Source organism: Harpia harpyja, chromosome 14 (genome assembly GCF_026419915.1).
Source record: "Harpia harpyja isolate bHarHar1 chromosome 14, bHarHar1 primary haplotype, whole genome shotgun sequence".
In the NCBI taxonomy this organism is placed as follows: Eukaryota; Metazoa; Chordata; class Aves; order Accipitriformes; family Accipitridae; genus Harpia; species Harpia harpyja.
In genome coordinates this window covers 19,000,253-19,283,188 of record NC_068953.1, presented here as the reverse complement: position 1 = coordinate 19,283,188, position 282,936 = coordinate 19,000,253, and the positions used below count along the sequence as shown (strand labels likewise).

Sequence of the window (282,936 nt, the reverse complement as noted above, 5' to 3'; positions counted from 1 at the left end):
TAAATGATTCTATGAAATGAAGCAATAAGCAAGTGAATAGCATGTGTATGCAAATGCTGTAAGTGCTTTATGATGTTCCACTGCCTTCATGCTTCCAAAACGTCATCCCCATTGGTTCTCTGTTCTGAGGCTTTATGCCAAAGCCTGGTGAAGGCAGTGGGTCTTCCCATGGCTTCTGACTTGGGTCTGAGACAGGAGAGAAGATGTTACCAAGCCACTCTGATCTCACCAGGAGCTTCCCCGTATTAGGAAGGCTTTTTCTGTGTTGTGAATAAAACCATCTTACAAGAGCCGAAGAATAGCCCAGGTTTGGAAACTCTTGCACCGTCATCTGCATCAGCCACTGTCTTCACCTAGTGACCTCAAGAGCTGAAAACATTGAGCCTGTACTGCCTGCATGAAAGAGCCAGCCACTCGAACTGGAACTGGAAGAGATTAAGTTTCTGTAGCTTCTGAAAAAAACAGAGGACAGGAAGCTTGTTGACCAGTGTGTCAAAGCTCAGTTTCCTTGTATAGGGTATATAAATCTGTTGGGTTCACAGTGAAGTTATCCCTTGAGTTTGCAGAGTAGGTGATTTCCATCCCTCTCCCCCATCCCTCATGCCTGCAGTGTCTGGTGTAAGCTATGAGAGCCCTGGGTAATCCCTCAGTTCTTTAGCTGAGACAGGCTGGAAAGCTTCCAAGTGATGTCCCATCAGTGCTGTTACCTTTTTATTACTAGGAATTGCAAGGTGCTATGGTGCTGGGGGGGAATGAGTGAAATCTGTGTTGGTTTTATATGGCTTTTGAGTTGTTCAAATGACACTAATAAGCTGCTTTGCATTATAGGACAGGCAGATCGGTATCTCAAGAGATCTCCTAAGTTTGGCTCTTTTTCCTTGAGCTTGATAAGCAGGAAGGATAGTCCCTAATGGGAGGACAGGGAGAGAAGGAGCAAGGAGACATGTGGCATGTGCAACCTGGAAAACTTGTCTATGAGCTTGACTCCATCTAGGGAAGGAAGCTGATGCTAATGGCTCTGCATGAGATAACAAATTATACTTGAGCATGTGTTTTCTGTATTCATAACAATATGTCACGGGGGGTGGAGAAACAGGATGTATAGTGTGCGCTTATTTCTGGAGCCTCAGGAGAGCTTCCCAGATGTTGAAAAGAAGTAAGGAAGAGTTGGAGATAAAGGAGAAAGACCTCTAGGGTGGGACTGGAAAAGCTGACCCAGAATAGGAGTCATTATGTTTTGCTCACAGTCACACCAGCTGGCTTCAAGTGGCAGGGGAGCTTCCCAGATAAGCTGTGGACAGTAGGAGCATAAATAAGGAATTTGTTCCAAAAGGGTGAAACAAAAAACTGAAGGATTCAATACACCCATAAATAATTATTTAAACAAGCTCTCCTTAAAACAGCTGCTGGGTAGATTGTCCTAATGTGAGCCTTAGGTGTGGTGTGAAGTATGGTGATAGTCTGCTATTTGTTGATAGTTGTGCAGTCATCTTAAATGGGACATTAAGGAAACACTCTTGTAATCACATTGCCATGTGTAGCTGTGCGCTGGAGATGTTTCTGATCCATGTGGTTAGCTGTCGGGGCTGCATTAGTGACTGATGTAACTCAGTACGCTTGATCACTGTGTGCTCGCAGCATATGGTTTTGAATGAATTATCCCATTCCGGTTCTTCCCCGAGGCTTTTCCAAGGTTTTCCTCCTGTCCTGCATAGCCTCTCTGGAAGGATGGCAGTGCAGCAGCCCCGCTGACCCAATTTGGTTGCCTGGTGATGCTTCTTTTTTTTTCCTCATCACTCCAGTGATATTTTGCTGTATCTTAATGTAATCTGTGATCCTGCTAAAAGCAGAGTTCAGGATCTCTTCTATTGCCTAAGCATGCAGTGCTTCCTTGTCCTAATCAAAGGGCATGCTTTTCTCTACACACACATTTCTGCAGGGGGGAAAAAAACCCCCACAAATAAAAAAAAAAATGTACAGGCTTCCCCACTATTTCCTGTCACTTTGTGTATTTGCAAGAATCCAGATGCTGCTGCTATTACTAGGTAAGGAAAGCCCAGAACATTTGGCTTTCTTGTGAGTAATACCACGTTGTAGTTGTCCTGAATTTAGTATGCATACACTCTATTTAGTTATTTATTCCCCCAAAAACATAACCCTGTGAGATAAGAAGTTAGAAACCCATTTCCTGCTCTCGCTGATCTGTTCCCACGTCCTTGCCTTTCTCATAACTGGATTTTCAGAAGCCCTGAAAAGAAGGGCTTTTGCAAAGAAGCAAAGCCATTGTTGGCAGGAACTTCTCGGATACATCAGCCCTGCAAAGAGTTTGCATACTGGAAAATGCCTGTGACTTGTATCAGCTACTCACTGGCCAGGCCATGGCGGGGTGAAAAAGTGAGCTTTGCAAAATGCACAGTCACTAAGAGATGTCTGCTAAGTGTGTTACAGGCTTTTTATTGCATCTCCCAGGTCTCTTGCTGTAGAAGCACTGAACCATGTTTGGTGCAGTACGGTCAAAGTCACGATCTTCTGTGCATTTAGGCAAGGCAAGATTTGTAGGGAAAGAGATTCCTTCTATTAGTTCGACTTAAATATTTTTGAGGGGAAGAAACAGTCCCCAAATTATTACTTTTCTCCCCAAACCTTGCCTGAAGTTAGCTCAGCAGAGCTATGACTAGCAACTGTTCATGCAATAAGCTTGTGTTGCAATTAATCTCTTGAAATTCTAAAGTGGATAGATTTGCTTAATCAGTCAAACACATTGGGGGACCACAACCTTTCCAGAGTCCCAAAGGAGGTCAATGCTTACCCTTCGTGTGTAGGGGTACATTTTGATGGCTTCAGCTAAGTACTTGAAAATGGCAGAATTTTATCAGAACTCTTGTAACTTCTTGCGTCTGCTAATGTTAGAGTCAAGTGGGTGGATGAGAGAGTAAATCAGCAGAGAGCTGTGAAGCTTGGGATGATGGGCAGTGCAGCACAGCTGACAGATAATGGGATGATATCATCCATTTCCTGGAAAATGAGATGTTTCTGGCCAAAGCATTCCAGACCCTGAGTGCTTAAGTGAGCTGGAGAGTTCCTGGAATATTTTAAACAGATATTTCAGTAGTCCAGGTGTAAGGTGATTAAGGATGAGTAACAGCAATATATGACTCAAGATGAAGATTTCTGGTAACTTTTCTGTAGGCAACAATAGGAATTACAGGTAAGGAAAGAGAAGGAGACTGAGAGCTATGGTCAAGAGGTGGGAAAAATATAACATGGGGTCACTGAGTGGTTTAACCTTTGTCACTTTGGGATTGGAGAGCATTGTCTGAGCTGTGTTACCATCAAATACGAGAATGTTTAGGTTTAGATTTTTTTTTTCCTCTATAGGAGGTCTCATGAATTGGAAGTGTTGAAACATGCAAAAATGCCGTAAGGGAGGGAGAGATTGGGAAACAGGAGACAACTTGCACATCCAACAGGTGGTTTGGAAGGAGACTGCATTGCTGAGCTTTTGTGAAGGGTGACTGCTGCGTTTTGCATAGCGGGGAAGATGATTTCTGGTTACTCATTTCAGTTACCTTCTGCTGAGTTTGTCTACATTCAGTTGTAACACATGGACAGAGTCCTTATGAGAAAGGCCCAGCATCAATGCTGGAAGGCAGTAAGAGACTTTCTGGATATTATAGACAACTTGAAAGACCAAGAGGGACTTTACTTGCCAGTAGCTTGATTTCAAACTTAAAATGAAGCAAAAACTGGACAGGGAATTTGCACATCTACTTCACTGGTGATAAATGTAAGGAAAATACCCAGCGAGGTTTGGTACCCTGGGGTGGGAGGACAGCGGAACTGCTCTAGCACTACGGATTCTCATGAGCAGACATACCTGGATCACTTGTGCTGAAGTAGATACTCCTGTAAGGGTAAGCAGTTTTGAGCTCCTCTACTGAAAGAAACTAGGAGAAAGAATTAGGATTATAGAGGCAAAAAGAATACACAATGTGAACATAAATGAAATGAGCTACAGGTGAACCTTAGTAATGCATCCAACATCTTGCCATCATGATCTTCAGAACCATAAAAATAAACCAGGGCTGTACGTGCTTCATCCGGCTGCTGAAATCAAGCTGCAGGTACATTAAGATAGAACCCACCTGTCTGGACTGCTAACAGGTAATTGCACTTAGGAGGATCTTTAAAAGACAAACACATGCCCCCACCCCCTCCCCAGTGAAATGTCTCATGCTAATAATATTTTGTGCTTAGCATATCTGGCAAATGCAAGCTGATCTCTTCTCAATCTTGTAAGATCAGTTGGCTAACAGTATCTAGTTGTCTTGATATTGACTGGTTTGACTTAGAGTTTACAGATTGTCTCCTATGACGAGACATTGAGTGTGGGTGGATGGGGGTCAGGGAGGATAGAGAGATGGCTGGGACTAAGTCATGTTCTGTTTACTGGGAAATTAATACCTTTATGAAAGTGAAGGCCCTTAATCCATGTTGTGCATTGGGGTCTTCTAAATGTCAAAGGAAATCAGTCCCAAAGGATGGGGAACTGCATACAGGAGAATCCCAGTGGTGTATTTGAAAGTGGGATCCCAGCCTGTCTGGGGATGGCAGGTACGTGCAGTGAGCTCTGCTTCTGGGTTTGTATGGGATTATCTAGGTGTTGCAGGTGTAGAGAAAACTCATCTTTCTAGAACTTTAAAAGTTTCATTTTGAACCAGCAGATATTCATCAGTCAGGGTAGTTCTGTCCTTCATCACGTGTATTGTCTTCATTATCACTAAGTTAGCTGTGTTGTCATGTAGGATTTTAGGGTACATGGTTTTCCTTTACCAGAACTCTGAAATATTGGATGCTGGGATGTTCTCAGTACATGAGGTGGAGGCAGGAATGGAGATGGGAGCAAAGGAATGCTCTGGGAAAGAGTAAGGTAATGTGGCAAAAGCCTTGAAGAAAGGCAAGGTAAGTAAGGCTCACGTTGCCCTAAAACAGGTAGCGGGTAGGAAACAAGATCTGGAATCATGTGCTGAATGTGTAAATATGTTCCAGGAAACTGTAGATGAACGGGCCGTGCTGTGAGGTGGCTCCATGAGAGAGCACAGCTGCTGAACGTGGGGTGCCAGCGGCAGTGCTGGTGGTTTCTGGCAGTGTCCAAAGTGTAGCAAGGATGGACCTTGATTTTTATTAGTTTGAAATCAGTCTTTTGCAAAACTCTGAAACTGTAACCCTGCGTGTCAGGCAATGGCTTAATACAGTTTAATGACCTTGTAATGGGGAAAAAATGTCTAACTTATTTTTTTAAACTCTCTTTTGAAAAGCAGTGGTCTGTATGTGGCACTTAAATTCCAGGAGAGCCCCTTTGGAACAATCCGTGTTGCTTTCTAAAATACTGTTAAGTAGAAAGCCAAGAACCAGACCACCTGATTATGTGGCTAATAGTTTTTAAAATAGAGTTGTTTTGAATTCTTATACATTATTGAAAAAAATAAACTAAAATGTGCCGGAGGGTTGAGTGAGTTAGTCTGTGCAGATTTCAGACTGTGCAAGTACGTGTAATAGCAAAATAATGGTGGAAAAGCCCCATCTTGTGAAGATGCTCCTTGATCTTGTAAGCTGGTTAGTAAACAAAAGTGGGTCTAGAAGAGGCAGCAACACCTTTTGGGCTGATCAGGACAACACAGAGACTGAATATCCCGAGAGCTGTGAAAAATTGACGCAGTTTTTATTTTTTCCTGTTGGGGGGAAGTTGTAGGAGTAAGAGGCCCCTGAACACCATTGAGCTTTCTGGTCCCAAGCACCATCTGCAGTTGGCTGGGATCAAGCACAAGCGACATGGACATCCTGCTCCCTTCCCAGAAGCTCCTTCCTTAATTTATCTTTTTCACTCATAATAGACCCATCTCACTTTGACAGTAGCTAGTGGTTGTTACTTAGAGAAAAATAAGAAGAGGGCATGCCTCAGTGTCTCTGATGACTTCTCGCTCATTTGTTGTATCTCCATCCCAGTGTTTTAACAGCCCTCACTACAGCATCTGCCATTACTTCCTCTGCTCTTTTCAAGCCCCCTTATAATCTGGCATCTGAAACATCCCATGACAATGAGTTCCACAACCAAATGACTGTTGTGCAGGAAAACATACTTTCATTTTCTGACTGATTATTTCATTGGTTTTCCCCTAATTTTTTCATGTTATGAGAAAAAAGTGAATTGTTTGTTCTTCTTCTTTTCCATTCAATTCATGTGTCAAGCTGTCTTCATGCTTCACCTCCAGTTCCAGTTGTCATTCACATACTCTTCTCTTTGCATACGGCCTGTTTTTTATCACTTTTCTAGTTTTACTACAAATGTAGTAGTAAATGATGTAAGGAAGATGTAAGGAAGGGCAATTCTAGAGCCGAATGCCATGCTCAGGGCATGGGTGAGCTGTGGATTTACAAAGCAGAATAGCATCGCTTATTTTGCTGGATTCTCTGTTCTCTCTGCATTTGTGAGAGCTGTTGAACATTGTGCTGATGTTTTCAAAGGATTACTCATGATAATGGCAAGACTTTTTTTTCTTAGTGGCAATAGCTAATTTGACCTCCACCACTGTCTGTATGGCATCAGTAGTGGTTTTCTCCGTGTATGTTACTGTGCGTTACCATTGTGGTACAAAGGCAGATGAAATTCACGGTATCATTTTGCAACACTTCACGGTAGGTTCTAGTTTTGAACAGTCATGGTTTAACCCTAGCCAGCAACTAAGCACCATGCAGCCACTCACTCACTTCCCCCCCACCCAGTGGGTTGTGGAGAGAATTGGGGGGGGGGGGGGGAAGTAAAACTCATGGGTTAAGATAAGAACAGTTTAATAGGACAGAAAGGAAGAAAATAATAATGATAATAACAATGATAAAATGACAATAATAATAATAAGAATAAAAGAATTGGAATATACAAGACAAGTGATGCACAATGCAATTGCTCACCACTTGCTGACTGATGCCCAGTTAGTTCCCGAGCGGCAATCTGTGCTGCCCAGCCAACTCCCCCCAGTTTATATACTGGGCATGATGCACATGGTATGGAATACACCTCTGGCTGTTTGGGTCAGGTGTCCTGGCTGTCTTCCCTTCCAACTTCTTGTGCCCCTCCAGCCTTCTTGCTGGCTGGGCATGAGAAGCTGAAAAATCCTTGATTTAGTCTAAACATTACTTGGCAACAACTAAAAACATCAGTGTGTTATCAACATTATTCTCATACTAAATCCAAAACATAACACTATACCAGCTACTAGAAAGAAAATTAACTCTATCCCAGCTGAAACCAGGACAAATACCCTGAAGGATTTCCCGCTATCTGTAAGGTTCTTTGCCTCTGTGTTTACTTTTACGAGCCGGTTCTGAATGCGGACCATTCACAATGTCTCATCCTCAATGACTGAAGATGGGAAAGGCCAAGACTTGAGCTTTTCTCACAGTTTGGTAAGAGCACATCAATACTAAAGGAATGGGCTGCCAAATGAATAGCAACCAGAGTGGAGCAGGGACTTCCAGCCTCTGAGCAAGCGGTGGGATAGAGGAGGTGGTTTCAGCTGGAAACAAGTGGCACAGCTCTCGGGAAAGGGGCAGAAGCAGGCTCACTGGAGGTGGCTTTAATAGCTATTTTGGGAGCTGGCTGCCATTCATGTGAGCAATGAACAACATGCTTGGATGGGAAGTACAGAAGAAATACAGGCGTTTTCCCTGCATCCCTGAGCAGCTACTGGGGACAGGCTCTTGTGATGAATATGCCTGACTCTTTGTGTTTGTTTTTTCCTCCATCAGATATAGTCAGCCACTTAAGTTGCTAAGTTAAGATATTTTCTGGAATCCAGAGGCTCCATCTGCTCCTTCAAGCACCATTGCCTCTGTTCAGTGGGGTGTTTTGTTTTGATTCAGTTAAAGTTTAATGGGAGGAGTTTGGGTAATTTCATCTCTAACCCCTAGCAGTTCAGCAGGCTGTATAGGAGGGCGCAGGACCTCTTCTAAACTTCTACAAGGAAATTCATGCAGACTGAAACAGTTTCTCATAAACAAACTAAATGTACATTGGGGAGGAAATTCATCTTTTAAAATACAAACAAGAAAAGTATGTGTACATGTAACAAGGAGTGAAGCTTGGAATGTCCAGTCCGCTCTCTGGATGGCCACTTGAGCCGATAGCGTAGTGGTAGACAAGAGTGTATGTAGCTTAAAGAAACCTTAAAAACAAAGCAAAGAAAAAAACTGATCAGTCTTTATCTTGGATAAACATTTTAATGGGAATATCTCTGTGATTTAAGAAGTTTGAAAGTCCCAACTTAAGGGATGAAGAAGTCTTAAAAAAAAAAAAAAAGTAATCATCATATCCCTATTCCAGCACCTAGTAGTAAAAATAATACTAGTAGCTGGTAGCTTAAGCGTAGAAGAATTTTAGACTTTATATTGGAAAGGAAACAGACTGAGTATTGGACATCTTGAATTTTCCAGTATGTAATAGAGGGTGTTCCTTTTGCACATGAGCTTGCGAGGTCTTACCTTGTGCCTGCAGGAGGGATGCTCTTACACAGGCAGAACTGAATGAGCTGCTTAAGCTTTCTGAATTGGTTACCCGAGTTGCTAAGCTTTGGTCTTGTGAGTTGATAGATCTTTTGCTCTTTGATTAACTACAAGATCCATTTATTGTCTTTATATAATCCTGTAGGATGGGCAGTATAGCCCACCCCTACGTTAAACCAAGGACACTGTTTTTACAAAACACAGATACCAGACTGATTTCTTGTTAGTATCAGTTGGGAATGCCAGTATTGCTACTGTGGTGCAAAGGAAATTAAATACATCCACAAAACTGCAACCTCTTTAAATATTTAGCTTGAAAATACAACACAGGATGCAATTTTTACCCAGGGCAGCTGTGTTTGGCTTTGTTTTCAAGTGCATGCAGCTCTACAGGCAGCTGCTACATAGCTGCCATAGTGAGCGCTTCATAGGAAGAATGAGTTTGGTATTCATATTCCTTTTATGGTCAGAGGCATTATTTTCACGTTTTACAAGGCATAATCTATGCCTTGTTAAGAGAGATTTAAAAAGCATTATTCCAGGAAGTTAAATTACCAAACTTCTTCTTTTTTCCGCCCTCCCTTTCCTCAAGGGACATTCCGCACTGCTCCGGTTCCAAGATACCTCTTCACGTACTGTTTGTAAACACTGCAGACTTCCCCGCTTCCCTTCGCCAAGGCATGTTTCTTCCCCAAAATGGACTGTCTAGAATAAGCTTTTGCAGAGAGCAGTGCTCTGCGTTTCTTTTATTTTCCCTTATGATGGATCTTTGTGCCATCAGAAGCTTCATTCTGCTGTTGTATTTCTCCATCTAAAAGCACTGTCAGATTTCTGTGCTAGCCTGAAGTTTCTCAGTTTTCATTTGTGGGATTTCATCCTTGCTGTTGACCCTGTGCAGCTTCTCCTTACTAGCTATAAAGTGATTTGTCCTGTATTGCACTGCTCAGGACTAACATCAATGTTAGCATAGCAAGACATCAGGGAGTTAGGGCTTTGCTTCTGACAATGCAGTGGTTGTGTCCTTCTATTGTTGTAATGGAAGTATTTTTTGTGGTATAGCTTACTTTATCATACCCTTCTAATAAATGCAAGTATGTAGTGTTATCACCTATTGTGAAAAAGATGCAGCAGTAAAGGCGTATTGTTATTTTCTTTCTGTTGAACTTCGGCAGCTTCATGAACTATGCCACCTTTGACTTCACTGAGAACTGTTACCTCTAAAGTATAAAGTGGTAATAAAGTCTACATTGATTTTAAGAGTGGGAAAATACCCAAATTACTGCTTTCATTCTCTTTCTTAATCAAACTCAGATTTCTACCCCAAAACAGCTTTGTTTGCCAGCTTAGTAGATGCCATGTTTCTAGTTTTTGTGCGTATTTTCCCTAACTCAAACTGTCACCTAGCAATTACTTTTTGTCATGGGATAAGGTTTAAACAAGTATTTATTATGGTGGGTTTTGCCTATTTATGAAAAGAGCTGAGTGTGCCTTTGTTTATCTTGTTTCTGTATGTACTAGAAACTAGGTTTTACCTGGCTCCTCCACCCAGGAGTTTGGGCAGTTATCATGACAGCGACACCGTGAGAGCCAAGAACACAAAAAATCAGAAAGTGTCACGTAACACACTCTGTTACCAGAATAAATCTGGGTACACATTTATGGACAAGTCTCCTGTAACCAGTATTATTTAGGGTGAGCGAGCAATAGTACACCCCAGGTCCCTGGTAGGTTTGTATCAAAGAAAGAGCTGTGCTGGCATCTCCGCCCAGTTACTGCTGTACGTGATAACATCCCCTTGCTTCTGGAGATGAAATCTATATGCTGTAATTTACGTGTGTGCTGGTACGGACGGAGGGAGCTCTGCCCCAGCTACCCTGCTCTGCTCCCTTCCCTTGGCTGTTTGTGCAGCTACGTAGTGGGGCAGTGGCTGGAAACCAAACTTTCTGTTTTAAGGCATTTTTAGTTTTGTTAGATTGACTTTCAGCAGTCATTCCCAGCAATCATCTTCCTGTTTTACTGCAGGATTTTTGATCCTCTGCAGAGCAAGCATGTTCCCGACTGGATTTTTAAACTCTAAAGCCATGATTTAACCTGATTTTTGAATCCCAAGCATCTGATTTCCAGGGTCAGTTCGGCAATGCCACTTGCCAGACTCACCAAGAGATAAGTGCTCTTTGCTCTTAATGCAGGTGCGTGAATGGCAAAGTCTCACTTAATGATAAAGTCTCTTTTGCTGTTTTATTCAGTAATGTCATGATTTCCCCTACCCCTTACCTTTCTAATTTGCTTCACTTAGAAACATTAAAGCTCATTAATGAGCTCCGACTTGGGATGAGGGGGTTTTTTTGTTATTGCTAGTGCACTTATAAAGTTACTTGGAGGCTTTCTATACAGTAAGGTGTTCTGGCATGTTTGAGCTAGACTTTCCTTTGCCTTCTCCATAGGAAGAGTGCCAAAGCTATTATGGAAGCAGAGTTAAATCATGCAGCAGGTTACTTAAACAATGTCTGTTATGTACTCCACTGTGTAACAGAGGAAAAAATCATGTCATTATTCCCTCTAGATATTAAAACCTAGTTCAGCTCAAAGATGATCCATTTGGAAAGCAAGCAGCTCCCTTTCTAATATCATCAGTGGGTGCTTTTTCAATACCCTGTATAATTTAGGACTGAAAGCACCTGCCTTCTCAACCAGATGTACAAGGCACTGAGGCATGACAGGCTGAAACCCAGGCACTGGAATGCCCTCCTGCTGAGTTATTTCTTTAGCCATAATCGACAATCACTATTTATCTGCAATCAGACTTCATACTGCCTTTTCTGTATAGGCCTGGTGAGACTGAAAAGCATTAGGAAAACTTGTTTTTGAACCAGTGACAGTAGCAATGTCAGTGCGTGCGTGCAAACCAACAAAGTCTCACATCTCTGCAACTGGACATCTCTCTAATGCCTATAAGAGCAGAAAAAGGGCTTGATACAAAACAGTAAGGGCTCTATTTCAGTGCAAAAGTTGGAAAAAGAATATGAAACATGAGCCGATTAGCTGGGTCTCAAAATACTTGAAGTATCTAGTGATTGTCTGCACAATAGTTCTTCATGATATTAGCCTGACAAGGCCAACCTTGGTGACAGCCAAGGGGCCATACATTTCTTGAAATAATTAAGCAAAAATTTCTCACACATGGCTTCTCCCTGAGAATGTGGCCTTATCAGGTTTCAATTTTATTTTGGTTTTGTTCTGCATTACAGCTTGTTCTTCCCTGCTTGAGGTTGGTTGTGGGGGTTGTGGCAGGGGAAGCTGAGAGGGAGAGAATAGAGTACGCTTCATTTATTTTGGAAAAATACATATGATTTGCAGACGAACAACTACTCCGATACATTTTTCGTTACTATTTCTGACTGTAGCTCTAAATGAAGGTTATATTAATAATAGATCTGATGCTCTGCGCTCAAGTGTTGAGGTATTTCAATGATCAGTATTCTAGAAAGTCCTTTGTTTTTAAGAACAAACTTAAATGATGTTGATGTAGAAACTGAAAAGGATTGTTATTCACTGAAATAATGAGAATAGGCTTTCTTGTTGTTAGATAAGCAGGTAACTTTTTGTCAGTGGTAGTCAGCAGTGACAGGGAATAGCTTTGCGCCATCTTTCTGGTGTAAAGCCACTGGGAATTTTGATGGAAGACATGCAACCGTGATCCAGGGCAGCAAAGCTGCTCAGGTCACCATAGGAATGCCCAGGTATTTCTGATCTGGTTTAAAAAAAAAGCAATATTATTAAAATGGCTGCATGTGCTGTTTGAGGGCAGCCTTTCCCGTAGGACATATCTCCTCATGTTAGTAACATGGCTGGATTAACTGGATGAAAGAGGATCTTTTTTGAATCTTGGTTTGGAGCGTGAAGAGAAATAAATAAATATTTGTTTATTTTGAGGCTTGGAAAAATGAATTTGCTGCTTACATCTCCATTCAAACTCCTTTCTTGTTTGCATAACTTCACAGAAGGTTGAGTTTGCAAAAAGCAGCCAGTGCTTTCACCCCCTCAGGTGGGATTTTCTGAGCAGTTCAAGATGATAAAAAGGCAAGATGCTGCCAAAAGGCAAGGTTTAACTTCCCCTCTTCATCCCAGTCATGGATTTCCACCCGTTCTTTCGTGCCAGCACTAAAACCCATATACCCATGTGGCCATCAGAAGGCTAGTAGGCACTAGGCTTGATTTTTTTGGACTAACTATGCAAGAGCTGGTGCAGGAGGGAGGGAGGACGGACATGAGGCCAGGAGATGATAGATCGGTCTGAGTTGTCAGCAGGCAGGACTTGGACAAGCTTAAAATGAATGTGGGGCTCCAGTTGTAATGCCAATGAAAGTCAGCTTCAGCAACAGCCAAGCTACTGGACTGTGTCCTAGAAAAAAAGAAAAGTGAAACTCTTCTCCGGCTGTTCGGAGATTTATTTAAAGGGCTGTTCAGTAGCAGAACCACCAGTGCTGGGGTATGGTGATGCCACCTTTTGAAAGGAAGCTCAGATCTCCAGCTCCTCAGAAGGGTGCCTTCCTGGACACAGCTGAATGTGTGGATAGCCACCGCAATACTCTAGACAACCACTGGTAGATAATCCTGGCAATGCTTTAAGGTCTCTGTGACCTCTGTGGGAGCATCAAAGGCTCGCTGTAGTGTGACAGTGTGTTCAAGGGCAGAGAAGTTTACACAAGTCTACAGAAGAAGCTGTAGAAACACTTCAGCTTGCTATTCCAGCATCAGGAAAGAAGTAAGGAGGCTGAAAAATTAATCCTTATTTACTCTGATGTTACGTGAAAGATAGTTCCTCTTTTGATACCTTGAAAGTTAGCACATGGAAATAATTTATTGCATCATTTCATAGTAGCTGTCAAAACCTCTCAGTAGCTTCAAACTTAGTAGCTTGAGAAGGTCACGGGACACTCACCACTTGGCATGCACTTCATGGTTTTTATTGTTCCAGAGGAACTGTTGCAGGGAAATCTGGTAGAGCAAATGTAATAATAGATCCAGAAGCATTCACTGAATACAAATGCTAAGCTGTGCTTTTCTCTTCAAAACAAAGTAAACACAATCATCTCTTCACTTTCTCTCTTACAACTTAGTCCTTTTTTTTTTTTTTTTTTTTGAGTTCAGAATTCTAAATTGTTGTGTCTAGAGGTATGCAATGATTGCCTTGGAGATTTTGAGAGCTTATGCTAGTGATCTGTTGACCCATTGTCTATGGAATGTAGTAATACACAACCTATGTGTGTATAGGATTTGTGCTGTTGAACCCATCATCTCGTTGCTGTTTTGATAACCTTGCATCCTTCCTAAATGAACAGAAATCCAAGGAAGTTGGGTTGCTTAGTTTGGGGTTGTTCAGTTAACAATGTGTCTTGGCTCCAAAGGCTGGAGTTGGTATCATTCAATCAATTCTTCTATTGTGGCAAGTTAATGTATAGTTTTGACAATTACTTTGAACACCTTTCAGCACAGCTTCACTGGAAGTATGGCCAGTATCTCCCTGGTCCACTGGAGAAGCCCCTGGCATACAAAGACCTGGTTATTCATTTATTGTTGCCCTTTTGCCACAGTCACTTGCCAGGACACTTGCAGAATGACCCCGTCATTGATCTGATTTCTTTGGGGCTGCATGGTGGTAACAAGAAGTTGGTCTGAAACAGAAAACAGGACATTGCTATTCCAGTGAAGAACTGAGGAGATGATCTGAGTTTTCCCTTAAAATGAAACCAATTTCAAATGGGCTTGTTCCTATCCATCAGTTCTCCCAGTATGTTTGGACCCACTCACCCAGCTCAACAAAGTAAGAAAGGAATGGGGGTCCCAAAGGTACTATGTACATCCTTAGCAGATTTCAGGAGAATTGGCGAGTGAGTGAATAACGGGGGCCCAGCTGTAGTGTTTCCATCACAGACAAGGTTGGAGGAGCTCGAGTCGTCATAGATGGTCACCTCAACCATCAAATGCCGACGAGGTCGGGGTGCTGGAGGTGGTCGGTTCGCACACAGCTCTAAGCAAGCCATGGTGGCCTGGCCGTGTGGTCCAAGAACACCGGATGCAACGGGAGTAGGAATGTGAAGTGTAAGGACTAAAAACTGGGGACACAGGACACAAACCTGCAGTGATTCTGTTTCCATCATTCCTGCAGTACAGGGAGCTTGGATTCTTAGATGCTGATTAGGATGAAATTGGTCCCATCTAGGGCTGTATAAAACTGCTGAGTATTCTACTCCATTTTCTCCCCTTTTTTGCCTTTTTTTGGAGGGATGGGGAGTAGGATTAGGTTCAAGTACTGTTAAAGGCTCAAGTACCGGGGGACCCTGCAGAAAATGAAGTACTCAGAAGGATAGCCGTTTTCAGTAAGTGGATTTAATCAAGCATAGATAATGGGGAGTTAGACCATCTTTGAAAATCATGATGTGTGTCACATAAAAGGATTGGAGACTTACTGTTATAAGTTTATTTAAGTGAAGAGAGATTTGGCTTCTTATGGATTTGAATCTTTCTAGGGACTATTGGCATGGAAAATTAAGAGGGATTTTGCTGGGGAGGTGCCTGGAGGCATTGACTCCGTCTTGGTCATATTTATGCACACAAAAAGAACCAGAAACAGGATTGTTAGCCCCTCAAACTTCTCCAAGGCATTGAATAGAGGCTTGTGTTTCACTGAGAGAAAGCAGGATGTCATCTGCTAAAAAAGCAATTTTATATTCTTTATCATAGGTTGTGATGCCCTGAACCTAATTTAAGGCTTTGAAGTATTCTGAACCTACTTGCATTATCACCAAATCCCCGCCAGTTAATATGTTCAGGGAAAGACACGTATCTTAAAAGAAATAGCCATGCGAGGAGCCGTCCCCATGATAGCTGAGACTTTCATGCAGACATTGCAAAGCGTAATCTAAAACTTCCTTGGCTGCAATTAAGTAAATCTTGTGTCCTACAGCAGTGAGATAATATCACCACAGAAATGCTTTTTAAGAGTTTCCTGTTTCCATTATGTTCTCAATCCCCATGGGATAATATTCTCATTCACTAAGTCCTGGGCTGTTAAAAAAATAATAATTAAAACAGGTGTGAGTCAATGGGATTCCCCAACTTTTGTTTGGTTTTTGCTTAAGGAGCATTACAACATGCATGGTTTATTTGAGCAGTCTGGGGAGATGCCGGTGTTTTGCACGCAGTTGGGTGAGCCCAGAGACATGAGAGTCTGGCGAGGGAAAATGTGGATTCTCAGCATGCACATCCGACCCTTTTATTCTGTACTTTGTCTACATTGGCAGAGGTTTTCCCCCTCTCTGTCCCATCACTCTGTTTGTGTTTTGGCTCCTCTTGCCAAGGAAGTGGTGTCTCATGATGAGCACACCAGCACCTCATACGCATGGATTCAGTCCCAGCTCTGCTCTGATTCAGTGCAACTTCCAGCAAATGACTTCACGTGCCTCAGTTTCTCCAGCTGTAATGAATGCCAACCAAAAACCAGAGCATAAAAATAATGCAGCATTTCCCAAATCTCTTTAACCCGCTTTTGTGTGTACCCCTGGGCTCACTACCCAGCTTGGGAGCCATTAGCTCACCCTTCAGGAGGCATTTTGAGCTTCTCCAGTGAAAGCTGTTGGACAAGTGAAACCTTTATGCAGCTATCCGGTTGCAGATGATGTCTGATTCTCCAGATGAACCTAATCCACAACCGAGTGGTTTGTCTCCCTGATCTGCTGGAGACACTGCTCTGAAGTGTGTTTTAGGAGACCACTGTGTTTCTAAGGGCATTTTGGGTCTGCTGCTCCCTCCTAGGGAACAGGAGAAGGAGGAGAAAATGGTCCATAAAATTTCCATTACTCTGAAAAGCAGAAACATCTGTTGGAGACTGCAAGTGAGGTTGGAAGTGGTATTTACCAGCAAGAAGCTGGCATCTAGTCTGTTCAGACCCTCTGCAAAATAACTCTTGCTTCCTCCCATGGAAAATAATGTGAAGGAATCTCTGAGTCAGGATCTGCCCCAGGCACTTAAAGGCAGCAAACTCTGCGCTTCTTAGCCAGGCTGTTCTGCATGTACGTATGTACATGGTGCATATGCCTGTGCTCTGAACGAGGTGCATCTCATGAAATCACAGTTCAACAATGAACTGTTTCTAATAACAAGTCTTACATAAAGTCAGCTGTTCTGCATCACACATTTTGGGTTTAGAAACTCAGCTCTTTAAAGTAGAGTTTCAGAAAACAAGCTGGTGGGGTTTGTTTGTTTGTTTTTTAAAGGAGGGAATTGGAAGAAGTGGCAAAGTTCCCAAGATATCCAGAGACCTATGGTCCCTCCATTCTCAGGAAAAACATGTGTTAGGGAAAGGGGAATGGCCTACTTTCTAAGACAGTGCCTTGGGTCTACATGATGCTTGTTTACTCCGCATGTAGCCCACAACTGCCTCTTTCATGGTAATTTTGGTGCTAGAAGGGCAGGCACCTTCTCTGTGATTGCAGAGCTGCCCTGTGAGAAGCTGCTAGCAGGAGTTAGAGGTCTTCAGTGCAGCCAGTTCCCTTTTCCTCATGTTATTCCAGACGATGGAAGCGTCCTGCTGCCCCGGCTGCGTGAGCTTCCCAGTGTTATTCTGGACCCCATTAAATCAGCCTTCAAATATGGAGAAATGAACTGCACCTGGATGAGTCAAATGTCCACATATGTTTTAAAGGAACGAGAAGTACCTGTCTGTCTGAGGTAGGTATCTGTTTCTCCTCGGTTTGGTCCTTCACCAGACCGCAGGTAAGACCAGGTGAGCTCTGGGTGCCAACCAGAGCAGGCTCCCTTGGTAAAGGGGCACGAAATCTAGAGGCTGGAAGCTACTGTATACAACCTCCTCCCAGTACCATCCTCTCCGGCCAGTGGGGGTCTTGCATCCCTAACTGACTGCAAATTTATCATATAAATTATGGTAGGAAGGCAATTATCATCTTTGGCTTTCATCGCAGGATGCTTGGCCAGCTGCTTCTTCCAGTCTGTTTTATTGTGGAGCATCTCATTAAAAAGCAAGGGGATTTAAATGGTGGTTTGAAAACCAAGGGGCAAGAAAGGCTTTTCTGTGTCATTGTGGTGCAGCATTTCATAGTTACAAGGCACTTCATTTGTTCAAATCCCTACCTTGCTCCAAGAGACTTGATGAGTAAATGAGTCACAGTGCATGCTGAGCAGAGGCTGGTCCTAGGCTGTGAGATTGGCTGCTTTTTGGAATTAAATTAATTGTGAGCTCTATGCTTATACTGAGCTGGCTACCTGTAGTATGGTTTGATTTAACAGGTTATTTCCTTGGCTTTGTGTAAATTGTTTTGGGACCTGATTCTGTGCGTGCTACTGCTTCCCATGCCATGAGACATTATCTGAAGAGTTGTCTTGACTTACCCACCCGAGCACAGGAGGGCATACGGATGCTGAAAGTGCCAGGGAATGAGCCCATGTCTGTGACAAGATCCTGATTCCCCTGCCTGGTGCTGATGCAATGCTTTCAATCTGGTTTTCTCCCTTCCACCTGTGCTGCACAGCTGGAGAGTGGTTTGAGGTTGCAATTGTTTAGGGGGTTATGTGTGTCCCTCTCAAGCATCCAGACTGAGCGCTGTCAGATACAACATCCTAGGCTAAACCATTAGTTTGACTATACATGGCATTTCTTTCTGTCCTCTTGCCAGGTTTTCTTCTGAGAATAATATATGTACATTGCAATGTTAGCTAATGATGCCAAGGACTGCTGGAGAAACTCTTGCAAATGACCTGGTTTTTTGTGAGATAATCTGTGGGTTATTAAAAAGACATATATTTAAAAATCCTAAAGTCAACAGATTTGCATGAAAAATTGTCTGCCTTGTCTGGCTTACTTGACGCTTTGGCTGTCTCAGAACAGATGGGACAGTATCCAGCTGTGGGAAAGGAAATACATTTAATGTTCATATTGTGGTCATTGAAATGTGAGGGGTACCAACAGGCTCATAAGGAACCATTGAGAAAATCCCCAAAGCCTATCAAAGCCTAGGTTGCATAATTTTGACATAACAGTGCTGCTCAGAGTAGCTGTGCTAAGTCTAATAGCTGTCCAGGCTGTTCTGTCCTGTCATGAAAGATTAGGTTTGATTAAGACCAGTATGTTTCAAGAAATCATTTGTCCCTGCAGATCCATGCAGGATGTTCTTGTGGGCTTAAAGAAGAACCTCTGAGGAAGCAGAAAGCCAGCCGTTTCTGGAGGGGAAAAAAACCCGAGGGACACGGACTGGATTGAAAAGAAAAAAGACCCTCAACTGTCCCTAATTTTCATTAATGTTACTGGTAAAAGAGATTTCCTCCTCTGGTGGGATCAATCACTTATTGCCCTGGTGAGTAGGAGTTGCTTTGGGTGGCTTTGGCCATGCGGTGCTTTCTTGAAAGAGTAGAACTGACGCCAAATAATTCCTTCTGTGCAAGAAAACCTAGAGGTGAATTAAAAACTGGCAACAGCTTCTTCTGTACCACTCTGCTGCCTTCTCACAGGGAGTTTTGGCAATGACAGGAACAGCCAGGACCAGAAGAGTCCCTTATTGCTGCATGCTGGAGAGTGCTTGAAGCTCTGCTCGTCTGATGCTAAGGGCTGAACTGGCCCTGCAGCATGGAGGGCAGCTCCCTTACTGCAGCTTTCTTCCAGCCAAGTAGGGTGCCCTGTAGTATTTCATAGCTTCCCTCTTCTTAGGATATTTTTCCTCTTTTTGCTTAGAGATAAGCCTGGATTTACCCCTTTCTGACTCTTGATAAAATTGACCTATGGACCATCTTAGCTGTGCGTAGCGGGCAGAACAAAAGCTCTGACCTGAAAATCTTGAGTGTTCAGATCCACCTCCAAACTCCAGAGCTTGAGCCTATCTCCACTTTTAATTATACCAGACCATTCCCATGTGCCTTTGTAAGAGACACATCCCTTCATATCTGTATCTGCTTTAAAATTATATCAATTGCCATTTTTCTAAATCCCTCTATCAAAGAAATCCTCTCCTCTCCCTACTAAATCTCTTGCACTTGGAACTCCAGGGAACAGAGCAGATGCAGTTTGATGCCCTCATCCAAACTAATGATTTGTTTCTGGCCGAGAACATGTTACCATCAAGGCGTTTTAATATTCTGCAGAATTTAGTGGAGGCCAATAGAGTGGGAGGGGGTTAGATGCTCTGCCTTTGCCAAGATGTTTATGCAGCAGGAATGTTATTTATGTAAATCTGGAAGCACTCTTGAAGCGATAGCCTTGCTCTTGCATCTCAGACTTTTTTCATTAAGTCGTTGATCTTCCTTCAAACCCCCTCCCCTTTTTTCTTTTAATATAAAATATCCCTCTGAAAACCTAAAACTCGAGCATGAAAAATGCTTGGGGAAAAATATTTACTGCACAACTGCTCCAAACTACCCACATTATACAGACCACGGCAATTTCTTGAAGAATGCTGGGGTAACAACTGCCTGGTTCAGGGTTTCACATATCCTCTCCCCCTCTTCTCCAGCTGCCTCCTTTCTCCTTGTAAATGAAGTTATTGCAGGCTCCAGCATCTGACTGTCCTCTTTAGGGTAAGCCTGTTTCACCTAAACAGGCCATGCACAGACACTACATTAAAAAATAAAACTTGGAGAAAGTCCTAATTGCCAAAGTATGTGCACTAGGGACAAGTACCACTCCTCATCTTCAAGTTGTTCTTTTCTCACTGGTACAAAGCCCTGCAGAGACCGTGTTTCTTGTGTGAAGCAACCAAATTCTGGCAAAACTTAGTTTGTTCTCCTGAATTTTTTGGAAAGACTTGCTCTCCTTGTAAAGTTTTTAACATGTTTTATAAATTTCCTGCCCATAAATAGCATGATAAATAAGTGCCGCTCACAGCTTTGTCACTTAAAACCTAACATGTAATGAGAAAGTTTGGCAGCATGGATTGAAGGGCACAAGGCGGACATCTATGAATGTTTTTTGTGGTAGGAGAAATCAGGCAGAACCCAAGTGTCAGAGCAGGGCAGTGTTGGCCATGGTATGGCCTGCTGGATGCTCACTGTATATATCCATGTGACATGTAGCTTTTGGGGTGAGGAGATAGGGATGCAAACTCAGTGAATGAGGTGGCGGCAGATAGAGAAAGCCTGAAGGAACGTGTTGCTCAGAGATCAGGGTGTGTATGAAACTTCACAAATTCAGTCTTACCCACCTTCCCTGGAGGGACACAGGCAACAAACTTGCAGAAGCACTTCTCCAGAGCCCTGTTATCTGTCCTGAAGAGCTTTAAAAATATCTCCAAAAAGGCTAATGGCAATTCTGCATCCCTGTGTAGATACACTGTGAAAGATCACCAAAGCTGGTGATGCTGTGACCTGCTCAGTTCACCTTCAGGCGCCCAATGAAGCTCCCACTGCACGGAAGAGGCTTCCAGGGCAGAATTATTTTGCGCGCCATGGAAATCAAGAGCTGTAGTGAAGTGGATGCTGTGTTTCAGGTATTTGAATGTGATGATTCCCACATAGGAACACGCGTCCAAAATTGTTAACTTGTGTTCTGCATCCTGTGTCATTGCTGGAGCAGCTAGCAGGCCGCTGATGCCACGTGTTAATATAGTATGTGCAATGAAGCAGCAAGTGTGATAAGCAACATGTTCCTGCAAACCGATAACGTGAACCATGCGTGGCTGGAAGTGAGCAAAGACTGAAATACCCTGGGAAATAACACTGATCAATAATGTTGCCAGTTGCTAGGGTTAATGGGGAGTTTAGCTCATACGACTGTGATTCCTCATTTAATGCAAAACTCCTTGCTTGGCATGTAATTCCTGTGATTATTGCAGATAATTGACCTCGCTTATCTTTTGGGGATTTGCATTATCTGCACTAGCAGCACAATTTGACCATATCTGATCCTCTCAGAACCCCAGCCAATCCAATGGCAAAATATAAACATCTGCCTGGAAACTATTTTTGAAGGGCATATATGGTAATGATGGTGATTCAAAGACAGAAGAAATGCACCTACAGATAGCACGGCTGGCAACCCAGACCACTACCTTCTGCCTCTTGCTCATGGATTCTTCTGAGTATAGCACGTTTATGTAATGTACAGTAGTAGCAAAGGCGGTGAAACAACTCATGACAACAAGCCAAATATTAATGCTTTTTTAACAGAGCAACTCAAGCACTTTCTGAATGCTGGGGGAAACAGAAGGAAGCTGTTTTACAGTCAGCACCTGACCACAGTAAGGCCATCATCATCCAAGTTTGTCCAAAGCTGAAAGAGCACAGGGAAACATCTTGAATCCCCCATTAATTAACTCTCTACGTTTTTGCATCCCAAGCCATCTGAGATGGCTGCTTTCAGCAAAGGAGGAAAGAAGTGCTATGGGCCGGACCCATGGAAGTTGGCAGATTATACCAGATGTGCATCTGCCTTTAAGCTCCAGCTGTAAAGCTAAAATTAGCTTTTAGAAAAGAATGTTAAAAGCAACCAAGATGCATTTTTTTTATTGCACATTTTCTTTTGTCATGTATTTTGTTGGGTTTTTTTCTTCTAATGGTAGGTATGAGACCAATTATCTGCATTTTCTCCAAGCAGTTGTTACTGAGGTTTACTAACATCTGGAGTTTGACCTAGACCATCAGTGTGTGGCACTGGTAGCAAACAGGATTATGATGTGGCAAGGGGACATTCTTATGTGCATAAAGAATTCTTGGACTCCTTCCTGCTAGGGATGCTTGGATCCCTCAGAGATGGGTGTGGGGTTTATGAGGAGGGGGAGGAGGGGTTAGTTGCTGGTTTTTGAGTCTTGATGGGTAACACCCTACCCGTGGGGCAAATAGCAGGCAAATCAGAACCAGGAAGTGATGTGGCACATGCACATGAAAAATGATGGGTGGGGAATGTTAACCAAACTTGAAAGGAACTTGGGATAGGTGCCAGGTCATGTTCTGGTTCAAGCCCTTTGCTTGGCTCCTAGTTCATCTCAACTCAGTGGTCCACTCGGTAAAACTTCCAAGAAGATTGATGCAGTGAGGGGCAGGAAGGAAGTCTCTCATTGTTTTTGTTTTTAAACATAATTTGCACCAGGACATAACGGGGGTTGTCCGTTGGACAATTGCTTACTCATGGCTCTTGCATTGCTCAGCACCCTTCCTACTCTCTATCATGCAGTTCATCTCGAAAGCAGCTAATGCTGTCAGCGTGTAGCGCTGATGTGATAGGGAGGGTTTCTAATGTATGCTTGTTTTCTTCAGTGCAGTCTAACAGCAAGAAATTACTCCAGGAGCCAGTGCTCAGCCAGCAGCTCTAACACTTCCCAAGTTTTAAGTGAAATCAGGAAGTGGCTAGGCTTGGAAAATCACAGAGGTCACCTGCTGCCCTCTCTGGTCATTAAACTTCATGAAGGACAGCAGGTTCCTCTTAGAGTTTGATGTGCAATTTTCACTTCAGTATGGCTCCCTTGTCTTTGTAGCATGGTATCCTGTAGATACCCAATAGTATCAGTCTTCTGTGCTAGTCTAGCCATGATCTGATAAAGATCCAAGTTTAGGGGGATGGTGGATCTCAGATGTATTTATATGTGCCTGGTTGTGAGCCCTGAAATCAATCTGTGCTGGATCAGATCTTTTCCAGCTTCTTCATATGAGAAGTCCAGTCAGCCCTGACATCACCCTGGAATGACCAGACCACAGCAGCAGTGGTCAAGCCCTGCATCCTCTCCTGAGACGCTGGGCTTCAGGAGGCAGGAGGGCCTGTAAGAGGTGTAGGACGAGGATTCCTGCGTTTCACGTGAGATCCTGTCCCACCACAATAGCTTTATTGACCTACCACATCATGTGAGAGGTGCAAAGCGACCATAGCATGAGACAGGGTTTATCTTTTGAAGGTAATTATTCAGCAGAACCAAAGACTGTGGATTAAAGAATGTCCCTCAGGAAATCCTGAGTATCTGAGCCCAGGAAACTATTAGATATGATTTGATGAAATAATTAAGAAAATATGCCTGGTTTCCTTCAGTGAAACATGCAAGCCATCTCTAAGTGCTCATTTGTTATGTAGAGATTTTACTCCTTGAATCCTAATTTTTCACAGCTGTAAACAGAAGACAAAGGGTGGTGGAAAAAAACCAGTCTTAAGTAGGAAGGAAGAGGTGTGTGATCAGAAAACCTTTGGCAAGTTAAGAGGATTAAGAAAGGCCCCAATGTTCTGATTTTAAGTTCTCTGAGTTGGACTAACATCATGGATTAGATTTGGGTGGTTAAGAGGAAGAAAATACCTCATTAAAAAGAAGCAATTGGGTTTAAAGTTGTTGTAAGACAATGGCTGAAACAGCTCAACTGGAATGGTCTCGCTTGCTTAATTCTGGGGTTGTGTGTGTGTGTGTGTGTGTGTGTTTTAATGCCCTCCCCCACCTCTTCACTCCCAGTCTGAAAGCCTGCAGGATTTGCTTTAAAATATATTACTTTCTTTTCTTCTCCTCTCCTGGTATTGCTGTATTTGGGCCGTGTCACGCTCAATAGTGAAGCTGGGCTGATGTTGGGATCTAGGAAACCTTTGCTCTGGGGGCTGTGGATGCTGAAAAGTGGCACTGAAAAAATAAGAGACTAGTCTTATTTTTATCCAATTATTTCAAGTCCACCTCTTCCTTTACGAAAGTAATGTTGGATTTTTGCACCCTTACTCTTTGCAAGGTAGTAAACGAGTGGTAATTAAGCAGACAACCATTGCAGTGGGATTAAACTCTGCAGTTGAGAAGAGGACTCGGGGCTGAACTCTGCTGTCCCTTTCTCAGCTGAAGCTTTCTGAAAACACCCACCAGCAAAATCGTGGGAAGATCAGAGGGCCTTCATATTTTGGAGAAAGAGTGGGATAAATACTGATCTGAAAGAGCAGGAGCAAGCAAGGTCAGCGCAGCAAGAAGGCAGCCAGGAGGTTGTAGGGTGGTAAACAACAAAGCAAAAAAAAAGCAAGCTGTCTGTGACAACCCTTCCTAAGAAATCACCTGAGAACCATTTAGTGCTGGTTGAAGGTTCATGTGGCAAGGTTGCCCGTGATTTAAAGCTCACAGGTGACTCGTTGACAAGTGTTTACTTGTTCTTGGAAGCCAACAGAAGAGTTGAGAGTGCCATGGCTTTGCAGGTGCAAGTCCTGTCAGCATCCTCCCAAGTGGAGCTCCATCCAAGGAGGAGATTAGTCCAAGAGGATGTCAGAAGATGCCATAACCCTCCTTGGTTAAGCAGGTTTGGGTTTGAAAGGGACTTGCGCTCTTCCCGATGGCAATGCGCTCTGCCAGCAGCGCCGGTAACCAACTTTCATTGATGTGTGCAGGACCCTGTTCGCTTGGACCATCTTGCTGTTACCTCGGCTGCCTTCTCTTGCGCCTGCCCTCCAACCAGGCAGATTTTTTTCATTTTCATGCTAAAAGCAGAGCAGTTCCTCTGAGAGCAGCTCTCAGCCATAGTATCTTGCCAATGGAAAAAGTGACACTAAAAATAAACTTGTTTCGGAAAGAAGCAAAGGCAGCTTCCAAAAATCCCAAACTAAAAAGAAAAAGGAAAAAAAAAAAAAACCACCACCACCACCCCAGTCTAGACAGCTGTACTAGGTGGAGGCAATAACAACCAAAAGGAATAAATTAAACTGTGGTTAAGGGGAGAATTTGTCTCCCCTGATTGCAAGGCAAAAGAAACCCAGTTCCTTGTTTGTAGAAAGAGATGTTTGGGAATTTCTCAGGCCAGCTGAGGGCCTATTAGAGTGATGTGAACTGGAAATGGAGTTAGAGGGCTTTGGCTGGTTGCGTGACCCAACTTCAGACCACACACAATACACAAGGCTTTGACAAGGCAGCGAGTAGTGGTAGGTGGCAAAACCGTCTGTTATTCCACTGAAGAACAAAATGGACTTCTGCTGCGTGGCCTCGGCACCATCTGTGGTGGCGACAGACGGAGAAGCGAGTCTCTCTCCTTCCAGATGTCTACCTCTGGTTCTCAAAACTGCCCAGCAGCTATAGCTGTATCAGTAATTAATAGATGCAAGTTGTGACTGTGGTTTTAAAATCCGTGAGGTGGTGGATTTCCCCTTTTTATCCTTCCAGTTGTGAGCAAACCGAAGGCTGGGTCCTGCCAGTGCTCTGGGTGGGTTCTGCTGGTTTTAGTTTCATGTTATTCCTGGGTGTTGTGGCTGCACAATTCGCTAAGGGGTTTGTGCTTTTTCTGTGTCCTAAAGCTTATGTGTATGTATGTGTGCCACACAAACTTTGACTTCTTTGCCAGTTATTTGATTCAGTGTGGGCAGGATTTCATCCTGTGTCAGTGCTCACAGAGACTTCAATGGAAGAACTTTACCATATTTGTTTATTTTTTAACTTCTAAGGGAACAACTGAAAACTCGTCTAAAGAAATAGCCACAGTCGTATTCTCAGTCGTCTTTGTCCTCTTAATGAAATCTGTCATTGGTCTGCGTATGATTTGTCTCGTAAAAATGAAGTATCTTTTCAAGAGTGGACATTTAAAACATAGAAAGGAAATCTAAATGTTTCTGTTTTAGGAACTGTACCTGGAGCCTGCCGGGGCATTGGTTCCCATCCCATATCACATGTAGCAGAGGGAGGACATGTGGGGTATCACACTTCGAGTCTTCTGTGCTGGAAATCGGCAGCTGACAGAGAAAAATGAGGCCAGCTTGTCAACTTGTAGTCATTCAGGGTCGCCCAACATTTGATAAAAGCCCCAGTGTTTGCCCTGGTGTCCAGACCAAATTCCAGTTTGCTTATTAAGGTTTTTCCTACATGAAACTCATCCCATAATTTCAGCTGAAACCCGGATTTTTCTTTGCTTTTCCTGCAGCCTTGCACTGCAGATGGGCTGCATTTCAGTGGTAAACAAAACGTGGGGTTTTTTGGTGTGACCAGTTAGTAAAATAGCTCAAGTACACTGACATCCAGCTGGAAAAAAGGGTTTTCAGTTGGCTTATTTATTCACTGCTTGCAAGTTTCCTCTTTTAATTGAATTATTGTTTAACAATTGGGTTGTTACTATTTAAGGTAGTAGTTAGCTGTTTATAACCAGACACATATAGCCGATGAAATTCCAGTACCTTGGCCCAGCAGGTATCTGGTTTAATATCAAACCCGGCTGAGAATACATGGAGTGTCGTGGTATTTTCTAAGCCCCGATGAGGGCATTGCTGGCACAATGGGTGATTGCAGAGGTTAAACTCAAGGAGTTTAATGCTCAGAGAGGTTCACTGAAGTATCCCTGTCCATGGGCTTGCTTCCCGCTTGCGGTCTGCGGCAGGCTGGGTTTGTTTGCTTGGGTCCTGGTAACACCACATAAATGGTTTGGGTTGGTTTTGGCTTGTCTTCTTCCTGTGTCAGGCAGGTTTTAATAAGCCGTGTTGGGGGTTTAGCCTGCCTTCATAAGGAAACGAGCCTGACGTGAGCACACCATCTACATCGGTTTATGTTCCTTTTCCCCAGAGATACCTTCTGCACCTTATGGCCTGCAAAATACCTGCCAGTTTTTTGAAAGCAGTGGGCTAGGAAGAGGCAAGAGGCGTGTGTTAACATCCCACTGAGGGACCAGTCAAGCTGTCGCTGCACCCTGTTGTGAAATGCCAGGGAGCAGGCGGGGAGGGAGACATCGTGGGTGCTCCAGCAAAAGAAGCTTTACTTAGAAATTTGCTCCTACGTTGGCGTAAAGGGATGCAAGATGCATAGCCACAGAAAATCTCTGCCTTGACAAGCGCAACTGCTGATAGGAAAACTTCGTTTGAGTATTTGTTTGCCTGGAAGAAACCATGCTGCTAAGCAGCAGATAAGCTCACCTGGAAATGACGAGCCAACTGAAGCTATTTAGTGTAAAGGGGAACCCGCGAAGATCTCTGCAATAATAAATCCACCCTGTGCAAACAGAAAATAAACAGGACAATGGGAGCCGTGCAGTTTTTCCCAACTGCTTTGCAAACATTAAACACCCCTGTGAGGTATGGGAGCCTCACTCAGCCGCAGCCAGGCTTACTGTACAAACCGCAGGGACTGGAGTAGCCCAAACAAGGATACAGGCAGATAATCATCGAGATGTTTCTGTATGAACAGTTGATAAAAGACATCACGCTATTTCTCTCCCACCTGATCTGCTTCCTCCTCCCCAGCTCCTTTTGATGTTTGCTTCTCGGCAATTTCTTACAATGTGAAATTCATTCTGGTTTTATTGGTTTGGGGATGATGTGGTTTTTCAGATGAACAGAACAAGGATGTAGAGCTCTGAAAGATGCCTCTGCTCTTTATCAGTGATTTCTTTCAAGTAGTAAATGCTTTTTCTTTCCCTTTTTGTTCTCAAAGGTGGATTCTTCCCCTGCACTGTTTACTAATTAAAATTTAGTTGGTAAAGAATAAGCATATTGTCCCTGCCACGGTTTGATCTATTGTTATTAGGGCTCTGTGTTGTTACAGATGAGATCAAAGAATTTAATTTATGATGGGTGGATAGGTCAAGTTCAGTCGTCTGAAGCGAGTGCTGGGTAGAAAGCTTGGTCAGACAATAATGTCTTAAGCAGTAGCCCAAGCAATAAGGTTTTCCTTATAATACAGCCCCACTTTCTCCATCTTTGATTCAAGAAAGCCAAGCAGTCCTTTGGGTATAAATATTTGAGGACAGCTGGATGCAGTCTATTAAACCCCCTCTGCCTTCACTTGGTACAATATCCACAGGAGATAATACAACACCAGAGGAATCTGAGGCTTAAGATAAAGGGAAAATCCTGGGACCATGACTGCGTGTTTCAGCCAGCCCGATTCACAGGTTTGCGTTGTGTCTGCATGCATGCTGCAACTTCCTATGATATTTTTAACGTGATTTTAAAATATCCCTTAAGCTCGCCGCAAGTATCTCTAAGACCTAAAGTGATGCTGCAAAGTCTTAGTCACACCCTAATAACAAAAGGGGAACGGGGTGGGGGGAACAAATTTATTGGGTCTGCTTATAGTCTGTAGCTGCAATATTTTCCTTGAACTCTGCTCAAAGAGGAATGGGTTGGATTATTTCCATTTCATCTTTATTTATTACACATCAGTGTGCAGCACTGTTATGAAACCAAGAGAGACACCCACCTCTCCCCTGTGCCTACAGAAACCATGAGGACTGGCTTGACATGCAAGATGAGTAACCTGGGAGCAGTTTCTGGGCTCTATTATTAGTATGTGCCTATGAATGCATGGTTAATATAGCTGTATACGTGGTTTGTGCTTTCCTTGTATTCTGCCCAGCTGGAGCCTGGAAACTGTTTTGGGTGGGAACCACATCTCCTCGTGTCTGTTTGAAGAGCGCTTGGCACACCATGGGCTGGTTGAAGAGGCAGGGTAGCTTGGGGCTGCGGCTCTGCTTGTAATTGGGCAAAAGGAGCTTTAGTGTCAGCTCCATTGCTGAGTTTTGCCTCTCTGTGTACGTTTTTCTGTCCCAGCAAGGGATGTGGTTTCTCCGCACAAGGCAAATTCATTACAAGACAGCTAAGCTGTAGCCTTTGCATAAGACCCAAAGGCAAAATGTCACTGCTTTAAAAAAAAAATAATCCCTTTCCCTGACCTGCCTCACGAAGGAGGAGGTAACAGCATTAGTGCTCTATGGATGGGTTTCTGTGGGCGAGCAGCCTCCATGCCTTGACATGGCAGCTCAGCTTGCTCACCCAGAGGGCCCGCAAAGCTTTGGGTTTGATCGACGTCCCCATCTAAAGACCCCAGGGTGCCCTCTCCCACATGGGGCTTCTGCTCCAGGTCCCTCTCTGTCTTGGCTGGCTATGTCTTGTCCAGTTTGGTGGTAGTTTCATCTTGTCATGCTGATGCTTCCACATCCTCTCTCTCTGCTCCTGCTCCCAAGCTGTAACCTCCATTCCTCAGCTGTGCATGGCATTGTGGCCACAATCAGAGAACTGATCTGGCATTAAAAAACAAAAGTTACTCATAAATTGAGAAGTTTTTGCAGGGTTATTTTGAAGCAAGAGCAGTTCCTCAGGCTAGTTCAGAGTGTGGCCATGCAGAGAGCTGTGCTGGTGGGGCAGAGGGATGCTGTGCACCGAGCAGGGGGGGATGCTCAGGGAGGGGATGCCTTGCATGCACATCTCAGCTGGGCTCCCACCCATGACACAGCCTCAGGAGACCAGCTGCAAACCACACATGGTACAGAAACAGTTTCCTCCAACAGTTGTGTTAGAGGAGTCACAGGATTGGCAGTGGTATTTCAGCTGTGGCAACACATTCACAATATTTTCAGTTCCTGATAACATCCTCAGTTCCTGATTTGCCCTTTTTAGGGATTTCTTTTTTTTTTTTTTTTTTTTTAACATTGAGAGGTCAAACTCTGTAAGGTGTAACTGCAGCTGCTACAACCCCACGCTGATGCTTCAGTTCAAGGAAGGTTTGGTCAGGGCTGTTCTCCTGTTGCTTTCCATTTTCTCATTCATCCATGCCTGCAGACTGATAATCCACAGCTGTAACAGGGCAATATTGGAACAGATGATGCTCTCGGGGCATTTTTTTAACCCGATAAGAAGCTGTGAATATGTGATACCTTGGCATGTCCTTGTAAACCTTGCAACCCAAGAGTTAGATCCAAGAAGCTCGTACAGTCTGGATAAGCCTCAGGGATGCTCACACACGTTGTGTTGCTTATCCAAATCCAAGTCCCAAAACTTTTAAAATTTTCTCATTACAGCTCTGTTTGCCAGTCAGTTTGGAAGCTTTAAAATGGGAACTGTTGGGTGGTACAGTGTCTGTCTTAGTGTCTTCATTGCATTTACTGCCTCTTCATTTTCTGGAATAAAATCTTAAGCTTTTATTTCTCATGACTTTACAACGTATCATCTTGGAAATCAATCTTCCCCTTTAGTTTACTTAATAACGCTGTCAAAAGTCATCAGCTAGAAAGCATTTGGTGGTGATTACAAGAAATCTTTTCAAACCCCACTCCCCTCTATGGTGAGCAAGAAGGACAAAGAAAATCTCTTACAACTTATTTTTTCTGTCTTAGTAAAATAAAAGCAGACCCCTGAGAGGCATTAGTAACTGTTGAGAACCAATATTTAGATGTAGTAATTTATCTTCATGTTTATAGAAACCACAATTAAATATTTTTGAAATCTTCAGAAAATTATAATTAGAGATCTGTAGCCAAATTTGGGGGGAGGGAGGAAAAAAAAAGATTAAAAAGGCTTTTAATGCCTAGGGATTTGTGTTGTTTGTTTCTGTTGACTAATATATACAGTAAACTGCCCGAGTCCCGAGGTGACTCACGGGCTGTGCAGATGGTGAGCTTTCCTCTGGGCTCACTGAGTTAATTGAATAGGAAGAGATGCTGCGTAACCGCCTCCTCCGGTCCTGTGTCCTTGTCCCCTGCTGCAAAACCAGAGGGTGTGTGAAAACCCCTCCTGCAGACCCAGCTGCAGGAATAGTGGGTTTTCCAGGCAATTACGTTTTTGGGAAGCTTGTGCTCTGACCCAATGTGAATGAAATGAGATTAGTTGGGGTCTTCTGGAGGCTGCCAAGGTGAAAGCCAAGTGGAGGATGCAAGCGTGTGGGAGGAGAGCGGCTCTTGGAGGACAAAGTAGCTTCTTTCAGGGTCGAGTCTCCCAGGGCTGGTTCCTACCTGGGAGGGGGCTTGCTATGAGCAGCATTCTACCTTCCTTTCACTGTTGTAGCTGAGCATTTGCCACTTTCATGAAGACTTTGAAGAAAAGAAGTAAAAAAAAAAACAAAAACCACCAAACAAAAAAAAAACCCACAGGAAAAAACCCAACCCACAAGCAAAAGCCCCTTACCCTGGGTGACCCCCTTCGCTGCCTGTCCCTGCTGCTTTCACAGCTGAGCATGGACGTGCAGAATGCAAATACTGCATGCAATTCCCTGGACCCCCCTTTTAAATTAATCTGGAACTGCTTGAATGAGATGCTGTAGAGCTGTGGTCAATTCAGCTGGCCTCTTCAGGCACTGTGTTTCTTTACTCAAACTCACTTCTCATTTAACTGTGCGCTACCCAGAAAGACATTGAGGTGCTGGAGGCTGTCCAAAGAAGGGCAACAAAGCTGGTGAAGGGTCTAGGGAACAAGTCTTACGGCTGAGGGAACTGGGGTTGTTTAGCCTGGAGTAAAAGGAGGCTGAGGGGAGACCTTATCGCTCTCTGCAACTGCCTGAATGGAGGTTGCAGCACAGTGGGTGTTGGTCTCTTCCCCCACGTAACAAGTGATAGGACAAGAGGAAACGGCCTCAAGTTGCAGCAGGGGAGGTTTAGGTTGGATATTAGGAAAAATTTCTTCACCGAAAGGGTTGTCAAGCATTGGAACAGGCTGCCCAGGGAATGGTTGAGTCAGCATCCCTGGGGGTATTTAAAAGACATTTAGATGTGGTGCTGAGGGACATGGTTTAGTGGTGGACTTGGCAGTGCTAGGTTAACAGTTGGACTCAATGATCTTAAAGGTCTTTTCCAACCTAAATGATTCTATGATTCTTGTGGGCAGGAGAAGGGGAGCTGTGCTCTGTCTCAGTAATGAACTCTGACTGTCCAGGAAAGCATTTATTTTTGCAAAATTAAAAAGGGGGGGGGTCAATGGATCTGTTTATAGCTATATAAAAAAGGCAGAAAAGTTAATGCTAACATATGTTGCTTCATGTTCCCAGAGCAAAAACATTTGCACAGTAGTAGTCCAGAGCGCAGGTGGTAAGCAATCAATACCTTTTTTTATTTATTTTCAAGGCATGGCAGGACAGCTCATGTAAGGGAGGAAAGAGGTGACTGTATAGAACCCCTATAGACACATTATATTCACGTGTGGGTACGGTAGGCATTGTATTACATAGACTTTAAGGGTCTGTACCCAGGTATCAGGATCTCTAAAGCTAAATCATCCTCTTAGCAACTGAAAGATACATTCTCCTCTGCTTGTGCTTCTACCTGCCACAGGCATTAACGAGCCAGGCTGGGGAGTGCACCCAGGCCCCCAGTGCAGAGGTCCTCCCGAGCACCCTGGGAGCCCGGGGCTGGGTTTCTGTATCTGTCCTCTCCTTACCATGAGGTTTTGTTCAGCAAAAGGTGTCCACACCAAGCGTGGTGGCTTGGTGCTAAAAGGATGAGAGGCCAATGTGTGCAATGGGGGCAATCAGTGGAAGACCGCAGGGGCTCCTCTCTGAGTCATGGTCATGTCTCCACGGTCATGGAGAGTGAGCAATGTGATGGGTAGAGCAGCAGTGTGAGTGCCCTTGTGCCTACTGGATTTGATTTAGGACATCCTGGCTAAATGGCATAAATCATATACTGCTTCCAGTGTCACAGCTCCCAGTCTATAAAATGCTGAAAATATTTTCTTTCTTCTCCTTATTGAAGCAAACTTTTGGTGTAAGGGACTGACTCCTGGCATGAGCCTTTAGACTATGTAGACCAAAAGGTACAGGCTCTTGTAGGCAGCTAACCGTGTACTACCATGATGATGATACCCAGACGTGACATCTCTCTTTACAGGTCTACACAGACTGTATATTTTTCTTTAGGGATACATATTCTTAGAGATAAATCTTTCTTTCTTTAATCTCAAATATTTGATTGGCGATTACTTGTCTATCTCGCAGATTTCACTTGAAGTGTCCTCTGGTAGTTTTGTGACAGAACATGAACATTTCATTTTTTCTGTTGTTGTAAGCGATCAAATAGAGAAAAACCCCTGTTTCCTGCCTTGCTGTGTCTTCTGAGGGGGATGTGGCGGGCTGCTGGTGTGAGATCATCCCCTTTCAGAGGACAGTGAACTGGGCTATGAGACCGCAATCTGAATACAGGTGAGAGAACTGGCAAGGCTCCGAGATATTGCTTCAGGACCTCATATATCCTTCCTGCCTTCAACAGGTGTTGCAAGTTATGGAGTTGATCCTCCTGCATCAGATAGGTTTTCCTCAATTCATAAGACCAAGAGAAGGGTTGACCACAAGGATCCAGGACTTACAGGTATTGTGATGATTTGATTTGCAGGGCATGTAGTTCTGACGTTATCTTCCATGGAAAGGGAAGGTCCTAAGTGCTCATTGTATCAGGCCCATAGTTTGCTTTCCTATTCAGACGAGGGCCAGGTACTCCAGTATAAGTTGGGAACTTTGGAGCTGGGACTCATAGGCTCTTTGCTTCCTGTCCTCCCCATAAGACTGTCTAGGAGATGGTCTGGTGAGACAGCAGGCAGGACTCAGATTGGTGTGGCAGGCTGGGCTCTGCTGGGACCCTGCCTCTTTACCCTTAGGTCATTGTCCATATTGACATTTTCATGGAGCGCTTTGATCATTGACAAATTGGTTTTGGCCAGAAATGTTCCTCCAGAGAGTTTGCAAACTGATCTTAAGAGTAGGTTAACTAATAATTAATGATGCTTTTTCTACATGCATTCCCACAGGACCCATTGCTGGTGGCTTGATTGAAAACATGAATGAGTTAAGCTTTATTCCATCTCTGCAAGTTAGAGAAATATGTCTTTTTTTTTTTTTTTTTTTCAATAATACAAGCAGTTTTTCAGAGCACTAGACTGGACACGACACAACAAAACTCAAGAGTTTTGTCCATTTTCCCCTAACTGTTAACAGAGTTGAACCTTTTCCCAGTGTAAATAGCAGGATGCTCCTATGCCACATACAAGGTCAGCCCCATCCAGCCCCACATCGTGTCACTCCCATGCAAAGGCCACCTGAAGACCAGCTGAGCAAGTCTGTCTTGGACTGGGTGTAGTAAAGAGGTTTGGGGAAAATAATTCCAAAATTTGAAGGCTTTCCTGATATCTTTACTAGCAATATCTGTTTTAAAATTGAGTGATCTCTGGCTTGGGTCTCTATCTATTCCAGCTGTAGCGTTATGGCACAAGGACAGAGGCACACTCCTAGGTGTGAAATACTGCAAGGAGTGAGTTCATTTTGACACAAGGGTGGCCTGGCAGTGGGTGATACCATGGAGAGAAGCAGTTAGACGACCAGAAAGAGGCTGAACATTTTCAACTGCAAATACGTTTCAAGTTCTCTGGTTTTGAGAACGTTTCCTAGGTTTTTAATCCATCAGTTTGCTTGGTTTTGTCATGGGAACGATGGTGGTTACCTCACCGCTCTGGGGTCATGCTGACGGAGGGCGCTGGGGGAAGATCAATCATTGCTCTTATTAAGGCTTCACCGATAACCTCTTCCCAGGGCTGGATGAAGCTACAAACGCTGCCTGGTCTGCTGAGATGGTAAAGCGCTTTTTTTTTCTCTGTTATATGTATATTCTTAATGTGTGTTGATGCTATACGTTACTAAAATTGATTACCTCCTTCACTTATTTCCGATCCTCTGGGCTCAAGTACTTTGCATCTCTTTTTTTGGAAAAGTAGGTTGAAGCTGATACCAGAGAAATAATATCCAATCTGTATTTCTTAAGGTACAAGACCAGTCTGTCAGGCTGTTGGCACAAAACAACAATTGTTTTATTGTCGGGGTAAGTAAATAAGAACAAGAAGTCTTAAGTATTGGCATATGTTGATACTTGGCCAAAAAGGTCTCTAAACAATACATTTTCTATTCATTCCAGAAACCTCACACTCCGTTATTTCTCATTTAATGCTGTTGGCAAATACCCATGTCACCATCTAATTTTGACTGTAGTTCAACTTTTTTAGTGCAAAGCTAATCCTCATTATAGTTGTAAACATGTGTTTCATTTGGCCTCGTGCTCGTGCTAAAGTGACAAAGGCAATCTAGGGTTTCTATCAGAAATGGAGATGTATAGGTAAGTGTTTTGTTCAATCTACTTCATCTTTTATACAGTGAAAATCAGCCCAGTTGCATAATAGGGAAGAATGTTTTTATAAGACTCTCTCTACTCTTGTGCTTGGCCTGTTTCCTGCTTTGCATCTTTTTTTGGAAAGATGGGACACACCAAGGAGAAAAAGAACAAGTGAATCTACGAAGAATCGTGAGAGCCATCAGGATCTTGTGTAGTGGCTCTGTGTGTGCGTTCTGCATCTTTATGTGTTCTTCAGACACCAATTATTTTTTTATTTTTATTTTGATGTTCCTCAGTTTTCATGGAGATTTACAAGTTCAGTTCTTAACGAGGCCCTACTCAAAGTGAATCCTCTTTAAAATGAGACTTCTCATAAGGGATCACAAATCAGCAGCCCTGAAGTCACAATTCACTTTCAGGCAATTTTATTTTGTGAAACGTTTTATAGTTTTTAATGGCAAAATTCAGCCTGACTTCCCTGCTTCTGGTGGAGCAAGTGACAAACTGTTTATCAAATTAATCTGATTCGTGGAAGCCTGGCAGTGACTACACTTGAGGTTTAAGTGTCTTCACCAGTCACCAAACTCCTTAAAATGCAGCGCTGTAAAAACAGCAGAAGCCCCTGTGCCTTCCAAGGACAACGAGACACCGCTAACCTGAGTCAAGTGGGACCAGACCTGGCTCCTCTATGGTTCCTTTCATTAGGATAGGATAGGATAGGATAGGATAGAATAGAATAGAATAGTTTCAGTTGGAAGGGACCTACAATGATCATCTAGTCCAACTGCATCATCTAGTCCAACTATTAAAATTATTCCATCGTAGTGAAGCTCCTAGTTGAAGTGTAGATTCATGTTGGCTCTTTTGCTAATTACTGCTAAGTTAAGATGTCACCTAGGAATAGGTCAAACAGAGGGATGAGTTTGGAGGCACAAGGTGAAGGAGGAGTTTTGTTCCTGGCTGTGGTCTGCAATGTGATGGGGGTCAGCACAGTGGCTGCAAACCATTACCATCCTACAGCGGTAATTCTGAAATAGGAAGTCTCCTGAGAAACTCCAGAGCAGACACAGCCCATCTGCTTGGGCTGGGGTGGGTACCACAACTTCAGCAGCTGGCAACTCGGTCAGAGTTTGTCTGCGCTAAAAGAAAAATAGTTTGCCGCAAAACTTTTTTCTATATTCAAATGCACACTTGAGCCACAAATGTTTCTCTGTGTTTGCCTATACCACTGAGTTGCAAATTGTCTTCTTGTATTTAAATAGGTCCCAAATTCAACCCATACATTTCCAGTCATTATCACCCCATTACCCATTCTCTTTTTTGCTATTTTTCTCACCAAGCAGTGGTAAACCCCAAGCCCTTTCTCAAACATGTGGTTGATATAAGAGGAAAGGAAAGTTCTTTTTAAATATTAAATGTTTTTAAATACTGTTTTATAGCAATCATGGTCATCTGCAAGAAATCAGTTTTCAAAGAAGCGTTTGATGGACTGACAATCATTTGAGCCCGGGATGAGATGAAATGGTCCAATTCAAGCCGGATTAGGACTCACTGTTCTGGAGAGCACATGAGTTTAGAAGAGACTGATGAAGCTGAATTTTGAAACTACCAATTTGGCTTTTGAAGTGTGTTGAGATCCAGGCTGGCAAGAGTAACACAGAATTTTACACCACAAAGTGGTCACCTTGATTTGACAATGATGGAAAATTGTGGCTGTTCGATAGCTGTTGGAGCACTTGAAGCATCCATACTACAGCATTTATCACCACCTTTTGCACAACCGTGTGTCGTGAATGAGTGGTTTGGGCCACTTAAAGAATCGCCATCAAGAGTATTGGCAAAAGTGATTTAACAGGAGTTTATAAAAGCAGGACTTCACAAAATTCGATGGCAAAGTTCACTCTATTACTTAATACATGAATGAAGCATACAAAGGAAAATCAAGTTAGAATCAAACTAGAATGGTGTATACAGAGACCAAAGACACAAAAGGGTAAGGGAGACCCTCCCATTGAGTCACAAGGTTCAGAGTGGACCCCTGTGCTTTCTAAACTCCTGATGGAGCTTAGGGGCAGCTAAATCCAATTTTAGTCCCAGACTTGGTCAATGGTTTATGTTTTAAAGGATTGTATGTGTGTAGCTGCAGTCTAACATTCATTCACAGCTTAAGGTGGATCACAAGATTGAGAGGCACTTAATCATTGACTAATTTAACATTTACAAAGTGATTCAGTAGAAGTTACTACAGTCACAACAGTGACTTAATTATAGATTCGAAGTGGCGATATTTATACTATACTTACTATCGGATACCTAGGTCAATTCACACACAGACACAAAGATAGATATATAAACAAAGGTATACCTGTTAAAAATTCCCTTCGAGTTCAGTGAAATATTCATTTCAAATGACTTGGCATTTCTCAACAGGCGAGGGTTGAGCCTCCAGGAATGAAGGGTTTCAGTCCAGGTCCTGTTGTCAGGACTGTTGGTGACAGTCCTCTGAATTTCACAAACTTGAGAGTTCATGAGCTCTGAGAGGCATCCCACTCAGAGGGAGATGCTGGTCGCAGCCCACTGTGGTCCAGGAGAGCTCAAAGGGCCTCACTTAAAACTGCTCTTCATAGATTCACAAGATGATTGACTTGGGTCAGTGTATTTCCATTCTGGCCATAATTCTTGTCAGGCACCCTCAAAGATGGGCCACGATCCAAGCAGCAGGAGTTTCAGGTACAGTTAGGGAGTGCCTAATTGTCCTAACTCACTGTACCATAGCCAGGATAAGAAAGTACCAGGTTGTCCCAACTCACTGTACAAGAACAGAATGTTGGCTGGTCCTGACATCGCAACCTGGCCTGGGCGGGGGCGGGGGGCTGCCCCACTGCAATGTGTTGGTAATCAGGGCGAAGAACTGAACGAGTCTTGGGGTGACTAAGGCTGGAGGAGACCTTGTTAGATTGCACCAAATAAGCTTGGAGGTACAGCACATGGAGAGCTCACCTTCATGGTGCTGTGGGATAAGTTCAGGGCTCTGACATCTCAGGTGACTGCAGCAGACAGGTGAATATGAAATCAGTTCCTAGAGGAAAAAATTCTCATTTCTGCCTTTAGCTCGGTGGGTTCTGCTTAGCAAAACCTCATCATTTAGGTGGGGTTTTTTGTCTGTCTGTGTTTTGCTCTTTTTTTTTTTTTTAGCATGGCAATTTTGTAGGCACTAATGTGACCCGGGGCATTGCTCTTGACACAAGGCTGCGTGCATCCTAGCTGTCTGCTTTGTGAGGATCAGAGCTAGCTGAGAGCTTAAGAGTATGGAAGAAGGTGGCATGATTTGTCTAGAGGGCAGCAGTAAGGAGACAAGATAAATGTATCAGACAAGTCATCCCATCTTTCATTGCACTGAGGGACAAATCCAATCATGACCTCTCATCCTCTTGATTAAAGCTAAAGACTTTACTGCCTCCACCCAGTATTTCTGGTGCATTTGTATATAGCATCCTGTAACAACGTTTATTACTCTCCAGTGCATGCAGGATGTTTCCTACATACTTCAATTTATGTTTTTTGCCATTAGCTATGAATATTGTTGTGCTTGTATATTTAGAGAACTTTCAATATTAAGTTTCAGTGTGTTAATATGGAAGAAACTAGAAAAAACTCTTTCTTGCCTGGAATTCATCAGGTTTTCAGCAGAACAGTTGCATTTGAAGTTGCTATAGTCACTGTGCTGTGTGGCTGATGTACCCACAGTATGAGATAGCTGCTGAATTTTCCATCATTTATATTGTCTTTACTGGATGTCCAGGTTCAGAAGCAGCAATAACTTGGGGTTGTGTGGGGTTGTTTAGTTTTCTTTTTTATTTGTTTCAATGCTGGTAAGGAACAGTCAAGGCTTTGGTGATCAAGAGCAGACACTGGCGCTGCTTTAAAAATCATTCATGCTTTTCAGGTGTCCAGCTTCCAAACTACTTAGGGCACAAGGGGAAATGTAAACGTTGTTCTGTTATTCAACCTACTACATAAGAGCATTGAGTTTGACAAGGCTCCAGGTACCCCCGTGTCCCGTCCTTACCTAGATCAGATGCTGATATCTCTCCCCAGTGACATATCATCTGGCAGGCTTGTTTTCACTATAACAATTGGCCACTGTAAATGTTGGTTATGCTTCTTCATGCCTGCCCTGCCGGAGCTGACTCCAGGAGCTTTTTGCTGCCTTTCTCAGCATTCAAACTTGTAGCAGTTCTTTCTTAAATACAGTTTGGGTGTACTTAAATACAAGTTCAGGTGTGTGCTGCATTTACTTAATCTGTATAAGGAGGGACGTGATTTCAGATATTCTTTTGAACCTCACATCAAAAGCCTATCCAGGCTTTTTTTTTTCCCCTTTATTTTTTCTCTAAGATAGTTGTATGTGTTATAAAAATTGTGAAACTCCTTGGTAGGGCACAGGCCACGATGGCTGAGGCTGTTTGCAGAGCCCAAAGTTGGCTGCAGAGGGTGAGATGAATTTCAGGTTGTGCCATTGATAGACTTTACGCTGGACAAGGAACAGATAACGGAGCTAACGAAGCTGAAAGCACTCGTTGCAGAAACTACGTACACACGGAGGGCCTCAGCAGGGGAGAGGGGTGATGAGCTCAAGGATCATTACTGAGAGCAAAACTTGGTGTCTTTGTTTCTGCACTGATCTTGCTGGGAAAGCAGAGCGGGAGCCATCCCCTCTACCCCCACCATCAGTATGCCCTGCTCTGCCTTTGGTAAACATGATTCCTATTGATACCCAGGCCCGCAGAGATTGGGAGGCCAGGTCTGGCAAATACTAACGGTGTGACTTTGCAACAGCATAAGAGCATTCAAAATGCTAATTTAAAGTATGAGAAGTATATAAGAATTATAAGCAGTAATAAATGTGCTCCAACCCAGGCAGGAGAGAATTACTTCTTCTGATCAGCTGGCAGAGGTGGATTTAGAACAGGACTCTGGACTTTGGTGTAGTTTGAATTAAGCTGGATTTCTGCATTGTATTATTTTTATAGCCTCTTCCCATCCGACAGAGATCTCTATTTCTTTGCTAACATAAAGCGTATGAGACTGTTGCCTACGCTGTACATAGCTCAGAGAAGAGGAAAGCAGCAGCCCACTCTTCTGCCAGGGAATAGTTGTGCTGTGATGGTTCAGGGCTCCCCAGGCTGGTGGATGTGCCAGTCCTCCCCAGCATCCCAGCATCCGAGGTGAGACAGCTCCTTCCCAAAAACCTAGTCTCCCTCTTGCTGTGCTGAAAGACCTTCTCCCCTGCCCAAAAGCAGCAGGGAAGCATTCCCATCTAGAGCAGTTTGCTTCTCTTTACTTACCTTTGGCGTCCGGGTCAGGAAACCTTAATAATTTCCTTTTTATTAATTTAATCCATAGTTCCTAGTAATTACCATAAATTAAGCCTGCTGGGGGGAAAAACACAGCCAATAAACTACAGAAACTGCTAGCTTTATTTGGGTAACGTCAGTACCTAGAGAATTGTTTCCTGTAGGTCAGTCCCTTGGTTGTCGTGATTACCTTGAGATCAGACCAAAAGGCAGAGAGTTTCCCGTCCACCTTTTAAACGAGGCTCAGACGTGCCAGGAATTCTGCTAATACACAGGGTCCTATTAAATGCTTAACCTTGGTGTGAAATGAACTTATTCCTGTCCCTGTGCAGGTACTGAATATTTCCTGAGGACCATTTCTCTCCTGTTTGAATGGACTTGTCTGGAGACACCAGTTTGTTCTTCCCGATGGCGTTCACGCTGGTGAGATGTCAGCAGCAGGCTTGGTTCTCCTTTTAATGCCCTGGAGCTCAGCGTATGGATGCAAATGAGAACAAAAAAATAATAATAATCTGGATTTGCAGCGGGAAAATATATGGTGTTCTTTTGCAAAGACCCTTCTTTGGAGCTCCTTAGCAGTGCCTTTGGAAATGGGGCGCTCGGAGCATGATGAAGGAAGTGGGAATTATAACAAGCTCATGGGATGAGAGGCTGACTCTGGGAGCCAGTGAAGGCCCCACTAGTAAAGGGTTGCTGGTTTCCTTTTCTAACTGGGCTGAAGCCAGGCATTCCTGAGTGGCACCGGTCCTCCCAGCGCTGGAAAGGAAACATTCCCATTTGTTAGCTGTGGAAGTGCACGCCTAAGCCAAAGGTTACCAGGCTGAGGTGATATTTTTGCATTCCTACAATGTCTTAGCTTTATTAAATTAAATTCTTGCAACATGAGGATTTAATCCCTTTTCGTATATACGGCGTGTGTGCATGTATGCATGTGTGTGCGTATTTATTTTTTTTTTCCTACAAAAATTTCATCAGGCAAGTTATTTGTGTTTTTGAAAATTGGCTCAGATACAGGGTCAGTAACTTTCCACCCAGAGCCCATGGAAAGGTTTGGGGTTTGAGGCTGAACAGAGGGTCAAGTTTTAAGGTTGTACTTGAGTCGAAACTAGATCTGAAGTTGAGAGCCACTAGGGATGAAATCTGTTGCATTGTTCTTGAATTTTTTTTTATTAAAAATAATGGAAATAAGCAGTTTTCCTGTGCCCAAGTCTTTTAAAAGCAGAGTTCTACCACATTGAAAACGGTACTAAGAACATTAGTGGTTTCCAATATGGAATTGGGTTCGAAATCCAATCCCAGAAGGGTAAGTTTGGAGTCATAGACTGAAAATTAAGCTCCAGCAAAACAAAAAGCATTTTGATCATAGTACTGTGATGGGTTGTGGACGAACACAGACCATACCCTGTTCCTGCAAGCAAGGAGTTAGAAATCACTTGGGACCAGATTGGTGCCCCAGGATGGACCTGCGAAGCTGTGAAGGCAGCTGCAGACAAAGCCCAGGCTCTGTGCCATGGGCTCCAGGAGCAGATACTCAAGCCCAGGGTCACTTAAATGAACTCAAAGCTTTGGCTTTAGAGCACAGACTTTGTCTCTGGTTGCTTTGAGCTTCCACGCTCTCTGCCCTGCTTCTGTTGCCAGGAGATGGAGGTAGCGTTTTTTTCTTGGCGGGGGGCGGGGGGGGAGTAGTTAATAACTCAGGCTGTGATCTAGTTTATTTTTCCCTTCTGCTGAACTGCTTTGCCAGTTTTCAGATGATCAGGCTGATCTAAACCAATGCCCCAGAGAAAATACCCACAGCCCGCATCTGTTAAGCCAAGGAACCCATAGCTCTGGCCATGCAAAGGGGATGGCACTGCAACCTCATTTGCACCATAAGGTAAACATGAACCAGGCCCAAAGCACTGAAAATAAGTGCCCAATCGTTCTAAGCCAGGGTCCAGTTTTTAAGCATTGACCTTCTACTGAGGTGCCCTTAAAAATCTGGCTCTGTCGTGCTGGAGAACCACAGTATTTCATTTCTGTGAAGGCTTTTCTCCACTGAAGCATTTAGCTTGAGCTAAAATCTGTGTTAATGCCAGGGGACGTGCCCATGCATGCACTGCTAAGAAGACCTGGACAAGGTAGGTTTGGCTGTGTCCTGGCTGAAGGTGTCTTGGAGCAAAGATGTTCAGCTGAAATGAGGGTCATGGTGTTCCAGGAGCTGCTTCTCTTCTGGTGGCTGCACAGCTGGGGATGTCCTGCAGAGCAGTTGTCATGGCTGGCTCAGGTTTGCTCAGCTATGGGAGGTGGTGTCCTGAGCTCTTCCCTTGCGTTGACTCAATGGAGCCAATGTGATGGGAGAAAATGCAGGTTTTGCTCAATGAAGGTATCTTTTTTGGAAGAGTGCTGCTTCCTTCTTTGGAAGAAAAATGGTTCCTCCAAGTCTTGACATCTGCTGCAAAAAGGAATATCATCATCCCCAGTCTATTCCTCGTGGGGTCTCAAGGTACATAAAGCCTTATTCTTCCCAAATTTGTGATTGAAAACAGATATTACATGACAGTGACTTTTTAAATGCCATGTCAGTAATGAGAAGCTTATTAATTAATGGTTCTGCAAGACAGAAGCTGGCAATGAATGGGGGAGGGCAGGTGGGAGGATTTAGGCAGCATCTAGCAACCCAGGACAGGTGGGTGGTGGCTACCTGTGGACATCCTGCAAGAGGAATCTGCAGTGCTTGCAGCTCTCCATTTGTGCTGTTATTTGCATTATCCGTGGATTCCCTTGTGACCTCTAGCAGTTTTGCTTTGTGTTCTGGTAAATGACCGAGTCAGAAGAAGAATTTCTCAGGTTAGCAGCCCCCTTTGCTACTTGTCACCCCTGTCGTACACCCACGTGCATGCCCCTGCAGTCGTGAAACCAAGAGAGCAATGGGAAAGTGCACCTGGAAGCTTCTCAGAGGGTCCAAGCTGTGGAAAAACCTCATAAAACACCTCCTTGAAGCCTGTCTCTTGTGAGAGGCTGTGTGTAACCTCCATCCTCACCCTCCGTCAGATGGCTCGTATGGGGGGAAGGCTACAGCTACAGAAATGCTCTCGCTGTAAGCACCCCTGTGCTGGTAGGAAGCAGACAGCTCTTGCTCTGTATTTAGATTTTGCAGGTTCAGTGGTGATGGTAATTCTAATTGCAAGCCGCTGAGAAGTGAAGTAGTGCTCTGAAGCCAATAAAAGGAGACTGCTGTCTGTGTGATTAGCCTGTTGTTCTGACCTCCTCCTTTAGTGATACCTTTTGTTAATTAAAATTTGAATTGCTCGGCTTAGTGCAAGGAGAGCTGCCCCTGCCTTTCTCCGCTCTCCCTCCCTGCCGCGTGTGTACACACACACACACACACAGAGCACATTTAATGACTTCACTGATTGCAAAGTAATTGCACGCAGAGCTGGTCGGTTCTGTTACAGTGTTTTGACACAGAGACATGGGCCTTCAACTTTAGGGATATTTGGTTCCTTTCTTTTTCCACATCTAAAATGTTTTGTCTTGTGTGTTTTTGTCCTTAGGAAGCAAATCCCTTCAAAAGACGTCAGGAACGGTTCAGAGGGCCACAGATGGGACAGCGCTCTGATACTGTGTCATTTTTATCTTCCTCCACAGGCTCTCAGCAAATAACCTTTCAATTGCCAGGGCAATAAAAAATGTCAAGGGTGATTAAAGATGTGTCAGCTGGTGCATATATCTCAATGCAATCAAGTCCTTCAGATTTTCCCTGCTTCCCCTGGGACAGACTCTCCCAATATTCGTTATCGGTCTCCAGCACTCCCCGCAGTCGCTTCCTGAGCAAGCTGAGGGTGTTGAGCACCCAGCAGGATTCAGTCCAAACTCAGCACATCTCTTCAAGCTTCGTGTCCACTTCGATCTGAACCGCGTCCATCCATGCAGTGCTGGATGTCTTGCTTGCAGGCTAAGCTGGGGAGCATGTGGTCCTTATGCAGTGCCTCAAATGTTTGTTACATCTGGTATGTTTTCTATGCAAAATGCTTTTTTAAGAAATAAGGGGGTTTTTAAACGGACTAAAAATTTTTACTGGGGCATCTGGTTTTGCAAATACTTGAAAAAGTTGAATTTTTTTCATTCTTGGCAGTAAAGATAACCCAGCTTCTTGCCCACTACAATCAAAAACTATTGAACAAATGTTAAAGCAGATCATTTGGGGGGCTTATATAACTATTTTTATGGTACTGAATGAACAGAAGATACTTTTCTCATTAGAACTGGTTCAGTATCCTAAATTATAGTTGCCGATTTCTTGGCTTATATAGCGCTACGTGATTTACACCAGTTAAGAATTTGTCACAAAGTTTCAAGAAACCTTTGAAAGCATGAACCAGAAGAAGAGGACCTTTTGTTTTCCTGCTGAGATATTCATATTCTTGTTGAAGACTATGCCCAGATTCATTCCATTGCTATTTTTAACCATGAGACTTTAACCAGTCTCCCCCAGGACACAGGTAGCTGAAGTCAGGCGCTGCAGAGAGTAGTTCGAAGGTTCCCCGAGGGAACTGAAGGGATCTTAGGGAATTCAACCCCAGTGATGGGGGTGAACCCAGCCGCTGCAGCTGCTTCAAGCTTTTTTCCAGTTATTGCTTCCTGGGAACGACCATAAGGTCACAGGATCTGGCTTATTTGTGTGTCACTTTCTGACCTACTGAATCATGATTTTAATTTTTTTTATTTTTTTTTTCTCATGCCTGTTGCACTCTGATATAGTTTCGACAGAAACTGAAAGAAACCCCCTGGGGCGGAGGGAGGAATCGGACCTGCATGTCTTGCATCCCAGCCGAGTGCCCTGATGCCTCTGTGTGGTACAGAAGGCTAACACAAATGCTTTCTTTTTTTTTTTTCTTCTTTTTTTTTTAAAAAAGGGGGGGAGGGGGATAGGAATGAAAAAAAAAAGGGGCAGCATTTTATCTGAAACTGATCCTGTACCTGTGTACTAGAAAACCCTCTGCATGTGACAGCTCCCAGTGCCCAGGTGGCAAGCCATGTTGGGAAACTTCAGATCCAGCTGAAATATAATCCAGCACAGAAAAAATAGCTGGGTTTTCAGCTTATCATATAGCTGGACAAATCTTGATGCTGGCAGGATGAAGGTGGCAGGAATAAGGATGAAGGGATGGGGCTGGGATAGCCCCACAGCAACAGCTCGTGCCTAGCCTCGCTTGTGGCCGTCGTTGTAGTCACCATAGTTGGGGTTTGCTGATCCATAAAATCCAGTGGAGCAGTGGCTCTGTCGAAGGGTCCATCACCCATCTGACCCAGGTGAGATGGCTCAGGGACCTTAATGGACCAGAAATCCAGCCCTGTGCATGGAAGGGAAGGGGGTTCTGCTGGTTTAGCTGGACGAAATAGCTCTTGGTGAGGCCAGGCTGACGACGGTGCTGTGGGATGCTGCTGGTGGAGGACCCAGCCTGTCCCTTGGAATCACAGCAGCCACCGCCTTGGCACAGCCGCAGCACCAAACCGCACCCTTGGACCGTCCTGCTTTGCAGTCTGGCCTCATGCCTGGATTGTGAAAGTGCGGTAAAGGGCAGATATGTTGGTTTGGCCTTAATGTTTGTCCCACAGCATTTGGGAAAAAAAAAAACCCTCTGGAAAAGCACACAAGGACAAAGTCCTGAGATATTTGGTTTATTTAGATTTACTGAAGTGCTGCTGGGCTTGTCTCTGCCTGCTGCTGGTGCCAGGGTTTCTGTAACCCTCCCCCAGCTTTGTGCATGCATCTACACATGTGCGTGTAGTCACATATATGACCTGTCCAGTGAAACTTTATGGCATCCAGTACTCCCACAGCACAAGCTGGGCACTTACAGATTTTGATCATTTGCTCTGACCACTGGCAGCCCCGTGGGCTCTGAGTAGCTGACCAAGCCACTTCCCCCACCGGCCTTGGTAACCCGTAGCTGCACTGGATCACATCTCTCCAGAAGAGAAATTCATTCTTTGCTTTGAAGACAGCAAGGGCTAAGGCATCTGCTGCATTCCTTCCTGACGTGTTCCAGCGGTTGGCTGCCCTCGTTCAAAACCAGATGTCTCCTCTCTGATTTGAATGGTGCTGACTTCGAATTCCTGCCATTAGACCTTCTTCTGCCTGTTCCCAAGGGAGATGAAGAGCCACAGATTATCAGATATCCAGGCTGCCACTACCACCCAACAAAGCACGCACCTCAGGTGTCCTAAACCGGCTTGCTTTCCCTCAGTGTTACTAAAGCAGAGCTATCGGGGTCAGAAAGATCAACGACGTTGTAAAACACTTCAAGCGTATTCCTTTGCATTGTGTCTTGGCTGTGATGGCCATTTAGTGGAAGCAAGGCTTTAATGTGCACAGCCATGGTCTGGTTTTCCCATTGCTGACTCTTCTTTGACCTACCTGCTTGGTAAAATGATGTGGTTTTGTCCTTAGTTCAATCTTTGTCCTCTTAGAAAGTGATAAATGTGTTAGAATGCAAATTTTCTCCCCCCCGCTTTTTTTTATTTATTGCTCTATAGCTTGCCATAAATATTCCATAGTATCATCTTACGACAATGCTGATTGAGGCTAAAGGGTTGATCCAGTTTCTGGTTGAGCAATGGATGCTACTTCCACAAGAAGTTCCCAGCAAAGCATGGGGAAGGCGATGGACAGCCTGACCACTGGTGCTGGTGAAGCCAGCGTGCGAGTCCTCACAAACAAGAAACCAGGGATTTTCTTCTTATCAATAGTTTAAAGGTCAAGCTTGTTTTTGTTTCTCAGCTGCATGTACAGAACAATTTAGCTTTTTCTCTGTGGTGCCATCCTTCCACCTCCTTCCCCTGTAGATTTTGCTCTTAATTTAATCTGTTTGCAGCCCCACCTTTGATAGCCAAGGCAGAAATGCTGGCAGAGACGGCATGAGACCAGAAAATTTCCCAGAAGGCGTCTGATCCTGCAAAACGCTGGGGCTTTTTCTTTTAGGATTGAACACTGGGCTCTTCTAAATGGAGGGGGCACCTGAGCTCACCTCATTTTAAGCAAGATTGGCATCTTCTGAAGCAATTTAGGAAGATTAAAAGGAAGTGAAGTTGTGTCCATGGAGCCAATGGAAGTATTTGTGCTCTCTCCCACCCCATAAGTACATCACGGTAATTCAGAGGAGTAGCGTGTGCTCATTTACAGAATATCTGCTACAGAAGAATTATCACTCATCAGACAAGATATATGTTTAATGCAAAAAAGAGCCTGAGATTGCAAAGATGCTCGGAGCAACCCACAGCTGAGGCATGTTGTGATACCCCTGGGTAAAGATCAAACTGGAAAGGACTTACCGACATCTGATTCTCCTCAATTTTAGTTGGATCCAAATCTAGCAAAAGGGCATTTTTATATCTGGGCACAGTCCAAAAAGATATAGCAAAATCACCTGGAGTTACAAATGCGTTGCAGAACCTGTCCCTAATCACATTAAGAGCTCTAAACTGTAAGGCTCAATTGTTTGCCAAATGAAATATTCTCCTCCGGTATTTGCAGAAAGGAATTACAGTCTGTGAGTAATGTTTTTCATTTGGTATCGAAGTACAGTTTTTGTTTTATGGACCCAATCCTGAGCTTGGGGAAGGAGTTTTTAAAAAGGCTTTGTTTTGTTGGGGAATAAGGGCAAGGTTACTCCATCTTCACACCCACCTTGGGACTGGGATCCATGGACCTGGGGACCAGTTGCTTCCAGCATAGACTGGCCCACCAGTTGTCCCCATCAGGCTGGTGTTACCTGCCTTGTGTGGAGCCATGGTGCTGGTGACACCCAATGGCAGCGGGTCTCAGACAATGTATTTTGGGCTCTCGGTCTCCAGCTGGGCTTTTGAGCCCTTGAGGTTCATGATGTCTAGCTTTCTTCTGCAGTTCCGAGACAGATGGTGGTTGTTGCTGGATCTGAGGTTGTGCTTAAAAAGATAGGAAGGCCATATAATCACAGGACTCTGGTCTCCAGAGCTTAAATGACAGCCCCTAAGGATGCGAGTCTTGCTGCAAAAATGTCTGGCAGCTGCCCAGGGTGTACTGGTGTCTCTCCAGCTGCTCCAACACGTAACGGTAACCAGTGGACTCCTGCTCCAAGCTTCAAGTACCCCTAGCCCTTTCTTTTGGTCCACTCTGATATTAGCAGCTGTTGGCCACCAGCCGTGGACTCTGGTCTGCTACTTGCCTGTGGTTTGTGCACCGACTCCTGGACTCCATATCCCCCAATAAACCAATGAATCGGGTGACGCGGAGCTCTTGCAGCAGGTCGGAGGAGGGCACAGTGAAATCCAAGAAAGCAAAATATTCAAAGCACCAAGGCAACTGCTGAGAGGAGAAGCAAGGTGAGATGGTTTAGAGAGCTCCCATATCCCAGCCATTGTGGATGTACCTCACGCAGACTTCATAAGTTTAAGCCTAGAGCTGCGAGAGCTGAGTCAGCTCCAGGGGCAGCAGGGAGATGCCATTTGCTTAAACCAGTGCTGCCACTGAACAAACTGCCCATCACGCTGCACTTAATTACATTTACACTGAAGAAAACGCTTGCTGAGAGTCGCCCCATGTCCAGGGGAAGGAGAACCCAAAACAGCTTTATACCACCTCATATTTTAAGCCACGGGCAGGAGGGGTGAGGGAAAGCACCATAATTCCTTGGGAAAAGGGGAGCACTCCCTCCTGGGCTGCCCGGTGGGACACAGGCTGCCCCCACAGTGCCCCCTCCTCATCCCAGGGGAGGAAGCACAGGGCCAGGTCAGCAGCCATGCCCTGGGGATTTTGGCCTGACTTCTCGCAGTGTCTTAATATGCCCCAGCTGGCAGCAATAATTGGAGAGTTATTAAATAACTGTCTGCAGTGACATACAATCTGCAGAGCACTGTACCAATTATTTTTCATTTGCTTCCCCTCTATCTCAACAGGTCTCTATCTACCCATCCTACCCTGCTGTGGTTCCCATGAACAATTTACTGTAGTGATTGTAGGGTAGCGAGATCTTCTGCAACAAAGAAACTACTTTATTTTCTGCTATGGTTAATGCCCCAATTTAATGAGTCCTTCATATCATTCTCACCACCCTAAATTAAAGGGTAGCCTATGCAATTAAACTGTTTAGGTTTCAGAATGCCCCTCTCACAGTTATCTGCAAAATGGGTTGAAATGCAGCTGCTACTAATATTGCTCCTATTAAAACTGGCAAAGAAAAAACTGCTTTCATCTCTTTATTTTTAGTAGTGTGCCTTTACTTTCAATTAAACTACTTATTTGCACCATCTTGTTCCTGATCATTGTCCCATGAGATTTTCCTAGCCAGGAAATATTTTATGCAATACATAACTGTAGATCCTTAGACCCTAATGTCTGCGTCTTTCAGGAATGAGGACAGAGCTGGGATTTGCAGCTCTTAGTCTAATTTACACCAGTATTAATCCAGAGTAAAGCAGTAGTTTGCAGTGGATTTACTCCAGATTTAAGCTTTGTTAGATCGCAATTTGCTCTTTTTTTTTTTTTTTTTTAATAATAGAAGTTTAATGAAGAAAAGAAGTTCCCCAGCACCCTTCTCCCGAGATCTCTTCTTTGCGTTTGGAACATATTGCCATATTACCGAGGGTCAGATAATAACCTGCATTAATAGAGCATCCTTGAGGACCCCCGGATTATTTCCATCAGGAGTTGCTTCACCCATCCCTGATATCCAGCCCACTCAAGATGAAAATCGGCTGCTTTTTAAGGAGTGGAAAGAGGTTTGTAACTGCTTGGGTTGGGAGCAGAGCAGGGACCCCCCCAGAGCACAGCAGTACTGAGCAAACTGGGAGCTCACACCCACAAATGCCTCCCAAACCCCACCTCATGCTCTGTGGGATTCTATTAGGGCAGGGAAGGTTTGGACCCATGGAGAGACAAAAGAAAAAACAGTGGAATAACAGCTGAGGGATGGAAGAGAGTGACTCTGTGCTTATTTTTAGGCAAAACGTAATTACTCTCTGGATTTAGCTGAGTCAGTGGAGCTACAGATCCCAACCTTGCAACCCTTGCAGGGGTCAGGGTTCTTCTGCACTGCAAGCAGCAGGTCAGATGCATCGGCTGGGAGGTTCCCTCTTACTTCCATCAGTGTAAGCAGAAGAGTCCAGCCCAGCAGCCTCATCCTCTGAAGCACCCACGCAGGTAAATGCTGTCATGTTAGCAGGCTTGCCTCTTGCAGAAAGTGCTGTAGACTCCAGGAGTCAGAATGTCTTTTTTCCTTTTGTCCCCAAAATGCCAAAACAGAAACATGAATAAACAGCATAAGAAATACCTCGTTTCTGCTATTTAGCTGAGAAAGGCGCTGCAGCAATCCAAAGTATTGTATTTGGGATGCATCTGCAGTGGAGTTTCTTCCTGCCCCAAACCTGTCAAGTTCCAATATTCATTTTAATGATCTCATTTTATAAATAATGGCAAGAAAAACAATACATTCAATAGAAATGAGATTAGAAATGGGAGGGGAATGAATTACAAATGCAAGAGTCTGTAGTTATTCCAAGGAAGATAAATCTCATTTTAAGTGGCCTCCAGTGAAACAGTGTCTTGCTAAGAATAAAACAAAATAAATCCGCTTTTGTTGATAAATAAAAGTGTAAGGCAGTGGCAGGGAGTGTTTTCTAACACTAGTTGGTTGTCATAGTATCTTGGGCCTAACGATACCTGGGTTTTATTCTTGGCCTCACCACTGTCTCTCTGCAGTAAATCATTTAACACCCTGTGCTGAAGTTGCAGCACAATCTGGAAAATCAAACTCCAGTGACCAAATGTACGAATGACATCAGTGTGTAACTCTCGGTGAAGTTGTCACTGCCAGGCTTCTACCTCAATAGGATCGTGAAGTCTGGAGTGCATAATGAATTGCAAGGTGCAAATTAGTGTCATTTCAGCAACCCACACACAATTTGCTTCAGACTATTGTGGGAAAGGCTATCGCTGGGAAAGATATTTTAATTTGGGGCTGGAACTCGTGTGGCAGTGCACCTGTATGTCTCCCAATGTAGACACAATGCCAATGATGGCTTGAAAAGTCTTTTTTTTTTTTTTCTTATGTGCATTTGGTCAGATTTTCTGTCTGCATGAGTAGCAGGCAGCAGCAGAAGTGTTTGCTCTGCAGAACTCTCTCTGAGTCTCTTCTCCATCTGGTCCTCGAGCTGCAGCGAGGAAGGGACAATATCAGGGATTGATAAGAGGGACTGAACTGCAGACACCCACCAGCTCAGCAGCATGGTAACAGCACCGTGTTTGCTCTCACCTAATCAAAAACAGATTGGCCTTTTCCATTCTGCACCCTAGATGACTAGGAGGGAAGCACTGGCATGAGCCGTAATGGGATGGAGTGAGGTATCCCTAGAAAGAATGTACACCCAAGAGTTGGCACGCGCTGAGCCAGGGTACATAGAGCTGCACGAAACAACGCCGCAATCAGCAGCCACATGGGCTGGAGCTGGAGAGTGGCCGACCCTCCTAGCTGGGGAGCTAACGATTCCCTTCAGGATTGCATCATTAGATTCAAACTGAGTCATTATGAGGCGATTTGGGAAAACAAGTCAGAATTCATTACTGAGGAAACACGTTGGAGCTGTCACACGAGCCTCCTGTCGGGTCGGTGCTCAGAGGATCAGCCAGTGCCTTGCTCCCGGGGCCACGAGCGGCTCTTCCCTCAGTGGCAGGAGCTCAGATCCATGCCCAACGTGAGCTGGCAGGATTCTCCTCTGATACCACCCACAGCTGCTTTCTGCCTGCCTCCCACCATCTGCCTTCCCCAAGACACCTGTTACAAGAATAAACAAACCCTAGGGCAGGCAGAGACACTGAAGTCACAAAATTTGCACCTGTGAAATCCTGGGGCAAAGCCTCAACCTCTGTCAGCAGTTATGGCATCCTATGCTCTGGTGGTCTAGCTGCTCACAGCCCCTTTGCTCTGGTTAGACGGTTAGACGTTCACCTGCTCTGCTCACTATCTGTTGCTGCTGGTGCTTCTGCCAGGCAGGCACAACTTTGCACGGCTCTTGGCAGGGTGAGTCTCTTCTGCCGTCAGGAAAAGCATTTTCAGCAGACATAGTAGAGGGGCTGGAAAGGAGTTACCTGCAAACTGCCAGCCGTTTTGTAGCGGGTTCAGCATTTCTCTTGGAAGCCCAACGGCTGGTATTATCGGCATTTGGGCTACACCTCGTTCTGCGAAGCCACAGGAGGACTTCTACCCCAAGGTCACAAAGCATTGGCTTCAAAATGCTCAGTGAAGACAGCAATATCCTTGAGGAGGGCAGAGAACATGGTGCGAAGGATGGCTGAAGGTTTGAGAGAACAGCAAGAGAAAAGGAGCTTGGGGAACAATCCAAGGCTTGATTGTATGTTGGCATGAAGATTAACACTGACATGCCTATCTGATCATCAGTAAGCAGAGATCAATTATTCAGGAAGTTTAAACACCTACCAGGAGCGCATATTAACATCAGCTTGATGACTAAGCAAACAAGGCCATGGATACAGACTAGGGTGGATGGATACAGGCCTGTTACTTGCTTCTGCAGAAAGGTTTTATCCCAAAATAACTGCTGTGAGAGACCGAGTTGTGGCCACAGAAGATGAGCTGGTGTCTTTGTTAATAAGTTTATAAAGATGTGAGGCCTGGGTGTTTACTGAAAAAGAAGGTACTGATGTCTTTGCAAATAAAATAAGCAAATGTTTGCCTAGTGAGGGAGAAAAATTAATTCAGAAATGCATTGCATAATGGGGAAACTCCTCAAGAATCAAATATGGTGAGGACAGTGAAACCCCAGTGAGGCGAGCCAGCCAGTGGGTAATGAAGACAATACAGGACAGACCCGCTGAGCATCTCCTGTGAGTCATTTTCTAGGGAGCTCCACGCCATGGCTGCTTGAAGAGATGATGAATGGCTAATCCCAGGTAAAACCTCTGCCATCTCAGTGTGACTCACCAGGAATGAGATTTAAAGGAACAGAGCAAGGTATGTGGTGAAGAAGAGGATTTCAAACACAGGGCTTGGGGTATTGCAGCCCTCTCATTCCTCCTGCCCCACACAGTACTTACCGTAAGACTGGTAACAGAAAAAAAGGCTTTGCATGTCCTCACAGCTGCATCTGCCTGTGATGCCAAAGCCATGCAGCACAGGTGACAAACTCATCAGAGTCTGGGGCCCTGGGGTGTCAGTCCACCTCTGCCCAGTGGCTCCAGGCTCAGGACTGGCCATACTGGCTCAGCCCTTTGAAGCTAGTGCCACAAAATCAGGTCGTCTTTGTGAATTAGAGGTTGCACCTCCAAGGGTGGGGTTTTTTTCGCAAACTCTTGGCAAAAAGAAGCAACTCCCAGTAGGGTCAATTGTTTGTGTGGGGAGGAAACTCAGTAAAAAAATGTGGTGAATTCATGTATAAAAAGTTTCCTTTGCTTCCTCAGCAAACAATGTCTTACTACAAATAACTGCATACCCCCAGCCTTGTTCTGTCCTGGGAGATGCTTAAACTGTCAATAATCATAAGGCTGCTGTCACAGCGCTGCTCAATGGGGTTGACAGATTATATCTCTAAAGTCCCTTTATTGGACCTTGTTCCCAGAAAAGCTTGCAAATTGCTCTGATCTTACCAGACAAAGGCGTTGCTCACTCTTGGAGTCCTTGGATATCCTACACAATAAGGTAGGAATTGGTGAGAATTACCTGAGATAAAATATCCCTTACAACATCAAAGTTCCTGATCTCTTAGCTCTCAGCCGCAGGTATGTGAAAGTCCTGACAGGCTGAAGATAGAAGGAAGAGATAAAGCAAAAGAGAAGGCAAAATTCTCTGAATGAAACATTATATCATTGGATTTGGCACAAAGATTTCAGCGCAACGGATCTATATGGCTAGCTGGGGTGTGAGCAAGGCACGGGGCTTTTGCCTTTTGAAACGAATAAGCAGCAGCTGATACCAGGCGGCCGAGGACAGATCCTGATCTTCATCACACCAATGGATAAAGGAAACAGGAGTAACAGAGACCAGGATATGGCTAAATTGTGATCATACAACCCCCCCATCTTCCCCATCTCTGTACTCACAGCTGTTCGTTGTTTTTTCCCAGTGAAAAACATGGCTGAAGTGGGTCAGCTACCAAGGGGGAAATGCTGGTGTAACACAAGACACCGTCTTTTTGCCATCCTTGCTCTGTACATTTAATAATAAGGCTCCCTGGGGAGGGTTGACCTCCCTGGGTTGTTCACAGTACCTACGGCAGGAGAGCTAGGGTTGGACTTTCACCTAATGCAGCCCAACTTGGATTAGTAATATGATTGCAAAAACCCAGGTTTTTGGCAGTAAAGCCACAGGTAAGTCTGAAACAGATTTTCACTGAAACAGAGTCAAAGAGATTGAGCTGAAATGAGATCTGGCTTGTTCGTTTAAAATCCTGCCCTTTCCCACTGCAAAGACTGGACAGACCTTCCCTCTGCCCACTACTCCCGCACACCTAATCCTCCTCCCAGGACTAAGTTTTAGCACAGATCAAATACCTTTAGGTTCTTAGAAAGGACTGGATTTTGGCAAACGCGCAAAATACTTTTCTCAAATGACATAAATATTGCATGTTATTTGCTGCCTTGCCAAAATGCACACACACACATGCACTCCTAACTAAGCAACATTCTTTAAAAGTTAAGATCATTGCTTAGAAAGAAATATATAGCATTTTATAAATCCAAATTGATCACGCACTGTGTGTGTTGAAAATATGTACAAAAATGGGACCCCAAAACTCCATTAAACCACTTCTGAGACAATACATCACTGCACCTTTATATTGCACAGAGGGGTTTAACAACCCTTCTCCAGGAAAATATTTTACTAGGTAACAAAAAAAAAAGTTATTGAAAACACATATATTTGATACTTTTGGCAATTCATTTTACTACTTGCATTTCCAATTCATTGGTATAGTTCATGAAAAAAAATATTTTTGCAGTTGGGTCATGTTATTATTTCTCTAATTTTTTTTCTACTTGAAAGTCACGATATGATTTCTTTTTGTGAAACAATCAAAAAAAAGACAAAAGCTGCTTGTCTTCTTTGGTGATCCTGTAGATGTCTTAGGGAAACAGAGTCTGCTGTAAGTATAGAATACACACAAACGTGCCTATGGGAAATTATGGAATCTTTGTGCATTTCTGTATAACCAGCATTATATCTGAACCAGCTAGAAAAGAGCCATGGGAAGAACTAGTATATTGAATCTTCTAAGGAACAAAAAGAAGGTACTATTTACTAGGCAATATTAAAATCTTCAAAAAATTTTAGATAATTTTGCATCAGTTCACCTGAACTGCCCCTGGCACTTACCTGTTTGTGACTTGGATAAATCGCTTCATCTCACCTTCTAGCACTGCTCTTCTCTTGTCTGGTGTGAACGCACCTCTCCAGGTGAAAGCCTGGCTTGAATTTGGCCTGCCCGCAAATGATCCCAGAAAAGGACAGAGAGGAGGAGATAAGCCCTTCCTAAATCAGACTAACAGCACATCCACACTACAAACCTAACTTAGGCTCAGATTCAAGTCTGCTACATCCTTCTCTTATCTAGAGAATGACTTTTCACCCAAAGCTTCTTGTGCTTTAAGCCCAATTTAGCTGGCCATCATGGAAATGTGGACGTGTGCTGGGCTTTTTCTTTTCCGTGGGCAGATAACACACCCATTTTGAAACAAACCTAAACCGTAGGCATGACCCTTCAGTGCCTGCCTGCAATGCATTCTCCCATCTCCCTCCCCACCTGCCTCTTTCCTTCACATATCTCCAAGAAGACTTTGCCAGAGAGGTTCCATTTACTGATGTGCAAAGAACCGAGTAACATATGCCCTTGGAAGCACTGGTGACATGCAGGCCTGGTGATAGCAGCAGCATAGAGCCACTCTGCGGGCTGTGGCTCCCCAGGGTGGTCTCTCATTCCTGAACCCCAATGCTGGTCATCGATGAAGACCAACACTGAACATCCACACAAGGATTTCTGCTTATTTAGCCAAACTTGTCCTGGACCATGTGTGTGCTTACTTCTGAAGAGCTTATTTCTTACAACACTACAGGTAAGTCTAACCTTTGCTTTGAGAGAGATAAAGTACCCACGGGCATGATGTGTCCTTGTTTGTCTGGAGAACAGTGATTTTCCATTTTAATTGCTTCCTGTATGACACATTTCGTTAGGTCCTAGCTTCCTGCCAGTTGATCTTCTCACTGCATTTGTTTCCTGCTGTGCGTGTAATTATGACCATGAAAGTCCATCAGCAAAAGTGCAATCAATTTGAAAGATTAATGAATCTCACGCTTTCCCTCTCTCCTCCCCCCTCAAATTAGAAAACTCACTCTGTAGTTTCCAGCACACATCTATCATTACACACTCCTGGGTCTCAGGTAAATTAGCAACCTGATTCTTTTCCCTGCTGTCACTTAGAAGAAAAGGGCTTCTTATTTGCCATCCAAGGAAAAGTACAGTAAACCTAGAACTAGATAAAAGGGAAGTAATCAAATATATTTAACTGTACTCAGCCAAATCCCATTATTTGTATAGATGTTAGCTGGTGCGTTTGAAGAATTAGGATAGCCTCATCTCCAATAGGAAATAGTACTGCTTGATTGAAAAGCACAATTTCTGAGCTGGTGTTCTTCTACTTACTTAAAATTAGAAGTTCAACTTTATATATACATATATATATGTGTGAATTGCCATGGTGAGCTTGGCAGGTATTAAAAAAAAAATAATGTTACATGTCCTTGCTCTTCCACGAAGCATGGGCATTTGGGATGAACACAGCATCCTTCTGTTTTTTCTTTCATAGATGGGAAATGCCTCCTCGGTGTGGGAAGTTTCCTTGGGTTGCCCTTCTCACTTCCACCTGAAGGAGGTGGGGAAAATAATTTTAAATAAGTCACCTCCTACATATCAGAGGGCACCACCTCCCCCCTCCTGTGGAGAAGAACAGCTTATGGGGTACAGGGAAAACATAAGGGAGACGGAGCAGCCACGGTAAAGGAACATGCTGGGACTATCTCATGGAGATAATAACCATGGTGAGGGTTGTAGGGGAACACAGAAAGCCTTCAGCTGGTGCTAGGACCACAGGTTTTGAAAATACAAGGACAACATATCGGCAGTGCTTGCACAAGGGGTGCTCCTTCCCTTGGCAGCTGTCTGTCTGGGAAGGAAGAATGCGCCACCTCTAGACAGCTGCAATCGATGGGTGCATCCACAAGTACCTTCCTCTTTAGAAATCCCTCCAGTGCCAAAACACACAGAGTACATGGATCAAGACCAAGCTAATTGGGAAACACAGCAAAACTACCTCCTTACCCTCACCCACAGGACCAAGTTATCTTTCATGTTTCCCTGTGCAAACAGTGCAGGTTTTGCTGTGAAACCATTTGATTAAGACGTTCCAACACAAGCATTGAAATTCAGGTCCACAGACTGAGGAAAGGTCTCCCCTGGACTGTGCTCGTGCCAGCACACAGCTTTTCTCAGCTCAGTTTTGTGCTCAGAAGACGCTGGTTCGTGTGCTGACCAGCCAGGTAAGCTGCAGGAAGCCCTGTATCTTCAGGATGATGAACTAGCTCATCCTGACGTAAGTGGGCATGACAAGATGAGACACATTCTGGTCCCAGACTCCAGTTTTACTCTGCTCAGATGAAACATTACAACTCAATGTTGTTTCAGTACTTTGGGGAGAAGAAGGAGGGAGACGAGTCCCCACAATGGTTTTTTACATGCCTGAGTCAAATTACCCTCCCTTCTGTGGGGCTTCTTCTGAAATAACAGATCTTACTGTAACCAAATATTGCCATCCAGGAAAGCCATTTTGCAACCAGCAAGGAGGCTTCTTCCTTCTCAGCAGCCACTGAAAAGGCCCTTTGTTCTCGAGCTGAACACCTGGAGAGTGTTATCAGCAGTGGCCTCTCCTGGACGGCACACTGAGCAGCTGTGACAAGACCCAGTGGCATTGGCATCGGCAGCAGCACCTGGGAGCTGCGGGCACCCAAAAACCATCCCATCTGGGCTATTGCATGGGCAACTTTGGGTTGTCCCCCTCTTTTGTGGGGACCACAGAAACTAGCCCGGCCTGTGTTTTCTTTCTTTTCCCATCCTGAAATGAACAGTCTCATTCCAAATGGTCTTTAGACAACCTTGAGGAGGCGACACCTCTGTAGAGAACGGAGAAGAAGCCTTGGGCATTACCGTGCCTTTCTGGAGAAACTGGTAATGTGAGCAGTGAAGGGCTGACACAGAGCACTAGCATCGTGGGCACATGGTTTGGAACTACACCTCGAAGAGTACAAGGTGGAACTGTTGACTGGCATGAGGGGTAGGGCATCCACCAGAGAGGGAATCGCCTGATGTGACCCAGGACAAGACTGCATGCCAGGCTGGCCCCAGGCACGGCTTTCTGCTCTGTCCGTACAGTCAGCACCGTTTCTGTTTGTGTCCGTGAAAAGACATTCAGACCCATGCCTGCTCAGAAACTCAAGGAAACCCAGCTCATTCAACCCAGCAGGTAATTCCCCAAGGGCTGAGGGTCCTTTTCCATATACCTGATGGTAGAACTGCACTGTATAAACCATCACTGCCAGGCACATCAGCTTCAAAACCCAAAAGGTTTTCATTCTTTTGCTGCATTTTACCTGATTAAAGGAAAAAATCTGCAGAGGGGGAGGAAAGCCAAAGAGTCAGAGAGCAGGGGCTGTCGGGCATAGATCTGCTGTGAGGTAACCTGGAGAGTTGCCCACACCAACTGAGTCTGTGCTGGGTCAGTGAGGATTTTACCAGTGGCCTCAGTGGAAATTGTATCTGCAACCTATGAGTTACTTAGCAGGTCCAGGCTTACAGGCCTTTCTGTGCATATTTATTTTCCACTAAAGTCACAGGTCGGACAGCCCACATCACAGAAAAAAAAAAAAAAGAAAAAAAAGAGAAAATACATCCTTCTTCCTCTCCTGATAATCCAGATAAAATACTGACTCCTACAAGGGAGTCATACGTCAGGGGATTTCAGCAATGCCTCATCACAGGATCCATAGCTCTGCGAAGTATTCATTCTGGAGTAGTTCTGCCAAATACTGAGAGCAAATTTCATAACATGAGAAGGGGCAGACCGCAGCTGAAGCTTCATTATCTGCAGTGGCCGTTCAGCGTTAACGTCAGGAGTTCTTTCATACCTGATGGCATCGTTTCCATTTTCTTTGGACTGTAGCAGTGAGAGGACAAACATTTCAAAAGATTTAAATGAGACCTTTGAGCGCCAGCACTGAGAGCCTGTGAGGTTCAGATAAACTAACAAAATAGCATCCTGCAAAAGCTTTACCTGGGACAACTCACAATTTCTGTGTTCATGTTCGGGCAGTTTGTAGCGTACGGGCCACTTTAAACCTTGGTCTCTGTCCAGACACCAGTACCAGCTCTCCCATGACTTTATGTTTGCATCTCTTTCTAATATGCCTCCCTTTCTTCCTCGTGAAGGGAAAATTTCCAGGTTTGTTCCTTTTAACTTTGTTCGTGGTAGCGCTCTTGACAGAAGGACTTAGTGTCTATTTAGTGTCTTTGCAAGGAAAAGGGAGAAACTTCTCGGTTACATAAAAGTTTGTATCAAAATTCAAGAATCTGGATTAATTATAGGAGACTTGCCTTGTATCATTCAATTTGTTTGAATAGCTTTAAAGATTAAGCAGATCCAAGGCCTAACAGAACCAGGGCCAGTAAGACAATAGCTGAGATTTTCCTTTGAAACAAAATATACAGGTGGTTTCTGTGAGTTTCTGTGTCTATCTGCCTGGCTTTTTTATTTTTATGTCGTATCCAATATCACAGAACCTGGCAGTAGAAATCATATAGCAATTTGTGAAAGCTTGTTGCTGTTCTAGATATCATATAGTCTGTTCCACACCAGCAAAGACAAAACCAATGCCTTTACTCCTCCAGTTTTCATTCAAAGGATAATGATCTCTGGTAACAAAATATTTGGCAGTAGCATTATTTAAAATGCACAGGGGAAATGTTTGTCCCTAATTCAAGGGACTGTGGTCACACAGTCTCTATTCACTTGGTATTTACCAACAAATGCCAAAGTCTAATCTGCAAAAAGCCCAGGAACAGAGTTAAGTTTATCACGCTCCATCCTTAACCCATCCCATTGTAAGGGAGAAAAAAAGTAATTACTGAATTTCTTTGTGGCCAGAGAAGTTACAAACTCTGTGTTATACCCAGCAGGCTGTAATGGCTCCTTCGGTAAATATCTAATTAAGCGGTTGGGGTGGGTTTTTTTCTTTCACCGCATACTTTGGTGTTTTAAAATCCCTTTGCATTAAACGACTTCTTGAGTTTTCCAAATTTCTCACGCACACACAGAAGAGGGAAGTAAGAAAAAAAGCAGAGGGGAGATTTCGGTCGTGGGAACAGGAGTCAGAGACGGGGATTTGTAACGGCTAAAGGCAAATCCTCCCCGAAATCTCCATCTAAAACACCGCAAACCGCAGCTGCGACCTGCCTGCGACCGTTGGCTATCTAGAGAGGGAGAAATAAAACCAGCCCGAGGGGGATGTCCGCGTTTGGGGACCGGGGGGTGGGAGTGGGGGGGATCGCTTCCCGAAAACCAAAAGCAGTTAACCCCCCCCCGAAGGACACGGCCTGGCGGCGGCCCGTTGGGAAAAGCGACGGCTTTGCTTTTCATTGCGCAAATCCGGAATTCGGGAAGTTTTACCGACCTCGGCTCTGCATCCCCCGGCCCGCGGGTCCCCGCGACCCCCCGTTTTCCCCCCCGGAGCACCGAAACGCGCTGAGAGATGTCAGCCGACCGCACCATCGGGGCTGGCCCTGCTCGGTGACGCCGCGACGGTGCCCGGTGCCCTCGAGGTGGGGAGAAACTGCCCCGGGGACGTGGGAGAGGAGCCGAGCGTCCACCCCACTCCGCTGCTTTCCTTTAGGAGAGATGCTCGGCTTCAGCGAGGACCGCGGGGAGGTGAGAAAACTGCGGAGCTCCGGCCCAGAAAGCGCGGAGCCGGTACCCGGGGAAAGCTACCTGCTTGGGGGAAGAGCCTCGCTGCGAGCCGTGGGGACGCTCCCAGCCGCTGCCCACCTCGGTCCCAGAGCCCATCGCCTCCTCGCAGCCTCGCTGCTCCTCCGGGCACCCCGGGGAACACACCCCCCCCCCCGCGCCGCCACCACCACCACCACCACCACCCTCCCGGCCGAGCTTAAACCCGGCGAGATGAATCGGGTTTTTTAATCGAGCCACGTCGAGGTGCCGGGGTTGGGCTGGAAGGGGCTGAGCCGGGGCGATGGAAGGGTACCGAGCCTCCCCTCTAGCCCCCGCGACCCCGGCCCCGGATAGGCCGGGGTCAGCCCCCGCATGCCGGCTCAGCCCCGGCCGCCGAGCGCACCTGCCCCGGCCCCGGCCCCGGCCCCGGCCCCGGCCCCGGGGATGCGGGTCTCTGCCCGCGGGGACAGAGCCGGGCCCGGACGGCTCCTCCCCTGCGCCCTCGGTCTCTCCTGCCCCTTCTCCCTCGTTAGGAAAGTGTTAGAAAGTTGCTGAAGTGCGAAATGAGCCTGCGAAATCTCGTTGTCCTCATTAAACTCTGACAAGGAGGGTGACAAGAAGCAGCGGAGGGGAAACAATGCGGGCAGTGTTGGGGAGAGCCCCGCGCCGGGGGCAGCTTTTGTGCCCGCCAACAAAAGCTCTTGTTTGCATGTGTTAAAGTCCATTAAACCGCGGCAGCCCCAGGTGCAAACGCCATCCCGGAGAGGCCGCGTAACTTTCCGCGCCCGCTGAGCGCGACAGCACCGCGGCTCTGCCCTCAAACCGCCGGTATTGTCGGGGCGCCGGGGCTGCAAACGGGCAGCGGACGGGGGCACGGCCCTGGCGGGGTGTCCACGCCGAGGCCCTCTTAATGAGGGCCCGGGGCTGGCTCTTCATTAACAGGCGTGCCATGCAAGCATGCAAACCTGGGTGGGTTTTGCTCTCTTTCTTTTTTGTGTGTGTGTGCCCCCAGATTCGTCTGTCCTCCGCCTCGCCAGGGCTCTGCTGCGGGACGACGGGACACAATGTTGCCTATTGTGCTGCTCACCCCCTCACCGGAGGGGACACGGACGGGACCCTGCAGGCCAGGGTTGTGGATGCGGACCTGGTGCGAAAGAGCTTGGCGGGCATGTGCCGTGATTTGGTTTGTTCCACCGTGGCTCGTCAAGGTATGTTGGGACGTTGTGGAATCATCAAATCTGTATAGAAAGTACCCCCGAGGTTAGGAGGAGAGGAGTTTTCCAACTCCTGGTTCAAACAGCAGAATTCAACGCAAAAGGTGTAAAAGAGAGGGACTGCACGAAGACTAACCACAAAAAAAGCCTTGCACAGGTCAAAGCCTATAAAAACCACCTCACCGCAGTGTGAGCGTTTCGTATGACTGGCACGGTGCTTTGTCCAAGAAAAAGTATTTGCAGGTTCTGTTGCAACAAGTCCACATCACTTTATCCCCAGTGGGTCTGCCTGGGATCTGCCCCACGGCTATTTTAAAATGTGCTGTTAATAACAATTCATTACAGTTGATAGAACCGGGAGACTTGCCTTTTATTTTGCAATTAGACATAAAGGCTCCGATCTGGCAAATGCTTTGCACTGTAAGCATGTGAGTCGCTCTGCTGAAGTCATCTGGGACTGCTCATGTGCTTAACATTAAGCCCGTGCGAGTTTGCAGGATCAAGGCCTGAGATGGTATCTTCTTTAAGGATATTTGTTTACCTGCTCTGTTCTGCATTTTCTAGATTTGTGACTGTGCCCTGCAAAACCATTTCTCTGGGAAGACCTGAAGTGGCTAGAGTCAGCTGGGCACAGCTCACAAGTAGCATTACGGAGCCAAATGATTCTTTCCGTAAACAAAAATTGTTTGCAGGAACCTGATTTGGGAAGACATTATGGCACTGGGTACGTTGCACTGCAAACTGTTCAGCTGTGCAAGCCTGTGTGTACTGAGGCGTTAATGCAGAATTGTTGGGCATTGGGCCCAGAACAGATGTGACGACGAGTGAGAGCAAAGAGACAGGGAGGAAGGAGCAGAAGAAGAAAGCACATTTTAGGCTTCTCAGTTCCTGACTAGGCAACCAACGCTTCCAAAACCTGGGCACCAGCCCCAAATGCCTCTTACCAAGAAAAAGTAGGAAGCAACATGATCTGTGGAGAAAACAAACATATTTGTTTTTTCATTTGCCAATCCTGCAAACAATAGCTGTTTGTAGGCAAATAATCCTCAGGTCTGCATCGCTAGATCAATGCAGGGAGTGGTTCCCATCGACTCTGCGGTGCCAGACACACTGAATGGTTTGTAATGAAACAGGTCCTTGAACTTCTTCACAGCACAGACGCTATCTTAGTAGGTTATCATGCACTTGCTTCTGTTCCTGCTCCCACTCTCCTTGTCTTCCAGTGCTAGACCTGGCAGGAAGAAGTGAAGGCAAGGGGAAATAGAAGTTGTTTTAATATAAAAGGCTTCAAAATGTTCAGCTGTTTGTTATTTCCTTGCCACTAACTTTTCCAATTTACTTTTGGAGCCAAGCAAACTAAAGGGAAGGCCAGTCCTGGTGCACACTCACAGTTTAATACCCATGATATGCAGGAAGAAAATTAATTTGATTGAGGATTTTGCTTCATGAAGTAATTACAGTGCAAAATATAAGAAGACTGTGTTTTGTCTTGAGCCACCAAAGTCCTGGTTTGCATCATGAGGTCATATTTAGGATTACAAATGCTTACACAAATAGCATGTCATAATATCTCGCACTGCTTCTCTTCGCCTTTACTGACAAATTTTGGATGGTGGAGAGGAATGGGAAAAGAAACGCTTCTTCAGCCCCAGATATGTCAAAATGGAACCTTTAACCTACAGGGCACGAGAAGGGCGATAGAACTACTGGGAGAGTGGTGAGTTCATGGGGTAAGGCTGCGTCAGACTCCAAGATGCATCCAATGCATACAACTCTTCTCCACTAATATTCAGCACAGCCCAAGTAAGGTTGGATTAACTTAAAAACCCCCACGTAATACATACAATATCCAAAAGATCTTCATGACAGTCTGATATTTTGGTTTTTTTTTAAAAAAGGCATCTGTCTGGATTCCAATCCTTTTGAAATTGCATGTGAATACTTTGATAAACTGAGTAGAACCTGTCCTGGTATAAAATGGCAGACTTTTAAATTAATTTTGTGTCATTTGCAATGTCCTTCACAGCTGAAGGCAGCAGTTCACTTATCACCATTTCTCTTACTTGTTTTATATGGCAGCTGATCGGGTTTGTCTTCAATGAACTCAGCAAAAATCTCTGTAAAAGCCAAACTTTTAAGCAGCAGTAATTACCATCAGGTAGCTACATAATTGTTTAGACAGGTAAATAAGCAAATAGGTGCCTTTGTTACTAAACAGCTTCTTCTAATGAGTATCTAAGGGACTGTTTCTCCATCTTTGTATTCTTTGTGTCTGGAATAAAGAAGCCAGCCTGGTAGGGACTAGGTTGAGGGAGCTCACTAAACCCCATTTGTTTCTGGGGTCTGGAATGGATCTTGGGATTTTGCAGCCAGAGGATATTTGGAAAAACAAACCAAAACCAAACTCACTGGCAAAGCACAGTCTCACTCCCTTCAAATGGCCAGCCCATATCAGTTAAACAGTCCACTACTGCTACCAGGAGGCCTGTAAAATGCCAATCATATCGTAGTTCAAAACAATCCATCCTGATGCTAACCCATATTGTGGTGAACTTGATCAAGAGTGATGAAATTTATGATTTTTAAGTTTGCTTAGAAAAATGAACTCAAACCCTAGAAAACTACCCACAGAAAACAAAGTTACAGGAATAGTAAGTTTACAAAATCTGGTACAGAAAAATAAGAAAATTCCCAGATTAAAGTCACTGGGCAGCAATGCCCAGCTTGCTGCGCATTCTGCCTTATCTGGGCATTTAGGGGGAGATCTTCAGATCTGGCTTGTTCTGCAATTACTGCCGTAGCTGAGCTCAGTGGGAGCTGAGCTCCGAATGCCTGTCATCTAAAGTACTCAGCCTGTAGGTGACTCACATCGGGAATCCAAAATTATGAAGACCCTTTTTTTAATTCATTGCTGCCTGCCTTCTTTCTTCACTGATAATACAGGGTCAGCATCCTCTCAAAATTATTGGAAAAGGAAATGCTGTGTGTGAAACACTCAGACGCTGCTGTCATGAGCACCATGGAAAAACCATACGGAAATGAATAATTTTGTGCCTAAAGCACACTTTGAATAACAGGCTGTAAAAAGCCCCATTGCTGCACATTAAACAAGAGGAGAATAAATCATGAGGGGAGCTGCTCTCTCAGGAGCAGCAACCATTGCCAATGCAGAGTGAGGGGGATGTCTGTAGGAAAAGGGCATGTATAACTCAATTACAGTTCATCAGGATGCACAAACCCAGGCAAATTCTGATCTCTCCTAGCTGTTGAATGCTGGAGTGTGCAGCCTTTTAGAGTATATTGTTTCACACATGTATTTGTGTGTGTATGTGCTTCGGGGTATACGTAAAATAAGCAGAATAAGCTTTGGCTCTGTGCCATGTTAACTACTCTACAGAGCTATGGGACTTCTGGTCTGCTTGAAGCATAGGCTTAGGTCTAGATGCAAAATATCACTGAAATATCAACTGATCAACTTGTACAGCAGCTCTCAATGGCTATGCCACTGCTGGCTGGGCAAACCACCATCCTGTACATGAGTATGTGCCCCACTGCCAAATCTGTCTTCATCCATGGGGCAGGATGCTGAAGTTGCCCAGAAACATCATGGTCTTAGGTGATCTGGAGACGTCTTTACTGATCTGCTGGATACAACCCCCCTGCACTCCTGGTGTGGAGACAGGACATAAGGCACATGCACACAGGAGTAGAGTGTACTTGGAGCAGGAGCTACCACCAGCAGTAGTCCCTTCATTATGGTTAAATGTGGTGGGTAAGTCTGAGAAATTAATTCCTGCAGAGACCCTTGGCATCCATAGCAGATAGGAGACAGCTACACCATAGCATGAACATGTTCTGTGACTGTTCTTGGCACAGAGAGACTGGCACAGACAGACAGGCACAGAAAAGTGTGGTCAGGTCTAATTCATGGTGGCAGATTTAAGAGTGTACATGTCTGACTCAACAGAGGAAAGGCAATCTTTGTGCTGGCTGGCAGAGAAGAGCTGGTGTACTCACAGTCTAGAAACTTTCTGTGAGATACAGCTCTGCAGAGAGGCGCAGTACCAGGGAATTCACAGCTATCGCAGTCAGTGCAGCAGGTTAAGGATACATATTGCAGACATCTCTGCAAACACTGCTGCAACAGTAGAACATAACAGGGTGACTCAATAGTAATGTGACCTTTCATTAACAGACGCTTTTCCTCTTGCGTCTGTTTCTGACACATTTATCAACTGTTACAAACTTAGGTAAACCCCATTTTTTCAATGCTTCTATCTGAATGGTGGCATGGCCCTCCTGGAGCATGGGAATGAATATAAAATGCCTCTCGCTTGTTCTGATCGGGGCTCTGCTGTTGCTTTTAGGGCATCTCCTGCTGAGCTCACCATTCGGCAGTCTGGAGGAGCGAGTGTTTCCACCTTTGTGGATCTGATATAAGCACCAGCGACAAAAGACACACCTCCTGAGGCTGGTGGAGTTGTTCCTGTTTATGGCAGGACTGAGTTTGCCCAACAAGGGACCAGTCAGTGTCTGCAAAACTCTTTGCAGACGGTGGAACGTTTTGTTACTCTTCTTGTGACATTACTAGGGGAAACATTGCATACAGCTATGTATATTGGTTAAAGTTTATTATTTCAGCTCATTCATATGTCACTGACTCACAATTCATTCACTTCATACAGCCTTCTAAAAGGCTTACACATCCCCAAACCCTGCATGTGGTACTTTTGCCTTAGATACATCATCTCACACTTCACCATTAACTCAAAGAGGCAATAATGCCTAAAATAATTTTCCCAGGAATGTCTTGTAAAAAATCTCCCTCATGAGATGTAAGAGACAAGGTCATTCCACACGAGACAACCCACTGTAATGATTCTTTAGACGCTACTTGTCCTGGAACTTCTTATTCACCTTTCTCCTCATCCAGATGTTTTGTCCTCTAATTACAAGAGTACTTTCCACTTCAGCTGAGCGTTTCTGTGGGCAAAATACAGACAGAAATGGATAAATTCTATCGATACTGTGTCACCTCTGTAACAATTTCCTTCTCGCTTCCTGATACTCGAACTACCAAATTATTGCCCATAGTGTTGTGATATGTTCTGGTAAAACCAGAAAAGGCGAACTACTAGAGGCCCAAAAAAGTTCTGTTGCCAGACCATGCCATTGGCCCTAGAATGGAACAGTGACCATGTCTTTTCCAGAGAGAATAGACAGAAATGTCTTCTGTCTCAGACTTCAACTTGCGCACCCTGTCAGTCACCTTGTAGTTTCGTTGATGACATCTAAGGATAGCTTGGATCCAAACTCCTCTTTATTGGGACTAGGAGTATGTTGGGATTTGGTTAAAAGATTCTTCTAGCTTTGATGCTTTTGTAGCTTTTGTGGGAAATAGCAACTGGACAGTTAAAAACAGACAGCTTAGAAATAACGTTTCAGCTGTTGTAATACATCCCTTTATTTTCTCATTTGATTCTGCCATTGCATACAAGGATATTCCCACAGATTATTTATAACTGAAGCACCTTCCCATCTGAAGAGAAAATTTCATCTTGCAACTGCTAGGCAGGATGAGTCCTTCAATATTAACAGTTCATAGAAATCAGTTCAGTCATTTGTCTGGTAAAGATATGTAGATTGTGGGGAAAAAAAAAATATCTTCCTCTGTGTTATTGGCAGCTGTCAGGAACCAAACACCACCAGACAGGCTTTCACCTGGGCAGAGGACCTCCATGAATATCCTGCAAGCTGCAGGAGGTGGTGTTTGATTCATCAGTGGTACTTTCCCTTCTGAATCAGCACTAACTCTTCTACCGCTATGATATCACAGGCTATCTGCCTTTGGAAGCACTGAGTATTTTTAAGCATTCTAACAGCAAAGTGCTGACTATTGCTGGGGATTACAGATTCGGTGAAACATTTTGTAAGATAACTTCAGGCATCTTGCCATTTGTTATATGGAAAATATGTTGTATTATCTTCCATGTGTGTGTGGGTGTAAGGGTGCTCCTAGTGTCCTGGCCCCCAGCCTGCAAAGACTTACACATATTTTATTCAGAATGAAGTTAAGCAATACATAATGAACTTGTTCAGGCACAGAGCCTAGATCTGTCACTTTAGACATGTTCCATATCCTTTAGGACTTCTTGAAAGACAGCATCTTTCTCAATGTTCGGAGTACGCTACTGTGAACACCGTGCTGGAGGTTGACTGTGCGGGACACAAGTATTTTGGTTATCGTTGCAGGAAGTTTCAGCTGAAGGCCCTGCTCCTGCCCCGGTAGGCTGATGTCCTTTGACTGGGATAGTCAAACGGGTGGTCAAACTGGTCCCAGACTCAGGTACGCACACAAGGATGCGGAGGCGTTGCTGTCAGCCGCACATCAGACATTCAATGTAACGCGTCTTCCCTCTCTTCTTGATCAGCCCTGGGAAGCTCTGCAGAGGCACTGAGCGAAGGACGGGGGGGAGCAGGTTGGGGTAAGGAAGTCAGGGCACCGGGAGTGGCAGAGAAAGGCCCTCGTAGCTGGCAGCAGAGGAGGTAACATGACCAGTGAGGGGAGAGCCTTCCAGACGAGCCCCTCCCCGACACCCACACCGTGCCTGCGGAGGAGAGCGGAGGTGTTCCCGTGGAGAGCCGTGCGAGACCGACTTCTGGGTAGGTTGCCGTGGGAAGCAGAGGCAGGAGGCAGCAGAGGGCACGTCCTCCCATGCCACCCTTTGGGAGAAGCCAGGGTGGCTGCCCTGCTCCCCGAACCCCGCGTGGCCGGGGCAGGGCCCCCCTCCTTCGCTGCCCTCACCAGAGGAGAGGACGCGACCGACGGCCACCTCCGAGCAGAGGGCTCCACCGCCCCGCGGGCCCTCCCCGCCCCCCGCCACGGCCCCGCGGGGAGCCCCGAGGCGGCGGGCGCGGCCCGCGGGCGCCCCCCGGCCCGCCGGCGGCGGCGGGGCCTCGGCGGGGCCTCGGCGGGGCGGCGCCGCCCGTTACCTGAGGGCGGCGGCGGCGGCGGCGCGACGGGGCGGGGCGCGGGCGGGGGCGGGGCGCGAGGCGGGGCGGGGCAGTGGCCAATGGGGGCGGGCGGCGGCGCTCGGCGCGCGCCGCTCTTAAGGCGGCGCCGCGGGCTGTCAGCGGCAGAGGGCGGCGCGGGTTCGACGGCGGGGCCATGGCCGCCCTCAACGGCGCGGTGGAGAACGGGCAGCCTGACAGGAGGGTGCCGCCGCTGCCGCGGCCCCTGCGGAGCCTGGAGGTGAAGTACACCAAGGTGAGCCGGCGAGGGGAGGTGGGCAGCGGGCTTCGCCACCGTGGCGTCGCTGGCGCTTGGTGGAGTCAGGCTCGTGGTGAAGTATTATTTTTATATTGTAAAATTTTATGCCTCTATGCCGTTTTTCTTACTTTTTTTTTTTATTCCTCCTGCCGCCCTAGACAGTAGGCTTATGGGGATGTGAGTGTGGTTGAGCGACTGGAGCAAGCAGATGATCATGGCATTTCTAGGGGAGCTGCTGTTGCCCCAGTCCCTAAAGCCCCAGAAACCACCATTTTTTTAGAAAGAAAAAAACCAACCAAAAAACCCCACCAAACCTGTGGTTCTGCCCCAGGTGCCCACGGGCACCTCTCCCTGGCCGTGTGGCAGGCCGATCGGTGGCCAGCCTGCTGTGTGAGGGCTGCGGTGTCATGCTGGCCTGTTCCCTCCCGGTCACCCTGATGGCCATCTTCCCAAGCGCTCCATGCAGCCCTTGCAAACCCACCCAGTAAATGCTTTTAGCATCACATTAGCGCTCAGTGAAATCGGATTTGGATGGGGTGAGCCCAGGCAGAGGCAAGAAGGGGTTTATCTGCGAAGAAGCTGCTTGCCTGGGTTGCATTTGTCCTTCCTTGACCTGGTGTGAAGCTCCCCTGTGGTGGGATGGGGTGCTGCTGGGAGGGGGGAGTTCGGTGCCAGAGGACAGGTTTGGGCCCTGGTAAATGCAGGGAGCGTGGAGGAGGGCCAACGTGCTGCAGGACTGGGCCTTGCAAAAGCGCTCTGTGATGGGATTGGGGCCACCCCGCAGCTCCCGAAGAGGAGTGGTGTTCACGCACATCTTGTTGGTGGTTCGCCGTCCCAACAGAGCTCCTCCATGGCCTCCCTGCAGGATGAGGAGTCAGGCAACAAGCCCACACAAACCCATATCTCTCTGGTCTCCATTGATCTTCCCTTTAAATGACCTTTAAAGGGTTGCTCCTGACCTTTTGGATTTAACTGAAGGCTCCTGAGCTTGATTACTCTGTCTCTGAGGTGAGGCTGGCGTTGGTGTGGAGCTGAGCACTGCTGCAGAAATCCCTGCTCCCTAACAGAGCCGTAGCTCTGCGATAGCCGAGTCACTTTTTGTTCCACAACAGCCTGACCCGCTGTCTTGTGCAGTGGGGAAAATATCCTGGCTGGTTATGCTGCTAGGCAGCCTTGACTGCCATAATTTGAACTATGTGGCTGGACTAAAAGGGCTGGAGGGGCTGAATGAGTATATTAATTACTGTTACATTTCTGTATTAAGTATTTAAAAAAAAGCAGAACCTGAAGCTCGTTCTCTTGCAGTGAGAAGGAGTAAACAGCAATAGCTTATCCAGTGAGGTGTTGATTTGAATTATGCATCTGAAGTACTGAAACAGATTAGCAATTAGTGGTAATCACTGGACTAGATTAATTTTTAACATCTTAAATTTATCTACTTTTTCTTTGTAAGATAAACTTGCATTTAGCAGCAAATTGGATCTGCAGCTGCTGATTGCAGAATGGCGTAATGCTGCACAAACGGCTCTTTCCTGCATCCAAAATGGACACGGCCATTAGAGTTCTTCTTAAATATCCAAATGTTCTGTTTTTTGTTATTTTTATTGTTGTGAACGCTTTTTTAAATACTCCTTAGGGATCTGATCCTGCAGCCATGTATGTTTTAAAACACGCGTTTTTTTATTCACCAGAGTTTTGCCAGAGACTCTGTGCACTAAAGGTATCAAGGTAGTCTCTTAAAAGTGGAAACCAATGTTAATTAAAAGTGTGAATTTGACATTTGATCTGATGCTCCTGGTGCATCTGAGAAAATAATGAGCCACAGTCAGTTTTCATAAAACTGCAAGGGGTTTTCTACAAGCTCTGAGTTTCACCAGATGTTTACAGCTGACGGCACACTTTCCTCTGCTTAGCAGAGATTTTTATTTTCGGTTCTACCAGTTACGGGGCTGCAGGAGACGAAAAATTTTCAACAAAGATCTTACTTATAGAGCAGCTTAATGCTTGTCATGGATGTGTGATGGAAGTGATCTGTCCACAATCCTGTGTCCCAAATCCTGAGTATGAAGCATGAACGGCTGATATGCTGTTCTGTTTGATTTCGAGTCCTGGCACCAAAGACTAGGGCTATGTGGTGTGATTCCCAGAATGATGCCAGCATATATGTTACATTTAAAACAGCCTGATCCTGTCACTCTTGTGTTTTACTGCTTCTTATAGCAACATCGCTTTCCCATCCCAACCCTTTCACATAGAATTAATGTTGAATGCGGAGGAAGAACGGTATCCTTCCCCAATCCTTAGTTTGTGAGGATATACCTGATGCTGTAATTTTACAGTTCCTGTCGTATTGCCCACGTTTATAATATTACTTTCTTTATTAGTGAAACAAAGGAAAACTGAAGTTAAAATGTGTAAATGTTAAAATGCAGCACTGGGATAACAGAGGTAGTTTGGGAGCATTAGTGTCAAGTTAGTTAATATATCTAACGTATCTTTTCTTGTGACTTCACTTGACAACTTTTTTTCCAGGATTTTCTATTTCTCTGCCTGTCTGAAACAGGTGGGTCCAAAAGTGCAGCTTCTATGCTGGTTACATCTCAGATGCTTTTTGCAGAAATAGTCAGGAGAAACTCCTTTCAGGAAAAAAGCTGCCCAAGGAAAGAGAACTATGACCCAAAGCAGTGGGAATTCCGAATGTAAGGGATGCAACATTAATCTCCTGGTGGTGTGTGGTGACTCATAAACAAGATTGTAAATGTGGATGACTTCCAAGTAAAAGTACTAGCTTACAGTCGCTAACAGGCTACTAATAAAGATTACTTCATCTAATCTTACTTAAAGTATATTTATAAAATATAACACTGCCAAGTTAGATCACAGTGTGGGTAAGATGCATGTTGAATCAATTCATTGTATATAGGTATTCATGTTCTGTTTACAGTGAGTAACAACACTCTAATATTTAATGCATTTTCAGTTACGCAACACTGGGACTGTTTGTTCTTGCTCTGGAAATGCAATATTTTGAAACACTTAAATCTTGTCACAGACGACTCCAAGTGATGTGGGAGGCTTGATCTAGCCCATGACAAGGCATGGTGGGGTAGAACTGAGCCAGTACTTACCCTCCTCCGGACAGTGCTGCAGGGGCCAAGTTGTGGAAGTAGCCCAGGGCAGGATACAAACAACCAAGTAATATTGTACGCTGGCGCTTCATTTGTAGCATGTAACAAGGGGCTCCTTTTGCCTGAACCATATGAGTTTCTCTTGGTGTCTGCTTGCTGTTCCCATGGAGATGTATTTCAAAAACTGTCTGTTTCTCATTGCCAAATTATGGTGTTATACTGTGTGGGCCCCATCCTCTGTCTTCCTCTTGCTCAAAACTAACTGGGTGCACGAAGGCTTTTTCATCTGTTCTCTGGCTCAGGTTCTAGTTTGGATAAATGCTGTCTGTATCACAAACAGTCTCCCTGGGAGAGAGACTGAACATGCTTGACTCTGCCATCAATGGAAATTGAAGAGCCTTGGGACCTTTGAGGAGTACTTGCGGTTTTTTGCATTGTGTACATCATTTTTTTTTTTTTTTTCTCCTCCCCATCCCACTCCTCTTGTTCTCTCTTCAGATATTTATTAACAATGAATGGCATGAGTCTACAAGTGGAAAGAAGTTCCCCACCTACAACCCTTCAACGTTGGAGAAAATTTGTGACATTGAGGAAGGAGACAAGGTAAGTGTTGTTGAAAAGGCAGTGCAAAAGACAGTTTCTAAGGGACTTCCTTTTGTAGGGAGGCACAAAGAGGAAAAGCTGGCTTTTAATGACAACATACATCTGGCCAGACTGTGAGCTGAAGGTCTGGGACACTGGTTGTGCTGCTCAAGAATTCCATAGGGTAGGTGGGATCAATCCTGTCCAACTCGGCAGAGTCACTTTCCCTGGTAGGAACTCCCTGCCAAACACTGTCAGAAGAATGAGATTCAGCATCGTTCTTGTGTTATAGACTGGAAGGAAGCAGTCAGTCTGGGGAAATAGCAATGATGGTGTATGCACATCCCTGACAGAAGTTGGGCCTTGTGTTGGGAGTGGTTTATACACAAACGGCATGGCAACCTGGTGGAGACACCGAACTGAAACTTGCCCTATTTTAAACACAATCAACAAATAACCTGAGTGCTTGTGGGAATTTAAGCTCAGTCATGCAAACACTGCCCACTTTCTGCTAGGGATGTGGTGCTGCTTTACCAACTGGTATCACGGGTTCTGGCCTCCTGCACAAATGTGGCAACTCTCAGTTTAAACAAAACCAGTATCTCCCAAGAACTTTAGTAGTCCCTGGCCCTGGTGTGATGTAGATTAGCCTGGGACATAACTGTGTGGGTTTGGTAACAGCCTGAGGTGAGGAACAATCAGATGTGACACTTTTTGTCCAAAACAGCTCATCACGTATGGGCCAACTGGCCTGATCTATGGGAAAGAGCTGGCCCAAGAGCTGGCTTTTTGCAGCATGTCATGGGAAGGTGATTCACGGCTTCTCTGCTGTACCAGGGCTGTGGCTGCTCATTGCTGTGGGCAGTAAGTGATGGGCAGTGTGGACATTTCTGTTTGTACTGTGGTATCTTTTTTTTAGTATCTAAGCCTGTCCAACACTTGTGAGGCCCAGTGCCTGGTTTCCAGCCAGGTAGCTGCCTTGGGGATCCTTTCCTAGTAGGAGTGATACTAGTTGAGCAGGGGCAGTGTGTTTTCTGGTATTATACTGTGTAGAGTATAGAGCCTGACCCTTCTGGAGATGGGAGCAAACTTGCTTGGCAATACAAGCCTCCAGCCTGCATGCAAATGGTGTGTAAGGTAGCTGTTCTTTTTGGATGGCACTAAAGCAGCCTCTGAGACCTATTGCTGTGGGGGATCTGTGCATCCGTGGCACGATTACAGATTGAGACATAACCAAACATTATGTGTAATTTCTTTATACTAACTGGGTAGGACACAACTGTTTTGAATTGCAGTGGCATGTAAACAGTGGAGTTGAAGCTAACTCTGATGCAACTGTATTTTGCTAGGCAGAATCCATGACATTGTTATTGTTCCCTGAGCGAAGTGTCTCCTCAAGCAGTTACAGAGCATTACATGAGTATTTCAAGCCTGATTCTTAATGACTTGGTTAAAGAAATTTATTATGCAGAACTAAAAGGCCAGTTTTGCAGCTTGCCTCCTTGAGACTTGTCCCTGCCTGAATTCAAGGATAACGTTCAGCTTCTAGCTTGCAGGAGAGTCACTGTAAACCTTTCCTTGGGGCCAGTCGGTGGAGCCCTCTGCCCGTGGATATTCAGCATAGTTGGCTGACTCCTTGGTGCATAGAATAATTGCAGTCAAGAATGTAAGTTAGCTGCACCTTGGGTGCTGAAAGCCTCTTCTTCCACCCCTTTACATCACACTTTTTAAAAAAAAAAAAAAAATTTTTTTTTGCTCTAAGTAGGCTTTTGTGACAGACTGAGTGGGGTTAGACCTGGATCTGGATTAGCTAGAAAGCAGAGTCATGGGAAAGAAGCATCCCAAACTAGCTTTTTGGCTACAGGTGACACTTGACCATGTCCCACTGTTCTCTGGCAAACTGAGTCCCCTGAGACTTCCTTTGCTCTGGTTGAACATCCCCTCCTAGGTCTGTAACTCCAGTCTGTTGGAGTCACTACAGAAAGTGGTGAGTTGTGTTTGGTGGTGCTTTCCAACATCTTGTCCCCACGTGCCATCATACTTGATTGTGTTGGTCAGTACCACTGCAGGGGTGGCAGTTCCTGGTACTGGCTCTGGCTTCAGCTGTGCTGTGCCAGGGTTGGCTCTGCCTTCACAGCAGGCTGGGAGCAGGACTCCACTTCCCTAGCCCTGAACAGAAACCTGCCCCTCCCTGGCTGTGCAGAGTGTGTTTTGCTTAGTCTGCACGTGAGGGGTGGGAATTTGGCAGCCAATATCTCAGCGATGACAATTTAGTCTGGTGCTGAAACTTGGCCAATGCTTTGTGAGGCTAGGAGCAAAGGTTTTGTTGTTTGTTCTTTAGTTACAGAATTTAAGACAGAATTGCCCTTGACGGCATAGTTGGGGGATAAAGGAAAGTCTTGTGTGGAAAAAGCAGCACTGAAAATAAAATGGCAAATGCTTCCACTGGATGCTTGGAGGCTTTTTGCCTCCCAAATAATGGCTTAGGGTCCAAGTGTTTGCCAGGTTGATAATGGAGAAGGAATAACTTTCTTTGTTAGACTTCTGCCCCCAGCAAATAGTGCAGCCCCAGAACTTCCACCCTGTCTCGGTGTTACAGTGTGAAGGCAGAAATACTTGTGCCATTGCCGTTTCTCTGGTGCTGTCTAACTCTTGAAGACAAGCTTTTTTCTACTAGCAGCTTGCTAACATCCGTCAAGGGCAAGGGGAAAGGTGCTCCTTCCTCAAAGGAGTGCCCGGCTCAGCTGGCTGCCACAGAGCATGGGCAGCAGGTCCACAGCTGTGACTGTCGAGCAGACTTGATGCTCTGGAGTGTCTGTCATGATCACTTCTAAGCAGTTCACTCTCCCATGTGGATCTTTGAAGGGTTGTAAGAGGGTTCTGTTCTCAGTCATCCTGCCCCCCTCAGATTGCAATGGCCCGCTGAGGTAAGAGGCTGCAGGAATATTATTCCCTACAGCAGATTTGCAATGCCCTCAATAATGGTTTTGGACACTTTAGGCTGTTAAGATGCTGTTTGTAGCTGTTTTGAACTTGGGCTCAGAAGTTAGAGCAATGCAATGCAACGTGTACACTGTTTGCAGAGGGTTTGCAGGGGAGCAGGTCAGGGAACATCTTCTAATCAAGAAACTGTGGCACGCTCAAGCCCCATGTCAGAGAAGTGCCTTTCCAAAGATGTGCACAGTGGAGGCTTTTTGAAGAAGTTAGTAATTGAATTGAAGACAGTCTCCACTGGGTGTGCTCCATCCCTGGCTCCTTACTGGCCAAACTGAAGCAGTATTGTGCACACTGAGCCTGAAGCAGAGCAAGGATTTTTTTGCAGGTGTTTTCCCTACTCACAGAGCCAGTGGGGTGATGGTCTCCACTGTGCTCTGCAGCCTGCTGCTGAGGCAGGAGAGAGGAAAAAGGGGCAGGATAGAAATGGAGCAGTGATGAGCAGGACTTGAGGTAGAGGAGGAATGTGGAGGAGGTAGCTTAGAACAAAGAACGGTGTGAGTTTGTTCAGGGGAAAATGGTATGCGGTTGTGTAACTGGGGGTTGTATCATAATGCAAACATCCAAGGTGGGTATGGAGGTTTGCAAGCATTTCCCAACCCTGCAGTGCTTGACTTTGCAATCTTAATATTCTCTTAGTGGAGCTCTTTATGTAATACTCTGTAAATCTGTGTAGATCAGAACTAAGCACCAGGATGCACGGACCTCCTCCTCCTTGTGGTCTTGTATACCACAGTGTGTCCCTGGCACCTTGACAGTTACGAGTCTCTTTGTCACGCATTGTGCCTACCTATTGCAACATGCCTGCAATGAACATGCCATTCAGACTCCCCTAATGCCTAGTCATAACAGGATGGATTAAGAATGGCATTTCAGCCTTCCTGAAGAATTTCCTTGTTTTTGCTGGTCTCTCAGGCCTATTGAGGCTGTACAGGCTCACAAGATCTCACTTGGTGGTGCTACCCTGAGGGTGTTTTGGGAAAGCCTTTTTGCTTGTGTGATAGTGACTGCAGTCTCCAAGCCGCTATGTGTACCCAGCGTGTCTGAGAAAAGAGACAAGAATGAAGACAACTAGTATTTGCAGGAGCTGCAGCAGGGCTCAGGTGCTTCCATGTTTAGAGGATAGGGAAGATCTGGGCATGCACTGAAGTCCTCTGCCCTCACAGCCATCTCATCCCTGGTCCTGTGAGTGCCAGGATGGTGGGAAGTCCCCCAATACCAAGGGCATGCTGCGTTGTGGCCTGTGCCACTGCAGACCTAATGCTCTGCACGTCAGTGCTCCCAGCCTGGTCACAGAAGCTAATTAATTACTGCTAAGGGAAGACTTGTTTAAACCTGACACACCTCTCGTGTTTCTTTGTCTGCTTTGTCACACAAAATATTGCCTTCTTTCAGCTTGAGTCTTCATTTGAGCAGGCAGGATGAGGAGTACATAAGCGTGCAGTGGCTGGGGATGCCTTCTGGCTTTTGTGATGTGCCAGTTTGAATCCAGATAACTCAAATGAAGCAAACCATTCTGAAGGCCTGTTCTGCCTGTGGGTGATGGGCCCCAGGCAGGACATGCCTGCCTGTTCACAGTGGCTGCTTGCTACCTCTGCCTTGCCACCACACTTGCTTGACCAGAGCCATTCTTAACCCCTTGTAACAGCAAGTTTCCTCCAATGGTTTCCCCATCAGTGCCCTTCCAAAAGGGTGGGGTTCTTTTCCTGGCGGTATAGGTCAGACTGTTTTAAAGCTGTGTAATCTTCTTGTAAAGAAAAGAAGCCAAATTTAGTGTAAGGTGCCATTTCAGTGGGTGATGACTTGCTGTTTTCTCCATGAACTTTTGCTGTAGGAAGACAACATGTCTCCCCATAACATTTTAACTGGTTGAGCACCACACATTTCCCCATGAGGGGAGAATGACCAGACCTTGTTGGATCAGTGCAGAGGCTTACTTCGTAATTGTATCCAGACAAGACTTGAGATAAGACATAAATGAGAGCAACTGGTGAAGCACTCTGAGGAACAATCAAGGCCTGAAACCCTCCCTCCTTTCCCACCCCCTTGAGCTACATGTTGTGATGAGGTGCATGTTCTCCATCAGCTGAAGTGAGGCATAGGCTGTGCCAGACATTACGTAGAGCAGGATTCTGTCCAAAGTCAGGGTGAAGTATGCTTTATGTATGCTTGGGGTACAGCCTTGGCCTTGCGGATGTTGATGGCAGTGTTCCCATTGACTTCATTGGGTCGGGAGGTTGCCCTTACCTTCACTTTTTTAATCAATGTATGTGGGAAGAAGGGAGGAGTCCAGGGCATACTGTGGCCAGAGAAAATGCATGAAGCTTCTCTGAGGATGGTGCTGTGGGGAGAGAGGGAATTTGCTGCCTGTCTGAGTAGTAACTTGGGTAAACAGGGTTAGATTTGGTCCAGAGTGTGGTAAAGCAGTTGGGAGATGAAGGGAGAGTGGCACTATGTCTGTGTAGGTGAAATGCCTTTGTCATAGCACTGACCAACAAAACCCTTCCCATCTGGTAAAAGTGTTCTGGAAGTATGATCGAGGATCTAAGGGAACTTTTTTTAGAGTGTTAACTCTTACTGGCATAGGTTTCAGTGAGACTGAATGGTGGGATCTGAGATGTGATTGTTCCCCTGGATAAAACCACGATCTCTCTCATGGGGGACTTTCCTTCCCACACTTGTTCAGAGGAAGATGATTCATGTAGGCCAATGGCCTGTCACACTTAGGGAAGCTGTAATGGGAACAGAATTGGGATCTTGTTTCTCCATCCTCCTCCAGTGTCACTGATGTCCTGTATCAGCAGGAACATGATTCTGGATTATTGTATAAACAAACCAGTTGCATAAAACTACCCTTGAAAGACCCTATTGGTACTCTGACCCCAAGGTTGTTTATGAGCCCAGGCCAAACCCAGAACTTACTGCAGGCTTGGGTTCAAATCCAGGAGTAAAATGGAAGTGGTTTTGTCAGACAGCTTGTTTTAGCCACCACAGCATCATCTAGGAAGCAGCCTGATGGCGTTTCTGTGCCATTGTCCAGCTCCTTCCTTGTAACCTAAGGTTTTCTTGTGTATGTGGCTGCTCTAGCCCGATGTGGATAATGCGGTGGAAGCAGCGAAGGCAGCATTCCAGAGGGGGTCTCCGTGGAGACAGATGGATGCCCTAAGCAGAGGACGACTCCTGCACAAGCTGGCCGATCTTCTTGAGCGAGACAGAGTCATCCTGGCAGTAAGTACTGTGATCGGTGAGCAGTGATAAACCAGCAACAGCTGGCTGATAGCTCCAACCTTCTGATTTTGCTACATCCATATCTACCTAATGTGTTTTTTTTTCTCTCCCTTTATGAAGGGCAGAAGAGTCCATGCTGGTGTCATGGCTTATCTTCCTCATTCTGCAGGATGATGTTAGGGGTCTTAGAAGAAGGCTGTTAGTTTTTCTATACAGTTGACTTCCTCTTCAAAACTTTAGCTGGTTGTTGAAGTGATTACAGATATAAATACTTAAATTTTCAAAGCAACAAACATATTCTTGATTTAACAGTCATCAATGTTCATAGCTGTCTCTCAGTTCTTATCTTTAAAAAAAAAAAAAAAAGCCACCAAACAAACCCAAACAAAAAACCCCAAAACAAACAACAAAGAAACCCAAAACAAACAACAACAAAACAAACAAACCAACCCCCAAACCACTACAACTGACTCAGTCCTTTATTAAAAAAATGCAGGCCAGTTTGACTTCTTTGCAAATTGCGTCCTCTAAAATGGGGGGCTGGAAAGAGAATCTTTCTCTTGCTGGATGTCATCCAAAGTTTAAAATGTGTGTAAGTGGGAACTCTTTGTTTCCCTACTGAATTAACTGGGTCAGGAAAATCTCTTTATAGCCATGAAGCTGTGTTAACTTGGACTTCAGCACTGAAGAACTATTGCTAATGATTCCCTGTCCTGTCCTGAAGGAGTCCTTCTGGTGCAGAACAAGGGGAGTAGGACCCAAGCTGAAATGCACTGCAGTTGGTAGAAGCCTTTAGACTCCATGGGCCTTGGACATCTTTCCAAATCGTGCCCACAGATCCTAGCATCTCTCAGTGTAGGGCTACTGTCAGTCCATATCTAAGATCTTGGACCTGAGCACTCACCACTTCAATGCTGCACTTTGGCTCTGCTTATCTTCGGGGGAATGGCATTTATGACATTCAGTGCTGTTAGATCTGTTTAAGTTCCTGAGCTGATGTCCCACTGAGGTCAGTAGGACTTAACATACATGGGATGTGCTTAGGAGCCTGTACTTGCATGACTACTTTGAGCTGGGTCTCTTTCTCCAACACAGTGTCTCTTAACCACATGACAGCCTCCAGTTTCAGCAGGACAAAACCAAAAAAATCCAGGTCTGAAGGCAGTTCTGGCCAGCAAATAAAAGGAAAAAAAAAAAAAAAATCTGTGTCAGTGTGAATACACCCTGTTCATTTTCTGCTCACTTTTTGATGTGACTTCAGAGGACCCTCCTTTTTCCATAAACCAGGACACTCATTTCAAGCTTTCTGCCGTCCTTCTGATCTGGGAGGGCTTGTTTGGCATTGTTACTTTCGCTGCAGAAAACCAGCCGTAGCTGCCTTGGCTGCATGCTAAGTAATGACTTATAAAAATCAGTTGTTTTAGCAGACGTTCAGAGTGGATAACAATCCTAGTCATTCCAAGGGGAATGTCTGTTCGAGTGCTGTTTGGACCCTAATGTCTGTGGAAGATGATGGGATATGACTTCATACATAAACAAAGATGTTTCAATCTACCAGGGGATAGTACTTCCTTTATGGATGTGCTGGCCATTTGCACCAATATCCCATTTAATGACCTGAGTACAGAACAAAGCATTCACTGAGCTAACGTCCAGAACAGTGAGAAGGACACAGGCCGAGACTGGACTTCATTTAGAGCTGCTCAGCATCAGTGCAGCTTTAGTGAAGCAACTTCTCCCTTGCCTTAGTTGCAGCATGAATCTGAGCCCAAAGGTTACTTTACCAGAACTCTGTAAAAAATGTGTTTTCTATCATCCTGTGGACAAAAGAGGCTTTTCAGAGGTTGGTTTTAGGGCTGTGAAGTAGAAAAAATAGATTTCCAAATAAAAGGAAAGTGGGTCTGACTGATTTCAGTGACACCATCTGGAATCCAGAACATCTGCGTTGGAGGGTCAGTTACGGTGAAGTCATGACACACATCATTTCTGACCAATGCCCCAGACCACAGCCCTCTATCTTACCCACAGCCACCTTCTGGGGGCTTTCAGAAGATGCGCTTTCATTGCAGTCACTGAACAAAGCAACTTCTGTATGCATCGGGGTTATTGGGTCTAGTCTCCCTTCTACCATATTTGTATTAGCAACTTCATTCCTTAAATATAAGGGGAGGGAAGGAAACCTCATGTCTGCAGCACAAGGCAAAATAAAATTGAAAAGGAGTTTCTCCAAAAGCTTTTTTTAAGAAAAAAACACTGACTTATCTGACTGCATGCAATTTGTTTTTTCAGACTCTGGAAACAATGGACACAGGAAAACCTTTTCTGCAGGCTTATTTCATTGACCTGGAAGGTTGTATAAAAACACTCCGATATTACGCTGGATGGGCTGATAAAATTCAGGGCAGAACTATCCCAGTGGGTAAGTTCCTTCAGACCCGGTTTCAGAGCTGGGATGGGATCAGGCTTGAGGGGGTGGAAGGGAGGCCTGCTGGGAGGGAGATGCATGGAAAGGCCAACTTCTGAAAACCTGCAAAAATAGCCTGCATTTCCTTTCTATCTCAGGATGCATTTTAAGTAGGTGGGTTTCAAGATTTAAAGTAACGGGAGAACAATGTGAATGCCTGCATAGATCTCTGGAAAATAATGGATGGGCTCTTTTGTTGCTTTTTTAACAGAGAAACCTTTTGGGTTTTAAATTCAGACTAATTCTTAAAGAAAAAAACCTACACATTATAGGGGAGTTTATTCATTAGGTATCACTGAAATGAATTAAGATGTCAGAGAGTGTAAGGACAGAGGTTTCTAGGGAGAATTGTATGAAGGCAGCAGCGCTTGTGCTGTCCTAGATGCCACAGGGATGTGGCAGAGGGTTGATGTGGAATCTGTCAGTGTCTCCCACCTCACTGATGTTCCCACATCCCTGACAGTGCTGGCTCACAGATGTTCAGAGAGATCATGTAGTGCTTTTTCTTAACTTTTATTAAAGAGAATGTCTGAGATGTTGACTCCTCTCAGGAGCCACAGCACTGAGCTCTTGGAGCAATCCTGTCAATTTTTCTGACACTTGAAAGAGGTTTTTCAAAATGTTTCCTAGGCTGCAGAGCCAGAGTAGTCACAGTGCACTGTTGTGACAGGGACAGAGAGAACACTTTGGCTCAGCTATGTAAGTTCAAATATGGTTTTGGGGAGAACAAGTTAAGACAACGGATGTCCATGTGGCAATATGTATTTTCAAAATCAGCCTGTTTTGTTCCTGCATGTGGGTGATCACTGAGGCTGTAGGAAGGACAGGCATTGCAGACAAAAATTAGCCACCAGACAAGAGCTCTGAAGGGCTGAACTAGCTCAGCCTGTGCAGTCAGCAAAGGGAGCGATATTAGTCATATAAACTGAGATCTGTCACCCTCATTCAGAGTAACGTGAAGCTTTGCTTGCGTGGATGCTGCTCATTGGTTCTGATTTAAAATCACTTCTAAAAACCGTAATTAGAAATGTTCGTGTTTTCTGTCAGATCTTCCCAATGAAACTAGGTTTTCAGCAAAAATGAATTTGTAAGGAAAATATCCTTCCTGCTTTCTCTTTGCCAGAGTAATAGCAGTATTTTAAGATGAATGGTATTATTTTACTCCTAGAGTTTCATCTTTTTGTAATTTCTTACCGGAAGTGCCATTCCTCTTACACTGAATATGATTCCTGTACTAAATGGGTTTAAAAACCTTTGCCCTCAGAGAGACAAGTGCTTTTCTTCTTTTCAGTGAGACACAATCTGAATGAAATTTGTGCTTGCTCTTCAGTGTGGTAAGGAGTTACCCTCCCCTGAGCCTCAACACAGGGAGTTTGCAGAAGGAATTGAACCCCTGGTTTTAAAAGGCTCCACTGTGACTGTGAGCAGTTTGGCTTTTGAGCTAACACAAGACCTATTCTCAAACAGATCATCTGCCTGGAGTGTCCCAGAGGCATGCGTTAAGATGAACAGATATAGGGTTCTCTGTCTAATACGGTTTTAGTTCTGTCCCCAGCCTGTTAGTGTGCAGTTGGCTTACACTGTTTCTGTAGAAGCAAGGATTTTGACTGGTTTGTCTTCTTTTATTCTTTTGTCTTGCAGATGAGAACTTTGTCTGTTTCACCAGGCATGAACCAATGGGTGTCTGTGGAGCTATAACTCCAGTAAGTAGCAGTGACGGTGCCCTGCATCTCCCTGAGAACTGGAAGAAGTACATGTGCACTTCCCATCTTACACTGCAGCCATTTGCTTCCTAGTTAAGCACAGGTGTTCTTCAGGGAACTCCCATCACAGTTGCCTGATGTAGTTTCTTGTTTTACCCCCATGCCAATTGCTCTTGGCAACACAAAGTCCTCTGCAATGGAAGGGTGGGTCTCCTAATCAGATGGTCTGTTCCTCTCTAAGGCTGACACCAGTCACCAGAGACCAGTCAGATCTCTCTGACTCTTGCACTGCTGGGATGACTATCTTGTCATTACATGTGCTAGCTTTTTGCTGCCTAGTGCTGATGCATAGTTTTCAGTTTTAAATCATATCCATTATTAATAACCCCTGGCTGTTCTCTGAGCTTTCTGTGATTAAATCTCACTGAATAGAGTTTTCTTTTCCTTGAGGTCTCATCCTCTGCTGAGGGGACAGTGTGGCTAGTTCTTGGAATATCTCCAGTTTTAGTGTGTGTTGCTTGCTCTGTTTAAACAGATGACCAGGAATACTTTACAGCTACATGGGAGACACAGTTTGTTCCTGTCTGGTTGTAAAATGCTTTGAACGTGGTATCCTACAGGCCATGAGGCAAACGGTGGTGTGCCAAGATTCTCTGTTTGGGTACTTGGATCAATAAGAGTCAATGGAAGATTTTTACCTTTGGGATAAGGTTATATGAGAGACTGAAAGAAACGCATGTGGGGTATTGGATTTGCTGGACCCTGGGAATACCAGGTCTGGACCAGTTCCCAAACATACCTGGGGAAATTTTGCTTTTTCCTTCAGCAGGACTGAGCTTATATCCCTGGTGATAAGATGGTATGGTCTATTTAGCAATGTCAGGGTGAGGCAAAGTGGGAGATGCTCAGTACTAGTTATCAGACATTTGGCTTGATGACTTCTGCATAGCTTTTCTGGCTGACCAAGCAATATGACTGCTTGTGAGCAACTAGAATTTATGACTTAAGATCAAAACATCAGGTTCCTCATGTTGATCACCAATTAAAAGGTATCTCCCTGTCACACTCAGCCACCTTTGGCACTCAGCAATTCTTTGGAAACTATCCCTTTAAAAGCCTACATGTAGAATGCTTTGGAAGGCCGCTATAAGGGGATATAGTGGCACTTCTAGTATTTCAGGTTGACCCTACATCAGCAATAAATACAATAGAAAGTACAGAACCAAATTTGACTCAAGTTCAACACTGTGTAAAAAGGATGATTGGGGTCAACAAAACCACATCTGTCTTCAGTTTACTTAGAACTAACCCGCCCCAATTTTTTCCCAGTTTGATCTCTAATACCAACAGTCTGTGGGTTTGTGTATTCCTACTTGATTTAAAGAGATTTTGTCACTATTCTGCATATGTCTCCCTAGACCAATTAACAGTCCTCCCATTTTCCTGTGGCTTGACTATATTTAAACCAACGTTCTTAGCAAAGGAAGTTCTTAGAAAGTGCAGCATATGACTGAACTGTATCCCAGGGTGGTGTCATGAGGCAGCCCTGGAGTCTTTTACTGTTACTTTCACCAGCCATTCTGCAACAGAAGGCTTCTAATGGAGTTACGTCATGCTCTGAAAGGGTAGAAAAGTAATGTAGGTGTGGATGGCTCAAGCTGCAAAATCAGGCCTTCAAGAAGGCTTAGGAGAAAAAGACAAATGGGCAAATCATGAGATGTGGCCATTGGAGAAGTTCACTGAAATGAAACAGGTCTGGGAAAGAGGGAGAGGCAGGTTGAAGAATAGCACATTAGACTAAATTCTGCTTTGTCTCAGGGCTGCTGTGTTAGAACAGAACTCATCTCTTAAAAGCTACACTGCTAATTTATTTGTAAGTGTGAATTTGTGGATTCCTAACATATTTGGCTGCTTTGTTGATAGCTGAAGGCCCTTGGCTTGAGTCTTGACAAGAAGTCCCCTTACTGTTGGCCTGCTTCCATCATCCCTAAAGCAGCATTAATTATTTTTAATGAAGAAATCCTTTCTGCTGCCAAATGACCTTTCTGAGATTCAGTGTGAGCTAGATTTTCCACTTCTTGCTTAGGCTCCAAGATCTACAAAGACCAATGACCAAGAAAGAGATTAGCACAGAGGAAGCCGATGTGGACTGGTTCCTAGTTCCAAATAAGAAAACTAATTGGAAAGGAGCAATTTACAGTTTGAAGGAAGTATAAGACCTCCCCTGGATTTCCATGACTGAACAACCCACTGCAGTTTCCTAGTTATAAACCTGGAATTGAATGATATTGTATAACTACTCAGCCAATACCTAACACAGAAAAATGAGTTTTTTTCAGTGAGCAGTTGCACCCTGTAGTTCCCCCACATAAGGATGCTGTACAGAAGTGATGCATCACGACACTGCCTCCAACATAGTTTCTGTAAACAGCCAAAATCCTGTACAAAGTGTGATCAAACTCCTGTAAAGAATGAGGTCACATCATGCAGAGGTTTGTCCAACTTACAGGATTAGCTTGAGGACTGCCAGCAATATTTTGGATCTCAGGGGGAAATCAAGGAAGTTATACTCCATAGTCCAAGCAAACTCAGTATTGTAAACAGATGCTTCTCTTTGTGGCTGTCCTCCCAGTTGCTTCTTTCTCCCTGAGCTGTGTGAAGGTGGGGAAAATGCTGTGTGGAAGTGAGTAGGTGTCTCTGCTGGGCTGATCTGACCAGCCTTGTGTTCTTGCAGTGGAACTTCCCATTGCTAATGCTGGTTTGGAAGATGGCACCAGCGCTGTGCTGTGGAAACACTTTGGTTATTAAGCCAGCTGAACAAACTCCTCTCACATCGCTGTACATTGGCTCGCTGATCAAGGAGGTAAGGAAATCTGAACATCCCGTCTAGGTACTGTTCTTTCAAGGTTGTAAGCCAGACCGTATTTTGAATTGGCTGTGTATGTTTGTAGGTTTTAAAGATATTAAAGCCTCACAGAGGAAAGTGAGAACAACCTCTGTCTTCAGTCTTTTCTTGCAAAGGCCTTCATGACTGGCAGTGACTGGCTGGGAGGCAGCAAAGATCACAAAACCTGTGGGTTTTTCTCTTTTCTTAGGAAGCTGCAGAGAGAAAAAATGGTGCTTTTATTCCTCTGCCTTGTCTTCCCCTCTCCCAAATGAGGGAAAGACTACAGCTCAGTTTTATTAGACAATGGGACAAAAAAGAGTGCGATTAGACAGCAGTGTTGTGTTTGTACGATTTTAAAGTGGGATAATTCAAGCAAGACAGAGTGCCATGGGAAACAATTCTTCATAATTTCTGCGGTTTGTAGAACAATTCAGCTATGTCTGGCCTTAAAAGCCAACTCGATACTGACATAAAGGGAAGGTCATAGCTTGGGATTTCAAAATGTTGGTTTAGGGCTTGTCAGGTAGGATCTCAGGTGCCCTCAGATCTATTAATCATACAGAGGTGGTGGTGGGTGCACAGTACCTTCCAGGACTGGTCAGTACGTGAGCTTCTTATATCTATGTATGTGACTAATTGTGAGGAAAACTAAAAGGGTTGTAGATACGCTTTTGCCTCTCAGCTGGAAAAGTCTGTTTGTTAGGCTCAGTCTAATGATAATGATGATTTTGTCTGTTCTTGGCTTAGCCTGGGAGAAAATAGAAGGATATGTTAATAATTGACACTTAGGGCTCCTCTGTCAGGAAAGGCAGTGCAAAAAACACTACCAGTTAAGTATCTCCTGCAGTTAATTAACTTAATAAGGTTACACAAGAAGAGTGAACATAGGGTGCAGTTTTCATGACTTATAGTTAGCCCTGCCACAGCACTGCTTTTTTCACTCTGACATACAGCTCCCCAAACACAGGCATAGCATTCCCCTCAAAAAAACATTCAGTTCTGGTGAAATTAGTGTTTTGAGCTGAAATTCTAAGATGCCTGTTTCTCACAATTGTCCTTCAAGGCAGAAATGTAACTAGAGCAGAATAATTCTATTTGAAGATGCTCTTTTCTCCACCCAGAATTAGCTAAATTCTTTGCAGTTTTTCAGAAGAATAAGTTAAACTTTTTTTTTTTTAATCTTTAAAAGGATGCAGAAGATGTTAACACACAAGCAAAGCTATATGTTAGGTTCAATGAAATAATTTTGGGCCAACCAAAATATTTTGGCTTTCATTTTTGCTGAAAAACAGAAAAAACTTTTTGGCTCAGGATGGCCTGAACCAATTTTTTGCTTCCTTGTGGCTTTGCTGCAGACTCCAAACACCATTACTTGCACAGTTTGACATGCAGTATTGACTTGAAAACTCATTAGCCAAGATGCAAACTCTGTTAAACTCACTTTTATCATTGTCACATCTGTAGAAGAACTCAGACTGCCCTTCCAATTTATGAAAAGAAAAAATAGGGAAAAAACATCTTATGAAGATAATTTTTTGCAAGATAGTACATGAGCAATTACTTCAATTTTTTCTATATTAGGAAGGAGCAACTGCATTTATTGAGAATTTATATTAAAAAGCCACAAGAAATGAAGTGAACATTTAATATCCTGCAATTCCACTGTTAGAAATTGCAGGGCAAACCACCTTGTGCAATCAGTAGTAGGGGAGGGCTAACCTAGAAGAGCATAATCCTTGAAACTCTTGTTCCAGGAAGTAAAAAGAGACCAGTAAGTCCCACACTTCTCCTCGCACTAGAATTTCACCTAAAGTTTTGCCATTTGTGTCTTTTGGCAAAATTACTAGTTGGCTAATCTGGGTTGTAAATGTGGTGGAAACTGGAGTAAATCTGTTACCATCTGCTCTTGTATTCCTGTTTTATTAGCACCATCATCTAGTGAGGTTTTACCGACTTCTTAATCCCTCCGGCCCCTGAAGAACCACAAATGTCAACCTTTGTTCAAAACAAACTTCCATTCAGTTACCCCTTGGCTCCAGCTGCACAGCAGTAGCTGGGGGCCAAGTTTGGCCAAAAGACTTACTCACTTTTGACTTGAAACTGGGACTCCTCCAAGAATTCTTACTGAAACCTGGCATTTCCTAAGCATGGCTGTTAGTTTCACCCACGTCTACTCCAGCTGGTAGCACACAGCCATGTTACTGGAAAGTCTGGAAAACAGTGATGTATCTGGTATGGGCTCCTTGTCTGCAACTTGCAATTCTTAATTGCAAGGAATATAGTGCAACTAATTCAAGCTTCCTGAGAATTGCACTGCACTCTCAGGAGTACAGATCAGCTCCAGAGTGCTCAAAATCTCTCTCTACAGAGCTGTATTTAACCTCTGTTTTAGGTGGGTTTCCCTCCAGGTGTGGTGAACATTGTGCCAGGCTATGGCCCCACAGCTGGAGCTGCTATTTCTACCCATCACAGCATTGATAAAATTGCTTTTACTGGATCAACAAAGGTAGGTGATGGATTTCTCATAAAATACCTGCTGGTCCTCTTTGCATTCTCTTCTAAAACTGTCATCCACATAAGACTGGACCAATGAAATATCAGCGATTTCTGTATAGCCAGCACCATTTTCCATCACATTCCATATGATAGGATTTCTCAGAAGTGTTTGGGATTTGTCTAATTCAGGTCCTTGCGCTTGTGATAATCTCATATCTCTGTAAGCTGGGTTTTGCCAAACTGTCACTTTTCTGTAAGAACTGTAAGTAAAGATGCTCTGACATAAGATAAGACAGTCTACAGGAGAGGCTGGCAGTGACTTAACATCATGTCATTGACCTGATGAAGCTTCTGGGCAAGTCTGCCTGCCAGTCCTGCCCTGCCAGCATGTGCAACTGGTAAACATGTCAGTCAGAGCCCTGAACAATCCTTCCTCAGCTTTAGTTACTTCTGAGGAACTAGGACTTAAATAAAAACATGGCCCAGTGCCCGAGGCTTCCTCTGCTGACGTGGACAGGATTAACATTTGAGCTTCTTTTGAGACCTGCACAGTAAAGCACCTTCTATTCATTTTTTTCCTGTAAATAGCTACAGCTGCCTTGCTTACAAGAGGGGTGGAAGTGAGACCTCTGCACTATTAGACACCTACAGCCATCCTCTTCTGTACCTACATGGGGGAAAGGAGCGCATGGCTTGGCCTAGTCCATGGAATTGAGCACAGCTCTGACATGTAAACTTATTTGTCTCCAGTAATCACTGCTGAAAATTCTCAAAGAAAAGCTTGCTTAGAAATGTGAACGTTTTTCCAGTCACTGCTCTAGATTTTTCTTGCAATATATATGCACCCCCTGAAGAGAGGCAGTGTCCAAACAATGGAAATGCTGACACCAATGGGTGCAGTTGAGGCAAATATAGTCTCTTTTATTTCTTTGAGTAACATTATTCTTGTTGAGCGTTTGCCGAATTAATCCATTCTTATGTCTATCCTCAAAATTGCAGAGTGTAATCTAAATGTGTAATGATGACCAATTACCTTGAATGGTATTCTTGGTCGGTAAAGGTAACTCACTGAACCCTCAAAAGCTGCTGCATTTAACAACAGTACCATCTAGTGGCTTTGTGTACATGCTAACTGCTTCGCTTATCCCATAGGAGAAGGTGTGTTAAGCCTCTGTTTCTATATAGGGGTCATGGGAACAAACACGAATGCAATAAAGTAAAAGTTCCCAATGAGCTTTTACTCTCTTGATAGTTGGTCTAATCTAGGAGTTTACCCAGTTACATGCTTCTCTCCCGATCCTAGATCAGAAACTTTTAGCCCAGATGAGACGCTGGCTGTGTGAAAACAATAGAGCTTATAGACTCATCCAGCCCACATGGATCTGTTTGGGTTTTTAATGAAAAAGGAGTATCTAGTGGATTAGGGGCAGAAGGAAAATCACAGCTGCTGGAGCCTGTAGGCAAAAAACTCCTATAGGCGCTGTGCTTGTCTTCCTAATCCATGGGTGTGCAGGAAACACCGAGGGAGACAGATTCTTTGCTAATGCATGTGTAATTTAGAAGTGTTTTCTTCCCCCTCCACCCATCTGTGAGTTCAGCTGCATCTCTGCAGTATTTGCAGCATAATGCTACTGTTTCTGAGCCAGGAAGTGAAGCTAATTCAAAATATATTTTGACTTAGTTTTTAAGCCCCAGCTTGGGCTCAGTGCCAGCCTGGAAATACTGATCTTAAACTCCACGAGAGTTTTCCCATCTAGATTTCTTCCTTTCCTTTAGTTTATTAACTTGCTCCTCTTTGGCCAGCTAGCTTGTAGTAATGCCTCTTGTGAAGCTGTGTGTGTCTGCAGCATGATGCATCACTTATTTCTGCTGTCTCTAGGACTAGGCTGCTGAATGACTAGAGGTGATCTGTACTGCTAAGTTCAGGAGTCTTGATCGAGTTACAAAGGCAAACCATGAGAAATGCAGATCGATAACTGCCAGCTGCCCCATGCTTTTCTTGCTCACAGCTCCACGCCAGGGCAATGGTATTTTTAGGCAGAAATTAAGTTAAGATTGCCATGTGCAAAGGTAAAACACAAGAAAAACAGTTACAAAATGAGGAAATTCAAATATAAGGTCACACTTAAAAAAATAACCTGCCTTAAGAATTGAAGCTCCCAAATAGTTTTAACTTATACTGTTTCTAACGAAATTAGATTACGAAATGATTCTGATGCTTGATTTATGCTCTTCTTATGAGGAATTCCATTTTTTTAAATAGAAAGAGAAATTGCTGTTTTGGTGTTACCAGCATAAAACAGAAATAGCACAGTCAGTAGGAATTTGGGGAAAGCATTTGGTATGAAACAATTTTTCTGTTGGGGGGAAAAAAACTTAGTTTGACATTACTTTGATTAAATTCTGGAAGCAGAGTAAATCCTTCCCTTCAGGAGAGGGTGGCCAGATAAATTCCACCAGATGGTCAGAGCAGGTTCCTGGGCAGAAAGAGCCATGGCAGAGCTAGCTGGAGTTTGTTGACATCCTCAGGTATTGCCTTGGAAGGAACATGTCTCAGCTACTCTTGTGTGTGGAGCAGCTCAGCCTAAACTCTCAGAAGTAGTTTTCTCCTAAATGTCAAAATCATGCATGGCTTTCTGGTATGGGAGTGGTAACAGATAGGAACAGTGAGTTCTCATCATTGCCTTGGCAAGATCTACTCTAAGAAGTTGAATTCCCCATGTTTAAAAGTAAAACTCGTAAACCTTGGAGCCCCATTGATAGCCAGTGTTTCCCACTAGCTTGCACTGGGTGGGAAACACCTTGGTCTGCAACTCTGGGCAGCAGATAACTTCAGGATACGGTTCCTGTAGCTCTCCCACTTAGCCTGCCCTTTCAGATCTGCCTAAACCGAACATTAATTCTGGGGCTGCTTTTGACCTAACACATCACAGCAGTAGCAAACTCAAACCATTTAAGAGTGCTATCCCTGACTTTTCTTCAGCCACCCACCAGGCTCTTCTACCCTTGTGAGCATCACACTTGACACACTGAGTTAAGACTTTCAGGGGAAACAGCTTGTGTCCTCTTTGTGTCTCAATGCTACAGGTTGGAAAACTGATCAAGGAAGCTGCTTCTAAAAGCAACCTCAAAAGGGTGACATTAGAGCTTGGAGGGAAAAACCCCTGCATTGTGTGTGCAGATGCAGACTGTAAGTATTGGCTGCTGTGTTTATTTGCTGTAGGAGACTACGAGCATGGTGCTTTTTGTGTGTCTCTGCTGTCCTTTGGCATTTAGCAGGGCTGGTGTTTGCCACTGTATCCACCCCAAAGGCTGGAGGAAACCTCTGTGCAAGAGCAGGATGCAGTTCTGCTTTGCTGGAGCTCTTACCCAGCACAGGGATCATTCCCATGGCAAATGAGCAGACCATTATACTGTTGCCTTCCCTGGGGATGGCTGCAGTTGCAGATGAATCTTGCATTCGTGCGTTTCTGCTGTTGTGGTGCTTTCTTTTTGGTTGGCAGTACTGCAGAGCCTAAGCCAAGCAGTGGGGAAAGCAATTTTCTAAAATGCAGCCCCTCTACAGGCATTCCTATGACAGGAGAGTTTTGTAGGACCTTAATAATCCAGCCTTCACCTCTATCCTGGGGGTCTGCAGGACTCATTTTGCATGTTCCGTTGTGACTTTGTTGTATTAGTGAGTAGTGCTAGGAGTTATGTGTAACCTGTAACCACCAAAGTGGTTGGAAAATCCTTTTTGGCTTGGGGAAAATAGTCTTCACTCTCTTGCACAGCAGAGGTCAAAAGCCAGGGGTATTTGTGCTATCTGCTAATAATGAGCATTGAAAGGACCTGGTCTGAGCTGGCTGTACAACAGAAGGGCACACTGCTTTCTAAACAATTGCTACTGAAACTAGTCTTCAGGAACCCACGCAGGATATCTAGGAATCCACATCTGAATTCCCACAGCAAGAAAAACTGGTTACTGCCCTCTGTGAGTCCTTGTGGAAGAAAGCATCAGGAGCTATGGCAAACTAGACCTTGAGACAAAAGGCAGGAAGGGGGGTGGAAATAATAAGAGATCTGGTTTGGGAGCAGAATGAGGCCTTGTGAGTGCCTTCAATGGGTGTGGACCGTTGTCAGCATTTTTTAAGGAGGCTTTCAAAAGAGAAAGGAAGAAACAAGTCTGGAAACATTGGAAGGCTGAAACTGTGCATGTGGTAACACTTTTCCCTCTTGGGCTGTGTTGCAGTGGACTTGGCAGTGGAATGTGCCCATCAAGGTGTGTTCTTCAATCAAGGGCAGTGCTGCACAGCTGCCTCGCGAGTGTTTGTGGAGGAGCAGATATATCCAGAGTTTGTCAAGCGCAGCGTGGAGTATGCCAAGAAGCGACTTGTTGGAGACCCCTTCGACGCCAGAACTGAACAAGGGCCCCAGGTAACTGTGTGCCTGAGAACAGTTGTTGTTTGGTTTTTGGTTGTGTTTTTGTTTAATTTTTCTTGTGTAAATATTATCCTTACGAATATAGTCCCAGCTGAAGCACTGAGGGGTGAGTAATGTATCATGGCTTTATTTTTCTCTCTACTTTAAATATCAATTAATCACAACTGTTGAAACGTTATGTTGTAGTTTTTTTTAAACACAAATGTATTTAATTCACTTCTTATCCAGCTTTATGGAAGGGGCTGTCTCCCTGGTACAGTAATACAAAGCATGTTGCAGCGAGCAATAGCAATGCACAGAAGAGTGCACTGCAGAAATGGCCATTCCATTACTTGGCTGTGTTGGTGATGACAAGTAGTTAGACCCCAGGGACTCCTAGGTTCCTACTTTCCCTCTCTTCCTCTGCTCCCTTTCTGATCCTTTGGAGAAGTTTCAGCTGAATTGGGAGGAAGAACCATGTCAAGCTGCTGTCATGACCAGCCTCATCAATGCTTCCAGAGCCTTCCTCTTACTTTTCCCTTCCAAAGCAATCTGAGCTGTGGTGGAGAGCTCTGGAGGAAGATGATCCTTGGGTCAGGTCTTCTAACAGGCCACTATTTGCTGCCAAAAATAAAGGGGGAATCGTAGAAATCTGTAGCCTAGGCCTCCTGTTCTCAGTACTGCACTGAGGTTTTTCTTCCTTGATGCTATAAAGGATCCCTCAGAGAAGGGATGGCTGTGAGGACATCTGCCTCCCCTTATCTGGATCTAGGTCCATTTACACATGCTTCATGCATGGCACCACCTCATTGCATGTCCTCACGCATGGGGAATAAGATGATGTACATCACCTGTTCATGCTGGGGCTACATCTGTAACTTGCCTAGAAAGAGATTTCAAACTGCTCAGCTTTCTTAGGAAAATAATCCCATGCTGGAGCTTGCTTCAGCAGAGATAAACTGACCATCAAACTGTTTCAAGGTCTGCTCTTACCTTTTGTTGAGGGTTGCCAGCTTTTCAGGTCTGTTTGTTGTTTGGTTTTTGTGGTTTTTTTTTTTTTTTTTTAATATAACATCATCCTAAACCTTATCCAGCAATATCAGTAAGTGAGCTGCATTTATAGTTAGTCCTGTCAGGACCATGTTCACCTGCCTGCTCTGACAGAGACCATTGTTTCATGAGAACAGCCCCTGAAATCATAGGGAGTAGTTGTGAGGTTTTAAAGGGTGAAACACTCTGCAGTGAGCAGAACATGTAGAACTGGGCTGCTTATTTCAGTTCATCCATGCTCCCAGCTCTTGCCAGGCTGTCAGAACACTTCCCAGTGAGCTCTATGGCAGAGCACCATCCTCTGGTATCACTACTGTGGCTTAAGGGAGATGCTTTGCATACAGAGCTATAATTAAGGGTAACAGTAAGTTGGAATAGCAGTGTCTGGTCAGATTTTAAATATAGCCCATCTGTCCTCTTTCCCTGTTCTGGCTTACCTGTTACACTTGTAGCTAGGAAAGCACACACACCTGAACTTCTGTGCATGCAACTGTCAAGCCCAAGATGGGAAGGTGTTGAGAGAGTGGGAGGAAACTGTTAATCCCAAAGCTTTCATGTGGCTGCCAGTGCAAAGGAACAACCACTTCCTCTGCAGCTATGGTTGCTCGCTCTCTGGAGCCTATGCTGTAAGATGCAACACACAGAAATTCAAGCAGAAGAGAGAAATGATGCAGTGTCACAAGGGCTTACAATACTTAAAATGCTCCAAAAGTAGCAAAGATTCACACCTGCCCACAAGTTACTGTTCAAATGTGAGGCTTCCATATCAAATTTTTCCTCTGTTCCTGAAGTAACCTGCTCTGCTGTGAGGGTTTTTTTCGTCTTGAATTTATGGATAAGGGAAGAATCACCAGGAAAAATAATCTGTCTTCCTCTTCTCCTTCATCTCTTCCTGTCAGGCCCCAGTTGCTTCAGATCCAGGTCGTTGCTTCATTCTCCTTCTGTGTGTGTCAGGGCAAATATACACAACAGCATTACAAAAATGTCCACATGCTGCTGTGTAGACCCCATTCTGGGATGATCACTGGCTTAGAAGCCAACAGTGGGAAGGAGTTGGAGCCAGCCCTTTGGCTGACAGCAGTTGTAGCCCATGATCTTTTTGGTCCTACATCAACTCCAAGTGCTGGTAGCCAGACAACAGGATCTGCAACTTGTAGAGAGTTCAGAAAGTGTAAAATAGGAGAGCCTCTGCAGTCCAGACTTTGAGGTAGTGCTCCATGAAACCAAGCTGCCCCATGGCTGAGCATAGTGCTCAAAGCAGCTGCTGAGACAACCTGGTGCAGGACAGCATGGGGTGACAGACAATATTATTCCACAAGAACTTAAAGTTGATGTAAGCTAGTCCTGGAAAAGTGGTCCTGTGTGCAGCTGTTTGTTCCTATATTGCACTGCACTTAGGAACTGGATTGGGGAACTGGCTGATTTAGGTCTAATCCAGCCTTTTTGGAAGTGAGGAAGAAAAGTTTTACTCAGGTCAGTTCCCTGATGTGGATTACTGTGCACTGGCGTGGATGCTCATGGCATGGGTGTGAGGAAAAGACTGTGTCAGCTGCAGTATTGGGTTATGCTGGTACAAACTGCACTGCTCTGATCAAAATTAGGTCAAATTTAAACAGTATTAAATTTAAACAGAAATGAGGCATGCGTCTGATGAGACTTCTCCAAAACTCACATGTGTCTGACTGTGTTGGCTGGCTGGAATTCAAAGGACACCACAAGAAACCTGAGGGGTGATTGGGACTGTTTGAGTGCCAAACTCAAATGCAGACCAAGGGCATTTTTTAACTTTGGATTCCTGTGAGCTGTAGCACAGGAAGTAATAAAGTAAATCTGCACACATGGCAAATGGGTTAACCAGTGCATTATACAAGTGTGAACAGCAGACTGCATTAGATGAGAGTAATGTCCTGGTGGACTAGAACAGGGCTTAGATTAGAGCAAGACTGGGCTAGTTTTGTTATTGTAGAACCCCAAATACTGGAATTTGTGGACTATAAAACCTGGTCTACAGGAATAAGATAAGCACTAAGGCTGCCTCATGGCACTTGCTAGCCAGTAGTTATTCAGCCCAAAACCTATTGCTTGATTTTTAAGATGGTGAATATTTTCCTTAGACTGTAGACATTTGTGTACTTTAGGATTAAAGCATGAAAATAAAATATGTAAGCAGAAAGAGTCTGTGTCCAACAGTCTGTTGGACATAGATGTGGGGTTATTCTCTAGGATTACAAATGCTAGGTTTGGAAAAGGAAAAACTGCTCCTTGCAGTCTTGACTTTAATGAAGCAAGATATGAAGATTTGAGGGTTCTCAGATTTTCAGCATTGCAGTGATCCTTAGAAGCCTTCTTCTCTTTTGAATTATATGGACAAATAGTAGAATTTGCTCTACCAGATCATGTGTTTTTAATAGAAGTCAATGCTCAAACCATAAATAATAGTGGAGTAGGGGACAGAATTTAAACAAGCCTTGCAAGCTCTAGTTACAATGACAAACAGTTCCACCCTTGCATGTCATTTTTACAAATGTTTTCTTTCCCCAGTGTCTTTTCATCTAACTATAGTTTGCCTTGCAACAAGTTACAGCTGTATAAATATCCTTGTTTTGTTTTCTGTGATGTGAAGTGGATGAACTGGATTGGTCTGGATCACAGACATGCCAGGATGGAAAGCACTTGCAGATATTTTCAAATTATTTACATTTGGCAACTAAGCAACCAGACAAATAGACAATATGTATGACACCTGCCAAACTTACTGTGTGACACTATATCCTACATGAGGGCACACATTTCCTCACGCAGTAGCATGTATCAAGTGTTTTCTTGTGTAGCATCTGAACGCATGAGAGAACATAAGCACTTGGTACAAGCTGTACACAGTGCATGTGATACACACATCTGTGTGGCAGGAGATGTGCTGTTCTCTGTTTTCAGTGTGTACCAGAAGTACCCCAAGGACACCCTCCTGAAGCTTTGATATTTGTCTAAAAGCATGAAAACTTGGATTGCGTGTGGCCAGGATTAACTAGGGACAGGATATAGTCTGTAATCTGGCGGAGTCGAGTGTGGAACACTCCATGTAAACAGTCCCAACTGGCAACTGGCCCTGCTGAAATAAAAACAGATGCCTAGGGAGGGGTATTGAACAGTACAAGCATCTGGAGATACCTGGCATTCAGAATAACCTCCTGGGCTGCCAGGGCACCTTGAACCAGTGGGTGGAGTCTTTTATCTAATCACCTCAATGAGTTTGTCAAGGTTTTTGTTAGTTTTGCTATTTTTTAAACATCTCCATGTCTTTTACCATCTGCAGCGTGCTGTGATGAGGTGTTTCATTGCTTAATTATGCATCGTGCAAACAGCCACATCTGTTTATTTGAAACCTGACAATACCTGCAGTACACTGCTGCATGTGGAGCACAAAAGAAGGATCAGTACTGTTCAGAAGTGCTGTGGGCTTCTGCACCTTTTCCCAGCACATGACCCACTGTGCCTGTGGAGTATGTGATGTCTCCTCCAAGTCCTGGTGCAGGGCTGCACAGCTGTGTGACTTCAGTGTCCTGTAACTGGACTGGCCTTTCCCCACCTCTACTGAAACCCCTAGTTTAAAGGCTAGTAACACAACAGTACTCGTTATTTGAGATTACTGCATATTTAGGTGTGGGTGGGGAGGAGTAAGACAAGGTTGGTAGTTAAAAGTGAGGATATGGCTCCCAGTCCAGAGAACCATAGAATGCTGGGATGGTATTAGTCTCTAAGATTTGTGAAAGGTTATTCTGATTTTTAAAGCGTGGCTTCAGTGCATCAGTTGTTCTGCAGTTTTTATCTTTCAGGCTGTTCATATAGTGTGCGTGTGTGGAAAGAGATGGAGGCAGAGCTTGCTGGGTTCTTCCAGCTGAGGACAGAGAGCTGTGGGTAAAGCTGCACATTACAGCAAAGTCGACTTAATAGTTTATATACTCTGATTCTCCCTCTCTTGCACTGATTCTGTTGCTGGTCAGATCCCTTGCTGAGCTGACTGAGGTTGCTAGCCCAGCAAAACCCACCTCAGGCTGTTCTCATGGTGCTCCTGCGCTAAATCAATGCATGGAGAAGGTCAGTAAGTCCCAGACCTGGAGTGAGGTGGGCCGTGGGAGTGCATATTCAAGATGCGGAGGAAGGGAAAGTGGGGAGACCCCCTCCATGTGGCAGCAAACTCTTAGATCAGATTAAACTCTCACATGTAACTTCACCTTCTGTTTTCTGTGGCTCAGGGCTATGCCGTCATCCTGTCTTTCAGCCTGCTTATTGCCTGACTGCCATATCATACAATGAGATGTAAACTTAACCTGGTCTGACAGTGCCCTGCAAATGTGCCCCTGGGCCACATACCATAACTCCTGTCTCTGGAACAGTGATAGTAAAGGTGCTGCTGTCTGTTTCTTTTCCTTTTGTGTCTGACAGATTGATCAAAAACAGTTTGATAAAATCCTGGAGCTGATAGAAAGTGGGAAGAAAGAAGGAGCTAAGCTGGAGTGTGGGGGTCTTGCCATTGAAGACAGAGGCCTGTTTATAAAACCCACTGTGTTTTCAGAAGTCACTGACAACATGCGTATCGCCAGAGAAGAGGTACAGTACAAGTCACCTGAACCTTTATATGCATTTACTACTGTAAATGGGAAAAAAAAGAAGTATCGTTGTGGTTTGAAGTGAAAACTTGAGAGGAGAATAGCAGTTTCACTTATCAGTGTCCTAATAACTGCCTAATGCTGAAATCCATTCTACTAATGAAGTATCTGCAAGGTGAGCTTCAATTTTGAGTGAATTGTGAGAGGAGAAGGGGGAGAGCAGAACAGGCAAAAAACCTGTATACTCGCTGGACAATAACGAACCCAGATAAAAACATAGTAGACAATACTACCCTAAAGCTTTTAGGTCTCATTTCAGGAGAACTTGATATAATGCAAAATACAAGCATGTGCCTTACCTAGATACAGCTGCTATAAATGCTGTTTCTGAATAAGAAATAGTGGTGATGGAGGGGTTTCTGTCAGAATCCTTGATTTTAAATATAAATAACTGAATAAAAACAACCGAAACTGTGGCAGGCTGGAGCAATTCTACGTATTCTTTGCCCTGAAGTTTGAAGGTTTTCTGAAGACAGAGTTAAGCTTTCCCACTCTACGCAGACAGATGGTTGTGCATGCTGTGTGCTCTTATGCACCTCCTAATGAGTGGACTTAAAATTGCTCAGCTGTGGTACATTCTGATTCAAAGTGAGAGAGGACAGTATAACGTGTGTTCTTGCTCCACTACTTAGTAAAAAAGGAATTGCTTTTTTGCAGAAAGGTAGGACAAGAACTCTGGGACCTGAAGCTGGTGAGGAGGGAAGGAATGGCCCTGCTATACTGCCACTGAAGGACTTTTCTCAAGTAGCATTAGCATCTGAAATAATCCCAGATTCTGTTCTCATGGTGAAATCCCCTGAGGCTGACCATTTTTTTCCTACATGAAAACAAGGTTGAAACCACCAAAGTGCAGATCTAATACTCTGGCTTTCATTATTCATATGCAGAAAAATTGAACAAGCTGCATGTGATTAGGTCCTATGATATTCCTTTGAAATAGAAGTTAATCTACTTTTCATCATGTTCCCCAATGGAAAAATAAGTAGTTGCCAAAGTCTAACTGGCACTTGTATTTTATAGTTTAGCCTAGTGCTTTTTATGGGGCTGCTTACTGTTCACTCCTGGCAAAATGTTTAGATGTCTCAGATCTGCCACAAAATCTCTAAGGAACCTGGGAAAGATATCAGTCAGTCTCGGCATGAGTTACATTCTAAAAATAGAGGGAATAAGAGCTGAAAATCCCGTGACAGGCCTTTTTTTAATGAACTGGCTCCAAATCCCAAGTCGTGATTCATGAAGCTTATCCAGTTTCATTCATTTGCAGTTTTGTTGCAAATGCACATTCATTCTCTGCCCAGGATCAAGGCTCCAGTTAAGTACCCAGATCTCCCAAAACGAAGACATTTGCAAACACTTGCATGAGCCTACAGGCCAGGCAAACCGCTCAGCCTGGCCCTCAGGGTGGCACAAGTGAGACTGTATCTCACCTTTGGTGGGGGTTTCTTGTACATGCAGGCCAGAAAAGGGCCCCACCTTTGATACTGTATTTGATGAGACACTCCATCCCACAAGTTGGGAAGTATTGTGTATGCCTGCTGCCTTTATACTGGCAACCTGGAAAGCCAAGTTTGTGGTCAAACACATATGTGGTAAATGCACTGCATGCAAATAAACTGCATACAATGACAAAATCAGAGTTAAAACCAAGGAAAAAAACTTGCAATCCTTGAAATATATTAATTACTTCTTGAGCATACTCAACTTCTGAGTTCAAAAGGGGAGTTGTAAATGGAGTAAGGATGAATCATTTGAAACTTGTTCAGACCTAACTCTGCTTATTTTGATTGTTATAGATGATCTGTTAGTTGTTGGATCTTAGCTTATATTAACTACTATAGCACATCACTGTACTTCCTTTGAAGTCAGTTTAATGAGTAGTTTTTAAGAGACTCTATCAGTGACTTCTAGAAGGCTATGATATAACATTTTAAATATAGTATCCAAACAAAGCATCAGATTCTAATTACTCCCAAATTACCATGATTAGCAAAGGCTTTCCTGTACTAATGTTTAATTGATATGTGCAGATTTTTGGGCCAGTTCAGCCAATTATGAAGTTCAAGAGTATAGAAGAGGTCATAAGAAGAGCCAACAGTACTGAGTATGGACTTACGGCTGCAGTGTTCACAAAGAATCTGGACAGAGCATTGACACTAGCTTCTGCATTGCAATCAGGAACTGTCTGGTAAGCAGTGTGGGACCAGAGTGTGGGCTGGGATTTTGTCTCCTGGGAGGGGAGAGGGATGTATGATTTGGAATCATGTGTAAGTGCTGGAGGTAAGATGTATCAGTAGTCTGCTTAATTCTTGATATTCTCAGAAGCAACACCCATTCATCAAAATAAGGTGGTGAGGACCAGACGGTCTGGCGAGAAATGGGCTGTTTGTTTGTTTAATCGATGTAGTTCTTCATCTGGAAAACTCTGAAAATGTAGGGGTTGTAGTAAGTTCCACCAGACATGATGCCTTTCAAAATCCTATGTAGAAAAAAGCAATTCTTATGATCTTTAAGTAGCATGAGATGGGGTCTTAGATGCACAGATCAGTATGGACAGTAGATGGCACCACACCACTGTCAGAAAGATAAGTAGCTATTTTTGCTTACAAAATTTCTTATTTTATATTAGAATAATTTTAAAGATGGAATCCTGATTTTTTTTTCCCACTCAAGGTAGGAGTTTGATCTGATGTCTGATTTTGATGCATACAGAGGATTGATTTCAAGAATTGGCGCCAGAAGAATCTGCCTCTGAGTAATAGCTACATTAAAATGGGATATTGGGCTTTGAAGAATACATGTGCTGTGCATGCATGAAGGTGCAGCCCTACAGCACCAAGCCATACCTGTCTCTCTTCAGTCATTTGATCTTATTGAGATGCTGAGGAAGTATTTGCATTAGCTTTTTCTACCTAGTGTCTATAGAAATGGGGCTAGTGCTTTCATTTTACTGTGGCACAAATGTCTAATGCAGTCCAACTTTTTATTATACCTGGAAGTGGATAGTGGAGCCTGCTTGTGAGTGTTTAGACAGCTTTCTGAGTAAACATGTTCATTTCAGAATGTGCTTCATTAAACTAGGGAATAGGTTGGGCTATTTATTTTAAGCACGGCTCTGAACATAGCATAAATTCCAGCTGAAGCATGAATGTCTTAGCCATTAGAGACTATGAAGTGAGCGTAGGTCAGACTGAGTACCACTCAAATGTTTTCTGTTTCTGTAGCAAAATAAGATTTTATTGCTAAAATCTGATTTCTCAGGTGAATGAACTGTGTAAAGAGAAAACTGGCAGATTTCAGCCTTTTTCGTATTGTCATTGTTGTCATCATCTTGCTTCTCCTTGGTATTGAATTGTCTTTTTACAACTGATGTCTTTATTGTAGGATCAACTGTTACAATGCGCTCTATGCACAGGCTCCTTTTGGTGGCTTTAAAATGTCAGGCAATGGCAGAGAACTGTAAGTTTTGTTTAAATGTGGATGGTGAATGCAATAACAATTGTGACTGTGAAAATATTGTTGAATTTGCTTTTAAACTATCAGGCTTGCAGTATGCTGCACAGGGAGGTGCTAAGCCAGTACAGCATGGAGGTAAAGCACAGATGTGATAACGTGTGCAGTGCCTTCAGGAGTACTTTCATCTGCTTTATAAGCTCTTAATAACTCCAGTTCAGTCAATTCCACTTGCAAGCATTTTTCCTTACTAGTTAGTTTTTTAGATCAAGGGAGAAGTATGGCACCTTGGCTGGGGACACTGGTATCCACCCCAAACCTCCTCCTCCATCTTTAGATAGTGGTATGTGGGCCTCCCTTGACTGCTGTAGCATTGGTCCTAGTTGGACCTCTTCCCACCTCTGACTTTCTAATGCTGGAGCTAGAACAACAAGGAAAGATCTCCAAAATCATTCTACCTCCCACCTTCCAAGCTTGCTTCTAAATTACAGAAAGATCCTCTGTCCCTTTTCCCCAGCCTGACCTGTTGCAGCATGGCTACTGGGGATTCCAGCTCTAGTTAGTTACTAACACAGAAATTTTTAAACCAAGGTCACCCTATTAGTTAGAGGTAGAGCTGAGAAATTGACTTAAATCTTAATTGTCTTCTTGTATAGGAGAGAGGCAGGTTTTATTACACCATTTGGAAGACCCTTCAGAGGAATCTAATGCAACTCTTCTTTCATAAGCCAGATTTATTTCCAGGAACCCTTTCCAGTAGCTGTTCTGGTGCATCTGCTGCTCTGAGACATTCAGATGCCTCACTGGCTAAGCACAGCAAATTAATGAATCCTCAAATGGGACACATATATTGAGACCTTATGGTTTACTTTGCTTGACTGCCTGGCTAATTAAAGGATGTCAGGGGTTTATCCCTTGGGCAAGTCATGGGAACAGAGCCTGTTTCCACCAACCAAGACATGATGCAGTGGTGGGGTCTGTCATCAGTATGCATTTCTGGAGCAACTGTGTCCTCTTGATTATATGGTATCTTGTAGATGGAAGCTCACTTTCAGTGAAAAAGTAACTTAAATTGCTATCTAAGCACTGATAACTATGTTTACGTGGATGTTTCTTCTATGGGTTCTCACAGTAGTACTCAGTTTTCACTAGGCAGAGAGTCACAAATTGTTATCTTGTGGGTTACTGTGACCAGAAGCATTCCATGTTTCTTTTACAATAGGGTGTAGTTGTATGTATTTATGTGCATGTACTTAGCAATTACTAGAAGTGGTGGGCCAAATTGATAGCTGGTGTAATTAGTTCAGTTCTGGTTTTAATGGCCTGATGTCATCTATAGCAGCTGTTGATCAGTGGCTAAAATGCACTTGTGTAGAAATCTCTTATCTTAGAGAAGTACACATTAACATGATACAGTTGTTTGTCCCTTTCCCTCCTCTCTCTTCCAGTGGTGAATATGCTTTGGCAGAATACACCGAAGTGAAAACAGTCACCATTAAACTCTCCCAGAAGAGTCCATGAAAACAGAAGGCCTAAAATGCTGACACTCTGAATGTGACACATGGGGGACGTGTTCAGAGCAAGGGGGAGGGGAGGGGTAGGAAGAAAATGGAAACACCTAACTTTATTCCTCTAGAAACACTGAATCTACTGGACTCCATTTTGTCAACTGGCTCTTCGAAAACTGATTTAACTGACCCTACTGGCAGCATAGCACACACTTGTACTGTACAAGTCCCTGGCTGTACATCTGTCTGCTCCCTGTGACTAAAATGCTGGTCAGTCACAGTGTTTGCAGGACATCTGCTTTCAAACTGTACCCATGAAGGACATGGACATCAATGGCATGTTAGAGAGACTTCTGGTACCATTATCACGGACTGTTAAAACACCTTCAGAGGCATATAGGTTTCACTTGGCATAAATGGACTTGAGTGGTAGGGTTAATACAACTTGACTGAAGTTGGCGGAGTTTGTGTGAAGATTGCAGCTGGAGTTTGGAATGGGAGTGCAAGCTTTCATGGGAGGATCTGTAAAGAAATTATCTTTGAAAGAGCTATCTTGGTCTCTCTAAAGATACATGCATTCTCCGTATTGGTGATATTCTAGCCCTGAATGAGATTCCTGGGAGTTTCCTAGAGGACTCCTTTGGGGCCAGTATTTCACCCAACAAAGCTAGACTTTAAAGTGTCCTTGGAACCTGATGTTTTGGTGTGCACACATTACACATGCTGCAAATGCAAGTTACTGACTTGCTAACCCTTCTGGCTCTGAATGAGTCACAATTGTATCTCAAACCTTCACTATAGCACTTTTTGCAAGAGGATTTTGCACTGTACTTACCGTGATGACACCGAGTTGAATGCTAAGCATGTAGCATGGTAGATAACCCACAGAAAACATCCCACACCAGTCCTTCTGATCTGGGGGAGGGAGCAGAAGAGCTGCAGGAAGCTGTCCTGCTCTTTCTCTGTAACTTTCAGGCTTTGTGAACATCTCTCTATTTTTTGAGCCAGAGCTATTATTATGAGAGTAAAACTTAAAAGCTCTACTCACTGCTTCTTTACCCCGTATGAATGTAGCTTAAAATAAATTTCTGGAAGTACAGTATGAAAAGGCAGGTGCTCCCAAGCACACACTGAGTGCTAAAGATGTGGGTGTACAAACCAGTTACCATGGAATAAGCTATGGCTGGACTTAAATGTGTCAGCAGCTTTGCAGTAATTGTCCTCCTGAGTGCTGTCATCTTATGGCAAGCACAGAGTAGCTGATCCTTCACTGAGAAATAAACTGCCTTGAATTGTCTCTTGCTTACAGTTGTATAAGCATGCACGTACATGAATAGCATCCATGAAGTGGCTGTCACACCAAGTTCATGCCTTAGTATCTCCTGCAGTAACTTCTTTGCATGCCCAGACATTACTCTGAGATTAATGACAAGCCACACGCTGTCTTCAGTTCCTGGGTTCACTACTTTCCCTCCTCCTCCTCCTGATTCTGTACCGGAGAACCACTGGCAAATGTATGGGAAGATCCATGCCTGCAGGAGCTCTAAGTATGCAGGTGTTAGTGGTGTCAGCTTGTTACGAAGTTTAGCTGATCTCGCTGGGATTGTCCTCTGAGACCAAAACGATAGAGGTTCCTTATGGCATATCGACAGATCCCCATACAGCACTGGTAAAGATTGCTGCCTGGAGTTTTCCAGATGTCAGGGCTTGAAGCAGAAATGCAGGTCTAACCTCTATTCTCTGATGCAAGCAAAGATTTAACCAGTACCTTCATTTGCTCAGAGATATACCCAGTCAACAAGTTCTGTTGCATGAGTGGACCTTTTTTTGGAGGAGGAAGGAAGGTGGGTGTTGATAAGTAAGGAAAAAGTTTGCATGAGCCTAAACTTCCTTATTAGTTTGTGAACGTTGAAATTGCACTTCAACACTGCTTAACTTCTTAAATGACATACCTCCAACAGTTGTGTATAACCAGGTGCCTGTCCTCCCATGGGTATGTGAGACAGGTAAATCTCCCCATCCAGTGAAGAAAATGCCCTCCCTTCCCCATGAAAGGCCAAATGGGAACATTGTAAATAAGCTTCTATTTTTATAAAACACTTAAGAGTGCAAACATCTTCTCAGACAAACATTTTACTTTTGCCTACTTGACAGTTTTCTAGGGCTGCAGTCAGACAGTAGGGAGGTAAGGCAAACAGTAAAAGGCTGGTTATCTTGATGTATCTCTGTATGAATTTTTTTATTAACAGTGGTTGAAACTGAAATCATCTGAAATTCTTAAAATCCTAGTATTCTGGCTTTATATGTATGATATATATTTCACCTCTTTTTTTCCCTTATCAAGTTTTTAAAAAGTCAGTGTATCTCTTATTGTATAAATCAGGGTTTGACTCTACACACTGAATTTTCTAAGTTATATAACACTAGACACTAACTTTAAAATAACCCCTTAGAGGGTATATATTCTTTCATTGCACAGTAAGGCTTTCATATGAAATACTACTTTTTTTTTAAAAAAGAACTATATTTATAAATTAGGATACAGTTAATCTAATGTATTTTTATAGCTAAAGGTACATGAAAATGCTATGTTTAAACCTCATGTATATATTTAGACTATGGGTATCTTTTTGTAATAGTTCTTGTTCCTAATAAATGTTTAACTTTGTGAAATGGTTTCTAAATGCTACATATTGATACCACTCAGAAGGGAAGGGGGGGCAGGAAAATTCTATTGACTTTACTCTTTTTGACAGAGGAGTAACTTGAATGCTTTTTTATTTACACTGTTTAGTGCTTTAAGATAATTCCACCCCCCCAATGCATGTGTTAAAAACCCTTCCATCAGCAAGCAACTTCCACTCGACTCAATCCTCCTGTCACTGTTTTTTATTTCACTCTGAATTTGGCCCATTGTGTCAATAAAAGTAAACGCTGGAAAGGGTTACGGTTTCAAGCTTCCAAAACAAAATGGCCCTGTATTGCTGTAGTTACAGGAGGATCTTCCTCAAACAGGGTTGTGTCTGTTTCCCTTGATTCAGTGACCCAGCAGTAGTCCCCAAGCAGAAACGTGCACTGGGCTCACAAGAGACAACGTATTTTCGAGGTACCTTTTCCCTATGGCAGAACTGAATGCAGAGTGCGTGTTTGCATGTGTGTATCTGGGGATTTAGTATCTCACCGGGGGATTGTGAAGGAATCTGAACTTGGATTCACTTCTGAATTTTAAAAAAGTAAAGTGCCAAAGTGTGGTCAGTGCTCTACATATAAAAGCTGGAGCATGCGTCTCATAGCTTAGCCTTTAAGCAGTCACTTTTATAAGCTGTGCCATTTACAGTAAGCTGAGGGGGAAGGAGAGCAGAGCTGCAGCTGGTAGGCGCAAGCATAGCTTCTTCCAGTTCAAAGTTGGACAGATCCTTTTTGGCTTCTGAGGTGAGCCTCAAAATGGAATATTTGAAGGGACCATGGACTTCAGATGGGCTTTCTGCCTTGGTCTGGCTGCTTCTTAAACCCCTTTGAGACACATCCGTTACTAGTATGACTCTGCTAAATGCGTTCCCATTCCTGTCTTACTTATTTCCCTCATCTGCAATGTAGATAGAGTGCAAGAACATACCAATACCATTGTCTTTTAACTCTCTTCCCATTCAATACGCATGTGAGAAATACTTGTCATCTCCCTACACAGGCCAAGCCAAACTCCTTGAATTTTCCACCTGCTAGCAGCATCACTCAGAAGCCTTTAGACTTTAGAAGGGGGAAGGCTGGAGATACAAAGGAATTACTGTGAGTGACATAATCAATGGAGACATAAGCCAGGAACAGTAGGATGAGATCTGGGGGAAAAAAGAAGAAAAAAAATTAGCTTGAATGTGTAGAGCAATTCTTGCTAGGGGAAGTTAGAGTCTCTATCAAAATAAAGGAGAAAAAGTTGGTTTAGCGGGTTTTCGAACAATTGTGCTACAAAAGCTGTAAGAAAGGTCTGGGTAAGAGCCAGGCTGTGAGGCATAAAAGACAGCAGGCTGGGTAAGAGGTGGAAAGGATGCTAAAACCAGGTAACACTACTATGGCTGCAGCTAAAACCAGAGTAATAGGAAACTGAACACAGGCAAAAGCACCAGTGAAGATCCATCCTCTCTGTGTCTCCATAATCACATCAAAGGAACACCCTAGGCAAATCTCAGACTGCAGCAGCCATTCAGTAAATGGATACGGCTTTTTCCATCCTCAAGCAATCATCAGAGACCCATTTCTTGGTATGGACCAGGGAAGAAAAAAACCCTCTGTGATTTGCAGAATCATTACGCATAACAAAGCAAAAGGCATGCAGAAGTGTTTTTTTCTTAGTAGGTCCAATGGGTGGGGAAAATAAAGCAGTACCAGGCTTCTGAGAGGTTCCTGGTACCTGGAGATGAATGGGTTTGTGATGGGAAAAAGACGTGCACAACACCAACGTGCCAGGGGGAGCGCGGCATGTCTAACACCTTCAGAAGAAAGGGGGCAATCTCGCTTTGCTTTTCCAAAGAGGAGCAAACTCACGCTGCCATCCAGGGAAGGAGCAACTTTCAAAGAAAGAAATCTCGCATCAACCTCGTTATCGGTAAGGCCAGGCCTCTGTTGGGAAGCGATGCCAAGAAGAGATGGGTAGCAGTGCTAAGGTACATCAGTGCCCACCTGGTGCCCGCACCTGGGGAGCTACATGGCAGCTGGTTGAGAGGCTGAGGCTGTCCAGACAACCCGCTGTGGCTGAGAGCCCCCGCAACTCCCACAGTCTGGTTTTTCCTTAAAAAAAAGCAAAGCCAAAGAGCGTAGGCCCACGTAGGGACTGCCTGGGGAGCAGGCGGACATCAGTCACTGATGAGTGAGTGGGTCCTGCCTGGGGAAGGAGCCCAGGAGAGGGGCTGCCCTGTGCCCTTCCTCACGGTCTCCCTCCACGTCCCCCTCAGTGGGACGGGCTCCATGCCCAGGGCACGGTGGCGGGTGGCGGGCGGCGGGAGAGGTCTGCCCTCGGGAGGAAGGCGAGGGGCCGTGCGAGGCCTGCGGCCCACGGCCTGTCACACTCAGCCGCCCCCGGCAAGGCGCAGCCCCCCCCATGGCCAGGGCCGGCCGGGGCCCCGCCAAGCGCCGGGCGGGCCCTGAGCGGGCCGGCGGGCCCGGTGGCGGAGGAGGCGCCGCGTCGCTGCCCCGCTCCTTTTCCTTCCTCCCTCCCTCCGCCTCCCGCGCCGCAGAGCGAGGCGGGCGGGCGGCCGGCGCCGGAGGAGGAGGAGGAGGAGGAGGCGGCGGCGGCGGCAGGGATCCTGCCAGCCCCCGGGACGCAGGAGGTACCGTGGCTTTGCTGCCGCTTCGGCCTGGCCGCCCCGCGGGCACCTGTCCCGCCGTGAGGGGAGGCGGCGGGGTGGGGGGCTGCTGGGGCACGTCGGGGCTTTTCATGTGGAGAAAGGCGGGGGTGAAAGAAAGCTTTTCTTTAAAAAAATAAAAGTTCGGAGGGAACTTTGTGGGGCAGCGAGCGCAGGGCGGCGGCGCTGCCTTCCTTTCCCCGGTACGGGCAGGCGGGAGAGCGGCTGCTCCGGCCCGGCTGCCCCGGCCCGGCGGGGAGATGAAACACTCGAGACTCGCCCTAAGGAAAAACTCGGTTTTATGTAAGCGGGGCCGCGGGCTGGGCTGGGAGCGGTTCCCTCCGGACTCCCCGGCCCCGACCCTGGCTGGGGGTCGCTCCCCCGGCCCTGGTGGGGGCCCTAGCGCGGCCCTCAGCCCCTTGGCTGAGCTGACAGACAAGCGGCCACCGAAAAGTGACTAGAAAGGCTTAGGAGACAGCCCGAATCGGGGTGTAATGCCTTATTTCTCCTCAGCTGGCGGCTTTGGTCTGGGGAGAAAGGGGCTGGTTTAGCCACTTTCTGCGCAGGGCTCACCAAAGGACGAAGGATGCCCGTCCCGCCGAGCTGGGGTGTCCCCAGGCGGGCACCGGGCAGGCCGTGCCAGTTCCAGGTCTGCCTTGTGCGATGGCAGGGAGGTGAGCCCGCAGCGCATTTCCATCCCGATGGTGTCATGGGCCTCTCTAGATCCGTGGTGATACCTATCACAGTGCCCAGCCCCAGATGGGCTTATCGGAAACAGTAGGTGATTTGAGCAAAGAACTAAAGTTTTGGCAGGTCTCTTGTGAATCAGGAAGCGATCTCGGGCAAACCGTGGTGTTTCTGGGTGCCTTGCTGCATTTAGGCACAATGCATGGGGTGAGACTGGATGGTCTGGCAAAGTGGAGAGGAGGTGCTAGGGATGGTACAGGCACGGTTGGAGATGCTGGGATGCTGACAGCTGGCAGCAGCAGGTCTCAGGAGAGAAACTGGGAATGTGTGAAACGGGATGTAAATCAGCATTCAGGTGCATTCTGCATGGTCCTCCTCCTGAATGAGATTCTGCAGAGCCCATAGGATCCCTCTCCCTAAATCAAATTAAAACGCAGTGTTTGCATGTGTTACAGTTGAGTGTATCTTTCTTAAGGTAAAAGCACTGTAGGGTTTTTTTAATTATATACACAAAGGTCCTGAAATATGGAAATACTGCTTACATGGGTGCTGTGTGGCAGTAATACACATGGCTATAGCATTTAGTGTCCTACTTGCAGTTAAAGGGAACTGATTATCAAAACCCACACTATTATTTTTCCTGAAAGTTTTTTCCTTTCACTATATATGAGGAAAGTTTCAGCCTGGGGAATAAGCTGAGTAGAAAGCTAAAAATCAGGAGTGGGATGGTTTTCAAGCCTCACTGGTCCACACTGACCCCCATTCAGTGTTTCTTGTACAGTTGCTGTGAGTGCACATGGTATGCCCCAGTCATACAGCAAGGAAATGCTTCAGAAACCAGCATCTGCTAAAAAGAGCTAGTCTGTTGGTCTTTGCATGGGGAAGTATTTATTCTTACTGTAGCTGCTCAGTGCTTTTATAGTGAGGGTGCAGGGGAGGCAGCTGCTGGAAGCATCACATCCCCTCCATTTTCGGAGTTGTTAACCTGGACAGCTTTTGGGAGGTGTGAGAGCCGCCCTGACACCTCTGTCTGTGGTATTGCACGCACAACATGGCAGAGATATGGGGTCCCAGCGCAGCAGCCGTGCCTGCCAGCGTGGCCAAGAGAAGCTCGGCTCAGGAGCCCAGCTGACTCCAGTGGGAACTTGGCACATTCCAGGGCAGAATCCGGTCCTCCACCACCATGGCCCAGTTCACCAGTTCGTGGGCTGGATCTGGGCTTAGAGACCACCTCCATCTCAGCCTCCTGCAGCAGCCCACAGCCTCCCCTCCTTGTGTGGGTGAAAGCTGCCAAATTCAGCCTCTCACATGTGCCGAACTGCTGCTGCATTTGGGGTGTGAGAGCTGCCAGGGCCTGACCTGGGAGGTGAGTTGCTGCTGCAGTGTGTGATGTGGAGGGAGGGATGGATGTTCGGCAGCTCAGGCATCTGCATCCATCTGGAGTTGTAGCCATCCTGCTGCAAAGGAGGTGTTCAGCTGTGGCGTGTGTGTGAACGTGCTTGCATGTAGCCTGGCCCAGGTCTCTCAGTCCCTATCATTATTTGCCATATGGCACCCAAATTAGTTTTTCCACCTCTGAAAAACTCCAAAGAACCAAACCGCAGTCTGTGGCAGCACCCAGCACCCAGGCTGCAGGGCGCAGGGGCGTACACAGTGCTTGGGGTGTGAGTTTTGATTCCTGCTGCCAGGCACCACGAAGTAAGGGTCATCAGAAGCTGAGTTTTGCCCTAAGTGCACCTAAAATTCAAATATTTGCCTAGAAACAACTGATGTAGCATGCAGTGATTTTTAACGTTGTCGGCAGGTGGTTAAAACCCTATGTAACGAGGGAGGAGCAGAAAGCTTCCTGGAGAGTGGTGACGGATCAGTGTATTTTTATATTCTCCTTGGTCTTTGATCCCAACTCAGGAAGCCAGCCAGCTCTGCTCAGGGAGAGTTAGGGATATTCTTGGGTCTTGCTGGCCAAAGTGGGAGGTGGGTTACATGCTTTGCCGAATTAGAGCCTCCAATCAAAACTTCAGCATCACACACCAGACATGAGAAAAAACTAGTAAGAGTCAAAGGTGAGGGGCACCATGTTACCTCTGAGGGGTGTTTACTGACTGAAACCAAAAGCAGAGAATGAAGGAGCACTGATACTGGTTGGGCACACACTGCAAATTCACCCATAGTTTTAACCTCTGTGGAAGATGTATTAAAAGAAAGAAAATTACAGGTGTGCAGCTTTGAAGAGGTACAGAGTTGGAAATGCCTTGGGAGACTGAGCTGTGCAGTTTTCTGCCGGCTATTATGCAAGACAGTTCAGAAGAAGCCAACCTTTAAGAGCTACTAAGGGCCTGATTTGCTTCCCTGAACATGTTTGAAGAAGCCTGACGCTTCTAGGGTAGCAGAGCTCGCTAAAAGGACTGGGCAAAGGGGAAGGAAGCTGGTGTGTTTCTCTTAGCTCTCTTTTCTTTTCTACAGAGGATTGTCTCAGTAACCACATCAGTATTTTTCAGTTTCTCACAGTGGAGTCTTATAAAAGCCACAGTCATCTTTGTGGATGGGAAAGGTTTTGAGGTTGCATTTAGGATTTTTCCAGCTGCACTGCATGGTTTCAATGCTCTGCCTTTACACTAGCTGGTGGAGAATCTGAAACTGCAGCTGTGACCCTTGCCCACCCCCACACCCTCTGCCCAAAGACTGAGCAGCTTTGGCAGAGAAAAATTGGGAACATTATCTTTCTATAGTGGAGACATTGTTAGTATCCTCCGTTAATTCATGTTATGCTCTTAAAAAAGCTATTGTGAAAATAATTGTATTTATGGGATGATCAGTGCATTTCTGCAAAGTAACATTTAGACAGCTGTGTTAGAGTGCAGAGGAATAAGCATCTTGCAATTTCTATACTAGAACGATTAATTTGTTTTGCTGTTTATTTTTAAACAGAGTAAATGATGTTTCTTCGGGATGGTGCTTACTAGCAGTCGCTCTACTCCTGCATTTACTTGACGGAGATCATTCAGCTTTGACAACAGTATTCAATTTTAAGTGCTGCAGAAAGTTTGTCTGTTGGATCTTCACAACTGTGACCCAGAATGTACTGGTGTGTGGGAACTGAGGAATCCGCTATTTGCAGAGAGAGCAACATGGATCCGCAAAATGGTAAATAGGAGGATTTCTTTTCTTTCCTGTTCAGATTGGGAGCGAAAGGTTTTAAGAGAACTCAGCAGCCAACTGCCACTGAGTTTCAATGAAATTTTAAATATATGAAAGATCTTTGAGTGATTTGAGCCCTAATCGTTGAAAATTTACAGTATAGAACAAGAATTTTACTTCCAAGAAGAATGATATTGAACTACTCGGGTGATAAGAATAGCATTTCTCTGAAGACCAATTTTCTCCAAAGGCCTACAGAATTAGTCAATATATGTATCACGTCTCACCAGTTCCTAAATACGTTTTACAAGATCTGTGCTTTTTCAGCGTGTGAATGCAAATATGTTCCCAGCCACTGATGCAGTGTGTATTCAGGGTATGAAAGCTGCTAAAATCAGAGCATCGTTTCTCAGGCTGAGTAGATATTAACCTGCTCCAGTTTTACTGTCAGCTTTGATTCAGTGGCTTGCAGTGATTTATTGTTGAGCTAGATTAGAAGGTCTGCGTTTATGTAATGTAGTAAATCCATAGGTGGAAGTTTCTCTTTCAGAAGGGACATATGCTTCAGGTTGCTTCCTGTTAATTTTTTTTCCAAACATCCAAATTATTTTTGGATGATTTTTATTGCTGAAACCTAAACCTCCTAGGCACTGCTGCATTTCTCTGAGTCAAAACCCAGTTATATTTCTGCATCAAGAAATAGCCTTCTGGTTATTGTATAACGGTATTCCCCCCTTGCAACAAGCAGTTCATTAGGAGGCAGCATCTGCGTTTTAAGTGTGGGATGAAGGTGTGTTTGACGCTTTGTAGTGAGTAAGCAGGCTTCAGTAGAAGCTAATGTTTTTGCAGCCTTATTTTGGATTTTATCAGCAACTATGAAGCAAAACCTGATAGTTTATTCAGAGGCTGCCTTATCTCGTTTGAAGACGTTTCTCACCAGCGTCACAGGGAGCTCTGGGAACTCCTTCCTTTCTCTGTATGTATTCTGCTTATTCTGTGATACTGATTTTTCTGTTTGCTTTTGCTTTTGTTAATTAGAATTGTATCTTCCTATAATAATCAGGAGCATTTGGTTATTGAATGTTCTTTAAATTCTTAAATTCTATCTTCTCAGTTTTTCTCTGGATGAAATTATCGCCACTTGAATACTAAGCTATAAACCTTACCTATGAGAAGAATTTTAATCTGCGCTAGTGATTCCCAAGTGTTAAGAATTGCTAAATTTTTGTTCTGCAATAGTGATTTGACAAGTTTTTCTGACTGTTTAAGATACAGTAAATAAACAAATTAGTTTATGAGTGAATAAGGAAGTGAAAAGTGAAAAAGGTTTATTTTCTACATTGTGAGTTCAGTTTTTCTTCTGAGAACTTTATTGCATGTTTCTATTATGTAAATATATTCAGTTAAACTGGTTAACTGGAAGCATACAAATCTTAGTGGTATAACTCTTCTATACTTACATGTCTGGGTTATTTTGTTTGATAAACAGTATTGGAAGACTGGCAAAGGGATCCTAGGAAAGCTTAAGATCCAGGACTGCCCTGGTGGATTTGCTCTTTATAAGCATACTGTACATGTTTAAACTCATTTTTATTTCGGGATTGTTTGAGTCCTGCCAAGAATAATTGTCATTAGCTAGCTGGTCCACTCCCTAAGTTAGCTGGTCCTTGTTCTGCATTGGGATCCTGTTACACAGCTTGAACGCAGCAACGCGGTGACTCATTCAGCCTCCACATTTGAACCTATTGTTTACGCTCATTTATTAACAATCTAGATGCAGCCTCCTGCTTCCATTCAATGGGAACCACTGGGAAGTGGAGTGAGATCACAGATAATTTCTTTAATGCCAGTGACCTCATTAGCGCTCACAAAGCTTGGAGTCTTTTTTTTCCGGGCAGGAAGGACAGGTGTGTTGATGTGAGGGGTTTAACAAACAGCATGGTGGTGCTTGTGGCTCTGTGACGGGTCAGTTGGATCAGCATGGTGTTACGGCCAGCACAGTGCTGGAGGCACCTTCCATTGGGTATCGTGTGCACTTGGTGCCTTGATCATTTGAAATCCTTAAGATTTTTAGGGCTTTTTATTCCTGACAGCTATACATTTGGCTAGGTCTTCATGTGGAGAATAGGTTCACAGCATCATTGACTCTAGTTAGCAAATGTAACATGATGCAAGGGCTCACCTTACTGCCTGTGTCTCCTCTGCTATTCCTCTTGTCTGCGGCAGTGATCTTGCCTGTATCCCAGCAGGATGCCCACTTACCCTGAGAGCAGGTGAGCTGTGTATCAGAACTGGACCCTGTCTACCTTCTGGGGATAGTGCTGGGCTTGACTCAGTGATGCCAGTGAGCACCTCCTGGTCCACAAAGAGGATTTGTAACTGGAGTGCAGAATAATGCTCCATTTTGGGTGCAGTCAGCATCTCCCTTGCCTCTTCAAACCCTGCTTCCCCTCTCCTAGATTTATTCATCTTGTCCTAATTAAAAGAAGGAAAGCGAGCAGAGTTATGGGGATGGCTGCAGTCTCTCATGAAGCACGGGTTTTGGTTTTTTTTAAACTTGGTTAAAGAGCTCTACATAATATAATGGAAGTGACATAATATAAATCTTGTAGGAGATACAATGGAAGCCCAAAGATATTACTGTATGAATGCCTAGAACCGAAGAGAGATTCATCTCCTTTCTACGGGTTGGTTAGTTTCTTTGAATCTTATGCAATTTTACAGCTACGATTTAATGAGTTTCTAGGAGACAGTTCAGCAAAGATGTAGAAAAGCAATCATTGTCTTCTGAAATGTAAGGGTACTTTTGTTAAAGAGCTTATCGCTGTCTTATTGAGAATTTTATTCAAAGTCACAGAGCGTTCATATGCCATTTGTGTGTGTCTTGGAGGTGGAATTGGATTATCTTTCAAACACGCCATAGGGTGTCTCTTCTGTCCTGCTAAATCAAGAAATAAGCATTGTAAAGGGGTGTTATGTTGTAATGTATATAGTGTTACATAATTAGGGACAATGATGCCAGTGATAATTGTTTGAAATTTTATAGTAGCTTTACAGATATTAACTAAATGAACCTTCACAACTTCTTTTGAGGCAAATCTGTTGTAAGCTGGTGACTTTCAACTGTCCAGGGAAGCACAGATAGACATGTGCAGTGTGCCTGGAAAAGAGACCTAACTATTAAAATGAGGGAGCAAACAAGTAACCAGAATATAATGACCTGAGCTGGCATTTGGAGTAGACCAGAGGCTCTTAAAGCTGTGCTTCAGAAGTGCCGTGGTGACCCTGCAGCTCACAGGACTTTATATTTTATCAGAAAGAAGCTACCCACGATGGTAGTGACCTTTGCAACCCTGTCTGGGCCGTGGCTTAGCTCAGTACTGACTCAGAGGGAAAGCTGCTGCCTGTACCACCACTTCCTGAATCGTAGAAGTCTCCAGTGCAAGTGAGAGGACCTTAACTGGAAGAGCTGAAGAGTCATTTTAACAAGAGGGACTGCTCAGGAGCTAGTGCAATTTTATATGGAAAGTTTCACAACAGATTGAATGGTGACAGTCTGAGGTTAGCTAATAGCAAATGAAATGGCTAATTCTCCTGGGACATCGCTTTGTGCATCCAGCATCACTCCCCTGTTTGCATGAGGGCAGGATATTTGCAAATATGGCCGAGGCCTTCGTCGTAGGGTGGCGGTTTGAGGAGGTGACGGGACTGTAGGTGGAGGGATGGAAACTTTGGCAAACTCTGCACTTGCTCTCTGTTTTGTACTTACTGGATAACCCGAGCCTTCCAGGCTGTCAGTCTGGCAGTGTGAAATCCACTTAAAAAATAAAAGTCTACAGGAAGAACCTGACTTCTTTGTAGCAATAAAACCAGACAGAGCTCACCTGCTCATGGGTGTGCATGTACATGGCCTCCAGATGAGATCTTTGCTGTCGTTTCCTCATAGTTCTGCACAGTTGATTTTGTTGCCTTAAATGTGAACGGCAGGAACTTGCATTTGGTAGTGTGAATATCTTTGCTTATAAATCTTTCCTGCTGAATAGAGGAGGAAGGGAAAATCAGTGTTGGCAGCACCACTGATATCACGTTGTTCCTCGTGAACTCGCCATGTAAACCCTAAAATCTTTACATCAGCTGTGCGCGTAGGGCTAGGGCTAGCAGGTAGGTCTTGGGGCACGTTGACTTAGCCCCTTCTGTGGCCTGTTGTGCTGTATAACAGGGAAAAAGTAGTCGCACCCTCTGTCCTGCTTTTTCCATCCACACATTACCCTGTAGTAACATTACCCTGAGTCTGCTGTGACAGCGTGGCAGTGAGAAGGACAAGGAGAGTATCTGGGAGGTGATCTGAGCGCAGAGCACTAGAGACCTGCAAGTGTGTTGGTTGCTTGAAGTTCTGTATACTCAGACTAAATGAGCCTTGAAGATTTTCTGGTTTTCTTCCTGCTCGTTAAGCTGTGAGTTAATTTGAGTTCAAACAGCAAATTGAAAGTATTCCTACAAGCGAAAAAAACCCCAGGTATCTTATGTGAGTTAGTCTTACTGCATAATGCCCTGCAGAAGGAGAAGTAGGAAATGCTAGGCAGGAATAGGAAGTACACTAGTAAAGCAGTAATAGGCTTGTATTTTTAAACATATTTAAATACCTACTTCATACAGAAGTGGTGCAATCTCACATGGGGCCAAAAGCTAATGTGGAAGGCTGGTCTGCAACAAAAATGCATGTGGTTAAGCCTGCTCTCCTATACAGACTATAGCAGAGCCACATGTTGCACCATCTCACAGAACCGAGCCTGGATTTCCAAAAAGAGCAGTGAATACTGGGGCATTTACGATTAGGTGCCTAATTTAAGACACTCTGAACTGATTTTCAGAGTCTGGATACTAAGCACTGCTCTTCAGACATAAACTTAGAAGATGTCCCTTGTATTTTGAAACAGAGGCATTTGCCTTTGAAAACATCTTCTAGTCCGTGTGGGAAGTAGGAGTTTGGCTTGTGGGTGCTGTGTCCTTCTGGAGTCAAGAAGGTAGAAAGGAGCACTTAGGTCTTAGTAGTGGCAGGACCAGCTTATTCCTGATAAATACCATCAAAGCCAGTGTGCTCTTGAACTTGAGGGCTGTAGCAAGGAGGGCAGAGCTGCTGGGAGTGCCAGCGGTGCAGTGCAGACCTTGGGTAGCTAATTGAGCAGAGAGTCCAACCTGAGAGCCAGTTTGATTTACAGACAGTAGTAAAACATTGATCTTTATCTGAGCTGTATCTGGCATTATCTGCTGCTATACAGCTTTATTTTTCCACCTTTCAGTTAAAATGTGTTTGTGGTGTATTACATTAAAATGTAACTTACAACAACTCTATCAAGAAGCCTAGAAAAAAACAAAGATTAAGGTGATAAGGTGGTACAGAAAATCCTTTGCCCTTAGAACCTGTACACAGGGACTCCTTAACAACGTTACTAATGTGTGATTATAAGGTAGCTCTCAGGTGAGGGTTGACACTGTGGTGACAGAACCGTTGTCCTCTGTTTCAGTGGGAAAAAGCAATTGATAGTGTTCACACCAACTCAGTCTTTACCAGGTCTGTAACTGAGTTATTGTTTTGTCAGTGATGTTGCAGGCGATTTTATACTTGCATTAAAGAAAGTGCTATGAATTTTTTTTTTTTTTATCATCTCCAAAGCCTGTGGGGGCCTTATCCAAAACCAATTAAAGTCTTTGAACTGACATTAACAGGCTTGGGATCAGATCTTCAGGGATCCTTACAGCATTAAGTCTGTGGTTTGTTTGTTTTTCATTTCTCTGATCGATAAAGGGGCTGCCAGAGCTTCTGCTTGGCAGAAGGCAGCTAACTGGGAGGAGATGTTTGCATTGCAGATGAGGGTGTCGTGGACAGATTTTATACCATACAGCTCCCAGTCTGCTGTGTAGGTGAAGTCTGTCTCTTAATAGGTTCTGTTTCAGATTTTACATCAAGTTAGGCTGATATTTAATTCGTTTCCTTAATCCAAGTCTGTGTGCTCATTAGTGGGTCAGCAACTGCATGATTATGTATCACCACAGCAGCAGCCCTTTTATGTAAGCTGCTGATAGTTTCACAACAGAAGTGTGTCCACGCTTTCAATTTGTGCCTTGCTCTTACTTAGGGGGAGGACTTATAAAAGAAGTCTTTTAAGTATTAGGGAAGGCCCTCAACCTTCAAAAAAGCAGGCAGAGGTGCTCTGGTGCTTGGCAGTTTCTGGTTTAAAGAAAAAAGTGTGCTTTCAGAAATTACAAACTGCCCTTAAAACATGTACAGCTACATGCAGGCAAACGCGGTGAGTCTGATCATGAATCTGAAATGGAGTCAGCAAGGACATATTCAGACCATGTTAAAATATAACAGTTGAAAAAGATTCCCATTGAACAGTAGTGAAGTTGCTATAGTAAAATCTTTGGGGTTATGCTGCAGTTTTTGCAAATACTCTGTCCCTCCCAGTACGATATTTAGCCACCCTGTATGTGTTGGGAGAGAGGGTGAAACCCAGTGATGTCTTTGTAGATTGTGTATTTTTTGCAGGGACATGTGTATCTGCTGGTGAAGGTGCCTAGACAGCCTTTCCTAGCCTGAGCTCTCCTGGTATGGGTACTTGCAGTGGTGGGATGTGTTGCTCCGGACAGGCTGGCAGGACTTGGGGTCTGCCATGGAGCTGCAGAGCTGTGGGAAATCTGGTGCAGGTCCTGTCTTTTTTGGCTCACCCTCTCCATTTGGGGAGGGTGGCAGATCTGTGGTGAGCTTCAGGAACTTCTCGGTCACAAAGACAAGCCCCATGTTGTGTCACCCAAGGGTGAGGGAAAGGGTCAGTCTGCTACAGGAAGGGCGCGAGGAAGGTGAAGGGTGAAAGGAGCAGGGACCTGGGGTTAGGAGCTGGAGGAGCAGCTTAATTTTGTTATTAATAGTCAATATGTGGCTCCCAAGCATAAAGGTTGGCATTTTGGATACTGCTGGAGGAAACTCAGTCCCAGGCTGTCCACAACTCCTTTTCTGAGCATAGTTGAAAATCATGGAAAACTAGCAAACCAAAGCAGTGATTCAAACAAGAAGTCTGGATAAATTTAGCTCAAATATGCTTGGTATGTTTGTGGTCGCTGTGGAAGTTACATCACTGCTTGTTTTAATGATCAGAATATCGCTTGGAAAACTGGCATGGCTACCCGAGAAGAGCTCAAAATGAAATCTATTAAAAGCATGCATGTCTTTGGAATTGCTTCACCTGCAGTTAGTTGGTTTGGGGGTTATTTGTTTTATTCCCATCTTGGTTAAGGAGTATTTTGACTAGAGGTTATTGCTGCTTAATTGAAAAGCCACAAGGTTTAGAACTGATACACTCTGCAGTGTGATTATCTACTTTATATAAAAATTCTGTCTGGGGAGTAAGATTCAAAAAGAGTGCTGGTAATTGCTGAATACAAGACCTCCTCCAGAATCTGCCTGCATCTCTTTCTGTCTTGCACATCAAAGAGCCTTTGAAAATGCTTTTATTTTTACATCAAACAGGAGCATTCTTTTTTTTTTTTTTTGTAACACTAATGGACAAGATCCCTTTTCAGATCTCAAATGTAGCTTCAAAAAAAAGTCTAGCTCCTTAAGTGGGCTTGTTATCATGGTCACAATTCTCTGATGTTTTGCACCTTGGGCCTTTCACATGATAGCAGGGTGGAAATAAAGGCTATCAAATCAAAGTCATTTGCATGGATTGGACCAGGTTCACAGATGCAATGGATCAGAGTTCATCATAGGTTGTTGGGAAGGGGGTAAAACGTGCCTCGCCTAATTTTGCTGTCTGTATCTTGGAGCAGCCATCTAAAAATGCTGTGGGCTGATGCAGGTTCACAGCATGTACCTTCCTTTGAACATAGCATCCTCCCAGGCAGAGTCCTTGTCCTCCCTCCACTGAAATGAATGCTGATATTCCCAGACATCAGGAAGACAAAAGGGAAGTATCTCCCCATTCCCCCCCTCTGCAAAGGCAGGCACTTCTGCCGCTTGTAGGCTTTGTCACAAGTGAGGGAAGGTTTTATTTTTTTTTTTTTGGTAGCCCACGTTAAAGCTTTGGCAGCACATCACTACACAGCCTGATTCAGGACCAGCACTGTCTTGGCCAACAGCAGAGGTCTTTTCATCAGGCTTTCTCTTCTGCTCCAGACACAGCTGTTAAGGTTATCTTCTGTCTGAGATATGCTGTCCTGGAAACCGGCATCTTGGAGGATCTGCTCCTACTCTCATGGAAGCTGGTGGAGTTCAGCAGAAGCTGGAGTGGAGCCTTGCTTTCTCCACTGTTTTGTTTTTTTTTTCTTTTCCAGACTATCATATTCATCTCTTTCCTCTGATGCTCATCCCAGCTTTGCACTTCCCTTGGCTCTGCTGTTCCCAAATTGCCCATTCAACTCTCTTGATGCCAACCATATCCAATGATTGCATTTCCTTTTCCTCTGCATGCAACACTTTTACCTAAAACTAATCTAGAGTTGTTGTTGTGTTGGTGGTAAACAAGAAGTGAGGATAGCAAAGAGTAAGGTGTTTTATTAGGCTAGCAGACACAGTTAACGAAGCACATTGAACTGTGTCTAACAAGTACTAAGCTTGGATTTTGCTGCATGGGATGTTTACCCACTCAAATGTCTTGAAAGGCTTCTTCCCTTAGATGTGTCTGCTTTTTCCTAGATCTATCAGTTTGTTTAGTAAAAGGTATTCTCCCTTTCCACAAACTTCCCTCAAAGTAGCCTCTGAAATGGTTGTTGTGTCAAGTGTTACAACTGTTAGTGCTTGGTAGCTGGGTTAACTTCTGCATGTGCGTAACGTGGGAACACAGGCCGTAGGACTGGAAGGAGTGCGTGGGTCAGTGTCCTGGTTTCACACTCCTAAGCCTTATGCAAGACCTGTTTTAAGCAAGTTGACTTGTCTGTTGCTTCTGCTTTTTCAAGAAGACTATTCCAAAGGCTCATTTCTCCAATGTTTTAAAGTTTCTTCTAATTGGCAGCCAAAATGTATTCATACCCTGCACATAAATAGCTCTTCTCCTTCCCTGGTGTCTCCCTCTGGATGTATTTATAGACAGTACTCCCATCCCTGTCCAGCCTTCATTTTTCTAGACTCAACAAGCCAAGCTCTTTTCATCTGTAGTCTTGTAATTAGAGTGTCCATTTCTTCGATTCATCTTCTCCACCTCTTCCAGACTGTCTTAATCTTCCTTGAACATGACAAACTGGAGTCGTCCAAGGTATTTTATGTATCTTTTTAATGTTGTTTTCCCTTTTTTCCTCCTCTCAGGACAGGCTTTCCAAAATCTTGATATGTCCAAGTTCTGTAAGAAACCTGCTGTGCTCCTTGGGGAAGGGAGGAGGGACACTGGTGGCCACGCAGGTGACAGCAGATACCCAGGACCCCTGCCATGTGATGGAGGGATGGAGAACTGGGCTTGCTGCTGTGGCCCAAGGGGACCTGATGGAGCAGCTATGAGCTTCATCCTACCACTTTCATCAGCTTTCTCTGAAAGCCCTGCTGGGGCTTGTCTTTCCCGGTAGTATCCATGGAGTTTCATGGGGCTGGAGAGACAGATGTTGGCTGCTTCTGTGTTATTATTTTTGACCAGCAGTTGGGTTGGAGAGTTGTAAATAGGTTTTTGGTTTAGAAGGGTGTTTACCTCTGTTATTAAAGTGAAACATAAGCTTAGGAGCTGCTTTTCTCAACTCAGACAGCTGTGGAATTGCTGGATGTGTCTTTGGCAGAGCCAGTAGAGGACTCGGACTCAGAAGAGACCTAAGCAGAGACCTTGGGCCCGTCCTCCCCTTAAACACACACAGGGAGTCCCTCCCTAAACTCTTCCAGATGTAGTCTCTCACAGCTGGGGCTAAAAGCATTTGCTTCTTTCTAAAGATAGCTTTAAATATATGTCTAAGGAGGATGTAGCAGAAGGGGGCTGGCCATGACTTGGTGCTTCCCCAATGTGAATAATTAATGACTTTTTTTTTTAGAAGAATGTTGAGCAAATTATTTCTTTGAAAGAGATAAAACATTGATGCATGGAATTTTTTCCCTTCTGATGAAAGCTTACACACTAGGGGAAAAAAAAGTTTCAAAAGACACCAAAGTTAGCCATGAAATTTTATTTTATGAAGTTTCAAATGAAATCAAATCTTGGTTTGGTTTTGTGGCTATAATATTTGATTCAGTTGGACAAGAATGGTCTCACTAGAGACACCTTTCATCATTTAATAATCCTCTCTTTCCAGCTATGCCTGGAAACGAACACAAAGAAAATCCAAAAGCATAGTCATACTTCTGCATGCTTAATGTATATCTTCCAATTTAAAATTTGGAAAGCAAGAGTGGCATAGCCGGCCTTGCATGCAAAAGCATATTTCTGAATGATTCAAGCTGTAGGATTGGAACCGAATCACTGAGGCCAAAGGACAAAAATAGAAACTTTCACTTAGAGCTGAGTCATTTGTATTTTCAAGACAGCAATTGGCTCTCTGGCCATTTGGAGCTTTCTTGGCTCCCTCAATCTCTTTCCCTTGAGGGTGGAAATTAACTTCACCAGTGTTCTCTGTGGTCTTTGCTGATCCTTTGCACCCCAAAGAGGGCAGTACGTGAGGGATGCGGGGCATCCCCTATCACTGCAAGAGCCAGCCTTTGCCCTGTGCTTGCCGGAGGTCATCCCCATCCCTTTCCTTCCTTGCCCAAAGGCTAGTAGTGTGTCTACCAGGGATGATGGTGCCTTCACGAGACAATCTGACCACTGAGAGATGTGTTGTGGCCACTGATGCTCTGAATGCTCCTACAGATTGAAAGGGTGAACGTGTGCATGTGAAGCTGCTTAGGCCTGACACTTGTACTCAGGGGAGAGAGTAAAACCATCACTGTCATCAACAACGGCCCAGTTTGTCGTGCTAGTAAGCTGGGGATGGCAGGATTAGCAAAGGGCTGCCTGCTTGTGTTCGGTACCCAGCCGCTTGGTGAAAAGTCAGAAGAGAGAGGAGGAGGAGGAGGCAGCAGCCCCGTGTTTGCTGTCAGCTGCTGCCATTTGTTTGGGATGTGGAGGTTGTCTTGGTGTTGCCTATTGCCGCTAAGGAAGCTTTATAAACAGAGAGGGTGAAACAAGAGGTGGAGTGTGGAGCAATGGGAGCCTTGCATGCTGGTATGCACAGCCAGATGGGGATTTGTGTAGAGTTTATCAGTACACAGTATGCAGCCCCCAGAGCCCAGGTGGGAGGAAGGGGTGCCCAGTCATGGTGCTGATGAGCTGCCTCCGCTCTGACTCTGCAGTGAGGATTGCAGTCCTGCTGCCCCTCTTCCAGTCATGTGTAGCCAAGGGCAGTGGAAGTGGTGCATGCACTTTAAAAACAGCCTGTGGGCAGCATGGTGTCTGAGGTAGAGCTTTCCACCTGCAGAGCACAAGAGAAGAGACATGTCCCGGGATGTCACGTGCAGTAGCCCTTGTTCCTTTTCCCTGGATAGCTGCAGGTATAATTAGTGACCCCACAGCTACCTTGCGCTTTCCAGTGTGATTTGCCTGCTGGTGTGGTGGGTTTGCTCTGATGGTCATATTCCAGTGTGTATTTCTTTGTGCTCTCTCTAAGTTCATTGCCTTGTAATGGCTTTGTGTAGCCTCTTCTGTACTTCAGCAAAATAGGAGTAACCAGCTCAGTTTCATTTGAACTTCTTGGACAATGCAAGTAATTTCCAGAGTCCCGGGGATCTGGGAGGCACACACACAAATGCAGGAGCCTGCTCAGATCTGGTAGAGCTTTTCAGCTCCAGCTCAGTGCTGGCTGTGACAAACAGCCAGCCAGCCAGCTTCACACAGCCAGTCTGGCACCTGTGATACTGCCCACTAAAGACTGCTGGGTCTCAGTGTTACTAGTACTTGAGGCTTTTCTGTCCTCTCTTCCCCCATTATCCTGAATGATAGAGAAACAATTGTGTAAGTGTGGAGCTAAAGCCTTTGGAAGCGTCTCTTTTTCATAATTCAGTTCTGGAGCCCCTTAAAAAGGCAGGAGTCCAGAGCATTTTTCCATCGGGACTTAATATTTTCCTTCCAGGTTTGCATTAGCAAATTTGTTTTCCTTGCAGGTTAAGAGTGTTTCTAAATAGAAAATTTCCAATGGCTCTAGTGATAATTGGTCACTTTGCATGGCTGTACCTAAAATTGTCAGCATGTCCTTTACAAGATCCTGTGTGCTTGCTGGAAAATGTTTAATGCAGATCAGCACTTTGCGTGCGTGATACTGGCATGTAAACAATTTAAAAATAATTCCAGATTATGCAATAATAGTGAAAAAGATCCCTTCAGTACTGGATTTTTGTCTTTGAAGCATTCTTCTGTGTTTCAGATCTGGTCTTTTGTAGGGTTATAAGTTTCCTTTTGTGGCAGTAAGCATTGATTGTAAACTATGTTGTAGATGTGAGTGTCTTTTATACTCAATACATCATCTTTTCCACTGCCTTGGCAAGCAGATCTTAATGTAGAGCCACTCCTTTAATTAGATGAAATAATGGATGTTTGGGTGAAATGGAACCACAAAAAATAGGCAGAAAAAACGTGTGGAGGGTTCCCACTGTCCTGAGGAGCTGGCATCTCTTGCTTGTTGTGAAGAGACACTAGTCAGGGTCAGAGGGATATGGCCCAATTCTGGTGTGGTCTCTCCAGTGGGGATGCTGAATTTCCTAGAGAAACCATCCTGTTATCTCTCAATTGGATTTACTATAACTTTCTCTCCTTGTCTTCTCACAGCGGGGTTTGTAAGTGGTTCTGACCATTTTTGAATCCTGCTAGTGACATTTTATAGCAGAATTGGTTGAACCATGTAGATTTTGCCTAAATCCGAGAACAAGGTGAAATAGATCATAGGCTTCTTGCTGCAGGACCCTCCTTTGATTCTGGGCCAGGTCCTGGCTATGGGGCCATATGGACTGAGGGCATGTGGGGGAAACAGCTTCCCTCCTGGGGACAGACCTTGGCCCGTGATTGTATCTTTTAAGAAATGAATGAAGGAAATGAATGAATGAAATCTTCTAACTTTTTTAAACAACAATGAAACCTTGTTTTGAAGTGTCAGCTAATTAGAGAAGGAACACAAAAGATATCTTTGTTTCATGAAGCATTTTGATTGACTTGGGCTGATTTAAAAATTTATATATTTTTTTTTATTAAAGAGCCCAGGGTTTTGTTTTTTCTTCCTGGTTTGGGATGGGGATTATTTTTCAGTATCTCAAAGATTTCTATAGGATTGAAAATTTTTTTCTTACCCATCCAAGTGGAAAGCGCAATGTAGGACAGATCCATCATCCTTTGAAATCACTGGAGGCTTCACGTTGGCTGTTGTTCAGTTTATTAATCTGAAGTTTTTCAAAGCAATAGAAGATACATGAGTCTGTTACAGAGGCTCAGAAATAACATGGCTTTCCATTAATTTTGCAAACCAGCTTGCCAGAGCTTCTGTAGAGTAGTTTTGAAAAATGTTCAGCAGTGCTCGTGAGTTTTTAAGCGGTTGGGGGGATTGGCTTTCAATATTCAGCATCTTTTGAACCTCTTCTCTGTCCCATTTTTTGTTTGCTCTGTGGCAGCACTCAGAAGTCAAAATGGCAAAAGATTAAGCTGGTAAAGGTTAGCTGTAGCCATCTGGTGCTGTTGAGGAATTAATGTCTGAGCACAGCCCAGAGAGACGGCCTCCCTGCCCACCCCCATCCCCAGATCCTCTCTGAACCAGAGGCTTGGATTTCGCTGTAATGGGACATGGAGATGAAAATAACTGTCAAGGCTAAAATGTAGTAGTTAATTCAGACAAAGAAGCAGGCAGCAAGCTAAAAGACATTACATCCAGAGCTGCTTGTGCTGAAGCAGACGTGGGTGGCTAAGGAATTAATAGCTTAATTGAGCATCGCTGAATGGGATGCTGTGTTAAAGTCATCATCTTGATGCTCCATCTTGATGCTGGAAATACCTGCATACATTATGACAAGGTCAGTAGCAGTTTTAAAGTTTTATTATGATTGTAATTCTGTTTTGGAGTAAGTTGGCTTCCTGCGCTATTTTATCCTGTGTTAAGCATCTCATTTACATCTTTGCTAAATAAAAATATCCTAGGTAGTTGCCAAAGAACTCCTCCCTTATCAAAGGGACTAATGTAGCACTTAAAACTCTGTGAGTTTATGTGTAGAGACAGGAATGCAGTGATTTGGGATATAAAGCATCTATACAGTGTGCTGTTTTGTTATGCAGTCGTTTGCTGATTCACAGCATTGACCTGCAAACCCTCACCTTTTTACTGGTAATGGCATACTGTCAATTTAGAAACTTTAGATCTTTTTTTTTCACCTGCTGTAATAACAAGGTCTGATACATGGTGTCAATACATGTATCTCTGAAATTCTCATGGTACCCTTTATTATTAATAAGACTTATTTTGGGTTCTTTTTTTTTTCTGTGCTGGGACAGCAGTCTGTTGCAGTTTAAAAGTGATAGTCTTATAACCTTTGAATGGCAATAAAACAACACTGCTTTTTATTTTTTATAACCTCTCTTTCCATTGGAATACTTTTTGAAGAAAATTAGTCTTGCCCCTAGCTTCTGTAAAAGGTTGTAAGTGCAAAGCCAAACTTAAAAGGTACTTCCAAAGTATAAAACATTGAAATCAAGAGTGGGAAGTATTTCCAAAGTTAGTTGCTTTGATACAAGCTGTTAAGTGGTGTGAGGAATAGATGAAGGGTGCGTTTTTAGTGTTGGCTAGGGGGTGAGCCCCATGGCCTTATTTTCATTAACATTCAAACGTGTTAGAGAAATGAACCCACACCATACCACCTCAGTTCAAATAGGCTTCATTTATCTGCTTTCCTGTTGCAAGCTCAGAAGAGGGGTGCTGATTTGGGGCAGTGGTTTTAGAGGAACCTGTGCCAACACAGGAACTCTGTCCCAGATCTGTGTGCAATAAAGCAAAAACTAAAGGAAATCACAACGGGTGTGTAAGAGTTTCTGGAGTTTCTAGTAGCCTTTTATTACAGGGATATCCAAGAAGTACTGCTACAATATTATAACTTGCTATGCTGTTTTGCATATAGCAATGTGCATTGTCAAACAGTAATGTAGACCCTGTTGTGCAAAGTACAGAAGCCAGTTCCTAAAATCCATACAATCTAAGAATTAAAAGTACTTTGTTACATTCAGGCTTAAATGCTCAGCATGTTGCATGATAAAGTCCAAAAATAGAGGTTCCGTATTACTCAATTTCAGTATTACTCTCGTTATGTTGTTCAAGGCTATATGCAAGTGAGGTGACCCTATTATGAAAGGCACGAAGAGCTCAGGTAAGGAGAGTGAGATTTGTGGGGTTAAAACCATAGGCAGAATTTCTTTGGATTTCAGCCCAGATTTTTGCTAAAAATGGCTGATGCATGTATTGGCAAAACTTTATTTCCAGCCTGCATGAATGCCAGTACTGATGATAGTAAAGTCATGCATCTTGTAGAAATAAAACGGTCTTTAGTCAGTAGAATGTAATTTTCCTCTTTTTTTTTTTTCTACTGGTGAGTATAAATTAAGCTTATAAAACATGCTGTTTCTTATTTTCCATTTGTAATTCAGAAGTCAGTATATCATTTACTAAGTCACCAGGAAGTCTTCTATGAATTGGGTAATTTGGTTGGTGAGATGCTTAGCTTTGCAATGGATGGCTTCTGTGTATTTTGGAAACTTAGGAATGGATGGTCCACTTGCTCTCATTTAACCTTTGAAAGCTCAAGTTAACTTTGACAGAATCATGTGAGTACAGCTGTTGGTTGAGGGCAAGCTTTTTTATCACTCTGTCTCTCACCAGTTTTGCTCTTTTGAGGATTGTAATTAGTTCAATTACAGGGTCTTTTTTTGCTGAAGACCTTTGGCAGCTTTTTTCCTCAGATCTTAGGCAGGAGGTCAATTTACTCTGTAGAATGCAATCACAGAAAAGTTTTGATGACAGTTACTTCAGAAACTTGAGTGATAAGCAGCATTATCTTTCTGCCAAGAATATTTAAATATAAACATATTGGTTTTGAACAGTAGAATTGCCCAGATTTCTTGCATTTAATGAAGCTTTTATTGACTTCTACTTGATGGATGTTCAAATGTTCAAAACTGGGCGGTTTTGGTTAGATCAATAAAAATGTGCCTAAGACAAGACTAAAATTGAGTTTAAGGACTAAAATTAATATCACGAAGACTCCGATTAAACTGCCAGCTAACTCTGGGAGCATGTAAACTCTGTGAAGCCTGCCATTTGTGACCTTCCTGTTCCTGGAGAGCCCAGAAGTCTACTCCTAACGCACATGACCAGACTGTGATGGTTGATGGCCAGCCCATGTTCTCCAAACAGTGGTGATGGTAGCAGTGGTTGTAACTAAACCATTACACTACAAAGAACTTCAGAAATTTTGAGGGGGCCAAAAATATAAGAGGAAGCATGACACATTAGCCAAGTAGTTTAGTGAAGTAGTCTTTTGGTAAAACACAGAAGCGGTCTTGGGATTAGGGTCTAGCTTGCGGAGTTCCTCCTTCCCTCAGTTACAACATTGTGGTCCTTCTTGTGCTCACTGGCCAACTGATTTGGTAGTCCTCTCTGCAAGGTGGAGCAGTTCAAATAGGAGAGGTGGAAAATGCTCCTGTAAGAAGAGCTCTGGTGTGCAGGATGTGTGAGAGGTTGGCTGGAGACCTCTCTAATAGATGAGGAAGTGACACTGGGATCTCCCAGACCCCAAATGAATCTCTGACCATGAGGTACTCGTACCTGCACCTTCCCTGGCCATGATTTAAAAAGAAAGATGGCCCTGCTTAATTCTTTGGCAGAAAGGATCTGCCTTTACACGTGGAATGGCTGCAGATGTGGGTCTTGAGTGATAGTTCCCAAAATCAGGATTGAGGCTGGAAGGAAGTAAAATTTGTCCCTCCTTTCAGCATTTTTTTTGGAACCAGATTAAAGTTGCTGTGCTCTGTCAGCCCCAATTTGCAGGGCTTCCTGCTCAGCTTTCCAGCTGTTTTGTATCTCAGATGTGAGGTATTTTTTCCTCCAAGGGGAATTCCAGTGCTTCTCTCCAGGTTCAGGATTTCATCACAGGGCGCCGAGTGTGGGTAGGCCGCATGTTCCAGTAACTGCAGTATTTGCTTGGATCTGTACTTCTCAGTTTTACTTAGTCCAGTTCTGAATTGCTTAGATTGGAGAACTATTTTGCTTTAGAGTTCTTTTTTCTATGACCCTTTAAACAGTTACTTGCCTAAGAATCATTTGCATTTCCTACTGTTGGTGTCCATTAAAAAGAGAATTAAATCATATGCAATATTCTTCGAGATCCCTTACAAGTGTGTGGTCTGCTCTAAAAGACTGGACCAAATGCTGCATGAATTTCTTTTCCTGTGTACTCCCTAAAACTCCAGAATTATGAAGGCACTGCACCTATTACCATGAACTCTGAGGTGCTGTTTATTATGCTGTAATTTAACACCACATTCATCTGCCTTGATTTCTGCTGCTTGTCCTTCACACGTTCTGCATCATCTGAGAAAGGTTATTGATGTGGGCACATTTTTAATGGCACGATTCTCTGGAGCCATCTCCAATGTCTGAGTGATTTGAGCTTTATTTAAATAATGGATGAGAAGCGTTAGTCAGAATCTACTGGTGACTCAGACTGCATTATTCAAAGATATTTACCGACAGTTATAGATTGGTCCAAATTTACTTCTTTTTCCAGGCCGTGTTAAACTAGGCCCTGCATGACATATGTGTCTATTTAAAAAAAAAAAAATCCTTGTTAACATGTGAAAATCTGTGGGCTTAAGGGTTTTATTTAACCGGTTGCAAATAAGCAATAATAATTAATAAAGTTTTAGCAGGAAAAAGTGAGTATGAAATGGTCCCTTTTCAAGTGAAAAGTGCTTCTTTTCTCTGTCTTGCATCTTGTTCAGGAGTGGACCTGAACATCTTACTCGTAATTCAGTGACTTTCCTGTAGCTTTCCCTGTCCTGGTAGTTGCAGGGGTGAGTGGGTGTGAGACTTCATGGCTGTCTCTTTGTTAGCTGCCCACCGGAAGCATCTTCTCTATTGGTTTGCAGCTTTTAATCTTTGACATGTAAAAGCTCTTCTGGCTCCTAATGGCATTTAAAAAAAAAAAGCCTAGCCTAGGAGATTCTCCAGGATTGATCAGGGTGATGCTGGGTATCTTGCATAGTCTCCTTTTACTCTGTTTTCCCAGAGTAAAAATATTTCCAATTTCTTTTCTTTCATGTTCATTGATGTGTATAAAGCTCTGGTTGAAAGTGCTGGAGAAGTACAGTGGGGTTTTATTAGGCTGCTGTCTGGAGGTGAAGTGTGACTGAAAAAAGGCTAATAATACCAGAATTGCTTCAGAGGTCCTGCAGACCCCTTGCTTCTTCAGAAGTACTGCAGGTGCCAGTCTCATGTAAGCCCTTCTCTTCCCTGGTTCCTGCAGCAGGAGGTCAAGTGTGGCAGGCTGTTGCAGAGCATACGTGTCTGTGTGTATGTGAGCTTTCATGCTGTCCTTTGGAAACCACCTCTGGGAGCAACTGGGGAACTCACTGTCCCTTTTAGTTTCATGTCCCTATTGGAAACTACTTTAACATATTATCACTTTCTTTTATCAGGCAACTGAGTGTTCAGGTTTGTCCCTCTTTTTTTAATTGTGTGCAGTAAATATTCCACTGAAAATAATTCACTCCCTTTTTTTGTTGCCAGGATGCATTGACATTGCAGCTGTGCATGAGTAATGAACAGGTACTTCTTACTGACCCCCCTTTTCTATTTTTACTGCAGGAACTGTGGACATGGGTGGCAAACAGTCCACAGTTGGCGAAGTCTCCATAATTCAGACACCTGTGACAGAAAGCATTCAGGATGCTTACAAAGCTGGAGACACCAGTAAGGCCCAAGAGTTGATTAAATTGTCATGTGAGGAGACTGCACTGCAGGTGGAAAAGGTAGGGTTATGTTACTACTCTTTCTCAAATTTTATTGGGAAAGAAACCAAAATGCCAAGCTGCTGTCTTCCGTCGTTTCTTATGCAGAAAATCCATTCAGTTATGTATGTTATGCTGGTGCTGCAGGGTCCCAGACACAGCTGGTTGTGTGGGGCACTTCAAAAACATATGCTGGGGGACAGTATTTGCCCTTGAAAGCACTGATCAGAAAGATGAGACAGACCACAGGGAACAGTGTATGTAGGAGCAGGAGGCTGTGCAAGTTGGGGTGCTGGTGCTGTGGTCACTAAAACAGGGAAATACATTTTTCTCCATAAAAAGGAAGCAGTTTATAGACTTCGCAAAAAATGTGATCCCCCATCAGTACAAAGATGGTTATGGACCCCCTTGGAAGATTTTGCTGCTTGTGTTTGGAACTATATCTTCTGTGCCAGCTTCTGCACTGCTCTGCCTTCAGAGCCCTCATTTTGAGCCTGCTCTTTGCACAGAGCTTATCTTAGTGTTTCGGGAGAGTACCTGCATGTCACGTCCAGGCATATTGTCCATCTCCAGGATAGGAAGTACTACACCTCATAGCAGCGCTGTGCAAATGCTTTTTCTGTTGGTCCATGAAAAATGGATTTATGCTCACCATTCTGTGCCTTGGGCACTTTCGTGGTAAAGCCATACAAAAAACTATAAAGCAAAAAACCAACAAATTAATATAAGTAGTGTATCAACACCAATTATTAGAATGGCTACTACTGTTTATGACATTGTCAGTTAACCACAGCGACAGTGCGTATGCATTTGTATGGGCACAAATAAATACATAGCTCTAGAAATGCTCTCTTTCTCTGCCCACTCCCTTTACAGAGAGTTTATGTTGCTGTATTTTCTTTACCAGTGTCAGCTTTTAGGTATTGCAGCAGCATATGGAGATCTGCAGGCGGTGAGGTATTTACTGAAGGAAGCATTAGTGGTGTTACCAACAGAACCTAATGATGACAATGCAGCTGTGGTGGCTGCATATTTTGGACATAAGGACGTTGTGAAAGAGCTGCTGGATTCCTTGCATGGTAAGCCTACTGGGTTGCCTCTGCCTTTCCTCAAGCTTTTTGGTAGCTGTGTGCTATAACTTCAAGCAGGCATTTATTTATTTTTTTCACATTCCTTGAAAGGGGAGTGACTTATTCATGGGAAGCTGTGTGGAGGGATCTAATCTCTGCTGTGTTTGAAGAAAATTCAACCATGTGGGGAAAAACACATGCATAAAAGTATTCCATGTTTGCACATTGGAAGTGGAGAAAGATGCCATTTAGACAATTCATTCCCATCAGTCCTCACAGCTGGGTAACATCCCAGACCCCACAGAGAAATGAAGGGATTTTCAGGAAACAGCATCATCACGCTCTGCTGATCCAGCAGACACAGTGGTGATGGGAGTGAGAGTGCAGCATGACTGACTGGCGACTAATAGTTTGGGTGCACAGCTGGCAGCATGCTCTGTGCTCTCTTGTTGGCGTTTTGATTTGACTTTCAGGGGAATTCCTTCTTTAGAATCATCATATTTTAGTTACATTTATTTTAAAAATCATTTTCTAGCAGAACAGAGACATTTTTAGATGCAGACACAATTCTTAAGGCAGCTGTGGGGCCAGGGTTAAGAGCATTACTCTGAGTCAGGACCAGGAACTGTGTTTGGGTCCCCCGTTGCTCTCTTAGTGTACTGTGGGCATGGCAGCTGCTTCTCACCGGGACCCTCTATGGATTCAGGGTCTGGTAGTCCTGCATAGCAGCCAGGGTGAATTGCCATCTTGACCTCAGACACTGCAGTAACCGCAACAGCTAAGCTAGGCCTCTGCAATATTTAACCTGAATATAGCTCTAGCTCCTCACTGGAGCTATATACTTGCCAGTGACCTCAATGAGAACGGGAATAACCTTTTGGGAGACCTGCTTGTCTGGAGTTCTTAAACTGTTAGAGCACTAATAAGCAAAAGGAACGTTCCAGTTTGGGGGTATCAATTAAATGTAATATTTCCTTCAGCCAGAAAGGAGGCTGACAATGCTGGGTTTGTAACCTAGTAGCAAAAATTAAATTATATTAATGTAATGCTCTCAGTAATGAAAAGTGACTTAAGTAGTTTCTGGAAATTTAGCTCGGTTTAGAACTGACCAAATTCCCTTAAACCCATGCTTCAGGGGGTCAGGGGAGGTGCTCTATACAAACAGCAGCTTTCAGAAGTTTTTATGCAGGACTTTCCATTTCTTTCCCTGGGAAGTTACACAGAAACCAATCACAGGGCTTAGGAATAAATTGCATGAATTTGCAATTTGGCTAATGCACTGCAGTGATTCCCTCTGGCTCAGTGTGAACTTCTTGTGGCTTACAGCTGAAGTGGAGCCCGTTTTTTGCAGCATGAGGGTGAGTGGTTTAGTCAAGTTGTTAAGAATGCAAAAAGCGATGTAATTTCCACATGGAGAAACTGCAAAAAAAAACCCCTGACATGTAAACTTGAGCTTGTGGATGTTTCTGTAAGCATTTCAAAGGGGATGTGAATTTGTAAAGTAAACGGAGGTGATAATGTGAATCAGGGAAGATTTGAAGACTGCTTACTGTTAATAGAAATAATCCTGTCACGGGCATTTAGTTACATGCGCAGAATTATGCACACCTGGAGGAAAGCATTGATCTACAGGCAAAACATTAATTCAGCAAAAAAAGCAGTTTGGGGATGACTAAAACATTAGCAAATTCATGCAGAAATCAGAACATGGTATTTTAGGTTTCAGCCTTAAATGACATTTGTCTAACTTTACAATGAATTGATAGTAAAGAATTCAACCAAAATGAAATATTTCAAGGGGAAATGAAATTTTTGGGGGAGAGTTTAGGTTGCAGTGAACACAAACTAAAACAATTATTTTGTGTTGTCTGAAACATTTGTTTTTGTTTTATTCATCCAGTAGCATGAAAAGTTAGCTGGTTGTCCCCATTCTTTGTATACCCTCTCATGAACTTGGAAGAAGAGGCCTATCTTGGATGTTTGGATCTAACATCTGTTGGATCAGGCCTGTTGTCTCTGGATGCAAAGACAGTCCTGGTCATCCCTTGCCACCTCTGTCTGGGATTAGATGTTTGATTTTTCTGCTGGTAGCCTGGCAGGCGTCCTCAGAACCTTCCACTGTTTCTAGCTTATGCATGCTTAGATCAGGAGCAGTCAAAAAAGTTCACTCATTAGTTGGGTAGGTAATGAAGAACAGTTAAACAAAGCTGAAAACTGTGTGCCTGACCAGCTTAGGGCTCTTCTGTAACACACTCTTGCAGTGCAGTCTGCTCCTTTGTCCTCAGGGGCTTCACCCTATACCCTTTGCATAGCCACTATTTGTGGATGACTCTTGCACATCACAGCCCGGTGGCATCAACTAAGTCAAATGCCTTATCTTTTCCATAGGTCCTAGTACTTGCCAACAACTCCTGAACTGGATGCTGGCCATAGCCTGCCAGCAGGGACATTTGGACATAGTAAAACTCCTAATTCGTGCATACAGTGCTGACCCAGAGAGCTGTGCAGTCAGGAAGAATGAGTTTCCAGTTCTTATACGGTTGCCCCTCTATGCTGCTATAAAGGCAGGTATGTATTTGCATGCTTCAAAACTTTGCCCCTTTTCTGCAATGTCTTTTAAAGAATGAGCTGAGTTGTTCACATCTAGGAAGGTATCAGTGTGGACTGACTTGCCTGGAATTGTTCTGGATTTCCAGTGGGATAAATTAAAATAAAATTGGCTCTGAGTCTTTTGACTTAGCCAAATTTAAGTCAGGGCCTTCTTAAGTTAGATTACTGTAAATACTGAGAGGATGAACTTTTCTCTATAAACTCCTAGGGAAAAGACCGTTCCAAAATAGAAACCTTGCAAGTAAAAGCATTATTGTTATGGACACTGTGGCACACATGCTTGGTTTAGGCTGAATAATTTACACTTCAAAGCACAGCTGTGTGTATAGTTTAATAAGACAGGGAAAAAAGAGAAAAAAGAAAGAGCCTGAGCCGGTGCTTTTACATAGTGTCTTTGCTGTCTCAGTTTGACCAAACTAAATTGTATCACGGGAGGAAACAGTCTTTATACAGTTCAGTTTCCTTTTTGCACACCCCCATGGTTTTTTTCAGAAGTGGTTATTTCCCAGGATTTCTGTTCAGCTCCTTGTTGGTTCATTCACATGAGAAGAAGAGAACAGACAATCTGCTTTTCTCTAAAGGGAATGAAGATGTAGCCGTGTTTTTATTACGGAATGGAGCTTTCTTTTGTTCCTACATCCTGATGGACAGTCCTGAATCCAGCAAACACCTTCTGAGGAAGTATTTCATTGAGACGAGCCCACTACCAGGCAGTGCTCCAGCAAAAACAGTAAGTAGCCATTTATCTGTCTGAAGAGACATTCTTTTAAAGGAGCATCATGTTAATAATTGATATTTGTCTTCATGTACCATGTGGTTGGTGATGATTCTTCTCAACTAAGAGCCTTGTGGTTTGCTACCCATTTAGAAAACAAACTGTGAAAATGGCTTTCACGCCACTGCTGAATTGCAAGGTGTAAAACATTAGGCCTTTAAATGACATCATTGTGCAAGATGCTGTGAGCACCAGCTTCAGCTTGGCAATTTTAACATCAGTGAGTGAACCAGGCATATGCTGTGGAAAGGAAACATTGACTTTGTGCTCAAAGTCTTCCAGAGAAATAAACACTACCACAGGCTTCCTCTGTGACCCCAGGATAATCACTTCATTTAGATTTCTATTGTGCATTCTGGTTGCAAGGTAATGCCACAAGCTCTGTGCTGTCCCGGAGTGTTAGCACAACGCAGAGCTGGGCATAAACCCTTCTCTTCCCCTGCGTCTGATAGCTCAGATGCAGCACATACAAATAGGCTCATGTCGCTTTTTGTTAACATGGAGCATGAGTAGAGCAAGCTCACATCTGCTCAAAATAATCTTCCCCACTTCAGATCCTCATTAGTAAAAGATGGCTGGTAGCCTTTACTGTCACTTGCTCAGGACAGATCTGGCTTTCTGGAGCAGCATGGAGAGTATGATGTGTGATCAGATCATATTAATTGAGCTGTGCTTCTCCCACAGAAATGGTTTTTGATGGGACACAGAGGCCAACAAAAAGCAATTGAAGCCTTTTTAGGTTGGAAAGACCTCTGTTCGCTACTTAGCCACTTACAACCTTTTGACAATTTTGGTAATTCATTTGTGTCTCTATTTCTTCCACTGTAAAATGGGGAGATTTAAACTCCTCACATCTCACAGACACTGGAAGGCTTAATACATGATGATGATGCTTTGAGATCTACAAATGAGTGGCATTGTTTTCATGCAGGGTATTATTACATTTCATGATTATCACGTCTTTGTATAACTAGGCTATATTCTTCATTCTTTTAATCTTTATTATCCAAGTCTCCTTTATTCAGAACTGAAAAATGTCTCACAGCACACAGTTACTGCTTTATAGGGAAGCGTGTAGTATTTTGTATTATTTCTACTGTTATCCAGCAATTTAGTTATCAGGCATTTTTCATTTTTCCCCTCAGTATGTAGATTAACTGACACTGAGTAGGAGCATCAGAGCCCTGCGCTTTCAATAGTTACAGTTTTCATCAGGTCATAAAAATTTTGCAGTGAAAAATTGAGGGAAATTTTTCAATCAAGGCTCTGTCTGTGTGAATCCTGTTGCCAGTTGAGTATCCGTTTGCTCAGCTCGTAATATCGTGAGGTGTTGATTCTGCTTTGGTGTTAAGTAAAAATAAGCAGAGAGGTTTTCATAGTTTTATGAACTTCTCCATTCTCTCTTTTCCTGCCAAAACCCTGTCTCTCTGGATTCCCAACGATACTGTGAATGTAAAGGACTACAGTCCACATATGTGAGCTTGACTTCATTAGGTTCAATCAGCAGATATAGAGCCCTCCCTGTGGGATTCTTAGTTTTGTTGACAGGTAAACAAAAGGAAGCTAAACCATAGATGTTTCTGGATAAGTGTTGATAAAACTACTTGCCTTTTAGAAGAAAAAAAGTCCAACTAACTCGATAATTCAGCTTGAATAAACTTGGAATAAATCTTTGAATCACAGGAAGAGGTCTGTTTTCCATGTGAACTTGCTGGCAATATTTAACTTAGCTGCTGTAAAAATGACTCAGCTTTGCTGTTGTCACACCCTGAGCGAAGAAGAGAGCAGTCTTAAAACATCAGCTAATTGCCAGAAGGGCCTGGTTTAAAAAAAAGAAAAAGAAAAAACAAAAAAACCAGACCCAGAAACTTGACCTTGATTCTTCTAGTAGCTAGTTTATTTTTAAATGTGTTTGCTTATTTAATGCTTTCTCTTTGAATTCATTTTGGCAGCCTGGGCCAAATTCAGGAAAGTTTGTCCTAGTTTGTCTGCAGAGCTCAGGTTTCTGGGAGGTGACAGTCACACACCCTGATAGTTGTTTAAAACACTGCTTCATGGCAGCTGCAAACAAGCTGCCAAAGTGCTTTCTTCATATCTCATAAGGTTCGTGAATGTAAGTCTTCTTGTGTAAGTGCTGTGGTGCATTTTGCACTGGGATGAAGCAAAAAAGGATTGTGCAGAGACTGCGATGTGTATGGCAGCCAGCTGGATGTCAAAAAGTCTCTCCTCTTGGACAGGGTAGACCGAGCACCAATCATTTCAGAATGAACCCAGAATTTCAAAAGGGTTTGTCCCATCTGTGCTATCTCTGAGTGAAAACACTGCACAGTTGACCTCCAGTTGATTTCACAGTGAATACTACCAGCTATGCATAAAATGTAGTTGGAGAGCTCGGTTTAGCTGCCACACCTTTCAGGCAGCCATTGCACTGTGCAGTGCTGCCCTTTCTGAGACAAGAAGAGTTACATCTCATTTTTCTAATATCTGTTTCTCCTTTTTTTTTTTTTTTTTTTCCCTGGCATAAATTTATCCCCACAGCAAACCATAGTCTTGCTAAAGAGAGGAAGTGCTCCATTTTTAAAAGAACAGGTACCAAATGCCAAAAAGATATCCTGCAGTAAAGTGGCTGGGCACGGATTTCAGACCTCGATAGCTCTAGTCAGCATGGAGATACATGTAACCTCCCAGTGTGTGCAGTGTGAGTTGTATTTATTTTTCCCATTACAGACCAGAAAAGAGCTTAAACTGCTGCATTTTCCCTTGGAAATATTTTGCCAAGAATTTTATACACAAGCATGCAAACGTACATGTATGTGTGTGATCTTCTTCTGATTTCTTTATCCACTGCCTGGCTAATTGCAGTTACATCACCATGGGTAAAGAAATCTGCAGCAGTTCCACTCAAGATTCACAGCAGCATTATTGGTGGAGGAATAGATCACTGTCCTCAGAATATCCTGTCTACAGCAAGAGCAAAGTTCTGTTGGGGCATGTCACATCATTTAGGAGAAATGCACAACAGCCTTTTTTAATCACCTTACCAAACAGTCTCAAATCTAAGTAAATTTTTTTTGTAGTTATAGTTCATCATTTGCCCAAGAGCAGCGGGGTTTCTTGCTTCTGCACAATTTCCTGTCCCGTGTCTTCCTTAGTGCATCCCCTGACATCACTGCAGTAGATTTCCATTTAGTTTTCAGGACTCATACTGAGAAATTCTTTCCTTTGCAGGAGAGGGGAGCCTACAGAGGTTTTCATTGCCCTTCTGAAAAGCAGTAAGCTGCCCAGAGTCAGGCTGTGCTCAGGAGGTAACAGCCTCTGAACACCATCCCTCTCATTTGAGCACAGAGCTCACCAGCCGTTGCCAAATGGAGAAGGGTTGAGCTGATCACTGGCTCTGCAAGTTCAGCATCATAGACCTTTGGCATCAAAGAAACAGGCTTTTCTGGGAAGATAGTGGAGATGATTAAGTATGACTTGGGGAGGAAATCCCCTCTCTTTGTGCCATTGCTGTGAGGCTTTCTTTCACTTAATTACGTTTTCACTGCAGAGTGCTGAGCCAAGTAAATCCTTAAGGAAACTACACTGACATCAGGTTACTAGCACCAAGATGAATTTGGTCCACTGTCCCTAAGTCAGATGAAGGGACTTGGCTGATCCTCCAGTTTGCAGCACTCAGGTAGAAGAGACACTGTCAGTCCTGGGCTCTGGATGAGGAGGAAGACTGAGTGCAAGGAGATTCAAAAAGCTTCCTAGCAGATGGGGACACCTACCCTACAGCATTAATAGCAGGTTTTGGATTTCATAATCTGGTCTGTGGTTTTAGAAGTCGCTATCTGAATTCTGCAGGTATCTTTCTATCACATTAAGTCCCTGAGGCCATGGCTCTGCATTTTTGAGGTAAATGATACACAGCAATCTAAATGCAAAATAGAGATGAGTATCAGTCTGAAACGAGAAGCAGCAGAGACGCATGGTCCTGCTTGCACCCACTAAAAGCAGGCTGTAGTTTTTATTATTACTGCATTGGTTGGTGTACTTAAGGACAATTACTTTTTTTGTACTGGAATAAGAGGCTGGGCCCACTGTAAAGAGCATCATCTTGAAATAGAGCAGGAACTGAGAGAGGGGATAAGCACCATCAGTTCTTTTTTCTGATTTTTTTTTAATTGCATCTTTGCGGGAGCAGTTTAATTAAGCAGGAAGAGAAAAGAGGGAGTTGGAGTCTGTAGTGCATTTTTACTGCCGGCTCCCCTGAGTGAAGGGGAAATGTTAATGTCCCATTATATGGACTGGCAAACAGAGTCTGGGTAGCCTGAGACAGTGACTGGTGTCACACAAGAAATCTGGGGCTCTGGAGTCTGAATTCAGGATCTCAACCACAAAAGCCTGGTTTCTTCTGTGAGGAGGAAACCAAACGAGCAAGCCAGCTCTTCAGGCCTTTGTTCCCATCACTGCCAGAATTTCAAAGCCCTATATGGGTTATATGCATCCTTATGTGACTGCAGGACCTTTGGATATCCTTTTGCATGGAATATTTGCCCACGTTTTTGGCTGTAATTCTCAATTTTCTTGCTTCTGTTTGTTTAGGTAAAATATGTAAATGGTTCAGGGGTTGGATACTCTGGTCATGGATGCTTATCTTAGGAAAGCTGCTACAGAGCATTCCACTTTAGATCAGATGCTAAAAGATGTTTAAAAAAAAGCCAGGAAAATTTTCCTTCCCTGCTTGCTTTTTGGGCCATGGTGCGGATCCTATGCATCCACAGCCATTGTGGCGATAACATTGCCAAAGGAGAAAGTGCCAGGATACTACCACTTCCATCTCAGTGTACTGTTGAAAGTTGTCCTGAACTTCCAGGGTAAATCTCCTCTGGACGGCATCTTTGTTATGTGTCCTGCCCAAAGCAGTGCTAGTCTTTGTGCTAGTCTTTGGTACGGGATAATAATTAACAGCATGCAATACCAGTGCTGAGGCCACCTTTGAATGTAATTTCCGTTTTCCTTGTTGCAGGGTGAAAAGTAGCTTTAGTCTTGCAGCCACATCTTCATCACAGATTGATCTACCACCTTGCTCCAGCAGCATGGGGTCAGTAAAAGGCAGCTTCAGCCACTGCCTGAAATCTTCGTGAAGAGCGTTGGCAGATAGCAAGCTGTAGATGGAAATAGAGGAAAGAGCATGGCTGATCTCCATGGCTTAATTTTTGAGGTTTAGACTCCCTCTGAGCAAGGCCTTTGTGGTGGTTACAGGAGATAATTGATGGGTCTGATAGACAGGCTGAGATGAATCCACCTTTCTGTAACCCTCAGTGGTGTGTTAGCAGTTCCATTCCCTGTGTTAGCAGTTCATACCCCATGTCTTGACAACGATACAGGTAAGCAGGAAGCCCCTTTCTTACTAGCAGTTATTTTTTAAGATCATAGACATGTTGTCTGGAACTGCTGCCTAAAAGTCTGGATTTTCCCTTATTCATTCTGGTTTAACCCCTCCGCCCCCATTTTGGCTGAGTCTCAGCATAGCTTTTGAAAAAATTTGGCATTCCTAGAAAGGAAGGATCAGGAGGAGTATGCATTGCGAGCCAAGGTTAGTTGTTAAAATGGCTAATTCCTTGTTAAATGTTTCTCACATATCTAGGCAGACTGTGCTTGTATTATACTTTCAGCAGCTGGATCTTTGTCACATCTTTCTCTTCTAGCCTGAAGAGGCCATTCCTATTAAAAATCTACATGAAGCATGTGTAGTTGGGGATCAGGCCTTTTCTTAACTCTTTACTAAACCAAGGGGTTTGTGGTATTTGATTTTGCTAATGCAGAGCATGTGATTTTATCCAGCACTGTTAGATAGGAGGGTGATGGGTTTTTTCTGTATAAGCAGAAGTCATGGTGTATATTTAATTGTCCTGGCATAAAAAGGCTTTTGCTGGCATCACTATAAACCACAATATGGTATAAACAACATCAGTAAGAGAACTTCATTGCTGATTAAGCTGTATTTCTATCAGGGACAAATTTAGCTGATCCAGGATGGAGCTACAGTGATGCTGCCCTCCTCCTCTCCCCAGCCATGTGCTCCTCCCCCCTCTTGCCTCAGTACCATTCTAAGTTGTTTTTTGGTGACCTCGGCTGGTAGCTAAACCAGCTGAAAATTCTCTCTCTGAAATAAAGAGTAATAATATTGTAAGACAGGGTACTGCCCTGATTGTGCATGTAAATAGCCAGACAGATATCAATACTACTTGAGGATTTTTTTTGTAGTGTAGAGCTGGTTTCCTGCATTACCTGGATTTAGGGATCTGGCTCCTGTTATGAGCTCTTGGGGCAATTCAAGGAATGAGAAAAAAATACTCAAGTGTCTCAGCACAAATGTGCTCTTCCCCATTGAGGTTTCCTCACGCTGGGAAGATCTTCCAGTCCCTTAGCATCAGTACCACATCCCTCTCCTGAAGTGTGGTGTGGCTAGGGATGGAAAAGGGAATCTGACCTGTGTGTTTATACTCTCTGTTACCATAAATCACAACTGAGTGCTGTCCAGTGATGTAAACAAGCTCAGCCTTGGGCTGTTACCGGTGAAAAGAAAATTGCAGGGAACTACATACAGAATTTAAAACAAGAGTTTGTAAACAGGAAGCTGTTAAATATACAGACTTGGAAAATCTAACAGTAAAGCAGAATATGTTTAGTGCCAGTGTGAAAGCTTTGCAGTGTAACTCCCGTTAGGTACTGTATATTTTGCAGTAGCAGTGGATACTCTGCTTAATTTGACTTCTTGTTGCTACTGGCTTGCTGTGTTTTTTATGGATGCCTTGTGGCATGGTGGTGAATGTAGCTTTACACAAACAGCTTGTGATCTCTGCCTTGGTTTCCCCAGTGATACAATGGGCATAGTATTTCCATTTACATTTGCAGGGCTGTCCTGAGGCTTCACTAGTGAGCATTTGAAAAGCACTACGTCTACAATAAGTACTACTACTGTCAATTTCTAAAAACTGCAACTGTTTGTACTTACCCTTTATTGCATTCTCCTAGACATTTGAACTGTGTGATCTTCATTAGTTGGAGTTCTGAGTCTCAAATAAGCATTTGAGATAGACCTTTGTTTCCCTTTTCTTTCTATCCCTTCCCAAAATATATTCCTTTTAGTTTTAAATTTGGGGTTAAAAATCTTAAGTGCTAAATACTGGGAATTGGAAAGCAATTAAATTTGCTGTTGGGTTCTTGCTGCCTCCTGGTGGAGAATTAATGATCACTTCATTGATGCTGTCTTTGGGATGAGTTATGTCAAAAACACTAAGCTTATGAAAACATTTTGAGACTAACATTTTAAACGTGTATTTTGGAATATAAATCTCATTGGAACGCAATGAGATGATCTTGAAAATGAAGCCTGGGGTTGTTTACTTGCATTGATGACCATTATGTGTTCACGTTTTCTTCTGTCCAAGCTGGAGCCTGAAATAAGTAGTTATGCCTTTGACAACAGCTTCTATTTTTTTTTTTTTTTCCAAAAGAGGATAAAACAACTTCCTCATTTTACTGTCAAAAGCAGCAGAACATTATCTAGAAAGGAGGCAACTGCGAAGATCATGTCTCTTGGAATCTAAACTATCTTCCTAAATGATACTGAGCAAATTTCTAGTGTTTAGAAACGCTTTACAGGAGGGTGTTTGCCTTTCCTTGCCTTTCACAGATGTGCCTTTGCAAAACCTACACCTTCCCCAGAATGGTTTGGCTGCTTGTTGTTGGAAGGTTTAAGATGGAAGAGCAGTGCCTGGGCATATATTAATGATTCCAGCAACAGGCCTCCTCCTAAGAAGTCATTACCACACTCAGCAGATCTATCCCTGTCCTCTCTACAGATGCACAAGCAATGATCCATAACCACTTCAGGGGCTGGCTGCTCCACAGGGGTTCCACTGGACCTGCCTGGCCTCTTGGTGTTCAGAGTCCCCTGGAGATCTGAGCAGCAATGCAGACCATGTCCAAGAGACAGAGTGGGGTTCGGTCTGCAGAGCCTGGATTTAAGATGGTTTCCATGATGTGTCCATATCATGCTGCTAGTGTAGGGTGTGAATGTGTCTTGCGGGACAGGGAGCCCAGCCCAATGGAAGCTCACTGTACATTGTTGGATGAACAAACCACTATAGTCTGTCCAGCTCTCAGATGAGAGTGCTGGTTTCAGGCAAGGGCAGCTCACCCTTTGTGGGGCACACTAGAGTTGGTGTATGGACTGGTGAAGAAGTCCAGGTCCCCTGCTTGCGCTTGCTCATGGTCTTTGGAGTGAGATCATGGAGCAGCTTTATGGTGGGGCCTGCTGATATCCAGGCATGATTTCATCTCTGAGTCAGTTTAATTCCTAGAAGCAGATTGGAAAGTGAGCAAAATGTTCATGGTCTGTACTCTGATCTGCCAGATTCCCAGTGGTGTAACACAAGCTGAGAGCAATTGGGATTTTACTAACATGGTTTTCTCTTGTTTCTCTGACATATGCAGGCTTTGTGTGTGAACTGGTCAAACCTCAAACTGCCCTGGGTAGATCTGGACTGGCTGATAGATATCTCCTGTCAGATAACTGAGCTTGATCTCTCCGCCAACTGCCTGGTCTCCCTTCCATCCGTAATCCCATGGGGCCTGATAAACCTCAGGAAGCTCAGCCTGGCTGACAATCAGCTAACGGAGTTACCCAGCGTACAGTCATCTGATGAAATTATATGTACAAGGTGTGTGCACTAGATGCCTACAGCAAACTGAACCCATACAGAGAGCAGGTGCAAATGAGTCAGTTGTGCTTGTGTGAAACTGTGTAAGTGAAGAGCATATGCAGGAGCTTCTTGGTTTATTTTCTGTCTGCTGCAAGGTTTAACTTAAGATTGCCCTTTTGCATTCTCAGTGTTTCCAAGTTAGTTGTCAGGACAATTACAAGGACTGTATTGTCCTGACAATATTCCTGTATTGTCTCATGTTGCTTCTGCTTTTCTCCAGTTCTAGTGAGCCCCACTCCTCTAAGTCTAAGCCCTGAGCTGACTCAGATTGACATTTGCTGGCTGGTATCAGTTATCTGATCTGCTGTCTATCCAGACTATTTCTAACTGTTCCCTGGAAGGGTTAATTTTCTAAATAGTTTTTTTTGCTTTGCCTTGTGAGAGCACATTCCAGCTGCTTTCATTCAGATCTAAAGTTGTCCTGGTAAAGATGTCTATGGCAATAGGAGTCTTTGCTAGGATTTTATTGATGCCTGATTGAGTATCTTCTGTACTTAACAGGTTACTCGAGGTTGATGTATCCAGCAACAGGCTCTCTACTCTCCCTTCTGGATTCTTACATCTTAAAAACCTTAAAAAACTCATTGCTTCCAAAAACTGTATGGAGAAGTTATTTGACGAGGAAAACAGTACGTACAGTCCAGTGTTGTGTTGTGCTTACATTTCAAGGCCTGATTGATCTGTAAAGGAGAACCCCAAACTGTTATAATAATTACTGTTATAATACTTAAAGACAGTATTAGCTAGAGTTGCTTAGCCTCTCTTAATCCTTTGTCCAAAGTACGTGAAAAGGCCTAGTTGTTTTTTAGCACTCATGAAATCCTTTGGCTCTTATCTAGCAAGTATGCAGCATCTTGCTGGATCAGACTGCTATGATGCTTACACCAAGTCCGCAATATTTCATGTTTTCTAGCAACTAATTGGATTGGTTTAAGGAAGCTGCAGGAGTTTGACATCTCTGACAACAGGTTGGTGGAACTTCCAACGGTTTTTCTGTACTGCTTCAAGTCCCTAAACATACTGAATGTTTCCAGAAATCAGCTGAAAGTGTTTCCAGATCCCTGGGCCTGCCCCTTGGTAAGTTGAACTGCTCTGACAGAATCAGAGGCTGAAAAAGCTGTTGAAACAATGCAGAAAAGATACTGTGATGCTTAAAAAGCTGTCAGACATCTTAGACTAAAAGGCTGTTCTGTTTCTGTAGGAGTGCCCCTGCTTGATTTGGTTTATGGGTCTCAGATCAAGTCTTTCTGAGGTTCTACCCTGTTCTCACCATGTTGATGGCATTGGTGGAAAACTTCTAGAAACATGTCTTATATGGATGTATTTGTTTTCTCTATAGGTCATATGAACAGAAGTACTGTTAGGATAATTTTACAGAACAGCCTTCATTCAAAGTTAACTTTGCCCAAACCCATGGCTAACTAGGGCATCTATATCACTGTGAATTTATTCCTCATTATTACAGGGATAGCAGGAGAACAGTATACTTTGAAGAAGTGTTTGTTTATTGTTGAAAAGCAAATGGGGATAATTTTCAAAATCAATTTTTAAGTCCTTTTTGCACACCAAAGAATTTGCCTGTCAATTAAGTGAGTGCATCTCCTCAGCAAATCCTATGTGCCTGCGTGCACAATAATTTATCTAGATCAAAAAATTTAAAGAGACCACCTAGAATGAATTTATTAATGCCTTAAACGTGTCCACTGATCTAATTCATTATTTAAAGAGATGATTACTACTCTGTAGGTGTTTTTTCTTTTATGTTTTCCAGAAATGTTGTAAAGCATCTAGAAACTCACTGGAATTCCTACCAGACGCGTTGACTATTTTCTGGAAAAATCACCTCAGAGAAGTGGATTTTTCTGAGAACTCACTAAAAGAAGTTCCACCGGGACTCTTCCAGCTTGAAGTAGGTGTCATTTCTTCCTACTTCACAGTACTTCTCTTAATACCTACTCAGACCTTGAAGTCATAGCAGTGGCTGCCTGGTTAAGGTAGGAGACTACCTGCTGGTTTGAGTTGATGAACACAGCAATGCACAGAGCCTCTGAGCAGCCTGTAACCCCCTGAATGACTACATTCAGGCCCTTGTCCAGTGTGATATGGTATCTATCTTTTGACGCAGGTCTTCTGAGAGCTCTTTGGATGTCTGTGGTTTTCAGATTTTGGGAGCACAGTTTGGGAGACAACCACTGCATTGTAGCTGCAAGCTCCAAGCATTGAAATACAGGCATACTCAAGTGTGCTCACAAATGGTTGTGTTTTTTCTTCATCTGGCACATCAGTGTTGTGTAATTAAGTATTAGTCTTTCTGTGCTGAAAATAGCATGTTTGAATGCCCTACACAATGCTAGTTGGCATCTCTCTTATCTTTAAGCTTGTAGATTAAACAATTCTTGCCAGTGGACGTCAGAGTTCCATAGTTTAACTTCAAAATTCTTCAGAATTTGTGGCTTCACATGGTTTTGACATGAAACCAAGCAGAACTTGGGGGTTTCCTCCAAGCTTCCCTTCCAGATTGTGAAACTCAGGGTCATGGAGGTAGAAACAGAGGTAAATCTTTGTGCAAAAGTTTCATGATTTTCACTGCTGGCCTCTGCAGGAAGGATGCAGAAGTGATGGTTCATATCCACGTCCAGTTTCGATCTCAGGAGTCTGCTGCAAAAGTGCCTCTTGCTCTTGCATAGAAGAAGAGTGCTGAGGGTCGTTTGCTCCCTCAGTTGTTTTTAATGATCCCTGCAGATTTGGCTTTGCTTTCTGGTAACCATTTGTTTTCAGTTGGCATTTTTCCTGAAACAGAATGAATCCTATGGACTATTGTCTCTGAAACTTTTTCTTTTCTGAATGCATTAAAAATAAGCCCAGTGGATGGGAGTTACCATGACAAATATTAAACACTAGATGGTGCTTCAAGGGCATATTTCTTTGGGTGCTGCTGCTCAGAGGCTGCAGAGGGATGTGAAAGCACCAGTACAGGGTGTCAGAGAAGACCTCAGTGCAATCTTTGCTGATGGTCTGTCTTCAAAGTTAGTGAGCTTTGGCTACCTTAAATAGTGCTGGTTCTTATCCATATCTCTTCAGCCTTACCTTCATAAAAGAAATAAATAGGTATTTTCAGTCCCCCAAGGGCTAGGGTGTGGTGAACAAATAGAAGGTGAAAGCCCATGCGTAGATCAGTTCTGGCTTGGGCTACTCCTTGGTTGTAAAGTTTGTGTTGGTGAATAGGGCTGCACTCACACTCCAGCCCTCTCCAGAAGTAGACGTGGGAAGGGGGAGAAATGAGCAGTAACGTGTTCCTACGTATAACGTAGCAGACACTACACATTCCTACATTATTATGTAGGAACAGCAGTGAACTGTCTTCTCCCTGGGAAAAGCTGAAAGCAGAGGAGGCCTTTGACTTGAAAGCATGTCTCTGACCTAGGCTGGTCAGACATGTAGTTTATCACTGGCCTTCGCTTGGTTTGTGGAGGGTTCTTAAGACTAGGACCAGCTCACAGTGGCTAATACGATGTATATACTAGAAGTGTGGTGTTAAGAGAAGCTGAGGCCTTCTCAGCTTTCCTGTCTGATGCCTTCTAAAGGAACCAACTGTACATGCTCCAAGCCATATCTTAGTTCTCTAGACTAGTTTGCTTCTCTTGAAGAGACCTGACCCTCTCTGGGTGGAAGTATTCAGGTAAGACTCTGGTCAGCTTTTCCACATCACGAGCTGACTGAGGCAGCCTAATCTGGATGCTGCAGTTCCTTTCCTCTGGTATAATCTAACACACCAGAGCCCTTTTTGCATGCTGCGGCTGTAGGTTTGAAGGAAGTTGTCTGCTGCTGCCGTTGTCTCGCTTTTGGAGGCACCCATTCTCTTCCTGAAAGGCAGCAAAAATAGAGAAGTTAGAGATGAGAGAGAAGAGGCAATTGCAAAACAAGGACTAGTGATCTCCAGAATTAGTCATGAAGAGCCACAGCTAGCTGAAAGTCACTAATTTTTCCCCTATGGAGCAGGCACATAAGCATTGCATATAATCTCACCAGGCTCTCAGATGTCCTGGAGAGTGGCCTTTGTCAGCATTTGTGGGGGACATGTAACATGGATACAGTTGACTGAAAATGAAGCACCCCAGCTAGACCACACAGAACAAAGTTTGTGTTAATTCTGGAACGTGTAGCCTCCCTTTTCTCCCGCCCCCTGCTCAGGGATATTTTGGGGGAGGAGTTTGAAGCATTGTCATTGAACAGCCCCATGCTGATACTTGGAGAGAGCTCGACGCCAGGCGCCAAGTGAGGACTGGGTCTCCCTTCCAACAGGACGTTCGAGCCAGTGGAAGACTAATGATGATAAAAGCATTGACTGTCAAGACTCAAGTGGCAGTGAGGGGTTTATAGTTTGCACGGTTTTCTAACCCTTTCCTGTAGTGGTTCACTTTGCCTTCCCCAAGTCCCACCAAGGCCCAGTGCTGCCCCTCTCTTATCACTAGAGGGAGCGTTTTGCATGACAATTGCTATTCCAGCAACTGCTGGTTGTCCATTGCTTATGTCACATGGATACCTCATATTTTTCCAATCTGAGAAAAGGGGAGGAAGGCCAACAGACTGGCTTTGTGAGACGTTGTTAATCCTGCTTGATGAGAAGGGGCATAAACCTTTTATATTACGTGGAGCACATAAAACATTTAACACACTTGAAGCTGAGGTCTCTGCTGGTAAAGCGTGATTTCCATGGGGTATAATTCATTAATACTGCTGTACTTGTGGCACGAGATAATTCAGCTGTCATTCTGCTTATCTCAATTTTCATAGGGGGGACTTGCAGAATAAACCTGGTTGGAAACTCTACACAGAATACTGTTTTTCAGTGGAAAATTGTTTTTTCAACCAAATTAAAATGATCATTTGAGCCTCGACATTATTTTTAAGGGCAGGTGGAAGGGCATAAACTTTACAAATCTGAATGGGAACTGCATTTTTTTCTTTTACATTTCAGTTAAATTTAAAGGAGAGCTGTGTTTAACCTTATTCATGGTATTTGCAGCTGAGTCCTATCTGTATGGTGTTAACTGTATGGTGTTAATCAGCTTCACTTCTTGTTTTTAAAATTTCTGTCTCTGGTGTGAGGAAAAAAAAAGTAAATAGGTAACTTGTATAATTCTTGGAAAATTAATATAAATCCTTTCCATTTTAATAGACATGTAATAACAAAGCAATTAGATTTTTCCTTGTGGGAAATAGTTCACATTTTGCACGTTGATTTTATGCATGCACAACAGGTGTAAACCCACTCTGACCCTAGCTTGCACACACATATAAGACTTCTCATCCGAATGTGCCATACTGCGTAGGTAAATCATACTGTTCTTTTCCATTTGGAAAGGTTTCCTCACTAAAAGTAAAATGTCTTTTTATATGGGTTGTTTCCAATTGCATCTGTCAGCAAGTAGACTAATAATCTCCCAAAACTATTAGTGGTGTTGCTTCGTGCAGAAAATATACTTGCTGGAGACAAGAAGGAAATGTTTGCATGCTAGGCAGCACGGACAGGGTGTTCTGATGAATAAGATGTACTTTCTTCATGTTTCTGTTATTTAATAGCTATGCTAAAAAACCTCTTTCGGTGTGTTTGATGGACTCTGTCTTCTAACTCTAGGCTATTCCTCTTTTAGGCTTTGGTGTCCCTGAAGCTGCTGGGAAATCAGTTAGTTACATTGCCTTCACAAGATAAGTGGAATTGCAAACAACTTAAATCACTGGATCTTTCAAAAAACCAACTTGGGAAGTAAGTATTTCTTTCAAATTTTGTCTGAGAAAACAAAAGCTGAAGAAATAATAGCAAACCTGATCCCTCATGTAATACAAAGCGTGTCAGCAGTGAATTAATTACCTGCATAGAAGGCATTGATATCCACATACCATGTCTCTAAGTATATTGTGTGTCTGTGACAGTGATGAATTATCCTTTACTGATTCTTTGGGCATTTAGCACACTATATCATTTATTAAGTGGATAGATTACTGATAATGGCAGTTTAATTTCAGAACATGTAGAAATTTCTTTAACCCAGTGTGTGGTTCATCACTACAAATACTGGTTTGTGGGGAGCATATCTTAACCGTAAGCCATCTGGCTGGACTGCAGTTTGTAGTTGGTGTGGGAGTATTGTTTTGGTAAAAATGAAAAATCTGTGTGTTTTAAATGGAAGTGTAACCAGCTGCAAGTTCATAGAGAAGACTGATGTTAATAAGGTCATCCAATAAAAGAGTGATGTTCTTCTATTTAGAAATTACAATAGGGATGTTTAACAGAGAAAGTTAAAGGTCTCTTATCTTCTCCAGAACTGCATTCAGTTGTGTCATGCTTGTATCTTCTCACTTGGGTGCCTGTCCAGCAAATATTCTGGAGTCCTTATGAGTTGCTGTGTCAGTTGCAAAAGACAAATTACTGTTTTTTGAATGTCTCAGTGCCTTTCCAGAGTCATGTTGTTGGGTCATCTTGTCAGAGACTCTCTGGTGAGAACAGGGAATGGCAGCAGGTCGGTTCTCCGGTGCTTCTCCTGAAGCTTGTTGAATTTGCTGTTTGACAGCCTACTTAACGTTGACACCCATAAAGCTGGGGGTCAAGTGCTCTTGCCCTGGGAGCTGAAAGTGTTGCCTTGCAGAGCTCTGTTAATTTCCTGGAAGAAAACCATTGGGCCTGGACAAATGTTGGTCAAGTCTAGCTCTGTGATTGCACAGTGGGTTTCAATCCCATCTCTCAAAAGCAGACAGGGACCCATAAGAGCTGTGCTGTGAATCCCACAGCCTTGAGTGGGGTCAGACTCTGCACTGCATAGTGTCCTGGGCACGCAGCTCCAGCACAGTTCTCAACTGCTGTGTCCAAGCTCTTTTCTCCACATGTCACCATTTTGTTTGGCCCGCAGGAGTGATGAGGGATTTAAAACAAAGCGGATTCCCTTTTTCACCACGAAGAGCAGGGTGCGCTGTGGCCCAGAGGCAGGTAAGGTGCACGGCAGTGCAAATGTGGGGAAGCAAGTGCTGAGAATGCCAGGTGAGCTGTGAAGCAGCAGGAATCTGTGGAGTTTGGCTGGAGGGAAATTGGTGTAAATTCATCTGCAATTTTAAGTGCAACAGCATTTAGATTAAGAGGCTATGTGTTTAGATAAAATATTTCTAAAGAAATGGTGCAGCTGGTTGGTACCATCAATATGGAAAGATGAAGAATGAGTGGAACATGTTCTTTTCACTGAGGTTTTATTCTTTTCATGAAGGTTATTCTTTTTAGCCAGAGTACTAACTGGTATGTTGAAGGGAAATTAACCCATAATTAGTCTTATTACTCTTAGGATTCTTTCTGTTGCTGAATTTGTAAGTTGCATGTTTTCCCCTGTCTCTGTGATTTGCACCCACACTTTGGGGCAGAGCAGAAGAGATGTTCTGGATTAGCGCACTTGAAATCCTAGAGAGAACAAAGGAATATCTGAAGATATTTGCACTGCTTCCTGCTCTCTGTGGGATTCATCTGCATTTCTTTTTGTTTGTTTGTTTTATTTTAAAGCACTTGGAGAGCTTTCTCATTCTCGGCTGCCTGAAGACTGGCTTGCTCTAAAGCATTCTTTGCAAATAGCAGAGTGGAATAGAGCTGGCGTCTTCATGACACACATCCGAGCAGCCCTCAGCTGCTTGCGGGAGGGAGAGGCCCTCCTGGAGCAAATGCTTTCCTCAGTTCCCCTGAAAATTGTTCGTGGTCTCAGGTCAACATGAATAGGTAAAATTGGTAAATGCACCAAATACAGCCATAGCTATAGCTTAGGACTGGAGGTCCTAACCTCCAGTCTGCTCATCTGGGAGGCAGAGGCTCTACCTGGACGTCCGGGCAAGGCTAATCCTACCTCATTTTCCTGTCCATGGAAGTAGAGGCTGCTGTGCAGCAAGTCCTGTATGTGTACCCTAAGGAGGAGAAAGGATTGGTCTGCACTGTTTTGCAAGTAGGAAATGGAAATAGAAATGCTGTGACATCAGTGAAATCCTGAACACAGAAGAACTGGAAAAGGAGTCTGAATCTTGTGATTCTGTGGAGTCTGACACATCCTCAGAGCTTCTCTGTGAAGGGCTACAGCAGCATTTCCCAGTGGGGAGAGAAGGGCAGGAGCAGCGGGCAAAGGCAGCTAAAACCAGCTATAAAAGGGAATTGCTGTCCTAATGGAAACTTCTACATGCTGCAAACCCAGCATAACTCCTCTACATGAAGGAGGAGAGGATGGACTCTGCATTAGTACCATTTTAAAAGCCTTGGGACCTAATACCCTGGTGCAACTTCAAGCTGCCTGAGGCTGCCTCAGGTTGCAGGAGGGCGCAGAGTAGCCCACCTGGCTGGTGCCATGGTTGAATAGCCACAGAGACAGAGCAAAGCCAGCTCATCTTTTTCTCTCTGTTCCTCTGCCAAGTGTAGCTTGGTGAGACTAGAGGATGTGGCCAAGAATTTAAAGAACATCAAGAGAAAACAGAAGCTGGAGTACATCAGCAGCTCACAGAAGTCTCCTAGCGAGGTGGGGGGCAGGTTTTCATATGATTTTACCAACAAAGCTATTTACTTAAGTCTAGATTATTTAAGGAGAATAATTTATGGATGCTCACTATACTTGATTGATAAATTTTAAAATAACTTATTGCACACGCATGTGGTGTTGGTGGTGTTTACTCATCCAAAAATATATTTTCAAGATGGGATTTGTTTTAATTTTTCTACAGTTCTTTAAAAGAAAATTTGAGCTCAAGCCAGAGAAATCATAAATAACTCATGAATAAATAATTACAATTCATAAACACCTCGAGCTTGCTTCCAGTGTAGTACGCTCCTTTCCACGTGGGACTCTGGTGAATTGAGAGTATTGCCACTATTTTAGGTGTTTGCTCCTATGTGTCCAAGAGGGACTAAATCTGTCTGTGCCTAGGTGCATACTGAAGAGGAACAATGAAAAGTTTAAATCCAGCGATGAGCCAGAAAGGAAGTGAATTGAATCCATGAATAAGCCTGCTGTTCTCCTAAAATAATCCCAAAAATGATTTTTTATTTGAAAACTCAAAGGTGGACTGTGACACCCTGCCCACACCAGACAGTCCTGTCATATACATAAAACACCCCTGCAGACAGTGGGACTCTATCTTATTCCTTTTCTGATCATAGCTGAGGCTTGAAATGCTGTTAATATTAGAACTGGGGAATTTTCTTCTGAGAAAACCTCTTCCATTTTCTCTCTTTTTTTTTTTTTTTTTTTTTTTTTTTTGGCTAAGTCTAGTTACAGTTCCTCAAGTCTTCTCTGTAAGGGAAGAAGATCTTGGTGGAAATGCAACTGTCCTATCCTTGAGGAAGGGTGTGTCTCGCATCTCAGGGAGTTGCTTTTTTATTGACCATGGAGGCAGCAGATGGTGCTGGTTGTACTTTCCTAATCAGAGACTCAGAATCTGCTTGTCCCTGTGTGGCCTAGTTTTCCTTGACTTCAGGATGCTTCTTGCTAGACACATGTGACACTCTTAAGACAGCAACACAATTCATGGCAGCTTTTCATGCCGCTATCCCGGGAGTAATTTGTGGAGTGAAATGATGCTCTTTGGAACCAGCTGAATTTCCCTTTGTTTGAACCTCTCCAGCAGCAGCAACTCAGCCATGCAGTTGTTGCTATTATTTCTTGGGTTGGTCCCAAAATACGCTAGTTGCTGCTCAGACATGTAGGAAGTCTGAAGTGCCCTGAGACCTTGCAGTCTAAAACAGAACAGAGGGGCAAATGCAAGCAGTGTTTTAGAGACAACATAGGTTAGTAGTCTGTCAGCTGCAGTTTGGGTTTTCTTCTCTGTTGTTATTGACTTTGATCCACCATAAATTGTTCCAGGATGCAGCGTGGGGGCCTGAACATAAATTCTGACCAGCTTCTGGCTTTTCTCAGGCAACATGGGAAAAACATGTTGAGAACCGCTTGTGCCCTTGGTACACCCTTTCACTTCCAGCTGTTAGGCTGGAATAGGGGCTGTTCACAAGGTATTACCAGCTATTTAACAGCAAGAAATATAATGCCACTTGTCCTCTGATGTATGGTTGTCTTAGCAGGCCTCAAGTTCCTCCTTCAGCACCCGAGAAGTCCTGGAGACTGTCACCTTCAAACATGCGCATTGCAGTGGTTTTAAAAAATTGAGATGTGAGCATTGATGTTTGATTGCCCTTGAAGGCCATTTGCTTTTCTGCTGTTGCTTTGTGGTGGTTCCTGCCGAGGAACATGACCTCATGTCCTGCCTACAAAGTTAAGGTGAAGGCTCTTGGTTCAGAGCCTTGGTGCCTGTTACGTTTTAAAGGTGCAACTTGTTTCCTGTCTTGTTCCAGGTCCTTTTTTGGAGTTTCCAGCATTTCTGAGTGATTCTCTGGAAGTCCTTTATCTGAACGACAATCAGCTGGACTCTGTCCCACAGTCCATTTGCCTTCTGAAAGGTTTAACAGAACTTTATTTAGGAAAGTAAGTCCGTGTCCTGGAAAAGCTATGCAGTATTATTTCCATGTTGTTTTAGTGACCAGTCTTCTGTGGAGTCCCACCCCAGATGTCCAGTGCTTTTGAAGTCAAAAAGCTGGAAATAGTCAGCCCCTTATTAGAACTGTGCCCGTCATTTGCTTTAGATAAGGAGGAGGCCACCCTTTTGAATTAGGGAAGATGATCTAGTGCTTTGAACCCAGGCCTGGGAATCTAGTGTGCCTCTAGTTCATTCTGGCTTTTTGCTGTCAGCTTCTATAGCATTAGAGTCAATTACTCATCATTTTTGCCTTTATTTCCTCAACTATCCAGTAAAGATGATTACACTTGTCTGCCTCAGAGGATAAATTGAGGTTATGCATCACTTTTAGGATGGAAATTACTATTAAAGTGCTGAGTAGTCTTATTAAAATGTTAATGGAAGATTTCTGCAAGGAGAGAATAGTGTAATCTGAGAGTCCGTGAGAGCAGCTACTTACACACAAAGACTGGTTGTTGGTAGATTTATTTGTTTTTGTACAGTAACCCTGGTATCCGAGAGCTTCCTCCAGAACTTGGACAGCTGGCTAATCTCTGGCAGCTGGATATCGAGGAACTAAATATCAGTAACGTTCCTGCAGAGATCAGAAAAGAGGGTAAGGCTGATCCTGTGTGTTCTTTATTAAATTGACTGAACATATAATGAAAATCACTTCCTTTTAATGGTCCTGAACAGGAACAGACAGTGTGCGCCCAAGCACTTTTTGCAGTTAACTGGAATTGCATAGGGAAACCTCCTACGCATATTTGCAAATTTGATAATCGGTGCTAAGCTCTGGCTATATGATCAATTTAAGATAGATCACATGTTGAAATGATGATTTATAAGTGCAATATTCATTTGCAGTGTGCATGCCGGATGAATTCCATGTCTTGCTTCCTGAATGTATATGTTTTAGGGTATTTAGACGCTCTTTCTAAAGACTGAATTGTTTAGGATCAGCAGTCACAGTCACATTGAAGTGACTTTATTGTAAGCTGCTAGGTTTTTGGATCTATTACAATACTGTCTTCTTTTTTGTGTGTTTTAATAAGAAAATCCTGTGGGAACAAAGTTATTAGGAATTATTCCTTCTCCAGTGCACTGTTGAAGCCTAAATCTAATTTTAACTGGGAACATAAAAGTAGAAGGAAAAAATGAGTATTTTCCAATACTAAATTAGTATTTTATGTTTCCTTTGAGCTTCTGAAGCCTACGAGCCACGGTATTTGTTTCTTCTTACAGTGCTCCATTGTAGAGTCTCAGAGCAGTGACCTTTTTCTGGGGTCTCTGTCTCAGGTTTGTCCACTAGAGGTTTCTTTGTTTATTCTCTGGGTTGTCTCAGCCCACAGCAAAACTGCAGGGAAAATATTAATTCAGCTGATGTGTCTGCAGCAGTAGGTTTTGTGCAGTCCTGCTGTACATATGTACATTTGTAACTGCTAACCACAGATAAAGCCTGTTCACTTCCCCCCCATAGGCCCTAAAACAGTGCTGGCATACTTACGAGCACAGCTGCGCAAAGCAGAAAAGTGTAAGCTAATGAAGATGATCATCATTGGTCCTCCACGACAGGGAAAGTCGACGCTGATTGAGATCCTACAGACGGGAAAAGTCCCTCAGATGATGCACAGCGATGCCACCATACGTACAACAAAATGGGAGCTCCCCAAGCCAGTGGGACACAAGGCAAAGGTGAAAAACAATCAAAGATCCTTAGCCCCAGTGGGATGTTTGAGCCCCGCAGTGTCCCTTTTAGGCTGAAATTGCCTGCCCTTTTACAAAGAACGGTTTCCATTACCTGTGAGCCAGACCTCACAAGTGATGTGTTTTTAGACCCATCACAATTCCTTTCTTTCATTTCCAGTTGGTACTACTAGAGGACAGTTCTGTTTTCCTGAGCACTCAACTTTGTATCCTAAAGAGAGCAAGCCATGTGTAGACTGCCTAAATTCTGGCTCTCCCAGCTTGGGTGGTTTTTGAACACTGATTCTGAGAGAATGTTTTAAATCAGCTTATCTAAAGCAGATTGTCCTTTCATTTGGGGCCAGAAAATGGGACATCAGTACCTAAAGCTGGACTCCCTTGATATCAGAACTGTCCTAGGTGGGGAAGGTGGGTGGAAGATAGGATGCCTGACCTCTGGTGTGATCCAGGGATGTCTCAGGCGTACCTTAACCACACAAATCTCAGATGGCTCATTCAGGGAGTGTGTTGACCCACACTGAACTCATTTGGACAGCACTGAATTCATTCAAGCATTTGTAGGTGGCCCTGCCCACTGCCTGTTTAGTAACACAGGGATTAGAGCATGCAGAATTCGTCCTGAGGTCTTGTTAGAGCTAAGGGTGTGCGAGCGCATGGCTCTCCCTTCCCAGATGAGATCCATGACCACCAGACTGTTTTGGAAGGGGCGGAGGAGCCTGCTGAGTTTAGCTATTCTACAACAAAGAGTGCCAGGCCAGGGACAGAAAGAAAAAGAGCAAGCACAGCCTGACTCTTTAAAGAGAAGACTTTGGTGGGAGAAGGGATTTGTCGTGTTTAAGTGCTGTTGAATAAAATAAAAACCTAGACGGCATCAGAGATGTGGAATGGGATCAAGATGCTGAATGGGCTTTTGTCCCTACCTCTGAGTCTCTGTCTCTACGTACAAGCACCCACAGCTGAAGGTCTTTTGGATGAACAAGGCAGTCCTGGTGCTAGTTAGGGCTTGGCTTAAACAATATGGAAGTTCTTCCAGCTGTTTCTGGGAAACTTCAAACTGGGACTATGCTAGGAGATCAGAGCCCTACTGAGATTCTTAGCTCCTTGCTGAAATCTCGTAGGGTAACTTGTCATGTGGGATCAGTCAGTACTTGGACCTGGACCAGTAAACGGAGCCCACTCCATGTTACATTATGCTCTGAGGATGGTGACTAGAGCAGGGTTTGGTTTCCTGCTCGGTCACAGGCTTCTTGCCTCCCCAGGGCCAAGTGATTTAGCGACAGAGTCTCCAAAGTGTGTAGGTGCTTCCTACTGCAACTGGGAACCTGAATACAATTTAAGCAGAGCACCATGCTCCCTCTTGGTGCTGTTGTGGGGCTGCACAGAGGAATGGATGCTGAGATACTTGGAAGAGAGCCAGAGCTAGAATGACCTCCATTTACCCATTCCCCCCAAAATCAGTGAGTCTGATTTACAGTAGCTGTAATTCTGGCCCATCTCTGGTGTGACACACATATCAGAAGCCTCTGAGCAACATGCAGGAGGTGTTTATGAAAGGCTTGAGAAGTTTCCCATCTCCTGAGCATCTATATTCTGCTTGGCTCAGTTAGGGCTGAGCTCAGTGGAAGTGATTTCAGCAGGGGGTTTCCTGTTCCCCATAGCAGTGGCAGATAAGTAGCTTCAACGGTCCTGTCAAGCGTGGCACAGACAAGGATGAAACAGTTTCTATTCCAGAGCCAGTGAAATACAGGGCTCAGAATGAGACCCTTGTTTGTACTGGAGAATCCACAGCATTAAGGGCACCTCTATCATTTTAGGAGCAAGTAATTAGTCTTGATTTCCTGTGGGGAAGTGGTAGCCATGCTTAACAATTGCTTGTTGATTTGTCTTTCCTGGAGGCACAATTAGGACATTGAAACCCTTCTTGTGTCATACATTATGCAGGCGTAGGTTTATACTTCAGCTATTATCTCCCTGTGATTTACTGCAACCGTTTGATTTGAACACTTCTCTTTGTCTAAGTAGGTTGATTCAGTGAAGTTCAATGTCTGGGATATCGGAGGCCCAGCAAGCATGTCTACAGTCAATCAGTGTTTCTTCACAGACAAAGCATTGTACATAGTGGTATGGAACTTGGCACTAGGGGAAGAAGCTGTGGCAAACTTACAGTTCTGGTTGCTGAACATTGAGGTAAGAAGTCACTGGTGGACTCTGGGGTATCTGTTTATCAAGTAGTAGCTCAGCACACAGATACGTGATATTACAGATTCTTTTTGGTCTGCTTTTAAAAACTCCACAAGCTATGAATTTTGCATAGCTTTTGGAATTAATTTTCCATTATGCTGTAGGCGTATCACTATATTTAACAGTTTAAATTTATCATTTGCTTTGTTCTCCCTCACACACCTCAGAGAATGAAACAAAAGCTGATTTATAAACCCTTGCTAAGTAAGGCTGAACATACTTATTTTGGAATTAGTGTTTGACCACACTGTGCTCCGAGGAGGGTTTGAAGCATTTTCTTTCTTGTATGGGTTGGACACACATTAGTCTTGAGGTTATACTTTTAACACTTTAGATTCAGGTAAGCTAGAGAGTATCTCCCAGACAGCTCTCAGCTGAGACTCAGAGCTGCAGTGAATTCATTGGCTTTGATTGATTTTTATAATACCATGTTCATAATTTTTTGTAAATCTTTATTATTTAATATCTGTCTTAACATTACATACAAAAAAATGGGATCTAAGCTAGTGCCTCTCAAAAAAGAAGCATCTTGACATTACAAAAATATTAGCTTAATGGTCAGCAGCAATTAAAAACCCAAACTAGGTAACAAAGCCGAAAGCATAATTATGATATTTCAAAAATGTATGATGTGCCTGTGTCCTTAATACATCCCAACAAGCACGTAGTAGCATCAGAAAAGATACAGAGAAAGATAAACATTATGGTGAAAAGTATAGAAAAGTTTCTGAGTGCACAGTAATTAAATAGATTAGGCCTCTTCAGCTTGGGAAAGAGGCGAATGAGGAGGGCTGCATGTAGACTTACCGGAGTAAGGAGAAAACCACAAGGGAGTCTTTGTTCATGATCTTTTACAATAGAAGAATTAGGAGAGATCAAATGAAATAATGAGATGGTAGCTTTGAAACAAGCAATAGGAAGTATCCTAAACACAACAGTTAGCTAACCTGTGGAATTTATTGGAACTACAATGTGCTGTGGGTGTCAGAAGTTGAAAAAACACGCTAGTGGAAGAAAAATTCATCAAGTGCTATTAATTCAGAGATACTGTCTCATGCTCAGGAAGTTGGTGAGCTTCAGGCTGCTGGACAATGGGAGGACACACCAGGGAAAATCTCTACATGCTTACCCTGTGCTTATACTCTTCATTAGCCTCCAGGCAGAATATTTGGCCAAGTGAGCCCTTTGGTCTGACTTGGTACAGCCAGCACTCCTGTGTCTGCACCGGGTTTGTGTTTGGTGTCATTTAGTTTAAGAGATTTCAGTGGGCATCATAAGAGAGAAATGGATAGACTGGAAATAAGCATATGTTTCTGCATCTGAATATTATTCTGTGGTCAAAGTCATTTGGATTGGCAGGCTGATCCCTGCTTAAGCCTGTGCAATCCCATTGTATTTGGCAGCATGTTCCCTGAAATCTGGATACATTCCAGTGCTGTAATAGAATCGTGGAAGGGTTGGAAGAAATCATGAGATCATCTAATCCATTCCTTTGCACTGATTCAGGATTAAGTAGATTTAGACTTTTCTAGCAGTTTATCTCGCCTCTCCATATACCTCCAGTGAAAAAGTTTGTATAACTTCCCCAGATATCCATTCCAGAGTGTAACTAGGCTTTTTCAGGATATCAGAGTTAGATCTGGCTACAGGTTAAGCTAACTTCTCCTTTGTCTGGGCGGACATAGTTCCTATCATTTAGCTGACTCCTAGCAACTTAATACCACATGGCAACTCCCTTTATGTTAAGCCCTGATGTAATAAAACCAAACTGACAGTTTTGTGCTCTGCAGTAGCAGCAGATGATTAAGCCATATTCTGCAGGAGAACTTCTGTAATACCCAGAGCACTTGTTGCTGTTGTCAAGCTGCCACAACAGGTTGCCTCCATTTTATATATATATTCCATTTTATTAATGTATATGACTACCCCCGCTTAAATGTTATACTTTTCACCTGTCCTCACTGAATTTACCATGATGTAATCTGGACGAGATCATTGTCAGTGTTTTCTCTTACAGGCCAAAGCTCCAAATTCAGTGGTGTTAGTGGTAGGAACACACCTTGATTTAATTGAAACTAAATTCCGCGTTGAGAGGATAGCAACTCTGAGGGCATATGTCTTGGCTCTCTGTCGGTCTCCCTCTGGATCCAGAGCAACTGGCTTCCCAGATATCACATTCAAGCACCTGCAGTAAGTACTTGGGCCTTTATGAAGCTCAGTCACTCTATTTTATGTCACTTTAAACAATTTTGTAATACTTGATCTCCTTGGCAACGGAACTGATTTAAAGACTCGTCAGCATTGCATTTCATCTATTTTTGACTGAGATAATGTAGTATAATCAGAGAGAAGTTCAGTGTTGCTCAGGGGTCTGATCATGGGTCTGAGAGCTGGAAGCTCCAAAGTCATGACCTTGGCCAGCCTGTTTTAGTGCTCCTGCTCCACTCAGGTTTCTCACCATTAAATGGTCATACAGTTTATTAGTCACAAGGAGAGAAGGTACAGATTGAGTAACTAATGCTGCAAAGCTTGAGAGCATGACTGTTACAGGGTGGGTGCTGCGGGTTTTGTTAAGGGGAGGCCATGTAGGAACCTCTTGCTATCTGATGTGAGAATGTGGCAGTGTTGGCAGGGCAAAGAGTGGGTCAGCCCCCCGAGCCCCAGACAGTCCAAACCTGTGCCATCTGAGTTCAGTGGGTGTGATAATGGAGAGGTGGTGCTGTCTGGAAGATTGGTGTCAGTCAGGCCATGGAGTCTGATGCCACTCCTTCCCTTCAGCTGACAGAGAATGCCCTTGGGGAGAGGAGGCTTCTCCGGCTGGGAAGGAAGTGGGTCTGTCAGCCAAGGGAGTGCACAGCATGGGGGGAGCATGGATGCAGCAGGCTGGCACCAAACCGTGTGAAATCGCCAATGCCTGGGGCAAGAGCCGGTGGTGGCTGGCAAGTAAAGAAGGGTGCTGCAATGTCCCCAGCACTTTGCATCTGCTGCCTGGCAAAGTCATCAGGAGACCTCCCACACTCTGTTCTGCAGATGCAAGCGCTGCGTTGGGCATCCCTGCTGGCTCTTGTCTGTTAGGAGGAGTACCAGGGACCCGGTGTGAGGACAGAGACAGCCTGAGAAAGAGAAAGCTTTGTGCTTCGGTATCCTCAAGCCTCTTTTCCCATCACCACAGAGCATCCTAACATGATCTCAATCATTCTTTCTCAAGGGGACTTTCATCCTGCCACACATCCCGCATGTTCCCCTTCTTTATCTTCCTTTTCCCCCGCATTTCGTCCCAGTTGGACTTGAGCCTGATTTCGTATGTCCTCCCTCCTGTGCCTCTCCTTACACTCCATCGTCCACCCGATGGGGCTCCTCTGAGCAGCACTCCAGGCAGCTGGAGGAGTGTGAGGAGTGTGTGTTGTGAAAGCCTTGTGTGGGTGAGCCCAGAGTGCTTTTATCAAGCTGGTCCTCCAGCATCCCAGTGAGTGAACGATTCCCAGTGCCACTGATGGCTGATGTTTAAGATAAAGCATATTGCTTTAGAAAAGGATTTTCTGTCTGCCACAGTAACATGTGTAGGATCAGTTAGAAAGACCCTTTGTTGGGGAAAGTGGAAGAGAACCATTCTTACCCAGCCCACAAAAAGGCCAAAAATAGTAGGAGCTGGAAAGAGGGCAGGTTTTTAGCTGTTAAAGAGATGATGAAGACCAGCTTTTAGGATCTGAGCATCAGTTCCCAGATCACAGGATCCAGCTGAGCAAGGGCCAGAATGAGGGTGGGAAAAGGTGTCTGGTAGTCATCATCATGCCTCTTTGATCTGAGGCAGGGAGAACTGGACTCGTCTCCAGCGATTGGCAGAGCAGTGTTTTCCTCCTTCCTGCAGTTCCTTCCAGGACGTGTGCAGCACTGAAGGGAAAAAGGGTGATGACTTTGGCTGGTGTGCCAGGGAAGTCCCCAGAGGTTGTGGTGCATAGGGGACAGAAGAGCAGTGCACAGCAGATGAAGCAGGCAGAGCAGAGGATAGCATCATATATCTTTCCCAGGCTGCTGCTTATTTTTCTCCAAAGCTAAAAATGCTCACTGACAGCCTTCCTCCCATTCATCTGACACAGGAAATTTAAAATCACTGATAAGAGAAAGTGAGCCTGGAAAGGAAGCCAGTGTGCTGATAAAGATTGATAATCTTCACCCTTGCATGACTTTTGCAGTGAGCTCTCATGTAAGACTCTGGAAGGCCTCGATGGACTCCGACAGCTGATTTTTCATGTCACTTGCAACATGAAGGATGTTGGCAGCTCAATTTGCTCACAGAAACTTGCAGGGAGATTGGTGAGAACTGTTGCTTTCTAGTGGTGATCCTTACTAAAGGGGGGCTTTTTTGGGGCTTGGTTTTGGATTGGCTGTGTGGCTTTGGGAAACAATACCACTGTAAGATCCCTGTAAAGGGGAGATGACTTAGCCAGTTCATCTCCAGCAGAGTGATTGCTGTCTGATACTGATCCTGCTATTTTTCTCGTGTGGCTTGCAGATACCAAGAAGTTACCTTAGTCTTCAAGAAGCTGTCCTTGCAGAACAGCATAGAAGAAGTCAGAATGATGATGTACAGTATTTAACAGACAGACAAATAGAACTGATCATTGAGCAAACGCCTGGAAATGATATCAAAGACTATGAAGACTTGCAAACTGGTAGGTCAGAGCAGACCAGTAATTTCTTGGAAATCAATATGTGTGACCAATTGAAATATTCCATTAATAATAAAAATGGGGCAGGGGGGGAAGGCCACCAGATAATTGCTGTGCAAAAAAACAGAGAGCTCTACACCTGTATAGAGGTCACTTTGGAAATTGGTTAGATATAAAATTAGTAATGGGGCTTTGGGGACAGGGCTGGGAAGTTTCTAGGATGGTCTGAGGCTACTAATTTTTTTAAATTTTTTTTTTCAACAAGCTTTGTCTGATTTTATTTCTGCTCTGTGAAGAATGAGGGTTGCCATAGTTTCAAGGCTGTCTTCTCTGTAGGGCCTCAGTCCTGTGACCTTTATGGAGGCATTGCTCTGCAGGGCCAGGGAGAGCCCTTCCCTGTGAGGATGGCAGGAGGAGGGTAAAAGGGAGGTGTGATGGGGACAGAAATACTGACTGTAAAGTAGTGAGATGCGGATTTTACAAGTGAAGTGCCAGATAGCAGCACACCGCAGATAAATGCTATTCTTTTGGCTTGGCTACATGCTGGCTCTATCTAGTATGCATAAAACTGCACAGACTGCCTCATAATCTTATTCACCTGCACTGTGGTTTCCTAATGCTGGTCTATTGCTAATCTACAGTTCTTTATTTTTTGCAGCGATTAATTTTCTCATAGAAACGGGTACACTACTGCACTTCCCAGACACGAGCCATGGCCTTAGAAACCTCTACTTCCTTGACCCTGTCTGGCTCTCAGAGTGTCTACAGAGGATTTTCAATATCAAGAGCTCCAAGTCTGTAGCTAAGAATGGAGTCATCAGAGCAGAGGATCTCAGGATGCTGCTGGTTGGGACGGGCTTCACTGAGCAAACTGAAGAGCAGTACTTCCAGTTCTTGGCCAAGTTTGAAATTGCACTGCCTGTGGCCAATAACAGGTATGTTGATAATAAGAAAGGCTTAGCCAGGCTGGAGAAAAATGGCCGTTTAATCAGTGAATATTAACAGGCTTTGTCACTATAGCAGTTGTCTTGACAAGGATCTTGCTATGAGAAAATATTTGAGTCCATTAAACAGTGTAATGGAAGGCACCCATCCATTTGGGCTGTATTTCCTGGCATCACCATCCTTTGGTCCAAATATGCTAGTTTGAAAACTTTCCAGAGCAGGTCTTTGGAACTCGGGGCATTGAGGCTGGCGACAAGCTCAACCACCAGCACAGAGGGGCAGTGACACCACCAGGGATGTGGCAATGAGCAGGTGGAAGCTGTAAGCACTCAGCCGGCACAGCTGCAGCTGAGAGAGGATGTGAGGCTCATGGCTGCCGGGCCTGAAATATAGATGGGCTGGAGTTGTCTGTTTCCAGTGAAAGATCCTCACTCCAGAGTATGGCAGAAAACTTTGGGTAATTGGTAATTATGTCAGCCCTGAAAGTAGTAGTATTTTATTTCTAGTGAAATCAGGAAAGTGTAGCTTCAGTAGCAATGTGATTTTCTTAATTTTCAGCCTCAATAGGTGTTGATCAATAGTTTTCCTAGAAATGGTCTAGGAAACCTCATTCTCTTTAAATGTTAATGAGTCTTCCTCCCTCCTGCCCCCCCCCGCCCCCATCTCTCTTCCTCTGGGCAGAGTTCCCTGCTATTTTTCTCTCTCCCATCTGCTTGGCGACAGCCTGTTGTTGCGTTAACGGTGAAACCATAGTTGTATTGCACTTTTGATGTGGCATTTGCATTTCACTTCCTTGCCCTTCCAGGACAGCACGGCTGCATCGCCCTGAGCCTCTTGGGAGCTCTGAATGCCAGCACAAGTGCAGCATTCTCTGTGCTGTCATTATGCCTGTCACTTATCCAGTCCCGGATGCCAACAAATTTTCTCAGGCTTAACGCAGATAAAGCAGTAATGTTTCTGCTTAGTCCAAAATGCCTTTTGGACTCCTTGTCACTATCTGCCATTTTTCTCCAAGGCAATTACATTGTCTGTGCCTTGGGAACAAGGAAACTGCTTTTTCATGGCCTGCCCAATCTTTTTTAGAGCGATCCAAGCCACATTAGCAGAATATTCTTCCCACTGATGGACTGTAGCTATAGCAGGTTGGATTAATTTAATGTACTAGCCAGACACAGAGCAGTTATTTGTTACTGTGCTTCTGCAATTATTGTCTAGATTGCCAGATACGGTTTCTGTGCAGTCAGTAGAGAAAGCAGCTGCCAGTTTCTGTTCTGAAAGGGTGGATAGGGGCATGTTTCACATATTTTCAAAATTTGCATTGGCTGTTGTTCAAGAGCATCGAATCACCATCTGTATTATAATCCACTATATAGTTGTGGTCCAGAAGGGCCTCACTGGCCTTCTTATACTCCTAGACCTTTTCTTGGATGTGCTGAGGAAAATTTATTGGCTGTCATACAGTGCATCCACTACCTTTATAGAGCAAGAACTTTCAGTTTGATGCACTCCACTTTTCTGCCTAAGGTGCATGTAATTTAGCTTTGTTCTGCTTGTTAAAATAGGGTTGAAAGTATGACCATTCTTACTGTAATTTATAAGTGAAGAGAAATTTTTATCAGTTTTACATTCCAAAGATGTTTCATGGAACGGATAATTTAATCATGTAAAATGTCATCAGATGTTATGGACTGTGACATATGGAGAGAGCTGTTGTCTAGTGATGGCTGGTTTTTCTGAGCTGATATTTCATGTTTTACAGAATACTGCAGCTGCTACAGAGAAAACATGATAGGCTTAAAGCATTGGATTTAGACTCAGCATTAGTTCTAGTTGTGTGTCTAGTCCCTGCCACCGTTATGTTGGTCAAGTCACTTGGCCATTTGCATCTTTGCTGTTGTTATGCCTGTCAATGATGAGCCCCAGATGCCGACACATTTTCTCAGGCTCAACGCTGATAAAACAGCAGTGTTTCTGCTTATAAGCAAATAAGATTTTTGATCGTATAGGCATTTTGGAATGTATTTGGTACATAACAGTATCGCTGTCATGAGATTTATTGGCAGGTATTGAAAGCCGTAAACTCAACAGTTTTCAAAACAGTTCTAGTCTTCCAAAAAGTTTTAGCTTCCCAAATACTGAAGATCAGAACAAAGGAATAATCTGTGCTTACTGGGAGATCTGAAAATAATTTGAAAACTTCATGGTCCTCTATACCAGTGTAGCTCTGTTACTTCTGACTGGTCAGACTTGGATAGCACTGAGTCTCCTCCACACTTGGGCAAAGAACCTAATACCCTGATTGCAGGAGGAGACTGAGCAAGACAAGTGATAGCTCTGCTGGCATGAGTCTGGCAAAGTGAGCTCTTGCCCTAGGAGTTTGTCAGGGCTGTAGTAGGGAATCCATCAGCTGCAGTATGGTACAGCAGGAAACCCTGTAATGTTGACCCATAAGATGCTCTCATTCTGGAACTGGGATCAGAGCCAGAGCAGTCCAGTCCCTGCAGCCTGTAACTGCCTCATTGCCACCTCCCATGACACCTCCTCTCCCCACCTTCTGGGCTTACTGAAGCTGAGCTGCTGTAGGTTGTTTTTGCATTTATCTTCTGTTCGACATAGGAGCACAGCTGTAATTCTCTGCTTACTACCAGGGCAGAGTAGTAAAGATACCAAAAACATAAGTTCCAACATCACAGCTGTTTTAATGACTCTTATATTTTAATGCATTTAATTTGAGATTACACAAATGTCCTGCTCATTACGTCAATTTTAGTCCTATCCAATAGCCCTGGCTGAATTATGTAATGTCTGTTTTGCCTCTGCTTGCTTCCATAGTGTAAATGAATTTCTCCATGTATTGCTGCAGCACCTTTACTCTAAAAGCTTTTTTATATGCAGTAGGCTGTGCCATTAAAAATCTCTTTGGAGACTGAATCGCCTTATTATCCAGTAACAATGTACTCACTGTTACAAGCTGTAGCTAAAATTTGAGCTGTTGAATTTGATGTGTTTCAGCTACCTCCTCCCTCATCTGCTTCCTACCAAGCCAGCGTTAGATATCCACGGGCTCTGCCACCAGACCACAAACACAGTCCAAAGGGTCTTCAAGATGAGTTTTGTCCCAGTTGGCTTTTGGCAAAGATTCATAGCCCGAATGTTAATTAGCCTGGCCGAGATGGACCTCCAGGTAGGTTACTGTATCTCTGCAAGCAAAAGATGACAGCTAAAGTTGTTGTTAAATATAAGTGCTAGTGGGTGTCTCTTCACATCCAGCTTGCTTCAGTCACAAACGTCAATAACATTATTTGAGTAAATAGGGAGAGATGAGACTGTGCAATCAAAATCCGATTCTGTTTTCACAGTAGGTGTCATTTAGAACAACAAATTGACACTGGGGAAGAAAGCCTGCGTTCTCCATGGCCTCTTTACAACATGATTCCCTGGAAGGTCTCAGTACCTCCAGCATCTTCCAATTACAAGTAATTGGAATTCTGCCTGCGGCTCTTGTCTATGACTGTTCCACTGGGCCAGACTCTGCTCACGTCGTTTGCCAGAGGAGATCTGGAGTAGCTCCACCAAAGTCAGCTATCTGAATCTATATAGGTTTAAATGAGAAAAAAATTACAGGACTGTTGCCTTAATGGGATAATGAGTGCAAGCAGGCACCCTATTAGTGCAAGTGGTATGCATATCATTAGTGTTTGTAAGGTTCTGAAAGCTAAGTGAATTTTGATGTTGTTACAGACATATTTGCAGCAGCTTATATCTGAAAACATAGCCCTGCTGGAAACCATAATAAATACCTGCAAAATATTTTTAGTACTACTGTGGTATCTTCTTAACAGCTGTCCATTTAAACTGTGTTCTGTCATTGATGTACAGAACATGGAAAACATGATACCTGTTTTTGGAAGGTCCTCTGTGTTCCAGGCTTCTCAAACCATGTAATAACTTTACCTGTTTTAACAGGCTGTCTTGGCAACCCCTTGCTTACATCCTCATGGGCACTACATAACACTAGAGCACCTTTGCTAGGGACCTCATCCAGTCCTCACTGAAGTGAATGGAAAGGATCCCAGGCGTCAGACCCGTCTGCAGACAAATAAGCATTGGAGCAATGAGTACAGTGGAGTTCTGCAGACTAAGTCTTTGGTTTTAAAACAAAAATACATTTTGCTCTAAGTGCTGGTTTGAAGTGTCTTGGAGAAAAGCCATCTTCCTCCCACTGAAACAAGTGGAAAAGTTAACTCTCTACATTGAGGGCAGACTTAATCATTCACTAGAACATTTAGCTCTTCTTTAGGTTTATAAGACTTTTGCAAATGCAGAATTCGTATAACAAATGTCACAGTTACAGAATTAACTTTGTTCACTGATATGAAATTGTTCCTTTTTGAGTGGCATGAAAAATACTTCAGTTGCTGCAAAACCAATTTTACTGCATGCATTTTCATTCCATTGCAAAATTTTTTTATGAGCACAAGTTGCTCTTTAATGGAAAAGGTATGATAGCACCTGTGAAGGCCAAAAAAAGAAGTCATCTTATTGCTTGATTAAAACAACATCCTTATGAGAAATTTCAATAATTTAATGATTTTCATGCTTTTTTGCTTGTTTCAGCTTTTTGAAAACAAGAAGAACACCAAGACAAGAAACAAAAAGGTGACCATCTACAGCTTCACAGGCACCCAGAGGAACCGCTGCAGCACGTTCCGAGTCAAAAGGACTCACACTGTTTACTGGCAGGAAGGTCTGTTCGTTACCTTTGATGGAGGCTATCTTAGGTAATTTGTGTTCATAATGCAGCATGCTTGACAGGGGACTAATAGAGTGTACGAAACACATCATCTGAATGGAGATGAATGGGCCTGACTCATGCTATATGCTCACTCATCAGTAGAAGAGGAGGCTCTTCTAATAGACATAACTCATCTGGTAACAACTGGTGACAAAAATGATGAATAACTGATTGTTTGGCAGTTCTGAATATTATCAACCTTATGTGTTATTGCAGCCACAAATTTAAAGAGGTCTGAAAACAGAAAGCGATATTCAGACCAGAACTCTTTGCCAGCGTAAATTCATGCATTTTCACATGCAGAGATTTCCCTACGTCAGTGAGTTTTCCACTGAATCCTAAAACTTCACCACTGTGTGGCAGTAATCCAGATCAATGGAGGTGCTTCTGTGCTATCAGACTGCATGCGACAGGGACTATGGCTAACTGGTTTAAGCTGGCCAAGGCAGAGTGTCTGCTGGCTGCAAGCCTGCATAAGACCTGTTGTCCATGTTCTTTCATAAATGCAGAGAGTAGGCAGCCACTTAAGACTTTCATCTTTGTAGTATCTGCAGATGCATTTGCTCTTCTAGTCCCTGGCAAGGTAGGGAGGAACCACTGGTGCTGTTGCATGGTTGGAGACCAGAAGGGCACAGTGACTTTCCTGAGTTCATCTAGGCAGTCCGCGCTGAGTAGAGACTTGGAACCAGACATTGCAAATCACAAGCTGGGATCCTTAATTCTGGACCATGGTGGTGATCATACTCTTATCTCCCCATGTACTTCACTGAGTTACAGAACTCAGCTCTTTGTATTAAAAGGGGGGGGGGGGGGTTGGGGGGGGGGGAGATTTGCACAAAAATTGTTAAGTCCATAAACTTTTCCAAGCAGTTATTTTAAGTTTTTTTATTATTATTATTATTATTATTATTATTATTATGCCACTGGAGTTTTGTTACCAATTTTTAAAACTACTGACCCTCCATCATTCTGTATGGGGCATTTCTGTCAAAACTCTCCATCATACTCAGTCCACTTAGGCCAGAGTTTTCTCTGGGTCTGGCCTTCTGTAGCATTTACCCGTTGTGAGCAACTGACATTTCTGTGCAAGAATTCTCTCCTGAAAGTCATTTGCAGAACAGACTGAATTGAAAATCATCCTCAAAGCTAGATTGCTTTTTATTTTGATTACTTAAGAACTACGTGTTATTGTGTAACTCAGGTTTCCTGTGCGAAAGAAAGTTTGTTGACACTGATACTTCACAAAAGCTTCATGCGGCTGTCTTTTGGCTCTCTTACGCAGTGTCGAGTCTTCTGATGTGAACTGGAAAAAGAAAAAAAGTGGTGGAATTAAAATCGTTTGCCAGTCAGAAGTAAGAGACTTTTCAGCAATGGCATTCATAACAGATCATGTCAACTCTTTGATAGACCAGTGGTTTCCTGGTAAGAGAACTGCTGTAATTTTCTGTGCATTATTACATCTTTTTAATAGAAGGTTCTTTGACAGCTCCCCAGGTGCACAATATTGCATGTTAATTGGAGAGCCCTCAGGCTCTGACAGGCTCAAGCCAATAAAGTTTGAGAAAAGTTGATAACCTGCAGACAGATCAAGAATATTTGCCAGCACACCTTGGTCTAGACATTGTGTCTTTCAGTGTGTCAGTCACCGCAAGCACACATGAAACATTACAGTTCAAACAGGACCTGCTTCCATAGGATTTCAAGAGACTCTTCCAGTGCTCGTAGCAGGGACAGGATTTGGCGCAAACTCCTTGGCACTGTCCCTTGATGGCAGAACTCGTTTTGGCATCAGCTGGGATCAGCATTTGCCCACCGTTTCTAACACCCTGTAATTTATAAAATTGTGATGGGAGAGGCATGAGAGAATATGATACCAAGGATTCTGTGCCAAGGTAACTTCCTTGACTCCAGCAGTTGTTTTTCCTCTGATCAGCACAGATCCTGCTGTTACCCAGCAGGCTGTTTGCAACCCCAATACACGTTGTTTGAAACCAAAACAAAATCTGAAGTGTTCTTTGTCATCCCACACTGGTCTAGAAAGCACTGCCAAAATCTCTTAATTGGAGGCTCTCTGGAGGAAACAGTTGTGCACTCTCACATATTCATGTTCTGCATATTATGGAGATAAAAGGCGATTTTATTTGCCTTTGGATTAAAATAATGATAACATTAATCCCTGAAGCTTGAGAAGAGTCACGACTTCAAAGGCTATGGCCTGCATTCATCCTGCCTAATTGTGGGCAGTTAATGGAGCCTGTCACCACAAAATCCATCTGTAGTCAGCGGGAGATGTGTGAACCTCCCAGAGGTTTAGTCTTGGTAGAATCCATGTTTCCCCCAGAGGGGCTGAAAACCTTGCCTGTGAGGGAGCCCACAGGTGACCATGTTCCTATCTTGAGTGCTGCAGGTGGGTGCTTACTCCTAGCCTGCACCTGAAGCACCGAGCCTGAGCGCAGCATGCCATGCGTCTGAGTCCACTCCCATTCCCGTTTCCCATGCCTGCTCTCCATCTGAAGCCATCTGGCAGCTTGCAGTCTGCGAAACAGATGTGGCTGGGGTTCCTGAGCAGCCTCACAGCTGCCATCCTTCTACTGCATGGTCATGCTCTTTAGTATATGCGCTGATCCCTGTATGCAGTTCACACAGAGTCACCCAGCAAGTAGGAGGTTCTCTCCAATGCTTTAGTCCTATACTTCTAATTTCTACTGGTCCTGAATATATTTTCTTCACAAGCCTGTGACCAAAGCAGAGTAGCTGTTAAGTTATGTCAACAGTCCTGTCTTCTCAGTACTGTCCCTGCTATCTGTATATACTTTGCAAAAAGCTGTTTTCTTATTCCAGTCAATACACTGCAGTAAACTGCTACTTTCATGCGTGTGACCATTTTCAGCCAGTGGATCCAGGTAGTGACTGTAGATATTTGGATGCACTAGGAACTGTCGTTCTTTCTCAGTTTATGTGAGTTGTGTTGTTTTCTCTTTGCTTGCTTGCTTTGAAGCACTCACAGCCACTGAGAGTGATGGCACGTTGCTGATGGAGCAGTATGTGCCCTGCCACATCTGTGCAGCTTCCAAGCCGGAGGATAATGAGTGTGGTGAGAAGGCGGAGGACACGCAGTACTTTAACATGGAGGACTGTGTCCTGACTGCCATTGAACTGGACTACATTGCATGTCCTAACCACCCTGACATCCCTGTTTCTCTCCAAGAGCTGGTCCCAGAGCTTTTCATGACCGATTTTCCTGCCAGGTAATGTTATTTGATAGCCTTTGGTTAAGTTTCAGTCTACCTATATAATTTGGTTTCCTAAGTCACCTCTGCTAGAGGAACATACTGTCCCCAGGAAACAAATTCATCTGCTCTCAAACCCAGCTCTGGCAATTCATCCTAAACTGCACTCCTGGTGGTCAGCACACTTGCTTGGGTCAGCACACAGCGATTATCTAAGTCATCACTTTGGGGGGTCCTTTGAGATCACTGTGGTGCATTGTGAAAGTCCCTTTTTAAAGCCGCAGCTGTCCTGCATTGCCGAGTACTCTGGCCAGAGCTTTCTGTAGTTGGAGTCTTTCTGGGATCCCAGAAAGGAGATTTTAATATGGCAAAACCAAAAGGAAGTGCTGCTGCATCACAAGATTGGCTCTGAAATCGCTTTTAGTTTTGAAGAGCCTGTAGGTGAGTGAATTTATATAGACACCACTAGAGAATTCACATTGAGTCAAGGCTCCTGCTTGGCTGAGGGCTGTTGGATGTGTGGCAGTTCTGAACAGCTGAAACAGCTCTTTCCCTACCCATAGCAGCACTGCCAAATCTTTAAGCTGTTTAACTGCATTTCCAGATGGGTTCTGTCTTATACCCCTTTTTACTTAGTGTGTAGAGCAAGAGACCTCCTGACAGCAGGCAGGACAGGAGACCCACATCCCTTTCAGTTCACACTCTCTCAGACCTTTCTGTGCCCGATGCAGAGCCATGAGACATCTAGACCAAACTGTGTCCTGTTGGCTGCTGTCAGAGCTTTCTGTGCTCCCACTGGCCCCTGTTCCTTTCTTAGGGTCATTTTACTGGGCAAACAACCCACCGGCTCATCACGACAGCCCTCCTCGCAGTGCTATCTCCTAGAGATTTATTTGACGGGTGAGAGGCGAATGGAGATGTTTGAAGTGTGAACAGCTGTAAAAGTAGTCTCTGGAAGAGTGGGGAAATGATGAATTGCAGCCTGGGAACAGTAAGCTGATTTGACTAATCAGGTTTCAGAGTGTGGGGCTGTTCATAAACATTCTGTCCTGCTTCAGCAGAGAAAAGATGAACAGGAGGTAAACGAAGCAAAAAAATCATTAATACAGATAAATGGTACAAATATCTGTACCTGTGTCATCTGCTTGGAAAAGGAGCTTATGTGCTTTCCAGATCTGTTTGATTCTTGTGGGATAAATTAGTAAAAAGCCTTTTTTGCTTATTTGCCAAAGTTACTTTTTTCTGCGAGAAATCTGTTGTACAATACGAGCCACCATAGAGTACATTGAGATGACCAAGGTAGTTTAGGTGATCCAGTCCTCTCAGTAGATAAGACAAGAACCTATTAGGGATTTGTGAAAATGGAAATCACATTAAAAACATGAATTTACAATGTCTTTGAAACTTTTAATTACAAAGCCCCAATCTCTTTTTGGCAGACTGTTCCTGGAAAATAGCAAACTGGAATGCAGTGAAAATGAAAACAACGTTCTTGGCCAGGGTGGAAGTGGGACCATTATATATCGGGCACGATACCAAGGAAAACCAGTGGCTGTGAAGAGATTTCAGATTAAAAAATGCAAGGGTTCTCCCACTTCAGCTGCAGGTACAGTGTACAGAATCGGTGTCAGGAATCGGCTCTTGCAGTCTGCGATCCGAAGCTAAGACCAAAGAGCCTTCGCTCTCCGAAGTGCTGGCAGCACCTGTTTAAATACAGCTTTGAAATATAGAGCAAAATTGATGTGTTTCCATGGAGGAAGAGGCTGCATCTTAAAGAGTCCTTCATGAAAGCATTTGTAGCGTTGAAGGTCATTGACACTGCAGGAAGCTTCTCTCCTGCAGGTCAATGGGTGGACTCATAGGTTGCCAATGCAGAGCCCTTGATTGGGGTGGGAGGCAAGATTTCATCACCTGTTCCCAAGCTATTTGGCAATAAGTGTGGATTTGCTTGGGTTTGCACTAAGGACTTGTGGGTCTCCACCTTTGAATAAGTCTTTTACTCCATCTGTGCTAGTAGCTACAGAAAGAAAATTGGAGATCCTTCTCAGCCTGCCAGCTCCTCCAGGCAGGGACAGGCTCTCATACTGCACATGCTGTCTGTCAAGCCCAGGTTTCCAGCAGAGCCTCAGTCCATGGATAAAGGAAAGGGGAAAGTGCCTCATTTTCTTCATTTTTGTCAGGGAAGGATGCAGTGAACCCCTAAGCTGTGGAGGGGGCCAGCTGCTGTCCCAGTGACAAATAACCTTTGGAAAGACCAGACCTGTCTGAGCAGCCTGTGGTGTCCCTTGGCAGAAGGACAGTTGCTGTGAAGGGTCCCTCTTCTGGCAGGGCAGCCAGGAAAGGGTAGGGAAGACTCCTTCTGCCAAAGGGTCTGCAATGTGACACTGACACCCAGAGAGTCCCTGCTTTAAAAAGCACAGCACGAGTTTTCCAAAATCATCCAGGTGATATATGAGAACAGTGTGTGCTAGACATACTCAAGGTTGGTGTTAAAGGACCAAGGGAGCACTTACTTCCTGAGGCAGCCGTATGTATCCTGCTTATAGCCAATGTCTGTTAGTGGCTCATGCATCAACATGAGGATGCAGCTTAAAGCCTTGCTGTTTGGCATAAGCCCACAAGCTGCCTTCCTCCTGCAGCATTTGCTCAGCACCTTCCAAAGAGTTTCTGACTTGGTTTCTCAGCTGGGAAGTGAGAAGGGGTTTGTGTGTCTTGCCAGATACGATGCTGAAACACCTGAGAGCCATGGATGCCATGAAGAACTTCTCCGAGTTTCGCCAGGAGGCCAGCATGCTCCACTCACTGCAACACCCCTGCATCGTCTCCCTCATTGGCATCAGCATCCATCCTCTCTGCTTTGCCCTAGAGCTGGCCCCTCTGGGCAGCCTCACCACTGTATTGTCTGAAAACTCCAAAGGTAAAAGCAGGGTCTCCCTCCTGGGAGAGCTCACTCTCCAAGTCATGGTAGTGACAAATGGTCAGCAACATTTAAATTACTGCTTGATTTACTGAAGGGGATTTTTTTGCAGACTAGCGGAAGTGGGAGGGATGGAATTGCTCTTAAACTGTGCCTTTGGGAACCTAGTAGAAATTGATGCTCAGGATTTTCAAAACTACTTTGGAGACCTGGATTTTCAATTTCTCTGCAAATTAATAGGAAGTGCATCTCACTTCACAGTAATCCTGTGTTCTTTCCCCTGCAGATGGGTGTCTGGCACCATAAATTCTCTCATAATTATCTGTATTTCTGTCACTGTCAAATGAATGACGCTAATTCCAAGAGAGGTTGAGGCCATCTGACCCTCTTGGCACCTTGGCTTTGTGTCAACTTTCAGTCAAATGCTAATTCTCACCAGAAGATTTAGGGGTCTAGAAGTGGAGGGGTTTAAAAAAAGAATCTAATAGAACTGTCAGACGTGTATAGTAACACGAACAGTGTCATTTCAAATCGTGGCATTGAATGATGTTTTAAAAGGTTGTTAGTTATTGCTCTGGAGTTTAAAAGAAAAAGAGAAAGGGAAAAAAAAAAAAAGCAGTTACTGTAATTACAAGAACTGAAGACAGGCTGTTCCTTTGTGCCAGGGTCTTCCTTTGTGCCGCTGGGACACATGCTGACACACAAAGTAGCGTATCAGATTGTAACAGGCCTTGCCTACCTGCATAAGAAGAACATCATCTTCTGCGACCTGAAGTCAGACAATATTTTGGTGTGGTCCCTGGACATCAAAGAGCACATCAATATCAAACTCTCCGACTACGGAATCTCCCGGCAGTCTTTCCACGAAGGTGCGCTTGGCGTGGAAGGCACACCAGGCTACCAAGCTCCTGAGATCAGGCCTCGCATAGTCTACGATGAGAAGGTAACTGTGGTGTATCTGTGGGCGCAGCTGCTGCGTGACAGTGGTGGGTGGCTGTCTTCATGCATGGGGCTGAGTTCCCTTATACACGTATGATGTGCAGCACTAGCTTTCCCACCACAGCCTTCCTTGCTCTCCTCTCCACCCACTAATGGAGGTTTGCCCTGTTTTTTTCTCTCTGTTTCTGGCTCTAGGTTGACATGTTCTCATATGGGATGGTCCTCTATGAACTGCTGTCTGGTCAGCGGCCTGTGCTGGGACAACACCAGCTCCAGATTGCAAAGAAGCTCTCTAAAGGGATCCGTCCTGTTCTCGGGCAGCCAGAAGAGGTGCAGCTATATAGGATGCAGGCACTCATGATGGAGTGTTGGGACACTAAGCCAGAAAAGGTACAAGACAACCCTCATGACCAGTGTTTTCTGATCATATAGCTACAGGGATCTGGCAGCTCACTCTCAGTACAGCAGAACAGCTCCATTGCCCATTTACCCCTCCTGCTGATACGGCCCAGAACTTCTGTTGACTTAAATGAGAGTTTTGTGAATGAAGCTATGGCAGATTGGTGGTCTTAGACATCTGTGGTGACATGAAGGTCCCTTGATGTCAATGGCAGTTAAGCTATTGTTTTCACTAGGGCAAGACATTACCCATAATTTCTAAAAACAGCTACACTATCATGCTGTGACTGTAACTGCAAAGACTTCTAAAACCCCGAGATTATAAAAGGCAGTACGAGGAAGAAAAGGGTTCAAAGTACGAGAAGAAGATTATGCTGCGTTACATTTTTCATTAATTACAAGTTGGTGTTTCAGAGTTGCTGTCCTCCAAACAGATGTCAGCTTGACTCACAAACAGCTAGACACTATCATGACAGTGGGTCAGTTTCCAAAATTCATACACCTGAAGAAATTAATAAGATATGTAAGAGAAACACAGACCAAACCATGGAAGTACAGAAGAGGTTTGGCTTCGGTGTCTGGTGTATGGAGGATGCTAAGAACCAACCAGGTGGGATTTATAAGGAGAATTTGGTGTGGATTAGAGAAAGTAGCAGAAGCATTTATTAAAGAAGTCCTACTTCTTGGCTCTCTAGCTTTAAGAAATAATAATAATAATAATAATAATTATTATTATTATTATTATTATTATTCTTTTATTCCGTCTGGAACTCCAGCTGTCCTTTGCGACATATGTCTTTCTCTTTTCCTTTCCCCACAGCGTCCACTGGCCATTTCTGTGGTAGGACAGATGAAAGATCCTACCTTTGCAACATTTATGTACCTGCTATCCTGTGGGAAACAGTCTTCCTTCTTCTGCTCTCAAGGACAGGAGTACACTGTGGTGTTCTGGGATGGGAAGGAAGACACCAGGTGAGATGGCTCATATTAGTAATTCTTTCTTCTTTTCTTTTTTCTTTTTCTTTCCATCTTTATCCTTTCTTTTAAGGATTCTTAAAAATCCTTCAGCGTCTTCACTTATGCCTCTGGGAGGGAGGTAAAGAAGGTGAAAGTGAATTTGGGTGAATGCCAAGGATACGGTGAACACTGTTTTCCCAAGCTCTTTTAATTGGGAACAGTGGTTGCTTTATAAAGGATATTTAATGAGCTTAACTCTGCTTCAGTTAATATGAGGAGAAGATTAGGGCAGTGTAATGATTCATACACACAGGATGAAGCATTTGCACATGAGAACAGACATGTTCTGCCTTTCCTAATGAGGCCATTTAACACTAAACCTTTCCTAATTGAGACTGCAGTTCCATCTCTGTTCTGCAAAGCAATTAAGCACATGCTTAAATCCTATTGAAATCATCAGGAGTTAACCACATGCCTGAAGCTGTGTGTGCATCCAAGTGTATACTGCCAGTAAAATGTGTGCTATACTGAATAGGCATGTGCTTTAAATGTTATTAAATTGTGACTGAGATGATGGTATTTTGCTCAGCCACATGTGACCCATGGCTAGTTAGGTTTATTTTTATGGATGTTACTGATTTTTATAGCCCCAATCTTATTTGGAAACATTCGCAAACTGATCTGAATTTTATATTAATGTGTTCATTATTTGTAACCATTAACCTAATAGGAAAGGTACGTGATTTGTTCATGAATGATTTGCTTTGCTATTTGTGGTGCCTGGTCAGTCGTTCAGTGCAGACAGTATAACTATTCCTGCTAAAACTGGTGAAACACATGGGACTCACAGATGTATTTTGAATGCATGGATGTTGTCCAAATATTCACAGCAATATATCTCAGTGAATCTGCTTCCTGACTGGACAATCCACTTGCTGGAGACTGCTGAATAGCAAATTACTTATACGTGACAGATTTCAGGGTGTGTAATTGCTTGTGCCACAGTTGGTAAAACATCTGGGGCTCACAGATGTGGTTGTGAATATCCAGTTATTGTTCAAACACCCAAACCCAGTAAACTTCCCCAAACCCCAAACAAACAAAACTGTTTTAGTTACAAAAATATTAATTAGTCATATTTATAAATTATTTTATCAGATTACAGATCTTTGCTCTTATTTGGAAGAATCACGTTCTTCTGTTTATATACTAGAATAAGTAATGAAGCCAGATAATACTGAGGCAGTGGACTTGGAGAATGAGCACATATTCTCTTGAGAACCTAATGGGCAAGATGGCTAAGACCTCCCAGCTATTAATTACTGCTATTCAGCTGGAGCTATTTGTCTCACAGCTGTATTATAGTAACAGACCATGTTAAGTTCTCCTAATCCATTTCCATGCAAAGTCAGATAGCTGAGTTTAAATTTTCACAGAAGCAGTTGCATATCTGCCCCCTGAGGAAGAGCTGTGGCACATCTGTATTTCTCTTCCTTTACAAAGACCATTTGGAGAGGTAGAGAGCCTTGCAGCATCATCCACATCTGGACAGTCATGTTACACCGTGGCCAAAAGTGCCGAGTGCCGTCCTGTAGCAGTTTGCAGGCTGAATGTTGGCTATAGGAAATTCTTATTTGCTCCTTTCAGAAACTACACAGTGGTGAATCCAGAGAAAGGAGTCATAGAAGTGGAGAGGATGAGCTGCCCGGGAATGAAGCTATGCTGCCAACTAAAATTTCAGAATGCCCTCTGGACTGCCACTGAGGTGAGTGTTGTCTGCACTTCAGTGCCCCAGTCAAGAGGGGCCTCGTTAGAAGAGACAAAAATGAAGAGAAAGAGCCTATTAAATTAGTAAAGCTGAGAGTGTTTGAGACAATGGGCGTCTCAGATGAGCAGTGTGACTGCATCTGCTGTCTCCGGGTGTATTGTTTCTACCTGTTACATAGCTGATATCTAGATCAAAATCGTGCCTCCTGGTGTTCAAAGCAATCGTGGGAACCTCGGCTTTCCAAGGCGAAACTCTCCAGATTGTAGCGTATCTGTACCCAGGGTTTCTTCTGGGAAATGGCCTTATCTGTAAGCGATAAAGGGAAGCAGTGAAAGAAACCATGCGTTTAAGGGTGGGGTTTTGAAAGAGGCCTGAGGGATTTGAAAGTTGGTGGGAAATGGGTACCCAAGTTTTGTGTTCACTGTGGAAAACTGTAGCTAAAAAGATAAGAGTGAGAGAGCATGGCTCATTTATTCCTCAGAGCCCCTGTCCGCCCATCAAAAAGGGCTGTGTTAAGTGTCAGCCAGTTGTGACACAGTCGTTTGACACAAAACAAACAAAAAATAGCTGAGGCAAATTGAAACATTCCTGAAGTTCAGTGTTTCAGAGTGGGGAAAAAAGGCCACACTTGCTGAATAAATAATTTGTGTTGGTTAATTGTGTTGGTTAATTCACTCCACCCTAGTATGGATGCTGTAACTGAGTGAGAATATAGATCTTTTTTCCCTGATAGGAAAATAAGATATTTTGTCTCTTTTTGTTCCCAAATAGAGGTAAAGTTCAAATATTTCTATTTTTTTCATAACAAGAAGTATAGAAAAATTAAAATTAAAAAATCTTAAAGCATTGTGTTTCCACCTTTTTGATCAAAATGAAATGTGTTGCTATTCCCCAAACTGGGTGCTCTGTCAGTTTAGTAGATTTATGAGGTGTAGAGCAGGTGTAATTCCACATACAATGTAATACTAGTTTTCCTTGAATTGACAGATTAATGCAGAATAACATACAACATGTTTCAATTGTCCTGGCACATTTTGGATTTGTGCAGTCAGGGTTGTCAAATGCTACTTTAAGATGTGGTACTAAAACACCTACAGCAGTGATTTTGGTGGCTTTTGGATAGTGCATGTATTGTCCACAGCTCATTCTGGGGAAGGCAGTACCTGCTTTCTACCCACAGACAGGGCAAATGCTCTCCAGGGAAAACAAACTGAAATCCAGGCTTTGGATATGAAAAAATACAAGTTAAAACTGGTTTTGGAACCAATTTGATGTTAAGTATGAAAAGCATGGAAGATGAATGAAATGTATAGAATTTTATGTGCTCTTTTATAGGACCAGAAGATTTCTGTGTATGGGTTGCAGGGCATGTGTCCTCTAAAGACTCCGCAGAAGGGTTTAGACACTCCTGCTACTGTGAGCTGCTTTCTAGTAATGCCTGTTGTCAAAAAGGTAAGGAGGAACCTAAAGGAAAAGGGGCGTCAGTGAGACTAAGCCGTCTGCTGCCGGGCCAAGCTGCCAGGGTTTGCGTGGCTTGTCACTAGCTAGTGGTGAAGGACTTTGCAATGCCCAGGAACATTTTGGCAGTGTGAGGAGAAGGTTTCCAGGTCTTTGTGCCTCTGCCAGAAGACAGAGGTGTATGCAGGAGCCTGAGTCAGGGGTCCAAAGCTGGCACCTCCAAGCCTGCTGGGAAAATAGTCAAAATAGATCAAATTCCTCTGCAAGGAAGTTTTCCAGCTGTGTTTCCACATCACTGGAAGACAAGGTTTAGGCTGATCAAGCAAAGTAGAGAGGACATGAAACAATAATTAGAATAGAGATTTGTTAACTGCTAATGGAGGACTTGGGTATATCCTTGCTCTTGTACCCACTCTTTTCTTGGTGTGTCCGCGTGCTGTCATTTGTGTGCACAATCATCTTGAAATATTTCCTAGGCTCAGCCACATTTCTTTTTTTGGTTTTGAATGGGAACACTTAGATAATATAGCTCTTATGGGTAATACAGCTGTTACGGGTAATACGGTAATTACTCTTACAGGTAATAACAGAAGTTATATACTATCTGTCTAGTTCTGGAATTGCTAACATCGAGGTACTGGCAAGAGAAATCTGACATGACTGCCTATTGCGGGCAAGTCTTGGGAGATGTATAAAAACTGGTTTTGGGCTAAATTGCCTCCGGTTTGCTTACAGCCACCTCAAGTAAAAACATATAATTATGTTCCAACATTATTGGTAGCTGTGTAGTTTTTGCAAATGCCAGCAGACTGGTATGTGTCTAAAAGCTCAATATGGAGCAGCTCTCGGAGTGACAGTGGAGCTGTTTTGTACCAAATGCCTGTTCTGCATTATTGTCCATTTCTGGCTCATTTGCTTGGACTGGTGCATCGCTGCAAACTGAATCCGAAGCAGATGGTTAGTGTAAGGTGTACCGCTTCACTTCCAAACATGGTGTAAGTACAACTGAAGTAGGGCATAGATCTAAAATTGGCACAGGAATAAATTTCACCCACCGGGAGGCTGCATCTGTCGGCTTTCTTTGGCTCCCAGACCTGCAGCATTTCTCCACTGTGGAGTTTCATTTCTGATATGTAGGGCAAATTTCTTTTTCATGCTGCCTGAGGTTTTGTCCAGGACAGTCGAACGAGTCTTTCACTTTCAGCTTTTCCACTGTCATACAGCTTGCAAAGCCATTCCTCAGGGGTTACGAGTGGCTTTATGTCTCCTGGTTTCTATTTTCAGTTTGTGGCTTGCCTAGAAAATGTCATAAATAATGCCAGGCCCTACAATAGTAATATTGAGTCTAGACACCTCCCTTCCTCCCCCGACCCTACCCAACCTTCCAGAAATCCACATCCCTTCGGCGCACTCCTTCTTAGTTTATTGGACTTACTTTTTCCTCTCTCCTTTCTATGAATGAGTTTGGCAGTGAAATAGCCAGAGCAGCAGCCATAGGGATGTGCAGACCAGGTTGGCAAGAAACTGAAACGGCCAGTTCTTCCAACAAAGCTAAGTGGAAAGCTTACACTTGTCAAACTCACTGTACAGCGCAGTGAGCTGTATCACAGTTATCACATAGTCATTATTGTCCAGTGGAGAAGAGAATTGCTTGCACTTCCCTGGGAAGAAAGCCTTTAACTGATGAGATGTGAGGTAACTTGCAGTCAGAGAATTGCCGAGGGATGTTGCTGGGAAGGGGAATTCTTTATGACTGCCTTGGGAAGACTGATCCAAAAGAAATAGTTTCCAAAACTTGGTTTCTCATCCAAAGGAAGCATCATGGAAATTTAAAAGCAGCAGAGAGGGGCCCAGAATCCAAAACTCAGCCGCCAAGGAAAAGTCTTGTACAATTTAAGCTTTTTTGTTGCATGCTTTCTGTCAGCAGTATCACTGGTTTTGGCAAACAATAAAATTTTCAGTAAATTCCCTTTCAGAAAAAAGCCAAACAAACAGGTTAAAAAGAGCAAAACAAGATGCTTTCTGAATTGGTTTGCAGCATTCTTACAAAAAGATGTTGAGGTAGAGAGAAATCTGAATGGGTGCAAGCCTCTGGCCTCTTGCAAAAACCTGGAACGCATGAAAACAAAAGCTGCATTTAAAGGCTGCAGCCTGCCATGGCGTTCGCTGCCAGCAGTGCCAGACCATGCGGGGAAGAGAGGAGGAGGTGACCGAGGCCGTGGTGTCAGGGGCTGTATTTTTTTTTAACCTGCTCACAGCAGCCAACCCGGCGGCTCCGAGCCTTGCAGTGTCCTCAGCTGCGAGGACAGGACGTCTGGAGCCAGCTCATCTCCTGCACATCACATACCGTCACAGCCCCGCTCAGAGGCCTTCCTCCCTGGCACAGCAGGACTTCTGGCAGGACGGAGACTTCAAATGCAGTTTTGTTGCTGTGTGTTTTTGTTGGCTCTTTGTGGAGCCCAAATGTTGAAAATGAATTCTGAGAAAGTTACTTAAGGTTTCTGGAGGCTGCTGCCCTGCCTGCCTTTGGTCACTGTTGTAATACCCTGATTCGAAGAGTTTTGCCTCGCTGCCTGGCTGCACCTAATAAAGTCTGGCGAGCCGGTGGCACCCATGGGTGGGTGGCCTTTGCCGTAGTCTTCTGTGAAATGGGTCAGGTCACTCCCTCGTCTCAGTCAGGCAAGGGATGGCAGGTTGAGGGCATTTCTCTGCTTTTGAGTTCCTACTCCTCGTTTCTTAAACAGAGAGATAACAACAGTGGCTGGATACAAACAGGTCCCAATAGCCAAGGCAGTGAGTAATAAGTGCCCCAAAGCATAAAATATCTTCCAGATTTGCGTCCACCATTGTGCTATTCCAGACAGGCTAGGATTTGGCAGAGTCAGTATTACTGGTAAAGCTGGGTGGGGATCACTGATGCAGCTTTGCCCGGTTGTGGTGCCGATTGCTCAGTGCTGGGGAGATTTGGCCTATGGAACCCAAAGTGGAATCTGGATTCTGTTCTGCAGTAGCTGGTGCTAATCAAAGAAATAAAAATATTTTTTGTGAAAATGCTTGGATAATTCAGCATTTTCAAATCAAATGAGACAAAATTATGGAGATCTCTGAAGACTTTAATAGTGTCCTGTGTCACACTAGGAGCAGTTCAGGTTAACATACCCATATTACAGTTAATTTCAGATGTTCCCATTTCAATTTAAATTTTCCATTTTTAGTAAGAAATACCTATTGTGCAGGGTCCTTTGGACTGAAAAAGTTGGACCATTTCCATCAATGTGGGCTCTTCTGCTTTGTTTTGTTCTGTTTTAAATAATTGAACTCCTTTCCAAAGAAAAAGTAACCCAAAACCCAGCTTGTGCAAAGCTTCGTGCCATGTTCCAACCTATCAATGGAACTCCCTGGCAATCCCATATCCAGGAGTCTTTGCATCAGATCCACATGGCAGCGGGGACATGGCACCGAACACTGCAGGCCATTTGGGTTTCTTTTAATTAGTGGTTAGAGAATTGGGACTGGACTGAGTTAAAGTCCAAGTCCCATTTCACAACTTTCCACTTGCTTCCCTAGGTTTTCCCATTACAGTAAAATTCTGCTGTGATTTGGATTAGTCATATGGGCTCAGTACACTCATGGTTTTACTCATACTTTGTATGCAGATAGTGTCTTTTTGTCCAAGACTCTTAATGAGCCTTGGAAACAGTACTATCAATTAAACTAGTACTTACCTCTATGCTGTCTGCCCCTTGATATCTGGGAGCTATTCAAGATACTGATTTCGGCCTCTGTGGACTTAAGCAGTCTGGGGGCTATATTCCAGGGCTGGCACAGCCAAGATCCCTGGAAGGGCACAGGCTTTCCCTTAATTTATGAGCAGCAAGGGGTGATGCCGAGTCCCCATCCCATCTCGCAGAGGCAGGCAGCGTCGCTGGCGTCCCGGGCACGCCGGGAGGCAGGGCTTTCTGCCACGGCTGGACTGCAGAGGGGTGAGGCTGTGTCGGTTCAGCTGGCGGTGCTCTGTCTGGTTCTGTTCGTTTTGCTTTGCTTAGTCCAGCCAGATTGTAACAAAAGCAAAAGAGCCCTGGGCAAAGGGTCTTTTTTTAGAATTTATTGCTCCACGGGGAGGAAGTGGAAAGGCCTTTGAGGTAGGTATTGTTTTATCTGCTTCACAGATGGGAGAGTTTCTGGTACAAACCCAAGGTCATGGGAAGTTTTGTTCCCAAGAGATCCATTTCCCAGTGTGTTTAACAGCAATTTGCACCGCTGTGATGAGCTGGAGGAGTCAGAGATCCGTCAAGCCGTGGCCTTCTCACCGGGTCCCATCCACGGAACGTGATGGTATCCATCGCAGCAGTGCTGCAGAGCGCAGCACTGGAGCTCGGTGTCAGCCATGGCTCCTGCAGCCAACACATCTGTACATTTAGGGGCAGGTTTTTAACTACCTGCAGAATTGTTCATGGCACTTGGCAGCTGCTTTGCTGAACTGCTGCTGCTTCTGTGCCCTTTGCTGGGATGTCTCTGAGCTGCCAGGGATCCGAGACACAGAGCACGTCCCTGGGAGGAGTGTTGCTGTCTAAGCAGCAGAGATCGGATGCAGAGCGATCACTGTATGCTCTTGTTTGCAAGAGGATTGCCTCCCCTTCTTTCAATTTTTACTGTATTTCTTCCATTCCTTTCCTACCTACACTGATAGCAATAGCTTTACTCCTTTTTGGAAATGAGCCGGGTTTCTACAGCTGGATTCCTAGGATCATGATGGCTGTTTCTGAACATACTCCAGCTTGAATTTGTTAACCTTTGGGGCAGGCTGCCAGGTCCGTCTGTCCTCCCTTGCCAATAAAGAGAGAGGTAATACTGGGTGAGAGGAGTGTGGCTCTGCAGCAGCTTCTATGTAATGACTTCTTTTTATGTTGCTGTTATCACTGAGTGGTTTGGGGTAAGTTACTAGTGTACTTGCAGGATTGTGAGAGGCAGCCAGAGCCTCTGGGATTGAAAGCTCTCATATTGCAGAGAAGTGAAGAATCTGGATAGTGAATCTGCTTTCTTTCTTGCAGAACTCGTATGTGGTGCTGGCCGGCTTGTCGGATGGACTTGTAGCAGTGTTTTCAGTGTCCCAGGGCATCCCAGGGGACAGCTGCTCCTACCTGTGCTCCCACACAGCAAACAGGTCCAAATTCAACATTTCTGATGACGACCCCCGGCAGAACCCGTACCCTGTGAAGGCCATGGAGATCACCAACAGCGGAGCGGAGGTCTGGTACAGCAACGGCCCCGGCATCCTCATCATAGACTGTGGCACAATGGAGATCAGCAGGAGGCTGGAGCCCTTCAGCCCGCCATCAGTGATCACATCTATCGCCTGCAACTCTGAGTGTCACGGGGAGGAGGTGGTGTGGTGTCTGGACGATATAAGCAACTTCCTGGTGATGTATCATGTTACCACCTACCAGCTCTGTGCGCGCTACTTCTGCGGAGACTGCAGCCCCCTCAGGGACATGTTTACAATCCAACAACCTTCTGCAGCCATCCCAGCTACGGCACCTATAAACCGCAAAGCGATGGAGAGTAACCCGCTGGTGGACATGAGCATTATCTACAGCCCAGAGGTTGGCACCCAGATACTAAACCACCAGGACTCACTCACAGATTATTGCTCTGTGTCTTCCTACTCCTCCTCGCCTCCTAACAGGGTAACTCGATGCCCCTCCAGCCTACCCAGCTCACCCATGAGCTCTTCCAGTGCACCGCTCTCCACAGATTTTGAGGAGTCTGACAAATTTCATGAGCTGAAGCCTTCCCTGGATCACGATGCTATGCCTGCAGGTGACAATATGCAGCATCTCCAAGCTGTCAAGATTCTTCCAGTAAAAGACCTCATATGGATCCCCAGGTAAGTGGGTCACTTGTCAAAGCAACTTTGTCAAAATCCCTCCTGGGCTGAATGTGGGATTAGTTCAGGCTAATTCAGGAGCTTTCGCATTCCCAGTATGATTCACCTGGCCAGAAAATCAAGTTACCATTAAGAAATTTTGTTCCCAGTACAATGGTACATTGATTTTCTACTCCTTTTCAAAGATACCTAGTGCTGAGCAAAATGGTACATCTAGGGTCCTGCCAGATTTCAGCAGAATGAGAAGGTGGGTGGTAAGACTCAAAGCCCTGTTTCCCCAGCTACCGAGGAAACAAAGAACAGCAGGCAGCTTCCTTGCTCAGACGCAACCCTGGCAAGTCCTGTTGCCTCCTGTTGAGCTGATGGAAGCCACTGGGAATCTGATTTTGTCTGTCACGGGGGCTCTTGCTGTAGTGGATTCAGGATGCCCCACTGGCATCACAGTGCCCCCTTCCCTGCAAAAGGTCGTGTAACTGCAGGAGGGATTGCAGCAGAGAGGATGGATATCCAGCATGGATCTTCCTCAGCTCTCAGCAGTCCCCATTGCTGAGTACATGTAACATCTCCCTCGCTTCTCTTCTAGGAGAGGAGGGGATATTATCGTTATCGGACTGGAGAAAGAATCCGGCACCCAGCGGGGCAGAGTGATCGCTGTGCTGAAGGCTGGGGAACTGGCTCCCTACGGGTGAGGCTGACTGGGCAGTGCCCATCACACCAGTCTCCAGGAGCAGAAGGGGACTGGGTGACAGAGGATGGTTCTGCAGGCTCTGGGGGCTCTTGGGAGCTTCCTCTTGGCTTCCAGCAGCATCTGAGAAGGTCCCAGCCAGAGGAGACACAGTTGCTGGTTGCACATCCAGGCATGTGCATGCTCTTACAGCACGACAGTTGGTGAGGGGAGGGCACCACGACCATGGTCTGGTCTCCAAAAGCCACCAAGACCAAGTACCCCCATAATGAGACAGGCAGGACAGTCTTGCACAATGCGATAAACATCGGTCTGATCCTGCCTGGTGCTGACTCCCAGTGCTCTGAGGGCACCTGACAGAAGAGCGGTAGAGCTTGGCAGACTCAGGCCCTGCGTTAAGAACAAGAGGTGTATTTATCCCGAGTGCAGTGCTTGTCTGTGGCTGCATTCACGTGGCTCAGGTTGACGTTCTGGCTCTAAATGAGCACCTTTGTGCTGTCGGCAGTGACGGGCCGGGGGAAGGCTCCTGGAGCACAGGGGAGAGCAGTTATATGCATTAATTTAAAATGTTTCATACAGTGAACGAGAGTCCAGGTAAATAAATGGCTGCTAGAGAGATGGGGGTGTTCCTGCTGATCACTTAAATACCAGTCTGGGATTGTACTATTTATGTCCAAACAAATGGAGGTTAAGCAGTGCTAAGGATTATAAATGATCATTTATTACCACTGGGAAAACACAACAAGAGATCAAAGTGCTCCTGCCATTCCCTCTACTTGTGAACTGAGTGTCTTTACTAGTTAGTTGGGAGTGGAGTATTCTCTTTATTGTTCACAGATACTCTTAGGTTGATTTTGCTTTACCCAAATTAAGTGTGGAGTTAAGGCAAAGTGACGCTGCCATCTCAGACTTGTCCTGCTTTGCTGCTGTGCAGCCTGGCTGGTTCAGGCACAGTGGCCGTTGACTCACCCTGTTTTAAGAGCAGGATAAAGACCAATGGATAGTGCCTGCCTCCTCTAAGCCTTTCCAAGTGCAGAGCAGGGTAGGGAGGTGAGGGAACGGAGGTGGCTTCTTAGGGACAGTTTGTGATAAAAACCAGCTGCCAAGAACAGCCCTTGTTGCAAGTGCTCCCCATCTAGGGGCCCTTCTGGGGAAAAAATTTGGGGCTGGTCTTCCCCCATCTGCTATCAGAGCGGTAGAAAGAGCCCAGCAAGGGCTGGACTCCTGTCCCTTGAACCCTGCAAGGACAAAAATGTCATCTTCTGCCTGGCCCCCTCCCTCTGGGGTATCTGCAGGGCCAGCTTCAACTACTGTTGTTTGATCAGGTAATGTGCTCAGAGACCATGAAGGGAAGCAGATGCAACATGACGCTGTCATGCAGACTTCTCCTACACAAACTTTGCGGATCCCTGGGCTGTTGCCATAGCCATGCCTGCTGGTCTGCACTCAGGGCTCATACCCTGAGCTGGCAGAGCTGGGCTCCATCCCACTTCCACACTGTATTTCAGGCTGCGGAAGCTCTTGGCAGCCTGTTAGCTGTGGCATGATGGAGCTGTTTTGAAAATGCCCAGCTGGCAGCAGGCAAAAGAGTCTGTGGATGTAGCAAATTGGGAGATTAACAGCAGCTTCAAAATGTCACAGCAGACTTAAGCACCCACCTGCATATTTAGGCACCTGAATCCCTTTAAAAATCTTTTCCCATGTCACTGAGCGACTTGCTTTTGTCGTGACATGGTTTCTGATCCCTCTCTTTGTTACGTTCTCCTTTCTCAAGGATTTGCAGCTTATAAAAAGAGATTCGGTAGCTGGAAAGGAAAGCTTGTGAGTCAGTGCCTCCCAGATGAGCAACAGTGTGCTGTGTTAGCAGAGCTGCTTTCCGCTGTAATGCCCTTCTCTGCTCTGTTCTTCTTTTCCCAGGACGCTGGTGGATGCTGCTCTCATAGCAAAGGACACAGTTGTGTGCTGCTTTGAGAATGAAAACATGGAATGGTGCCTGGCTGTCTGGAGGGGCTGGAGTGCCAGAGACTTTGACGTTTTCTACCAGGCCTACGAAGAGCTGGGAAGGCTTGAAACCTGCATGCGAAAAAGAAGGTAGTGCTTGTGGTGCTGGGAATGGAGGCTCGACGAAAGATGGAAGCATCCTGTTCTGAGTGCGCCTGGACTCCATGACACAGCCCTGGAGAGGGAGGGGACGAGGGGTGCGTGGGGGGAGTGTGCGTCTGGTTTGCTGCTAATGAGCACTGCAGGGTTCCCATGGTTGGAGCCCCGTCAGGGCTTTTGGGGACTGAAGAAACTGGTGTGAGCAGGGCAGAGACGAGCCCGGGAGCTGGGCTCTCTCTCCGCTCTCTTGCTCCGTCACATGCTCCCCTGCAGTAGTCGAGAGCAGAAGGTGGAGGTGGCTGCAGGTCTGCTCATGCCTCTGTTTCCAGTTTCTTCTTCCCCATTTTAAATTCCTTCCTCACCTTCAGCATGCCCTGGCTGCTGCTGCTGCTGCTTTTATAGTGTATATTGTCAGCCAGGAGAGCTCTGTTAACCTCAGCGGGCTCTTTCCTGGGAGCCTGAGCACGTTATAGTCCTCATTGCCTGCTGGCCGGTGGTGCGGTTCACTGTGGGCTAATCCACCCTGCTCCCGGGGGAAATGCATCCGCTGGAAGCCCTGCGCTGCAGGGCTGCTACCCACATCCCTGCAAGTTTGTTAGAGGCTACTTCAGGTGTAGCCCATTGTGACTGCTGTGTAGAGACATCCAGGTGTAAGAACCAGCAATAAGCTTTGGCTGACCACTGCATTTCTGGTTCCTAAAAGCTATTGTGGTACAGCGTTACTGTGAGAGCGCCTAAAATAATCTGCCAGTAATACTGCACAATATCTCAGTAAGTGAGTGAGCTATTTAATTGCACTGTTGCAAAGTCACTTGTAAATAGAGCTGATTGATTGATACAAAGCAAAGCCACTCGGTTTGACAGATACTTCCTGGTGTAAGAGAAGGGAGCCCTGTGACCAGGAAGGTTTATAAACTGTCTTTGCTCCACTCCTCTTCCTCTTGGTAAATGCACTCTGGAGTATCAGGAACACAATAAGCTTAATTTGCCTGTGTGTCTGTGCAGCTTCTGCTCACCACAGCTTTTATTTTATCTTCATTAGTGGCCTGGGATGATGTATTGGCTCTGAATATAATTGCACTTAGTTATCCCAAGCATGTACAGCAGTGTAAAAAGTGAGCCTGGCTAAGCACCCTGTAAAAAGGTGTACAGTTCGAATTTTGGACCTTTTTTTTTCTATCCCAAGAAACTTGTGTGAGCATCGGCAAGGCTGGCCAAGGCCGAATGGGCAGGTTAACCCTCTGGTTCACATTTCTGTTGCAGGCTGCTAAAATATCCTTCTTCAGAAATAGAGTGGATCTTAAAATAAACAGATTCCTCCCCACAATGACACTGTATTGGTGGCGCTTTTTATTGGCAACCCATGCCTGTATGCAGGGTGTTTGGGGTTTGCAGTGTCTGATTAAAATGCTTGTCCTCCTGATGAGCATAGCCTGAATCAGGTTTACAAGTACAGTCTGTCTCCTTACCCGGCCTTACCTGTTTCCGTCCCCCTGCGGCTCCTGTGGCAGCACCACTGCGCCCTGGTTTTCTCTCCCTCACCAGGACAAGCTCTCCTGCCTGTTGTCTTGGCCATGGGGAAGAGGTGGCTCAGCCCTTCACTGCTACTGCCATTTGACAGGCATTTTCACAGCTGCCCCGAGAGTTTATCCTGACTCAAGCTTAGCTGTGAAATAGCTGTATCTGTGTCAGGGCTAATTAACTGCATTTCCCTGAAACTGTGTCACCTACTTCCAGTCCTGCTGCATCGCCCAAAGCAGCACGTGCCTGCCCACACACCCATCACCTGAGTTGGGGTTTAACCATCCCACGGGCGCCTTCTCTGGGTGCCAGACCCCTTTTACATGTATGTACTATTTTGTGATCCTTGAAGCCCCAACAGGGGCTATAAAACAGCTTGTACCATCATTCAGCTTTGCAGGTTTTCTTTGAGAAAACATTATCTGGAAGAGCCACAGCAGTTCTTTGTCATCCCTCTTGAGCAGAGTATCTTGCGCACCGTGCTGCTTCCAAAGCCAGCGTGGGGCCGTGCCCCCCGTGGGCTCCCCAGCACCCACAGGGGTCAGCCGGAGCCTCTCCCAAGCCTTCAGTGGGCACCAGTTGAGACCCCACCACAAAAGGGGCTTTGTTCTGCTTGTGCCAGGATTGCAGACAGCCATTGCGCGCACCCTCCTCCAGACGCACCGAAACATCCCTGCTCCGAAAACCCTGCCGCCACCGTCACCAGCTGGGTCGGGATGGTCAGGGAAGAGGGGGTGGGAGAGAAGCAAGTGTCGCTGCGTGGTGGCATGAGAGGTCCCTGCCCCAGGGACAGGAGTGTGCCCTGAAACCTCCTGGGAATGGGGTCGGTTCCCAGAAGCGACTGAGAGCCTGAATGCTGCTACCCTGGAATCAGGACAAAATCCCTCCCCTTCAGCAAACCTGAAACCTCGTTAATACAAGGCTCCATTAAGTAAGCAACGCACGTGCTGCGGGAATAAATCCCTGGGGGCAAAAATAAACAGAAATTAAAAACAAAAATCCCCCCAAAACCCCACCAGTTCAGACAGTTTCATTGAGATTTCAATGTTCATTCCCAACCCTCTCACCAGCAAAACCTGTTCTGCTCCTGGACGGACTGATGGCAGGTACGAGTGAGAGGTGTCATCCATCCCGCTGTCATCCATGCCTGGGGAAAGGGATGGGGTCAAGGCCAAAGGCAGGAAAAGCCCCCAAAACCCAGAAGCAAGGGGCTGCGTGAACCCCAGACGCTGGTGATTAAAATCCCCGTTAGCGGCACTTGGCCCAGAATAGCTGTGTATATCAGAGTCCTCACTATTTTATTTCAGCTTCTAAAAATAAGCCTGAGCAGGGGCCTGAGGGGTGTGTGTATCCCTTCAGCTGACCGAAGAGAGAGGAGAAAGCAGCTTAGTTTTTTATTTTGCCAGTGTCAGGTCCTCCCCAGCCTGTGTCGGAGCAGCAGGAGCACACGGAAAGGGCTCGGTGCTGGGAGGGAAACGGATGCTCTCAAATGAGATTAACCCCCCGCACTGGCAGTGGGAGGGAGGCGGGTGCCAAGGCCGTTTCTCACCGAGGAAGCAGCGAGATGCACAGGACCCGCTGCCACCAGGATTAACTGAGCTGGCGGCAGCACCGGAGCTCCCACTCAGCCACAGCTGCCCAAACCCCCAGTTGGCAAGCAGGGAGCACCCCTGGGTTCTTCCCTGAAGTGCTCAGCTGTCCTTGACCTGCTTTAAAAGAAGTAAAAATAATTACCATCTGGACAGTGATTACTAGTCCTGGTTTTGGCTGTTTCTCTGCTGGCATCGGTGTGGTGAGTGGGATGCAGGGTCAGGCCCTGGAACAGAGAACGATTGCTGTACCCAATACTTGGCTCCCAGTGGAGCTCAGGGCAAAGCTTGAATGTTTTTTTTTGGGGGGGGGGCAGGCATGATGGATGCAAACTGCTAGTCATACCCCTCCTCTGAGGCCCCATGTGCTGGTGCTCGCTCAGGGCATTTTGCGGACCCAGCACAACCCCCCCTCAGCACTGTGGGCACACTGACCCTGCCAGCCCGGGGCTGTCCAAAACCAACAGGCTCCTCAGTGTGCAGGAAAATGGGGCAACATTAAAGCTAATTCTGCTAGAAAAATGAAAGAAGGGCCAGTTCTTTGTCCCGTTGCTCACATTGCCCTGGGCAGCAGTGCAGGATTGGGCCCAAATCCCTGCAACAGCTCCCAGAGCACCCCGGTCCCATCCAGCTGCTCGAGGACCCAGCTGATGGAATTACACCCTTTGGGTCTCATCACCGGACACATCCCTCTGGCTAATCCAGGCATTGCCTTGCAAAGCAAGCCATGGAAAGGACAATTTAACGGTATTAAACTTTTCTCCAGTCCTGGTTGGATAAAATAACCTTGGCAGAAAATAGGTGCCCTGCACCTGGGACTGATGCTGCCACGGTACCTGAAAGCGGCAGCTCTGCAGAAGCCGGGATGCTCCAGAGACTGGGAACGGCAGCTGGGCATCAGACAGCAGGATAGGAAAGATGGCAAATCCAATTATATTTTCTAACCTTGCAGTGCGATTAGAAACTAAAAGCAGGACTTTATTTTCCCCATCCCTTAAGCAGACCAGCTCTTCTGCAGCGACTCCCCCAGCCAGCGTCTGGCAGTGTGGGCAGGGCTGGAGCTGGCCAGAGAGGTGAAGGCGTGGCGGGGCTGCTGCCCAGGCTGGTTCCTGCTCCCCTTCACTCATGCCGTAACACCATGCTGCTGCCAAAAACCAGCACGAGCATTAAAACACCCTGCGATCACCCCTGCCTGACGGCCAGGCAGCTCTTTGTGCTTTGGAGCCTTAAAAGAACTCCATTTTCAGCTACATTTTTCTGACAGCTGGGTAATTCAAATGTTTTTTCCCTGCTCTGTTACCTTTGACATGTGGGAACAAAATGGTAATTTAATATATTATTAGAGTAAAAGCCACCTCTTGTGCCCCAGTGACAAGGATGGGGGCAGGTGGGCATTTACTCACCAGCTGGATGATTCCCCATCCCACACTGCAGCAAGGGCTCTTGGCTTCAGCATAAGGAAAAATAAGGTGATTTTTAAGGGACGTGGGGAAAGGGGCAGTGCTGGCTGCTTTGTATTCTGCTACCAAAAGGACAGAGGAAATTAGTTTTCTTTAAGCAAACTTTAAAGGACAGGAAATATTGTGGCTATTTCAGGCTGCCAGCCTGTCCTCAGCTTACCCCGGGCCCATGGCGATGGGACGGGCAGCACCATTGGGCTTCAGTGGCTTAACCGGCACTGTAGCCCCTGGCTTTTGTTTTCCCGTAGGCAGGAGAAGGCTGCTGCTCTGCCAGGGTGGGTGGCTACTGTTTGCCACCAACATCTAACAAAAATGACACAAGATTTAAAAAAACTCCAAACCACAAAACCCCTCAGAAAGCCCCGTTCCCAAAGAGCTCAGCCAGGTTTACACAACCTGGTCCCTCTCCCTCCCAGCCCACCACTCATGTCCCCAGGAAGATGCTTCTCTCTGCCTGTGCTGAGCTCTTCCCTGATTTTTTTTTAATGCCCCAGCTCTTTTTGTACTTTTTTGTTTACAGCAGCACCTCATCAGGCTCCTCTGAGCTCCGGGTCCCACTGATTTCTCCTTCATGCCAAACTGTGACCCTCCCGCTCCTTCCCCTGCCAGTGCCAGCAGAGTCCCGGCGTGAAGCCAGCTCACACGGTGCCACCGTCCCGGTGACACTGAGCCCCAGCTGGCCCCAGCGGTGTGCCGTGACTGTCACGCGTCCCCTCCGCCTGCTCCCTGGCCAGAGCAACTCCGGGGCTGAGCCTTCGTTAGACACGTGCGGTGCCCGCAGCCCATGAACCGGGCAAGTTCTCCTCCACCCTGAGAGTGCTGGGGGCTGGGTGGAGGGATGGGACTTTGGAGGGATGGATGGGGAGGATGGAAGTTTGGAGGCATGGAGGGAATGGAGGTTTGGAGGGATGCAGAGATGGAGGGATGGCAGCTTGGAGGGATAGAAGTTTGGAGGGATGGCAGTGGCTTTGGTGACACACGGACACAGGGAAGTGGCCACTGTGTGCCCAGGGAGCTGGTGGGGTGGGCGGGGAGCTCAGGGCCGGGATCCCATCAGGGCTCTGCCCCCCATCCACCACCTGTTCCCTGTGCAATCACACAAGTGCATCCCTCTGAGTGCTGCGTTTCAGCGGGGCATGAGAGCACCCTTCAGTGTCCATTGCTGCTTTTATCAAAAAAGGGCTGGCTGCTGCAGTCTGCCATGGGCTTTGCGGGGAGCAGGAGGAGCTCAGCACCCCACGTACCTCTGGGAGCCACAGACTAACCTGTGCCACGCGTTTGCCCCTTCCTTCTCCATTTTCCTTCTCAAAAATTATAAAGCACCGTCCTATTCAGAGGATTAGGCAAGAAGAACAAGCCCCCCAAATAATGTCCTTTGGCCACAGTGGCCTGGCCGCATTTGGCAGAGGGAGCACCAGGCACCGCTGCCATTCCCAGCCGAACCTGCTGTCCCTGGCTGCGGGTCCCCATTCACCCCCGAGGGCCCTACACTGGGACGCGATGGCTGAAAGGAGCATTAAGGTGGCCGCATCCTGCCACAGGGCCCCGCTCCCTGTGAAAAATATAATAAGTTGGAGGCTCCTCTATACAATTTAGTCCCATTTCTTTTTTCCCCCCCTCTGTTTTTTGAGAATAGGGTCTTTTACACAGCATGTCTGAGGAAGGTGTTTTGCAGGGTGGAAAGCCCCCCGCCAGTCACTGGTGGGTGCTGCGGGGTCTGGCTGGGGGTTCCGGCTCCGGGGCTGAGCCCCAATGCCATCACTCCGGGGCCTGGTTATTGCACTGGCGGTGATTTGGGCTGGTTTCTGCACTATTAAACACTTCATTGCAATCTTCCGTCCCTAATAAACCTTCCTCTGGGGCTGTGTTGGTCTGACCTCTGCAAAAGGGGGTTTCCCTTTGATTTCCACCACGCTGATGCTCTACCCCTCATGGCTGCAGCGAGCGGGGCCCCATGTGAGAACAGAACTTTTTAAATTGTGCCAAATTTTCCCAAACAACTAAACCTCCCTGGTCTCCTTGGGCGAACACTGCCCAGCTCCTTGTTTCTACCTGGCTTCTGATGTCTTGGGAAGCAGCAGCAGCCATCAGTCAGCTCCGCACACATACGACGGCCCGCGGGGTGGTGGAAAACAATCGCAGTGTGAAAACCAGCTCAGCTTTGCCTGAAAACTGCCCTGAGAGCTTCAACTGAAACCAGGAGCGGAGAAATCCCCCAGGAGAGTCGCAGCTGGGAGCGGGGCCAGGCTCTGGAGGTGCCCGAGCATCACTGCTGCTCTTGCTACCATGTCCAGGGGCAGCACATATCCATCCCTGCTACCCTCCTGTCCCCCAGAATAAACCCAAAGGGAAGCCAAACTCCAAAGGTTCCACTGCACCAAGAGCTGGGGCAGCTCCCGCACAGGCTCCTGACACGGCTCACAGCTGCTCAGAGAAAAAGCAATTAAAAAAATTCAATTTTTTTTTTTAAAAAGTCCTTCCCACTGAGGCTCAACACTTCAAACCACCGGTTGCATTTGGACATTAATTACCTTCACTGTGTGGGGAGGCTGCAGCCTGGATGAGAGCCGGGCAGGATGGGGATTGGGATGAGGATGAGGATGGGGCCAGGGATGGGGATGGGGGCCGAGCTCACCTGGGGCAGGTGCTCAGCACCAGGGGAATCACAGAAGAGTGATTTTTGGCAGCGGGCAGCCAGCCCAGGGCACGTACATACCCCGCGAGGCTGCAGGTCTGTGGCAATTCGGGTTCCCCAGGGCCATCGGGGTCCTGCCCCGCTGCCTAGAACCACCCCGGCTCTATCTTTCATTTTCGAACCACTGCCCGCAGAGCCAATGCCAGCAAAGCAAACAGCCTTTATCTGCTCCATATCGCAGCGCGTTTGCTTTGGAAGTTTGTTTTATTGAGGAATTACTTTAAACTGTGCCCTTTTATTGAAAAGTCAACAAAGTACAAAGGTGGTGTTATTTTTTTTGTCTTCCTTTGCTAAAACAGTCAGCGAGCAGCGTAGCAGGACCCAGGCAAAGCCCTCCCAGCACCCCCAGCTGCGCGGTGGGGACCCCCGATTTCCAAGACACTGGAGATCAGCACGCTGGAAATGCTGGAATCGAGCCAGATCAATTAAAGTTGAGGTTTTTATTGAATTAAAGTGTGAAAGTACATACAGCCAGCCCAGTATTCAGTCTGTTATTTTTTTGATGTTAATTCAGTTTTTTTCACCCTGCTCATAAATGTGATTTAAAAGGTGGCAGAGATTCCTGGGCTGGAGGAGAGCCGGGAGATGGGTTCTGGAGCTTGGAAAGGACGCGGATGAGTTTCTTGCACCTGGGAAAGCGTCTGCAGCAGTTTGGACGTGAGGAATAAAAGCGCTTCTGGCAGCAGCTGCCAGGTGAAATCCAGTGAAACAGTCGGGGAAGGAAACCTCAGGGGATGTGGCTGCACTGCAGCTCACCATGCCTTGGCTGGGGAGTCTAGGATGTCTCCAAGGCTGCCCATGCCCCACGGAGGAGATGGCCTTCGAGCTCCAACTGGGACCAAAAAACCCCCTGAATTTGCTCCAGTCAGTGCAATAATTCAAGTTGAGAGAGGTCAGACCTCGGTAGAAGAACATTTGTTTAAAATTGGCCCTAAGGCAGGCAGTGTCCCACCAGCCCAGAAATCGCCACATCCCAGAGCAGAGGAGGAGGAAGCCAGTGGGACCTGGAAGCATCTGCCCCAGGCAAGGAGCTAACCTGCTCTCCATTTTTAATGCCTCTGAAAGATTTTCTTTCCAAAAAGCTCTGGAGTGAGGCTGGTTGTGAGAGTGGAGTATTTTTAGCAAGTATTCATGTGAAACGACTTAGGCTAATAATTTGCAATGTAAAGTTAGAGCTTCGACAAAACTCAGACTAAGCAGATTTGGGGTCAGCGGGACTTTCTTGCTGATTTTGCTGAAAGGAACCGCACAGCCAGGTCCAGTGAAGCTGTGTGGAGGCTGGAGCTGGTCACTGACTTTTCAGGGCAATAAAACCCCACTGTGCCTAAAGGACCGACACTTGAAATCCTTCCACGGACTGTGACTCTGCAAAGTTACATATAAATATTTAACCTGTAAATAGCCGCACGGAGCATGGCCGTCACTGAACGTACCGCGCCGCCTTTCCCGCACCCACGCTTTCCCCATCTCCTTTGCTTCTTTCCATCATCATTGATCCTTGAGCAAAGAAACAAGCTGCTGGAAGTGCTTTTAGAAAACAGCAGTAATAAATCCAGCTCTCCCACTCGTTGCCTCGCTGTGAAGTTTCACATGCAATTTAACTCCAGCGACTGATGCGTTCATGAACAAAGAGCCAAGCGCAGCCTCGAGACGCCCCAGCTCGAGGCTCGCAGGGAATTTTGGCTGTTCCCCCTGATGGCCCACGGGACAACCAGGCTCTCCAATCCACCCCACAAACGTCCCTACCAGAAGGAGGGACCACGGCTGCCTTTAGGCTTCTTTGCAGATGTGTCCCCCCCCCCCCCCGCCCTGACCCCGATGTTCACCTCAGCCCCTCCTGTTCATCAGCTCCATCTTCTGCAGGTGAGAACTGACTCCAAAGCTGAGCAGCCATCAAGGCTGCCGGAGGACAAGCCCTGGGGATGGTCACTGCCAGAGATCAGACCCTGGGGAGCATGGGGGGACACACATCCAAGCCCCCGACAAGCAATGCGGGGCCAGGGAGCAAAAATACCTGAAGGGTGAGGATGGTGATGGGTCATCCCACCTGTGCTTCAAAACACGGTCCCTGGCCAGTCACTGGTGGGAGATGGCCACTCCGGCAGCTCAGCAGACCCAAGGGGCCCCCAAAGCCCTGCAGAGCCACCAACCTGCCAACCGCGAGCCACGGCCAGCAGAGCCAACGTGGGTGAGAAACCCCTCTGTGACGCCGTCTCTTACCGTGAGCCCTGGGAAGACGGGAATGGCAAAGCGTTTCTGAGCTTCATCTCGCAAGCTCATCCTCCACGTGGGTGTGCAGGACAGAGCTCACACCCATGGGTGTCCAGAAAAGGTGGGAGGGTTTAAACCCAAGTGTTGAAGGGCTGCAGAGCTCTGCTTGGGCAGGAGTTTTATTGCTGTCAGCATGCCCGCGACCAGCATGGCATCTGACATGGGTTACATACACAGGAAGAACGAGGGAAAGAAGCATCTCGCATTGTTAATTGTTTTAATGAAGAGGAGAAGCATCTCTCTACATAGCAAACCTCAGCAAATGACTCTTGGTCACCACATTATTCAATTTCAGGATGACACCATCTCCTTTTCTCCAATCTTGTATTATTTAATGGGCTACAGGCAAACCCACATGGGTCTTCCAACACCAACTGGCTTCTTGGCATGAAGTAAACTTCTCTCCGAACCAAACAACCAGAGTAAACCGCAAATTAAATGTTCCAGCCCCAGAAGGGATTTGTCAGAGGCTGGGTTAGCACTTGCCAGCCAATGACTTCCACCTGGTCAAGCTTCTTACAACTTGGGCAGCAAATACCGCTTATTTTAGTATAAAATGGGTTTTATAAGGTTAGACTTTATCATGACAGTTATAATTTGAAATTTAAATTTAAAATGGATTACTTTTAAGCTGCGAGTCCATAAAAGATGTGGTCAATTAAGATGTGGGGCCTCAAGAGTAGCCTGCAAGCTTGGTGTAAAACTCGCTTGTAATGCTGCTTGGACAGATTTAGTAACTGAATCAGAACTGCAGCAACCGAGCAAAAAAACCGTAATACCAGATGGGTGCTTTTCATTAAACGGCTTTTTCCATTTATAAGCATCCTGCTTTTACCGGCTGTTACGGGCTAAAAAAAGTCCTACATAATCATAAATGTTAATAAATACAGTATAAGTACAGGGCTTTTTTTCTCCTGTCTTTTGGTACAGTTCTTTAGGGTTCATATCCTTCAAGCTCTTTTCTGCAGCCACAAATACTAGTTGCTTTTTTTTTCCGTTCCCTTATGTGAAGAAGCACTTCTGTAATCCCCAAGATTCTTGCTTTGGGACTTAATTTTTACATAAATAAGCCTCACACCAATATTGAACAACCGTGATAAAACTGGCAGAGCTATTAAAAGTAAGTGCTCGACACACTTAATATTCAGCCTTGTCATCGTATGCATTTTAAATGTATAGTTTGGGATGTTTTCAGACAGCAAAAGCACTTTTAATCTTTTCATGAGGAAGAAGTCCAAAACCTCCATTAGGGATGACCAGCTGCCCTGGGGAATCACACAGCTCATCAGCGTGGGCAGCGACGGGAGTGTACACCGAAGTCTGATGAATGGATTTGTCTTCCCTTTCCCCAGAGCCAGGGTACGTGGCATTAAGTTTATTCTGGGCCTAAACACAACAGAGGTCAAGCCTTTGTACGAGGGAGATCCTTTTACCTGGACTTACTTCCCGAAACTGCTTTACCCTTTGCGGCTGTGCCTACGCTGTATGAAAAGATACGGACTGAGGCAGACGACACGAGGGGCTCTGATTGCAAATAAAAAGTCTTTATTGCATCTTAGAAGCAAGTCTTAAAAAAAAAAAGATTTTCCATGCACTGAATCCATCCAAGTACCTACATCCTTGGGACTGTCACCAAAAAACGATGAACATTATAAGACATCGACTCTACACTAGTTGCAGTTCATATTCCATACACGTGTAAACAATGGTTATTTCTTCTACTGGAATAGCAATTACTCCATAAGATCCCTTCAAACATGGCAACAACCTAAGCATCGGTTTTTCTCCATTCCTTCACTAGTCTCCACTTCCCAAAGAGTAGGCAAAGTGGAACTGAGAGCAATGAGACGAAATGGTGCTGGAGAATACGATAGAAAAATATATTGTTCGCTGGTTTTTATTTTTTGTTTCTGCTGATCAAGATATTTACAGGTAGGTAGGTCCCAATAGGTCATCTGCTTCAATGACAACATCCGTTCACTGTCTAAGTCTCAGTGTAAAGGGTTCCCTTTCTGGCTTTAAGGCACTTTATTTTGTGTATTTTCTCTTACCTTGCTAGGTGTTAATTCATAGGGATCACACTTTCCTTGTATTCAGCCCCCCCATCCCCAGTTCCTCTTAGAATACCAAAAAAATTTCTAAGCTTACTGAAGTCATTCCAAAAGTGTTAAAGAAATCTGGGAGAAAAGATTCATGAAAAATATTTTAGAAAGTAATCTTTGGAGATCATTTACTGCAAGTACGATGTACACTACCTTATCAGTGAGAAGATGCAATACATTCCTAATATATATATATATATTTACACACACATATATATATATATAAAATATTAAAATGACTAACAGATATTCAAGGAAAGGTCAAGAACCTAAACCAATGGATATTAAATAAATTAACGGTCTATCAGATACAGAAAAAAATAACCCCAAAACAAAACTAGTAATCAAATGTAATAATTGTTCCCATTAACATCATGTAACCGACTGAATAAAAGCAACGCAACCAGGTGCAGTACACTCGGTATAGAAGATTTTTCAAAGTTCTCGTTAGGGATCGCTAATTGTTTGTTGCATACTGTCACTTTGCTGCAAGAGATTCGCATTTCCCATCCTCTTCCCCTCCCTCATTATGCTTCGGCATTTCTTGATGACATCATCTCAGCTCTAGACAGGACAGCAGTTGAGGATAATACGCAGAACCCATCCATGGATTCTTAAAACATTACGTCCATATATGGACCAAATATAAAAGACAAAAATTTCTACAAGGACTAATCGGATGGCAGGTTGTGCTTACTTTCTTCCCTCCCTTGAAGTCGCCTGGCCATAATAAGTGGAAGTGTATTTTTAAACTGAAATAATCAGCCATTTGGAAAAAAACCCTCCTGCGATTAATATCCTTATCATCGCCGCACCGATTTGTTTTGTTCTAACACAATTTAAAAAATAATGGCTATCCTTAACAAAAGAAGCAGAATCTTTGCACGGTAGCCATCACAACAAAACATTTAGATACACTGTTTTGCCACTTGGCTTGCACGCTCAGGTCCCAATTTACAGAATCCCAGCAACGAAGACAGCAACGGAAAAGGTAGGAAACAATCTTTTGTTCATAAGAAAATTCTAATTCAAGTCAGATTTCCGCCGATCGGTCGGATAACTCTTAAACAACTTTTTAGTTTGAAGGCAAATATTGATCACAGTTTTGTTCAAAACCAAAACCACAACAACAGAAAAACCAACGGCCTTGTTCTTCTTAAAACGAGCACTTCGTAAGAAAACAATGATGATTTCTAAAATATATCCTGTGTGGCCTTTTAAAAGTGAATTATCAAAAAACATTTTCCCAAAAATAAATTAGATAATTAAAAAAAAAGTCTTTTCCAGCATAGCTGGACATTAGGCTGTCCTCACTGAGCCATTAGTATTGCTGCTTTTCCCAAAATTTGGGTCATTTTTTTCAAACCATATTTCAGCCAGCTGTTGTGTGGACCCATAAGTTGAAGCTTTGGACCCCAAGCACATTTTATATTGTTTTGGATCAAGATTAGGGTCACAAAAAACAGGGTGATGCACATGGACTACTCCAATTTCTTGGCTTCGGAAAGTTTTTAAGCCAGCTTGAATGACTTTGTTAAACAGGTCTACGTCTTCGAGGCCCCAACCTTGGATGGAGACATCAAAGCCACCTGCTCGAAGAAGATCACCTTTGTAAATACAGGTAATACCAAAGCCATAGTTCCTCCAGAAACCTGTTTTCTGGGTGAAGGCAAAATGATTGTCACTAGGAACTTTTCCACTATAAACAATCTTTGGATCATACTGGCTAAAAATGATGGGAAAGTACACTTGTTGACCCAAAACTGTATTGGCTCTACACCGCTGGAGGAATTCTGTGGTAAACACTAAGTCAACATCACAGAAGAAAAGTAAAGACTCGTTCTGGAACTGAGAAGATCCGACTTCCAGAGCCAGTGCCCTCGAGAACTCCCCCGACACCGGTAAAACCTGCAAGTCAGCCTTGGGGTATTTGGAGCGGTAATCTCTCATCAGCTCGATCTGCTTCGCTTTGTCAGGGTTGGAGTTGGAATTGAAAAGCAGGACAACCAGCTTGACGTTCTGGTTTGGAATGAGGCACGTCTTTTCAAAATTCCCCATGAACCTTGCGAACATGTCAAAACGTCCGGAGAGAGGAATCAGGATGTTGATCTTCTTGTCTTTGAGTTCCTTCCTCTCTACTTTTGATCTGCTGAGCTGGAAGGGAACAAACATCTTCAGCGAGTTGGAGAGGAAAGACAAGGATCCAGAATCCTGGTTGATTTTGCTGGCCAGCTCTTTGGCGTCCATCTCTTCATGCTCCATAAACTGGATCTTGCTGAACGTCTGCTGCAAGTACGCATGCCTCCTGACGGGGACGGTCATCTTCTTCCCCTTATGCTTTTTGTACAGAAGCAACAAGTCAAGAACGTACTCTGCTCCGTACATCGGATTTACTCTGCGATAGCCATACTGTATTTCCTTGAAATCTATGATCCTCCCCCGGGTCTTAGCGTTGGCGTTGATCATCTCCATGACCTGCATAACAATGTCATCCAACGCTTCACGCTGAGAAGAGTCCATTCCTCTCCGAGGGGGCTGCCCATCGGCACCCGAATACAAATACTTTCCTGTAAGAAACTCCCACTCCAAGATTTCTTCCCGGTGGCGGGGCTGGAATCTCATGAAGGAGGGTGGCATCCCCAGCTGCAGGTCATCTTTGTGGATTTCTGTATTGCTGTATTTGCTCATCAGGACAATTTCCCGGTGCAGCTGCACAGTCCGGTGGCGCAGCTCTGCTATCTTGCGGCTCAACATGTAGCTGTGAAGTCTGTACTGGTATGGGGGGTTCTTATTGGGGTGCAGCGTTATAGCTCTGTGTATTTTGCTGTTCCTCAGGTCTCGGATATAGCCTTTTTTGTTCTGCTCATAATTTTCATAAAACAGCTGCTGCATCTAGAAGAGAGAATGAAGAAGTTAGCGTCTCGGCAGTGCTGTCCTTGTGAAAGTTAGCCCACGCAACCCCCACTGGGAGAAAATTCCTCCTTGCTCGCAGGGCCAGAAGGCTTTCTGAATAAGCTGTTCTTGGTTTTAGGCACAGGTTGTAGCAATACCAGCTGCTATTCAAGGAAATTAAGAGGATTATTCACTGTAAACTGGTGAAAGAAACATCTACCATGGATTTGGGATTACTACAGCCCATTCTAGAGATATCACTGTTGGCCAAACAACTGAGCAGTAAGTAGATTGTAAGCTCATTTTTTCACAACACCACAGCACCACCAGGAAAAAAAAACCAGGAAGTGTTCACTACAAAATTCTTACTATTTGTCTGCTTCCCAAGAGCTTTAATAATAATAAAGTGCAATAAAAAAGCATACCATGTACGTAGCAAGCAAGGATGACAACACCTTTTCTGTTACACCCAAATATTGTTTAGGCATTAAAAATCCATCTTGCCGAATGTTTTAGTCAAGATGCCAAATACGTTATCTCAAGTGCTGCAATGCACAGCCACAGTTCCCCTGCCATTTTAAAATGTCAACAGAAAGTAAAATGCAGCTGAGACTCCCAGCAGTAGTTCCAAAAGGCAGGTAATACAGGATGTGTACGTACACTAGAATAAACGCACCCTTAAAGTGGAAACTGCTACTTCAGAACAAGAAGATAGCGAGCTAAGATTAGATTCACAAGCCTTATGGAAAGCCACAACTTAAGAAAAGCGGACAAACCAGCTTTACAGTTTTCAGTAGCTCAGGCAGTAGCTGATATAATGAAAGGCATGTGCAAACCAGGATGATAATGTGGAAAATAAGCTGGGGAGGGGGAAAAAAAAAACCACGAGGAAAAAAAACCCTCGAGGCCAAAGTTCTATACCAGCCTAGTCAATGGACATTTAAAAAGATCACAGGCTGACTCTATGTCACAACACAAATGTCATCAACCTGCCAGAGGAGCTGACATGACAGCTTCATTCAATATAGGATCCAACCATGTTATTGGCAGCAGAATTTGCTATAGGTAATACAGTCAATAAAGCACATGTAAAAAGGCTATAAAGATTAGCAAAGAGCTAAAATCCAAAAGACAAACAGAAGAAAGAATGACTCAAATATGGTGGCAATTAAACAGAGCACTAAAAGGAAAATCACAGGCACAGAAAGCTTCCCTTTAACAGACAGCACGAGTGATGCTTCTACCAGCTGTTCAGACCCAGCAGAAGTCTTGTTTTATTAGGCCTTCAGTTGCATTTTTCCCATTATTGTGGACAGACATTGAATCTAAGGGATAAACTTACACCTGGATTTAATTGCCGCTATCTTAACAAACCACATGTGTGCATACTGAAACTTGAAATTCAGCGCATTGCTGTGGACAGCACAGGAGCAAGCTGCATATACTTGAAACGGCTCACATGGATTTTAATCTGAACAAATGTAATTCATTTCAAAGGAGGGAGGGAGGAACTTCAGCTGGACTGAAAAAGAAAGAATGTTTTTTTCATGGGTCATCACCAATCCCCTACCCGTTCTCCTTTCCTGCTCAAGTTCACCTTCTTGCCCACTCTCCCCCAAATGATTCCCGCTGCATGCATGCTGTCTGTGAGCAATTCAGGCCAGAGGCTGCCTCTTGCTAGATAGATCCCATACAGCAATGCAGCCAGAGGAGGACATCTTGGCGATGGCCTCCTGGCAAGCCACAGATGAGCTGCCTGTCAAGATGTATATGCCCTTAGAAGTCACGCAAGATTTAAAAGAGTGCTATGGACAGCGGTTATTTGGTCTAATCCTATGTTCAGTTGAGAGTTATCCAAATTGAATGAACCTCATGCTTTCCTGAGAAGCATGTTTTTCTACTCGCCCAAAGACTGTTCTCCATTTGTATCCCTGTATTGTTTCTTCTACTAATAACACTCTATTTTTTGTCCACTTTGAGCCTTGCTGCTTCTGTTAGGGGCTCTAGGAGACCTCAAATCACACCCACTTACAGTCAGTCCTCTAAGCACAATTTATTACAATGGAGAGCTCACAAGATGGCAAGAACAAGACCAGTCCAACACTGCAGGACCCACACGTGTATTTTTACTGACGCCACTGATCTATCCTCTCTAACACTATATATATATATAGAAGTATTAAATGCATATGGTAACAGATTTCACTGACATTTTAACTACAATACAACTACAGGCACAGGCTTTCCCAGGAGTATTGTGACATTAGATAAAAATTCTTAGATCATGTCATTAGGCAACTGTTATTTAAAGGAAAATTGACAATAGGACTTAATTTCAAATCTTGTTTTGAATTTATAAGAAAACAAAATCAAGACCATTCAGCCTGAATGCATTTATTCCAAAATTGCCATCTAGGGCATTCTGAATTAGCTACAAGAGGAAACCATGAGAAGCAGAGAGGCTTTTAGATTACACAACAAAGTTTTAATAGAATACCGATGGGTAGGAAAATGTTATGAAACTTCCCAACGGAAGTAAAGATATGAACCCCTAGCAAATGGCCCTAAATAAAATTAACAAGCGTATTTTAAAACTCTGGCTTGCCATGCAGGAGTAACCTCTTAGCTAGGCTGGTTAACTTCTGAACTTTCAATACTACTATTTGCCTCTTCCAGAAACCAGCTAACTTCGAAAACCAAACTGAAAATAAACCACATCTCAGCAAGACTTTACTGGTGCTTCAAAGCAAAGCAATTTACAACTGAAACATCTATTAACGGCCACCTTGCTCCAGCCAAAAAGGTGACAACTGTAACAAACCCTGTGCTCCGGCCAACCCTGCACTGCAACTAATGAGAAGCACCACAGTAGCCCAGCTTTTATATAATCCTATTTTTCAGAAGAATGCTTTGCAAGGCTGGCACTTTCATTGTTTTTCCTATGGAGTCTCCCCCTCCCCTACTCCAGCGTCCCTCCTGTCTCCTCGCATTCAGCAAGCTGCAGCAGGCACGGGATGTGCCAGCATCCTGCAGCCTGGATCCCCCATCTAGGAACCAAGGTACATCCCACACCTGTAGGAAACAGCCGGAAGGGTATTGGAAGGGGTTAATCAATTCCCTATAGAGAGTATAATGACTTACAAACTATTTTTGCACAGTGTCATGAAGTGCTGTAAATGAAGTCCAAGTGGCCAGCAGCCAACAGAGCAATTTAACCCTTCCTGGGCCGAGGCGGACACTGACACAATGCCTCAGAAGCACTGCGATGCCCATGGGCTTTCCTTCACGATAAGGAGCCCCACGTGGATTATGTTTTCTCACCCACATCTACAAAACTTGAAAGAAATGAGCAGCTCCCTCCACACAGTTTGACAGCTCCACCAACATTAATTTGCTTAAATCATTAAGGCAGCGCTAGTCCTCAGCATTGGGTTGAATCACTAACAAGGGTAATGCCCAACTATTGCCCATCACTGCTAATGTAGATTCTACCTCATTTGGGTCCAAAACACTAAGCTAAATATTACCTATTAGCACATGTGGGCTTTTGACTCCACACAATACTGGAAAGCCATAAGGAAGACAAAAAATCATAATTACGTCTTCTGTACATCATTAATAGGTGGGTGGGAGAAGATAACAGAGAAAGTAATACCTCTAATTTATTTGTTCCTCCCATGTAGCAGCCGTTAAACACACACATGGGGAGTGACACAAGCCCAGAACATACATGTCTCTGACAGACATTACATGCAAACTTCCCCATGCCTATTACCAGACTCTTGTGAGTTGAACATTTTCAAACTCTTCTTGTAGTGAAACAGGTTTCTCTATGATTCTTCTCAAAAAAAGAACCTTTCATGGATATTAATTTTGCAATGATTATATTCTAAGCATGCTTTATTCTAATGCAGAGCACTGAGAGCATAGGGATACAAAGAAGAGCTACTCTTTATTGACCACTATTTACTCTAGACCTGTTGAAGCCTTAAAAACCCTAATGTTCCCCAAACCATTAGAGACTGAATGTTTAAACTGTGGTACAGCTGTTGTGGGCACTACTGGCTCGTGTCCAAAAGACCAACTGAAAGGAGAGAGTGTTATGTTCTTCATTTTAAATGAAGAAGTCTTTTGCAGGCCAAAAAAAGTGTACTGGAGAAAATGGACTTTAAAAATAAGACCAGTTTATGCAGAAACTGGCCCACAGCCATGGATTAGCCCCCAAGGGCTTTCTCTCACAGCTCCAGATTGTACTACCACAACCCAGAAAACGTAGCCCCACAAGTCTCATGAAAAGCAATCATGGACAAGACATGTTGTATGGCAGGCTTCGAAATGCCCAAGATGTGCTTTAAATACAAAGCCAAACTAATTAAAAGTTCAAAAGATGGCTAATGTCACCTAGTGCACGAGCACCTCAGTTGGGAGGAGATGAGCATGCAGGTCCCTCTCCGCAGCTGCTGCAGAGCTCCTATGGGAGCAACGTGGGGGCCAGGACAGCCCTTACCCTTACCACAGCTCTGCTGCCAAAACTACGCAGGATGCTTGCCCCCATCTCCTCCTCGCTCCTCCTTCCAGAGATGCAGCTGTAGCGGTGCAAGGGAGCAGTTCCTGTTGGTTGGTTAAAGTGAAATGAAAGACGTTTTGCACCCACATCCCAAGTAACTGTATGAAATAATTGTAGCTGCACTAACACAGCTTTGCCACTTTGGAGTGATTAACCAAAACAGATCACTAGTTTTCTGTTTTTTAAACCACCAATATCACTAAACTGGTAAAATATTTTGCATGTAGACCCAATGGAAAGGAGCAGTGGGTCTTGGTTTACTGCTGACTTGCCTATGGTGGAGGGGGAGACCACAGTGACCTCCCTGCACACAACTCTGTGTATTCAGGCTTCTTATTAATGATGATCTTTCCATTTTAAATCCTGATGCTTTATGTGCAATCCCACAGCTAACCACTGACATGGGTGAAGTCACTCCCGGGCAGAGTTATTATGGTGGAGACAAACACAGGGAAGTAATGGATAAACACTCATTTCCAGCGAACTTGGCCACTCGTTCATCCCTGTAACCTCCCCAGTTGCCACTACAGGGAAGGATGCAGGAAACACCACTCAGTGCTGGGAGATCAGACTTCCCTCTCAGCTGACAAGTGAAGCCCCAAGCTCTGGAGCACAATCAAATGATGTGATTCCTCAGATGAGTTACTTCTCACAAAAATTTTGTCATGTACCACTGGTTCACATTTGCTTTGTTTCATAAATTAAAGAGGGGCAAGAAAATCAGCTGGACATCCTGAACAGCCAGTACTCAAAATTTCCATAGCAGACTGCTAGAGAAGCAGAGGCAAATCCAGCTGTGATACATTGTGACCTCTGAGTGCAATAACTCCAGGCATGCTCTGAAGCAAGAAGTTTATTTTGTACAACACAATTACCTCTTCTTATATGATACTAAGTGAAACAGTGCCTGTCTCACTCAAGAGCCTCGCAGTGCCTTCTGCGCCGCTCTCCTCTCCAAAGTATTCGAGAAAGGAAGCCAAGTATCTAAGGCAAGTTTCAAGCACAGCAAACTCAAGGTCATTGAATTCCCAAGGAATCTGTGAATTAGGAGAGTTACTGCTGGAGTTCAATCTTTTGTTAACAATACCAAGTAGCTGTTTAATTAAACAACTGTCCTTCTCCCAACCCTTTCTTGTTTAAGCAAGAAGAGCTTAAAAATTACTTACTTGTTTACAGTTTCTAACCAAGTAGCCTTTAAAGTATTCCCAGCTTGGCAACAGAAAGAAGAAAACCTGCAAAAATGAATGTGTCTTCAAAACTGGCATCACGTACTTCACCTCCGACCTTGAGCTTGACAATCTCATTACACAAAACCTACACGTGGGAGCAATCCACAGCACTTGGGAACTAACTGAGATTCTCCAGCTACGAAGCAGAGGAGAACTTCCCTCTGCCTGGCCCTGCATTAAACTGAGCTTCATCCTCCTGGTCTAAATGAAGATACAGGATCCTGGTCTCCTCTTAGCCATGAAGCAGGGTTTCCTTCCTCAGGTCTCCCCTATTTTGGATAAGGGGGGCAAGCTGAATCAGACCTGCTGTGTAAAGAAAAGAAAGACTAGTGCAATCACATTAACACTCTCAAAAGAAGGTAGTTGCTCATTTAGTGAAACATCCTTCTCATTGGGTGTATCTGACACAGATACTACACAGGTGCCATTGTGCACTCCATAAAGCCTCAAACTGCTTCTCTAGAGACACAGATTTATGTTTTTAAAGCATAAACCAGAATATAACCTGAAAGCATTTTGTACCTTAGGAGTAACCAGATAAAACAGAATGTGCCATTTTAGGATACTTAGATTTAACTGTGCAAACCTTAGGAGAGCTGGATGCAATTGCAGAGTTTTCTTCCAAAAGGTTCTGATTTAACAGAAACAAAAGCAAATAAAACACCACTAAATATTAACAAATGTTCTATGCTACGGCTATTAAAGCAGCAGAACATCGTAAGTGCTAATGACTAATTATCATTGCTATTGCTTGAGAAACAGTGCTCAAAATTTGTTTCTAGCATAATTTCCAAATTACGAGTCCTGGTGCAAACTGCTGTTCTGCACATGGCTCTCCCTTGCTCAAGTTAAGGCTTTGACCCACGGGGCAAATGATTCAGCTCTCCCTCTCCAGCAGAGAGGGACTGCCTCTGTCCCAGATCCAAACAAAACCAGGAATACAGTGACTCGCCACTGATTTGTTCATTTAAAGGCCAGACTCAGGGATGATGCCAGACTACTTGCCCACTGAATATACTGCATCTTGGGATTTCTCTTCCTTGTTGTCAACTCCACACTTTCAGACTCTGCAGTCCAGGCAGAGTACAAGAAAAACTTGGTTTTCATTATGAATTTCATCAGGCCCATGAAAGAGCGAGCCACAGTCTTGGAAATCTCTATCTGCTCTTTCTCATGCAAAGCATTAAGATTTCAGAGGAGCAGCACATGATCCTTGGAGGGTAGTTTCTTGGAGATGATGAGCAGAAAGCTTCTGACACCCTGGCAAATATTTTTTTGGATGCTGGAAACAGTGTTAGAGGGATGCAGTCTCCTCTGAGCAGAGACTACAGAAAAGAAGACCCCTTCTGGACTGCTGCATGCTTTTCCACAATGTGTTTTCAAGAGGCAGTAATGTAATAATTTAGAAATACTTTGTCCATGGAATTCAAAGATTCCTATTTGGGAGCTACTTTCCACAACCAGTGGTTTTGTAGGAGTTGCGAGCCATGATGGATGATGAGCCTTTTTGGTCCCAAAACACTTGGTAAGGCTACCACAAGCTGCTGCTTACAGGGGAGTGGAGAAGAAACCCCCTGCTTGGAGAAACTTCAGCTGCAGCCTAGGCATCCATGCATCATCTCAACATCAGTCCAACATCAGAAATAAAGCTGGAGCAGTGTAGCCTCCCTGCCAGACTTGCTGGGGACAGCAATGATTTTGTAGCACACACCACACCAGGTCTCCAGGTCTCTGCCAACACCAGATTCTGCAAGAACCCTGGCGAAGGATCAGCCCGAGTGGATCCAGCTGCAGGATCCAGCCCCTTCAGCCTTGCCCACATCACAAGCACAGCTTTCTTTCGACACAAGATAGTTCAGGAATCCCCGCCCCTGAGTAGGTACACAGTGCTCTACATGGAGACAATGTCACAGTAACAGGTCCGGGCTGAAGGACAGTACTGAAGCAGTCACATCAGCACAAAGCTCTAAATCTCTCTGAGCCTTCACAGGAGATTACTGTGAATTTAATTAGGCAAAGATTTGGGCTTACAATAGCTACTGCTGCAGTTCTTCCCTGTGTGTAAAAAGGTGGGGTTGTATTTAAAAAACAGATTCATTTTCAAGACTTTTGGCACTTCCAGCTTAAGCAGCGCCATTTTAGATGAGGAGGGACACGGCTCCCTTCTTTATGGCAACAGGCCATGCTTGCTGTTTCTGATCCCTCGTGAAGACTTGTGGCAGGAATACATCTTTTGGAAAGGGATGAGAGGGGAGCTGGGAATGCTGAATAAAATCCCCAAGACAAGGCCAACTGCTGAACTGCCTGTGTCAAAGCTGCAGCCCTTCAAACCTGCAGTGCCAGTAAGCCTCAAAGTGACAGAGCATCTTTCATAACTGCATTTAGAAATCCGTCTGCTTTATGCTTTCCTAATAACCGATGGTAAAACCACTTCTCTGCCAGCAGCATCAGTATCAGCTAATGAAAATTGACAGAAAACGGGGAATATATTAGGTTTCTGATTTCTCTGCTAGTGAGCCCTCCTCCCAGCTGCCACAACAGCTGCTCCCATGGGTGCTGCTATGCTGCACCTCTGCCAGGTGAGCAGCTGGAAAAAGGGATGTTGTTCAGGACACACTCTTGAAACCTTAGCCCCTTCCAAATCGGTGGTGACCTGTCACTAGGAGCTGCACACCACCTCATGCTGGCAGGGATGTCTGAAACACAGAGCAAGCCAACATTTAAATAAACTCTGAGAGTGGGCTCGTTCCATCCACTTGGACTCGCTGGATCCATGTGGACACACTGGATCAATGCTCGGCTCTGCTCATGTCTCACCAGCGTCACCTGGTTTGCAACAGCACAAAGGTGATGGCTGAATCGCTGTTGTGTTAACCGGATGGCACAGCCATCTCTCCTCCAGGCTTGGATTTTAACGAGTGCTCCAACATGGTGCTCACTAACTGCTTTTTCCAGGGTCATGCTGAAGACACCCAATACTTAAGGTGATTTAATACCCCCAGCCCTTTAGAAAAAAGGGCATGCAGCAGCTCTGAGCGTGCAGATGATGGGAAGCTCCATGGGAATTCAGCTGACTTCTTTCAGATGAAAAGTCCCCCCCCATCGGACAGCCAGCCCTGTTAGTAATTCAGCACACTTTGAAGGCCACTGGCCATCCAGCTGTCCCTGCTACCCCTCTAGCTCAGCAAGCTTAGGAAGAACCACTGTGGCTCAGCACAAGGCACCAGGGCCTGCAATTAGCTATGCATCAGCTCCCCAAAAGCAGAAAGCCTCCCAGCAAGGACCATGATCTCCCTCTGCTTGCCGCAGCAAGGCTGCCTGCCTTTGTTGGCCGCTGCTGAAGGCTGGCCTGCTTCAAGCAGGAGGGGAGCCGGCAGCACAAGGCAGTGCTGGGTTTCTTGCCTGGGACTGGTGTCAGCAGGATGGCCCTGCAAGGCATCCAGCGACAGAGCGGGAACTCGCTCCGCAATCCTCTGGCTGGCTCTCATAAATTCAGCTGGATTTAAAAGAACATCTCCTTTTATTCCTGTTGGTGGAAAATAAGAACAAGCTATGGAATTCCTTACAAACTCCCACAGAACCGGTGCCTAACACAGACGTTAACTAACAAACTCCTGCAGAACCGGTGGCCAATACAGATGTAGCATTTGTGACACAGGCTGATGGTTTCACTGCTCCTCTTTCACCAGCCTGTGAGCTCAGATCAGTTCTTCATCTTCAATGTGGTTTTTCAGCCAGAGCCACCATTTCTGGAGCTGGTTTGAAGACTGTCTACAAGGGCCTGGACTCAATCACCAGCTTGTTTCACATGGGGAGCAGCACAGGATGACAGCTTCCAGGGTTCACTGAAGTTGCACAGCATTGTTCTGAAGTGTGCATTTTAAACGCGTGCACATTTTTTTTTTTGCCAAAAGAATTGTTTAGTAATTGCTCAGAGGAGGCGAGGGAAATAAAGCCACAAACCCTTGTTTTATGTGGAGAAGCCACATGTTTCAGTCAGCCCATGAGGATCCTCCAGCTGAGCCCTGGCCCTGGGATAACGCAGCTTTAGAAAGCTGTGGTGGTAAAAAGCATCATGCAGTAACACCGCTGCTGCAGACACAATTTCCACAGAGAGATGACATGATTGCGAAAGTGTTTTTCTTGTGCTCATATCATTACCACACAGAACTTAAAGCCTGCCGACTATTCTGTGCTGGGTTTAAAAGCAAAATCTGCCCTTTGTCTCATTGCTGGAAAACATATGTACACCATCCAGCATAGACGTGGCACTGCCAAAACCATACAGTGAGAAGGTCTCTGCCTCAAAGAGTTCTGCCATCTAAAAAACATTCAATACACAGCAGTTCGGTTATAAAAGATACAGCTCCTTGATCAATGGGGGGATCAGCAGAGGAAATTTGCCCATTCAGAGAGCTGATGATCTCTCAAGAATTTGACTTTCATGCCCTGTATGTCAGAAGCCCCATAAACTTTGCATTAATAGCTTTAACTACAAAGGTCACCTATTTTTATTTCTTGCTTCGCTGAAGCACAAGCGATAATACATTTAAAATAAGGCACATTTTAGGAGAAACTTGCGATTTACTAACGCAAATGGGAGCCTCATTTTGATAGGGTTTGCAGGTTAGGTGCAGGTTCAACACCCCAGAAAGGTGGTGAAAGAAAAGTGGTGAAAGAAGGGAAAAGAGGTGAAAGAAGGGAAAAGCGCAGCTACACGTGCACAGGTTTGGGACCAGCCCATTCCTCTGCAGTTTCATGCACGCTCTCAACTAGAAGAAAGGCAACATCTTTCTACGCAACCACAGCTTTTATTGTCCTGTCAGTGGAACAACTTTCTCATTATTAAAATGAGCTGTCAGGCAGACTGGCATTTCCCTCCTTGCGGTGTCCAAGTTAGCCCGTTTGTTCAAATATGGTTAAAGATTTCACATAGTGTTGCTGGCTAACTGTGTATGGTCTGAGGTTTTCTGGAAGTTTGCTGTCTGGCACAGTTTGGAAAAGTAACAAGCAGTGTTACTCTGCAGCGCTCTGTAACCAAGTGCCTCTTGCATTACACATGGTCTGTCAAACCAAGGGGCTCAACTCTGACTGGGTATGTTTAAGCTCTGCTGATGTAAACCATCCATCATCTAGCTTTTACAAAAAAGAATATTCAACTGCTGCTTTTGTAATGCCCTAAATTAAAGCAGGAGATGTGCATACCAATAAATGCAGTTATGCTGAATGTAAATGCATTAGCCACCATTAGAAATGGAAAGGAAAAAAAAAATTAAACACTGCCTCAAATATTCCCAAGCTTGGTGAAGGATTTGCTATTCACACAACACACTGAACTCTCTTTTGAATGTTAGCCACACGCACATGAAGAGTTTTTTGGTCCCTTCATAGGGTTTTCTTCATTTCTTTGCTTCCAACCTGGAGGACACTTTGTTCTGCTGGTTGTGACCAAGCTGCCACAGGTGCCATTTTGGATAGAGTGGACCCAGCTCCAAAATTTGCGCCCTTTACCTGCTGCCACCACTGCTTGGTTCCTCCATCCCTCCAGCAGCCAGCCTGCAAGTCTCTACTTGCACTCAGCTAGTGTTTTCTTTCTCTCTCTCTTGAATACTGCAACCCTTCTAGATTTGAAAACCAGGCAGCTTGGAGGAATTTTAACATTTTCATTAGTGACTTTCCCTTACCCCATCGACACTTCTCACTCATCTGGGAGACATGGGCAATGAAAGGAGCAGGGAAACACAGAGATCTTCTGGGTGGGTTTGCCCATTGGGTTGAAGTCCTATTGCTTCAGGAAACCTTGTGGGTGCTTGACGCTGCTGAGCATGACGGAGAAAAGCAGGGAGGGAGAAAAAGCCATTGCTGAGAAAGCAGAAGCAGCTTCAACCAACAGATAGAGAAGGCTGGTAGAGTTAGCAGCTTCATTCACCAGACAGCGATGCCTTGTCTTCTTATGACCCATTTTTAGTTGTTGATCGAGGACGTTTCAGGGATTTGACTCATGAATAGCAAATTACTTACGCTGGGTTTGCCAAAAAGCCTTCTCCTTGCTGCAGGAAGGCAGGGCTGCTTTGAAGTAGCTCCTGAACCAAGACAATTTACAGCCTGACAGCTTAAAGCTGCATTGAAACGGGTACTCGTTTCCTCAGGGCGTTATAAATTGCCGCGGTTCAGACTCAGGCAGGCCACCGGCCCAGGAGAGCAGGGAGCATGGATGGGGACTGTGTTCTTCTGCTGTCCCACGAAGGCATGTCCACGAGGGAGCCAGAGCCCTTCAATAGGGCTTTCACAGGGACACACAGGACTACTTTCTGCTGCATTTTTCTTAGTACACTTCTGAGATATACTTGTATCATCTGAACTGCAGGTTGTTCCTGAGTTCAGTGCGGTTTTGAGCTGGAGCTAATAAGGGCTCGGACGTGAACCCAATGAGCAAATAGGTGTGCCCCCAACTCACAGCCAACAGCAGGCTTTAAAACTGCTACTGAGAACAAGTTTTTTGCAAACAGGCTCAGCTGGCAGCAGCAGGACATGGTCCCCATTGCTGACTCAGCCCTGGGGGCAGCACTTTGTGTCAGAAAGCAAGGTGGGTGCTGACACACTATTTGCATCTTAAAATAGCAGTACTGTTCAACACGGCTCATCTGGCAGGGCCTGGAGGCACCCAGAGAGCTCAGGGTGGGAGGAAGGCTCTCACTCTGCTCAAGGACATCTGTCAATGACATACTCTATAGCAACAGCCTGATTTGGGATGCCAAATCCAGTGTTATCAGTCTTTTTCTCTAAAACCTACAGAAAGAGCTATGCATGTACCCTAGGATTCTCACCCCTCATTTCATGGTGGTTTTGCCCATTGCCGTTTGTTTTTTTTTTAATCAAAGAGCCAGTGGGTCAGCACGCAGGGTGCTGGACCATACTTTTCATCAAGCCGTGCCTATGCTGCCTTTGCCTTGCCTTGATGTGAACACCAAAGTCAAATACAATCCACCCACCCGAAACAGATGTTAGAAACCTGTCTCTCTCTCTTTAGCTGTCCTCTGAGGTCTAGCCTCCTGTCAAACGCCTGAGAGGATAGTTTTCTTTTTTATTTTTAAGGCAATGATAATATGTTCAAAGGCTTTTTTTCTGTTTGGAGAAGGCAAATCTACACCTGGTCCAGAACTGCTTCACTACACACCAGCAAATACCAACCCTCTGTCTCTGAGGAAAGTTTGACCTCTTGACTTGCAAAATAGTTGTTTTCTACCTTCACAGAAATTTTAACAGCTAATTCAGTAGTGCCACAGGAACACAGGTGACAAATTGAGCCCAACCTATTCAGTGTGCCATCTTTTTATTCAGCAAACTGTCAAAAGAGAACTTTTATGTTCCCCTGGAATGACATTTGTTTCTACAGGTCTTTAAGCCAGAAGAATGCAGAGGTGATCTCCTGGACATTTTGTTCTCCATGGAAACAGTGCATCATTATGGTATTTCTCATAGATAAAAAACAGAGAAGCAAAGGATGGGCAAAGACAGAGGGAGAGTATAAGGGAGAAGGCACAACGGCAGACCAGAAGAGGCAAGCTTACAGCACCACTGTGTTGTCTTATAGTACTTCTTAAGCAAGATGCTCCTTTCGGGTACTTTATGTCCTAAAAAAACCCCCAAAACATAACAGCAGTCTGTGTTGCGCAAAGATGAAAGATGGAAAGCATTATGCTAACCTTAAAATGTAGCTCGGGGGCCTGGTGCATCACAGACTGTTTAGTATTAGCATTATCCACAAAAGCACTGAAAAATGCATTGCAGGATATTGAAGAAATCTATATCCGGATATTAAAACTAGTATTCAGTAAACTGTTAGGGGTGACTATCACAATATGGTCAGACCACAAGCTTAATGAAGCCTAGGAAATAAAGCACCATGACTAATTTGAAGCACATTAAAAGAAAGCACATACAAACTCCACTAAATCCATCAACTCGGAAAGGATACTTCTTTGCCTTACTTAGGATGGGTGAGGAGACAGACACATGTGATTTACACAACATGTTGTATTGCCCATTGCTTTATGTTGATTTTCAACAAAAGTACTGCCTGTTCTTGAGGACTGGGATTTCCCACTCGGAAGATTTCTAAGAACAAGGTTTTATGGCTGGAACCGAACTGACGTGGCCCAAACCTGAAGACCCGGCACACTCGGTGCCTGCTTACTGCTGCCTTCCCGTTACGCAAAGCACTGTCCTCTTTGGCAGCAAGGATGAGCGTCCAGGTTTTGTGACCCACTAGCAGAGTAACAGCATCACGTTAGCAGATGTAGCGTGTTATTTGCAATGAGTCAAGAAGTAGGTCAAAGCAAGTTTTTCTGGCCCTGAAAGCCCAGCTTCACAGGCTACTCATAGGTTGGTTTTTTGTGTAGTGTAGCCCTCCTGCCTGCTTTGAATGGGAAAGAAACCACCTGACTCATTAAACGTCAGCTGCTCCATTTTGTCAAAGGACTAAAATACATTAGGAAAGTAAAACAACCCAACATCAACAAGCACACATCAAAACCCAACCCTATCCAAAACACCCTTCTCATCTTCATCCTTCAGACAATTCCCACTTGGTACTGAGATTGGAAACTGTCTTGAAAGGACATTTACCTGTGCTGGTTTGCTCTGCCCTGGTTTTGCTTTATGTTCCATAGGAGAGCAACTAGACAGGCATCAGATGGTTCATGGGCATGAGAAAGTGTGCAGTAACAATAGCCAATGACTTGCTCAAGGTGGCAGTTGGAGCTTTATGAGCTGCAGGGGATCATACAGCAGTTCTGTACAGGTACCATGTTAGACAGGAAGATGTGTGATAAACGCCAGCCTGGAAATTTCCTTACAAGAAGAGATATACAGAAGACTTGAGAAGAGCAGAAGACATTAAGGGGTCATACTTTATGAGAGTAGTTGGGACTACTGCTAATAATTTGTGCCCTGAGTGCTGCAAAATGCCAAAGAGTGAACTATGTGAACTCACCATGATGCAGGTTTCTAAGAGATGCACCAATTCATGTCATTGCCGAATGATGTCAAATCCACTCCACTGGTGAGTTAGCTGGCTCTATATTAGGATTCTTTCTTCACTTGCAAGTCACAGAAACCATTACCCTGACATAACGGTTAGGGTTTTAATAGCATGAATCTTTTGGTCATGACCATGAAGAAAAAAAATAATAATCTGTAAGGCTCAGTGGCAAACAAAAGAATGTAATCTCAATTCTCTTGCCCACTAAATAACTACACTTACAACATGCTAAAACAAAAATCTAGGTTGTGCTTTCTGTTATTAAAAATACAAAGAAGAGATCAAACTGTCCATATATATGGAATTACAAAACCAAGCCGTATATAACCCAGACCAAAGTACGTAATCAGAACATAACAAATGGAGTTTAACACTCAGAGGAAACCACAGCTCTGGAAGACATTTAAAGGAATATTTCCATTTTCCTAGGTACTATATCAGGTTCTTGGCCAGACATTTTTGATTGCACTGTACTAAAAATATAGTCCTAGTTTCAGAAGACAAAAATTTTAGAAGCATGACGAAATGTGAAAGGTAATTGCAATGCACCACTGAGCTATTTTATTACATTATCTAACATCTTTAAAGAGTAGATTAGCTCACAGTGCAAACATTCTGGTTTCCCTGATGTTTAAGTCCTGGCATTGACACAAGCAGCAGAAACAAATGTGCCTGAAGATGGGGGAGTGGTGCTAGTGAGCTTCTGGAGCAGGTTTCCTCGGCAGAACGGGCAACGCTTTCCATCCAAGAACTACGTGGAAGAGCTACAGCCTCTTTGTGAATGCTGTCTGGGAAGATGGCTGGGAGAGGTGCGTGATCACTTGCCAAGCCCTCCTTAGCAAAACTGAATTAACCAAAGGCCCATCGTGTGGGTCCCGCTGCAGACAAAACCAGGGTAGCCGATATGAAAAGCTGGCAGAGGGACTGCAGGAGCCCACAGCTCCACAGAGCACACTTGCCGGTGGTTGAGAACTGCCTCCCCCCTTATCTTCCTTCATTTAATCCTAACTTCTTCCCTTATCTTCCCAGAAAGAGAGGGCACAGTATCAATGTGATAATGTCTTAATAAGTCACCATACCCAAATATGCAGGCAAGCCTCAGGTTGCCCAAGATTAGAGAGAATTAACTCTTAAGAAAAGGTAAAAAGCACAACTAGAAACAGCAACTGTGGATGTAACAGAAGGCACTCCCTACACCTGCAACAAATAACACACTTCAGTGGATGAGATTTGCACTACACAAATCCCTGTTTACCTAGGAAATCCGTATTTACAATGGCTGCAGTTATGTTTTCCTTCTGCTTTCTTTGCCCTCCCACCTGTTACAACAAGAAGTGGCGGGAGCCCTCCTGCAGCCACTCCGTTATTCACAGCTACCTTCCCTTCCTCTTCACTCTCTGGCTGGTTAGTCCAAGAAATGGATCTAGTTATTGGACAAAAAGCAGGGAGATAGGCATTAGTCTCTGAGGGAGACTCCCTTCTCTTGAGGGAAAGAATAATTATTAAACAAACTTCTGTTTCCTTCATGCACCCAGGCTCAAATATTAATTAACTGCTCCCTTCCTTAAGCACAGAGTAAACCTCTAGGGAACCTGCATGCAGGTGGATACAGCATGGCGTGGGATACAGGGAATAAGCAAACATCTCTCAAGAAAGGAAAATGGAGGAGAAACATCAAGGTCTTTAGTTAAAAGTACACAGTAGCTATACGTTGCTACCATCTGGTATATGACATTGCAGTTTATTGCTCCATAAAAGTCAGTTAATCCTGAAGGCTGTCTTCAATCAGAAATTTAAATGTAGGGTTTCAAACATGATATTATGAAACTGAAGACTCATTTTAGACAAGAATGAATGAATTGTATTTTGAATGTTATTTTTCTAAAAACGTACAGTCTGCCATAAAAACTAGTCAGAGAAACTACATCCAGAATATGAGGTGTCAATGGTCAAGCGTATCCTCATTAGAGGGTGGCCAAGTGATATTTATTTAAAGTGTTATGCACTATGAATTAAACATTTATTTTGTATCACCCAGTAAAATATCTGAACCTCATTTTGGCAGCTGTGCAGATTTTGCCCCGACTGCATTGACAATTGACTGTGCTTCCTTTGACTTTCGTATAGTCTCTCTTCTCATTTTAAGAGAAAAACCTAAAAATCAAGAATGCAAAAAACGCAAACATTTGTGTATCAGCCCACAAAAGGAGGATGAAAGCAGATCACCACTCAAGACATCATCTTCATTAAGGTCACAGATGGAATTGCAGCGCGATAATTAAAGTCTTCGAAGACTTGGCAACGTCATCCTGTAAGAGTGACTCTTCTAAAAGATCTGGAAACACAGACTTTCTGCTCCTGGATCAGTGGCTTAAACAGGGACTATATTAAACATAATCTTGGAGATCTGACCATCGGTTCCTTTTCCCCCTAAGGAGAAAAGGAGCCTCACAGATTTTGGCCAGATACCCCTGCAGGTCCTCCTGCCCATGGTGGGTGACAGCCTGCAAGAAGCTCATGTCAGCCTGATATTAATATTTACCCAGCCTGAAAAGTGTTTTGGCATGGTTTTAACAGGATTGCAAATCCATTTCAAATGCTCTTTGGACCATAAAGCAGAGCAGTGCTGCTGTGTGTCACCGTTTTGTTGAATCAGCATTAGGAACATGTCACTTTTTCCACCTCAAAACAGGCCTGGAGGGCAGAATTAGCCTCCACTACTCAAGGGACCACAACGGCAGATGACAAACTAGTTGATACAAAAACTCTAACAACGAGCAACTGAAATAGGAGCTGTTGACACCTACTTCTCTTGGGCATAGCAAATTCAAACAGCACGTTTTGACAGACCACCATTACTTCATTGCCTGGCACACAAAAGAATTGTCACCACATGTACTGCCCATTGTAGGGTGGTTTATGATGAAGCAGGAGTAACAGGGTGGGATGTTCTTAAAAAGCAGAGGAATGGGAAAGAAAGGGTTGTAAGCAAGACTGCTGAGATTTGCTTCGTTTTCTTTAATTGAATGGGCATTAGCTTAAGAGGACACAGTATTTACAAAGGCCAAGCCACAATTTGAACACTAGGTGTGGGTAGTGACTACCTGACAATATGGAAATGGGGTTTCGTTATTGATTTAAAGGTGTAATGAGATCCAAGAGCTGAAAACAGGGGCACCACGCTGTCAAAGTGGCTAAACTTTTGAACAGCTTCACCAAAATGGAGAAAGTGGGCAATATAATACACTACTGCCCAACTACTCAGATTTCAAAAATAGATTAAACCCCCTTTTTTTTAAAAAAAATATATACTTTATTTAAAGTTTTGGGGAGCTGTTGCATGGCCTCTGTACACAGAGCATCCCAGCTGCTTAGATGCGACCATCTCGTCTGGACCAGAACCTGCAAATTCTCCATATAGCTCATTACTTTACGCAATTGCCCTTATCTTGCTCAGCTCGTTCCTACCACTCACAGTCCTGTGTTAATAAACCTTTATTACTAGATCTGACATTTTGGAGCTTCAGCAGTTGTCCACCAGGATCAGGGAAGATTTGGTGGTGTTAAATGTATTTGTGGTAGCAAGATACAGTGGAGGAGATCAGAGGGGCACAGGTGCTTTGCTCTGAAAAGTTGCTGAGCAACTCACACCAGACCAAGTCTGATGTAAGATACAATCCTTTTTTTCTAAGAAGTCTGGCTAGTTAGCCATGCTGAAGGTCACTGTTGGTCACCAGAGCTGGTGTCAGGAATAATTCCTATCCCAGGACAGACGGGAGAATAAATCCTTCCCCCAGAGTGTTCTCCTACTGCAACGTGGGATCTGCCTCTCTCTTAGGACCACTTAAGTACCTCTCACCTAATCAATCATCTGTCTGTGGAGAAGATTGGAATGGAATGGGCTGCCCAGGGAAGTGGTTGAGTCACCATCCCTGGAGGTATTCAAAAAGTGAGTGGATAGGGTACTCCAGGGCATGGTTTAGGGGGCATGGTTAATGGTTGGACTTGATGATCTTGAAGGTCTTTTCCAACTGAAATGATTCTATGATTCTATGATTCTATAAGATCAGGAATTAACCTCTCTCTTGTCTCTCCTGAGCAAAATTGGATTAGGCTGAAATTCTTGAGTTAATGCAGAGATACCTGGCTGAAACTTAACAGCCTGTGATATATGCAAGATCAAATAAGCAAAGTCCAAGAGGGGACATGACTAAGTGCTCTACAACCTATGACCCTAAGTGCAAGCACCGCCTGCTTTTCCAATTGCTTATGCTCCGCACAGAAAAAGCGGATTTAGAGTTATGGCTCCAAGGCTGCAGTGTGGTGGATCTCTATCAGCTGCAGTATTCTCTGCCTCGCTCCTCGCCACAGGGAGCACAGCGCAGTGGTGCCAACTGCAAGAATCCAATTTCATAACGAGTAATGGCATGACAGCAGCCAGCTCCGGGCACTGCCGTATGCCACACCTCGTGGAAAAACCATTGTCAAACACTGTGCAAAGCCAGTTAGTTAAACACTGCCAAGAATCAGCTGAAAGCAGTCACAGTCTCCCCATCAACGTGGATGGGCGACTCCCATGAACCTGCAAGGACACAATATTCCTCCAGACACCGGCAAGTCCAGTTGCACATTTTACGCCGCTTCAGTAATGACACTGGTTTGAAGCAATCCAAGCCTCAGCCCCAAAGGATAAGTATTTGAGAGCAGGAACTCCAAGTTAAGCTGTGGGCACAAAAGTGACTTGGGATTAAGTAGCATTTTGCTTTGCTTAGACTATTACCCTGGGTGGAGCACAGCAGCTTGGTCCAGATATCCCTGAAAGGCACTTTGCTGCGCAGTACAGCTGTATCCTGAGAGTTTTGTCAGTGCTGGAGACAAAAAAAAAAAAAAAATCCTAGTTTGATTTTAAAAGAGCAGTGGATAGGGAATGCTGACTCAGGATTTTAGCTTTTCCCCCGATGCCCCACCACATCCCAGTAGTGCTAGAAAGGTGTTGTGCTCCCACACCCAAAGCAAGAGGATAAGGAAAAAAGTAATTCTTTGGGCTCTTCCAACAGATAGCAGAAGACATTCAGTGAGCGTCTGTATCAGTGCAATGCACCAAAACGCAGCGAACTGTCATTAAAATGCAGCCTGATTTGCGTCCAGAGAAAGACAGCATTCTCTACAATTGTTTTCCCCTCTCGCAAGACCTGCCAGCAGCGCATGATGCCTCAGCTGCACTGTGATGTGGAGAAGCTCAGCAGACAGAGGGATGAGCCTCAATAAATGAGAAGCAGTGGGTTCAGAACAGGAGGGAAGGGAAGGGATGGGAGAAGGAAGCAGATTACTGGCTGTGGCCAAGGATATACTCATTATATAGAAAGGAGATGAAAGGCTTTACTTAAAGTGCCAACGTCAGTTCAATGTATTTATAAGGATTCAAACAAGTCCCACCGGTGCAGAACAGCCCGAAGGAGCTTTGCGTTCATGTAATTTAATGGCTCTTTGTTAACTGAAGTCAAAAAGCAGTGGCGGATTTCAGTGAGAACCCGGCCAGGCCCTGCACAGCTTCCAAGACCAAAACAGACATCGCTGGAAAGTGCACTGAACTATGGTGGGGCAGCTTGAATTAAAAGGCTGTTGTAAAATAAATCCTGTGATAAGAGCAATTAATGCTATCCTAATTATGTCCTTTCCCATACTCGCCACCATTCTTGCTGGCTGCTGACTTGTACAGCCACAAAGGCACTCCTCCCATGCAAAAACAAGAAACTACAAGTGAGGTGGGGACTTTAAAAATACACTTTTGCCAATTTCTTTTCAATCCAGCATACTGAATACAAGATACAAAAAAAACCCCTCTGTAGCCTTTTGTTCTGTGATGTATTTTTATTACTGGCCAAACCATTAAGCTTGAGGTTTTCTTATTTTATCTTTGCATTCAGTTTTTTGGGGTGTGGTTTTTTTTTTTTTTAATCAAAATGGCAATAGTTTATTATATGCTTTGAGGTTTCCTGCACACAAAAAGAAAAAAAGGCTGTGCTACTATTCCTGTCTCTAATTCATCCCTTTCGCTTGCTCTGCTGCGGGCAAGACATCAAATCATAACCAGCAATTTCGTCTGCCTCCTAGTTACCAAAAATTACTGCTGCACCCACTGGTGATTCATGGACCGAGAGCAACACACATGCACACACGTTTGGTACCAGGACATCCATCTGAACTAGCAGATGCCTGGCAGCTATATCTTTCCTTCATTAAAACATGAAAGCAAGCCAGTCTAAAAAGTCTCCCTGATAAACTAGTGGAAAACACACATGCACTTTCAAGGGGGGTTTAGGCTGATTAGTTGGAATAATATTTTCAAGGCAAGAGGATGATACTGGAGCATTATACATCCTTGAGATATGTTATCTGAAATGTACCATTCTTTGTCGAAATGGATCTGTCCAAAGGCAAAATTCAAGGCATGTCTATGAGAAATACATCTGCCAGAATATCTGGTGATTTCTACGAAAGACATGGAAAGGGAGAGAAACCCCTCCAGCATCAGTGTACTTAAACAGAACTCCAGCTCCACTCAGCCAGGATGTCCCTCCACCTGTCTGGAAGATGAACCCTGCAGTAAGGCACGGCTCAGCATCCCCCTCAAACACACTGCAAAGTACTGCCTAACACCGAAAGCTATCACATCTTCCATACAGTATTTGCAGAAGAACACGCTCATTTGCATCCCCAGAACAATAGAGAAATTAATGGAGATGACTGCAATTCATACAGCCTTGAGTCTGCAGCAGTGGAAAGGTCAAACAAATTAAGGCTCTGAATTCTGGGCAGAGATTTCAAGCTGGCTCTCTAACATTTGCAACACAAGGGAATAATTAGAAAACATCCATCAGCTCCATTTCCGTTGGTGATGAGCTGTCCTCTGCATAGCTAGATCTGCTGTCAGATTATGGTCAATTATTTCTCCTCAAGTATTTCAACTTGCAAACACAGGCTTTACTTCCTTCAGCTCTCAGATCTCAGACATGCCGACCACACACAATAACCCTTGCAGAAAGAGCACTGAAACCCTGCAGAGCCAGTGGACAGGCTAAGCCCTTGCAGAAAACCACCGCAGCTCACAGGTATATCAAAGAGGGGGAAATGGTCCCTGCATTTAAAAAATCTCTAGGTACTTTAAAAAAAAAAAAAAAAATCACAGGTTTTCCAAGCTGAACACCCAAAACCTGCAGCACCTCCCTCCTCGTAACTGTGAAGCCTTATTCAAACGCTCAGACATCTTTTACAAGGAAGCATCCTGCTGAGCCCATAGGATGTTTTTAGATCGGGGGACAGGAGAAATACAGGACACTGCAGCTTAAAAAGCACATTTTATATAAGCTGTTCCATGTGAGAGCTTGTACACCCAGACGTTTCACTCCTCATGGAGCTGTCACGACCTTATTTTTAACAGACTAAACCAACCTGTTCCCCCTGGGACGCAGAAGGCTGCTCAGAAGAGATCTGCTGTTTTGGCACTGCCTTGGGACTCCAGGCTTCTGCATCTCACAGCTGAGAAGGAGACTGCCAGTTTCTGGAAATCTGGGTAGGGATCCATAAACCTGAGCAAACCCAGCTACACTACGAGGAGGTGCCAGGAAGGATTCAATGCAGGAGCCTCAGCAGCATGACCGAAAGGAGATAAAAATCCCTCTCCAGACACCCTGGCAAGGAGAAAAACACGATCTGAAGAGATGATTTAATATCAAAGCCTCTTCTACCCCAGAAGAGCTCTTGGAGAGAAATCATGGGGGTAAAAGAAACAGGAGGAGCCCACGTGAACGATTCCCCCACTGTGCTGCTGCCGTGCAGGCAGTGATGGGACACCTGTACCTGCTCATTACCTGGCAGATCTGGGTCAGGAATGGAGCTGCTTTCTGCAGGGCCTCTGTGTTGATTGTGAGCTTGCACTGAACCAGCATCTCCTGTGATGCCCCTTATTCCCTCACGTACTAAACTTGTTTTCCAGCTCTCGACAGACACTGGGATCAGCAGCATTTCCCCTCCCTGCCAGCTCCCCAAGTTCCACCTGGAGCATCGAGCAGCCATCAGATCCAGATCTCCTTGGATCCAGGATTCCCAAGAATGGGCACTTCCATTCAGCATCATCCCTATGCTTAAAGAGTCACTCTTAAGCCCACTTACTCATTAACTTATTCCCTGGCACAGGAAAGCTCACAACTGATGCACATTTTTTTGTTGTAGCATGGCTGGCAAGGCTAATACTGATATCTGGCCATAATCCCTCCTAACCCCATGGAGGGCTTTGGCAGATCAGTATCTTGCAGCAACAAAGTTTAGGGGTTAATAGGTGCTACATAAAAAGCATGCCATCGGAAGTTTTAAAACATGTTCCTTCTTAAATGTTATGACAACACCTCCCACCATGCCCTTTCCATGCCATCCGGCCGAGCAGCCAGCTGCAGTGCTGCCCTTGTCCCACTTTCCCAGTTTGCATTCGTGTCCCTTTTCCCCCATTATTTTTTTTTAATTTAATTTAAAATGTTTGTAAGTGCTGCGTTAGCTGAAGCTCCATTACCCAGAAATGGCACCAAACAAAAAAAAACACAGACTTTTCTGCCTTTGGAAATAAAAATGTTTTGGCTGCCAAAGAAAAGAAAGAGTTACACCCATGTAAAGCTTTCACTTAGGAAGAATTAATACAGCCAACTGTTTTTGGATGGACTGCCAGCTAACTACAGTTTAAAAAAAAAAAAAAAAAAAAAAAGCAGAGGCCCAAGCCCTGTCCTCTCCCATTAGACTCACTCCAGTTTCTAGCTTCTACTGGGTTCCTGTTCAGAGGGAAATCCTCCGTCACCTCTGTCTAGACTACTCACCTGATTTTTACTGGAAGAAGTAGTGCTGAAAATTTATACTCTCAAGAAGCTGAGATGCAGCTTCCAGGACCATAAGCCTTTCAAAGCACACATGCTAGAACATAGAACACACATACAAGCTATATTTTATACACTGACAATATTTTATATATGTGTCTCTATAGCATCAACCCTGGTGAAATTCCCTACTATGCTATTTCCTTGCTGACCATCAATTCAAACATTCCCATCCAAAAATGCTTGAGAAAATGCCCCTTTAAACTAATTAAAATTGCATGTGCAATTCCTAGCATGAATTACTCTACAAATTATGGGATTCTAGCTTGATCCCAGATGCCTCCCACAGAGCCAGTTAAGCTAAAGATCTCTCCAGAAGGACATGTAATCTTGTGTATAATCACTGCTGAATATGTAGTCATACTATCACAGCTAAATTCCCAGCCTGGATAATCAGAGATTTTATTCGTCTATTGTCCAACTGCAGATTTCATTACAGACCCTGTGAATGCCTCTCCTTTAACTTCCCTGATAATCATTAGCAATAATTAAGCAATGACGATGCAGAAGACAGAAGTAAGAGGTTAATCAGAAGGGAGTGATTTTTTTTTTTCTTTTTAAAGAAGTCCAGTGCCAGCGTTCATACTCATGAGCTGATATTTTCACAACGGCCCAGCAAAAAACATGTGGCAGGGAAAAGAAACCCTGGAGCAATCAGGCTTTGTTGTCCCCCTTGACTTTAATGCTGAGAAGCAATGCTGAGTGCACATCTCATCAGCTTGCTTTAGCCTGCGCTACATAAGAGGATCTGCTTCAATACCTCTCCTTATGTTGACTCACAGTGCAACAGGGACACTCTGTTTTGCCACCTTGACATAAATGACTTGTACTACAACACGGCACTGGACAGGCTGTCAGAGGGGCTGACAGCGGCTGGACTTCATTACTCTTTTCACGTACGTGCTTTGCTGCAGCACTGAGCATCCCTCACCTCAGCACTGCAAAGGATCTCGCTGCTGTTCTCTCATCATTCTGTGCTTTCTGCTGTCTGCCTGCTCCCCAGAAAGAGAGCGAAGGGATATTAACATGAACTAGATCAGCTACTCAATCCTTTCTTCCGGACAAAGTGGTGAGATAAAGAGGATTCTCTGTATTGGACATAATTCTTTTCAGCAACACAAGCTGAAGGAAACACATTAAAATGCATCACTTGCAATTAAAAGCATGCTGACTAGAATATTTCCACTTAAAAATAATTTAAAAATTCAGCTCCTGAGTGTGTTTCCTTCCCTTCCTCCCTGATTTGGAAGTTTCAAATTCTGAATAATCATTACTCTGAATAATTTGCCCACAGGCACAGCCTTGAAACTCCTCACAAACTAGGACATCTCAACCATATTCAGAATTCCCAGGTGCTGCTCTAACTTGCTTATTGAATGTCTGATTAAGGCGGCAGTGGAGACAATCACTACGCACTGGTGGCTCAAGTATCACACACTGTTGCTCAATTTTGTCCTGTTTTTTTTCCACTTTCCCTCAAAAAAAGGGCAAGCAGCTGTTCCAGCAGACAGCTCCCGGATTTCCCTTGATGTGCGTCAGTGGTATGATGCATGCTACTTCTCAATCTGGCGGCCATCCTTCAGACAGAAGGAAGTAAGACCGTGGTCATATCTAAGCTACCGAAAATCTTGGACATAATCTGTAAAGTAAGCCAGACAGACAGCTTTCCGTGCTTGCACTTTCTAAAAATGAATCACGAAAAAGCCACGACAGTAGATAGAACAGTTTAAGCCAACCAGTCAAAACCAAAGCCAAAGCATAACAGCACTGCCAGCGTTGCTCCACTGTGTCATTTCACATTCAGGAAGGTCTTACAAGCATTTGCAGTCTTAAATTAAGCCTTCAGTACCAAACCGGACAGCATGTGGACATTCACCAATACTGCTCAGTGAAGCAGCATGGCGAGCCTCCAAGCTTTGCCTTCCTACAGCCATTTTCTCTTTAGTGCCTTTTAATAGTGTTTTTTCAAGCACAGCTTCACCTTTAATTAATGCAAGATGTACCAACTGCACAATAATTCTGCATCCTCTTCCCTCCCCAAAAATATTCAGCCTGAAGGTCAGCTTATCGGGTTCATATTGAAAACCCAAGACACAGGCAAGAGTCTAACATGCAGCTGAGCTCAGACTTCCTACGTAAGGGAATCAGGCTTTTCAGCCACATGATGGCATGGCTAGGGCCACAGCAAACAGTGGAAATGCTACAAAATAGATTTACGCATATTTGCTGGAAAATCTCGAGAAGCGCTATCTGTTCTGGGCCCACTTCTTCCCACAGAGCATGACAAACTCACACTGAAGTCAATGAAAATTTGTCATATCCTGTGAGGGAAGAATTTACCCCATGAGCCAAAAGGGGAGAAGTAGCTGTCGGTCTGCCCTGACAAGGTGCAGCTGACCCAGGAAAGAAACCAGACCCCATATATCCTGACATGAGCTGATAAACCCTAAATGAAACTATTTTGCCCCAAGCAATATTCTCACAGGGCAAAACCATGTGCTTAGACACTTTCTTTACCACATGCATTGCTGGCATGCCGTGAAACGTGCATGAGTGTTAACCTAAAAACCTGTTAAGTGTTAACCTGACACACACAAGAATTTCCGCCTAGTAGTAGTACAGAGAGTCAAATTAAATATCACTCACAAGACAGGAATTTTTGCCAGGACTGCAATGGAGTATCTATGTTGCACATGAAAACAAGATCTGTTTCACTTCCTTGCCACCTCCTGCCTAAAAATTCAACCCAAACAACAACATCCTAAAGCTGTCCCCATTGCACGCAAGCCCAGAGAACACGTCTCGCTTCAATCCCTCATGCACTGGTTCCTGCCTGACATTCTTTCACATCAGGATTAAAAAAATCCTCCTACCCATCTCCAGCAGGCTCACCACAATTTAGATTTTAATGAAATGCAACATTAAACCCACCACAACCAGAGTCACATTAAATAGGTGCAAGTGGCCAAACAGAACACCAAAGTTGTAGGCGACTTGGCCATGCAATGACAACCCAGATGTTTCCAGTTCGTGCCTCCCTCCCACCTCCTCACAGCATTAGTCACTCAGAAGACATCAGAACAATGCCACATTCAGGCTCGCCAGATCAGGTTTTGTTTGCTTCATGACCACAGTGGTACACAGCTGTTGCACATTTTACCCCAAAGTTTGAATGAGCTCTTCACAAGATTAGAGAAGCTTTTATTAAGGACTTCTGAGGGACTCTAGCCCAACCTCCTGCTTGAAGCAGGGCTATTGGCACAGCTTTGAACCCCAGGAGCTTCATTATGTGGCCATTGCTCCTTGTACCATCAGGCACTACTAAAGAGTTCGTTCGGTTCCATCATCTTCACATCTGCCCTTCAAAAAGTGTAGGTGGCTGTCAGATGACTCCTTAGCTTCTTCACCGGAGGAAACAAGTCCAGCTCCCTCAGCTCCTCCTTGGAGGACATCTGTGACTCATGGATCTCTGGCCATCTTGGTGGCCTTCTGCTAAACTCTCTGCAGTTTCTCCATGATCCTTTTGAGCTGAGGGCATAATATTTTAGATGTATTTCACCAGTGTCAAGTAGAGAGGGTAAGAACTTCGCTCATCCTGCTGGCCATGCTTCTAACATAGATAATGAACACTTTGCTTTATCTGTGATAATTGTACTCTGGGCTTGTACTCAACCTAGTGCCCACCACGACCCTTAGGTCCTTTTCAGCCAGTACTGACACAGGCATCATTCCACTCCATGTGCAGAACTTTACATTTTTTCCTCCTAAACCCCACAACATTTCTTTCAACACAGCCTTAAGGTGACTGAAGTCCCTACACACCCTCTAAGTAAAATGAGAACAGTTTGCTTCAAAATATGTTCTTTGTATGATCCCCCCTCTATCCTTCCTTGGCCTGAAAGGATCACCCCCCCACACTAAATCCCCTAGCAATATCCTATGACACCAGACTGAAGCACTTCTCTGTCACCCCACTTTCCCCATTTAAAAAGAGATAAATACACATGCACCGATACATGCATAAAAATCTGGGTAACACAGCACTTCCCTGCCTTGAAGGTGTAGACAATGTTAAATTTATTGGTAGGCAGCCATTTAAGATGCAAAAGTAATGTAACAGCATTAACATGTGTGCCTTCCCCTGAACTGGTTTTTTTTTCCTGCTTAAGACAAACTGTAAAGGTATTAAATATATTTAAAGCATAGGGGTTATAAACAGTTCAATTTGGAACATTTTAACTTTTATTAAACTATATACAAATCAGCCCTTATGTAATCAGAGAAAAAACAGGGCATAATGTTTTTCTCCCCTGTAAATAGGCATTTAATCAACAGAAGACGAAACACAGCATCCTGGAAAACCACTTAAATGATCAGATTTGGCAAGTAAAGCCCTGGTCTTCCTTACATTCTCCATTGCTTTAGGAAAAGAAGGAAAAGAAAGAAGCACTGGACTTCTTTTGAGAACAGCTGTTCACCTTAAGGGGGATGTAAAGAGCCACTGTTCCACATCACACCCTCTTTTGTACAGTTGCTGGAGGGCTTCGCACTCAGCAGTGCAGCCAGGACATGGGTAACACCTCAGCCCCTTTGCTCTCATGGGCTACTTCATCTTCTGAGAAAGTAGGGATAAACCCCCAAAACTAAAACAGGGAGGGTTGAGAGCTGCCTTTGCACCCCACCGTGCCACTGCAAGCATATGCCACATCCTGCGGTTTTGGCTCAACGCTTTTCGCTGACGTCCTACAAAGGGCTATCGAGGAGCGCAGCAGAGCCCATATGTACACGTGGATCAGCTCCCCCAAAACCAGGAGAGCCCACAGTTGCAGAAAAAAGATTAAAGAAGGGATGGAGGTGGGGAGAACACATCTTTTCCCCCCCTCCACCATGCAGATATGTGTGTATGTTTTTCTCTGCAGCTTCTCCTACGCTCTTCAGAACAGGCTCATTTCTGAGTTGTACAGACTGCGCTGGGAGCTTCAGGCTGGAAGCTGGTGGCACTTGAGGTCTCTAGTCCTGTTGCCCTGGCACGCATCCTGCCTTCCAGGGAGGGGACACCAGCCTCCCGCTCAAGCCACAGAAGGCAAAATCCTTGTGTCAGCACTGCACTGCCAGCCCCAGCCCAGGGACACCTCCCTGGGCAGTACAGTAATCGTGGTGCTGGATGCATGCCCCAAAGGGGCATGTTTTGACTCAAAGCTCACCCCAGTGCCCTCAGGACGCACCTCTGAAGGCTCCCATGCACTGGGTCCAGGCACTAACTGCCACGTCTCACTGCAAGTGCTTTGTTCTCGTTTATGGCCTCTTGGACTGACAGCTGTTTAAAAGTTCTCCCCCCCCCCGCGCCCCCTCCCCCCCCCTTTTTTTTAAAGGAAGATGCTGACACTGCAAGTGACCACCCAGGCTTTCAAAGCACTGCAGGAGGCCAAAAAGGAAAGTCACCCATCAATCGGCTTGTTATCCTGGTGTGTCTTTACAGGAAAGGCAGTTCCCACAGTTCTATTTACCACAGGCTGTAATTTTGCCTGGATGGCAGGATGAACTCCTCAGGTACTGCTCTAGTTGTGTATGAATGCTTTTGAGGCAATATTTAAAATTAATGAAGACAGGTTTTGGGTCTCCCCCCTGCAAATGTTCAATGTCCATGTGCTGACTATCAGTTTTCATGGACTCGCATGACACTTGCTGGTGCAGAACGCGCAAATACCCAGCCTGACAGGGAAAAGTTGTGTGTGTAATGATGCTAAGAGAGTGACAGACCTGTAACTTTTAACGCCTCAGCCTGTAACTCAGGACCACAAGCCCCAAGAACAAGTGCAATTTTACTTGGCACAAACTGCGATGACTGAGCAAGACAACACATACAAGGAAGCTGAAGGTTTCAATCTCTTCTGAAAATCTCTGCTGTAGTAAGCCAATGACAGGGAACATATGGCTCACAGCCATATTATTTGTTTTAGTTTATTATGCATAGCACAGTACACACAGTAACAAGTGTGTGTCAAGATGTGGCCCATCAAATATGTTGAAAACATTTACTGGGCCATTAGCAATGAAAAGGTTGCCTGCCCTTGTATTACACAGATAGAGGTTTACCGCATGCAACGCAAATTTGAATGCATTGCCCAATTTGCAGCCAACAGCCCCAAGTCTCAAATGTTTTATGAGCAAGCAACTTGTACTCCTTCTCTTAGATACATGCGAGCAATTTCAATTGGAGTTACATTCACACATCCAACAGGTAATTACTGATGGCAAAAGGATTGAGAAAGGGTTGCATTTTCCAGTAGTTTACCAAATGGTAAATCCAGTCTGAAGGCCTTTTAAGAACCTTCACTTACTGTAACAGAACAAAAGAGGTGGGGAGGGACCTCTAGAAATCATCTAGTCTCACCATTCTGCTCAAAAGAGGGCAGCTTAAGCAGGTCGCTCAGGACCCTGCCCAGTTGGGTGTTGACCATCTCCAAGGATGGAGACTCCATAGCCTCTCTGGGCACCCAGTTCCCGTGTCTGACCACCCTTGCAGTAACGAAGTTTTATCTTATGTTTAAATGTAATTTCCTGTATGCCAGTTTGGACCCATTGCCTCTCATCCAGTCACTGAGCACCACTGAGAAGAGGCTGGCTCCATCTTCCTTACCACCCCACCAGGTAATTATACATGTTGATGAGATCCCCCTGAGCCTCCTTTCTCCAGGCTGAAAGCCCCAACTCTCTCCGCCTCTCCCCACACATCAGATGCTCCAGTTCTCACACCCTTCTCAAGGCCTGTCACTGGACTCACTCCAGTATGTCTATGTCTCACTTGTACTTGGGAGCCCAGCACTGGACTCAGCACTCCAGATGTGCCTCACCAGGGCTGATCAGAGGGGAAGGACCACCTCCCTCGGACCTGCTGGCAATGGTCTGCCCCAACGCATCCCAGGATGCTGTTGGCCATCTTTGCCGCAAGGGCATATTGATGCCTCATGTGCAGCTCGTTGTCCACCAGGACCCCATGTCCCTTGTCTGCAATGCTGCTTGCTAGCTGGTTGGTCTCCAAACTATTACCTGTATAAACTCAGTAAGCAACTAGGCTTCTTTCAGATCATCATCCCCCCCCCCCCCGCCCCAGCCCCAGTCCTTATTTGTGCTCGCATAGCCAGAAAATCCAAACACAAAGAGCTGACTCGCCAAACACACATGGCAAAACACCAAGTCTGCCCAGAGTCTCGCCCATCGCATTGAGTTGTTAGAAAAGGACACCAGCGCAGACACCTGAAAGGTTCTTTTCTTGGTGTGAGGAAAGTACAAAGCTCAGATCAGGTATGGATCAGAAAATCAGGCTAATGTTGTAATCGGTGTAATTAAATGGGCTTTGAACCATTGAAGGAAGAGCACATGAGGAAATAACACAGTAAAACAACAAGTAATGACAGTGTTAGCGCAGCAATTACTGTTTTCAGACTTTAAAGGAAACAGCAAGGTAACAAAGAGCGGAGCAGTCAAATCAAAGCTTGAGACAGCATATTAAAAAAACCCCTCAAACAACCTTAAAATTGCCTCACTTCAAATTTGTATTCTCTCTCCCTGAGAAGATGATTACAACCTTTTGATCTCTGCAAGCAAGACAAATTATATTATTGTGATTAAAAATTCAGGTCCTTCTGTTGCACCAGTAAGTAGGACACACATGGTATGGTACTGTGCTGGCCCCTGCTACAAAGGTGCCGGAGATCTAGAGAACAGCACAGCAGCATTTCTTCCCTGATATCTCAGCTTCTGGACAGAAAAGAGTTAAAGTCATAAGCTGCTATGACTTAACAGATGCTCAGCTCCTTCAGACTGACCAATGTAAGAAATCTAGAAGAAGCTCTCCCAGAGATGAAATTGAATTGCACACACCCATTCTTTGATTTCTAGCTGCATATGTAACAAAATTAAAAGGGAAGGGGGGAAATCAAGTTAATTTTACCAAACCTAATTGGGAAGGGAAGCCAAACAAACTACTGCATCTCTCCTCCTCCTTTCAATAAAAGCACCCTCTGTCAAAGTCTTAACATCTTGTAAGTGCATGCCAGCAAATCCATTTAAAGCTCAAACACAGAATTTTATTCTTCTGTGCTCACACAGCAAAAGAGATCATTCTTCCTTTGTTGTGCTGGAAGGATTTGGGCTGAAAACTGGCAAGAACCAAATTTTAAAGCTGGGTCACTACTTCCCCCCACCTTTTCATCCTGGTAGGGTCTCGGTAGCAACCTTCAGTTTCAGTCAAAGGAAATTAGGGAGAGGTTCAGGAGCAGCACAGTGAGAAAATTAGAAGTGGTACCTTTAATAAGACAGACTTTCATGGAGTTACCATAGGAATTAATCCTTATATTAATATTTAAACCATGAACAAAGCAAGGACTCTGGAAGAAATGATGGGGGGAAAAGTGCTAGCAGTTTGCCACTGCAATGCACTAATTGTAACTTAAAAAAAAGAAAAAAAAAAAAAAAAAAAGAAAGATTGAGACCCCTAAGGAAATTGTGCTGTCTGGATGACAGGGTAAGCTCAAAACCAGAACCACTTTCTTCCCCTACTCATCTTCTCCAGTGAGTACCAAAACCTACATAGATTTTTACACATCTCCAGAACTGTACTCCCTTCTATACAACTTTTTTGGAAATACATGCCAACAACACAGAGCACTCTTAAGCAAACCATATAAGTTATAAGGCAATGAGATGCAAAGAAGAGTTCCTTTCCAAATTCTGCAGGGTTGTTCTGAGCAAAGACAAAGTTTGGCACCATACCAAGTCCTAGAAAGGCAGGAAGGTGTCAGACCAAATTTTAAACTGTATCTTAAAAAGATTAGAAATATCAGACATCCCCTTCAGATCATTGCTTCATAGCAAGTCCGAACAGTACCTTCTAAAACAAAGTTGGGTAAACCTCAAACAGACACAGAAGCCAGATCTTAAAGGGACACTGTTCCCTCTGCAGCAAGGATGACGAAACACAGCCAAGCGTGTGTGCAGAAAGAGCTGTACCACTACTGCAGAGGGCTGCAGGCACATGGTTTTAGTCAGCTCTCTGTTTCACTTAGCTCTCTTTTAAACCAAGAGGCAGGCAAAAGCAAGCAAAAGATTTTGCCTGTAGTGGTATTATGTGAACCTGACTGCTTTCAGAAGAACAAAATCCTACATAAGTGCTGTGACATGGCAAGTGTACTAAAAATAAGCGTGATGCAAGATGCAGAACTGTCAGAAAGGTAGGGGTCTAAAGTCTCCCTTTAAAACCCATTATTTCAAGAGAGCTTGCAGATTTCAACACCACTCCATGCAGGAACTGTGATGTTCAGCCTCCTTTTCCCTGCCAATTTTCCTGAATCTTTTGTGGTGTGGTTTTTTTTTTTTTTAAAGAAAACTGTACACCAAATGCTGCATTTCTAAACACTGCACATTTATTCCCTGCTCTACCAGTCTGTTACAAGGCTTCTTATAGATTCATTCTTAAACCATTTTAAACATTTGAAATACCTCCCATGTGGGGGAAGAGCACAGAGCTCCTGGTCCCTTCACAGACAGCTCAGAAGTGGAAAAAACCTTTAAGCAGCCATTTGGATATTGAAGAACAGGCCAGGGAGCAGAACACCTTATTCCATTCAATTCACAACAGAAGGTGAATGTTTTGTTTTCCCTGGCATCTTTGAAACAATCTGAATTCTGAAGTTTGTATGGTGGCTTTGAGATGTGAAAGCAGCTTGCTCAAGGAAAGAAATAAGATTTTTAGCTCTTCTGGAGGTAAATGCATTTAAATCAGTTACTGCCATTAAAGCAAATACTCAAATGCTTCAAAACCCCATGTTACAGAATACTGCAAAGAAGTTTGGGGGAGCTCGTATGGAAAGGACAGGAAGGCTAATAGCTAATAAGAGAGCTCTCCAGGTCCAATTTCTTAAAGGTGATGTCCTGAGTACTGCTATGACAGGAAAAATAACAAGTCTCTTTTTTTGCCCTTTCCCTGTTAGCAACAGCTATAAATGTCATCAACAGTACCAGCAGGAAACCTCCACAGAGGGTAGGATGTGAAGAAATAAGATGCTTGCTTGTTTTAGAAACCATTAAATTTGCCATTTCCACTGAACTCCTACAGTCACTTCTTCCTGAGAAGTTCAGGGACTCAAAAAATAAAAAAGCCATCCTAGCAGAAAGAGAAACTGCCTTTGCAGCAGAGGAGCAAACAGTGACGGTCCTACCCATCTCCTGTGGAGTCTTCTAAGTCTGATGCGATTGCGACTGGGCACTGCGAGCAGTGGAAGAGGCCAAATTCCTCTGGGTCAAGAGGTCCAGGAACTGAATACTAAGCCCTCTGTCCTCACCAAAAAAATACAAGATGATTTCACAGGAAAGACCTCACAGTCCAAAGGACCCTGCTCTCAAATTCCCATGAAAAATCTCCCTACTCTGTCTAGATGCCTAAGAGGAAGGAGCACCTTTTTGGAAATCCACGATTTTCTACCTTCAAACAGATATTCAGCACCACTGAATTCAGTCTACTAACTTTCTGTTTTTCTCAGAGATATTGGATGAAGTTTACAAAACCCTTTATATTTAACTTGCAAGCTTGTGTGGAACTAGAAATCAATGGGACGCAGAAGCCAAGCAACAGAAGTGCCTGTGATAGTTTTAAGTGTGCTTCTTTAGGGTTCAGAGACTGAACAAATCAACTAAGTACAAGAGATGTACAATTAAAACCAGTTCTAGCAAACGCCTTTTTGAGGCCAAACTTACTGCTGGAAAACAGCAGCACTCAGAAGAGGCCTGTACAAGCAACACGAGAAAAATCAGATGCCTCCAGCTTCTTCAAATACAAACCCTTTTATATTGCAACTTGCTGCAGTCGTGTGGTGTTTTTCCCTGATGGTGGGATACAAGCTTAAGCCATGTAGAACAAGTAGGGGTATTTACAGCCTACCACAGCAACACCCAGATTGACTTGAAATGCCTTAGCTAAGGGAAGAAAGCTTACTGCAAATGTATGCAACTGCCACAGCCCATTTGTTTCTTGCACCTTCCTACTCAGGCCCCTACTTTTACACCGCCCTACAGCCTGCACTACAGATACTCCCACAGGAGCTGTTATTTGTGAGCCTGTAACTACCCACATTTTGAAAAAAAATCAGATCTGTCAATGGGCTGCCAAAGTATCAACATAATTTTCAAAGACAGTAATGCTACTGAAAAGCAGACCACTGCATGCTTTAAAGACAGATCTTTACAAATGCCAGGTAGCCAGATCCAGCCAATACATGCCTTCATTCAGCAGGTTAAAAAAAAAATAATTTAAAAAAAGATCAGTTGAGCTGTCTCATACACTGGAGATTCTGGTACACTGTCACTTTGACAAAGATTGCTTGTTAATATAAAAAAAAAGCAGTGCAGCAAGAGCAAGAACCAGCTCCTTGCAGGGTGTTTAATTCTCCTATAGCGCATTTATGGAAGGGAACACACCCAGAGCTGCACTAACCTTTCCATGTTCTTCCTTCCCTGCACTTTGCGAATATGACCACAAACATTTTGTTTTAAAGGTCAGAGTTTGTCATGAGAATGTTAATGGCTTCACGATCCTTAAAGCAGCACTTCTAAGCTCACCTGCAGAAAGTATTTGAGAAACAGTGGTCAAGAATATGATTTCTCAGTTCACACTAAAAACCAATAGCCAAGAACCTGAACATTTCACAGTATCCATGTGTTTGGAAGGAGGGCACCCCTCTTCGGCATGACACCTTGACACAGCCCTTCTCCACCCCAGCAACAAAGCCAGAGCAGCCCCAAACCTGGCGGAGGCTGAATTCTCATCCCTTGCAACATGTCCATGGTATTTTGGGAGCTATTTTATTGATGTGTCTGTTCTGGAGGGATTATCAAGTCTGCTGGCAGCAAATGCTAATCAGGGCACAACACCTCGTAAAGCAGGCAAGTAACTGGTGCTACATTACATTAGGAGCTGCTGGCTAAGACAACATGTTTCAGTGCTTCCAAAAGACAGGAACGAGCAGCTATCTAGTGGAAAATAAAGAGTTTGGGGAGTTTGCTGGATAAGAGCACTAAATAAAGCAAACATTTCTGCGGAAATGCATAACAAGAGCTGCAGGTAACACTAGATGATGATGCGGCAGAAGCTCCAATAACTGAAAAGCCCAGCTGCATTAAAAGGGAGAAAAGCAAAGCAAGTATCTGCTGCAGGACTAGTGTTTAAATAGACACTACCTAGACTTCAAAATGAGAGAAGTTTTCAACAACTGAAATGTAAAAGGCCCCTGTATTGTCCATACTACTTTACCACCCACTTAAAAAAAGTTGGATAGCATTTCCAAATCCATCTTCATGACTTAAAGGCTGTTCAGGAGTGTTACGGAAACCTGCCTAATTCACCTAGACAGTTTTGACAAATCCAAACCAGTGTGTTTAAATGTTTAGTGAGGAAACATTTTTCAGGAGATGTAATACATTTTATTAGACCAACAGATACAAACAAGGAGGCCGGGGGGGCTGGGAGGGCAAAGAAACTGACAAGCTTTCGGCATCTAAGTCTTCTTTTCCAGTCTGAAGGAGGGCTGTTGGCCTGAAAGCCTTTCTGCTCAGACCAAATAATATTAAAAAAATATGTATATTAGAAAACTTGGCTCCTCCTCTAAACCTCACTTCATTTGTATCCTTAAACTGTCAAGGCTTCAATGTTACTTTGTTAAATGATGAATACACCTTTAGACAGTGTATTTGAATACAACTAAAGGTTTGCAAATCCCTTCTTTATACCTCGAGAAAAACTAAATCCACATATGGGAAGTGTACAATGTCATCTCTCACCAAGCTACCAAGCTCTGCTTTCCTGTCCCACAACATAATGTCAGTCCTAATGTCCTTCACCAGCACATATTAGACTAGATGTGTCCCAAGTCTCAAGCTGTTAACATGCTGGACTGCCAACCACTGCTCAGCTAGGTAGCCACTGAATGCTGAAAAGGTACATATTCCTCCAGACTTCCTCTTTGAAAGCTTCCCAGAAAGAGCCCTTTTTTTGTTGCCTTGTAGCTAGGTTGGGTCGGGTGTGGGGGGCAGCGCTTACAAAAGCTTGTCACCACATGCATGATGTACTGGGACATGTTGCTATCCCCAAAGAGGATGAAAGAGGGAATGCACAAAAAGTCATTTTGGACTTGTGTTGGGAGAAACATGACCTCAATGTAACACACTTCTGCAATTTCCTTGCTGCACCCAGGGACTGCAGCGTGTGGGAGCAGACGCTGGCTGCATGCCCTTCCCGTAGCAAATGCGGCAGGACAACAAGGCGCACTCAAGGCAGCGAACATCTCAGCTGACCACCTGGCTTTCTGAATCAGCCATTCTGTATACGTTGCACAGCCTTTTAAAGGAGATAGTTGTCTGATCACTGGAGACATTTGAATTGCTGTAATTTAATCACCACCAAGGACAGCTAGTGGCTGTTTTATGAGCTGTACTAAGGATATTGCTAGATACAAGAAGCTCACAAGGAAATTCACCAAAGGTCACTTTTAATAGTTTGATATGTTCTGGGAGGGTTTCATATTACAGCCACCACCACCAAAGACATGCTCTACTGGCAGGAATACAGGTATGCCCTCCTGGCCAATTACTCCTAGAATTTGGTCATCTTACCCAAGGAAAGCAAATTATGGTACTGTTAGGAGATCCTCTCCAACAATTACACATGGTTGGATAGTTCAAGCAGCAAGAAGAGAAAACTACATCAGCACTGTGACAACTGGCTTCTGCAATTTCTCAGATGAAGGAACAGAGACCACAGCAAGCTACGGTTGAGGGACAGAGAAAGAAACCCAGAACTGTGCCCATCCTTGTGTCTGGTCTCACACCCATGCAGTTCTCAGAAAAGAGTTTGATCTCTCTGCCAAGCAGCCGCTTCTGCTTCCAAGCCCAGACACAGAGAGGCTGCCCAGCGTTACGCGGACAGTTAGGCACTCAGCCTGACCGCATGCCACACAAAGCCAGCAAGGAGGACCGCAGCACGCCACTCCTTGCAAAAAGGCAAGGCTGCAGCAGACATAACTCTACGAAACACCTCTGAGGGTCCTTAGCATTATATTCACATGCACCCCTCAGGAGGGCCTGAAGAGTGAGAGCTAGCGACACGGGAAATCTGTGCCAGATCAAGACAATCTCCAGTAAGACTTACCACTGTTAAATGCTTGGAAGACAACCATGAATAAAAGAAACTGAGATATTTTAAACACCAGCTTCCCCCACTCCTCCCTTAAAAAATATGAACCAAAACCAAGTCTAAATTTGAGGACCTACAGGCTAATCTAGTACCTCAAATAAGAAAGGTAAATTTTGTATTTGACTAGTATTTTAATATTGTATTAAATTATATTATGCTTTTTTTTTTGCCATACCCCTTAGTAAAAAAACCTCAAATAGATGCCTGCGGTCTTTTGGGCTGTTATTAACAGCAGAGACAAGAGTCTTTGAAACACACACCCTGCAGGGATCTCTGCGCACATATCCAATTATGTACATTTCTATTTCCAAGGTTTTTTCCAGATAAGTGTCTGGAATAATCTGAAATTTCTGCAGCATGCAAAACTTCTGGGATGAATTTAAATAAGCATCTCCAGCATTTTATGAACAGTCCCTTACAAAGAGGAAAACTAAAAAACAAGGTCCATTGTCCAAAACAGGTTCTAGGCAAGGTTTCGACGTAAAATTCTGCTATGATTTTTGGGAAATGTCCATTCCATAGAATGGAAATTGGAAATGGAAATTGGACAGGTATAAGAAACTGCTCTCCCATGCATCTAATAAGCCAGATGAAAGACTAAGTGGTATTACAGACTGGGCAGAGCTGTCTCTAACTGGGCATGCTCTCCCTGCCCACGGGACATCAGATTTGGGGAGCTATCAGAAATGCCCACTGTCAGAAAGAAAAGGCCTATTTTATTGTCACGTAAGCAGGACCCGAGATCATGTGCTGGAGTCAGAGAAGGGTGAAATAAAAAAAAAATTTAAAAAAGGAAAGAAAAAAAGAACTTGTCAAAATATACTTTATTACCATGGATTCTGAGCCAACTGTACAACAAGGATTTGCAGGAAGCAGACAGCTCTGCCAGACAGCTGTGAGAACTTCACACTCATCAGACAACCAACCTCGGCTCTAATCACCACCTCCAGAGCTACTCCAAGAAAGATTTGCTCAAAATCTGCAAGTTAAAGACAATTCTGTTTATTATTTATAGTCTTGGGATGGCCAAAGGCTCTCTGTTACCCCAGATGAGAAGCCATCAGGCTTGGCTTGGTAACAATATGAAAAGAAAGAAAAAAATAAAACAAAAAAACCCCCAACACCCAACAAGAAAACAGAAACACACACACAAAAAGACCTCAACAAAAGCCCCAACCTCTCTCTGACCTCCAAACTTAAAGCAAAAGTAAGGTGACACACAACAGGCAAGTACAGGCAGAGCGGAGAGCACAAGGCAAAAGGTGACGTTATACCTCAACTTCACAGAGCAGTGGTGTCAATAAACCAAACACATACATCTGGAAACAACATACAGAGAAAACATGGCTACAGACTGATAATAAACAGATGAAATCTAATCAAGGAAATACAGATCCTTCCATCACACTTTATCCTTTAACGTGGTGGTCTTGCAGACTGAGTATGTCAGGCACACACCCTATCCACAACACTGCTGTTTGTAAATATGGAGTCCAGGTAAAGAACAAGTGATTATCCTAAGCCTGACCCTACAGAGACAGAATATCACGCGTTACTGCCCCAAGCTTTCCATTTCAGCTGTGGCAAAAATCAAGGACAGAGGAAAGACACCACCTCACATGGGTGCACATTCTTAGAAAGTTTTGTACGCTGACGGTTTAGCAATCCTACCATTTTTAATCACAACTGTGGTGAAAGGTAATGTATTTGCCCATTACGGCTTACAACTGGGAAATATTTCCGGAATGAGCAGCATGTTAGCATGTCTTTTATTTCCAGCAGTTAAATGAGGCTTCTGAGAGTCCTCCCTAACATTGTGGACATTTGTTTCAATGCATAAGGCTTCGTGCTCCAGTTTAGGATTAAACTGTCATAGCAGGATTTACTGATTTAACTGAATACTTGCTTTCTGAGAGAGAAATTCCAGTTGTCTGCTTCTCAGCTCTATCTAGCCATCAATACAAGCCAATTTCAATTTCAGGTTTCCTGAATGCCTGGATTAAAAGAAAAAGAGGTTAAAATAAAAATCCATTTTTTCACAGGAAAAAAAAAAAATCAGCCAAGACAACAACAACAGAAACAACAAAACAATCAAGCAACATTAAAAAAAAGCATATGGGTCTTCCTAAAGATATTGAGAAGTCTCTTCTGCTCAGCCTTTATTACTTCCAGCTTCCTCAAACACACAAACTTGTCAAAGTCTGACATGCAGAAGGGACTATTACAGGCCTGCCTTTTGTCTGCTGTCCAAACTTGTTCGATCCTCTGAGTAGCTACAGAATGGAAATGAGGCAGAAGCTTTAGTAGTGTAGCCTTCGCTGCCCCGGGCAGATGAACACCCATAAAGCACAGGAAGGCAAGCTTGGTCTCAATAGAGCTAATCAGGTCAAGAATTACTTTCCATAGTGTCGTCATGTTCAAGCATAAACATGCTTATCTTTGTGCTTAAGATACAGAAAAGACAAAGCGTTGCTGCAAAAATCCCTTTTTCATGTCTGATTCTGTTGTGGGAGCTATAATACTGAATAGAAAAAAGGATTAAGAACAAGGAGTAACTTCATTCTGTCCTTAAAACTCCAACATTTTGAAAAGTCTATGGGATTGCACATATTAGCAAACTTTGGGTTTTTTTTTTTTTGCTATTTACCTTTTCATAAGGCAAAGTAATACTATTTATTTTAAAGGTTGCCGACAAAAGTAAAAGGACAACATTATCAAGTCAACACTATAAAAATATCATGTTCCAACTACAAAAATCATTATTAACAATAAACTTTTAGGAAACAACTCCTAAGCTGTTCACTTTTCAAAACTGTTTTTCACCAAAAAAAGCCTTCAATTTAAATATTCACTTCTGTGACACCAATTTAACAGATATGAACTACCAAATCCTCCCCGTATTCCACACAAGAAACAGAAAAAAAACCCCCACAACACAAACAGAATGAGCAGTGCACAGTTGGAATGAACACCAGCCCAACTTCCTCAGAAATGCCTATAGCTTTAAAGCCAAGATAAAACGATTTGAATGATATCAGAGTTAGAAAGGACCCCACAAAAATATACTCCTTACCTTTTGAAATAAGTGACATCCAAATGTCTCCAAAACTCTTGGAAAATTAACTACTACAGGAGTGCTCAAATCACAAAAGCCTTTGCCTCTGTCAAAAGCCTAATTAAATTTAAGCTGTTGGTTTAAAACTAAATAGTGATACAGATTCATACCAAAGAAATCACTTTCTGAAGAAATGGAAAGTTCAGTGAGCCAGTACCCTCTTTCCTGGCCATGCCAGCACTCGAGGGGTATCTAGTTTTTAATGAGCCACCATTTCAAGTTAGATTATTTCAGCAGGTCAGGTCCATTGCTGCTTTGGGATGAGTGCAGCAGTGGCGAAAGGCCACTCCGACGGGTTCAGGAACAGCCTGAGCCTATTTAAGACGCAGCTGATGCTGCTGGAAGGGGCCCATCTTCCTTCTAGCGCTGGCACAAGCTGTGGGACCAGCCAGCTTGGAGAGCTGATCTGGATGAAAACTAATCACTTGGTGTGATAACTACCAAGCATTTTCTCTGAGACACTAGATATTCATTGCACTCCTTGCATGAGCCTGCTATTTCAGAAGTGCCTTAATCTGCTGCCTAACATCACCCTTACACAAAAGGGAGGCCAGTTTGTATGCAAGCAGGTTTCCAAGGGGTGATGGGAGGGCCAAGCCAGCAAGTGGGAAGTGCCATCCTCCCGCACCCACCTTGCCTGTGCTGATACCAGCTGGGGTTTTCTGACTAACCGCAAGGGTCAAAAACCAGCACTGTAGGTTAGGCACAGTTTAATCAGCCATATGACTCTATTCAAAACATGGAAAGGTTTCCTACACAAATCTGACAAAAACTCTAAGAGCCAGAAACCCTGATTCATCACTATTACTGATGACCAGAAAAACAAATGACCGAGGCACTGTTCTTAAACCATTAGACATCAGTAAAAAAAGCAGATGTGTCTTTCCATCTTTCCCATCTGCACACATGTAGCCCCAGGCCAAATTTAAGAAAGAATATTAACTCAAATTTAAAAAGCTCTTGACTTCGCGTTGCATTGTTCAGGTGTTCCCTTTCTGCCGCAGTGCCCTTTGGAGCGCTGTAAAGGACAGGGCAGATATTTAAAGAGAGGGAAGAGGAGAGAAACAAGACAAGGCATTCTAATTAAAAGCAACCCAGCCCCATCTACAAATTGAAAGTTCAACTGACAACAAGATTTAGCATTGCAGTCTGGTCAAGGAAGTTCTCCACCAAACACTTCATGTTCCCAGGACACAGAGGAGGAAAGCACAAAATCCGTTGGTGAAAACCAGGAGACAGCACGCACTCAAACAACTTGGTACAGGGTTTGGGTAATCATGCAGAATACTGCTTGCAAAATCTGCCAAAGTCCAGTGAGCAGGTAAGAACTGAAGCCACTGACTCAGCATTCCTTAGTATTTCCTAATATAGGAGGGTCCCTTTGGTCTATTGTCTCCAAGTAATCTTTTCTCTCAAAGCAAACCAAAGACACAATCACCAGTATCTCAGAAGTGCTTGAATAAGCTTAAGATTTACTGGAATACACACATTTGGATGCCCATTTCTTTTCCTAATATAAAAAATAATCCTATTGTATTGGTTTTGTGTGGCAAGGTTTTGGTAGCGGGTGGGGTTACAGGGGTGGCTTCTGTAAGAAGCTGCTGGAAGCTTCCCCTGTGTTCGACAGAGCCCATACCAGCCGGCTCTAAGACAGACCCGCCGCCGGCCAAGGCCAAGCCAATCAGCGATAGTGGTAACGCCTCTGTGATAACATTTTTAAGAAGGAAAAAAAGTTGGGACGGCGGTATTCGGCAGCCGGAGAGAGGAGTGAGAACATGTAAGAGAAACAACCCTGCGGACACCAAGGTCAGTGAAGAAGGAGGGGGAGGAGATGCTCCAGGCGCCGGAGCAGAGATTCCCCTGCAGCCCGTGGTGAAGACCATGGTGAGGCAGGCTGTCCCCCTGCAGTCCATGGAGGTCCACAGTGGAGCAGATATCCACCTGCAGCCCGTGGAGGACCCCACGCCGGAGCAGGTGGGTTCCCGAAGGAGGCTGTGACCCCGTGGGAACCCCGCGCTGGAGCAGGCTCCTGGCAGGACCTGCGGATCTGTGGAGAGAGGAGCCCACAGAGCAGGTTTTCTGGCAGGACTTGTGACCCCGTGGGGGGCTCACGCTGGAGCAGTCTGTGCCTGAAGGACTGCACACTGTGGAAAGGACCCATGCTGGAGCAGTTCGTGAAGAACTGCAGCCCGTGGGAAGGACCCACGTTGGAGAAGTTCGTGGAGGACTGTCTCCCGTGGGTGGGACCCCACGCTGGAGCAGGGGAAGAGTGTGATGAGTCCTCCCCCTGAGGAGGATGAAGCGGCAGAAAATAACGTGTGATGAACTGACCGTAAACCCCATCCCCGTCCCCCTGTGCCGCTGGGGGGGGGGTGGTAGAGAATCCGGGAGTGAAGTTGTGCCCGGGAAGAAGGGAGGGGTGGAGGGAAGGTGTTCTGAGATTTGGTTTTATTTCTCATTACCCTACTCCGGTTGATTTGTAATAAATCAAGTTAATTTTTTCCCAAACTGAGTCTGTTTTGCCCGTGACGGTAATTGGTGAGTGATCTCTCCTATCCTTATCTCGACCCACAAGCTCTTTGTTATATTTTCTCTCCCCTGTCCAGTTGAGAAGGAGGGGGAGTGATAGAACAGCTCTGGTGGGCACCTGGCATCCAGCCAGGGTTAACCCATCACACCTATACCATGAAGTTTCATTAATCACTACCTTCAAATACAAAGCACTAACCTTTAATAAAGTGTTTTCATGTACCAGCAGAAAGGGCAATACTTGAACCTGCATTAAGCAAAGGGAAAGGAAACACTACAGATATAACCCTCTCCCACCAGCAATTAAAGAGGCTCTTCATGGAAAAGCTGCCCTTTACAATGTTTGCCCTACTTAGCATTAGCTCTCAATTAGTAAGAGTCAATGCTCCAGTGGATGGTAGGAATTCAAAGAAAAATATTAACAGGTAGAGAGTAGAGGTTGAAGGCTGTTAAATGAGCTCACAAGATCCTCCAGGTGGCAATAAGAGGAGGAAAACAGGTTGAAGTAAACTGAATGCCACTTCTCAGTGCTAAGCACAGAGGTTAAGCAGTGCAAATCCACTACAACCAAAAAGAAAATGGCACACAAGTCATTTGGTTGCAGGGAAAGACTGAAAGGCAGCAGAAATTAAAACCTGTGGAGAAATGGGTACATGGGAGAAGATGACCCCAGGACACAGAGTAGCAGTACAATTTTTAAAGAGCAATGCTCTTTAAGACACCAACATCACAAAGTTTAAACAGCAGCAGTGACACAAACCCATCCAGGGGAGGGAAAGCTCTGGACAGGGACCCATCACTGAAATACAGAGGAAGAAACCAAAAGGTGACACCAAGCTGGTAAAAGCCTTCACTCACATTTCTCATGAAACAGAGAAGCTCACGGTGCTGGAAAAAAAGGGTCAGAGGAACAGTTAATGTATTTCATCTTGTTTCATCCCATTGACGCAGTGAAACCAGATGACATGCATCCAGAGTTTACAAGCCAGCTGGCGAACAATTTGGACAACTCAGTAAGACAGAGGTGGCACCAGGAGGAACTTAAGAATATAAACATATAGCAGCCACACTGTGTCGGATTAAAGGCCCACCTGGCTAATGTCTTGTCAGACAGTGGGCAGTTGTGAATTTCTCCGGGAAGCATCCAAGCAGCACGGCAGATACAGGATGGTCCTTGCCCTCATACTGCTTTCCAGCTTGCAGCAAACAACAGTCAAAGAGTTTCCTGAGCTGGAGATTGCATTTGGACCATTATGTTTAATAGCCCCTGACAGACTTTCCCACAAAAGGAGAGCAATAGTGTTTTTACATCTTACAGTGTGAGCTAGAAAGCAATTTAATCACCAATGCAGCAAAAAGGCTATTGCTTTGGGATATATTAATGGTATCCCCACGTTCAGGGCCGGGGAGCTAAAATCACACATTTACTCCAATGCTGCACCTTCTGAAGATGTTCCTGCCAGAAAGCTGGCTGCAAAACTAGAACAACTGGGGAAAAACCCAACATAGCAACAAACTACCCAAGCATATGGCAGACTGTGGACAGATGGACAAAGGAAAGTCATTAGTTTGAAAGGAGCCAAGTATGATCTACTAAAATGTTCACAAATATTTGTAAAGCAGTAATCTAAATGTGAAGGGACCGGTTAACAGTGTAAAGAAGGTATTCTCAGATCCTAAGACAAGACACTATTTGGTTATAACTTAAAGGGAAAAAACGAGATCTCCCAAGTGATTAATGAAAAAAATCACTGAAAAAGTGGTTGAGATATACAGAAATGTCTAGAACATGGCACTTACAGGACTAGCAAGGAGGAAGTCTTGGGTTCTCCCTTCAGATTTCAAGAGAGAGGAAAAGTAAAGTTTACAGACATCATCTCAAGTCCCATTACTCTCTTCTATTACAAAAACACCCTGCCCCATTCCATGTAGGAAATTTCAATTTTACTGCATAATTATTTTTCCCTGTTACTTTTCCCATCTGGAGGTCAAAGCCCATACCATACGCCCAGTGCTTTACCAACACTTCAGCAGGATGATATTTCAGAAATTTGTGCATACAATTAATGCACACTTACAACTCAGGCATTTTAGATCTCAATTTACTTGACAATGTGCACACGATAACTGTTAATTTCTTCAATTGTTTAAGTACCAAATCAGTCAGTTGTACATAATAACCACATGAACCACAGCTGTGTTTTCATTTACACCTGCCTTATAACATCTGACACACTTAAAAAATGACAATGCTCAAAACCAATTAGATTTATATTGGCTCTGTTCAATTGCTATATAAATAGTGGAAAAACAATCAATAGACTGTAGTTCTCAGACTATTAACATTTACTGAAAAACAAATGCAAAAACAATTAAAATTGAGTAGAACTAGAAGATTTGCGGTTGGAGCCAGTTTAACTAGCAAAAAAGGATTTTCAAAGGATAGGTCCATGTTCAATACAATGCTGATACCAATCAGGGTTGCTTGTTCTTCAGAAAATACTGCACTATGGAAATAAGGTTCTTCAGTCATTTGCATGTCTGAATTAACGCATGGCAAACGATGCAGAAAAACTCAGTGTCTTTATCCAGGAGTTGCAGGAAAGTATTTCTTGAAGTTACAGTCATCTTGGAGACTTTAATGTTATAGGTGCATTTTATAAGAAATGTCACTTATTAATGTATGGAATAACTTCAGTGGTTTTACCTATGTAAGAAGATTTTTCACATCCGTAATTTCTCATTTCTTTCCTCCACTTAATTTAACCTCCAAATACTAAATCTAATATCCTAATAATGCCACAACAGTGCTAATCTCTGCCAATGGAGACGGAAGGCAAAACAGGTAACAACCTGTAATAAAATTGCTTCTCCTACCTCTCCAAACACAAAATTTGCTCTTAAGTTCCCATTTCTTCCCAAGCCACAGTATATGCAAGACCTTAGTGACATCTCCTACCAATAGCAGATCTTACATGGTTAATGAAAATCAGACATTTTACAGCTTGACACCCCACCCCCCTTATTTATAAAGGGCGTTATGCATTTCAAAGGGAGATTCCCAGCTAGATAATGGAACAGTCATTACTGGAGCCTAGTCCTGCAAAAGCCCAAGACACAGAGCTTTAATGTCATGCCAATCTTATGTACGGAACAGCTATTTTGGGTAATTACAGAAGTTGCAATAATGCTCAACTCCCATGAAGTTGAGCTCACTCTAAGACATGTAGTCTTGCAGGCAGAAGCTTTTTCAAAAGGGATTCAATTTAATAAAATACTGAACAAAAAACACCCTTTAGACCTTACTATTTTCTCATTGTACTTGTATGTAGTCACATACAAGATTTCTAAGCCTAATCTCTAGCTGATGTAAACCAGCATAACCTTGCTACCTGATCAAGTTACACCCATTTACATCAGAGGAAAATTCAACTTTATGCCAGGTCCTATTTAGAAGTAGCTCGTGTAACTCATCTGTATTTCACTTTTAGTACAAAAAAATTAAAAAAATAAAAATAAAAAAATCTTAAATGTTATCTGAGGCAGTGCTTGCTGTTTTGAACTGAGCTCTTTATTATACCAGAATTAATTTCCTACTGTGTATACATTAAAGACAGTTCAATCCAAATTGATTCAGACATGTCTGTAGAAAGTTCAAGAGAAACATTTATAAGCATGAGGCTGTTTTTGCACAAGGAACCAGATTGCAAAACCAGCCCTTTTGCTGCAGGACAGGTGAAAGATGAAGGCCTCAGCACAATCTGTGAGCACTGAGGCTACAAGAAGTGGATCAGAGCTTTTCCTCCTGCTCATTCATGTACCCGCTCATGGAATACATCTTAATTCTCCAAACCTACAGAGAGGTTGGGAACTACATTTTTAGTTTCTGAAAAGCAGCACAAGGACCTGCATGGCTCCATCTGCGGGTGTCCCCACGTTTGTATTTTGTGCTGGTAAATGAATTTTCAGGTGTTCACTCAAAAGCCCAGTGGCTTCACCCTTAGAGCCTGATAGTGCTCTCCACAGATGAGAAGACTTTGCTCTCTTCTTGGGAGGCAACGGTCTGTTCTTCAAGCAGGCAAAAAGCAGTGAAAGCCAGCAAGAAATCAAAAAAAAGTATGATAAAATACTAAAAGCTTGTTAGCTACTGCGCACCTTGGTTTTCACTGACATCTTTAGTGCAAGCCTCCACATTTTCAAGTCCCTTCTGTTAAGCAGGCATGATTAATTCCCCTTCAGTTTTCCAAGCCTGCTTCTGCTTAGAAGCCAATTTAGCAATTAAATTAATCGTCAAATATTTCTTACCAGAGAATGAAAACGGAGTTTCACCTCGCTGGGGCAAGATGCAATTCCCAGAGGATTTGAGAAGTTAATGAGTGGAACAGTTACAAAAAAAAGTATGTAAAAACTGGCAAATCAGAGAGCCAAGAGACAGGAAGTGACAGATTCAAGAAAATACCTCTAAAGTAGAGGAAATGAGTCGTCCTTTAAGACAAAATCATACATATAAAGCACATAAAACAGAGTATTCTTTGTAGACTTGACTGAAGAAGGAAAGAAAAAAAAATTTAAAAAAATAGACACATCCTGAACAGCATTAAAAGCAAGACAGCTTTAGTGGTTAGGCTCATCTAGTTAAAATGGAAATTTGAACAATTTTAAAAGCAGTGGCCAAAATCTATTTGTAAAAGGAAAAAAAGGGGGGGGGGGGAAGGAAAAAAAATAAGGAAAAAAGGAACTAAATGCACACAGTGACTCGAGCCAGTAAGTGGACACACAGCTGATCACGTTAAGCAAAGGGAGTCCCACTGTGCTGTGTCTACTCCATGCATTGCAGGTAAAGTCCTAAGGGTGATACTCCCGAATGGATAAAACACATTTTTTTAAAAAATACAACATGCATAGGCTCCTCCTGGCAGAGATGTGCTGAGAAAAGCCTTGTGCTAAGTTTCTACCCTGATGAAGTTCTTCTCGACTGAGAGGCTTCTTCTGTGAGTTACAAACTGGAGGCCTTTGTTGTAGCAAAGGGGGTGGATGAACAGCTTGGGGAGTACATAAAGATACACCTTTATCACAGGCATGACAAGCAGTCCCCAACCTCACAACAGCAAGAATTGCCTGGTTGCACCCACGAGCTCATAGATACCCCACACACCAGGTCTGGGAGGGGACTGACAGCAATGCTGAGGAAGATGTTAAGGGCTTTGTTAAGTGACACTGACATTTTAAAAAGGAAGTTCAAGCTAAGTACAGCTTTGCTTATGTCAAGTTAAGTCTTCCTTAAACACTTTTTTTTAAACCTAGTTGCTATAATGCAGGAAATGTCATGTATAAAAGAGCTTTATCTGAGTGCAAACACTTTGCAGAGCAAGTTTAACGTCTGAGACTGTGTGTTCATCCCTACAAAAGAACATTCATTGTCCAGACGTTCAGCAAGGGGAGGAGGGTGGGCAGGAGGGGAGAAAATGCAAGAGAAAAAAAAAAATCTTCATTCCATTTTATGACTGCAAAAGGCATTTCTAAGACATTTCTGTATAGCTACAATGTTCTCTTTCGTTATAATGTTATCTCATTAAATATAAATTTACCTGGACCCAATTCTTTACTTTTGGAATGATTTAAGACATCTTTCACTAGGTAGAGAAATTAGACCAATTAATAAAATGTAAGCCTTCTGCCACAAGGATTTCTCCTGAAAGGGCTTTAACAGCAAATTTAGCACTAAACTGCTTCAAGCAAGTTCACTGCCTGGTTTCTCTGGCTGTAAAAGCAGCAGCAGTTACACTGAGTAACAAGCCTGCTACTGTAATACATCACCCATCACAGCTTAACTGGCATGATAAAGTGTTTGCTCGTGAGGGGATTGTGCAGCCAGTTCAAACAAAGACCACTTCATCTTGCATTTCCTAGAAATCTTTTTTTAAAAAAAAAAAAAAAAAAAAAAAAAAAGAAGAAAGCTCACATCCTGAGCTGTGCCTATGGGGAGCGCTGGGATGCCCGAGCCACTCCCCAGCATTCACTCTTCCCACATAAGGCAGAGAATTGCCTGCCTGCCCTTGCATATAACCGCTCTGTTGCAGCCATCCCCTATGTATTTCATTCAGTTATAAATTAAATAATATTATAATCACTTGGATTTTTATTACTGTTACCTGAAGACACTGCCAGCAGTTTCCTCCAGCTGCTTGCTGAGTGGATGAGATTTGCGCAGCAAACCTAAATCAATCAAGCCAGCAAGGTCATCTTTATTGCAGAGCGAGAAATAAAGCCTGGATGAGTCTCACATGTTATTTTGCCCCTTGCCCTCCTCATTTCCCCACCCCTCCTGACAGCTCCCGTTCCCAAGAGCTCCCAGGGAGAAGATACAGGAGAACCACTGGGAGAGCATCTCCCCACCACCAACTGCAGTGCAACTTCTCCCTTCAGGGAGCAGGGGTGCATCTCTCTCTCTCTCTCTCACATGCACATGTGCAAATCCCTAATTGTTCCAGCATTTCCCCACAAATAGAAGACAGAGAAACAAATAGAGTGATCCACCACCTCTCCAAACTATTATTCTGTTAAATTTGCTGTGGTCTGGGCAAGCAGGGATTTACCTACCAGATGAAGCCCTGTGCAGCAGTAGCTCTGTTTTGAAATGTACAGTCCACAGATGAGCGTGCCCCAGCACTCTGATTGCCCTTATGTTTTAATTCCCCTTCGGATCTTATTAATTTCCTACTTCCACTGACAGTACATGGCAATGAGTTTGCCAGGCTATCCTGGCATGAAAAGCAAACCTTTCAGCCTTGACCTTCAACTGACATGCCAGTGGGCAGGAGGGAAGGTGTGTTTGGCCACCCAACATGGATCCTTTCTCTTGCCTTTTTGGGGGGCTGGCGCGACATTTGCCATACCTCACACCCGGGAGGTTTGCCATCCCAGCCTGGTTAACCAGTACATTTGAGTTCCCACTCTCAAAGACTAAAGGACAACTGCCAAAAGCTGGCAACTTACAGCAAAGGCATGGGACAGAAGTTGGCAGCCTTCCCAATGATACATGCCTCATTCAATTATCTTCTTACATCCAAGAGCCACAGGATAGCTTATCCCCAGCTACTGAGAGCCTGCTGGCCCACTGGCCTGCCTCCTTTTGTGGCTGGGGTTTCCAGTAAGCCAGGCTCACCCTCAGCAGAGCTCCTACAGGGAATCCACCCTTGACCCCACGGGAGAACCAAGGTGGCCACTCCACAGCAGCACACATGGGAAGTTACAAGGCAAACAGGGCAGATGAGAGCTAAGGGGGATCCAAAGCAGGCAGCTTGACCAAGAGGACAGCCACGAAGCTCTCCTAAAGCACAGACAAGAAGTTTTCTCTTTACCTAGCTGCTTGTCTAAATTGAATTTGGTTTAACTTAAAACATCATTAAAAATATCTGCCTCTATACTTGCTCACTTAATGCTGCCCACGGTACTGTGTAGTTTCCTGCCATTTACTGTGCCTCTCTTAAATCTTTTGGCATGCAAGCCTTCAAAGGCAAAGGCTGCAGCACACAGCCCTCAGCACTTTCTGCACAACACGCAGACTCCCAGCAGGGACACAGCAACCCTTATGGGATTACAGACTCCACATTGCAGCAGATCAAACAGAGAAGGAACTCTCTCCATGCTGTCAGTCTGTCACCTTCAGCCCAGGACCACTCTCAGGGAATGAAAAACAACTCAGATTGGATCGTACGTATAACCACAGCACCACGGGCCAACATGGATACTGCCTTAACAGGATACGGCGCCAGCAACTTCTCTGGCAGGATGGGCTTCAAATCCACCGGGCAACTGGATCAAAGAAGAATGGACAATCCCATGGTTTGTTTGAAATGTTGTAGAAGACACAGGTTGAATGTTAATCAGAAAGAAAAAAATACTGATCATCAACATATCAATGGGCTCAGTTTAGCTTTCAGTGCTCATTATTGTCTGGTGTGAGATGCCGGACTGAGTCTGTACTGATTTTTCCAAGTTTCAAAGTTATAGCTATGGTTTTATTCCCAAAGGCTGATGTAGAAAGGACTGCAGCAGCTCTACAAAACACTTGAGTATTTAAAAATAAAAAAACCCACAAAACCCAAACCTGTGATAGCATCATCCAAGTGACAATGCTCAGGAACAGGGTCTGGAATATTTTACAGTGATTCTGTTATATTCCAGCACACACAACGATGTGAATGTTTACTTTAGCTAACCACAGAGTGCATGAGCACGCACAGTTACATGAAAAGGGGTGCTTTCCAATGTGTGGCAATCAGGGGAGTCTAACCAGAGTGTTAAGAGATAGCTGTATTTTACTATTATTTAGCATCAAGGCACCACAAGAACCACTGCAGCTCCTTTCTTCTGCATATAACCATCATCTTGATAAACCTGGCACCAACTGCTCAAATTGGACATGGCTTTTTTGTCCCACCACACAAAGAGAGGCAGACACAAAAACAAGCAGTGACATTATATTGGCTACCAAAGAAAACAAAATCCAAGCCACTGTTCTTCATTGCACACTCTCTGCTTGGACAGGAAGAAAACATACTCTAAGAAGTCACCTTCTAACCATGTTTTTGGATAAAGAGTTGACTGTTTTGCACGGTAACTAGGCATGAAATTATACCAGCTACAATGCAGGCTGCTCAGTGTTTTTTCTATGTTGGCCATCAGTCAGGTGCATGAGTGCTCCCACTTAGATTTAACTTGGATGCCACACCAGAACACATCCCATCAGCATCACGCTTCTCACTTTAATCCAGGATGGTTTTGCTGGCATGCCAAAGCAGCTGAGTCTCAGAGTGCATTGCTTTCTTGGCAGGTATTCCTCCTCGCCTAGGGGAGACAGACATAGGGGAGTTCTAAGTCTAGAAAAAATAAGATTATTGTAGCCCATCAGATATGATTTCTGGCTTTCAGGATTAGAGCTGCGTCACAGCAGCCAGCGAAAACAGCAGGTTGTTCCTTAGCTTGTACCTTGTAACATTTTACTGTTTACTTGCACTTACTTTAGACCGATTTCCTTTCTGAAAGCGTATTTCAGTCCTTTGCTTAACCCCACCGCACGCCCAGCTCCCATACTCTCATTAGAGAAACTGCCTGCAACTAAGGTTAAGCATGCTTAAGGTTCACATTGTCCTCACACTCCTTAAGGAGACAGTTTCTTCAGCAACTGTAACTGACTGCTGCTCCTCTACTCTTAGCACTTCCAACCTCAACTTTATCACTGTGTTGACCTTCTGCAAAGGTGAGCACCTGTAAAACAGATCCTCAATTTACACAGGCAGCCACACTTTCCCTCATGGAGAGAAACTGGTTCACTTTGAGCTGCAGTTACAAAAGGAGCAACATCTGCTCCATAACCACTCAGCAGAGTATTGCACAAGAGCAGTTACTTTAGCCAGCCTGATATTGCAAATGCCAAAGGAATTTGGTTCCCTTGTATCGCTCTACTCACGGGACCTCTGTTTAGAATATTTGAAATTACTTGGACTCCACCACACTCATAAGACCCCCCTGGGTTTCACTCTGGCTCTCTTGCTTTTGCCACCTTTCACCTTCAGGAGGCTCTTCCCCATTCCTCCACTTTGCTCCCCAGTGCTGGCAAAGTCTCATCTGCACCCCTGCCAGCTCAGCTCCCCCAAGCTTTATTAAGAAATCATCTTCAATGAGTGCTCTAGGCCATGGTTCAGAAAGGCTGACGGAGAACCCCAGGTTTGTCTCTGCAGGGCTCTTCGCTTCCAGCTCAATTCATTCACTCTTTGATGCCCTCTGGGAACTGAAGCAGACAATGCTGATTATTTTTGCAATTTCTACCTGTGATTTTTCTGCACTTAACTGGGAGGGAGGGGACACTTCCTGAGTCCACTCTGGAAAAAGGCCCATTCTGGCAGAAAATTCAGTTCTCCCTCTCCCTCCTGAAAACAAGTCTGCTCCTGCCTCACCTCACTTCAGCCCTGACAGTGGAATTTTAATTGAAGTGACTGGTGAAGGAAGGGAGGGAAGGTGTGGTTTGGCTGCAGGACACAGAGTCAGGACCTCTTACACTCTACACCTTGCCCTGACAGTACCTCCTGCCGTGCCCTGGGGATAACCCCGTGCCATGTGGGGAGAGCTGTCCTTCCACAGGGTGCAAGGAGCATGGGAAAGGTTTGCAAAGCGCTTTGATGCTGAAGCACAAAATTCTAGACCGGAGGTAACAGTTCCCTCAATGTACTGGGAAATCGGGTTCCTCCAAGTCTCCCTGCGAGCAAGGTCAAAACCACACTTCTTCAAGCTTGCTCGAGAATGACAGTCAGTCCAAAATTAAGTTGAAAAGTAACTTCTCACCCTCTTGTGAAAGAGGCCACAAAAAGCCTAAATGTATCTTCAAAGCCTAAACAGATCTTTAATGAGAAATACTCCCCAGAGAGGAGAGCAAGTACAGGCACATGTTCACAAGCCAGAGCTGGGCGCTGACGCTAGGGCCTGCGCAGGGCAGAACTGCTGCTCTCGAGGGACAGGGACTTGGTGGTGGAACATATCATGGACCTGCCCCAAGTCACTTTTTGTCACACTCAGCAGCTACCAGATTTCAATATTTATCCACACTAATGTAGCAGAAGAGAACATCAACATCAAAGCAAAACAGCTTAACATGAAACAGGGCACATCCCCCTTGTGCTCTTCCTTTATCCCATGAGACTTCTCATGGTAATTTGATGAAAAGTTGTTTTTCCACCCAAGCTGTACTTTGAGTCAAGAAGCCAGCAGTGACAGCATCAAAATGCTATTTGGGAATGGAACTGAAGAGCTGTCAGATAGCTTTGCAGGGTTAAAAAAAAAACCAGCACAGAAAACCAAACACAGGAGCCAGGAGATGGCAAACCTTAAGATGTCTGAAAGCCAAAGGACAAAAACATCAGAGATTCAGAACTCACCAGGATTTTGTCAGCTTTAAGACCCTCCTCTCACCCCCTCCCCTACATTTCAAAAGATGAGTGTGCATTTCTGGGCAGGACTGGTTTCAGCAAAGTCTCTTTGTGAAATGAGCATGAGGACATGTGCAGGAGAAAAAAATATTGGGGGGGGGCGGGGGGAGCAGGTAGGCAAGATGGGGAAATTAATCCAGAAGCTGCAATAAAGTTCAAAAACTTTAGGAAGTCAGGGGGTTTTTCTAGTTGTTAAGTGCCCTGTGAAGGACGGGGGTCCCTCTGTGCTGGTGCATACACTCTTTCAAACCAGGTCTGTCTCTGGAGCAGAAATTCAACACACTTTTCCCCAAAGAAAGTTCTATTGTCCTGCAGTCACATTGCCATATTCAGACATTTAATTCAAAGCATGAAAGACAAGGATTTCAGTCCTGCTTTTAAAGGGAAAATCTCCAGGCTACCGCTCCATCACATAACTAACACCAGCTTTGTTCAGAGCAGGAGACAGCGCAGCTCCCTATGCTCAAAAGGAAAGGGAGGCAACGTATGAACAACGTATCACTGTACATCATAGCCTCAGAGCCTGCATACCTCAAACAGTAACCAGTGCTAACAGTCTGAGGCACCTCGACAGATGTATAGCCAAGCAGCTATAAAAGAGCCTTTGTGCTGGCTGAACAGAAACAAGGCATTTTCTGTAAGGGAGACAGCCTTGACCACCTAGCAGAATAAACGGGGTTACACATTTCACGCTTCCTCTGCACCAGGAACCGCGAGGGCAGATGGCACAAAGCAGACGCCGTGGGCTGGAGAAATGACCTATTCGCTTCAGCGGAGCCATGTCAGGGATCTGGAGGAGCCACATTACAACCAGAAGGAAGATGACATTGCCCTCACCTTCTATCTTCCTTGCTTGCAGTTCCCATATCAGAACTGCACCACTTGATTTAAATTTGAGATCTGCAATTCAGCAGACACTTGCCCCCGCAGTAGAGTCCATGCAAAAGATCATCACAAATACTTCTGATTCACCATCCAGAGCTCCAGACAAAGGCTTTTCATCCTAATGCTTAGGCACCCAGCTCCTATTTTATATATTTTGAAATAACCTTTTCACGTTCACTCTAGTTTCCAGCTCTGAAATTAGGCTAATTCTTTAAGGCTGCAGGAGCTATGGAGTTATTTCTGGTCTAGAAGAGATAAGAAACCACGTGGACAGTTTCTCCTCAGTACAAGCACATGCAGCAGTGATGACACCACTGGCAAACTTCACGATTTGGCCAAACACATTATTCTACAGGATCAGAGGTGGCTTCCAGTTGGGCCCAATAAAATGCAGCAATAAGGCAAAGTGCAACTGTAAAAGGCTCTCGCAGTGACTACAGCCCACATTTCAACTCTAAGGAGTCAGAGAGGGAAAAAGATTATTTGAAAAAGTCAAAGAAAAATTCCTCTGTCCAAAACCTGGAAAAGCCACAGCTTGTGAACATTCCAGGAAAGCGAAAGCCCTGCTGCTTTATGTAGATTAAATCTGCTATTGTCTCTCAGTTGTTGGTTGTGGGGTTTTTAAATAAAGTTCCCCTTGGCCAAAGATGTTAGGAAGTGTCTTCAGCAGGAGAAGGATATAAAACCAAGTATGCCCATTAAGTAATCTGTGATAAGGTTAAACAAACAAGGTAAGGTAAGGTAAGGGTAATTTCTTGACAAATCATCTGTTATAAGGTTAAGCAAATTTCTCTTTTGTCAGGACAGCAAAGATACACATGCAAGGGAACAATGTTTTTGCTGACCTGGACAATGAACGTGAGAGGTGTACATTCTGGACTCACTCTAGTCAGACAAGATTGTTTTTAGTGAAGCACCTGGGCTGAAGGGTGCATGAAACCACTAAAAAAATTGGACAAGCATTTAACCCACTCTGCAGCCATACACTGAAGAGGACTGTAGGAAAAAATACTTATAAAAAGCTCAGTCATAAGACACAGAGAGCTCCCCATTGAGTATTTATGCAGAATTACACATAATAGTAATTGTCAATACCCACTTACTAAGAAATTTCTTAGTCCTTATTGAGGACAAAGAACATTGCCCTTATGCAGAGATGCTGAGGAGTGAACTCTGCTGTTCTTTGGGCAAATGTTTTGTCTCTCTGCAAGACAGTAACACATATTAAAAAGTATGGTTACAAAGGATTAAGGCAGCTCAGTTAAGGCAAACTAGCACTCTCTCCTGCATTCCTCACTAATACAGTGGTGACATAACCAGCCAAGACATGTAGCTTTCATTCAAATAAGGTTTAAAGAAGTTACTGCCAAGTAATTACACCCCTTGAAGGCCTATGAGCAGAGGAACCTTCATTAATACTCTGCTGCTACTCTCAGAGCACTTTTCTAACCAGTTGCACCCATTTGAAGTGGCAATCATGAACAAGAGCAGGCAACAAGTTTTCATGAACAAACTTGTGCTAGCCTTTCAGAAAGCACACTGACACAAGGTCTGAGCACGGCCAAGAGGACAGTGGGCAAGGATGCAGCATCCAAATGTTGGCTGCCTACCCAGAAAGGCCGGGGCAACCCAAAGGTAGATGAGTTTTCTGATAATGTGCTTCTTTATTTATTTTTCAGATAACATGCTTTTCTTTGCAGCTGGAAGAACGTGACAGTAGTACTTCTGGAATGGCAAGCAGCTTTCTGCTACCCTTTTCTGCTTTCTAATGAACTGCTGGCTGAGTCCAAACTATGGGTTCCCATTTATTTCATTGCTAATCCTAGACTCTGTCTAAGAACCTGTGCTTAATCCACAAAGAGTACTGGATGCTTCTGAAGACTGCTTCCAAGAACAAAAATATAGCACTCAGCTGGAGCTCCCTAAAGCCATTCAGTAGGAAGGCTTAAACCCAAAGATCTGGATGGAGCTTAGATCCAGCAGGTAAAACCCTACCTCTGCTCTCTTCATTACACAACAGCATGTCGTGCCTTTTCCTAAACCTCTTTCTAAGCTAATGACTCTAAAGCACTGGCTGTAGGAGCCTCATCTCACAGCTCTGCATAACCATTCAGGGCTCTCATCCTGTACTGACATGTGCTCTCAGCTATGAACCAGAACAGACGCTAAATGAAGCTGTTTGCTCTACCCTAGCAATGCTCCTGGGACATCAGACCACAAAGCACAGAAGCTGATCGCTGGAACTTCATCTATGCTGCAGCCCTGGGAGCAAGTCACTGCCAGCAGCACAGGTAAAATGGTATTACGCAGGCTGCAAAGCTTGCCGTGAAGCAGAAAAACTGCTGGGGTGCTTATGTGGAAAAGAGAGCTCACTGCAGTGGCTTTCCTCTTATCAGCAATACTTCATATCAGGGTACAACACTGCAGTGTGGACAAAGTATAAATGGATAAACGGACATTTCCTATTCAAAGAGTCTTAAAAAACACTTAGGGTCCCTAATAGCAATTTAAATTACATGCAGGTTTTGACTCTTTTACCGAAGTTACCGTTACCATACAAGCTGCAATTAACTGGCATGAAGTTCAATTGGTTCTCAAGAATGCCCCTGATAAAAATCCATCACAACTTTTATTTTTGCTTCGTTATTGTAACAATACTTTTAAACTTGCTCAAAACACATCTGAAAGAACCACTGACAACTAACTTGCTTTCACTGAGGACACCAGCAGAAATTCACTTCTATGTAAAAAACTAACCGGAAATAACCAGAACTCAACTTTTAGTTCTGCAAGGACCCCCAAATACACTTTCTGCTGAAACTTCAGGATCTAAAAAGCCAAACCCTGTTAGTTCCCCAAACCCTTCCAATTATGTTCCCAACTTTTGTGACACATAAAGGTCATTTTGGTCTGGGCATGCAGGAAGATAATCCCCACCCTTCAGGCAATCAGGATTTCTGGCAAGATTTTAAGAGGTCTCCAGCTGATAACCATGAAAGTTCACACCGCCAGGAGTCCAGATAAGCTTTTAACACAGGAAATTAGTGCTAAAATGTTTTAAGCATTCTAAGGATCAATTAAAGATGGTGTAACAGTCCAGCAAAGTAGAACTAAGTTTTCTGCTTCAAATCAGATGGTTTTAGAACACAAAACAGCAGCAGCAGCTCTTCAGCCAGGAGATGTCTACAGGAAATGAGGTTAGACAAATCCCGGACAATTAATCCTCTGTGCAGTCAGATTACATACTCACACCATCCGCAGGGCCATCAGACAACACTGCAGAGCACCAAGTTAAACTGCTACCTGCCTGCTTCAAGGACTGGGCATTGCAGGTCGTCATCTTGCATCTTTCCTGTTCATCCATGAACCAATGGTTCTCCCACCACAGCTTAAAAAGCCAAGCTCCTTACTGACATATGTTAAGTAGACTTGGGTACAATGCACAGGAAGACTCAAGATACACAGTTCTCATTAGTAATTGCAGCTGCAAGCTATAAAAAAAGAAACACGGCAGCACACTGAATGCCATCTTTTGCCTTGTCAGCACTGGGAGACCACAAAGTTCATCAAGGACAGTGACTTCAGGAGTAGGCAACTGGGAAGCAAAAGAGGAATTGGCAGTTTGTGGGCTGCGGTGAGGAGTTGCCTGGTGTTAACAGCTCTTTTCAATGTTATCTCCCAGCACCAGCAGCAGACCAGTGACTGCAAATGGTAAACTGGCAAAATGTAATTGTACAGGTCACAAATGCATCCTCAGAGACTGCCCTAGTACACTGTCGGCCCAGAGAGCACAGGGAAATGCTCACAGGGCAGCCACTCAGTGCTGTGTCAAGGCAGAGTTAACCTGCTATGTACTATTTTCTCCAAAAGCATTAAGAAATGCCTTCACAGCAGCTTAGTGCTACACACCAATACAGCTGGCTATAACCACTGTCTAAGGCAACTCTGGAAAATTATCTGTGTTCATTCACTCAAAGTTCAAAAGAAAATGATGTTTTACACTAAATTGTTTTTATAAAAACAAACAAATAAATATTACATCAAAACCCACCATATCCATCCATTTAAAAGATCCACCTTTTGTTTCTTCTCTGTAATAATTCAATAGTTTTTATTTAAAAAAATACAAATATTTCTCAAAACACCATACTCCAAGTATAATACAGCTAGCACTAAAAGCATTTGAGCAAAATGTGTTTCTACCATCCCTTCGGTGACCTCAGCTAGTTTATAATAAGCCCCTTCCCCACATCAGCACTTATTTCTATTTCCCATCACCAAACAAGTCTGGCTTTTCTCTCCCATGCTTACAGGCTCTGATACCTCCATACTGCTGGTGCTTTAAGCTGCACACAGAACCTGGCTCTAATAGATTGAGGGAAGAAAAGCAAGTATTATCTCCAAACTTACACAGTTAACCCCCTCCCCCTGCCCCAAACATCCAGGTCACAGTTACCCTCTACATACAGATCAGCTAACAACTTCCATACTGAAAGCTCCAGCTGAAGACACTTCATATCCACTTCAGCTAAGACAGACTTTTTTTTTTTTTTTTACTGTCTAGTCACATGGGACATTTCACAGAGATTCTGTTTATACAGAGGCAGCCATGAAGTGGTTTATTCTCTCACCCTCATCTTTTATACACAGAGATAAGCACTAAATAAAACAGAAAAGGAAACTTGCCAACTCAAAGTTTAGTCAGACATAATTGACCCATAGGAGACAACTGACTACAGAGGTACTACTGGGTTTTATATTGATTAGGTTTGGAATTTAACCGTGTCCTTCCAAGGTCTCCAGTCAGGTGGGATTCACCTGCAAGAGGCAGTGCAGCATGCAGCTCTGATCACAGCACAACATCATTTCCTCCAATTACCGAGCCTCCCAGCTCCAGCAATCCATAAAGCAAGAATCTACCCTGCAAAAGAGAGGTGGCTTTCGCATCAGTTCAGAAGAGAAAAAATACATTAGAAAGCTTCTGGTCTCAGACTTGCCTCCCTGCACCTATTGCTGCTCAACAGAACAAACTCAAATCCTCAAGTATCTTCTGTGTGCCTTAATTAAGAAACTGGGATGATAAACTATTTTGTTAGAGTTCTTTGTCCTGTCATGCAATGAAGGATGAGTCTTTCCAGGCTTGTCCTCAAGATAACGACTAATCCTGATGGTTCCCTAAACTCAACAGGCTGCACAGATCCTAATTTCTAACCGAACCACTGTACTTCAAGAAGACAGTAATGGAGGGGAAAAAAAGCAATACTTCTGTTTGCTGGATTAATGGCTGAAGCTTCCTTAGAGTCTGCACGACACCATCAAAGTCCCCATTTCAGCAACTCTCAGCTTAGGCATTAGATCAAGTCATCCAGCTAACTAGGGACAGATTAACCATGTGCTCACAAAAACTAGGTCAGTCTCAAACAGTCTCTACAGCCTGGAAAGGCATGTATATGTAAGCACAAATCACACAGCCTTCCTCTTTTAAAATGATGGCCAGCAGAAAGTCAGTGAGATCCAGACCCAAGTAACTTTGGTAAAACACTTAGCACTATATACAAAGTGGTTCTTGATTTCTACAACAAACAAGAAACCTTTACCAACCTGAGTTCAGAAGCCACCAAGAAATGACTTAGTGATGTCAAGTTTTCCCTCTTTGAAATATTTGGTTCTCAAATATTTAAGTATTTTCTGAAGTGAAAGAGCTAGGTCAGGACTTTGGTGCAGATCTGAGATCTGTCTCCTATTCCAAACCCTCCCTAACCCACACCTTGGTTTCACAAACCCAAACTGCAGCCTTTACTCTCTACTTTGACCTCTCTGCCCTCCTCCTCAGCAAACATTACTACTAAAATTAGACCACAGTGGTCTACTGCCTCCCCCACTGTCATCACAGACTCCCTGTCACATCAGTCACGTATTTTAGTCTCACACTGAGCCCCATGCATCACCTTCCCTGCCCAGATAATGCTCTTCTCTAGTCTTACCTGTCTGTCCTCTGACGAAATGCCATTCCTCATTACCTTCATGAAGCTCAATCTCCATCCATCCCCAGAATGGATGACCACCCACTTCCAACTTACTCTGAAGCCAAAAAGACATCTCTGAAGTGTTTCAAAGATAAAATTTAGTGCTTAAGAAAAGATGGATTTATAAACATCCACCCTAAAACACTGGGCATGCTTGTATCCTTCCTCTTGTGCACACACACACACATGCCATTTGTATCGTACGTTTCTTGAAGAGATGCAATGGGCTACACACACGGTGAGATAAGGTATCTGTTGCTGTCAGGGTTTGCCAAGTTCCTATGCTCTGACTTCAAAAAAAGTATGAGCTTTGAAGCCGGGACAATATATATGTATTAGAGCATCTGATTTCAGAAGTGCTGCTGGATGCTCCCACCACAAAGACAAGCCGAGTCTTACATTTCCTGCCTGGAGTCCAAGGCAAGGGTTCACATAGCAAGAGTGACCAAACTTCACAGTCCAACCCCACTGCCCCACACAGACTGCAGTGAACCGAGGTGCTTCAGAGCACCCTGCCCAAAGCACCTCCTCATAGACCCCATCCTGCCCTGTTCCGAGCTGTACAGCTCTTCCTGCTGAAGTCACCGCATGCTGCGTGCCATACATTAGCCAGCTACAAACTGGCTGAATCTCCTTTTTCATGAATGAAGGAAGGTTCTTTCTCAGATGATAAAGCAAGGTAACTGAAGGTTAGTGGTTAACAGTTGCATCTGTCCCCAGTCTTTCAGTTCTGATCAATCACTGCAGGACTTTTTTTGTTGTTGTTGTTTTTGTTGGTTTGTTTTTTTTACTTCTGGCTATCTTACAGAAAACCATAAACTTCAGTTTTGCCCACAGGAGAGTCCATTCCAGAAATGGTATGTTCTGGCACTGCCAGTATAATTGGCAGATATAATGAGCACTTTAAGGGATTTCCTAACTTCAGTGAATTTCAGAGTAGCAATTATCTTCAATTACTACAGATGAAAGACCACACGAAACATTAATTCAAATCCCCCTTCTCTCAGAAGCCCCCCGCTATCCCTAGTCACCACTGCCCTACATTTTCCCTCACCAATGCCCAAAAGGTTGGACCTACTCTTCCTTGATGCTCATGTTTCCTGATGTGATTGCTCCCTTTGTCATAGCTTCTTTTCCATGTATGTTATAAGAAAAATCCTGTCTCACTTCAGGACATTTAAGAGTACTTGTCGCTAGTTTGGAGGAAAGCACTGCCCCCTGCACACAGACACACTTGATGCTTCTTACCTAATTTCTCCCACTACCCTCAATCAGAACAGAGGGAAAACCAGACAAAACATGTGGGCATTTGTATTAGCAGTTAGAAGTAGCGTAAGCTGCTCTGTTGGATCCAGCTGTTTTTATTGCACTGTAGGACACGAAGCAGTAGTATCACCTGAAAGCAATGTGTCAGAAGGGTTTTATTACTGAAGAAATTAATGGGATATATATCAGCACTGCCTTGATTTCTAGCAGCTACAAAGAGCTTGTATTAAAGTTACCAGTGCTCTTAAGGTGAGGATATTAACACAAATTAGAACAATACTCAGCAGCAGCTATGAAACAAGGCTGAAACAACACTAAGCTACAGAGCGATGGCTTCGTAATTTAGATGCATTTAAAGGAAACATTAGACTCAAAATGAAAACTGAGATCAACAATACGTTGGGATCGTTTAAATCACAAATGAGATAGCTTGTCACCAAAGCTGAAACCTGTTCTCAGGCTGAACAGCCAAGACCATGCATGGCACCACATGGCAGTGCATGAGAAAACAAAACTAGCATGTCTCTGTGATCCATGCAAGACAAACTAGAAGAACAACTGGTGGGAGGAAATGAGAGAAGGAAGAAGACTTAAATATGTAAACTTTTTCTGAGGAAGAAACCCAGCAGCCTGCCAGAAGTCCAAAATACCAACATTCACCAGAAATACAGAATCACTTCCTAGCAAGTTCAGTACAAGCCTTCTGTCCTCTTCAAGAGGAAGGACTGTGCTCTATACCACTTCATAAACTGTCAAGCTCCGATCTGTAAGCTTCAGAGACTTCACAGCTCCATTCTTTTCAAGATTTTTTTTCTTCCAGTTTGCTGTATAAAATCCATAGCTTTGGCTGCTCCACCCTATAGAGGGCTGAGTTTTACAGCTATTTGTCAAATAGCAGTAACAGTCTCAGTTTTGTTTTTACAACAATGATAATCCTTGCCATAAAGAACTTACATTTTAAGAGGCATGTCTTATCTGTGACTCACTCGACCTGTGTCAAGTAAGGCAACGGCTACAAGCCTGGTCACAGGAGCCTGAAATCCATCATGGGTTGCAAACTGCTCCTGAAGCAGCAGCCTGGGTGCATCAGACAAAGCTCCCCAGAGCCCAGGGAGCTTCAGTCCTTCTCAAGCTTGCACACAGTGTTGCTGCCTCTTTTCTGGGATGAGATGAAACAGGAAGTCCAAAGAATCATGGTGTCCATTCCTTTACTGTATTTGCTGAAAAGGTCCTGGTGGCAGGAAGAGCGTGAACAAATCTTTACAAGTCTTGAAACGGGCAATAACCATTGCCACTAATGAAGTGGTCTAAGAGGCACCGCAGAGAGCAGCAAAGTGACAGAAGCACAGGAAGGGGTTGAAAAAAGGGGTTTTGAGACAGACTGCTGTGAGCAGAAAAAAACCACGGTGCCAGGCCTGGAGACGCGTTTGGGCACACCACCAGAGCCAGAGCCAGAGCCAGGGAAGATGAGCAGCACAGTAAAGACATTGTGGGATCCTAAAGTCAGAGAAAGGGGGCAGTGACAGTCATGGAGATGAGTAAAATGACTCTGGGCATAGAGCCCACCGCAAGAACAGTGCAGGGAAAAAAACCACCTGCACTGAGGTCCAGCAGGGCATTCCATGTCCAAGATGCTAAGAACAAAAACCAAAGAGCTGGGGGGTGACTGCAAAGACCTGAGCTCCTCATTTGTGCTGCCACTTGAGACTCTCCAGAATAGGAAGTGCAGCAAGTGATGGAGAAGTTTGAGGTTTGGGTTTTCTGAGGCCAATGCCATTTTGTTTGCTGAGCCTCATGCTGTCGCTGCTTCCCTTTTGACAGGAATTGTGAAGAATGTGGTGGCTGTGCCCCAGCAGAGAAGGCACAGATAAACTTTTTGCTCTGTCAGAAGCTCACTGAAATACAACGCTTTGCAATTCACTTACAGTGGCCTGTTACTTGATGTTCATGAACATACAAGACATAGAAAATGTTGCTTTTACACCAAGCTTTCCTAACACAGCTGTTACGACAGCTGTGTTATTTCACACAGCTATTGCTTTATCTTAAATAAAATACCAGGCACATTTAATCTAGTTGCCTGGGCAATGAGAGGACCAGATCAAAAAAAAGGAAAAGATGACAGTTTTTCAAATTTAAAAGCCTCAACTAAATGAGAGTGGACCTATTCCTTGCAGAAGCAGTGTACTTTCATCACCAAAACTCTTCCCTCTCTCCGAAACAGCTGAGTCTTACCATCTCACACTCACAGGTTACTTCTGAACATTTTACAGTTTATACACTTCACACAAACCAATTTTAAGTAATTCATGGCACTTGGGAGAATCCAGCACTACAGATAATTTGACAGAAGGTGATCAAACAAAACTGATTTTGAGAAAAGGCCAATCTAATTCTGTCAGATAGCATTCCTAGTGCAATTGTGTGCTATCATTAGCTATTTCAAGCCAAAATTTGATCATACTGAATGCAGGAGGTCTTTGCCAGTTTCAGTAGGACCAAAATACTAACCTTCAGTAAGTTATCAAATGTCACACTGCACAGGCATTCACATCAGAATTTATTTCAACTCAGAATGTCTAGAGGAAAGATTTTATGCTGCTAAAAACTGCGGAAAAAGTTACTGATTCCTTATCAATGGCTAACCACAATGCTGGCAATACATAAACTAGTTCCAGGTCTGTAAGCAGGCCATGTGGAAAGCCACTGTTAGTCCAGAAAGAGAAAGTCTTTATGCACAAAAGATATGAATGAATTACTGCAGCTGGAAACCTCATTCCGTCACTGAACTGTGAACTGAAACGAAGTAACAGCTTTTGGGGGCAGAAATTCAGTGTCAAAAGTTTAACGGAAGTCTTTGCCAGTGAAAGAGCGGGTCAGCAGCAGTATCTGTTGTCATCCATGACCAAAGCTCCTCTGTCACACGGGCAGAAGAATCCCCCTCTTTACCACATCTCATAAAAGGACAAAGCGATAGTTACGTACAAGTCATAAATGTTTATGTAAAAAGACAAACTGTTCACCCTCTCTTCTGCTTTCAGCTTGTCCCTTATTTCTAAGACAGACCAAGCAGCTTTTTCCCTGGTACTAGAGGAGAAACGGCAGCTCAAGCCCAGCAGGTGTTTTCAATCAGACAGTCTGTAAACACCCAGGACTCACTTCAAGGAGACCAGCACACCCAGGCAGGAGAAGCCCCCCTCACCCCTGGGAGGAGCCACCAGCCCCCAGTATCCCACAGGAACAGCAGCAGGAAACTGCCACAACCACGCTGGGGACCCTCTCGGTTTTTTCCAAGATGCCAAATTCACAGCCACATCAGTGTGGGCAGACCTCACGTTTCGGTGTAAGAGCAGTGGCTTGTCTCTGCTGACATCAAGGACCTGCTGAGCAGGCACCTGCAGGATGGGGCTGCCAGCAAGTCCCCTGAGCAGCAGTGGACTTGGGCTGCTGGCAGGCTGGGAGGCAGCTCAGCACACAGGTGTGACAGTGCCAGCCACCATGAGACATCTCTGCCATGGCTGTAGTTTGGGAAAAAACTGTCACTGTCAGGGCAAACATCTGTCAGCCTTGTACATTTCAACTGCAGCGAGCTGCACAGTAATTGTATCATCTATTTTCCACACTGACACCATGACACACCCAGCTAGAGGAGAAAAAAGAGGCCGAGACAGTCAAGACTGCAGGGACCCATGGCCATTTTGATATAAGCTTATTCGCTTTCTGTCTAAATAAAAATATCTGTTATGAATAATGAATGTTCATCCCCCCACCCCAATGTGCCTAATGTCAGGCTCCATTCCCCTCCTTACTGTTGCATTTCTGTATTTGTGTAGGTCTCTCCCAGGGTGACACTTGGAGAAAACAAAGAGTGTAGAAACTGTACAGTTGGACGGTCAAGTTGCAAAGGGAGGGAAGCTCTGGAGGAACTGCTGCGCAGCCATACAACAGCAATCCCCTGCTGCCAGCCTCTCCCACCCTCTCCTCTACCTTCCCCAATGCACACCTCATTCTCCGTGCCCTCATCCTTACCTCATAGGACCATACACATTGCACTCCTGCAAACCTCCGTACGCATCTTCCCACTTCCACATCCTCATGGGTGGTGTACATCTCTCGCAGGCACTCGCCAATGTGGGGCACCATTCTCCGCAGGACTTCCCGGCTCATGATTACTCCTGGTCCCCCCATGCAGAAGTTCTCACCTGGTTCCAGTGCCAACTTCCCCATCTCCTCTGTGGTGCCGAGGCCAGTCTGCCCAAGAAAGAGGGGCTCACTGCTGTTCAAACTCCTGAGGAAGTTCTCCAGTTTGTCCCCTTTGATGTAAACGTCATCATCAGCTCTCATAAACCATTCGTATTTGTCCAAGTAGTGGTCATGCATGTATTTGAGCATCATGAAAGATTTCTTCTGGGGTGGGTAAGAGTCATCTACACCTGGAAGCGGCACGATGGGGATGGGAATAGAGGTGTCCGAACCCTCGCTGGAGAAGAATTCAACCTTGCCAGGAATGGTTTTGGACCATGTTCTAGATTGAAAAAGACAATAAGGACTAATTAAGTATGCAAACCAAGGCAGGCAAAGAGTTCTACCAGAGGCCACTCAAAGGAATTACACATCATCTGCTTTACAAATTTTCTTTTTAAACGCCTTGAAAGGTTATTTTTTTTCCCCACAAATGAGGATATTCACATGGCACACAGATCAATTGGTATAACACACAAAAAATTCTGGTATGGCAAGCATCTGAGTATCGTTTTTGCATCTCTAACTGAAAGAAAAATAATTCAATAGTAGTAGTTCACTACTGGCAGGCAGGATTTCTTAAGCACACTCGGTACTGGTCTAACAGCTATTGGTCACAAGATACAAAGTGAAGCCAAAGGGAGCCAAGATGGGCAAACAATTCACATACAACTGGATTTAATGCCTCCAAAGCTTCCCTGAAAGTTATCCAGCATCATATCCACCTTCTAGTCCCTCTAAGCCCCCAAAAGCTCAAATGTGCATTCAGAAGTACTGACTTCCAGAGAGTAAATAGATGCAAATTTCACATGAGCTTGTGAAGAATCAGTACCCTGTGGGAAACCAACCAAACAGCAACTTCTCCAGACGCTGTGTGGAGAAGCATGTAGGGCTTTGACAGAAGTAAAACACTACTGCCTGTTTGCGATGGCTGGAGAAGCACAGAGCATGGTAGCAACACTAACCTCAAATGGGTCTGCCCATACCAGCAAAGGACTAGTAGAAACATAGTCTTAAGATATGCATTGAAAACATGTAATCCCAACAGATGACCTGGTGCTACCAACAGCCGCACCTCCAGCAGCTTTCTGCACACTTCAAACCAGATTTTAGTAGAGAGGAACATCACAAAAGAGGAGCCTTTTCTGTGCGAAGCAGCACAGCGACAACATCTGCTCCACACCTTTCGCGCTCCTCTTTGCCAAATCCAACCCATCTGCGTGGGCAAACTGGGTCACTTATATTGCAGGAAGAGACGTAGGATGATTCCTCAAGGCAGACTGCAGAACATTTAACCTCCTCCAGGGAGGATTTTCAATCATGTAGCTGTTACAGCCTTGCCCTAAAAATTATGAATTTTAGGCTTTCAGTGCCATTTTCTCAAATTCTACCTGGGAAAAAGCAGAGTTCACGTATCCTTCACAGAAAACTATTTTCATTGGTAAACCAACAGGTTTTGCCCCTTTTTGTACAGAGAGAGAATATTTTCTAATCATGTTTGGTGACTATAATCAGAATATAACCTATATTCAAAGCTGAATGTGAAAACGCTCTCAAGGTAAAGGACACAGTATTCCCTCAATACATCATTGTCACTTTTACCAGATGCCTCTCAACAGAGGCTTCTTGCCAAAAGCAGAGCAGATTTTGGGCAGTACAGACCATCTGAAATTTGAGATCTCCAGAATTAGCTACTGTACAAAGCCTGCAATGTAAAAATATTTCAGAAGAATTATTCCTTAAGTCCCACCAGCAAACACAAAGGCAGTTAATTAGCACTAACTAAACATCAACTTTGACACCTTAACAGTTACACACTAGTTCAGCCTTGTGTAATGAATATTGCCCAATTACTTTAAAAGCTTTGTCTTCTGGATTTCTTACTGCAATGGGTAGTGTTTCATAGGAAAAGTTTAGATCCCAGCTTCCCAGAAGAGCACAGAGTAAAGCCAGCGGAAACATTCCTATTGACTTCACAACAGAGGTTGAGGCCTTTAATCAACAGTGATGCAATTAATGCACGGTACTACTGGTTATAAAAATCACATCCTGTTAAAGCATTGAAAACTGCCCATTTAAAAATGAGACATGTTCATATCTTGAACTTTCACTAACTATTAAGGAAGTTTTGCTGTTTATTTTCTGACACCCATACTCCACATACAAATCATCTGGTCTTGAATGAAAAGACTACATGGTAAATTGCTCTTCCCATATCAACTCCCAATCTAAGTTTAAAAGACTTCTTCATTGAAGGTACTTGATGCATTCAAATTTTAATCTCATAGAAAGAGAAGGCAGAAGAAGCTACTGAGAAATGCAGCTCATCTCATCCACTGTGACCAGTTCCCCATGCAGCTTTGGGTGGACCCAGGACACTTTCCAGACAATCACCAGGTGAAGTTATAAGCTAAAGTCTTATGGAAATTTCTGCTTATTTGCTTTTTTTAATCAAAAGCAAACAATGAATTTTCAGACTTGCTCTCAAGATCCTGAAAGGTCTGCCTTTGTAATGATTACAAACTACGGACAATGCAAGATGTCTTCAATCACTCCTTTCTGGACTCTTGTGGAGCAGTCTTCAAGTGGGTTTTGTTTTGGTTTGGGTTTTTTTTTTTTTACACCACCACCCCTTCTGTTGGTTCCCAGTTCAAATTTACTCCTTCCCTCCAACCAGGTACCCTTACCTCAGGACCCCCCTAAATATTGTCAAGAGAAGAGTTGCCATTCAATGGAGAGGGAACAAAATGCATGTACGTCCATAAGCCCCGGCACATTTGATTCCCAGTCCTCGTACTGCATTAAACCCCTCAGCTCAAAGCCAGTTTGACCCCATCTTTTCAAGGATCTGGGCCACATTTAAGTTTCATACTAAAACAGGAATAAACCAGAGACATATTCCTGCATACATGGAGGGCACAACGCACGCAGAAAGACCATGCCCTAACAATAACCACACCCCAAGGATCAGTGTGTGACTTGGGTTGGCACCACGATGTTACTTCAGCCTCAAGATCTCACATCGACCATGCCCCAGCACAGCTTGACCAAGCCTTTGCTGATTTCCTGTGCAATTTCTAGGATGAGACAACTCGCCGTGTTATTTGTGACTGTGGCTTCGAGCATTTGTTCGAACCCAGACAGACGAAATATGCTCCCACACTGAAAAATTGCCTGAGCGTCTGTGTCAATGCAAGCGCTGCTCAGCAGCAGCTGAAACAATGGGAGTCACCATGTGCTGCTCCTTATGTCTAAGCCACAGCTTGCTGCGGCCCTTTTTGGGGGAGGGAATACAGAAAGAACAGTTTGCTCAGGAAACACGTTGTTGCACTCTGCCAAAGAAGCCAAACCACAGACTGTAAGATGAACTTTAAGTACATTTTTCTGACCCCGGCTATCAGCAGAATTAAGGACTGGTAAATGCATGGATGAATTCTGATCAAAGCTACTTTTAACTTTTTCATCTGACATGGCAAAGAATCAGACCTGGCTCAATCACAAGCAATTCTGCAGATTAGTGTGTTAACAGCTATGTTTCTTGCCCATCCTCCCACCTGAAGTCCAGTTTACCGCGTCTGCTCTCAGGTTATGGGCCGCAACCTGACCCCTTCCGCTCCTTAGGCGCAGAGCTCTTGTCTCAACACCCTCCTACTTCTGTGGCCCCACCAGCACCCGCTCCCACCAGCTGACATTGCTTTCCTGGTCAAGGCTTCTCTAATATAAGACTTGCAGATTGTATCTGCAAATGAATTGTATGTTTGATAATAAAAAAAACCAACAGAAAATATTTTTAGTGAAACTTGATGCCCTCCTTCCCCCTGCAAGGGCTCTGCGTCACTCTCCGCTGTTTAAAGGAAACGCGGTCACGACACTTCTGCCACCCAACTCCTGTATCTACACCTGCAGAGACCACCTCCACTGCAGTGATCACTGGTGGCCTCAGGCAGCTTAAGGCCATTTCAACTCTGTCCAGAGAGAAATATCAGGTTCTGAATACAACCAATATGTGTACTAAACTGGTCATTTAAAAACCCAGCAACTGAACTGCTCTGACAGAACCCAACCTTATCTCCTCTGTGTAATCTGAATCTGCTTGGTTAAACAGGAGGATGTGCATGAATCAGGATGGCAAGGCTCTCTATTACCTTCCCCAGGAGCAGCGCTGAAAACATGCACGACAGCGTGCGACCTGGTTTCTCTCGGTGCACAGGGCACATAATTCCAACAAACTAGAAGCTAGCATTGACAAGCAAATCAAAGTGCAATTTAAACGAACACAAACACAGAAAAATTAGGTAATGCTTCCTTAGAAGAAACCTCTTAGCAGAGGACATTAGGACTGCTCCAGTATTGGTGGCTACCAAGTCAATTTTACCATCCCTTAACTGGTTTTGCGCACTGGATACCCTATGTGTACCCTAATCTGAGCAAGTCACAAGCAAACAGGGTGCAAAGATTTTATCACAGTTGGTACAGGTATTCATGCAATACAGAAAACTGTGCACAAAGAGAGTGCTAAAAAACCCCAGTATTTTCTAAAAAGTGACCACTACTACAGTTACCAAATGTTGTCTTAAGTCATTTCTTCATTTAAAAAGAAGTTTCAGAAGCATAGCTTGGAGCAGGAGAAGCACTGATCTGCAATGTTTTATCTTCGGTTTCCAGTGTTTATTATTTATTTGTATTACCTTGCTTTGTTATCAGCTCTGCAGACTCAGCAGAAGCACAGTCAGCGGTGGTATGCAGAGTGCTCCCTTTGTAGAGACCCAAAGTGGAGGCGATTACATAAAATGTATTTGGTTTTTGTCTGCTGCTTGGGAACCTCCCTTAGAGGAGATCAGAGAAACCATTTAAAGTTTTGAGAAATAGTCATCTTGTATAATTATGCTGAAGAAAATCATAATTTGTGAAGAACTCGGCAAGATAACGGACCTAAAAGAGTGATTTCTTGAATACATGGTTCAGCTAAATTTCATGTTGAATTAGGGCCAGTTTTGCATAACTGTTCTTCAAGGTCCCATCTTTCCAGCAACGCTTGCTACAGGGGAAGCAAATGAATCACAGTTTAGCCAGGAGAACTGAGCACAGAAACCAGCATGCTGCTCCTGCACGTGGTACTGCAGATGACCATCACAAGAGGTCAGAAAAACAAGCTGTTTTTTTAAATTTCCAGATAGGTTTAAAAGAGCTTGTCAGTTAAGATCTGCATTACAGAATTCAGATTTTGAGGGGGAGTTCCTTTCAAATTTTTGCAGGACAGTGTGGTATTCAGCTTTAACAGAGAACCCAAGAAGCTTCCACAGCTCCTTAGAGTCCTTTGAATTAAAGTCCTCCAATTTAAAGTGATGCCAGTTTTCTGTCCACGGATATCCATCCACCTTCCTTGTAGAAACAGGGACAGAAACAGATCCATCATCTGTAAGCACACTGATACTCAGTGAGTCAGACTAAGATCAAAGCCCAAGTGTCTCAGAGGTTTGGGCCATATGGTTATTTTGGGGTACATCGGTGACTTTGTTTCTCCTTATCCCCCGTGCATCAATGCCAATTGCTCTCACTGCACTTGTTTCATACTGTTCCTTAAACATTCTTGCAAAATTTAGGTAACTTACTGCTTGGAAAGGCCAAGTATGTCATATGTCTGCTAGAGGATACAAGAGCAGGACACACCAAGTTCTCACTATTGCAATACTGCGGTATGATGGATACATTAAGCAAAATGCGTATCGCGTTGTCATGATGTTCAAAGTCACTTCACACGACCTCCTCCCGAGAGGCAAGAGTGCATGCTCCACAATCCATCGTATTACCTCACTAGCAACCAGGAAGGACCAAAACCAAATACCACACAAGCCTCGACCTAGGCTCTGAATTTAAAAGAAACACAAAAATGTGTTTTGTATTACACTTCTGCAGCAGCTAGTGCAGGCTTAGACAGATAATACAAACTCCTTTAGACCCCAAATCCTTCTGGCTGCCTTTCACTTAAGCTTTTCCAAGCACTCAGGTATTTAGATTCCAGTCCAGTCTGTTTCCTGTAAGCCACTGTGAACAGTGTGGCAGGACGTTTGAAACAGAGCCTCCTGAAGGGCATCCTTCTGCTGCGGGAGTGGGATGGCTTAGCACGAGCCCAGGCACCACTTGTGGTCCTCATGTGTGTGGCCTCGTGGCACTTCAAGGTGCCATGGGGACTGTCCCAAACCGAGAAGCACTGCGGCTATGTTCCTGCAGAGACACTGCCAAAGGCCAGCCTCTGATATCTCGCCTTTAACTGCATTCACACTAGTCTCCTGCCACGTTTCCCAGGAAATCTAGTTGCTACGCAAAAAAAAAAAAAAAAAAGTTAACTGCCTGATATTTCTGTTCCTGAGACAGCACACTTAAATCTTCTGGGAGATTGCTTATTCCCATCCTCTCCTTCCTGCAGCTCTTTTAGGACAACTCCCCTCAACTGCAAAACCATTAGCACATATTGTTGCACTTTCCCTGAACCCCAGCCATACCCTAACTCCTTCCTGCACAGCTCTTTTCCTGACTATTTCTTGTCCTTTGATGTGACACTGCAGTTTCTGCTGCTGCACTTCACTGGCCCCCTGGAAGGGAAGCTCTGCTAACCTGGCTGTCAGATGCAATAACGGCTGAAGCTACAAATCTGCCCTCCGAAAACCTGTAGATCTAAAAGCTTATTCTCTGCCTTGCAGATTACAAAAGCATGACTGTTTCAAAGAGCCAGCGTCTCCTGAAAATCCAGCAAGCCCATTTTGCCTTGCAGTGGTCATTTTGCTCGTGATTGATGTTCAGGAAGTGGATTGCTTCCCCTCTTGTTAGACCCTATCTGGATTCACAGCAGCAAGGATCAGCAAATGCTTTCCGCTCCGGTCCCTTTTAGCTGTGTCTGTAAATGGCCTTTGAGCCACAGCAATTTGGAGGTATTCAGCCTCTGAATCCCTAATTCCTTTCAGCGCTCTGGCTAGCGTAGTATCAAGGCTCTGCACACGCTGCCACCCCGGGAATGCCTTGCTAGCAGCTTCCCATTTCACTCGCTGTGCCAGCGATTCAGCTCACCAGGATGCTTTGTCAATGTAGTAATCCCAGCAATTGTCTGCTTGAGTACTTCATGGCAATCAAAAACCATTTAAGATTTCAGGTTTGTCTTCCTCTTCCCCCCTCCCCACCTTCCCCCAAAGATATCTTCCTGTCACCAGTTTCTTTTAGCAACAGAGAGGTGAGAAAAATGCATTTAGCCCTACCACACCTAAGAGGTCTCTTTATTCATCCCTTCAGAGAGCAGACGTCATCTCTAGAGGTTAAACCAAAACAGCAGTGCAGGAAAAAGTGATACTCAGATCTCCTTCAGAGGGCTGAAGGAGCCCGATTCCATAGCTGGATTTCTAAAGTTGCATCTTTAGCCATTTTTTTTTTGTGTGTGAGCAGATGTTGCAGATCTGGTTCTGTAAACCCAGCTCTCCCACAGCACGGGACTGTTCAACAAGCACGGGCAAAGCCAGGGACATGAATCCTTCCCACACCAGCAAAGTGAAATGCTCCACAACTAACACCCATCTCTGGACAATATTGTGATAAATTTCCCTTTCTTGAATTCTTGACACAAAATCTGATTGATGCTAAACAAACTATTCTGTCATAAAACCTGTTATGTGATGTCCCAACACAACTCCAGCCTTTCTGTATGTAAATGTAAATTACATGGCTCATGAGATTTGCAATCCAAAATGTTCCATCCCACATGGTGAAGAAGAATACATAACCCTGAAGAAATAGATTCTTTCACCCATTTCAAAGCATCAATCATGCATTCTCTGTAACTTTATTACAGGTCTACTGCTGAAAGAAGGAATTAAGTTACCATTAAAACCATCGTTGGTGGACAATATGCTTCAGATTGCCCAAATTAAGCAATTTTAGTGCATCTGATGATGATAGAGAGAGCAACCCTCTCCCAAAGCCAGAGCTGCGCAGTGGGAGGAGGATGAGGTGGTCCATCATACACAGTTTTGCCATACTGTTCTTACTGGCCAATAGGGCCAAATACTTTTCAATCTGGGCAGGCAGGAGATGGAGAAGGGTTTGTTCTAGTACAAGACTGAAGGGGACGTTTTATTAGAGAAAGATCCGCCCCAGAGCTCCTGGCTGCTCCTCTGACAGCACTGGCTGTGCAGCGCTCAATCGGAGCTGGGGTATACCCGAGCTGACATTTTAGCTCTTAACTCTTTCAGATTTCTCAAGCAGGCTTCCCGCGCAGCCTCCCAGCACTGCCTGCTGGCGCGAACGCTGGAGCAATAAGCATATTTCAGCAGAGCAGAGAGTTTCTCCAAAGCCACAGACACGTCTCTCACATAAGAGATGATTATTCTGATGCTGCCAAGGCTCTGGACAGAACTCCCGTTAGCACGCAACGTTCACGGTGATACCCAGCTACAGCTGGAGACCATGCCGCTGGCTACAGCGAGCAGCACGCGGTGCAAAGCACAAATATTGTCCCTGCTCCAAAAAGAGGTGTACTCAGGTAATAAACACATGGCTCAGAGACCCCAATTCTGGCGCTAGCTTCACTAACCCAAAGCTAGAGGCGTTTCACCCAAGCTGACTTTCCCCATTTGAGCTGTTTCGCTACCTGGTCCAGCCTTAGCAACAGCTGCGACAAGCGGAGGTTGATTTTACTCTTTGTTCCCAGATGCATTTTCTGAGTTTCGTTCCTAAGCATATGCTGTCAGCTTGGCACAGCAGTCTTTTTTTCCCCTATCCAGGGGGTTACAGTGGTCTCCAAACTTTATTATTATTATTACCAGGCTGTCGGCTCTCTTCAGAAGCAGCAGCCAAGGACTGCACCAGTGTGTCGCGACCATGCCCAATGCAGAAGCTTTGAGGGAAGGACTCTGACGACCGCGTCTCCCCCAGTGACCGGTGGTACGTGCCCCCTCGCTACGGAGGGGCTGCCTGACCCTCAGGCAAGACCGCTGGGTCCGTCTGCCAGGTACCGGCTCAACCAGACCCTGTGAGAGCGTCAGCGCGACTCAACTCGACCCCTCACGTCTCCGTCGACCTGTCCAGGCAGCGGAGGAGAGCTCGGGGCACCTCCCTCCCCACAACCCGGCCCGGCCGCCCGGAGAGCGCCCCAGTGCTGCCCACACTGCGCCCGGACTGGTGTGAGGACAGCCGGGTCTCAGCGTGCCCCGAGGGGCCCCCTTTGGCTCGCTCACACCTGCCCCGGGTGTCCCCGGGCCGGCGTGGGGGGGGATCCCGGCCGCAAGGGCCCCGCCGCGGGAGACCTCCCGCCCGGCGGCTCTTACCTCAGCCGCTCCTCAGGAGAAACGGCCGTGCCGAGAGCCGAGCCGAACCGAGCCGCGCCCAGCCGAACGTGGCCGAACCGAGCCGAGCGCATCCCAGCCGAACCCACCCGAGCCCAGCCGAAGGCAGCCGAGCGGAGCCGCCCCCCCCCCACTGCCCGCTCACCGGTGGGCGGCCACGGCGCGGCTCCGCAGGTACTTCTGCGCCGTCATGACCCCCACGAAGAGGAAGCTCTGGGCCGGCGGGCCGGGGCGGCGCGGCGGGGCGGCGGCGGGCGGCGGGCGGCAGCCCTGCGGGCGGGCTCGGCGGGGCCGCGCCGCCGCCGCCAGCTCGGAGGCGCGGGGCAGGACGAGGCGCGAGGCGAGCACGAAGCCCAGCACCAGCCCCAGCAGGACGCTGAGCCAGGCGCGGCGGCCGCGGCCCGCCATGCCCGCCCGGCGCCGCGCCGCGCAGGCCCCGCGCGGCTCCTCACAGCGCCGCCGCCCCGCGCTGCGCCGCCGCCGCCAGCCGCGCCGTGTCGCCCAGCGCCGCCATGGGGGAAGGGGCAGGGACGGGAAGCGGAGGGGAGGGAGGCGAAGAGGGCGCCCGCCTCCCCGGCCCTGCCCCTCGGCACAGGCGCCGTGTGCGGCCCGCGCCGCGCTGCCCGCCGCCGATGGCCCCGCCCGGCCGTGGTGGTGGCGGCGGGGCCGCCGCGGGGCAGCCCCCGCCCCGGCCCCCCTCGCCTCCCGCCGCG

The 282,936-nt window shown here is 44.5% G+C and overlaps 4 protein-coding genes and 1 long non-coding RNA gene across 7 annotated transcripts; 3 read left to right on the top strand and 2 right to left on the bottom strand.

Annotated features, from left to right (window-relative positions):
- Window positions 1-50,624: 50,624 nt before the first annotated feature.
- Window positions 50,625-61,849, bottom strand: LOC128151498 (uncharacterized). The gene is made up of 4 exons (XR_008238390.1): window positions 61,747-61,849; window positions 56,806-56,933; window positions 56,033-56,137; window positions 50,625-50,923 (listed from the first exon to the last, which is right to left on the bottom strand). It is a non-coding gene; the product is annotated as an uncharacterized LOC128151498 (long non-coding RNA).
- LOC128151497 (uncharacterized) lies at window positions 60,900-63,176 on the top strand. The gene is made up of 2 exons (XM_052809011.1): window positions 60,900-61,686; window positions 62,742-63,176. The coding sequence occupies exons 1-2, from the start codon at window positions 61,267-61,269 to the stop codon at window positions 62,967-62,969; spliced, it is 648 nt and encodes a 215-aa protein (XP_052664971.1). The 5' UTR covers window positions 60,900-61,266; the 3' UTR covers window positions 62,970-63,176.
- Window positions 63,177-70,034: 6,858 nt separating this feature from the next.
- ALDH1A3 (aldehyde dehydrogenase 1 family member A3) lies at window positions 70,035-107,381 on the top strand. The gene is made up of 13 exons (XM_052808175.1): window positions 70,035-70,185; window positions 73,815-73,919; window positions 79,980-80,120; window positions 82,410-82,539; window positions 84,226-84,287; window positions 87,022-87,150; window positions 89,567-89,680; window positions 92,758-92,860; window positions 93,902-94,086; window positions 99,565-99,729; window positions 101,816-101,973; window positions 103,170-103,244; window positions 104,687-107,381. The coding sequence occupies exons 1-13, from the start codon at window positions 70,087-70,089 to the stop codon at window positions 104,757-104,759; spliced, it is 1,539 nt and encodes a 512-aa protein (XP_052664135.1). The 5' UTR covers window positions 70,035-70,086; the 3' UTR covers window positions 104,760-107,381.
- A 2,572-nt stretch (window positions 107,382-109,953) lies between these two features.
- Window positions 109,954-192,638, top strand: LRRK1 (leucine rich repeat kinase 1). 2 transcript variants are annotated; one of them, XM_052807947.1, is made up of 34 exons: window positions 109,954-110,067; window positions 113,698-113,913; window positions 132,739-132,902; window positions 133,789-133,960; window positions 136,340-136,519; window positions 137,143-137,291; window positions 145,824-146,050; window positions 146,594-146,721; window positions 147,006-147,169; window positions 147,864-148,001; window positions 151,747-151,859; window positions 153,001-153,077; window positions 156,453-156,582; window positions 157,117-157,229; window positions 158,094-158,308; window positions 160,343-160,507; window positions 162,579-162,751; window positions 164,755-164,875; window positions 165,075-165,234; window positions 165,890-166,166; window positions 169,189-169,360; window positions 170,794-170,957; window positions 172,254-172,393; window positions 173,970-174,219; window positions 175,641-175,807; window positions 176,921-177,118; window positions 177,784-178,061; window positions 178,253-178,447; window positions 179,277-179,428; window positions 181,061-181,178; window positions 182,517-182,633; window positions 187,691-188,526; window positions 189,110-189,211; window positions 191,129-192,638. In XM_052807947.1, exons 2-34 carry the CDS (start codon window positions 113,847-113,849, stop codon window positions 191,304-191,306), a joined length of 6,000 nt encoding a protein of 1,999 aa, XP_052663907.1. In that variant the 5' UTR covers window positions 109,954-110,067; window positions 113,698-113,846; the 3' UTR covers window positions 191,307-192,638. The 2 variants fall into 2 exon arrangements, with proteins under 2 accessions (XP_052663907.1, XP_052663908.1); XM_052807948.1 differs by lacking the exons at window positions 109,954-110,067; window positions 113,698-113,913 and adding an exon at window positions 114,788-114,883.
- Window positions 192,639-202,370: 9,732 nt separating this feature from the next.
- Window positions 202,371-282,705, bottom strand: CHSY1 (chondroitin sulfate synthase 1). Of its 2 annotated transcripts, none has more exons than XM_052807831.1 (3): window positions 282,369-282,705; window positions 272,682-273,177; window positions 202,371-205,841 (listed from the first exon to the last, which is right to left on the bottom strand). In XM_052807831.1, the coding sequence occupies exons 1-3, from the start codon at window positions 282,629-282,631 to the stop codon at window positions 204,249-204,251; spliced, it is 2,352 nt and encodes a 783-aa protein (XP_052663791.1). In that variant the 5' UTR covers window positions 282,632-282,705; the 3' UTR covers window positions 202,371-204,248. The 2 variants fall into 2 exon arrangements, with proteins under 2 accessions (XP_052663791.1, XP_052663793.1); XM_052807833.1 differs by lacking the exon at window positions 282,369-282,705 and adding an exon at window positions 282,206-282,333.
- Window positions 282,706-282,936: the final 231 nt, after the last annotated feature.

Bases quoted from the DNA above. Each gene is read 5' to 3' on its own strand.
- LOC128151497 (XM_052809011.1), top strand. From the start codon at position 61,267: ATGTCCGCGTTTGGGGACCGGGGGGTGGGAGTGGGGGGGATCGCTTCC. The intron at 61,687-62,741 runs GTGAGAAAACTG...CCGCCTCGCCAG, and splicing joins TCAGCGAGGACCGCGGGGAG to GGCTCTGCTGCGGGACGACG.
- ALDH1A3 (XM_052808175.1), top strand. From the start codon at position 70,087: ATGGCCGCCCTCAACGGCGCGGTGGAGAACGGGCAGCCTGACAGGAGG. The intron at 89,681-92,757 runs GTAGGTGATGGA...TCAATGCTACAG, and splicing joins CTTTTACTGGATCAACAAAG to GTTGGAAAACTGATCAAGGA. The intron at 101,974-103,169 runs GTAAGCAGTGTG...TCTTTATTGTAG, and splicing joins TTGCAATCAGGAACTGTCTG to GATCAACTGTTACAATGCGC.
- LRRK1 (XM_052807947.1), top strand. From the start codon at position 113,847: ATGTACTGGTGTGTGGGAACTGAGGAATCCGCTATTTGCAGAGAGAGC. The intron at 179,429-181,060 runs GTGAGATGGCTC...TGCTCCTTTCAG, and splicing joins GATGGGAAGGAAGACACCAG to AAACTACACAGTGGTGAATC. The intron at 188,527-189,109 runs GTAAGTGGGTCA...CTTCTCTTCTAG, and splicing joins GACCTCATATGGATCCCCAG to GAGAGGAGGGGATATTATCG.
- CHSY1 (XM_052807831.1), bottom strand. From the start codon at position 282,631: ATGGCGGGCCGCGGCCGCCGCGCCTGGCTCAGCGTCCTGCTGGGGCTG. The intron at 273,178-282,368 runs GTGAGCGGGCAG...TTTTCAATCTAG, and splicing joins CGCGCCGTGGCCGCCCACCG to AACATGGTCCAAAACCATTC. The intron at 205,842-272,681 runs GTAAGGATGAGG...TCTCTCTTCTAG, and splicing joins AATGTGTATGGTCCTATGAG to ATGCAGCAGCTGTTTTATGA.